The 287,509-nt window shown below is 42.2% G+C and overlaps 8 protein-coding genes and 2 pseudogenes across 33 annotated transcripts in view; 5 read left to right on the plus strand and 5 right to left on the minus strand.

The window, feature by feature from the left end:
* Positions 1–29,866: 29,866 nt before the first annotated feature.
* On the minus strand, positions 29,867–31,298 carry LOC131744739 (recombining binding protein suppressor of hairless-like; annotated as a pseudogene).
* Positions 31,299–39,540: 8,242 nt separating this feature from the next.
* Positions 39,541–51,566, minus strand: ZNF233 (zinc finger protein 233). Its single transcript, XM_067020169.1, is given in 6 exon segments — positions 39,541–39,651; positions 39,654–41,393; positions 42,744–42,839; positions 43,378–43,504; positions 46,536–46,597; positions 51,501–51,566. Coding segments are annotated over 5 exon segments (2,007 nt in total). The 5' UTR covers positions 46,551–46,597; positions 51,501–51,566; the 3' UTR covers positions 39,541–39,622.
* A 2,957-nt stretch (positions 51,567–54,523) lies between these two features.
* Positions 54,524–99,028, minus strand: LOC131744719 (zinc finger protein 227). 17 transcript variants are annotated; one of them, XM_067020157.1, is made up of 9 exons: positions 98,422–98,781; positions 97,876–97,926; positions 95,741–95,786; positions 93,385–93,511; positions 66,206–66,279; positions 63,658–63,719; positions 61,927–62,053; positions 60,883–61,005; positions 54,524–57,019 (listed from the first exon to the last, which is right to left on the minus strand). In XM_067020157.1, the coding sequence occupies exons 6-9, from the start codon at positions 63,715–63,717 to the stop codon at positions 54,957–54,959; spliced, it is 2,373 nt and encodes a 790-aa protein (XP_066876258.1). In that variant the 5' UTR covers positions 63,718–63,719; positions 66,206–66,279; positions 93,385–93,511; positions 95,741–95,786; positions 97,876–97,926; positions 98,422–98,781; the 3' UTR covers positions 54,524–54,956. The 17 variants fall into 17 exon arrangements, with proteins under 17 accessions (XP_066876258.1, XP_066876257.1, XP_058900475.1 ...); XM_067020156.1 differs by having other exon boundaries at positions 98,012–98,781; XM_059044492.2 differs by lacking the exon at positions 63,658–63,719 and having other exon boundaries at positions 98,012–99,028.
* Positions 99,029–106,831: 7,803 nt separating this feature from the next.
* LOC131744726 (zinc finger protein 721-like) lies at positions 106,832–161,584 on the minus strand. Its single transcript, XM_067019656.1, has 12 exons — positions 161,250–161,584; positions 159,689–160,056; positions 148,905–149,368; positions 138,021–138,183; positions 137,863–137,935; positions 136,607–136,653; positions 133,913–134,039; positions 133,228–133,323; positions 129,335–131,154; positions 117,580–117,642; positions 113,615–113,741; positions 106,832–108,699 (listed from the first exon to the last, which is right to left on the minus strand). Exons 6-12 carry the CDS (start codon positions 136,619–136,621, stop codon positions 106,832–106,834), a joined length of 4,116 nt encoding a protein of 1,371 aa, XP_066875757.1. The 5' UTR covers positions 136,622–136,653; positions 137,863–137,935; positions 138,021–138,183; positions 148,905–149,368; positions 159,689–160,056; positions 161,250–161,584.
* A 62-nt stretch (positions 161,585–161,646) lies between these two features.
* Positions 161,647–186,648, plus strand: ZNF404 (zinc finger protein 404). Of its 3 annotated transcripts, XM_059044550.2 has the most exons (6): positions 161,672–161,725; positions 162,611–162,689; positions 165,892–165,986; positions 176,264–176,323; positions 177,270–177,396; positions 181,752–186,648. In XM_059044550.2, exons 4-6 carry the CDS (start codon positions 176,294–176,296, stop codon positions 183,272–183,274), a joined length of 1,680 nt encoding a protein of 559 aa, XP_058900533.1. In that variant the 5' UTR covers positions 161,672–161,725; positions 162,611–162,689; positions 165,892–165,986; positions 176,264–176,293; the 3' UTR covers positions 183,275–186,648. The 3 variants fall into 3 exon arrangements, with proteins under 3 accessions (XP_058900532.1, XP_058900533.1, XP_058900531.1); XM_059044549.2 differs by lacking the exon at positions 165,892–165,986 and having other exon boundaries at positions 161,647–161,725; XM_059044548.2 differs by lacking the exon at positions 165,892–165,986 and having other exon boundaries at positions 161,697–161,905.
* An 18,002-nt stretch (positions 186,649–204,650) lies between these two features.
* ZNF283 (zinc finger protein 283) lies at positions 204,651–284,107 on the minus strand. 5 transcript variants are annotated; one of them, XM_067020170.1, is made up of 6 exons: positions 221,376–221,532; positions 220,047–220,187; positions 218,695–218,759; positions 218,298–218,385; positions 215,759–215,885; positions 204,651–207,073 (listed from the first exon to the last, which is right to left on the minus strand). In XM_067020170.1, exons 3-6 carry the CDS (start codon positions 218,724–218,726, stop codon positions 205,371–205,373), a joined length of 1,950 nt encoding a protein of 649 aa, XP_066876271.1. In that variant the 5' UTR covers positions 218,727–218,759; positions 220,047–220,187; positions 221,376–221,532; the 3' UTR covers positions 204,651–205,370. The 5 variants fall into 5 exon arrangements, with proteins under 5 accessions (XP_066876271.1, XP_066876272.1, XP_058900516.1 ...); XM_067020171.1 differs by lacking the exons at positions 220,047–220,187; positions 221,376–221,532 and adding an exon at positions 284,103–284,107; XM_059044533.2 differs by lacking the exon at positions 220,047–220,187.
* LOC131744753 (proteasome maturation protein pseudogene) lies at positions 224,027–224,332 on the plus strand (annotated as a pseudogene).
* On the plus strand, positions 233,708–244,820 carry LYPD5 (LY6/PLAUR domain containing 5). The gene is given in 7 exon segments (XM_059045642.2): positions 233,708–233,716; positions 240,954–241,050; positions 242,769–242,897; positions 243,420–243,454; positions 243,456–243,597; positions 243,831–243,977; positions 244,225–244,820. Coding segments are annotated over 7 exon segments (816 nt in total). The 3' UTR covers positions 244,482–244,820.
* Positions 257,194–270,482, plus strand: KCNN4 (potassium calcium-activated channel subfamily N member 4). The gene is made up of 9 exons (XM_059044563.2): positions 257,194–257,508; positions 260,400–260,495; positions 261,746–262,158; positions 264,647–264,782; positions 267,304–267,414; positions 267,538–267,656; positions 267,966–268,035; positions 269,482–269,649; positions 269,961–270,482. Exons 1-8 carry the CDS (start codon positions 257,350–257,352, stop codon positions 269,644–269,646), a joined length of 1,269 nt encoding a protein of 422 aa, XP_058900546.1. The 5' UTR covers positions 257,194–257,349; the 3' UTR covers positions 269,647–269,649; positions 269,961–270,482.
* A 1,954-nt stretch (positions 284,108–286,061) lies between the features above and the next one.
* SMG9 (SMG9 nonsense mediated mRNA decay factor) overlaps positions 286,062–287,509 on the plus strand; it is an 18,766-nt gene continuing 17,318 nt past the window's right edge. Inside the window, exon 1 of one of the 4 annotated variants that reach the window (XM_067020174.1) lies at positions 286,062–286,344. The gene's annotated coding sequence lies outside the window, so the exon portion shown is untranslated. The remainder of the gene's footprint in view (positions 286,345–287,509) is intronic. The other 3 variants (XM_059044555.2, XM_067020175.1, XM_067020173.1) reach the window with 3 other exon arrangements.

A 287,509-nucleotide genomic window follows, 5' to 3' on the forward strand; every position in this document is an offset into this window, starting at 1 on the left:
GAAGACAGATATTAACAATATCAACCACCTCGATCTAATTGATATTTACAGAACCCTTCACCCAAGAACAGCAGAATACTGTTGACTGTTAACTGAGAGTTTAAGAGAATAATTTGGTGACAGAAAAGGAACCTATATTAATCTGGGCATGAATTAACTTTGTCACTTCATATAAGAAGACCCAAATCATATTCCTTGATAAATATGTAATAACTTGCAGTTTAATAACATTTCTTTCTTTTAAATCATTTTGACAGTTTATCTTGACTGAAGTGTGTGAATAACAACTGAATGATTTTTGGGACTTCACTGGTGGTCCAATAGTTAGGATTCTGTGCCTCCCACTGCAGGGGACACAGATTCGATTCCTGGTCAGGGAACTAAGATCCTGCATGCTGTGTGGCAACCCCCCCCAAAAGCTGATTTTTTTACATAATAATTCTCAAAAGTTTCACAAGCGGTGGGGTGGATAAAAAGGAACTGGAACAGGAAAAAAAAGGGATCCAACTTCAGACAATTATACTGTAAAAGGCTAATAATTTTCTCTCTTCAAGAAGAGGGAAGAACGTTTAGATGTAGAAAAAGATTTGGACATAGAATTATGTCCTTTGAGTGGGTCTATGTACATAGAATTATGTCCTTTGAGTGGGTCTATGTTTGGATATAATTAATCTTATGTACCAATAGAAAGAAAGAAAACAAGACCAAGGCTAAAGGTATTATTGGTTAAAAACAAAAAAAAAGCAGCACTCAGATCAGCCAAGAGAGGGGGAAGGTAGGTCATTTTTGTTTGGATAATCGTGTATTGCCCCTGTTGAGACATGATTGCAGAATGGTCTTGTTTTTGCCTTGATGTATCATGGTAACAAAGTGGCCTTGTCTGACGTTGATTTTCTGTGAAACTGTTTATGTCAAAAAGACTCAGCCCGTCCAGCCCCTTCTCCTCAGGCCAGATGCTCAATATCCTAAGAATGTCTCCAACAACTAGACACAAAGTGTGCCCACCCCCTGGGAAGTCCACCCAGGCAAATAGTGTTAGGGCAAGAATTTTGTTTTTTAAGTACATACATAATATCTTAAATTTTGCCTCTTGGTCTCAGGAAGAAAATACTATCTTTTTTTAAAAGTAAATTTACTTATTTATTTATTTTTGGCTGCATTGGGTCTTCATTGCTGCGCATGGGCTTTCTCTAGTTGCAGCGAGCGGGGGCTACTCTTCATTGTGGTGCGCGGGCTTCTCATTACGGTGGCTTCTCTTGTTTGCAGAGCACGGGCTCTAGGTGCACAGGCTTCAGTAGTTGTGGCATGCGGGCTCAGTAGCTGTGGCTCATGGGCTCTAGACCGCAGGCTCATAGTTGTGGTGCATGGGCTTAGTTGCTCTGCAGCATGTGGGATCTTCCCGGACCAGGGCTCAAACCTGTGTCCCTTGCATTGGCAGGCAGATTCTTAACCACTGCGCCACCAGGGAAGTCCTTATCATAGCATTTCAATTGACACAGAAAAGGCATTTGACAAAATAAAACATCTAGTAATGATAAAATATCTCAGCAAACTAGGGAAAGAAGAGAACTTCCTCAACTTGATAAAAGGCCCTCCAGGTCACGTGGGTCCTTGGGGGCATAGGAAGGAGGCCAAGGGGAGGACAGGAGAGGCAGGTGGGAGGAGGCGTCCAGGAGGAGCAGGAGAGGAGCAGAGGGCGATCGCCCAGCCCACTTGGGCATGGGGAGCCTGCTGAGCTCCCAGGCTGGTTCTCTGCCCTCCAAAGTGCCCACCCTCCCCCCACCGGCTGCACTGGTCCTGGGGGCATAGAAGGGAGGCCAGGGAGATCAGGAGAGGCAGGTGGGAAGGGCTCTCCCAGACCCCAAACTGGAGGAGCAGGAGAGGAGAGGAGGGCGTTTGCCCTGCCCACTCGGGCCCAGGAAGCCTGCTGGGCTCTCAGGTGAGGTCGCCTGCCCTCTGAGACCAGGGGTGGGGGGCACGCCTGGGCCCCTTCTGTTCCTTGAGCCTAAGCCCCACCCCCCACAGCCCCCAGGGCCTTTCCCAACCCTGTGGGTCCTAAGCATTGGCCCTGCCCACCATCAAAACTTGCCCTTGCTTAGGTCCCACCCTCCACAGCCAAGACCTACCCCCCTCTGTTTTTTCTTTTTTTTCTTTTCCCTCCTCCTCTTCTTTACTACTGTGGTACTGATGTACCTTCTTGTTGTTAATTCATGTATATTTTTATTTTTACATTCTTTCTAACATATCTGTTAGTTTCCTGGTCTAATATTATTATTATTTTTTATTTATTTATTTTTTTTTACCACCCCACTCAGTTTGCAGGATCTTGGTTTGCGAGCCCAGGGTCAGGCGGAAGCTCCTGTGGTGGGATCTCTGAGTCCGAACCACTGGACTAACAGAGAACTTCAGACCCCAGTAATATTCATTGGAGTGAGGTCTCACAGAGGTCTTCATCTCAGCACCAAGACCCAGCTCCTCTACCCAATAGCCTACAAACTCCAGTGTTGGAAGCCTCAGGCCAAACAACCAGTAAAACAGGAACACAATCCCACTCAAAAAAAAAAAAAAAAAAAAAAAAGAGAGAGAGAGAGAGACGGCAAAAAAAATATGTCGCAGATGAAGGAGCAAGGTAAAAACCTACAAGACCAAATACATGAAGAGAAAATAGGCAGTCTACCTGAAAAAGAATTCAGAGTAATGATAGTAAAGATGATCCAGAATCTCAGAAATAGAATGGAAGCACAGATTGAGAAAATACAAGAAATGTTTAACAAAGATCTAGAAGAACTAAAGACCAGAGATGAACAACACAATAAGTGAAATGAAAAAATACACTAGAAGGAATCAATAACAGAATAACTGAGGCAGAAGAACGAATAAGTGAGCTGGAAGATAAAATGGTGGAAATAACTGCCGAAGAGCAGAATAAAGAAAAAAGAATTGAAGACAACCTCAGAGACCTCTGGGACAACACTAAACACACCAACATTCAAATTATAGGGGTCTCAGAAGAAGAGAAGAAAAAGAAAGGGTCTGAGAAAATATTTGAAGAGATTATAGGGGAAACTTCCCTAACATGGGAGAAGAAATAGTCACCCAAGTCCAGGAAGCACAGAGAGTCTCATACAGGATAAACCCTAGGAAAAACACACCAAGACACATATTAATCAAACTAACAAAAATTAAATGCAAAGAAAAAATATTCAAAACAGCAAGGGAAAAACAAAAAAATAAACTTATGGGGATTCCTTTGTATGTTATCAGCTGATTTTGCAGCAGAAACTCTGCAGGCCAGAAGGGAGTGGCAGGATATACTTGTGATGAAAGAGAAACACCTACAACCAAGATTACTCTACCCAGCAAGGATCTCATTCAGATTCAATGGAGAAGTCAAAAGCTTTACAGACAAGCAAAAGCTAAGAGAATTCAGCACCACCAAACCAGCTTTACAACAAATGCTAAAGAAACCTCTCCAAGTGGGAAATACAAGAGAAGAAAAAGACCCACAAAAACAAACCCAAAACAATTAAGAAAATGGTAATAGGAACATACATATTGATAATAACCTTGAATGTAAATGGATTAAATGCCCCAACCAAAAGACACAGGCTGGCTGAATGGATACAAAAACAAGACCCAGGGCTTCTCTGGTGGCGCAGTGGTTGAGAGTCCGCCTGCCAATGCAGGGGACATGGGTTCATGCCCCGGTCCGGGAAGATCCCACATGCTGCAGAGCGGCTAGGCCTGTGAGCCATGGCCACTGAGCCTGGGCGTCCAGAGCCTGTGCTCCACAATGGGAGAGGCCACAACAGTGAGAGGCCCGTGTACCACAAAAAAAAAAACCAAAAACACAAGACCCATATATATGCTGTCTATAAGAGACCCACTTCAGACCTAGGGACACAAACAGACTGAAAGTGAAGGGATGGAAAAAAATATTCCATGCAAACGGAAATCAAAAGAAAGCTGGAGTAGCAATACTTATATCACATTAAATGACTTTAAAATAAAGACTGTTACAAGAGATAAGGAGAGACACTACATAATGATCAAAGGATCAATCCAAGAAGATATAAATATTAGAAATGTTTATGCACCTAACATAGGAGCACCTGAATACATAAGGCAAATGTTAACAACCATGAAAGGAGAAATCGACAGTAACAAAATAATAGTAGGAGACTTTAACACCCACACTTACACCAATGGACAGATCATCCAAACAGAAAATAAATAAGGAAACACAAGCTTTAAATGACACAATAGACCAGATAGATCTAATTGATATTTATAGAACATTCCACCCAAAAGTGGCAGAATACACTTTTTTCTCAAGTGCACACAGAATATTCTCCAGGATAGATTACACCTTGGGTCACAAATCAAGTCTCATATAATTTAAGAAAATTGAAATTGTATCAAGCATCTTTTCTGACCACAGTGCTATGAGATTGGAAATCAGTTACAGAAAATAAACTGTAGAAAACACAATACATGGATATATAGTAGCGCACAATACAGTGCGCTACTAAATAACAAGAGTTCACTGAAGAAATCCAAGAAGAAATTTTACAAATACATAGACAAATGACAACGAAAACACGATGACCCAAAACCCATGGGACGCATCAAAAGCAGTTCTAAAAGGGAAGTTTATAGCAATTCAATCTCACCTCAAGAAACAAGAAAAGTCTCAAATAAACACTCTAACCCTAACTTAAAACAACTAGAGAAAGAAGGACAAAGGAAACTCAAAGTCAGTAGAAGGAAAGAAATCATGAAGATCAGAGCAGAAATAAATGAAATAGAAAAGAAGAAAACAATAGCAAAGATCAATAAAACTAAAAGCTGTTTTTTTGAGAAGATAAACAAAATTGATAAACCCTTAGCCAGACTCATCAAGAAAAAAAGGGAGAGGATGCAAATCAATAAAATTAGAAATGAAAAAGGAGAAATCACAACTGACACTGCAGAAATACAAGGGATTTTAAGAGACTACTACAAACAACTATATGCCAATAAAATGGACAACCACGAAGAAATGGACAAATTTTTGGAAAGGTACAATTTTCCAAGGCTGAACCAGAAAGAATTAGGAAATATTAACAAACCTATCACAAGTAATGAAATTGAAACTGTAATTAAAAATCTTCCAACAAACAAAAGTCCAGGACCAGATGGCTTCACAGGCGAATTCTATCAAACATTTAGAGAAGAGCTAACACCCATTCTTCTCAAACCCTTCCAAGAAATTGCAGAGGGAGGAACACTCCCAAATTCATTCTACAAAGCCACCATCACCCTGATACCAAAACCAGAAAAAGATATCACAAAAAAAGAAAACTACAGACCAATATCACTGATGAACATAGATGCAAGAATCCTGAACAAAATACTAGCAAACAGAATCCAACAGCACATTAAAAGGATCATACACCATGATCAAGTGGGATTTATCCCAGGGATGCAAGGATTCTTCAGTATACACAAATCAATCAATGTGATACACCACATTAACAAATTAAGGAATAAAAACCATATGATCATCTCAATAGATGCAGAAAAAACTTGACAAAATTCAACACCCATTTATGATAAAAAGTCCCCAGATAATGGGCATAGAGGGAACCTCCACATAATAAAGGCTATACATGACAAACCCACAGCAAGCATCATGCTCAATGGTGAAAAACTGAAAGCATGTCCACTAAGATCAGGAAAAGACAAGGATGTCCACTCTCACCACTCTTATTCAACATAGTTTTGGAAGTCCTAACCACAGCAATCAGAGAAGAAAAAGAAATAAAAGGAATGCAAATTGGAAAAGAAGAAGTAAAACTGTCACTGTTTGCCGATGCCATACTATACATAGAAAATTCGAAAGATGCCCACAGAAAACTATTAGAACTAATCAATGAATGTGATAAGGTTACAGGATACAAAAATAATGCACAGAAATCTCTGGCATTCCTATACACCAACAACGAAAAATCAGAAAGAGAAATTAAGGAAACACTCCCATTTACCATTGCAACAAAAAGAATAAAATACCTAGGAATAAACCTGCCTAAGGAGGCAAAAGACTTGTACTGATGAAAGAAATCAAAGGTGCCATAAACAGATGGAGAAATATACCATGTTCTTGGACTGGAAGAATCAATATTGTGAAAATGACTATACTACCCAAAGCAATCTACAGATTCAGTGCAATCCCTATCAAACTACCAACGGCATTCTTCACAGAATTAGAACAAAAATATCTTGCAATTTGTATGGAAACACAAAAGACCCCAAACAGCCAAAGCAATCTTGAGAAAGAAAAACAAAGTTGGAGGAATCAGGCTCCCTGACTTCAAACTATGCCAAAAAGCTACAGTAATCAAGACAGTATGGTACTGGCACAAAAACAGAAATATAGATCAATGGTATAGGATAGAATGCCCAGAGATAAACCCACACACATATGGGCACCTAATTTATGACAAAGGAGGCAAGAACATACGATGGAGAAAAGACAGCCTCTTCAATAAGTGGTGCTGGGAAAACTGGACAGCTACATGTAAAAGAATGAAATTAGAACACTACCTAACACCATACACAGAAATAAACTCCAAATGGATTAAAGCCTTAAATGTAAGACCAGACACTATCAAACTCTTAGAGGAAAACATAGGAAAAACACTCTTTGACATAAACCATAGCAAGACCTTTTTTGACCCACCTCCTAGAGTAACAGAAATAAAAACAAAAATAAACAAATGGGACTTAATTAAACTTAAAAGCTTTTACACACTAAAGGAAATCATAAACAAGACAATCCTCAGAATGGGAGAAAATATTTGCAAATGAAACAACAGACAAAGGATTAATCTCCAAAATATACAAATATCTCATGGAGCTCAAATATCAAAAAAACAAACAATCCAGTTAAAAAATGGGCAGAAGACCTAAATAGACATATCACCAAGGAAGACATACAGATGGCCAAGAGGTACATGCAAAGATGCTCAACATCACTAAATATTAGAGAAATGCAAATCAAAACTACAATGAGGTATCACCTCACACTGGTCAGAATGGCCATTATCAAAAAAGCTAGAAACAATAAATGCTGGAGAGGGTGTGGTGAAAAGCGAACCCTCCTACACTGTTGGTGGGAATGTAAATTGATACAACCACTATGGAAAACAGTATGGAGGGTTCCTTAAAAAACTAAAAACAGAACTACCATACGACCCAACAATCCCACTACTGGGCATATACCCCCAAAAAACCATAATTCAAGAAGAGACATGCACCACACTTTTCATTGCAGCATGATTTACAATAGCCAGGACATGGAACCAACTTAAATGTCCATCGACAGATGAATGGATAAGGAAGATATGGCACATATATACAATGGAATATTACTCAGCCATAAAAAGAAACAAAACTGTTATTTGCAGTGAGGTGGATGGACCTACTGAGTCTGTCATACAGAGTGAAGTAAGTCAGAAAGAGAAAAACAAATACCGTATGCTAAGGCATATATATGGAATCTAAAAAAAAATGGTACTGATGAACCTAGTTGTGGGGCAGGAATAAAGAGGTAGATATAGAGAATGGACTTGATGACATGGGGTGGGAGGACAAAGCTGGAGTGAAGTGAGAGTAGCATCAACGTATATACACTACCGAATGTAAAACAGTTGGCTGGTGGGAAGCAGCAGCATAGCACAGGGAGATTGGCTTGGTGCTTTGTGATGACCTAGAGGGGTGGAATAGGGAGGCTCAAGAGGGAGGGGATATGGGATATATGTATGCATATGGCTGATTCGCTTTGTTGTGCAACAGAAATTAACATGGTATTGTGAAGCAATTATACTCCAATAATGATCCATTAAAAAAATATATGGAAATATTAGGACCCAAACAGTCCCAAACCTGACCCTGATCTCACAGAAACATCTAAAAACTTACTACCTGGTAATTGAGTGTATGTTAAGACTCTCCCAAAGGACTGGAAGCCATTAAGTGAGATCTGGACGGGGCTACACCAAGTCCTGCTAACCACCCCCATGGCGGCAGAAGTCCAAGGCTTCACTTCTTGGATTCACATATCCAGACTGAAAGCAGCTCCTACCCCTGAAGAACGAAACCCCCAGGAGGTAGAAAAATTGCCGGACTCAACGTATAGCTGCGAAACTCTGGAAGGTCTTCGCTTCCTTTTCAAAAAACAACAAAGTGATGTCTCCTCCTCACTTCCTGGATCTTGAGAAACTGATTTACAACTTTTTCACTTTCCTTGTTATTTTCTGGGCCATTTCATTTCTGGTTGCACTTATCACCCTCCCTTGCAACACGGTTCCCTAGTATTCCAGGGACTGCCTAGCTAGGATGGCACAGATCTAACGCCAATAACCTCACTTCCTTCTAATACTAATGTACACTTTAAGATAGTACTAAATCTACTCTTTCCATTGACCCCTATACACCAGCTTTCAACTTCCCCTTTTGGACTTGATTTTTACTGGGCGTTGCTGAAAGACGTAAATTCCCAAGAGCCTCAGTTACACTTACAGCCCCCAAATTATCAGAGACGATACATATAACAATTATCATGGGACAGAATCCTCCAAGGGGACTTCCAAGATTATACACCATAACAGGTCCATTGCCTTTTAAACCTAAGCCCTCTGGGTACATGAACTCACCATTCCCACAGTTGGCAGAAGTAACAGGCCTATTGTACCCCGCTAGGAGAAACACACCAAGACACATATCAATCAAACTAACAAAAATTAAATTCAAAGAAAAAAATATTCAAAGCAGCAAGGGAAATATCAACAAATAACACACAAGGGAATCCCCACACGGTTATCAGCTGATTTTTCAGCAGAAACTCTGCAGGCCAGAAGGGAGTGGCAGGATATATTTAAAGTGATGAAAGGGAAAAACCTACAACCAAGATTTCTCTACCCAGCAAGGATCTCATTCAGATTTGACAAAAAAATCAAAAGCTTTACAGACAAGCAAAAGCTAAGAGAATTCAGCACCACAAAACCAGCTTTACAAAAAATGCTAAAGGAACTTCTCTAGGTGGGAAACACAAGAGAAGAAAAAGACCCACAAAACAAACCCAAATCAATTAAGAAAATGGTAACAGGAACATACATTATCAATAATCATCTTGAATGTACATGGATTAAATGCTTCACCCAAAAGACACAGTATGGCTGAATGGATACAAAAACAAGACCTGTATATATGCTGTCTACAAGAAACCCACTTCAGACCTAGGGACACATACAGACTGTAAGTGAAGGGATGGAAAAAGATATTCCATGCAAATGGAAGTCACAAGAAAACTGGAGTAGCAATACTTGTATCAGATAAAATAGACTTTAAAATAAAGACTGTTACAAGAGATAAGGAAGGACACTACATAATGATCAAGGGATCAATCCAAGAAGAAAACATAAAAATTATAAATATTTATGCACCCAACATAGGAGCACCTCAATACATAAGGCAAATGCTAACAGCCATAAAAGGGGAAATTGACAGTAACACAGTAATAGTGGGGGACTTTAACACCCCACTTACACCAATGGACAGATCATCCAGACAGAAAATAAATAAGGAAACACAAGCTTTAAATGATACAATAGATCAGATAGACTTAATTGATATTTATAGAACACTCCACCTGAAAGTAGAAGAATACATTTTATTTTCAAGTGCACATGGAACATCCTCCAGGATAGATCACATCTTGGGTCACAAATCAAGCCTTGGAAAATTTAAGAAAATTGAAATCATATCCAACATCTTTTCCAACCACAACACTATGAGATTAGAAATCAATCACAGGCAAAAAACTGTAAAAAACACAAACACATGGAGGCTAAACAGTGCTCTGCTAAATAACCAAGAGATCACTGAGGAAATCAGAGAAGAAATTTTTTAAAAATACCTAGGAACAAATGACAATGAAAACATGATGATCCAAAACCCATGGGACACAGCAAAAGCAGTTCTAAGAGGGAAGTTTACCACAATTCAATCTCACTCTAAGAAACAAGAAAAATCTCAATCTAACCTTCACCTAAAACAACTAGAAAAAGAACAAAGAAAACCCAAAGTTAGTAGAAGGAAAGAAATCATAAAGATCAGAGCAGAAATAAATGAAATAGAAAAGAAGAAAACAATAGCAAAGATCAATAAATCTAAAGGTTGGTTCTTTGAAAAGATAAACAAAATTGACAAACCTTTAGCCAGACTCATAAGAAAAAGAAAAGGAGAAGACTCAAATCAATAAAATTAGAAATGACAAAGGAGAAATTACAACTGACACCGCAGAAATACAAAGGATCATAAGAGACTAATACAAGCAACTCTTTGCCAATACAATGGACAACCTGGAAGAAATGGACAAATTCTTGGAAAGGTACAACTTTCCAAGACTGAACCAGGAAGAATTAGAAAATATAAACAGACCAATGAAATTGAAACTGTAATTAAAAATCTTCCAACAAACAAAAGTCCAGGACCAGATGGCTTCACAGGTGAATTCTATCAAACATTTAGAGAAGAGTTAACACCTATCTTAAACTTTTGCAAAAAAGTGCAGAGGGAGGAACACTCCCAAACTCATTCTATGAGGCCACCAACACCCTGATACAAAAAACAGACAAATATATCACAAAAAAGAAAATTACAGACCAATATCACTGATGAACATAGATACAAAAATCTTCAACAAAATACTAGCAAACTGAATCCAACAACACATTAAAAAGATCATACAGGGACTTCCCTGGTGGCACCATGGTTAAGAATGTGTCTACCAAGGCAGGGGACACGGGTTCAATCCCTGGTCCAGGAAGATCCCACATGCTGTGGAGCAACTAAGCCCGTGTGCCACAACTACTGAGCCCATGCTCTAGGGCTCGTGAGCCACAACTACTGAGCCCAGGTGCTCCAACTACTGAAGCCCATGCACCTAGAGCCCGTGCTCTGAAACAAGAGAAGCCACTGCAGTGAAAAGCCCATGCACCGCAAGGAAGAATAGTGTTGGCTCGCTGCAACTAGGGAAGCCTTTATAGCACAGCAATAAAGACCAACACAGCCAAAACTAAAATTAATTAATTAAAAAGAAATTTAGTAACCATTTCTCTCTTTAAAGTAATTCACCATGTTAATGAGACTAAAAAAAAATGACCATATGGCCATTTCAATAGCTATACGAAAAGTATTTGACAAAACTGAACAACCATTCATGATTAACACTCAATAAACTGCGAATAGAAAGGCAAACGTCCTCAAACTGATAAACGATATCTATAAGAACGCTACAGCTAGCATCATATTTAATATTGAAAGAATGAATGCTTTTATGATGTCCAGTCTTACTACTTCTATTCAATATTGGACTGAAGGTCCAAGTTAGTGCAAAAACTAATAGGTGTACAAATGGGAAAGAAGGAAAACTACTTACAGATGACGTGATCATGTTTTAAAATACAGTGCGTTAATAGGAAAGTTCAAGTACAGCAAGGCCAACAGATCAGGAGAAAATTGCCATTGAAAAAATATAGACAATTAACATCTTGGTGTGTTTCTTGGGTCAAGGTGGTAGGTATGGCAGTTGTGCTCTTGGAGGATATGAACTGATAGTTTGGTAAAGTATATATAAATATTCATGATGTTTGTGTGTAACTGAGGAGAAGGTTTGTGTGCAACCTATTTCTGTTGCAAATAGGTTTTAAACCATATGGCCTGATCTGAGTGTATGTCGTTAACACATTATTGACCGGGGGATTTTTGAAGAAATTAACGCCTGTGGCCGTAATATATCTCTGGTCAAAAATGTGTTAATAGGGTGTCAGGTCATTTGCCAGTTGAAATATCCAGCATTAGCCTGTAGGCAGGTCCTCTAATCTGACCAGTTACTGTGGTCCCTTGACCTCAAGGGCAAAGGATTTGTTGGTGTAGGCAAGCTGGCAAGGTCTTTGGATCATAGGGCCTGTATCACCAAAACTTGATGGCACGCAGGCCTCAGCATTTGTCATGTGTGGTTGAAACAATGGCTTCCTTGGAGGGTTTGAGTCTCTTGACTGCAAACCAATGAAAGCACCCAAACCCACAGTAACCAGACCAACAGTCAACCGTAGGGTGCGCAGCTGCACTTGAGAGGCTTTGTCGTGTGATGTTGAGTTTCCTCAGCACATGTAACTATCAAGGAAGGTTTGTCTGGCTTCATCATCGTCTGATACGGTGTTGTTACGGGTGGAATTGAGCTCACCCCCTTCCCAACAAATTCACATGTTGAAGTCCTAACATCCAGCACCTCAGAATGTGACCCTCTTTGGAGAGAAGGTCCTTAAAGAGGTGATTATGTTAAAATGAGGTCTTTGGTGGGGGAGGGGGTCTGAATACAATATGACTGGTATCCTTACCAGGGGAGGAAATTTAGACACACACGGAGACACCAGGTATGCATCACACAAAGAAAAGGCCATGTGAGGACAGAGCAAGAAGGGGCCATCTGCAAGACAGAGGGAGATGTCCCTGAAGAAGACAGACCTGCCGATACCTTGATCTTGGACTTGTAGCACCCGGAACTGGGATAAGATAAATCTGTTGTTTAAGCCACCCGGTTCATGGTATTTTGTTAATGACAGCCACAGTAAATTAATACAGTGTCGAATAAATTATGTCCAAACGTGATTTTTTTTTTTTTTTAATGTACTAAGTGGAGTTTTCTATCTCCCTTTTTCGGTAGCCCACTCTGTCTGTGGGGATGGCCCTGGAATACTAATTTAATTTCCTGAAGAGGATCAGAGGGAGAACACAAATTATCAACCCCTTATAACCAGAACATTTAGCAAAGTTTCGGGTGGTGGAATTTTAGGCTCAAATGGGTCCCAGGAGAGTATGCACCCTCAATCTGGTTTCCAGCCCTTATTGGGTAGGGGGGGGGGCAAGGTAAAACATTTATAAAGATGGGGGTGATATTATTAAAAGGCCTCATATATAATGAGTCTTTTATACATGGAGGTCAGACATAAGCCACTTTTTTTTTTTTTTTTTGCCACACCACACAGCGTGTAGGATCTTAGTTCCCAGACCACAGATTGAACCCATGCCCCCTGCAGTGGAAGCATGGAGTCTTAACCACTGGACCGCCAGGGAAGTCCCCATAACCCACTTTAAACATGGGAAAGGGTGCTGAGAAAGGTTTTTAATGTTGGTGTGAATCAGCCAAGGAGCTCTGAATTAAGATCAAAAGTAAGGTCTGGGACAAGACAGAGACCCATTTATGAATCCATTTGCTGAGCTGGAATTTGAAAAGGAGTTGTTTGAGGTGAACTTTCTGTCTTTTTTTTTTTCGGTATGTGGGCCTCTCACTGTTGTGGCCCCTCCCATTGCGGAGCACAGGCTCCGGACGCACAGGCTCAGCGGCCACGGCTCACAGGCCCAGCCGCTCCGCGGCCTGTGGGATCTTCCCGGACCGGGGCCCGAACCCGCGTCCCCTGCATCGGCAGGCGGACTCTCAACCCCTGCGCCACCAGGGAAGCCCATCTGTCTTTTAATTAAGTGGGCTATCTGTGACCCAGCAGGGACGTGAGTTCCATTGAATGCCTTTTCCAAGAGCTAGCAATGTGTATTTTGGAAAGTAAAATATGTGTCTTGGTTACTATCAGTAAGTTCTATAATTCTGAAGATAAGGAATGCGCTGGCAAGGCCTTGTATCGTGGCTTTAGCGTATGTAGAGACACGTGTGATTCGATTTATGTCCTGGGCATCTGTAAGGCAAGAGATTCTCAGAGTCCTTTACCCTAGAGCAAACAATTTTTAGGCAGTGGTCCAGCAGTTTGATAAATGTAAAGATGGTTCCATTTGTTGGCCAGGGCATCCAGCACTGAGAAGACTGCCTGAAGTTTGGCCAAGTGTGTTGATGCTTGGGTCCCATCCTTCGTCAGGAACTTCCTGGCTAAGGGATGGAAAGCAGCAGCGTTCCCCTGAGCTCCATCACATGGGTGGTGGCAGCGCCCTCACGTAGTCCACCCTCTCTCACTGCTGTTCACTCAGTTTATCCCAAGGCAGCCAAGGGATCTGGCAGGCGATGGAGGACAGGGGGGGGGGTCACCCCCTCCTGTAGGTGGAATATGACAGAAGACTATGATTTGTATTCTATGTAATACACCAACAGAACTTGAAGGAGACCAGACCTACGTAAATGGAGAGATGTCATTCTTCTTGGATAAGACAGATTGTTAAAATGTCAATTCTCCCTAGATTGATCTATAGCTGTGACACAGTCACCTGCAAAATCTCCTCAGGCTTTCCTGTAGCTATTGACAAGTGGATTCGAGAATTTACATGGAAAAATTGGGACTTCCCTGGTGGTCCAGTGGTTAAGACTCTGCCCTTCTACTGCAGGGGGCACTGGTTCCATCCCTGTTCAGGGAACTAAGATCTCACATGCCGCGGGGTGCGCCCCCCCCCAAAAAAAAAAGGCCATTGATGGTTGATTCATAAACACACAAGCCCAAGCTACGTAGAGGGTAATGTTGGGTGGCCCATTTATAGAAAAGACCACATCATTTACTAAATAAATAAATAGGGCTTCCATGGTGGCACAGTGGATAAGAATCCACCTGCCAATGCAGGGGACACAGGTTCAAGCCCTGGTCCAGGAAGATCCCACATGCTACAGAGCAACTGAGCCCATGCGCCACAACTACTGAGCCTGCGAGCCACAATGACCGAGCCCACGTGCCACAACTACTGAAGTCCACGCGCCTAGAGCCCATGCTCCACAACAAGAGAAGCCACCGCAATGAGAAGCCCGCGCACCGCAACAAAGAGTAGCCCCCGCTTGCCGCAACTAGAGAAAAGCCCCCGTGCAGCAACGAAGACCCAACGCAGCCAAAACTAAATAAAAATAAAATTTTTTAAATAAATAAAAGTTTATATGGAAAAATCATAGGATTTAGAACATCTAACAATTTTTAAAAAGAAAATTAGAAGACACACTGCTTAATTTCAGGACTTACTCTAAAGCTATGGCAATCAAGACAGGTTGATATTAGGATGGAAATAGACATATAGCTCAATGAAACAGAGTAGAAAATCCATAACTGGTATCACATATATACTTTCAGTTAATTTTTGACAAAAGTACCAAGGTAATTCAATGGAGAAACTTGTTTTTCAACAAATGTTACTGGAATAATTGAACAACCTTATGTTAAAATATATGAGCCTTGATCCTTTGTACCATATTTACAAATTTACTCAGAATGTATCATAGACCTACATGTAAAACGGGAGCTATAAAGCTTATAACATAGAAGAAAACCTTTATGAACATGGGTTAGGCAGATTTCTTGTATTGGACCCAGAAAGGATGAAATCAAAAGACACTCAATAAGCTTGATAAATTCTATTTCATTAAAATACTATTTCAAAGTTTAAAAGTTAAGATGCATAATGAGAGAAAGTATTTATAAGACATAAATCTGATGAAGGACTTGTACCCAGAATATACAAGGAACTCTTGCAATTCAATGAAGACAAATAATGCAATTTTTTTTAATGGAAAAAACATTTGAACATTTTCAAAAGACACAGGAATGGCCAATAAGAATATGAATGTGCTTGACAGCATCAGTCAATAAGGAAATGCAAATTAAAACCACAGTAGTATACTAGTACACAGCTATTAGAATGGATCAAATTGGAACGGAGGAAGGGAGGGAAGGAGGGAGGGAGAGAGGGAGGGGAGGGAGGGAGGACAGTTTATTATCAAGTTGACTAAAAAGTACCCTAAAACCCAGCAATCTCACTCCTAGGTAGTTACCCAAAAGAAATGAAAACACACATCCCAAAATCTGTATGCAATGTTTATAGCAGCTTCATTCATAAGTGCCAACTGAAACTCCATCAGCTGGTAAATAAGCAAATTGAGATCAATCCATACCATACTATGGAATAGAATTTTAAGAGGAATGACTATTAATGAAATATTGATGAATCTCATTGATGTTAAATGTAGTAAGTCATACTTGAAAGTATAATTCAATTATGACATTTCAATTGTATGATTCAGTTCACGTGACATTATAAAGATATGAATCATCTGGAAACCTCAAATGTTTGTATTGTAAGTGGTACAACTTTGGGAAGAAAAGGTCTGGCCGTTTTTAAAAAACTTTAATATACTATCTCTGCCGTGGCCCAGTGATTAGCCTCCTGGGTGTTGACTTAGGACAAATGAAAACATAAATCCATGAAAATACTTATACAGAAACATTCAGCAAACATGGTAGAGTTAAGGACCTCTGAAAGTTCACTCTACGTAAAAGTAATGAAAACATTAGCAGATACAGAATTGACTTTTTTCCCAGAACTCTGGAAATTAACCAAAGGCTTGCAGCAACCCAGGTGTATTTAGTCAATAAAAAACAGCCGAATCTCAGTAAGAAGAGCAAGGTCTGTGGTTTTAACTTAGCTTAGGCCCATCTCCCATTCCCCAGCTCAGCAGTAGCCTTGGAAGCTGAGAGGCTGCATTTCCATCACTGGAGGAAGCAGAGTAGACCTAGGGCTCTTTCAAAGCCTCCTTCCCAAAGAATTATTATTGGGTCAATTGGTTGATTCCCTGGAAGGCCCACCGCATTGCAATGTTTTCACATCATGGTGGTCCGAGACAGTTCAGCTGGGGCAGATAATGGACCAATCACAAAGCTTAAAAGGAAAAGCTGAGGAGTGAGATATACCCTTAGGTGCTCCTGTCAACCAAAAAATAATGTAGGAATCTGCAAGTAAGTAAAGAGTTCATTTGGCACCTTTAAGAACTGCAATGCGGGAGACACAGATTCAGGCAACCATGAAAGAGTGCTCCAAGGAAGAGAAAGAGTCATGGGCTTATAAAGACAAAAAGCTACAAAGGTTGTTAAAAGTTGCTGGGTGACTTGCAGCAATATGGATGCAAGTAGAGATAATCATACTAAGTGAAGTAAGTCAGAAAGAGAAAGACAAATATCCTATGATATCACTTCTAGGTGGAATCTAAAATATGACACAAATGAACTAATCTACAAAGCAGAAACAGACTCACAGACATAGAGAACAGACTAGTGGTTGCCAAGGGAGACATGGGTTAAGGGAAGGAAAGATTGGGAGTTTGGGATTAGCAGATGCAAACGATTATATATGGGATGGATAAACAAGGTCCTACTGTATAGCACAGAGAACTATTTTCAATATCCTATGATAAACCACAATGGAAAAGAATGAGAATGTATATATATATGTATAGCTGATTCACTTTGTTGTACAGCAGAAACTAACGCAACTTTGTAAATCAACTATACTTCAGTTCAAAAAAAATGGAGAAAAAAAACGTTGCTGGGTGAGAACTGCAGTGGATTCTAAAGTGAGCCCGAGGCTTCCCTGGTGGCGCAGTGGTTGAGAGTCCGCCTGCCGATGCAGGGGACGCGGGTTCGAGCCCCGGTCCGGGAAGATCCCACGTGCCGCGGAGCGGCTGGGCCCGTGAGCCGTGGCCGCTGAGCCTGCGCGTCCGGAGCCTGTGCTCCGCAACGGGAGAAGCCACAGCAGTGAGAGGCCCGCACACCGCAAAATAAATAAATAAATAAAGTGAGCACGAAAATATTTGTTCTTAAGAATCATGAGGGTTTTTTTTTTTAGTGTAAGCGTTGGTAAGTCGACAGGCATGAATTTCTGGCAGAAGTTCTAGATAGCTGCATCAGATCAAAAGGTCAGATTCCAACCAGGCTAAGACGTGCTTATAACTTATGTCACTTCCTCAATGGCCTCCTTGCTCTATTTTAGCGAGTGCTCTTAGCAATACCAACTCCATTTTTTTTTTTTTTTCTGGCTGCGTTGGGTCTTCGTTGCTGTACTCAGGCTTTCTCTAGTTGGGGCGAGAGGGAGCTACTCTTTGTTGCGGTGCATGGGCTTCTCATTGCAGTGGCTTCTCTTGTTGTGGAGCATGGGCTCTAGGCTCAGAGGCTTCAGTCGTTGTGGCACGTGGGCTCGGTAGTTGTGGCGCATGGGCTTAGTTGCTCTGTGGCATGTGGGATCTTTCTGGACCAGGGCTCAAACCCGTGTCCCCTGAATTGGCAGGCAGATTCTTAACCACTGCACCACCAGGGAAGTCCCAAAGTCGCTGTTTTCTGATATTAGTAATGAACACTCCAGCTCTCAGTTACTGTTTGCATGATGTCTTTTCCCATCCTTTCACCTTCAGCCTGTGAAAGGAAAATTAAAATAGAGTTGGGGGACTTCCCTGGTGGTGCAGTGGTTAAGAATTCGCCTGCCGGGCTTCCCTGGTGGCGCAGTGGTTGAGAATCCGCCTGCCGATGCAGGGGACACGGGTTCGTGCCCCAGTCCGGGAAGATCCCACATGCGGCGGAGCGGCTGGGCCCGTGAGCCATGGCCGCTGAGCCTGCGCGTCCGGAGCCTGTGCTCTGCAACGGGAGAGGCCACAACAGTGAGAGGCCCGCCTAGCACAAAAAAAGAACAAGCTTTTGGGCTTCCCTGGTGGTGCAGTGGTTGAGAGTCCGCCTGCCGATTCAAGGGACACAGGTTCGTGCCCCGGTCCGGGAAGATCCCACATGCGGCGAAGCGGCTAGGCCCGTGAGCCATGGCCGCTGAGCCTGCACGTCCGGAGCCTGTGCTCCGCAACGGGAGAGGCCACAACAGTGAGAGGCCCGCGTACCGAAAAAAAAAAAAAAAAAAAGAATTCGCCTGCCAATGCAGCAGACACGGGTTTGAGCCCTGGTGCAGGAAGATCCCACATGCCACAGAACAACTAAACCCGCGCACCACAACTACTGAGCCTGCGCTCTAGAGCCCATGAGCCACAACTATTGAGCCCGTGTGCCACAACTACTGAAGCCCACGCACCTAGAGCCTGTGCTCTGCAATAAGAGAAGCCACCACAATGAGAAGCCTGCACACCTCAACGAAGAGTAGCCCCTGCTCACCACAACTAGAGAAAGCCCACGCACAGCAGACCCAATGCAGCCAAATTAATTAATTAAAATTTTAAAAAAACACCGGCTTTGACAAAAACTGTTACAAGGTACAGAGCATGACATTTTATAATGATAAAAGGGTCAATCCAACAGATTTTTCAACTTTACTGTTTGCAAACTGTAGTGAAATGAAAAAGGGAGACCCAAGAGACATAGAAAATAACGAAATCAGAGACATCACATCTAACTACAACAGCAAAAAAACAGAATAGGCAAATCTATTTTATGATGAATAATACATCACAACAGTGGCTAGTCTGGTTATGAAGGAGAGGAGCATGAGGGAAGAGCCTGGAAAAGGGCATTACAAACTCCCTGGGATAATTCTGTATCCTGCTAGGGGCTCCAATTAATTGCACACATATTCAGATTTTGGAACTCACTGAATAGTTCACTTAATATATGTGCATTTGGGGGGCTTCCCTGGTGGCGCAGTGGTTGAGAATCTGCCTGCTAATGCAGGAGACACGGGTTCGAGCTCTAGTCTGGGAGGATCCAATGTGCAGCAGAGCATCTAGGCCCGTGAGCCACAACTACTGAGCCTGCACGTCTGGAGCCTGTGCTCAGCAACGAAAGGCTGCGATAGTGAGAGGCCCCCGCTTGCCGCAGCTAGAGAAAGCCCTCGCACAGAAACGAAGACCCAACACAGCAAAAATAAGTTAATTAATTAATAAACTCCTACCCCCAATATCTTTAAAAAAGATGTGCATTTTGATGTAAGTTTTACCTCAAAAGAAAAAATATCCATCCACAAATATTGAACTCTTGTTAATGATACGGATACTGAAATACTTGGGAAGAAATATCTTCAACTTACTTTGACATGCATCAGCATAAGATGTTTGAAGGTTAGAAGACTCACTTTCTGATCAAAAGTTCAAAACAACAGCAGTCAAGATAATGTGGTACTGGCATAAGGATAGATCAATGGGATGGAATTCAGAGTCCAGAGATAAAACCTTATGTCTGTGGTCAACTGGTTTTCAAACAAGGGTGCCACAATCATTCAATGGGGAAAGAAAAATCTTTTCAACGAAGAGTGCTGGACAACTGGATAGCCACGTGTAAAGGAATGAAACTAGACACTTACTTCCGATTTTATACAAAATTAGCTCAAAATTGACCTAAGACCTACATGTGAGAGTTAAAGCTAGAAATATTTCCAAAGAAAACAGGTGAATATGCATGACCTCGGATTTGGGAATGGATTCTTAGAACATGAGCAACAACGAAAAAGGATACCTTGGATTTCATCAAAATTAAACATTTTTTGTGCAAAAGACATTATGAAGAAAATGGAAAGACAACATACAGGATGGGAGAAAATATTTGCAAATCATGTATCTGATAAGGGACTAGTATCTAGAATATATGAGGTACTCTTACAACTCAATAATACAAAGTCAAATAACTGAATTTTTAAATGAGCAAATTAGTTGTTAGGAAAAGGCAGATCAAAACCACAAATACCACTTCACACCCACTAGGATAGCTAGAATGAAAAAAAAAAAAATCAAGTAGTAACCAGTGTTGGCAAAGATGTGGAGAAATTGGAAACATGGCTGGCAGGACTGGAAAATGGTGCAGCCACTTTGGAAAAGAGTCTGGCAGCTTCTCAAACACTTAAACATAGTTACTACAATGTCAGGGACTATTTATGTCTATTCACTGTTCTATTCTCAGCCCCTAGCAGCATTCTGGAAAATAGAGTAGGCAAATAACAAACATCTGTGGATGAAATAGCTAAAGGAATGAATCTCTCCATATTTCCATATTCTCATTTTCTAAAACTTTGGTTATCTTTGATCACCTTTTCATATGACAATGGTTTTATTATTTTCTATATAGAGAAAGAAAAAGTACTTTTTCTTTTCTGTAATCTAGTTATGCAATCTTTTTTTCCTATTGCTAGTTTATGAAAAGTTTATTTCAGCTTCACAACTTGTTTTAGTAATGTCATATAAACTTTTAGGATCATTGTCAAATTCAGGAAGTCCCCAACCAACTTTATTTCATGTATGAGGTGCAAGATTGATTACAAGGCATCTGAAGATCTCTTGTTCTTAAAAACTCTGCATTGTCAACATTCATTAACAGTTTGCAGAGGGAGAGCTCCTGGAAACCATTCCTACACTGAGACAACAGGCAATAACTTAACTATATATAAAAGTGATTGCAAACCACATAAATACATTTTGCTAAATCCAAAAATAAATAAAATAAACATAGTTAATAGATGACACAGCAACTCTACTTCTACCCAAGAGACATGTCCAAGACAAACGAAAACACATGCATGCAAAAACTTGTATACAGAGGTTTACAGTAGCATTATACATAGCAGCCAGAAGGTGGAAACAATCCAAACCAATGAATTAAGCAAAATGTTCTACATCCATAAATGGAATATTATTCAGTCATAAAAAGGGACGGAGTAGTGATACATGCCACACGTGGATAAACCTTGAAAGCATTACACCGAATCATAGAGGTCAGTCATAAAAAAGACTACATACTATATGATGCCATTTTACAAGTGGTGGAGGGGGTGTAGTAGCTAAAAGGTATAGTGTTAATTTGAGGTGATGAAAATGTCCTAAGATTAACTGTGGTGATAGTTGCACATATCGGCGCTTATATTAAAAACTTGAATTTTACACTTTAAGTGGATTAGACAGCATGTGAATTGTATCTCAATCAAGCAGTTATAAAAAGTAAGTAAAGAAAGCACTACTCAAAATCATTTTCTATTATTGCAAATATAGGTATGAATGCCTATTTTAAGAAGAGCATTGAAAACAACTGGTTTGGGAGAGGGATAAATTGGGAGTATGCGATTAACAGATGCACTCTACCATACATAAAATAGCTAAACAACAAGGATTTACCGTATAGCACAGGGAACTATATTCAATACCTTGCAATAAACTATAACGAAAAAGAATTGAAAAAAGAATATAGATATATACATATGTATAACTGAGTCATTTTGCTGTACACCTGAAATACAATATTGTATATCAACTATACTTCAATAACAAATAAATAAATAAAAATTCAAGTCAGAAAACAACTGGTTTGTAAGGCAAGTAGTAAATGTAGAAATTCTTAAATTCACTTCTACACTATTATTTGGGAACCAAAAATGAGAACAAACAAAACGAACAAATGAAATAGCATCATAAAAGGCAAATGCCTGGTACGTCACAAATACTAAATATTTGGTATCGTCTTTCACCCTCCAAGAAATCAGAATGTGGTCACTCACTGCAAAACAAGATACGAAAACGCAACTCACCTGGAACTGGGTTGTTTTCTCCTTTCTCTGGGGAAGGGCAGAGTCACGGGAAGACAGAGCTGAAGAAAGGAAATGAAGTCATGAAAAAAAGGCAGGAATCCCCTGGCCTGCTTGGCATCTTTGTGCAAATTACAGGAAGGCTCCCCTTCCACGGAGCAGACACAGCCCCTGGTAATCAGAGTGTGGGCTGGGGCCCTGCTGCCTCTAGTTTACCTAGGACGAGCGCCATCACTGCCAACAGCTGGTCCTCAGAGCGCCCAGGCCAGCCGTTCCACCCCAGGAAATGTGGGGCAGGGGAGGCAATAGAATATATTTGGGGGCTGGGGCCAAAGTGCCCGCGTTCAGGGGACTTCCCTGGCTGTCCAGTGGTTAAAACTTCACCTTCCTATGCAATGGGTGTGGGTTCGATCCCTGGTCAGGGAGCTAATATCCCACATGCCTCGTGGCCAAAAAACCAAAACATGAAACAGAAGCAATATTGTAACAAATTCAATAAAGACTTTAAAAATGGTCCACATCTTCAAAAAAACACACAAGAAACAAAAACAAAACAAAACACCAAAAAAATCCCCAAAATGCCCGAGTTCAAATAGTGGCCGTGCTACTCACTGGTCAAGTTACTGGTTAATTCGTCATCTGCAAGTGGAGGGGTTCCAAAAGAGCCTACCTCTCAGGATAGCTGTGAGGATTAACGTGTGGGCAGGTGCAAAGCCGTTCTAACTCTACTCGGGGGACCCCCTTTCCTGGTAGCTTCATCGAAGCAGATGCTATTCTGCATGGTAAAGCCGTCTTTGCCAATGTGCTTGTCAGACACTCTAACATCAGACTGTAATCTTTGAAAAGTCTGAAATTCTGGCTGGCAGCTTTACTTATTTGTTGCTTAGTAATTTCTTTAATGTTCATATCTGTTTTATAAAAAGGAATCATTGTGGGAATTCCCTGGTGGTCCAGTGGTTAGGACTGAGCTTTCCCTGCCGAGGGCCTGGGTTCCACCCCTGCTCGGTGCAAAGAAAAAAAAAAAAAAAAAGAATCATTGCTGGTGAATTTTCTTCCTGAAGCCAGAAGAGGCTCAATGACACATCCCTCTCCTATGTTCATGGACTAATGGACCTCTGACATATCTTAATTTGTCGCGTTAGAACAAAAACATTGTGAGTCTCTGTTGCATTTCACGGTACTCGAGTAGTGATGACAAAACCCAACCCACACAGTTGTTGTGGAGATTTTTTGTTGTTGTTGTTGTGCTAGGCGGGCCTCTCACTGCTGTGGCCTCTCCCGTTGCGGAGCACAGGCTCCGGACGCGCAGGCTCAGCGGCCGTGGCTCACGGGCCCAGCCGCTCCGCGGCACGTGGGATCTTCCCGGACCGGGGCACGAACCCGTGTCCCCTGCATCGGCAGGCGGACTCTCAACCACTGAGCCACCAGGGAAGCCCTGTTGTGGAGATTTTGTGAGCTTATCTATGTGAGGCTCAGTGCCTGGCACGTTAGATAAATTCTCAATAACTAATGAGGATGAGGATGACTTTTGCTCCCATTTAATAGATAGGAAGGCTGAGGTTCAATGAGAATAAGGCACCCGGGTCACAGAGTTGACAATAGGCAGGGGCTGGGCCTGAATCCAGCTCTGACTCAGAAGCCTGTGCTCTTCACCCTGTCTCCGTGCTGCTCTAAAGACAAATACAAGAAGGGGGGAATTCTCGTGGAGTCCGAAAAGGACGGTAGAGGAGTGGATTCATTTCCTATGGCTGCCGTGGAAAATTAGCACGAACTTAGCTTCAAACAACACGAATGTATTCTCTTACAGTTCTGGAGGTCAGAGATCCAAAGCGAGTACGGCCGAAATCAAGGTGTGGTCAGCGCTGATCCTTTCTGGGGGCTCCAGGGAAGGATCCGTTCCTTGCCTCTTCCAGCTTCCAGAGGCGGCTTAGCGACCCCTCCCACCACCCTCAAAGCCTGCCGCATGGAATGTTCTCTGACAGGCTGCCTTCCTCTTATAAGCCTCTTGTGATTACATTGGGTCCACCTGGATCATCCAAGATCCTCTCCCCATCTCAAGACATTGATTACACCTGCAAAGTCCCCCTTGCCATATAAGGGAACATATGCATAGGTTCTGGGGAACAGGGCGTGGGTGTCTTTGTTGGGGGGGCACCGCTCAGCCATCCCCAGGGAGTGAAGGACAGACCCACGGAAGAGCGAGAAAGCTCCTGCTGACATAGGATCTGCTTGCGGGATAGTATAACGCAGGGAGGAGTGCGGTTTCTGGAGCCACATCGTTGAGGGTTTCACACGGACTCGTTACCTCTCTGTGCCTCATCTGTGTAAAAGGAAGACCGCAACCTCCTCGCAGGGTCATCGGGAGGCAAGACGCTGTGGATACACATGAAACACAGCACCGGGCCACGCACACTGTAAGCATTTGAGACACTTTCCCTATTCTCGTGAGCGTCTCCCCTTCCTGGGAGAAGCCTTCCTCCCAGTAACGGCGGAGTTGCACGGAGATCTGACAATTCTGGGGGGTTTAGAGGGAAAACCTCCCTGGACCAAATAAGGGTTTGGTTCACCTGGCTCGGTTTCGTCCGTGACATCCAGCAGGGTCCCTTTTCTAGACCCGACTTTCCAGACTTGGCCTTTCCTGAGGCCTCAAGTCCTCCCACCCCTTTAGGTGGGCCATTGTTTCCACCTGGAAGACACTCTTTCCCTTCATTTTCCTGGAAAACTTTCATGTGCCCTTAAAAACCTACTCAGCTGTTGCCTTCAGGAAGCCCTCCATCACCCTCCAGGGATATTTTATTTTATTTATTTATTTTTAAATTTATTATCATTATTACTTTTTTGGCCGTGCCCCGAGGCATGCGGGATCCCAGTTCCCCGGCCAGGGATCCGACCCCCGCCGCCTGCAGTGGAAGCGTGGATTCTGAACCACTGGGCCGCCGGGCAACTCCCATCCAGGGATATTTGATTAATTAACCTCCTGCGTTGCCTGAGAGGCGATCCATCCTTACTCAGCTTCGTATCGCCAGTCCTTCAGATAAAAGGGTGGAATCCGCAATGAATGGAGGAGTGAATGAACCCACGAGTGGACAGGGGAGCTGCGGCCTGCGTGGGAGTTGAGGTTCCCCGGTCAGAGGATTTGGAGAACCGCCGTTTTATTTTCTGGCTTTCTTACCGTGTCTACTGTTCTCAAGCATCTTGAGGACATCCGTGGGATGTCTTTGAAGACGATAAGCATTTCTCGCTGAAGCCCTGATTTGGCCACTGGCTCCTCCCTCACAGTGTTCCTGCCAGCCTTGCTTACCCCGCCTTAGAAAAGCCCTTTTCTGTTTAAATTTGAGACATTGCAGATTTCTGAAATCGGAGGGTTCTCCCTACAAGTCCTTTTTTTAAAAAACATCTTTATTGGAGTATAATTGCTTTACGTTTTTGTGTTAGTTTCTGCTTTATAACAAAGTGAATCAGCTATACGTATACATATGTTCACGTACCTCTTCCCTTTTGCGTCTCCCTCCCTCCCACCCCTCTAGGTGGTCACAAAGCACCGAGCTGCTCTCCCTGTGCTATGCGGCCGCTTCCCACTAGCTACCTATTTTACGTTTGGTAGTCCTTTTGAATGAAGTCTGTCCTTATTGAGGTTCAGATGTGTTTTGATTTGACAGGCAGGGCTCAACAGTGATGAATGCTGTCAGAGTGTGGATAAGCACCTTAGTTTCAGACGGTCTCATCTGGCAATAAGCCTTTCCTGTGGCTGTTGCCATGTGACCCAGTGGGTCCAGCAGCTCCCATGATATTTATTTTCACTTTTTTTTTAAAAAAATAAGATATATTTGACTTACAACACTGTGTAGATTTAAGGTGTACAACAGATTGATTTGATACACTTATATTGCAAAACGATTGCCCTGTGGTGTTAGTTAATACCTCTATCACGTCACATAATTATTTCTTCTAGTGGTGGGAACAATTCATGTTTATAATACAGTTTTGTTGTCTATAATAACTATATCACGTATTAGGTCTCCAGGACCTATTTATCTACTAGTTATATGTACCCTTAAACAATATCTCTCCTATATCCTCCACCCCCAGCCACTGGTAACCACCATTTTACTCTGTTTTTATAATTTTGAGGTCTTTTTATTTTTAATTTTTTTTAAGGTGGGGAGTCAGGGTCTTATTTAAACGTATCTGAACTTTTTAATGACCTGTCTAATCAATTCTTTTTTCCATTTTCCTTTTTAAAATTTAATTTAAAAATTTTTTATTGTGGTATAGTTGATTTACAATATTATATTAGTTTCAAGTGTACAACATAGTGATTCAAAATTTTTATAGATTATGCTCCATCTATAGTTATTATAAAATATTGGCTATATTCCCTATGCTGTACAATATATCCTTGTGGTATGTTTATTGTATACATAATCGTTTGAACTTCTTAATGCCCTACCCCTACTCGGCCTCTCCCCCTTCCCTCTCTCCCCACTGGTAACCACTAGTTTGTTCTCTGTATCTGTGAGCCTGTTTCTTTTTTGTTATATTCACTACTTTGTTTTATTTGTTAGATTCCACATATACATGACAACACACAGTGTTGGTCTTTCTCTGTCTGACTTATCTCGCTTAGCATAATGCCCCCCAAGTCCATCCATTTTGTCCCAAATGGAAGAATTTCCTTTTTTCTCATGACTGAATTATATTGCATTGTATACATAACACCACGTCATCTTTATCCATTCATTCACCGACAGACACTTAGGTTGTTTCCATATCTTGGCTATTGTGAATAATGCTGCAATGAACATGGAAGTACACGTGTCCCTTCAGCAACCCGTTTTCATTTCCTTTGGATCTATGCCCAGAAGTGGCAGCATCCATGCTGTTTTGTCACAGTTTAGGGTCCCCCTAGAGGGGTGTCCTAAGTCTGCCACTGTTGCATAGTCTGAGCCAGTTTTTTGAGTGAAGAAATTCCATCCCATTTCAATTAAGCACAGCATGTGCTGGGGCTGAAACACTTAGGTAGACAGTCTCAGGTTTCAGCTCAGAGGCAGGTCCAGGCAGATAGCATCTGTGACTTCAGGATTCCCAAAAAAGCCAGCTGCTTTTCTTTGGCAGCAGCAAAGCCGAGACTCAGTAGGGTCAGACAGCTGTGTTCTAAGTTCAAGTAAGGCTTTCCCGAACCCCTTCCTCTTCATCATTTTTAGAGTGCAAACTGACCCTCTCGAAAACATGCACACCAGGCTGGAGAAGCTCAGCCTCTCAGGGGCAGACATCTGATTTCCCAAGAGCCGGGTAGCAACTGAAAACGGCTTTTGAAATCTCCGAAAGTGTATCTCCATCTGGAGACTGCCTCCCTTTTCATGTTGTCTCCTTTTTTCCCCAGAGGTTCCTATAGGCAAGACACATCTCTGTTCTTCAAACTCAGAGATTAAGTTTCAACCAGCCCACTGGCAGCAGAAATCCAGGGCGCTGTGGCCCCTGACACTTTTTCTTTGCAGCTTTCCCTTACTGAGATGATCCCGCATCTAGGTGTAATAGCCACAAAATACAAACCCATGCTTTTAAAAGTTGCCCTCTTTCCCCCTCAAAGCCCTGAGCAATAAATTCAGCGCTTACAAGGTTAACATTACAGCTGGGGGTTGAAGGGAGAGGCGCTGTGGCAACTGTGAAGCTATCGAGGAAGCTCAGGGCTTCCCTGGTGGCGCAGTGGTTGAGAGTCCGCCTGCCGATGCAGGGGACGCGGGTTCGTGCCCCGGTCCGGGAAGATCCCACGTGCCGCGGAGCGGCTGGACCCGTGAGCCATGGCCGCTGAGCCTGCGCGTCCGGAGCCTGTGCTCCGCAACGGGAGAGGCCACAGCAGTGAGAGGCCTGCGTACCGCAAAAAAAAAAAAAAAAAAAAAAAAAAAAAAAAAAAAAAGGAAGCTCAGCATTTGCCTCCCAAGCCCTCTTTGTTTCTCTGGTTTATCTCAAGTTTTGTTCCTTGGGGTGGAGTCTGGAGAAAACCAGTCTGACACAGTTAATCCCCTAGCAACAACTGTGACAACACGTGTCAAGTGTGTCTACCAGAAAAGCCCATCAGACACACATTGCCCAAGGTTCCCACTGCAGGCTGGTCACGTAGCCACACGGCTGAGCATGAACTCAAATTCCCGGCGCCTAGAAGGAAAGCAGGTGTTCAGCATAAGCCACATAATTTGTACAAACAGTCAAGGCACAGTGCATCTCCATTAGCAGGAAATGGTGAGGGAACCCTACCGAAATCCAAGTTCCCAGACGTCCTTCGTGACCTCGAAACGGGCCTTTCTACAGACAGTGGTCTTAGACCTGCTGGTAACTCTTTTCGGCATAGGAGCTCTTTTCTGGGGAGGGAGTAAACAGAATGCACCTGTGGTTTGGGATTAACGTTGGAGGTACTGGTGTCAATTTATGCTTTTCAACATGTACAGTTGACCCTTGAACAACTGGGGGGTTAGGAGCGCTGACCCTCCACTCAGTCAAAAATCTGAGTGTAACTTAGAGCTGGCTCTCCATATCCAAGGGCCCGCCATATTGGAAGTTCCCCATCTGTGGGTTCAACCAACTGTGCATCGTGTATTACTCTATTATTTACTATTTTTTTTCATTAATGACTAAATGGCCACATTTAATTCCAGGTAAATGTTAGAACCTCTTGGATTACAACTATAAATACATTTTTTTTTTAAAAGGAACACACAGAAATAACTATCAACAGTGTCTGAGAATAGAGACTAAGTCAATGTACGTTGCATGTATTGCAGGCAAGGCAGAGGCATTTGTTTTAAAGCTTTTGCACAGACTTCAAATAATCTTAAAAGAAATATGCAGGCCTTTACAAGATTTGACTTGCTGAAATCAAAACACCTTCCACTCGTGCAAAGTCATAAGACTCCAGCTTTTGAAGAAAATAATAAAATAAAAAGAACAGTTCCAGCCTTTGACCAAAAACGCCTGGAGGAATATAGTGATTCGATTAAACAAGCACGGTCAGGCTTCGCACCTGAAGGTACTTAAGAGCGAACGCTCAAAGGGGGTGGGGCGGAGAACAACCTATTTGGTAACAAAGGTGTATTATACATACTGTGATATAAAAAAGGTCTGGTGAAAATGTACCTTTTACTAAAGCTTATACAAGTTCCTTGGTCCATAAAAACTATGTTAGATTTTCAGCTCCTAGTTTGATTACCTTTACTCCAGCCACATCTCTATTTCTTGCCCATTTAAACAAAACCAAACACAAACCAACCAAACACAAATAACAGCTGAAAAAAATCAATTTCCACAAGTTTGTAGATTTTGATGTTTGTTTGTTTGTTTGTTTTACTGTGTCTTCTGCACTTCAAATCAGCACTTGCAGGTAATGGGCTTTTTGAATAGTATCACTGGGTATGAAAAGTTTTCCCAAGACACCACAAAAGATTGTTCATTTTTTTCTTTCTTTTTTTTTGGTCAACATTTTGCCACACTCAAGTCAGTGTACGTCCTAGCAAAAAGACGGTAGTTAGGACACAACTGTCGCTGTAGATGATGTGACATTGGTCGAATTTGTGCTGACATTTGTGTCATTCCCCTCGCTGTTTGTGTTTGACTCGTTAGGGGGCACTTGGCTGGAGTTAGCTCGGAAGATTGCTCCCGCCGCACTGCAATGTGGCTGTGGCGCCACTTCTGGGGTGTAGGGCCCCGGTTCTGGGATGTTGGTGGAATAAATGATTTCATCATTACGGACCAAAGTCACTAGAACCCGGACTGACTGCCGGACCCCTCTCCAACCTTCTCAGAATGCAGAAATGTCTGGGACAACACAGAGCATTCTCTTTCCACGTCTGTACATAGTTTCAGCTTCTCCATCCCCAAACCACACTCGTAAATTTGGAGTGAAATTCTGTCCTGTAAGTTCAAGCATTGCTACGTCCCCAGCGCCATTCAACGGAAGACTGTCTACAACAGGCATGGGTATGACTGGGGCAAGGACAGGGCCCATCACCTCGTAAAATGTATACTCTGCCTTATCCGTACTATTGATTGTCCAGGAAGCGCCATCATTTATCATCTCTTTATTTGGTTCTTTTGGGCATGGAGTGGCCTGAAACTGAATTACTCTTTCTTGAGAAGGGCACAAGTACATTCTTTCTGTATCCTTAAGGTAAAATGCACATTTATGGAGCTGTGACACAGGATCATCTGCATCCAGTAATGCGGGCTGCTTATCAACTTTCCTAATTATCAATCTTGGGAGTGCCATGCCAGTAACTGATGGATGTATCCATCACGGTCTGTGAATTCTTCTCCTTCTGATTCATCAGCATCTAAGAGATGAAAGTAAAATGCTCCCCAAGGCTGAAAACTGGCATGGAAATGACCTCCTTCTACATGCAAGTATCTGGTACTGTCTGGGATTGAAGTCGATTAAACAGAGCCACCTTTGTTCCCGAGGCGATGCATAAGTCAGCATTTTTCAATGACTGCTTCTTTTTGGAAGGTTTGGAGATGACTTTTATCCACTTGCTGAGGAACACACCGAAGTCATCACTATTGCCACAGAACATCTTTACAGGCAGCATGAAGTGCTTCCTCTTGTCTGAATCAGATATATACAATGTTTTGGCCGTGCAATAGTTCTTTCCTTCCAAGTTCAGCTGCTGCATTTCTTGGTCACTATTTCCTATTCCAATAAATGCACATGGTTGAGACTCTTGTTCAGAACAACCATCACGTTCCATTTGTTCTTTTTTTTTCTTCCATCCACTGCCCATAAGATACACGTAAGGAGGGCAAAAAAACCTTTTTTCATTTCCATATGACTTCTATTCAGCTTTTGCATGAAGAATAAGTACTGTTTGATCCCCTCGCTCTTTTAAATAATTTCACATAGCTTCCCTAGTAAGTCGTTTAGATGGAGGCCGCTCATCAAATTTTCTTTTAATCCACGCCATGGTACTTCAAGAACATGTTAAGGTAAGCCACAGGCTGTAACACTTCGATACCCCTCAAAAGACCTCAGCCAGTGTATCTGTATCATTCTCCTTTCCTTCTGAGATAATAATGGTTCCATTTGAAGGATAGTTTCATAATTTCAATGATTCATTAACATAACAAAATACACCTTTATCACTCAGGAAATTCCATGGGTTTTAGGAGCTGTGAGCCAGGAACCTGTCACAACAGGCACCATCTTCCACAAACTCTTGCCAAAACTCCAACCCTCCTGTACTATTTACTATAGAAAAAAAATCCACGTGTAAGTGGACCCATGCAGTCCAAACCCAAGTTCAAGGGTCAACTGTATGAAGAAATATAGAAAAAAAAAATGTGTATTGGGACTTCCCTGGTGGCCCAGTGGTTAAGACTCCTTGCTTCCACTGCGGGGGGCACAGGTTCGACCCCTGGTTGGGGAACTAAGATCCTGCATGCTGTGCAGCATGGCCAAAAACTAAAAAAAATACGTGTATAAACACAATCACACACTCATCCCCTGCCAGTTCTGGGTATGAGAGAGTCCGGGAGCAGTGACTCTGCAGTAATGAGTACACCTTGTACCCATATTTTGGCCCTCTAATCACCATTCTCCACTACACGGAAGAAGTCCTCCTTGTTAAAAGGAGGGGCTAAGTTGGAGAAGGTCATTTCGAGGATGTGACCACTGGTTGACCCATGAGCTGGACTTGGGCAATTGGAGGCTCTTGCCCCCTCCCCTGTCTTTGGGATATGCAGTCCGCTTGCCCCCTCCCCACTAGAAGCTGCCTCCAGGACACAGCCTTGAGACAGTAAGATGTTGTTAAGACCATCTGGATTGAATACATGACTGAACCCAGTTAAGGCCTCTATATAAACTTTTAAGATTCTGGCAGGTTGGTGCAGAGATCTATTTGTCTTGCAGTCACCAAAGACAAGCCTTGTATGTGAGTTCCCTTATTAAACCTGCCACCTCCCAACCTGAAGTGATCTGCCTCTTTCTTTGGTCTCTCCCTACCCTCTGTGTCTGGAGCTCCTGTTTCAGATTTCACCTAGGAGACTCCCAAGGGTGCAAATCAACAGGCTAGGCTGGGAAAGTAGGAGGTGAGCCTCACATGTCTTGTGCCAGAAAGTAAGGGGGTGATTAAAGAATGATGGGGACAAATCAGAAGGGCACAGAAGGCAGCCTAAAGGGTTCCCATGGCCAAATCTGGGTTAATTTAAGGATCAAAATAAGTGACAGTAACTGATCATAACACATTGAATAGATTAGAAATCCAGGAGTCTAGATTATATTAATAAATCAGTTAATGAGAGTTTAATGAAAAGCAGATATTTTCATGAACTCAAAGGACCACTCCACACACTACTTCCTGATTATAATGGAAAAAACTAGTCACTTTACAGTGAAAGGTCTAGCAGACATCATATGGGTCCAGTAATCAAAATTAATATCACCGCAAAATGGGATAAATAAAATTGTACGCCAAAAGAGCACATCATCACTTCTGCGATATTCTGGCCAAAGATGCATAAGCTGAATCTAATCACGAGGAAATATCAGACAAGTCCAAATTAAGGGATGTTCTACACAAGAACAAAAATAGCATGTAATCTTCTAAAGTGTCAAGCTCATGGAAGTCTGAGAAACTATTCCATACGGAAGGAGCCTAAGGTGCTGTAATGACTAAACGCACTGTGTGATCCTAGATTGGATAATTTTGCTATAAAGGACATTGTTGGGGCAATTGATGAAATGTGAATGGAATATGTGGATTAAATGGTAGTAATGTACAAATATTAATCTCCTGATTTTGCTTGTTATAAAATGATTGTGTAGAAAAACATCCATATTTGTAATAATATACACTGAAGTAGCCAGGGGTGATGGGGCATCATGATAATCTCAGAGTTCAGGGAACGAAAATCCTTTGTTACTGTACTTGTAACTTTTATGTAAGTTTGAAAATAATTGTTTCAAAAATTTAAGGGGGGGATTGTAGAGTTACCTTCCTTTGTAATTATGAAATTAGCTGCTACTAAGACTTTTGTACTGGTTAGGATAGACTTATCTTGATACTTCAGATAATCGCTGAAATCTCAGCGGCTTAGTGCAAAAAAGATTTCTCACTCAAGTGATGTCCAACAGAGGTCAGGCAGTCCTTCATCTTGTAGCTACATAATATGGAACAGGTGGCACCCATAATTCATGGCTAGAGATCACTGTGGAAGAGGAAGGAGAGAATCACCTGGAATATTTTTATGGGCAATGCCAGGAAGTGGTGCACATAATTTTTGTCCTCACTCCATTGGCCAGAATTCAATCATATGGCTCCAATCCATATTGGAGGATGTGAACGTAGTCTTCTCGTGTGCCCTTAAAGAGAAAACAGTGTGTTGACCATATAGCAGTGTTTCTGTGATACTCTTAAAACATCACTTTGATAAACTTTCTCTTATGTGGTGGAGACTAATGAATTTAAGGGCCTGCGCATTGATTAAAGTTCACACCACATTTTATTTATTTTATGAATACACTCTCTGATAACTTGTATGACCTGACATTAGAAAAAGAACATTAGATTATTTTTCTAATACGGTCTTTTTAATAAATCTGAAGACTCACCCCAATTACAATTTTCTTCCTGTGTAGAAGGTATGGTAGCAGTTTGAGCATTGACGATAGCCGTGGCTACAACCATCACATTTATGGATTTTGTTCTGCATAGATGTTTAATGACTGGGGAGACCAGAGGTATCTCTGGAATCCTTGCCATGCATGATACCAATAGAGTCCATCAACAGTGTAGGAAAACTGATGTCTTCCAAGAGTGGAGCGCTAACTGTAGCCCTTCCTGTAGCACGACCTACATGGATTGGACACAAATAAGTGTGCATGCTGTTTACTGAGAACTGAGGTGCAAATGAGGCCCCTACAACACTGTGCTATATTGTCTGTTAGTCACATGGCACCATCACTTCCTTTTACGACTGAATCTGTTAAGGGCTCCTGTATTAAACGAGAAGACAGGAACAGCATAGCTCAGAATGCTCTTCCCCAGATGTTTCTTGGTTGTAGTTGGCCATTGAATAGGCACTCATATGAGACTTAGGAAGCATAGGAAGAAAAGGCATTATTCTCCGGAGGCAATTGCAGGAGGAATCGTGGACAGGCATGGGCTTCCAAGCATCCAAGTGAGCTTCTTAAGAATCATCCAGGGAATTCCCTGGTGGTTCAGTGGTTAGGAGTCTGTGCTTTCACTGTTGAGGGCCCGGGTTCAATCCCTGGTTGGGGAGCTAAGATCCCACAAGCCTCGCAGTGCGGCCAAAAAAAAAAAAAAGAATCATCCATATTGATGCTGCTGTGAGTGCAACTGCTGTGTGTGCTGAGCCACAGCTGTCACGCCAGCCAGGTGCAAAGGCAGCTTAGCTACTGAGGCTATTCTAGACAACAGCTTAATTCCTTTTTCAGGCTCATTTGCTTTTGCTTTTTTGTTGAAAGATTCCAATCATAAATAAAGCTTTTAATACTTAAAAAAAGTATCACCCATATTGGTACTATAGACTGAGATAGCTTATGGGGCTTTCCACATCTTCAGCAGCTTCAGAGAAATCCCTTGAGTATCACTCATGTTGCTGCTGTAGACTGAGATTCTTGAGATTGGCTGCAGCTTCTAAGAAAGCTCTTGAGAACCCAGTTTGGTGCTGCAGGCTGGTGTTGGCTTCCCTGATCAACGTTCCCTTAGCTCTTCCAAACGTGTGCATGCCTCTTACTGCCTGTATTAAAAGCCTTCATGCCTGCAGAAACTAACACAACGTTGTAAGTTCACTATACTCCAATAAGAATTATTACTCCAAGGGAATTCCCTGGTGGTCCAGTGGTTAGGGTTCTACGCCTCCACTGCAGGGGGCACGAGTTTGATCCCTGGTTGGGGAACTAAGATCTAGCATGCCATGTGGCAGGGCAAAAAAAAAATTATTACTCTCCGCCCCCCCCCAAAAAAAGCATTCATGCCTAGAATATACAGGGTGGTATCCGGTTCTCTATTGAACCCTAACAGGTCAAGTACTGACCATATGTATAGAATTTCTGTCCTCTTGTGCAGACTCTGATGAGTAAGGTCTGAACTATTATTCAAAATAATAAACTCTTCACATGTATATGGTTTTCTTTTCCTCATGCACCTCTGATGAATAAGATGAGTTTCACACGAAGTCCTTAATATCTTTTTCCTATGTATGGAAGCTTCTCTCCCATGTGGGGTCTGAGATGGACACAAAGATCTGAACTCCAAATAAGCCCTTACTCCACTCATCCCACTCATGGCTGTTTTCATTCTTATCACATTCATTATATTTACGGGATTCATCCCCTGGGAGAACACTCAGATGTGTGTGAAAACTCAGCTATATGCAAAATCCTTTCCACACACATAGCACTTGTAGGGCTTCTCCTCCTTATGGACTCCAGTGAATATGAAGGTATTTGCTCTCTCTGAAGCTCTTTCCACTGCTATTCACAGTAAGTCCTCCCTCCTGAGTGAAAACTAAGTGGACTTGAGGAATATCACTTGAACTGAACTTGAAGAAACACTTTCCAGTCTCACTGCATTTTAGGATTTCTCTCCAATGTTCACCCTCTAGTGGACACAATGGGAGTTCTGGTCAAATCCCTCTCCACATTCCTCACTTGTTTAGAATTTCTTTCCTGTATCACTGAAACACAAATAAGTGACCTAAAGCCAAATCTCTTACCATGCACACTATACCTGTAAAACTATTATTCCCATGTGAACTCAAAGATGACTCCCTTCTAAAGCCCTTACCACATTTATACTGTTTTCTCCCTGAGAGAACAAATTGATGTCTGGGAATATATGAGCTGATCAGAATCATACCAACTATGTTCTCTGATCATAATAGAATCAAACTAGAAATTAAACTAAGAAACAAAACAGAAAACCCTCCAAACATTTGGAAATGGAATGAAAATAAAAATACAACATATTAAAATCTACAGGTGCTGAAAGGGAAATTCATGCCACTAAATGTTTACCTTAGTAAAGAGGAAGGGTCTCAAAACAATAGTCAAAATCCCACTCAGATAACTAGGAAAAGACCAAATAAATCAAAAGTAAGCACAAGAAAGGAAATAATAAAGAGCAGAAATAAGTACAATTAAAAACAGAAAAATAAACAGAAAATAAAAACAGAAAAATAAAAAAATAAAAATAAACAGAAAGCCGATTCTTTGAAAAGATCCATAAAATTGATAAGCTTCTAGCAAGACAAAGACATTACCAATACCAAGGATAAAATGGGGCATATAATTACAGATGTTGCAGCCAATAAAAACTTAATAAAGGACTTCTATGAACAACTCTATCCAGGTAAATTCAACAACTTAAGAGAAACAGACCAACTCTTTGAAAACCAAACTACCCAAATTCACCCAATATGAAATAATCTCAATAGTCCTATAACTACTGAAGAAATGTAATCCATAGTTTAAAAACTTACAAAAAAAGAAATCTCTAAGCCCAGATAGTTTCACTGGAGAATTCTACTAAACATTTGAAGATGCATCAGCAACAATTATACACAATCTCTTCCAGAAAATAGAAACCAATATTATCCTGATACCAAAATTAGTGACAGTATAAAAGAAAGGAAGAAAGAACGAAAGGAAGGAAGAAAGAAAAGTTTATTTAGTCTGTAGCTAAGTGAAAACTTGAAGCAGTCATAGAAATGTGACTGTTAATTATGTTAGGTGTGATAATAGCTCTCTGATTTTGTAAAAAATAGTCTATATTTAAGACATGCCTATAGATGTAAGAGATGCCATCAGGGATTTGCTTTAAATTATTTCAGCATGTAAGATAAAAAGGATAAAGGGATAAATTAAGCAAATGTGGCAAAATCTTGACCATTGTTAAATTTGGGTGATGAATATATGGGGTCCATTGTATTTTCTCTTTTGACTATTTTGGACATTTTTCATAATTAAGAATTAAAATCTTGAATTTTTAAAGCCTGAATTTTACCAATACTGCTACTTGTGTGAACTAGAGCAATGGTTTAACCCTTCCTCACATTACAATGGGAATAATATCACTTACCTCACTGAGGCTTCAACATAGTAGGAATGGTGATCTTGAAGTATCCCTCAACGGATGTTAAGCTCTCTTTGTAAGAGTCGTATCCCTTCTGAGAATGGACAAGATGTTTAACCAAGAAAGGAAATACTACTTCCTGGAATTTACTGAAATATACTCCTTCTGGAAAAGGAGGAGGCAAATATGACAAAAGAGCCCATAATACTAGGTCAGTGGGGCTGAATGGAGAGCTGAATTCCCACTCCCCACATCACTTGCACACCCACAGAGGTGAGGCAGTCCTAGGCAGAGCTCTAATGCCCCCCACTAGGCTCAACAGGGACAGCTGAACTTTCAGCAGCAAGGAGGTAGAGGCAGTTGGCCCTCTGCCACCCCCCCCACCAGCACCCCTGCTCCCCCACACACAGTGTCAAAAGGGCCCAGAGGGAAGGTAAACTTCCATTCCCATCTGGACCTGTGTACTACACCTAAACAGGTGACTTCTTGCCAAAAAAGATCAAATGGGATCCAAAGTCTTGCAACATTGTATCCCAAATATCCAGGATACAATAAAAAAAATCACCCATCATAACAAGAACCAGAACAATCAGAACTTGAATGAGAAAAGAACAATCAACAGACATCAATACCAAGACAATTTAGATGTTGGGATTATCTGAAAAGGATTTTGAAGTAAATACATAATCCTCCTTTTTGTCTCAGCTAGTTTGAGTTGTGTTTTCTATTTCTTATAACTGAGAACATCCTAACGGTTATAAACATCCATGAGCTCCGGTAGCCCACCCCAGTGTCTGGTGTTGGCCCTGGATTTCTTATGGTAACATGAAACTTGAGATACCATAGAACTTAAGCAACCAGTGTCCTGGAAGGTAAGGTCCAGAAGAAAAAAAAAATGTGGGAACAACTAAATCCTACAGTATAGCACAGGGAACTCTACTCAATATTCTGTAATAACCTATAAAGGAAAAGAATCTGAAAAAGATTATATATATATATATATATATATATATATATATAAAATATATATACAAATCACTTTGTTGTGCAGTTGAAACTAACACAACATTACAAATTAGCTATACTCCAAAAAAAAACACAAAGCAAAACAGCTGTGGGAAACTGTCCACTGCCTCCAGTAAATATACACCTGAGTAAACCATTCAATCAAGCAAACTTGAAAAATACAGAAGCATCTGAGAAGCATGGGGTGCTGTCCAAAATGCTCTGTGCCTTAACAGCTTAGTTCAACATCCAAAATGCATATTATAATATGTTCCCCCTTCTTTGTAGACCCCTTGCCAGGAAGCTTTATGGAATGGAAACCAAGTTTCTCTTTTTCCATTCAGTCTGTTCCTGTCACCAAAGACCCAACAAAAGGAAAACAGTGAAACTTACACTTATACAAAACTGATGGTACACTGTCCAAAGAAAGTCTTAAATGATGCAATAAAAAATCGAGCCCTTTACTGCTTGAAAAGTGAAGCTGAGCAGGACAGGAGCCAATGGCAAAAATCTAACACTCAAATTGTAGACTGTATGATTTAACATATTTTTATTAAATTATTATTTCCTTGAATTAATTTTTAAGGCTTCTTCCAAGAATCCCTTTTTTTCCTAGTACAATTTATTGTGACTACTTGGGATTGAGCTCACTAACATTTTCAAATGTTTGTCCTATTCCTCTCCTTCAAGTGAGACAAAGTCCAGGGCACCTGCTCTGTTCGGCACTGGTTCCAGGTCACGGTCACACAAGCAGTAAACAGACTTCCTGCCACCATTGAGCTTACATTCTACTGGACATGGATTTTGTCATGGCCATCATTATACTTTTCCTAAAGTCCTGATGGTTCTCATTTTTAAAGCTTCTCCCCTGTGTAGATTCTATTGAATGTAAAGGTTCTGAATGAAACCTACTGCACCATCCTTACAAGGTTTCTCTGCTGTGCATTCTCTTGAGAATTGTGACATTTTCGGCTCTGCTGGATCCATTGGCCATACTCATATAACAAATAGGTCTCCTCCAATGGAATTTGGATGACTGTGAAAAAAATAACAGCTCCCTCCTGAATGCTTAAAATACAACACTTTATAAATAGCCCCTGTTGTGGGCATTTTCTGATGAAAATGAGAAGTCTAAATTCTGAAGAACACTTTTATCACACTCTCTGCGTGTACTGGGTTGATCACCACTATGGACTCTCTGATGAACCTGAAGACATGAACTCTTGCTAAAGCCCTTACCACAGTCAAAACATTTGTAGGGTTTCTCTCCTGTATGGACCCTCCGATGGGCTTGAAGATGGGAGGTCTGACTGAAGCTCTTCCCACACGTGTCACATTTATAGGGTTTCTCTCCCGTGTGGATCCTCTGATGAACGTGAAGGTACGAGTTCCAGATGAAGCCTTTCCCACATTCTTCACACTTGTAGGGTTTCTCCCCTGTATGGACTCTCTGATGGGCTTGAAGATGGGAGCTCCAACTGAAACCCTTCCCACACACATCACACGTGTAGGGTTTCTCTCCGGTGTGGACCCGCTGGTGGTCTTGAAGATGTGAGCTCTGACTGAAGCCTTTCCCACATGTGTCACATCTGTAGGGCTTCTCTCCTGTGTGGACTCTCTGATGGGCCTGAAGATGGGAAATCTGACTGAAGTCCTTCCCACATGTGTCACATCTGTAGGGTTTCTCTCCCGTGTGGACTCTCTGATGGGCCTGAAGATGGGAATTCCGGCTGAAGTTCTTATCACACACATCACATTTGTAGGGTTTCTCGCCAGTGTGGATTCTCTGATGGGCTTGAAGGTTGGAGGCCTTACTGAAGTCTTTCCCACATACCTCGCATTTATATGGTTTCTCTCCAGTGTGAACTCTCTGAAGAGGACCAGAGCTCTGACTGAATATCCTGTCACATGCCTTCCATTTGGATGTTTTGTCTTGAGGGTAGGCTGTCTGATGGGCTTGAATTTGTGATGTTTCATTGAAGCCTTTACCACACAGCTCAAATTTCCAGGATTTCTCGCCAGTGTTGTCTACACAGTGACTGTTGAGGTCTAAGCTATGACTGGAGCCCTTCCCACACCTGCCACCCCGACACAGATTCTCCCTCGGGTGAATGGGCTCATGAGTGGGAAGAGAGGAGTTCTGATTGAAGCTCTCAGCAGCACACACCCCACATCTGCAGGGTTTCTCCCCTGGGATGGCTCTCTGACAGGTCTGCAGATGTGAGCTCTGACCCAAGTCTACCCCACACTCATCATTCCCACTGTGTTTCCCTCCTCTGTGAACACTGTAATGAATATGAAACACTGAGTTATCCGTGGTGCCCTTCCCACACTCACTACACACGTGGGGCTTCTCTCCTACACGCAACTGCTGATGAAGTTCCACATCATAGCCAAGGCTGACACCTTTTCCAGTCTCATCATAGGTCTGCTCTCCTGAGTGGATGATGCTATGCTGGGATGTGTTCTTCACAAAGTCTTTTCCATGATTATTGTGGCCACAAGCCTTCTTGCTTTTGTGTACTTCCTGATTGCCATGGTGATGAGAGATCCTTCTTATGACACAGTGATCACAGTGACACAGTTTATCTTTTATGTCAATTTGCTGACACGTACTCTGATAATTCTGTGACTCTCTCAGATACATTTTCCTCCAGAAATCCCAGGAGGTCTGAGTTGGAGACTCTTGATTTTTGATACTTGTGGAACTCTCCCCTTGAAGCTTTCCTACATAGTTCTCATCTTCAGGAACCTGAGTAGATTCTCCTGACCATGCCTCACAGGAGGAATCATCTTGTTTTGGCAACTTCTTGCCTTGCAGATTTATTATTGACTCCTGAGTTCTGGTTAATTTACTTGTAAACTGTTCCCATATCTGCCAGCACATAAGGCCTTCATGTAAAAGCTGTCTTAATCCTGCTTCTTGAAGAGTCTCTATCTCATTTTGGTTCCCATGTCCTGGAAGGATAAAGAGAATTCAGAGATGAAAGTGAGGACAAGTTCAGGGACAAAAAAAATATTTCACAGGTCGACCATGCTGGGAGACCCTATTCAACCAATGGAGAGTCCAGCTGGACTCTGTCTTTGTTTTTTCATGCTTACAGAAACAAAGAGCTGATAAGTAGCCTCCTATTCACTACATGTTAATGAGACTCATTTAGAACTAATATACTGAGAATTATGTATGAGGTCAAAATTAGAAATACAGTGCTACAGAGCAGGGGACGTGCTCAGCAAAAGTGAAAAGAAAAGATTTGCAAAGGGAAACATCTCCTCTGTCCTGATAATGAACCCATGAGATGATAACTTTATTTCCTTAATTTAGCCATTATATGCACATGTTAATACATAAGCTAGATTTGAGAGAATTCTTCTTTATTTCAATGATGTCCTAATATATAATATTCAACTACTGAACATTATAACTGGGAATAAAAACTACAAAACTTATTCCCTTAACTGACACACCCTATGGAAGTAAAAATATCCTATGATAATTATTGCCACTTAATTTCGCTGAATTTTCTGATAAGCCTGAATGGCTAATATTATCTTCCAGGTTTTGTAGATATGAATCTGCAAATACCAAAAGAGGCTGTGGTAGCCAGCATCCAAGACAGTCCCCAGGAGGTATCCACACCCTATTGAAGTCCCTTCCACAACCCTTCAGGATTGGCCTGCGAAGCCAACAGGATATGGCAGAGGTGATGGTATGTCACTTCCAAGGTTATGTCATAAAAGACACTGTGATTTCTGCCTTCTACTCCCTTGGGTGTAATTAGCTTGGGGAAACCAGCTGCCATGTTTTGAGGACATTCAGGCAGCCCTAGGGAGAGGCCTGTTTGGCAAAGAACTGAGGTCTCCTGACAACAGCCAGGGAAGAACTGAGGCCTCCTGTCAACAACCCTGTGAATGAGCCCATCTTGGAAGCACATCCCTTGAGGCCCATCAAGCCTTCAGAGGATTGCAGCTCATGCAGACTCCTTGAGATCTTATGAGATCATGAGCCAGAACTACCCTGCTAAGCTGCCCCCAGATTCCTGACTCACAGAAACTATAATGCCTGTAGTTCTAAGCTGCAAAGTTTAAGAGCAATTTGTTATACAGCAATTGATGGCTAATACAAGTACCATAGAAATTAAAATTAGATTAGACCTTCATCAGAAGATTAACAGTGTTCTGAAATAATCCTTTCATCATACTGATATATTTTCTACTCATGAGCTGTCTGCAGGAGGAGTGGACAGTGAGATCCACTTAACATCATTCTCTGTGAGCTGCAAGGACTCAGACCTGCATGGTTCTCACCTGAACACCCAGCTCCTTGGGTTTCTGGCTCCATCACCCAAAGCTTCTCTTTTCTCCCCAGCTGTAGTACCATATCTAATTTGAAAGGTTGATATCCTGTGAAAAAGAAATGGCACATGTGTAAGGTGAGTACACAAAAGTCAAAATTTTTAATTCCAATTCTACAATCTTCATGCACTGTAAGTAGTATTTTTCCAAATTCTGGTCATGACCTGTTGTAATAAATACCTCTTATGCTGTGAACTGGTAGACAAATACACAGATGTACATCACCGAATCGAGGGATCGAATGACTCGATCCTAACCACTATCTACTTTTATCACATCTCCTTTCCTGTCTTTAACTCACATTTTCTGTTGCACTATATGCAGTTCCTGACAAGAAGCTATGCTATTCCATCCTATTTCATTAAATGCATTAATGACACAATTTGCTAATTGACTTTAAAACCCCACCAAGATGTCGCAACTACAATTTGAGAAAATAGACAAGGTAGAGATGAGATGTCCCACTGGGATGAGAAAATTCAGGGCCCCAGATTCAGGGAAGCATTTCAAGAGCCCCAAGTCTTAAACGTTTGAAACCAAGGCACTCCTGAGGGTTGTCACTGAGTCACAGGGTGCCCGTCCTCACCCACTGAGACCAGGTTCCGGAAGTTCTCCAGCATCACGTCTTGGTACAGCTTCTTCTGGGTGGAGTCCAGCAGCCCCAACTCCTCCTTGGTGAAGGTCACAGCCACATCCTTGAAGGACACTGGTTCCTATGACATCAAGCACACACACAGCCTCAATCTTATAATCAGTGGCCACTGGGAGAGGGACAGCACTTAGTGGGTGGAGACGGTGGGTGGGAAGTTGTTCTAGATCCTGGGGACCTTGAGTCTACCTTATGTAGTTTCCTCCTCTTCTCCATCTTGCATGTCAATGCCACATGCTAAATACTGAAATATACTTATGATCATTGACTTTTTTTTTTTTTTGGCCATGCCTTGCAGCATGTAGGATGTGGGATCTTAGTTCCCTGACAAGGGATGGAACCTGTGCCCCCTGCAGTGGAAGTGCGGAGTCCTAACCACTGGACCGCTGGGGAATTCCCTTATGATAGTTGCTTTAAAATCCTGATCAGATGGATGAAACTTGAAGACATTATGCTAAGTGAAGCCAGCCAGTCACAAAAGGATTATGTGTATGATTCCACTTATATGAGATACCCAGAGTAGTCAAATATATAGAGACAGGAAGTAAAGTGATGTTTGCAAGACACTGGGGGGTGTGGGGGATAGGGAATTACTGTTTAAAGGGTATGAAATTTCACTTTGAGAAGATGAAAAAAGTTCTGGAGATGTGTGGTGGTGATGGTGATTCAACAGTGTGAATGTACTTAATACCACTTAAAAATAGTTTGAATGGTAAATTTTATATTATGTATATATATATTTTGAAATTATTTAATTTTGGCTGCACTGGTCTTAGTTGTGGCACACGGGATCTTTAGTTGCGGCATGCAGGCTCTTAGTTGCGGCATGCAGGCAGGATCTGCTTCCCCAACCAGGGACTGAACCCAGGCCCCCTGCATTGGGAGCGTGGAGTCTTACTCACTGGACCACTAGGGAAGTCCCTGTTATGTATATTTTACCACAATAAAAAATGTCCATCAAGAGGTGAATGACTAACCGAATTGTGGTATATCCATGCAATGAAATACTATGCAGCAATAAAAAGGAACAAACTATTGACCTGTATTCAAAAATATTCTGATGAACAAATGAAGCCAGACACAAGAAGAGCATATACTGTATAATTCCATTAACGTGAAACTCAAGAAACGATGAATCCGATCTGGAGTGACATAAAATAAATCAGTTATTGCCTACAGCCAGGGATGTGGGATTAGGAATAACTGGGGCACCAGGTAACCTTTTTGGTGATGGAAATGGTCTACATCTAGATTGTGGCAGTAGTCACATGGGTATGTATATTTGTCAAAATTGATCAAATACATTTATTATATGTATATTACATGTAAATTTCACCCCAAAATGATTTTAAAAGACACAAGAAAACAAATCACAGAATGGAAAAAAATTACAGTACATATATCTAACAAAGGACTTGAGCTCACAAAACATAAAGAATTCCTCAATAATAAAAAGTAGAAGCCACATTTTTAAGTGGGCAAATGACTTTAACAAACTTTTCATAAAGGATATGCCAATTGCAAAAACCCATGAAAAAGTATTCAACGTCACGTATCACGAGGGAAATACAAATTACAGTCACGGTGAGATGTCATTTCATTAGAATGGCTAAAATAAAAAAGATCTACAACACCAAATGGCGGCAAAGAGGTAGAACAAACTGGAACTTTCATGCACCGCTGATGAGTTGTTAAATGGTACAAGTACTGTGGAAAACAGTTTATATTCACCTACCACTTCTAGATGTTTACCCAAGAGATATGAAAACATATGTCCTCAAGACCTGCGCAGAATGCTCATGGAAGCTTTATGCATTAACAATTAAAAGCTGCAAACAACTCAAAGGTCCTTCAAAAGGATAAGCAAACTGATATATTCATAAAATAGAATATAATAAAAAGGAATGAATTATTGACACCTGCAACAGCACAGATGAATCTCAAAAACTTTATGCGGGGGTGAAAGAAGCCAGACACAAGAGTACACACACTATGATTTCACTGATTATATTTAATTTGAAAACAAGTAAATCTAGTGATATGATGACAGATCAGAACAGTAGATGCTTCCCGGGGGTAAGAAGCTATCTTGAAAGAGACATGAGAGAACTTTTGGGGGTAATGTAGGTAATGTAAATGTTCTATTTCTTGTTTTGTGTAGTGGGCTAATGCAATTATACAGCTTGCAAAATGGGGTATACAACTGTCATTGACCTGTAATTTTTGTAAGTAAATTATATTCCATTTTTTAAAGCCCTATGCAAAAGTGTTATGAATCAAAGCAAATCTTATTCAGAGGTACAGCAGTCTGTATGCTTAACCGTAGCTTCTGAAATGTTAGACAAAAAATAGAAACCCTTCTCAGACAATACAAAGAAGAATGCTGAGTCATAAAAACTCAAGTGTTAAGTGAAAAAATAATTTTTTTTTTTTTTTTTGCGGTACGAGGGCCTCTCACTGTTGTGGCCTCTCCCGTTGCGGGGCACAGGCTCCGGGCACAGGCTCAGTGGCCATGGCTCACGGGCCCAGCCGCTCCGCGGCATGTGGGACCTTCCCATACCGGGTCACGAACCCGTGTCCCCTGCATCGGCAGGCGGATTCTCAACCACTGTGCCACCAGGGGAGCCCGTAAGTGAAAAAATAAAATTGAAAATTATACATATACTGTGATTATAATTACATTAAGTATAACTGATATACAAGCAGTGTAGCAGTTTGGGTTTTCAAAATTTCTTGATATCTATGGATTTCTGTACTCTTATTTGTGAAATGAAAATGATAAAATAAAACAAACCAAAACCAAAAATAAAAACTAGAACCAATAAAAGAGCAAGTACCTGGGAATTCCCTGGTGGTCCAGTGTTTAGCACTCAGCATTTTTACTGCAGTGGGCTCGGGTTTGATCCTTGGTCAGGGAACTAAGATCTCGCAAGCCACGCATGGCACGGCCAAAAAAAAAAAAAAAACCAAAAAGGCAAGTACCTGGCATATAACGAACACGTTTTCTTCCTTTATCCTTCCCATGGGAGAGAAAAAAGGATATGTCTAATCTTTGAGGAAAGAGATGTAATTTTAAGAGATAAAACTCAACTCACCTGGAACTTGGTCATTTTCTCCAGCCCCTTCTGGGGAAGGGCAGAGTCCTGGGAAGACACCACTGGCAAAGGAGAAGGAAGTCATGAGACGTAGGTCCAAGCCCAAGTGGTGGCTCTGTGTGAATCACCAGCCCCCCAGACAGGGGTTCCTGTGCAGTGAACAATCTGCTCAAGTCTAAGCAGCAAGGCTCACACAAGAGTCCCTTGTGGTGGCTCCCAGGGTTCAGGGTCATCATTCTCGCCCTGGGTATCAGGGGAAATGAAAGGCAGTGGAATGTACCGGTGTGAGAGTGCACTCTGGGGCCAACAGGTCTGGGGTCAATCCTCGTACTGCTACTGTGACATAATATACTGGTTTCCGCCCCCAGCTCCTGACACGGGGCTCCTGAAATCCTCGTAATTTCCTGGATGCTAGGAGTGTCTTTTGTTCTAATGAGGTGACTCTTGGGGGCCTCCTGGATGGGGACTGGTTAGCAGAAAGACCAAAGCTTGATTAGATGGCTTGGAATGTTCAGCCGCACCCCCTACTGTCCAGGGAGGGGAGAGGGGCTGGAAATGGAGTTATGAGTTCATCATGCCCAAGTGAGGAAGCCTCCATAAAATCCCAATAGTATGGGGTTCGCCTTATGTCATATCCTTTAACAAACTAGCAAATGTTAAGCGTTTCTCTGAGTTCTGTGAGCCGCACCAGCAAATAACTGACTCCAAAGTGGAAGAGTCTTGCAAATCTCTGATTTGCAGCCAAGTCAGACAGAAGTTGTGGGTAACCTGGGGGCCTTCTACTTGCAAACGGCATCTGAGGTGGGGGAGGGCGATCTCATGGGACTGAGCCCTTAACCTGTGGGATCTGAAGCTAACTCCAGGAAAAGAGTGTCCGAATTGAGCTAAGTTGTAGGACACCCAGCTGGTAAAGTAGAATTAATTGCTCGGCATGGGGAAAAACCCACCCACATCTGGTGTCAGAAATGTTGTGAAGGTGCTAGGAGTGTGAGAATAGAGAGGAACACAGGAGGAAGACTGAATTGTTCTTAAAGAGCTACTAACGCTGCTTAATTAACCTCCCTCTGCCTCAAATCTGTCACCTACAAAATGAGAACAGTGCTTCCTTACAGGATTGCTCAAATGTGCAAGTCAAATGTGTGAATAGATGGAAACTTATAACTGATCCCAGTTCAGAAAAGCAGGTAAATATTATACATCATAAAACTGCTCTTGCAAATGTCCTTTCCCATCATTTCCAATAAAGGGGTCTTTTTAAAAAAAAATTTATTTTATTTATTTATTTTTGGCTGCGTTGGGTCTTCATTGTGGTGCGTGGGCTTCTCATTGCAGTGGCTTCTCTTGTTGGGGAGCACGGGCTCTAGGCACGTGGGCTTCAGTAGTTGTGGCATGTGGGCTCAGTAGTTGTGGCTTGCGGGCTCTAGAGCACAGGCTCAGTAGTTGTGGCGCATGGGCTTAGTTGCTCCACGGCATGTGGGATCTTCCCGGACCAGGGCTTGAACCTGTGTCCCCTGCATTGGCAGGAGGATTCTTAACCACTGTGCCACCAGGGAAGCCCCAAGGGGTCTTTTTTAACATCCACATTTCAGAGACTGTACAATGCGTTGTCTTAAGGAATTCACCTTTATCTCTGACAAGTCCATAGTTCTGACTGGCTATGTATTACTTAATAATTTCTGGTCCTGTAATGATGATTCATTGATACCAGTATCTGGTTTTGTAAAAGGTATAAATACTTGCGAATTTTCTTCATGCAGCCAGAGTCTCAATGGCACATCCCCCTCTGCCATGCTGACTGTAGTCAAGAAAAACTATTTTAAAATGAGTGCTAGTTTTTTTTTCATTTTAAACAGAAGTCCCACAGAATGTCTCAATGAACAATATTGTAGTGGCCATAACAGATCCTAACTTATAAGGGTGCTTTGGGGATTAGGTGAGCAAGTCCAATAGGCCCGAACAGGCAAGTCCATCCAGACAGAAAGTAAATTAGTGGCTGCCAGGGGCCGGGAGGGCAGCAAGTGAGAAGTGACAGCTCAGGGGCGTGGGGTTTCTTTTGGGGATGAGGGAAATGTTCTGGAATGAGCCGGTAGTGATGGCTGTACAACCTTGTGAATATACTAAAACCCAGTGAGTTGTGCACTTTAAGGGTGACTAAAGCATACTTTAGTATACTAAAGGGTGACTCTTATGATATGTGAATTACATCTCAAGTTAAAAAACAGGGGGGAAAAAAAGCCTTGGCTCAGTGCCTGGCACATAGTACAAGCTCTCAGTAAGTGACGGTATGATGATTATTTCTCCCATTTGGATGAGGAAGCCGAGGATTGATGAGACCACAGAGCTGGTGAGACCTGACTAACCTGAAATCCAACTCTGACTCCGGAGCCCGTGCTCTTAATCCAGTCACTGTGTCTCTAATCACACACACACACAGAAGAGATGTGAGGGGTGTCCTTGGGGAGGAGAGAAAGGGGAGTCGGAGGTACGCACTCTGCTGAAAGTGACCTGCTGAGCGATACGGAGCCAGGGCATCAGGAGTCTACCAACTCTTCTGACAGCTCTTTGCGTCTATTTCCACATCCATACAACGGGGATACGGAGAATATCGAGCTCATAGGGGTGACAAGAGGTTTCAGTGAATACATGCAAATAAGCGTTAAACGTATGATAGCGCCTCATGTTCGTGGGTCCTGCTGCTTTAGGCAGAAGCACTCCCGTAGGGATGAGAGCAATGTATCCGCTCCCCAAAATCTGGAAGACAGATCATTCATAACCCCCAACTCCCTTGCGCTGGCCCTACATTTGCTGCGCTCTCCTGCTCTGCTCTGCTCTGCTCAGCAACACGGTTTTGCAAGCAGACCTGACATTTCACCGTATTTGGTAGGAGAAGGCAAGTGGGGTCTGGGGTGCCTGGCTCGGCTCTGCTCGCCTCTCACGCTTCAGACCACAGTCCCCAGATGTCTTCTATCGCCTGTGGGCAGTTAAGGGGATGGTGAGCAGTGAAGCATCTGTTTTGCTTCTGAGATGATTAACACACTTTTTAAATTCCAGCGCCTAGAATATAATGAGCGCTCAAAACACGGAGAATCAAAGGATGACCGAAGACACACTGTCGGGCAAGGATCAGACTGGTCCATCTCAGAGGTTCCGCTGAGCTGTAAAATTCTTTTTTTTTTTTTTTTGCTGTACGCGGGCCTCTCACTGCTGTGGCCTCTCCCGTTGCGGAGCACAGGCTCCGGACGCGCAGGCTCAGCAGCCATGGCTCACGGGCCCAGCCGCTCCGCGGCCTGTGGGATCTTCCCAGACCGGGGCACGAAACCGTGTCCCCTGCATCGGCAGGTGGACTCTCAACCACTGCACCACCAGGGAAGTCCCTCACCGAAGGGTTTTTAAATACAGTGTGAGGGAGGGGGTCACAGGTGTGTGATCAGCTCATGCACAATTCTCTGACTGGCTGATGGTGAGGTAACAGGGTGCTGTTTCGGGAATCTCAATCATCAAGCTGGTTCCAACACATCTGGGATCTACCTGCTGGTGGTCAGCATGCAGTTAACTTCCTCCACCTGGTGGGGGCTTTAGTATCCGCAAAACAACTCAAGGATGTGGCTCAGGATATTATCTCTAGCCCCTGAGGAGGAACTAAAGGTCCTCCTTTACTCTTTTACGGCTAAACTATTATTTTTGTCTTGCTTGACTGTTTTCCTTTGTTTCTGCATTTTCTCGCTTATCTGACTAAATTTGCTCTTTGGAACTCAGGGAAGGGCTAGGAGACTAAAGCATTTTTTATAAACAAGAGGTGAGGGACACACGGTGGGTAGGGGAGGTCTGTCCCCAGGAAGGCCCCAGAGTGTCCCGCTCAGTTTCAAGAGTATGACTTAAAGGTCAAGAACGCAGGCTGCCTGGGTTCAAATTCCCAGTTCTGTCTCTTCTCTGTTGTTTGAGAAAATTACTTAAATTCTTCACCTATCAATGTTCTCATCTGTAAAATACAGATAATAACCACATCTTTGTTATGAAGATTAAGCTAATTAATGCATATAAAGGCTGTAGAAGAGTACCTGGCATTCACTATGTTAACAAATTATTATTACTCACTCATCAACACGTCTCATCCAACCTCCCATTTATTCTATAAACATTAGACATTTGCCCAGGAGTAAAAATCTGCTAATGAATGAAGGAAATCTGTTGCCCAACTGAGAGTAGAAATGACACAGAACGATAAATTCTCTCACTTTGGGACAATGTTGCCAGGAGTCATGGGTCATTCCCTCCTCTCTGCAACCTCTTTGAGAAATCAGGGTCGGGAAAGGAAAGATATCATAATCGTGTCTCAGGTCCAGGATAAATCACAGCGGACATCCCCAGGCACCAGCTGGGAGTGAGACCCACTCCTTCTTTCAAAAAAGGTCGTGGGGTCATTAGGAATCCACGAAAAACCCCTCTTCCCGCAGAGGTCAGAGAAGAGCCAGTGGCTCTGCAGCTGGAGCTCAGAACCCACCGCGGGCTCACAGAGGCTTTCAAGGACTGAGCGCTTCTCGAAAGAAATAGACTGAGAACGACCGACCGCCTTTTCGCAGGTGCCAGTGACCGGTTCTAAGCGTTTTCACATCACGTAAATCTCACCACATGCCTACTAGGGAGGCACTACTATTAACTCCACTTTGCAGACGAGAAATGGAAAAGTGAAATAACTCTACGAAGAGTACATCCCTAAGAGACCGCAGAGCGTGCAGAAAGTAGGGGAGGCGAGGGAAACTGAGCGTCCGGAGACTCTCAAACCCGGAGACCGCGACCCCTGCCCGCCTACAACTCGGGTACGCGCGAACCGCCCCAAACACCGAGGTGGCGAAAACCGTCGCCCCTGCCCTCCACGGCTTCCAGTCCCCAAGGGCGAGGGTGGCACCTGCGGATTCCACGCCCAGGCAGGCTCGGAGGAGACTCGGGTTCTAGACACTAACTCACCTCCCAGCAGGTACTGAAGACCGCGGCCTCTCACTCCTGTAGCGAAAGGGCCCGGACTACACGCCGCTCCTGGACCACACTTCCCAGAATCCCTCAGCGGAACAAGGGCTACACCTCCTCCCTTCGAGAGCGGAAGTGGCTCTGACTACCCGGCGCTGCTGGACTACACTCCCCAGAATCCTTGGCAAAGTAATGCCACGTTATTTTTCGTTTGCTTTGTTTTGTTTTGAAATATAAGCCGGTTCAGTTCAGTCAGTTTGGAGGCGCTATTAGCGCTTGATCTTTCTCTTTTCCTTCCTTCCTTACCTCTGGAGGGTTTTTTTCTGTTGTTGTTTTAATTACATTACTAATCAATGCGACTGAAAAGTAAATGTGGCTGTATAGCAAAGAAAGGCGAAGAGAGGATCTCAAACACGGTTTATTGCCTTCTTTACTCTCCTTGTGCCTGGATGCATGTAGACCCCTGACAATGTTTACCTGGCATGAGCTATTCATTCCAAGATGCTAAAGACTCACGAGAAGTTAAAGTAACCTTTGATCAAGCCACAAAATAAATAACGACTTTCCCACTTTTGTTGGTTTTAATTGCTCATTTTGAAATCTGGAGTTTTCCGGCAAACGAAAGAAGATGCATTAGCAAGAAGTGAAGAAAATACTGTACTTTGAAAAAGAAAAGTCTAGAATACAGGCATACCTCGGAGATATTTGGTGTTAGATTCCAGACCATTGCAATAAAACAAATATTGAAATAAACTGAGTTGTATGAACTTTTTAGTTTCCCACTGCATATGTTATGTTTAGGGCTTCCCTGGTGGCGCAGTGGTTGAGAGTCCGCCTGCTGATGCAGGGGACACGGGTTCGTGCCCCGGTCTGGTAAGATTCCACATGCCGCAGAGTGGCTAGGCCCGTGAGCCATGGCCGCTGAGCCTGCGCGTCCGGAACCTGTGCTCCGCTACGGGAGAGGCCACAGCAGTGAGAGACCGGTGTACCGCAAAAAAATAAAAAGAGTTATGTTTACACTATAATGTAATCTAAGTGTGCAATTACATTATGTTAAACAATAATGTACACAACTTAATATAAAAATGCTGTTGGAAAAATGGCACCAGTAGACTTGCTTGACACAGGTTTGCCACAAACCTTCAATCTGTAAAATTACCATAATAAATAAAATCACCATAAATACAACAGGAAAATAAATACAATAGAATGTTTTATTTTTCTTCAGGATGGTCTAAATCAATGAGCCACGATTATTCAAAAAGTAGGTGCGTTAAGTGGGGTATCCTGCTCAGATAACGGTAACAAATTCAACTTTTTTCAGCTTTATGAGGTATAATTGACAAGTAAAATTGTAATATATTTAAAGTATATGTGATGAATTGATATACATATACATTGTGAAAGGACTCCCACAAGTGAATTAATTAACACATTCATCACTTCACATAGCTAACTCTTTTGGGGGGAGAGGAGTGAGAATGTTTAATATCTACTCTCTTAGCAAATTTCAACTATACAATACTGCATCATCAACTGTAGTCACCATAGATTAGCTCCTCAGACCTTGTTCATCTTAAAGCTGAAAGTCTGTACCCTTTTTATAACCAACCTCTCCCCATTCCACAGGCAACCACCACCATCACACTAAATGTTTCTAAGTTTGACCTTTTTTCCCCTTAGATTCCACATATAACTGACACTATGCATTATTTTTCTTTCATTTCATTTAGCATATGCCCTACAGTTTTATTCATGTTGTCACAAATATTTCTCCATATGTATTTCCTGTGTACCAGTGGTTAGAATTGGAGGTTCAATTTGATTCAGGTTTATTTTTTTTTTGGAAAGCATACTTCATGGGTGGTTCTGTTTGTATCTCCTATTACCCTAACTGGAAGCTGCCAAGACATCTAAAAAGAGAGCAAGATGAGAAAATGTTTTCTACCAAATATCAAGACTCGTTGCAAAGCTATGGTAACTGACGCAGTGTGGCATTGGTAAAACTACTGAAAAGTAGACCAATCAAAGGGAATTGAGAGTCAAGACATCCATCTAGTCATATACAGATTACTGATTTTCTTCAAAAGTGGCACTGCAAGGTAGTGGGGAATAAGGGAAATGTTCAGTAACTGGTATAGGAACAACTGGATATTCATATGGTGAATAATCAAATTATGTGAAAGGCAAATATAGACCTTTCTTTGAAGATTTGTTGATAAGTTGATTTTAATTCTGTCACCTACCAAAAAAATAAAGGAGAGAGGGAGGGAGGAGGGGGAGAGGGAGAGAAAGAGAGAGAGACAACTGCTAAAATTTGAATAAGGTCTGGAGGTTAGATGTTATGTATCAATATTCAATTTTCCTGAATGCTATATTTGTGCTGTAGATATGTAAGTAAATATCCTTGTTCTTACAGTATTACTTAAGTATTCAGATGCAAAGGCTAAGAGGTCTGGAACATACTCATGGTCAAAAAAAAAGCATATGTCAACGTGTGTGCATATATACACATTCATATACATTAAGAGAATAATGACTCAAACATGTTAACTGGTGAATCTGAGTACAGGGTAATGAGAGATTTTATATAATTTTTACAATATTTGGAAAGTTTTAAATTATTTCAAAACAAGAAGTTTAAAGAAATGTAAAAATTTATGTCAAGCAAAATCCCATCATTTAGAGATAAGTAAAAATAAATACCTTTTTTTTTTTTTCTTTTTTAATGAGATCACACAAAAGTCCCATGCTTTGTTTTTCCAGGTTAATGTATTCTGGACATCTTCCAACATCCATAGCAACAATTTGCACTGGATAAGTACTGGATAAAATACTTTGGCAACCCAACTGATTATTTGTTTGCTATTATAAATAATAATGCAATGAACATTCCTTTATATACATCTGTGGCAGATACGTATTTACTTCTGAAGATCAAAGGTTCATCTCTGGGGATCTATTCCTTAATTTTAATCCAATATATCATATGAAATAAAGCAATCATTTTACAAATTCTTGGCTACAGGAAATTTTTAGTAATTTTATTCATTTCATTTTTCATAGTTTTACAGCTTTAGTAAAAATAATGGTCACTGTAAACAAGAATAAAATGGAAGTGGATGGAAAAATAACCCCAAAGCCCTCCTTGATGTCCCCCCTCAAAAAAAAACTAGTTAGTATATGGCAAATATCCTTCTCACACACTGTCTTTAGGCATATATTCACTTTGAGAGATCATTTGTATCAAATGGATCTTACCAAGAGGGTTACAACCTATTTCTCCCGTTGCTATGTATGGTTCTATGTCACCATTTTAACGGATTTGCTGGGAAGATTCCACCTGAAAGAATCCCTTTCCACTCTCAATTCTTCATAGAGTTTATCAGCAGCATGGACTCTCCAAAACCTTGAAGATGTGCCTCCTGACTGAAGTCATTAACAGACTTCTCACTTTTAAAGACTCTTGCCAGTGTGGACTTTCTGATGGTATGTAAGCCGTGAACGGTGACTGAAGTCCTTACCACATATGGCGCACTTGTATGGTTTTTCTCCTGTGTGGACCCTCTGGTGGGCTTGAAGCCGAGAACTCTGACTGAAGCCCTTTCCACACTCCTCACATTTAAACAGTTTCTCCCGAGTGTGAACACTCAGATGGACTCTAAGATTGGAGGGGAGGCTGAAGGCCTTCCCACACTCCTCACACTTGTGCGGTTTCTCTCCTGTGTGGACCCTCTGATGATGGCGAAGATTCAGGCTCCGCCCAAAGGCTTTCCCACACTCCTCACATTTGTAAGGCTTTTCACCAGTGTGGCCCCTCTGGTGGTATATAAACTGTGAACTGTAACGAAAACCCTTTCCACACACGTCGCATCTGTAGGGCTTCTCCCCAGTGTGGACCCTCTGATGGGACTGAAGACCAGAGGACTGGCTGAAGCCCTTCCCACAGACACCACACTTGTAGGGTTTCTCGCCCGTGTGGACTCTCTGATGGACCCGGAAATCTATGGCCTGACTGAAGCTCTTATCACACGCCTCACATTTGTAGGGTTTCTCTCCTGAGTGGACTCTCTGATGAGCGTGAAGGTTTGATCTCCAACTGAAGCCCTTCCCACACTCCTCACATTTATACGGTTTTTCTCCAGTGTGAATGACTTGGTGCAGTTTAAGATTTGAACTGTAACTGAAGTCCTTACCGCACATGTCGCATCTGTAGGGCTTTTCCCCTGTGTGGACTCTCTGGTGGGTCTGCAGCTTTGACGACTGACTGAAGCCCTTCCCACACGTCTCGCATTTGAATCGTTTCTCCCCGGTATGGACGTTCTGGTGGACTTGCAGATTGGAAGCCTGACTGAAGCCCTTCCCGCACTCCTTGCATTTGTAGGGTTTCTCTCCCGTGTGGACACGGAAGTGGATGTGAAGATCTGTGTTACGGGTGAAGCCCTTCCCGCACGCCTCACATCTGTACGGTTTCTCTCCAGTGTGGACCCTCCGGTGGCATATCAAAGGGGAATTGTGACTGAACCCCTTGCCACAGACATCGCATTTGTAGGGTTTCTCCCCAGTGTGGACCCTCTGATGTATGTGATAATGCGCGGCCTGCGTGAAGCCCTTCCCACACTCCTCACACTTATAGGGTTTCTCACCCCTGTGGACCCTCTGGTGAACACGAAGGTTAACGCTCCAGCCGAAGCCCTTCCCGCACTCATCGCACTTGTACGGTTTCTCTTCGGTGTGGACTCTCTGATGGCACTGAAAATTTGAACTTTGGCTAAAGCACTTACCGCACTCCTCACATTTGTAAGGCTTCTCCCCCGTGTGTGTCCTGTAGTGGATGATAAGGCCTGTGCTGCTACTGAATCCCTTGCCACAACTGTCGCACCTATAGGACTTCTCTCCCACGTGAATAGATTGACGGGGATGAAAGGAGTTCCTATTGAAACCGTCGCCGGATTCACGACATTTATCGACTTTCCCTCGCAGGTGAATTCTTTGATGACTTTGCAGATGGGAGCATTTCTCTCCCAGGCGAACCCTCGGATGAATTGGGAGCACTTTGCTATCACTGAAGCTTTTCCCACACTCTCTACAGGGACATGGTGTCTCTCCTTCGCAGGGTTTCTGTTCTGTGTCAGTTTTAACAGGATCACTCAGGGGTGATCTCTTCATGAAGGCTTCACATATACGTGGGTTGTTCTTCCCGTTCGTTTGCTTACCTCTACTCTGATTCCCTGACTCACTCACATACGTATTCCCACAGGAATCGTGGGTTCTCGAAGTCAAAAATTCTTGATTTTCAAGGTAACTGGAATTATCGCCTTTGTGGTTCATCATATGGTTCTCATTTTCAGAAACCTGAAGAGAATCACCTTGTAGGAAATGGGAACTCCTCCTCTGAAGACAGCATGTTGAGTCACTTGTGACCTGTTTCCAGATTTGCCAGCAAGACGGCTCTTCGTGTGAAAGGTATTTTAATGCGACTTTTCCAAGAGTCTCCACCTCATCGGAATTCTTGCTGCCTAAAAGAAAAAGCGACACTCAGAGGTGAGGACAAGTAAATGCTTTGTTCAGAAACATCAGGATTTCACACTCAGGGATAAGGCCTTAAAAAACCAGGGAAAGGGTCATGTCTATACCACACCACTTACCCTTTTGTTATGCTTTTTCGTGTAAGTGGAAGTGAAGAACAGGGTCAAGAGACTCTTCTGTAAATGTGACCCATTTAGAACCACTGGTCTAATAGTTTAATAGAAGAGCTGTAGGTTTGAAATCGGATGGCTGCAGGGCAACAAAGAGAACCCACCTTCCAACCTACAGCAACGTCAACTAAAAGCCTAATCACCTGTTCCTTAGCAGGCTTATGACAAGTTGGCTTCTACTAAATTAGGTTAGGAAAGCACAGACTGTAGGCATTAAACAGTATTTTAGGTCCTGGTAGAAATGATCTTCTACGAGTAAATTTGGTAAGCGGTTGGGATAGTAACATTCATTGTTCTAAGCCTGGGAGTGATTCTGGTCTCTGTAAAAAGAAGGGGGAAAGGGAAAACTAACCTTGGAGAGCTGAGAAAGAACTTGGGAGGAGAAGAAAGAGAGCAGATTCTCAAAGGCAACCTTGAATGGAGGAGAGGGAGTTCTGTTCAGCTTGGAAAGCTTTTGCCCAGGAAGCTGTGAACCTTGCTTTTTCTCTCATTCCCTTCGGGTCTCTCTGCTCAAATGTCACTCAACTGGGTGAGGCCTTCCTATCACCCAGTATGAAATAATTCCTCCCACCCCAACACACCTTCCACTCTTCCCATCTGCCTTACTCTGCTTTCTTTTCCCCCATGGCGTTTATTATTTGATTTACTACATACTTCCTAATTTTTCCTGCCCGTTTAGATGGACTAGGATGTAACAGTCATGAGGAAAACAAGCACTTTGATTTCTTCATTGCTTCATCCCCACTGTAACAGAATTTCTCACATTGCTAGCATATACTGGTGAACTGTGAAATCCATTCCATACATTGTGACATTTCAAAGAAAAAGAAGTGGGAATTCCCCGGTGGTCCAGTGATTAGAACTCAGCACTTTCACTGCCAGGGCCAGGTTCGATCCCTAGTTGGGGAACTAAGATCCCACAATCTGTGTGGTACGGCCAACGAGGGGGAAAAAAACCCCTCAATATTCTGTAATAACCTATATGGGAAAAGAATCTGAAAAAGAATGGATATGTGTATAATGTATAACTGAACCACTTTGCTGTACACATGAAACTAACACAACATTGTAAATCAACTATACCCAATATAAAATAAAAATTAAATTTAAAACAATAAATAAAAATAAAAGAAATTATGTGGAAAAAAAATAAAAACATGAAAAGCATATCACAAGCAGTAAGGGTAACACTATATAAAATGCTTGTTTCAGCTGTAGACATACACATAAATATGCACATATGTTATATTTATACTTGGTCGGGATGTAAAATATTTCTTATTGAGGGTCATAGTTAAAAACGTATGGAAGCCACTGGCTTAAATGTTTAAAGTGGGTACCAAGTCCTGAATGATTAATTTGCTTAAATAGAAAGTTACATTCAAATGATATAAACTGAACCAAGTCCCAACAGGTATGTGCACATTTCAGGGTACGGTAGGCTAACTGAACATCCTAAAGATGTCCACGCCCTAATCCCTGGAACCTGCAAACATGTTAATGTACACAGCAAAAGGGACTTCAGATTTGATTAAATTAAGGATCTTGAGATGAGCCCAAAGAAGTCACAAGGGTCCGTATAAAAAGGAGATGGGGGACTTCCCTGGTGGCGCAGTGGTTAAGAATCCACCTGCCAATGCAGGGGACATGGATTCGAGCCCTGGCCCGGGAAGATCGCACATGCCACAGAGCAACTAAGCCTGTGTGCCACAACTACTGAGCCTGTGCTCTAGAGCCTGTGAGCCACAACTACTGAGTCCATGTGCCACAACTACTGAAGCCCGCGTGTCTAAAGCCTGTGCTCCGCAACAGGAGAAGCTACGATGATGATAAGCCTGCGCACCGCAACAAAGAGTAGCCCCTGCTCACAACTAGAGGAAGCTCATGCACAGCAATGAAGACCCAATGCGGCCAAAAATAAATAAATACATTAAAAAAAAAAAAAAAGAATCCCTACAAAAACAAGTCCTTTGTTTTACACTCCAGTGACCTATAAAGAACATTTTAGGTAGTATTTGTACACGGAGCATGGTTGCAAAATCCTGAAACATGCGGCTGCTGGAGAGGTCAAAAAAACCTTTGAGAAAGGGTGGCAGAAAATGCTACCAGATTTGTTAAAAAAGAGACTTGGTCTATGACACAAAACTGAAGTGTAACAATGCGTAGGATCATGATTCCTGAGGTTCAGTTTGCATATAAAAATGAACCCCAGTGAAACTAACACAACATTGTAAATCATCTACACTTCAATTAAAAAAAAGAAAAAGAGAATGAGACCCTTTCCACTAATACTCCTGAATGCATCAAACATGAAGCAACATGTAGACATGAGAAAGGAGATGGACAAAAGCAGATGGTTATATCCATTAACCATTCTCAGAATTCAGGGCCTAATCTATCATGTTTGCAGATAAGCTTCTCTCCTTCATTTTTCAGGCAGAGGGAGAGTATATACATTTACATTCCCTAGGAATATCTAATGTTTTTAAATGGGTAGAACTGAGGAATATGCACATTAAAGAGAAGGGAAGGAAGGGGAGAGAAAGGAAGAGGAGGTCAAAAAGTGAAGTAAACAGTGAGGATCTGAGTGAAGGCAGGAGAACCGAGGGCCTTGAAAGGCTGGGGAGAAAAGTGAAACAATGGCTGGGGATCCAGAGGATGAGGTGGTCTTCACAGATGAAGAAGGCTGGGGTCATAGGTCAGGAGGAGCTGTGAGGAGAGCTTCCTCACTTTTACTCAAAAGAATAATAATTTTTAAAGTAATATCTTCATTCAACAATTATGTACTGAGCATCTACTATGCAGAAGGCTCATCAGAGGCTTCGGGTAGAGACAGGAAATACAATTGCCCAAATTCCTACTTTTAAGGGGAAACGGATAATGAACAAGTAAATAAAGACAAGTTACGAGGTCAGGAGGTTATCAGTGTTTAGACACAAAATAAGGCAGGGTGGGCTTCCATGGTGGTGCAGTGGTTGAGAGTCCGCCTGCCAATGCAGGGGACACGGGTTCGTGTTCCGTTCCGGGAGGATCCCACATGCCGCGGAGCGGCTGGGCCCATGAGCCGTGGCCGCCGAGCCTGTGTGTCCAGAGCCTGTGCTCCGCAACGGGAGAGGCCACGACAGTGAGAGGTCCGCATACCACACACACACAAAAATAATAATAATAAGGCAGGGTGAGGGCATGGAGAATGGAGAGAGGATGGAACTGTAAATGGGGCAGACACACAAGGTCTGTCTGATGAGATGAAATTTGAGTAAAGACCTGAGTAAGGGAGTGGCTGGGGGCCTCTACACTGAGGCAGAGAGCTAGTCGAAGGCTGGGAAACAAGAGAACACTCCAAAGGGGCCAGGATGGCATGAATGATCTAAGAAAAGGTAAAAGGATGGGTGATCAAAGAGGAACTCAGTGAGGAGGCCAGATCAGGTAGGGCCCTGCAGTCCACTGTAAGGACTCAGAGTGAAAGGGGAGGCCTTGGGAGGGTTTTGGACGGAGGAATGGTATGATCTTACTTGCTTTCTAAAGAACCAGTCTGGCTACCATGTGGAGAAGAGGTTACAGGAGTGCAAGGGCAGAAGCACGGAGACCAGTTTGGAGGAAGCTGTCACAGTCCAGCCAAGAGATGACAGCACGTGGACACGAGCGGTTGTCACGGACGTGGAGAGAAGCAGATTAGCTGGTACCTGAAGTAATAGCTTTGTGGTTCTGACTGGAATGCCCGTTTCTTTGGGTTTCTCTCTCCATCATCCAAAGCTTTTCTTCTGTCTCCAACTGGGATACCATATCTGGCTTGAAGGGAAGATGTCCTATGAAAAGGCAGATATATATATTTAAGATGAACACACAGCTAAAATAGATCTTTGTCCAAGTTCTATAACCCTCAAGTGATCACAAACTGTAATAAGAAGTAAGTTCAGGGAACTATACTCAATATTCTGTAACAACCTATACGAGAAAAGAATCTGAAAAAGCATATATATATATAATTGAATCATCTTGCTGTACACCTGAAACTAACACAACATTGTAAATCAACTCTATTCCAATCAAAAAAAGAAAAACAAATTAAGGTCACAACCTAGTTCATGTCTATATATAGATAAAATTAGATTTAGCCAGTCTGTTTTTATCATATTTCTCACACTCTCATACCACTTACTGCAAACAGTCACAGTTTTTGCTACAATGTGAGGGGGTCTTGATAAGGAACTCTGACAGTTTCTATTCTAATTCCATTTTATTCTATTTCACTGAAAAAAAAAATAATGCCAGTACAATGAACTAAGTTGACTCCATGATCCACCAAAGTATCTGAAAGACAAAGTACAGAAGCTAAGCTGCCCGTTTATAGTTCATCTAAAACAGGGTTTCTCAGATGAGGCACTACTGATATTCTGGACTGGCTAATTCTGTGTGGTGGGGGGAGGTGGTCCTGTGCATCGTAGGACATTTAACAGCACCGCCAGCCACTAGATGCCAGCAGCACCTCTCCCTCAGCTGTGACAATCAAAACCGTCTCCTGACATTGCCAAATGTCCCCAAGGAGGCAAAATCACCCCGGATGGAATTTTGCCTGAGCAGAGAGGGACCAGAAAAACCTATGGATTGGAAAAACTTGTGTCTTCAAGGTCAGGGAATCACTTCACAAGGTCCAAAGCTTTGAACAACTGAGAATCAGACACTCTCAAGAGAGTTGAGGTTCAGGGTCAGAGAGTGCCCGTCCTCACCCACTGAGACCAGGTTCCGGAAGTTCTCCACCATCACATCCTGGTACAGCTTCCTCTGGGCGGAATCCAGCAGCCCCAGCTCCTCCTCGGTGAAGGTCACGGCCACGTCCTTGAAGGTCACTGCCTCCTACGACATCAAACACATGTCACCTCAATCTCACAACCTCCATTGGAAGAAGGGCAGCATCGAGAAGGATAAAGAAGATTAACCCAGAAAATGGTTACTGACTTGGAGGGACTCCAGGCAGTTTTCAGTCCCAACACTTGCCCCTCTGAGTGACAGTGATGTCACCTTCCCGCTGTCCCACTCTATCTCTGCTTTTAATATTCGCAAAGTTCACAGGCCTTCCGCAACCCTCCAGGACAGGTACACAGCTCCTCACCTGTGCTTTCAAGGCACAAGCCATATCCACCTGCTGCCACACGCACAGCTGGTGAAGGCATAGGGTGAGTTCAAATTTCAAGGTTTTTTTTTTTTTTTTTTTTTTTTTTTTTTTGCGGTATGCGGGCCTCTCACTGCTGTGGCCTCTCCCGTTGCGGAGCACAGGCTCCAGACGCGCAGGCCTAGCGGCCATGGCTCACAGGCTTAGTTGCTCCGCGGCATGTGGGATCTTCCCGGACCCGGGCACGAACCCGTGACCCCTGCATCGGCAGGCGGATTCTCAACCACTGCGCCACCAGGGAAGCCCCAAATTTCAAGGTTTTAATGACAGGACCCTGGGCAAATTCCTTTACCTCTCACTATCTTAATTTCCTCTTCTCTATAATGGTGTCTAAATCACAAGGTGTTTGAAAGGATTAGACGAGTGAACATATGTAAAGCACTTACAATGGCGCCTGGCACATAAGAAGTGTTCAATAAATTTGAGCAAGCAGTATCATTAAAATCTCTTTCATTCCATGTTGTGACTGCATAGTATAGTATTCCTTAGAACTGATGATGTAGCTTTAATCAATCCAAATAAAGCACAATTAGTTACAGATTTTTACTTATCATCATCTGCTGTAAAGATACTTTCACAGAGATCTCAACCAAGAAGTAGAAACTGCACTTTAAAATTTTTGAAAGCTTAATGGCAGATTTCCCTCTCAAAAGGTTTTCCCAATTCACCTTTTATATGAGGGAGTACAAATGTTCCTGAACCTCTAGACTGGCCAAATAAGACATAATTCCTTTTTTTTTTTTCTTAAGAAAATCTTCAACAATCTAAGTGAAATAAATAAATAGAAAGCTTTTATTAACGTTTGTACACATTTAGTTATTAAATTATTTTCTTCATAAATTTACTTTCCATTATTGTGACGCTCCTATTCTTTCTTTTACTCATATTCCGTTTGGGTCTTACTTTATTTTACTAATTTTAATTAAGAATTAGAGATATTAAACCTTTACCTAATGTTTCTAAGTACATCCCATCAATTCAAATATTGCAAATATATAGCTGTGAATGCCTGAGGGAAAAGGAATATGAGAAAGTGAAAAGAGGTAGTTTGTAAACAGGGTAGTAGTGTAAATTATCTTTCTCTATTCCAAATTTCCACAATTTTTCAAAGATTGCTTTGTGAAATACTAAAGATGATAAAATAAACCAAACAAAATGCACAGTCTGGCACACAACATGCACTCAAGGTGTGTCGTGTTCATTAACCTTTCCAAGGAAGAGAAAAAAGGTGTGTCCAATCTTTGAGAAATAAAATCCTTTAGGAGACAGAAAGCCGTGCCTTACTTACCTGAAACTCGGTCATTTTCTCCCACTCCTTCCGGGGAAGGTCAGAGTCCTGAGAAGGCATAACTGGGGAAGGACAAAGAAGCCACGAGATGCAGGCCAGGGCTGTCAGAAGCCCACGTGGATCTTTGCAGAAATTACATGTGAGCACTCATACTCGCAGGCAGAGGTGCTCACATACAGCTCGGGGAGCAGAGCTTGGAGTAGACTGCAGCTACTAGCAGGACTGTCAGCCAGTGGCCACTGGACAGTGAACAACCAGCACAGCCAAACACAGTAGCCCTACCATAAAGACTTCTGATCCTACCATTAAAAAAATGAAAAGACAATCTATGGACTGGAATAAGATATTTGCAAATTATGTTACTGAAGGGATTAATTTCCAAAATATACCAACAGCTCATACAGCTTAATACCAAAAGAGCAAACAACCCAATCAAAAAATGGGCAGAAGACCTAAATAGGCATCTCCAAAGAAGACATACAGATGGCCAAAAGGCACACGAAGAGATGCTCAACATCACTAATGATTAGAGAAATGCAAATCAAAACTACAATGAGGTATCACCTCACATCAGTCAGAATGGCCATCATTAAAGTCTACGATTAACAAATGCTGGAGAGAGTATGGAGAAAAGGGAACCCTCCTGCACTGTTGGTGCCAGTGTAAACTGGTACAGCCACTATGGACAACAGCATGGAAGTTCCTTAAAAAACTAAAAATAGAGCTACCATAGGATCCAGCAATCTTCCTCCTGGGCATATATCCAGAGAAAACTCTAATTCAAAAAGACACATGCACAATGCTCATAAGTAATTTTTGTAATAAGAAAAAATGGCCCAATAAAAATTACATAAAACATGGGACTTCACTGGTGGCACAGTGGATAAGACTCCGTGCTCCCAATGCAGGGGGCCCAGGTTCGATCCCTGGTCAGGGAGCTAGATCCCACACGCATGCCATGACTAAGAGTTTGCATGCCACAACTAAGAAGCCCATGTGCTGCAACTAAGGAGCCTGTGTGCTGCAACTAAGGAGCCTGTGTGCTGCAACTAAGGAGCTGGCAAGCCACAACTAAGGAGCCTGCCTGCTGCAACTAACACCCCATGCAAGCAAATAAATAAATAAATATTTTTAAAAAAATGTCCATCAACATAGGAATGGATAAAGAAGATGTGGTACATGTATACAATGGAATATTACTCTCCCATAAAAAAGAATGAAATAGTGCCATTTGCAGAGATGTGGATAAATCTAGAGACTGTCATACAGAGTGAAGTAAGTCAGAAAGAGAAAAACAAATATTGTATAGTATCGCTTCTATGTGGAATCTAGAAAAATGGTAGATGAACTTATTTGCAAAGCAGAAATAGAGACACATGTTGAGAACAAACTTATGGATACCAAGGGGGGAAGAGGGGGGTGGGATGAATTGGGAGATTCGGGTTGACACATATACACTATTACGTATAAAAGAGATAACTAATGAGAACCTACTGTACAGCACCAGGAAACTCTACTCAATGACCTGTGGTGACCTAAATGGGAAGGAAATCTAAAAAAGAGGGGACATATGTATACGTATGGCTGATTCACTTTGCTGTACAGCAGAAACTAACAACATTGTAAAGCAACTATACTCCAATAAAATTTTTTTTTAAATGATACATGCACCCCAATGTTCATAGCACTATTTACAACAGTTAAGACATGGAAGCAACCTAAATGTCCATCGACAGATGAATGAATAAAGAAGTTGTGGTATGGAATGGAATATTACTCAGCTATTAAAAAGAATGAAATAATGCCATTTTCAGCAACATGGATTGACTTAGAGATTATCATACTAAGTGAAGTAAGCCAGACAAAGACAAATACCATATAATATCACTTATATGTGGAATCGAAAACAATGATACAAATGAACTTATTTACAAAACAGAAATAGACTCACAGACACAGAAAACAAACATGGTTATCAAAGGGGATAGTGGGTGGGGAAAAGGGAGGGGGGAGGAAGGGGGAATAAATTTGGAGTTTGGGATTAACATATAGACACTACTATATATAAAACAGATAAACAACAAGGACCTACTGTATAGCACAGGGAACTATACCCAGTACTTTATAATAACCTATGATGGAAAAGAAACTGAAAAAGTATATATATGTGTATATATATATATATATATATATATATATATAACTGAATCACTTTACTGTACACTTAAAACTAACACAACATTGTAAATTACCTATACTTCAACAAAAAAAAAGAATAATGAAAATAAAACCTAAAGAAAAAAAAAGATTTCTGATCCTGGGGGTGGTAGGAAATGAAAGGCAACGTAACAACAATGTGGGTTTAAAAAAAAGAAAAGAAAAAAAAAAAGAGTTCTGGAGTCAAAGTCCTAGGTTTAAATCCTGCAAAAGATACTACACATCCATGTAATGTAGGGGTATTAGAAAAAACCTCTCTGTGCCTCTCCTCAGTCATCTACACAATGAGGATAGGATATGAACCTGGCCACTCCTCGTAAACCATACCCACCTCAGAGAGTTGTTCCAAGGATTCAAGGAGTAGATGGAAAGTTCTAAAAATACAGGAGTCTCTTTTTCTTGCAGCTGCAAAAAAGCAGATGATCCTTTGCATCATAAACTGTATTTGCAAATGTCTTTTCTAACAGTACCAACAAAAGAGACCTGAAAGGCATCTGGATTTTGTATATGATTGCTCTCATATGAAAGTCACCTGTATTTTCTGAAAGCCCTGATTCTGACTTAAAATTTCTCCTTACTTAATAATTTGTAACCCAGTTAATAATATTTTATTCACACTTGTATTAGTTTTCTAAAAAAGAATCATTTCGGGTCAATTTATTTCACTGAAGCCAGAAAAGGCTTATTGGTAAAAGCCTTTCATCCTATGTACATGGAGATAAAGAAAAACACATAGAAAAGAGACAAAATAAAAATCAAGAGACATGGAAGATAGATTGAGAGGTTCCCACATTTGTCTAATAGGAGTGTAAGAAGGGAATGGAAGCAACTACAAGAGAGGTTTTATTTCAAGAGATAACTGCTGAGTTCACATATAGAAAATCTGAACAGTATAAATAAAAATACATATACTCCTAAACAAATGACAGTGAAACTCAGGAAGCAAAGGATAAATAAATAACTAAAAACAACAACAAAAATCCTTAAAGCTCCCAGAAAGAAAATTTACCTAATAAAAATGACAATTAGGTTGACAGAAACTGGGAAGCAGAATGGAGATCTAAAATATATGAATATTTCCAAAATGAAGAAAAAAAATCGTGAATCTTGATTTCTATGCTCGACTAAATGGTTATTTATGAGAGAAAGAAAGACGTTTTAGCTGATTAAAAAAAGAAGAGGGCTTCCCAGGTGGCGCAGTGGCTGGGAGTCCGCCTGCCGATGCAGGGGACACGGGTTCGTGCCCCGGTCCGGGAAGATCCCACATGCCGCGGAGCGACTGGGCCCGTGAGCCGTGGCCGCTGAGCCTGCGCGTCCGGAGCCTGTGCTCCGCAACGGGAGAGGCCACAACAGTGAGAGGCCCGCGTGCCGCAAAATAAATAAATAAATAAATAAAATAAAAAAGGAAGAAAATTCACAACTAAATGAACCCTGAAAGAATTGATGGTTAAGAAACATGTAAATATGTTGGTAATATATTTGTTAAAAGAAAAAAAAAACTAGAACGATATGACAAATTTTGAGGGTGGTTTTCATAAAAAGTAAACCTATAACCTAGCCTGCAGTGGAAAAAAAAAAAAAAAGGTAGTAGGAGGGAGCCATCATCAAATTTCAAGTTTATTTTTATTTAGTCTCTATATTTTTCAGAATGAGAATACATGATGATTAAATTTAGTATTTGTTGAGATAGATATCGGTTTTAAAAACATATCTGTTTTTAAACAGGGCCCGGCAGAGAGCACAGTGAGAAGAGGATCCCGGCCTTCTAGCCCGGGGCCCTCCAGGCCCTCCGGCCTCCAGTCGGCAGGTGAACTGCGGGGCCCCGGGACAGGCTCAGGCTGTGTCTTGCTGAGCCCCAGAGCCCTCACCGCAGCCGCCCACTAGCAGGGCCTGAGCCTGGAAGCAGCAACGAACTGCTCCCCCACCCCCACCTCCGCGACCTGATGGTGGCGGCCCCCCGGAGCCCAGATCCCGCCCGCCGCCGGGTCTCTTGACCCCACGCTGCAGGGGTTAGGAGGCCCGCAGGCCACCGAGGATGTGGTGCCTTTGGGCATTGGGTGTGGCAGGGCGAGAAGAATGGCAGCCACTAGAACACCGTGGAGGGAGGGCCGTTGGAGCCTCGAGGGCCCGGGAAGGGGGGTCTACGTGGAGGCCAGCTCAGCCACCCTTAGGCCTTGGAGCCCGCGTGGGTCCCGGACCTGAGGTGACCTCTCTGTCCCAGTTGGACGAGACCTCACCTCTTCCGACAACGACGGACAAAGGCCTTAACGGGCCCGGAAAGTGAGCGGACCCCCGGTCGACGACGGGTGGAACGTTAGCGGGTCATCGGGTGGTTGGTCGGCGTTCTAACCAAGACCTCGACGTCGGAAGATAGAAATGGTAGAATAACCTACCACATGCGGCCAATAGGAAGTGCCAGCCACCCTTTGGGAATATTTACTGGCCGTTTATAAAAGGCCTGTGTATATAATATGAAAAAGGTGCTCTCAACTTTCCCCCCAAGCTTTCGAAAGAAAACTCGCTACATATAGGTGTTACAGATGTGAAGAGGTTGCCGACGTATGATAGAGTTAAAGTCACATGTCTTGTAAATGCCCATTTGTTTCTTTTAAAAAACCGCAGAAATGTCTTCTGTAAATGACTTTTCGAAATGGAGTTGTTTGACCACCTCTAGAGGCGACAGCAGGAGCCACAGAGGTCCACGTTTGTTCAGTGGGTTAGAGGACGTGGAGTGGAAGGCGTTGAGGAGGAAGAAAAGAAGGTTCTGTGCCAGACTGGTCACAGTTAGAAGACATTTGCATATTAGAACCATTGTTTTGTGTGTGCATTTTACTCCTTACTACTGTATATGCAGTTGACAATAAGTACTTTTTTGAAATATCTAGTCTTTCTAGATGTTCTAAACTGCCTGATATATGTTCAAAGTAGAGGTAGTAAAAAGACATTTTGTAAATGTTTTGGTTAAAATTCGTATGGAATGTTGTTTGGGGGGGAGGGGTGGCTAAACCACCTTTTTGAACAGTATGCAGTATGTACTGTGTTTATTTGTGCACTGGTTCGAGGTCGGGGGAGGAGAAGGAAGTGCAAAGAGCTCTGTGCCAGTGTGCTTATGGTGAGGCAAGATTAATCGTTGTCTTTTTTATGTTCCTGCATTTTGTTTCACTTTGCCGTGTATATAGTGTATATAATGGACAAATGAGTCCTAATTTACAACACCTAGTTTTTCTAGATGTTAAAGAGGTTGCCAGTGTATGACAAAAATAGAGTTAGTAAATAATACATTTTGTGTTAAAATTTCTAGGAAAAGATTGTCTTCTGAAAATTTGAGCATTATAGTCCTCTGGGTTGGTGGAGCGGGGAGAGAAGGGGGTTGGTCTTAGAATGGCTAGAATGCTGGTATTTTGAAGACACTTTCAGATTGTAACTGTTACATGTGTGCAGTTCATTCAGTACTGCTCTGTATATAGTGGACAAATTAAGTCCTTATTTGAAACATCTAGTCCATCTAGATGTTTAGAAGTGCCAAACGTATGTTAAATGTAGAGGTAGTAAAATATCACTTTGTAAATATCTTTTTGCTAAAATTCACAGGAAGTACTGTCTTTGGGAATGTTAAATGTTAAACCACCTCTCTGAGCAGTATACTATTGTCTATACTTGTTCAGTGGTTTGGAGGAGAGGGAAAGAATTGCAGAAGGTAATATGCTAGTGTGTTCATACCTGGACATTTTCAGACAAAACCATTTTTTGTATGTTCATTTTGTTTTGCTGTGTATATACTGTATATAATGGACAAACTGAGTCCTAGTTTTGCAACATCTAGTCTCTAGATGTTAAAGGGGTTGCCAGTGTATGACAAAGTAGTAAAATTAGCACATTTGTACACTTTATTGAAATTCATAGGAAAGCTTGTCTTCTGTAAATGACTTTTGGATATGAATTTGTTCAACCACCTCTAAGCATTACACATGCATGTACTTGTCCACTGGATTGGCAGTGGAGAGAAGGAAGTGAGGGAGGAAATGGTTCAGGCCAAAATAGTCATATTTAGAAGATACCTCAGATTATAACCATTGTTACATGTGTGCAATTTTATTTAACAGTGCTGTGTACATAGTGGACAAGTAAGTTCTTATATGAAATATCTATTCTTTCTAGATGTTTAAAAAAAAAGTTAAAATACAAGACCACACAATTTTCAAATGAGTTGAGGGTAAATAAAAGGAATAAACTGAACTGAAGATAATAAAAGAGAATAAAAGGAAGAAATGTAAAGCATGGTAATTTAAAAATAAATATTTTTAAAATATTTTACATAAATCAATGAAGGTAGAACACACCCTCACACCATACACAAAAATAAACTCAAAATGGATTAAAAACTTAAAATATAAGACAAGATACCATAAAACTCTTTTAAAAGAGAACATAGGCAAAACATTCTCTGACATAAATCATATCAATGTTTTCCTAGGTCAGTCTCCCAAGGCAATAGAAATAAAAGAAAAAATAAACAAATGGGACCTAACCAAGTTTATAAGCTTTTGCACAGCAAGGGAAACCATAAACAAAATGAAAAGAAACTATGGACTGGGAGAAAATATTTGCAAATGATGGGACTTTATAACGGCCTAATTTCCAAAATATACAAACAGCTCGTACAACTCAAACAACCCAATCGAAAAAGAGGCGGAAGACCCATATAGACGTTTCTCCAAAGGAGACATACAGATGGCCAATAGGCATGTGAAAAGATGCTCATCATCGCTAATTATTAGAGAAATGCAAATCAAAACTACAATGAGGTACCACCTCACATTGGTCAGAATGGCCATCATTAAAAAGTCTACAAATAATAAATGCTGGAGAGGGTGCGGGGAAGAGGGAACCCTCTTACATTGTTGGGGGGGAATGTAATTTAGTGCAGCCACTATGGAAAACAGTATGGAGGTTCCTCGAAAAACTAAAAGTAGAGTTGCCATATGATCCAGCAATTCCACTTCTGGGCGTATACGCAGACAAAACTATAATTCGAAAAGATACATGCACCACAGTGTTAGTAGCAGCTCTATTTACAATAGCCAAGCTTATGGAAACAACCTAAATGTCCACTGACGAATGGATAAAGAAGATGTGCTATATATACAATGGAATATTACTCAGCCATTAAAAAGAATGAAATAATGCCATTTACAACAACATGGATGGGCCTAGAGATTATCATACTAAGCGAAGTCAGAAAGACAAATACCATACGATATCACTTATATGTGCAATCTAAAACACGACACACATGAACTTATCTACGAAAAAGAAACAGACTCACAGACAGAACAACTTGTGGTTGCCAAGGGGAAGGGGGCTGAGGGAGGGAAGTATTGGGAGTTTGGGATTAACAGAGGCAAACTATTATATACAGAATGGCTAAACAACAAGGACCTCCTGTATAGCACCGGAAACTATATTCAATATCCTGTGATAAACATAATGGAAACGAATATGAAAAAGAATATAACTGAGTCACTTTGCTGTACAGCAGAAATTAACACAACATTGTACATCAACTATACTTCAATAAAATTTTTAAAAATATTTTAAAACATTTTAAAGTAAATAAAACATTTTATATTTTAAAAATATTTATTTATTTATTTTAAAAACACATGTACGTGTGGTAGAAAAACACATGTACATATTAACAAGCAATTAAACATTCTCAGGTGTAGTCAACAGACAACTGATCTTTTTCCTAGTGGTAATTTACTAAGTGAAGGAAACCTGATTAACTGAAAACAGATGAAGTACCAAGAAAGACCTTTCAGTGATGTGTACCTGGGGCTATGCTGTGAGGGGCCAAGAGGTCCCTCCTTCCTCCCGTTTCCGAATTCAGGACTGGCGAAGAAAAGGATGTGGTGGAAGAGCACGACTGTATCCGTCTGCCGGATACACTGCCGCGGGACGTCCCCAGGCACTAGCGCGGGGTGACTCGGTGCTTCCTAAAAAACGAGATCAGTAGAAGCTCGGGAAAAGCTCGGGAAGGGCTGTCTCCCGACGGATGACAGAACGGCCGTGCCATCGCTCCTCGCTCTCTCCCTTCACTGACTGGGGCATCCAGTCAAAAGGGCGCTCGTGAGAAAATTATTAACTGCATCAATAGCAAGAGACAACCCGTTATGTGCCACCAGCGTTCGAAGCTATTGACACGTATGGTCTCACTCGATTCTAATCACAACCCTACCCAGTAGTGACAGTCTCTCCCGCTATCTTACAGAGAAGGAAAGTAGGACGCACGGATAATCAACAACTCGCCACATATTGTACCGATAGAAGTAGCAGCTCTGCTTGGTAAGCGGGGGAGGAGGGCAGACGGATGCCGCACTTCCGCCCTCCACCTCTCAGCCTCCGCCGGCGGCCGCGACTTCTCCATCCTAAGACAGCCGGCTAGGTAGCGACTAGTCCCACGCTCAGGCCGAAAAGGCTCGCAGGGGTCTTGGGGGGTGCAGGGCCGACTCACCTCCCGGATCGAAAAAATGGTGGCTGCCTCGCTTTCCCGGAGCGGAAGTGCCTCTGACTACACAGCGCTCGGAACTACACTTCCCAGAAGCCCCGGAGACACGCCGCAGCCCCGCATTTCCGTATAGAGTCTAGGGGAACACACTTCCCAGAGCCCCAGGAGGAGGAAGGGCAGTGTCCTCCCAGTTGGAGCTTTAAAACAAAACAAAACAACCCCAAACTCTTGGGAGTTCTCGGCCAACGACTTCCAGGATCCCCTTCGTGTGAAGCAGTTCTCTGACGCCGGTAGAGCTTAGCTTTATCTCACTGACAAACAAAACATGATAAATATTTGAAGAGTCAGAATCTTAAAAGACTGTAAGAAACAGATCAGTGTAATAGAACTGTACGCCCTCTACCAGAGGTAAAAAAGGGGGGGGAGAGGGGAAATGATAGGCTTAAAATGAAGTTTTAGACGATTTTTAGATGAGTGAAAGACCCAAAAAATGCAACAGGGGCAGATTGTATTGATTTCCACTATTGTTAACAGAACAGTCAAATAATTCAGAACTTGGCTGCTGAGGACACACATGGAGTGAAAAGATAAGCTTCAGCATGGACTGTGTGATCAATTTCTCAATGCAATCAGGGCCACTGTAATCAATCCTCAGGGAGTTTCTGAATTTGAAAGACAAACACGTTGTTAATTCGGTGTTTATACAATAGTCACTACAAAGGCTGTTGTTTGTTCAAATATATTGATGGAAGAAATTTGCACATACTGAGGTATGGGAAGTCATTCTGGCTTTTACATAGTTTAACTTTAAACTTTACGCTAACTAAAACAGCCTGTTTTGTGGCCCAGTAAACATACATCTGCTTTAACCATTGAAGAAAAGGGTGCAGGACTTCCCTGGTGGTCCAGTGGTTAAGAATCCGCCTGCCAATGAAGGGGACATAGGTTCGAGTCCTGGTCCGGGAAGATCCCACATGGCGCGGAGCAACTAAGCCCGTGTGCCACAATTACTGAGCCCGCACGCCACAACTACTGAAGCCTGAGTGCCTAGAGCCCGTGCTCTGCAGCAGGAGAAGCCACAGCAGTGAGAAGCCCGCGCACCGCAACACACAGTAGCCCCCACTCGCTGCAACTAGAGAAAGCCCGCGCACAGCAACAAAGACCCAATGCAGCCAAAAATAAATAAATAAATAGTTTTTTAAAAAGTGTGCAGTGTCCAGAAGTAAAGAATGCCCGTTCTGAAGGAGAAAAATGCCTCCCTTCCTGGGATGTCAATGCTAGCGTTCCTTCAATGATAAGGCTCCCTGGAGCTGAGGCCATGCCGACTCGTAATGTGAGTGCTAATGTCTTTTTTGAAACCTTGAAGGAATATACTCCTGTCATGTTTGATGTTCTTTGTTCTGACAAGATATAAAACTGCTGAAAACTATGCTTCTTTGGAACAGTTCCTCAGAGCTATCTGAGAGGCTGTCTCCCAAGCTATAGTCCAGTTTGGCTCAAATAAAACTCTCTTCTATTCTTATTATAGGTTGATTATTGATTATTTCCATTAACAGTATGACAGAATTGATGTTTCAAAGAAATGAGACTGGAGAGAAGAGAGGTATGTATACCTAAAACTATCCATATATCCATGACAATATATTTTTGCATTTCTCATTTCTGAACATATATTCCTTTTTCTGTTATCCTTAGCAGCTATCTCTTATGGAGCACTTAGTGTGTGCCAGGGACTACTCCCAACTCTTTAGACTCCGGGATCTCACTTCATCTTCACAACTTTTTTTAGGTAAATACTATTATTTCCTCTATTTTACAGTTTACAACGGAGCCGGAGGCAGAGAGAGTTAAATAATTTGCCCATGTTACTAAATTAGTAAGTACTAGAGCCAGGTTTCAAAATTTGGCATTTGACAACCAGAGCCTGAGAGGTAACCATTACACTAACCACATCTTGTATAATCAACATGAACAGAATGTTTAACTTCAATTTTTTCTCCTTCCTGATGCCAGAAAGCTGTAGCCTAACATGGAAATTCAATCCCTTTCACATGCATGTCTATCCAGTGCCCTTAAGGGAAGGTCCAAATACTTTGGCCAGCCTCACAAACAGGAATCTTCCATATGCTTGTTTCCCTCTTCAAATCTGCTTTCCACGCTACATGTCCAGCCATGATGAATCGCTTGTACTCCTACAAAAAGCTTTTTTGTATCTGTTGTTCCTTCTTGTCATATACTGCTGCTCTATTCACTTCTAGGTCATAGCTTAAATATTCCCTGCTCCAGTAAGACTTCTTGTGAGTTCTTGTCTTGCAAACTACTACAAACCGTGTGTGATAACCGCGATCACAGACTTGGACTCAGGCTGCCTAGGTTAAAATACTCGTTCTGCCACTTACTCTGTGAACTCTGTCTCTTCTTCTTCATTTGTAAAATGGAAATAATAATAGGATTGATATGAGGAAGATACATGTAATAAATACATGTAAAAGCACTGGAAACTCTGCCTGACTCACGACCACCTACAACAAGTTAGCAAATATTCTCAGATGATAAACACAGGACATGTAAATTAGAGATAGTCGGTTTCTACATAAGTTTTCTTTAGATCATTAAAATATTATCAATAATTAAGGTATATCAACTTTCGAATGCTGTGAAAAAAAATTAGTAGATTCTGCAACCCACTGAAAGTGAGATAAAGGATCACTAAAGTTTATATTGTTCTCCTTTACTGTTTCCTAAGTCCATTTCAGGAATTTTGAATAAAATCTAACTGAGCTGCAGGCCTCTGTTTCAGGATATTGGGCAGCTACACCAGCCACAAATACTGAAGAATTTCTCCCTGCCAGTCTTTGGTGCCAAGTACACTTTAAAGAATATGACATTCTCCCTGCAACAAAGTAGCACACAGCCAAAGGGAGAAACAGATCAGAAACCAAGATTTAGAAGACTGGACTGTTTCAAGTCGAACTTCAAAATAAAGGAACCAAATTCATAATTATTCCTCTCCAACTTTCAATGTTTCTATGTCCCTAAACTTTCTTACCTACGTAACTACCATCCTTCTGGCTGCCAAGAATGAAAACCATGAAGTTAACAGTTGCTTTCCTTTGCTCTTCATATATAATCAATTTATGTTAATGGATTTTAAATTCTAATGACTCCATGACTGGGGTTTGTTTTTAGTTTAAATTATTCCATCTTCTCTTCCTCCCAGTCTCCCCAGAAGTATTTTGTGTGAGAAGGGGAATGGACACAATTAGATAGGCAAAACTTTGACAAGGGTTGCAGATGACTGATGGGGTGGTGGGCAGGTTTCATTACACTATTTTCTGTTTTGTGTATGTTTGGGCCTTTCCTTAATAAAAATTTAGGACGAAATACCATGCGTAGTAAAGCTCCAATGCAAAATGCATTAAAAATGTTAACAGTGTTATCTCTAAACCTTGAGATTATGTGTAATTTCATTTCTTTCCTTTTTACAGTTCTGTTATTTCCTAATCTCTCTATAATGGGCATACATTCCTTTTATAATGAGGATATAAATTACAAAGCCCCAAACCACTTCCAAACCTGATAGAAAAAAAAGGCTTCTTTAAACCATTCACATGACTATTTCTGATGATTAAAAAAAAAAAAAAGTACAGCATAGAAATTAAAAACCCAGATTTGAGGCTTCAACTCGTCGGGTTCAAATGGTAGTTCTGCCTCTTACTAGCTATGAAGTCTTGGGCAAATAAGATAAACTCGCAAGAGTAAATTTTTTTTAAAAAAAGAATTTTTCCTTGTCCAAAGGGTCTGTTTTTCCTGTCCTTTTTCTTAGAGCAACTCCATTAAAAACCCAGTGCTTTTGGATCCTTTCTGTAACCTTTCCACGTGCATGAAAATCTTGTTAAGAGGCTAAGGAAGCCTTTTACCAAGTTTACAACCCAGAAGCGTTTTCAAAGTCCTGGGGGTTCTCCCTTTAGAATGTAAACATCTTAGAAAATAACCCAGCGTCCCAGTCACTGTGGGAGTGTAATGAAGGTGCCTTTCAGTGAGTTGTAAATCTGCTAGCAGGGGAGATCAGATATATTTTATTATTCCTTCAGAGAAAGTCAATTAACAAAACATTCCCAAGTAAATTTAAGATGAATTTATCAAAGAATTTGCAGTAAATGGGGGCAGTCACTTCCTCTTATAGGAAAACAAGATACCGTTAATCTTGAGAATGTATGTACCAAGTCGTCAAAAATAGACTAGCATGAAATTGCTTGACTGTATAAATAGTGTTAAATTTCTTTCTCTGTAATCTTTCCACAAATTATCTACAACACTATACTCTGAAAATGCTTATTCAGTAATCAGATTGCTTTCTTTTCGACACTGTGTAGAGAGCACTTTGTGTGTTAGGCGGGTGCTTTATTTCCCCCAAACAATACCTCCGCTTCCTTATCTGTTAAAAAAAAAAGAAAAAAGAAAAAAAGCCTAATAGCTTTACCTACCTCATAAGGCTGTTGCGGTCATTTAATGAAGTTAATTTGTATAAAATGATAAGGGACTTATCAATGATTAATGACACTACTTTAGTGATGAGGATAATGAGGCCAAGACAGATTAAGTAACTCGCATAACGTTATACCGCTAGGAAGTGGCAGAGCTGGCTGGTAGGAGAGGGAAGCCGGTTGGAGCGCCGGGAGACCTTCAAACCAGGCGACAAGCGACTGGGGCTGCCCCCAACACAGGGCTGCACGAACCTCTCCAAACGGGAGGCTCAGCGGAGGGGAACACAAACTTCCCCCAACCCCATACTCTGCAGCCGGCAGCAGCTTCTCTTACTCTCCCCAAGGACGAGGGCCAGGGCCTCGCTGGCTCCCCGCCCAGGCTTGGAGAGCCCAGGCTTGGAGAGCCCCCGGGGATCGAAGACCCATTTACCTGAGGGGAAGGTGGGCAGCAGCCCATCCCCACCACAGCGAAAGCGCCGCCTTCCCACTAGAGGGAGCCCGTTGACCACTTCCCAGAATTCCCTAGCCCTGCCGTCCAGAAGCGGAAGTGCTCTGGGCTGCACGTACCTCAGACTACACTTCCCAGAATGCCCGAGAGAAACGACCACGGTCCCGCCCCCTGAAGAGGAAGTACTTCCGAGTACGCTGAGCTTCTAGGCACTGAATTCTTGTAGGGGGTTCCTGAAACACTCAGGCTAGAGGAATTTTAAGAGCTATTTTTGTTGTTGCTGTTGTTATAAAATTGCTTTAATTCAGTTCTCTCCGCATTACAAGCCGGCAGTGGCCAGCCATGCTCCTTACAATACTGAGCCTGTAATTGCTGTTATCAAAATATACATCTGTGTCACCATAAAAAAAAACCGTAATTGCTGCCCCTCACGTCTTACAAGAAGAAATGCCAGCGCGGAGTTTGGCAAAGTTGTCCAATTTGGCGCTGCTACTGTCTTTCTTGGTGGCTCCTACCCATTCTGTAGTTGAAAGCTAAGCATCACTTTAGCCATGGTCAAGGGGCTTGAGAGGAGGTCAGGGTAGGGAGAAGAGGAGTCCGTAGTAAAACCTTAAAGAGCTGCCTATAGGAATAAGGATAAAAGGGTAATGGATCGCCTTTGGGGGAGACTGAAACCAAACTCCAAATTACCTCAGTTACTTGAAAATGGATTAGAGTGAAGTTTTTTTGTATCTTCAAGCATCTAAAGGAAACAAATGAAAATTCTCTCTAGGGAAGAGAGCATCATCATAGGCTTCAAATTATTTCTATAATTTAAAAACATATTAATATTGGACAAAGTAGTACTTGGAGAAAAAAGCATTATAAGATATACAAAGAAACAATAAGTTTCAAATTATCATGAATAACAGCTTCACATAATGTAAAAGCAAACTTGAAAAAGCAAAATTGCCAGAACCACAAGGAGAAAAGCAAAATTCTCAGTTAGAACGGGAGTTTTCAATACATATTTAGGAAGAAATGTGGAACTTTAAAAGCATATACTAAAACAGAAGAGAAGCTGAATCTGAAAATTAAAACATCCCCCTCGGGAATTTAATAAACAAATGACAAAAAATACAGTAAGTATATGGAAGGAAATGAGATTCATGAAATAGAAAACAAAATAGGTGGATTTTTTTTAAAAAGGGCCAAAAGAACATTCTGTGACTAAAACAATAAAATTGACAAAGTCCAGTAACAGTGATCAAGAAAAAAAGACAGAAATGGCATTATTACCAATTTCAGAAGTTAAAAAGGGAGCATCACTAAAGATTTTAACAGAACATTTTGAGGAATACTATAATGATAAATTTGAAAATATATGTGAAATGGTTATAAATTCCTAGAATGATCACATTTAAAACTAAAGTAAAATTACACAAAAATTACACATAATACCTAGTGATAAAATGCTGAAATTTTTACCTCCAAGAATGAAAATCAGGAGCATTCCCTGGCAGTCCAGTGGTTAGGACTCTGTGCTTCCACTGCAGCAGGCCCGGGTTTGCTCCCTGGTTGGGGAACTAAGATCCTGCAAGCCACAGCCTACTGATGGTAATGCTCTTAGCCACAAATGCCTGAGGCACTCACCTGGGCTCCGAACTACTCACACAGAGCCCCACAGACATTTCCCCCACTGGGGCCAGTGTTGTGGCTGGGCCAGCCTTTATGGTTCTTATTATTATCACAAGACACACTTCAGCAAAAAACCATTAGGGAAACCATTAGGCTTCCCTGGTGGCGCAGTGGTTAAGAATCCACCTGCCAATGCAGGGGACACGGGTTTGAACCCTGGTCCAGGAAGATCCCACGTGCCACGGAGCAACTAAGCCCGTGCGCCACAACTACTGAGCCTGCAAGCCACAACTACTGAAGCCCATGCGCCTAGAGCCTGTGCTCCACAACAAGAGAAGCCACCGCGATGAGAAGCCTGCGCACTGCAACAAAGAGTAGCCCCCACTCGCCACAGCTAGAGAAAGCAACGAAGACCCAATGCAGCCAAAAATAAAATAAATAAATTTTTTTTAAAAAATTAGAGAACTTTGAAAAACAAGATCTATTACTCACAGATACTGTCTACTTTCTACCTTGCTGTGTGGCCTCTGGGCCTGCAGAAGTCACTGATCTTATACCATGTTCCCGTTAAAAGTTCCATTTCGGTAGCTGGATATGCCTGGATTCTCAGAATTCCTACTTGGTAGAGAGCTCGGCCCTGGGGCCCTGCCTTTATTAGGTTTCAGGGGTGGGGTGTGTGGGGTTTCACATAGGTTCACTCATTATTGGCTAACCTGAAGCATAAGAGTGAGAATTAGGGTGTGGGAGAGTGGAGGCAGGCTCACTCAAGTGGTCAAGTATCTAGATTGCCAGGGGCTCCTGAAACGGGAACTCCATGGGTGTGGATGGCCTAGTGGTTATCCACTAGTGGTTATCCTTATCTGGTTGCTTTGCTAGGAGCTGGGTCATAGAGCCGGCAATATGTTTATACAAAATGCATGTCTTTTCATAAATCGTAGCAATATTCTCTTAGGTCAGTCTCCCAGGGCAATAGAAATAAAAGAAAAAAATAAACAAATGGGACCTAATCAACCTTATAAGCTTTTACACAGAAGAGGAAACCATAAACAAAATGAAAAGACAACTTACAGACTGGGAGAAAATATCCGCAAATAATGCAACCGAAAAGGGCTTAATTTCAAAAATATACAAACAGCTCATACAACTCAATAACAAAAACAAAAGAAAAAAAAAACCAAAACAACCCAATCAAAGCATGGGCAGAAGACCTAAATAGACACTTCTCCAAAGAAGACATACAGATGGCCAATAGGCACATGAAAAGATGCTCAACATCACTAATTATTAGAGAAATGCAAATCAAAACTACAATGAGGTATCACCTCACACCGGTCAGAATGGCCATCATCAAAAAGTCTACAAATAATAAATGTTGGAGAGGGTGTGGAGGAAAGGGCAACTCTCCTACACTGTTGGTGGGAATGTACATTGGTGCAGCCACTGTGTAAAACAGTATGGAGGTCCCTTAAAAAACCTAAAAATAGAGTTACCATACAATCCAGCAATCCCACTCCTGGGCATATATCAGAGAAAACTCTAATTCAAAAAGATACATGCACCCCATTGTTCACAGCACTATTTACAGTAGCCAAGACAAGGAAGCAATCTAAATGTCCATCGACAGATGAATGGATAAAAAAGATGTGATTTATATATATACACACACACACATACACATATACACAATGGAATACTACTCAGCCATAAAAAAGAACGAAATAATGCCATTTGCAGCAACATGGATGGACCTACAGATTATCATATTAAGTGAAGTAAAAAACAGAAAGACAAATATCACAAGCTATCACTTATATGTGGTCTCTAAAAAAATGATACAAAGGAACCTATTTACAAAACAGAAACAGACTCACAGACACAGAAAACAAACTTACAGTTACCAAAGGGGAATGGGGGGGAGGGATAAATTAAGAGTTTGGGATTAACAAACTACCATATATAAAAGAAATAAACAAGGTCCTACTTTATAGCACAGGGAACTATATTTACCTTGTAGTAAACTATAGAGGAAAAGAATATGAAAAAGGATATATATATGTATAACTGAATAACCTTGCTGTACACCAGAAACTAACACAACATTGTATATCAACTATACTTCAATTAGAAAACAGAAAAGGGGGCTTCCCTGGTGGCACAGTGGTTGGGAGTCCGCCTGCCGATGCGGGGGACACGGGTTCGTGCCCCGGTCTGGGGGGATCCCACATGCCGCGAAGCGGCTGGGCCTGTGAGCCATGGCCGCTGGGCCTGCGCGTCCGGAGCCTGTGCTCAGCAACGGGAGAGGCCGCAGCAGTGAGAGGCCCGCGTACCGCAAACAAACAAACAAACAAAAACCAGAAAAGAAAAAACTAGATGGCTTTTTAAATGGATGTCTTGGCAATCAAAAGCTTAATGTCAGGCATTTACTCTACAGGGTTCAATACCAGTCAGGGGTTACTTAGGAAAGCCACGTCACTATGATTTTAGAGATAAGGGAATTTTTAAATAGGAATTAGACCTTACACAAATGTGGAAGGAGAAATCAGAGCTTGTCAGATTCTGAGAATCCAGGCATATCTAAGCAGAAGCACGGTACGAGATCAGTGAATTCTGTGAACACAAGCCCAACTGCCACAATACGTTTTTTGTAAAATGACTTCCCGGGTCACAAGCAATGATGGATGGAATACGATGACAGAGAATAAAGCATTCTGTAAGGTCCACAGATGGTACTTTTATCAGAAGCGTTGGAAGAGGAAAGGCAGTTCCATATCTACAGCAACTGGTTTTTCCAGTGAAAAGAAAGTACTGTCCCTTCCACGATGGAAGTGGTCTCATGTAATCAAATTCCCAGCTGGGGGTTGGGGAGTCTCCTTTGGAGAAGAGCACCCAAATCTTCCTCCTCGTTCAACTGATCACACAGAACTCCTCATGAGGTCACAGGCATGGGCTGTGAGATGGAAGTCGCTGTAGAAGGAACTGGAGCTCTGGGAATTTGAGCCACTTGCTTGTGCAACTCACTTGTGACTCAGCACAGTCTCACACGTGTCACTTCCACTAGCTGATGAAGTGCTGCTGGTATGCCCAAATTTATGACTTCATTGCATAACTTTCTGGCTCATGGCCATGTATTTAGTTTTAACTAGGGACCAATAAAGCCAGAAGCTGCTTTCACAGAAGGAGTAATGTCACACGCAGAGGATGACATAACTCTGCTCCCAAATCCTAAATAGTTGTGTTGTGATCTCCATGCAGCATCCCTATCTGTCACAGACACGGCCTACATTACCAGGTACATACAACACAGACATTATCAAGGATCATAAAATTATTTTGGTAAAGAGCCATGTAGTAAATGGTTTAGGCTTTGCAGACCACTCAATCTCGGTCACAGCTACTCAACTCTGCCATTTTAGCATGAAAGCACCCGTAGGCAATATATAAAAGTGGTCATGGTGCTTTCAATAAAATCTTATTTACAGAAACAAGTGGCAGCCAGATTTGACCCATGGACTGTAGTTTGCCAATCCTTGAACTACACTGTGAAACAAAGATTGGACAGTGATGTAGCCCGGAGCTGGGACAATAAAAATGTATTGATAGCCCTACCAGATGACACTGAACTTCAATGGATGATATTTGCTAATAGGTATAGAGAAAAAAAAGCACGTCAGTTCAGTAGCTGCGTATGAGGTGCCAGCAGATGTGTTCTCTAGCAATAAAGCCACATCTGGAGCTGCAAATGGCATTAACTCCTAATTAAGTTTACAATAATCCCATGTCATTCTTCAAGATTCACCTGTCTTCTGCACAGGTCAAATGAGTGAACTGAATGGGAATGATGGAAATCATGACCCCTGCAGCTTTCAGGATACTGCTAGTGGCACTAATCTCTTCAATCCTTCCAGTAATCTAATACTGCTTTTGGTTTTCTGTTTTGGTACGTACAAGACAGTTACCGTGTTCACTTGTCCTTATCAAAACTGCCCTTGTACCACAGGCTAGAGAACCAAGGTGAGGATTCTGCCAGCTGGTTATTCCAAGTGCAACTCTGCATTCTGGAACTTGGTAAATAACCAGAGGATGAGTGCAGGGGTCCATTTAGACCAGCTCATGCGGATGGACCCAAGCAAAAACATCCCTTAATTATTTGTCATTTTTAAGTCCCTGTACTAACCAGTAAACCACAATGCCATTTTGGGGTCCAGGAATTAATGTCAGCTCTAGTGTCTAGTGCTTCCTTCATCTTCTGGGGATTTCCACTTACCTAATGCACAACCTCCATAAAATGTGGCCGGGAGTCATGCTGAAGAAGTCTAGGGATGATTTATGGTATTGGTAGGATACCAGGGTATATCCTCCCTCAAGGGGACCCGGCCTGCCCTTCATTCAAGATGCTCTAGAAATGGGAACTGACTCATGTTATGGAATTGGCTGAGGGACCACAACTCTCATGTTGATTCAGGTCAGACATGTTCATCAGACCTAGAGCGTTTCTCCTGATTCAAGTCAAGTAGGGTATTAGTAGACTTCCCATTTATTGCAGCCCTAGAGATAGCACATGAGCAAATGTAAAAACTCTTGTGTATCAAACCATTCTAATGATCCCTTTCATTTTGCTGTCATTGTGAAAAACATGCTCACTTTATCTCTGCCAATGAAGTGTTTCCACTTGACCAATGATGCCCCACGATCCCATTAGCCTCACTGAATTTAGGGAGCCCATTATGATGACGTAATTCCCCTCTCTCATTCCTGGCCTGCAGAGAAGAGTAGCTACAGAGCATTCCAAGACTGCTAACGCTCCCCTCACCAATACGTTTCTTAAACCTCTGGCAAAGGAAGTGTCCTATGAGCCCTCCCAGGGCACATAGTGGTTTTGGGTGAGCAGATCTTGTGTGATAAATCCACTCCAGCGGTCTGGCATTCCTATGCCTTTGTAAACCTTCTACAGTGGTGGTTCTCAGCTGGGAACAATTTTGGTCCCCCCTCCCAGGAAACATGTGGCAGTGTCTTGAGACTTTTTTCTTTAAGGAGCTGTGTTATGAATGAGCCCCACGTGGCTGGTACACGTGGAGATATCAAGGCACTTTTACTGTTACAACTAGGGTGGCAGGAAAGAGTATGTGCCATTCACTGGCCCATCTTACATTGCACAGGACAGCTCCCAACAACAAACAGCTATCCAGTTCAAAATGTCAGTCATGCCAAGGTCAAGAAATTTTGCTACAACACACTTAGAAAATTTTGACATTTGGACTTTAGAATATGCTAACTTTGGGTACAGGTTTCAGTCATTTGAGCAAACTGTTGAAGGCATTCCCAGGTACCCAAGCTAACATGCTGAGTCTGGAATGGGTGTTGAATGTACTCCTATCAACAAATCCAGCCTAATCAAATATTACATTACTTCCACCTGCTTCAATACCTACAAAACCCACAATCACACATTATTTCAGGTTTCTATTGATATAAATTATAAAATTCCTTATTTTAGCAAATATAGTATCTCCTCATGGTCATACTTTATACCTAGTGGGTACCCACCCCTTCCCTGCTCCCGTCCCCATGTCAAGGACTCCAGTCTGATTACTAGGTCTAGAAAAACGAGAGGTAGTGGAGGCAAGTCTTGAGGATCTACAGTATCCTGCAAGGAAACTATCTCAGAGCAGAGGCAGACTTCCTTCTAATAGCACAGGAGGCTCAACTAAGAGGTCACAGGTCAGAGGTCACAGGCCTCAGCTTTGTTGGAATCTGCCCATATATTTCCACCTCAAATTTCCAGGATTCTACTCCTTCCCACTGATGCCCTATGACATAAGAGAATCTACAAGGCTGTGAATCAATGTGTTGTCATTCAGCCACTGACTGAATTTGACTTTGGAGCCCCTTAAAAAAAAAAAAAAAGGAAGGAAAGAAACAAAGAAATGCTGATTATAACAAGTCCCCCAAAGTGTTGCTATGTAGCCAAGCTCAAAGCTAAGACAGAAAATCCTCAGAGGTAAAAACAGATTTCGAGCTCATGGTATCAAGTGGGAGTTGAAAGTGAAGGCCCTACAAAGGCCAGTGGAACTGGATACAAGCTAAAGATTTAGTCTTTAGCATAGACGGGAGTCAAGGTTAGAGTAAGCTATGCATTGGGAGTGAGTAGTGAACTACTCAACACTAAGAATGGAAGAGCAGCTCTTTCACTGAATGTGAAGAAAGAAACAGGTAGTCCCTAGTTGCTGCAGGTAGTAGTCCCTAGTAGCAACAGGTAGTCCCTAGCTGCCTTTGAACCAAACTAAAGAACAAGGTCAACCAGAACGGCAGATATGAGAATCAAAAAGGAAACCTCTCTGGAATCCTCACTGAACCAAGTCTAAGTTCTGTTCTACCTGTGGTCTTTCACTTACGGAAACAAACCTTTTGGGCTTACCACAGGGATCAACACTTTTTATCTGAAGGGCCAGAAAGTAAATATTTTAGGTTTTGTGAGCCACAGTGCTCGTCACAACACGGTCAGCACAATGGGAAACATTCAAAGATGGTAAATAAATGGATGGGGCAATAAAGATCTTTTATGTTCCAATAAAGCTTTAAAGGCAATGAGCCAGACTGGGCTCACAGGAGGTAGTTTTCCAGCCTTTGACTTCACTCACTAAACTACAAATTACCTTGACAGTTGGTGGGCTATCCTGATATCTACCAAACCAAACCAAACAAAACATGAAAGGCCTAGGATTTCTGACATCTAATGCAATGCAATTTGAGGTAGCATGGACTTTACATACATGTGAAAGTGTGGTCTAGGAAACCAATCTTGGAAACCTGCCTTTCACATTAAATACATCTTTTGCTGAGTAAAGCCCTTTAACCAAGTAAGTGTTAAACATCAGTGAAATGACTAAGAAGTAGGAAATGGTATGCAAACCTCCTCCTTAACAACTTGTTCCCATCATTCTAGGTTTCTTCCCTATGCATGTTTTTCCTTAGGGAATCATTGATAAATTTTACCTCTAAAACTTACCTATTTCCACTCTCTATCTTCAGGATTTGCCCAATCACTGTTACTTTGTAAACAATTAAAAAAATTTTTGGGGGGGAAATTCCTTTTTTCCCACAGCTAACGGTTCTCTGTGTCACAGTGTCTGGAATGACCCAGCTACTTCCCCAGTCAGACCAAACACTTGAAAGGACAAGCCGATACCCTGGGCTATCCATCCATTCACCCAGTAATGAAGTCTGATGAGGAGAACTAGGATGTGTAAATTTCTACTGTTGGAATTAAAACAGAATATTCTGGGCTGTAGTTACACTAATATTCTGCATCTTTGAATAACCATATACATTTTTTCTTTTTATAACTGATTTCCAGAGTTCTATTCCTTAATTTTGGCCATATATATATATATACCTCATGATGATAGGATTTCTTACCGTGAGGGATTAATATGTTCTTAGTAATTTTTAATATTATATTTTACATTATTTTACTACCTATTTTACTATAAAAATAACAGTATTTTACTGGAAAATTGATGCTCAATGAAAAGTTTAAAATATGGAAGTTAAATGTGGAAAAAAATCCCTGAAAATCTTGCCACTGTTTACATAAGGGTGAATATCCCTTTACAGATGATAGGATGCATTAACACACACACATACGTATTTGATTAAGGTATGTGATGTACCTAAAATACATTAAACTGTTACATGCTTCTGTCGTAAGTTTAAGCCATCATTTTAACAAATCTGTTATTACATAAGTACCTCAAAATATAAATTCCTATTGAATATTTCACTTTTACAAAATTTAGTAACATTTACGTGCTACTCACCTTTTCTATTTGAATTTCCTAATTATAAGATCCAATTCTATTATTTCTATATCAAAGGGATGCACATTCTATATTTTGATATGTACTCACCAACTTCACTTTGAAAATCAATTTTTCAATCCACTGCTAGGAAAAAGTGTGCAAGTAAGTCATTGAATAAATGTTTGATGAAATTACCAAATTTCAATAATTTTTTTCTTTTTATCTCAGGCCAGAGAGGAGTAGGGAGATAGAGAACTTGACAAAAGTAATCTACTTCAAACAGCCTCTTTTCTCTACTTAAGATGTCTTGATGAAAGTAATGCTAAAACCCTTGGAAGACAATCACATCAAAACCTAGACGGAAATGTGGTGAATAAGAAACCAACAATCAGTTCATTTACTAAGAAATGTTTGTCCTCTGTCACTGTCATTAGTAACTCTTTCTGACACTTAAACCTCTCCCTTGACATCCCTGAAAAAAGGGTCAACAGTATGTTTTCTGTATTGCAAGATGAACAATCCATTTCCAGTAAGTCTATACTGTCACAAAAGATAACTGAATTTGTACTGTATAAAATTAACAGAATATCAGACAAAGTCCAAGATAAGATGCAACTTGAAGCGAGGCTAGGGGGAGACAAATGGAGCTAATCATAACAGGACAATGCCACATTAATATTACAAACTGCAGTAATGAGTGGTTTTCTAACACTTCAACTCTTTGTCTCCCTGAATTACTTTTAAGGCCACATTTAGGTTAACTGCTCTGAATACAAATTTTTATGAAATTTTGGAGGGGACTGCAACATAATTTTCAATAAGTTTTTCCTCATTCATTAATTGAACAAATATCGAGCACCTACAAAGTAGCAAGCAATGTTCAAACTGTAGATTCAGAACAAACATCTCTGCATTCATGGAGTTTACGTTGTAATGGGCATAAATTTTGGCATGTCCATCATACTTTTGTACAAGGCCTGCTAAAACTCATACTAAGGCTTCTCCCCTGAGTAATATTTAATAGAGGTCAAAGGTCAAACTGAAGCCCTTACTATACCATTTATCAGGGTTCTCTGCTGTGTGGCCTGACTACTGGGACATGTTGAGCTATGGCTGAAACACCAACTTTAATGAAACAAATGATTTTTTTTCTTTTGAACTTGATGATTGTAAGAATTCACATGACACCTGAGTTATTGGTTTTTTTAAAAAAATCATTTTATGGAACTTTTGTCGTGTGCGGGCTCTCTGATGGTCTTACCACTCCTATCACTTTTATAGGATTTATCAGCAGCATGGATTCTGTGATGAATTGTTAGATTGGAGCGCCAACTGAAGCTCTTACCACAGGTCTCACACTTGTAAGGCTTCTCCCCTGTGTGCACTCTCTGATGAGACTGTAGCTGTGAAGACCGACTGAAGACCTTACTGCATCTGTCACATCTGTACGGCTTCTCTCCAGTGTGGACACTCTGATGAAGCTGAAGACTTGAGGCCTGACTGAAGTGCTTCCCACACTCCCCACACTTATATGGTTTCTCTCCTGTGTGGACCCTCTGATGCATGTCGAGGTTCAGGCTCCACTTGAAGCCCTTCCCACACTCCTCACATTTGTATGGCTTTTCTCCAGTGTGGACTTTTTGATGGGCTTGAAGGTGTGAACTCCGACCGAAGCTCTTCCCACACTCTTCACATTTGAATGGTTTTTCTCCGCTGTGGACTCTCTGATGGGCCAGAAGATTTGAAGCCTGTCTGAAGACTTTCCCACACTCCTCACAATTATATGGTTTCTCTCCGGTGTGGATTCTGCAATGAATTTTAAGATCTGCTCTACGACTAAATCCCTTCCCACACTCTTCACATTTGTATGGTTTCTCACCAGTATGGATCAGCTGGTGGATCTGAAGTCGTGAACTCTGATTGAAGCCCTGCCCACACTCCTCACACTTGTAAGGTTTCTCTACGCTGTGGGCCTTCTGATGGATTTGAAGATATGAACTCTGACTGAAGCCCTTCCCACATACCTCACATTTATAGGGCTTTTCCCCTGTGTGGACAACCAGATGAACTTGATAATGGGAGTTCCTCCTGAAGCTCTTCCCACACTCATCACATTTGTATGGTTTCTCTCCTGTATGGACTCTTTGATGTGCCTGAAGGTTTGAACTCAGAGTAAAGCCTTTACCACACACATTACATATGTATGATTTCTCTCCAGTGTGGACTCCCTGATGGGCCTGAAGACTTGAAGGCCGACTAAAGCCTTTCCCACATTCCTCACATTTGTAGGGTTTTTCTCCTGTGTGGACCCTCTGATGAATGTATAGATTTGAGCTACAAATGAAGCCCTTGCCACACTCCTCACATTTGTATGGTTTCTCTCCCGTATGGACTCTCTGATGTGACTGAAGGTGTGAATTCCGACTGAAGCTCTTATCACACGTGTCACATTTGAATGGTTTCTCCCCAGTGTGGACTCTCTGATGGTCCTGAAGGTGAGAGGCCTGACTGAAGGCCCTCCCACACTCCTCACAATTATAAGGTTTCTCTCCCGTGTGGACTTTACAATGAACAGTAAGTGCTGACCTACGACTGAAGCCTTTCCCACATTCCCCACATTTGAACGGTTTCTCTACAGTGTGGACTTTCTGAGGAGTCTGCAGCTGTGAGCTCTGACTGAACTCCTTGCCACACTCATCACACTCACTGCGTTTTCCTCCCATGTGAACTCTCTGATGAATATGAAGAACCGAGCTGTAACGGAAGCCTTTTCCACACTCACTGCACATATGAGACTTCTCTTTTGAGTGTAATTGCTGGTGAAGATCAAAGGTGGAGAGATCGGTGAAGGTTTCTTTACATTCATTACACTGGTAAGGTTTTTGTCCTGTGTAAATCATAGTATTCTGATCCAGTGTTGAAACCCTCGTGCTGTCTTTTCTATAATCACTGTAGCCGTAAGATTTTTGAACCTTGTGTACTCCATGAGCATCAAGGTGATGTGAAATCCAACTGATGGTGTCAGCATCCTCTTTACACTGACACAGTTTATTTTTCATGGAAATTTGCTGGTGTCTATTCTGATAATTCTGTGACTCAGTCAATGAAGTTTTCATCCAAGAATCCCGGGCTCTCAAAGTTGCAAACCTTGGATTTCCAGTACTACTGGGATCACCTGCTTTATCATTTAATATATGGTTCTCATCTTCAGAAATTTGAATAGAGAGTCCTGCCCCAACCTGGCAGGGGGAATCACCTTGTTTGTGGAACTGACAACTATTTATCATGGAGTCTTGGCATCTGGTTAAGTCATTTGCAATTTGTTGCCAGATTTGCCGGCAGGAAAGCTCTTCATGTGATCCTCTGTCTTGAACGGCCCTCAACTCACTTTGATTGTTTTCTTCTATAAGGACAGAGAATTCAGAGATGTGGACACGTGAAAGCTTTGTTCAAAGATTCAAGATTTTACACTTAAGACACAGTATGAGACTTTAATGAACCTCAGGATGGTTCAGCTTATCTTTCGCACCACAAATGAAGTTCTCTGGTTTATATACTGACAGAAACCAAGAGATGGTCCATTAAACTCCCAAATACTTAGCATTAATGAAACCCATTTAAAACCAAATGATTACCATGTGACATACTATTTAAATCATCTTTCAAAAATTATATGTCATTCCTACCACAATACAGTATCAATAAAGACAAGCATTTTGCTGTGCTCACAGCTTTAACAGTGCCTGGCAGCTAGTCAGGGCTCAAGAAATGCATGCACAGGTGAACCCAGTTTGATTTCCAGGATTCTCTACAATTCTAAATCCCAGGTTAAGTTTGAACCAAGTCAGAGAAGCGAAAGAGCTTTTACAAGTCAGGTATCAGATACTGGAAAAGGACTGGAAAGTACAGTTTTGCTGAAAAGCTGAAATGCTGCACCAGAGGCAGCAGTACACCAAGGGGGTTAGTGCTGAGGAGAATATGAAAGGTGCTAAGAATCAGGACTTCCTCAGTGGCGCAGTGGTTAATAATCTGCCTACCAGTGCAGGGGACACAGGTTCGAGCTCTAGTCCAGAAAGATCCCACATGTTGCAGAGCAACTAAGCCCGTGAGCCACAACTACTGAGCCTGTGCTCTACAGTCCGCGTGCCGCAACTACTGAAGCCCACATGCCTAGAGCCCGTGCTCCGAAACAAGAGAAGCCACTGCAATGAGAAGCCTGCGCACCGCAACGAAGAGCTGCTGCCACTTGCCACAACTAGAGAAAGCCCGTGTGCCACAACGAAGTCCCAATGCAACCAAAAATAAATTAATTACTTTAAAAAAAAGGTTCTAAGAATCAGTGGGGGTAAAAAAAAGCATGAAGACCTATGCACTGGATCCTTCTGAGGCATTTGTGCTGCCTAATACGTTCCCCTGCACCCCTGCCAAGTAGGAGTCAAAATTTAGAGGCTAGGGAAGAATGCTGTCTCTTAAAAACAGCATGGAAAATTTTTGGACAGAGATATATTGGTCTTCAACAAGAATGAGTTCCAAAGTGAAGCATGACATTTATGAGTCAGCTGGAATAAATTCCATAGCTTGTGATAAGTATTGAGAAGAAACAGACTAGAAACTGTTAAAGAATGATCAAAGCACTCAAGATGACATTATCTAAAATGACTTCTACAGGATACATACAAATGCACACACACACAAAATGTTTGTAGAGCTAACAAAGATCGATTTCTTATTAGTGAGGCTGGCTTTGGAGGAAACAAATGGGACGCAGTGGGGCAAATCTTTTAAGGGAAAGGCTAACTCACCAGCTGGCTGTCTTCTGAGACCAGTTCTCCCCTGGTATAAGGGATAAGGAAATAGAATTTTCTTTCCTTCTATGGGAGAACTACCTAAGAAGTAGACATAAGAATCCTCATTCAAAACAGTATTTCCTCCCCAGATGAATATGCTCTGCTACTAAGAGCTCAAGGAAAGTCACAGGGAAAGCATTTTACTCAGTTTGGTTATAATTACTGGTTCTATACATGTGTTTTATGCAAGTTGATGAGGGCCAACTTGTACAGAAAGGCGAACACACACAACATGGGCACCTGAGAAGTTAGAATTAGGCTAGGAATTCATTTGAAGACAAAAAAACATTTGGCAATATCCCTTATTCACTTGGATTTGTTCACCGTCTACTAGCTATTTTCATGGAAGGCTAATTTCTCTATCCATTAACTCATTTGTTTATTCAAGAAATATTTAAGAGTCCCTGTCACGTACCAAGATTATGCTAAGCACTGAGGCTAGTGAGCAATAAATATAACAGACCAAATTCCTCCTCCACTCCTGGATTACCCTCCAGTGGAAGAAAGAGAGGTGAGAAACAGGTGAACAAATATGTACATGAGTGAAATGCTTAGAGACAAAACAAGGCAGGGCAGAGAGAGTAAGAAAGAGAGGACTGTATTTTCCATAGGGTGGTCAGAGGACAGTGAGTGACTGAAAGAAGTAAAGAGGCCTAAAAGATTACAGGTGAAAGAGTATTCCAAGCAGAGAGAAGGACAAGGAAAAGGCTCTGTGGCAGAAGCATCCTTTGCAGGTCTGGAAAAGATAGGGTAAGACGGAGGAGAGGAGATGTATTCAGGGAGGTGGTGGGGAATGAACCGCAGCCCACAGAAGACTCTAGAAGCCACTTTAAGTGGTTTTTATTCTAAGTAAAAGAAGCCACAAGAGAATTTTGAAACAAGAACATAACTTGACTTAAAGTTATTTTTCTCTGCTACTTAAAGAACAAACTGTGGGAGGAGAAGGGTGGGAACAGCTGACCAGTACAAAGACTATACAATAATCCTGGAAAGAGATTTCCAACTGGGACCAGGTGATGGACAGCACAGGGCTGGTGAGAAGCAAAACAGAGAGCTAACCACAAGAACTCACGATTCCTTGGTTCTTACCTAAATTTCTATCTGGGTTGCTGAATTCATCAACCAAAGCCTCTCTTCTCTTTCTATATGTTTTGTATCTCATTTGAAGAATGAGAACATGCAAAGTCACAAGTTAACATGAACAGGCTAGAGCTAAAGTTTACTAGAAATTTGAGTTCCAACTGCATATTCAAGATATTGAAAGCTGTGTTTTTCAAACTTTGTATCACGACCCATTGAAGAAACAGCATTTATTTCACAACCTAGATACACACGTAGAAGTATACATTACTAAAACGAAGCTTGAATGACCTATTTCTAACCAATGTCTATTTTCATGAAATCTGTTCCCACTGGCTCTCACACCACTCATGCCATCACCCAGACTTTTTGCTGCAATGTGTTGTACTCTTCCTAAGAAACTCTGATATTTTCTATACTATTTTATTTCATTAAAAAATCACACGTAGGGCTCAATAAATTGGCTTTATAATCCACTAATGGCAGGGAGGGAAATCTGAAAAAGAATACACAAGGTACAACAAGATACTGTCGATTTACAGTTCTTTTACAAAACAAATGAAAAGAACCTGAAACACACTGTTTAGAAAGACCAAAGACATCCTCTCGTGTCCCACAGGAATTGCAAAAGTCTGGTTCCCAAACTCAGGGAACCATCTCAAGAGGCCCAAAGCCTTGAAACACCAAGGTCACAAAGACACTCGCAGAGAAAGGCTGTCCTCACCCACTGAGACCAGGTTCCGGAAATTTTCTACCATCACATCCTGGTACAGCTTCCTCTGGGCCGAGTCCAGCAACCCCAGCTCCTCCTCTGTGAAGGCCACGGCCACGTCCTTGAAGGTCACCGCCTCCTACGACAAACAACACCACCTCAATCTTATACCCAGTGGCCAGTGGAAGAGGGGCAGCCCCGAGGAGAAGAGGAGGATGGGAAGTTGCTCTGGTTCCTGTGCAGTGTGCAGACTTCCCAGCACCCCCTCTTTCCATCCTGCCAATGCCACATACCGACTTTCCTCAGCCTCACCGGATGTGCAGCTATGAAAGAGAAAGCTTTGTGTATTTACCTGCGGCTCTCAGACAACTCGTAAGTAAACTCCCTAGAATTCTAACCGCTGGATCCTGAACTAAAAAGCTTTCACTTTTTAATTACTATTGCCAAGTGCCCCAGAAACAGTTACCAATTTAGTCCCGGCAGTATTTGATGGCACCTGCTTTCTCATTGAGGTGGGAACCAGCCGAGGAGGAGTGTTATATGTGGAAATTAACCAAAAGGCCATGCCAGGTCTCTGAATGAAAACTCTCTCTTTCCCCGTTTCTGTCTTTCGGTCAAATGCAATACTCTGACTCCAGACCCTTGGTTTTCTGAGTGAGTCTGAGTTGGTTCCTCCTTTTTTCACAACCCCTATCCTTTATATTTAAAACAAAGATGAAACCAAGCACCTCTTCATACAATTGTTCTGAGGTGTCTATGCAGTGACAAGTGCTTTAAGTACCACTGGACTTTTTAAACTAAGGTCATGTATTACTCTGATTAGAAAAAAATATAAGATGGAAAAAGAAACAAACCAGTAAATAAAATACACAAAGGGTCTGACTCAAGCATGGGGAAGACTGAATCTAACTCTGGTCATGAGAAAACTTCTAACAATACATTATTTTTTCTGCGTGAAGCAGCAGTTTGATCCTGCTGGGCTGTGTCATATTTGGATATTCTACCAAAAAACATCCAAGGCACCACATATAAAACATACCTCTTCAATCATGAATACCTAAACCTAGTATGGTAAGGGCAAAAAGGGGCAATATTCTTCAGAACAGATATTTTGAGAAAAAGGTTAAATCAGGAACACTGTCACTGCAGTGTTCCTAAAACAGTAAAAGGGCTTCCCTGGTGGCACAGTGGTTGAGAGTCCACCTGCCGATGCAGGGGACACGGGTTCATGTCCCAGTCCGGGAAGATGCCACATGCTATGGAGCAGCTAGGCCCGTGAGCCACAGCCACTGAGCCTGCGCATCCAGAGCCTGCCTGTGCTCCGCAACAGGAGAGGCCACAACAGTGAGAGGCCCACATACCGCAAAAAAAAAAAAAAAAAAAACAGTAAAAGTCTTTAAACTAAATGTCTGTGAATAAAGAATAGTTTAAAAAATAGGTGCATAAGTTTGTGGGAACATGATAAAGCAATTAAAAGTGAATGTTAGCTAGTATTAAATGAAAAAAAATTTTAAACTGTATCTATGTTATAAATACAAATACACAGCTATGAATACATATGATAAAGAGACTACAAAAATATAAAAGCAGCTAATTTGTAAGCAGGTAAGCAGTAAAGTGGAAGATGTTCTTCATTTCCCTTAATTTTTCTTTTACTTGTGAAATAAAAAAATGATGAAATAAAACAAATATTAAAACCAAAACCAATTAGGGCTTCCCTGGTGGCGCAGTTGTTGAGAGTCCACCTGCCGATGCAGGGGACACGGGTTCGTGCCCCGGTCCAGGAAGACCCCACATGCTGCGGAGCGGCTGGGCCCGTGAGCCATGGCCGCTGAGCCTGCGCGTCCGGAGCCTGTGCTCCGCAACGGAAGAGGCCACAGCAGTGAGAGGCCCGCGTACCGCAAAAAACAAAACAAAACAAACAAACAAAAAAAACAAAACCGAAACGAATTAAATGTAAGAGGAATTTTTTTTCTTTCAGTTAATCTTTATTTTATTTTTTAACATCTTTATTGGCGTATAATTGCTTTACAATGGTGTGTTAGTTTCAACAGGAATATTTTAAAAAGCACACATGGCACACTCAGGTCCTCATATGCTTAGACTCTCCTTGAAGAGAAAAACCCATATGGAACTATACTCAATATTCTGTAATAACCTATAAAGGAAAAGAATCTGAAAATATATGTATATATATATATGTATAACTGAATCACTTTGCTGTACACCTGAAATTAACACAACATTGTAAATAAACTATACTCCAATCCAAAAAAAAAAAAGAAAAAGAAAAAAAAGAGGAAAACCTGTGTCCAATGTGAGTACAAAAATGGCATTTTTAACAGCAAGAAAGGCAAGCTCTACTCACCTGGAATGTGCTCATTTTCTCTCTCCTTCTGGGGAAGTGCAGAGTCCTAGGAAGACAGACAGAGAAAGAAGAAAAAAGTCAATGGAAACTGGTTAAAAAAAAAAAAAAGTTACTAACCCACGTGGTGCTCATTGTGAATTACCAAGGCTCCCAGTCCTCCGGTGACTGCAGCTGATTATGCTTGATTAGCAGAGCCCCACACAGATACCAGATGCCCCCGTAACCCCTCTCAGTGGCTGTGTGAGGAATGACCTGCCCATCCACACACAGTGGCCCCCTCACAGTGTGCCTGCAGCTTCCACAGTGGTCATTCTTATTCTGGGTATGGTGTAAACAGAGACCATGTAAATAAGAGTAGGTTTTGGAGTCAACATGCATGGGCTGTGATCAGGCTATGCCATTCACTAGCAGTGTCATCCTGGGCAAATTATTAACATGTCTTTGCCTCAGTTCTGTCATCTGCAAGCGGGGGAGAACAATGGCATCCACCTTGTGAGATCGTTGTAAGGTAAAAAGCTCTGAGAACACCATCGTCAGGGTTTCTTATTTCTTAGCAACTGCGGTAAAGCAGATGATATTTTAGTTAGAAATTATCCTTAGAGATGTGATTTCTACCAACAGAACACTGTCAGACATGTGGAGGTCATAGGTTGTTGCCCTGTTATGTGAGAGTCTTTAGACTTCTGAAAATCTCTGCTTGTCTTCCTAAGGATTTTGTTACTGCAACAATAATATTTAAATTGACATGGACAACTTTTTACAAAAGATATAAAAATACGTTCAGTTTCGTTTTAAACAGGAAATACTGTTTTGACAATTATGCACAGAGGTAAAGAGAACTAATAAAAGCCAGGATTCTGCAACAACAATAAAAAAAAGTTTGACAGTCCATACCTAATTCAAATTTAAAAAGACAAGAATCTGAATTGTAATTATATCATTATAAATATAGGAAAGTTTAAGAAATAAACGGGAGACTTCCCTGGTGGTGCAGTGGATAAGACTCTTAACTCGCAACGCAGGGGGCCCGGGTTCGATCTAGTACAAAAGATGGCAAAGATTCCACTCCCCAAAGCCTGGGAGAGATATATCTTCACAACTTCTAATGACCTCCATTTTGATTCTATACTTGCTAGCTGTCTTCTGCTCAATTCAGGATTTTGAAAGGGGCCCTGACAGTTGACAATAATTAGTGGGGGAATAAAATCATTGGACTAAGTAGGGCTTTGGTGAATCCAGCTCAGTTTTATCTGTGACATCCAGCAGGGTCAATTTCCTCGGCCTGTTTCCAGAAAAGACTCTCTCTTGAGCTTCTCGAATTTTCACGTGTACGTGAATTACTGCGGGATCTTGTTGGAATGCAGCCTCCTGGGACCCCTATGCAGAAATTATAAATCAGAAGGTCTTGAATGGGGCTCAAGGCTGGGCATTTCTATCTGAGTGATGCCAATGCTGCGGTTTGTGGACCACAATTTGAGTAGCACTGCAGTGTAACATCACTCCCACACAAAACAGCCTCCACTACACAGAAACATACACAAAGAGTAACCAGACAAAAAGGCACTAAAACATTTACAACTGTTATCTTTACATCCTAAAGTTACAATTAAAAATTTTCTTTCTGTATATATCTGCATTTTTCCATAATGATTATGCTACTTCTATGATATACATGTTATTTGAAATAAAATAAATGACCCAGTTGAGAAAACTACCTTAAAAACTCATCCAGTAGCCTAAACCTTGCTCTCAAGGTCCCCACGATTAAGTCACAATCAACTTTCATGATGATTCTAGCCAGTACCCTATGCTCAAGGAGACTATACCAAAGGGATTAGCAAACTCAGGTGCTGGACTCAAAGTGCCTGGGTCCCAACCCCAGCCCTCCCTCCTACCATCTGGGTGAGGATAGGCCAACAAGGTTGTGTTCCCTGCCCCCATCTCCTCATCGTTAAAGTAGAGAAAACTGCAGTACCAACGCACAGAGCCACTACCTGATGGAAAGGTGTTCATTTGCATAAAGCTTTTAGAATGGAAATTAGTGACCAAGGCTCAGTTATAATCGTTACCCATGTCCCACACGTTCTACAATTTATATGAATATCTTAAGTAGAAGAATGCCAAGTCCTACTCACGTGGGGCTCTGTTGCCTCTTCCTCCGTGCAGTGCTCTTGGAGAAGTCAGGGCTGGGGAAGGAAAGGAGACTGTGAAATACCAGGGCTGTGTTTCCATCCCCAATAATTCATACCGCACCCCCTCCGGCCCCCGTACCAGCTAGAAGTCCTCTCCTTCCAAAACAAGCCAGGAGTCCAGGACAATTCAGCTTCCTAGGCTCACAGAATCCCGCTGCGAAATGGGTGCCTCCCGAATTAGAGTAGTATTAATAACAATGTACCAGGCAGTTGTAGACCTTTTATTTGTACTATCTCGTTTTTTCTCACAACACTATATTAAGAAAGCATTCCTCTTCCCCCCTTTTCACAGAACAGCAATGGAGGCAGAGGAGTTAAGCAACTCACCCAGTGTGACGCCGTATGAAGTGGTAGGGCTAGGTGGGGGGCGGGGTCAGGTTACGGGTGAAGAAAACCGGGGAGACCCTCAAACCCCAGGAGGCACGACCTGAGCCCACCCCATCCCGGGTACGTTACCAAATGCAAAGAAGCTCCGCCCGGGGGACGTACATCACCACTCTAGGCCCTCAAACCTCCGCTTTTAGCCACTCCTCCTCTTTCTCCCCAAATGAAAGTTCTGTAAATGTTGGCCCCAGGCGCATGTCGGGGAAGCTTGAATGGGTCGAGAGGAGCGGACCTGAAACACCATAATCAGGAAAAAGATGGCTGCTACGTTGTCCTCCTGGGGCGGAAGTGCCTGCGACTAACCCGGAGCTCCTGGACCACATTTCCCAGAATTCCGCGGGGAAACGTTTACAGCGAGGCGTTACTGTAGCTGCAGTATATGGGACTACACGAGTTTACGAGCTCTGGACTACATGTCCCAGAATGCAAGGGTGGGTGCCGGTGTGTGTACCGGCACGAGCTCTGGACTACATGTCCCACAAGGGGTGTGGGTGTGTGTGTGTGGGGGGGGGGGGCGGTGCGCGCCTACGTGTACCGGCTACAGTACCCTTTCTGCACTACACTTCCCCCGAAGGTTCGAGCGGAAAACGGACAGAGCCTCGCCCCACCCCCCCTAATGCGGAAGTGCTTCCCTGGTTTTCACTTTCCGGAATCCCTGAGGTCTCAGGCAGTCTTGTCGTTCTACCGTGTCGGCCTCAGAAGAGTGTAGATTCTGTTCATTGAAAGGCGTACAAGCTCAGTAGAATTTTGGACGTCTTCAAGAGGCTAAGCGACATAAAGGCATTACCAGCCACAGAGGCTTCCTGGTAAACCCCAAAGAGTTTCACCATTGGAATAAGGGGAGAAGGAAATTGGGCTTTCTGTCAGGGACTGAAGCCAAACGCCAAAACACCTAATTCCCTGAAATTGTGTAAAGGTGAACGTGTTTTGTTAGCATCTTAGAACCCGTTTAGAAGCAAGTGAAAATCCTTTCTAGAGACAGACGTCAACATCCTAGGTCTCAAGTTATTTCTGTAATTATAAAATCTATGACATTGATATCTGACCAAGTGAACTTTAAGGGGGAAAAAAAGCATTACTTGACATACGGAGGGGCACTTCACAGTCATAAAAGTTTAAAGTTAAATGAAACTAGTAACTTCGGCTCATACTTTATAAAGCAAAAATTGACAGACCCATGAAGAGAAACATTCAAATTCATAATTGGATCTGGAGATTTTAACACATATATAGAGGGAAATGTTGAGCCTTAAAAAGCATATATTAAAGTAGAAAGGAAGTTGAAAATTGATTCGGAAAACATCCATCTCAGGAAGTTAATAAATGAATAATAAAACTGAAGAAGGCAGATGGAAAAAAGATCAGATTAATGAAATACAAAACAAAATAGATCTCACACACACCCACAACCCCCCCCCAAAAAAAAACCCCCAAAAGGATCATCCATGGTATAAACAAAGATTTTTCCAAAAATTTGTTCCAAATTCTTTCAGGAAAATATCCTCCAAGAACTATTCCTGACTTAAGCCAACATAGCACACAGGATTTCTTTCCACTACAAGTAAATTGAAATCTTGGATATAGAATAAAATACAGTAAAATGATTAAAAGTATTATTTATTCACCGCCTGTTCCCTATGGCACACTCCACTCCCTTCTCTACACCGTAAGCTACCATTCTAATTTGTTTGATGTGTTTTCTTTTGGGTGTGTTATTGTGCAAAATGTGCACTTGTGTACATTTTCAATTTATATATTGTCATAAAATTCATTCTGGTGTTTATTTCCTTCATTCAGGAGTATGTTTTTAAGATTCACCCATCAATCTAATTTGTTTCCTAGAATTCCATTTTCTGCACCCACATTTTACCTATACTCTTCCAACTGCCATGCCAATAACAATAAAATAAACATCTTCTTACATTTGTTTATAGACGTATCTGAGAATTTCTTTGGAATACATACTCAAGTGAAATTATTTCATAGCAAATGTGTATACTTTAATAATATAGCCAGATTTGCCTCCTGAATGGCTACACCAGTCCAGATTACCAAGAGTTGCAGGCCAGGTTTTTGTGCAACCACTTACCTTCATTTGGACGACTCATCACCCTGTTTTGCTAGTGTATTAAATGTATAGTAGTATCTTGTTTTAGTTAAATTTCTCTGATTTCTAATAAGTTTGATCTTTTTTTCAAATGCTTGGTATCTATAAATGTCTACTTAAACCTTTTGCCCCATTTTCTAATGTGAACGCTATCTTTTTCTTCCTAATTTCTATTACATATTCTGATTAAGACCTTTTCAGTTTTACCAATTACAAGTATCCTTTCCTAGTTGGGCACGTGTTTCTAAAATTTTTCTATTGTGTTCTTCATGGAATAGAAATCTTTAATTATAAAAGATAATAAAACAATAATTTCTTAATATCTGTGCTTCTGAAACTCCTCAGGTGAAAAAATACATTTCTACCTTTTAAAAATTAACTTTCTAGGGCTTCCCTGGTGGGGCAGTGGTTGAGAGTCCGCCTGCCGATGCAGGGGACACGGGTTCGTGCCCCGGTCCGGGAGGATCCCACGTGCCGCGGAGCGGCTGGGCCCGTGAGCCGTGGCCGCTGAGCCTGCGCGTCCGGAGCCTGTGCTCCGCGACGGGAGAGGCCACAACAGTGAGAGGCCCGCGTACCGCAAAAAAAAAAAAAAAAAAAAAAAAAAAAAAAATTAACTTTCTAGATTTATCTTTCACATGTAGGTCCTTTAAATATTTTGAAGTCTATTTATGTACATTTTATTACATGGGATCCACTTTTATTTTTCTCCAAGAAAATTTTTTTTTCTTTTTTTGCGGTACGCAGGCCTCTCACTGTTGTGGCCTCTCCCGTTGCGGAAACGCAGGCTCAGCGGCCATGGCTCACAGGCCCAGCCGCTCCGCAGCACGCAGCACCCTCCCGGACCGGGGCACGAACCCGTCCGTGTCCCCTACATCGGCAGGTGGACTCTCAACCACTGCGCCACCAGGGAAGCCCCTGAGAAATTCTTAAAAATAATGATATTCATGGCTTGAAGATTCAATATTACAAAGATATCAGTAATCCCCAAAATTATCTATAGGCTCAGTCAAACCCCAATAAAAATATCAGCATTTTTTTCCCTTGGAAATCGATGAGATGTTTATAAATATTATGTGGAAAAGCAAAGAGCTAAAAGAAGAGCTGGGACAATCTGAAAGAAGAATGAAAAGAGAGATATTAGTCACATTAAATCTTACTATAAATCTACAATATAAGATAGTCTGGTGTTTGCTCAAGGATAGACAAGATAATAGACATCAAAATCCATGTTGAAACAGACATTATAACCACGTGTAAAAAGAAAACACTGCAAGGAGTTCCCTGGTGGTCTAGTGGTTAGGATTCGGCGCTTTCACTGTGGTGACCCTGGTTCAATCCTTGGTCAGGGAACTGAGATCCTGCAAGCCACGCGGCATGGCCAAAAGAAAAAAGAAAGAAAACACTGCGGCAGAGAGGGAAAAGAAGTCTTGTTAATACAGTTGATCTTTGAACTAGGGTTCAAGGGGGTTAGGGGTGCCAACCCTCTGCTAAGTTGAAAATCCAAGTATCACTTATAGTCAGTCCTCTGTACAAACATGGTTTCTCCATAATCGGCAATTCTGCATCTGAGGATTCAACCAACCTTGGATCGTGTAGTAGTGCAGTATTTACTATTGAAAAAAATCCTCGTATAAGTGCACTTGTGTAGTTTAAACCCATGATGTCCAAGGGTCAACTATTGGTTCTCAGTCAGCTGGATATCCATATGGGAAAAATATTAATCATTACTGCATAGGATACAAAATATAAATTCCAGAAGATCTGCAGACTTAAATTTGAAAAGTAAACAATGATGCTTTAGGAAAGAAACATAAGAGAACAGCCTTTTTGCCTTGGAGTAGGAAGAATTTCTTAAACAAGACCAAAAAATCACAAACTGAAAGAAAAAACTGAAAAATTGGACTATTTTAAAGTTAAGAAACACTGTAAATCCAAACGCACCACTAATGGGCCAAAAGTGAGAGATATTTTAAAAACATCTATGGAATAAAAGACTCAGATGCATCCCTAATGCCCATGCATTCTTCAAGGGTCAACTGTATCTACCAAAGTTGAACATATACCCTATAACACTTTGGTTCCACCCACAGAAACATCCCTCAAACAAGTGCACAAGGCACGTTCTAGATTGCTCACATCACCACTGTGATAGCCAAGAATGGGAAAGTACCCAATACCCAACAATAATGGGATTAATAAATAGATTTTGATATGTTTACACACTGCAATAATATCCACCAATGAAAATGAATCAAAGTTATCCACTCCCAACAATATGGATAAATGCCATGGATATACTGTTGAGCAAATGATGCCAACGCAAAATAGTACGTATTACATGACTCCATTTATATAAAGTACAAAACAGGCTAAGTGAATCTACACCATTACAAATTAGTGGCTACCATACGGAAAGGAAGGTTACTAGAAAGAGCCAAAAAGGGATGTTTCTAGGGTTTGAGGTTTGTCCTGGTCCTCCAAGAACTAGATGGCACAGTGCTGAGAAAGACTTAAACAAATATTTTATGAGGGAAAACATCTGAGAGAAAATGGCAGGGAGCTCTGGAAGGCTGGCAGAACTATCAGCTCATGCTGCAAGTCTGACCCTGAGTCAAGATTTGGAAAATCGACTGCCTTGTAATCTAAGTAAACTCCTTCAAGGCTGTCAGGGAGTCCTTGAAAAAAGGTCACTGGACAGAGGAATCCTGGTCTCCAATCCTGGCCTGCCTTAGCATCCCTGCTGTGTTGGCTAGGAACAATCAGGGGCAAGATCAGCCTCCATGCAAACGTGCTGACAGATTTAGGAGCAGCAGCTGGGACCTTTGGTCAGTTATGTTCCCTGTGGTCATAACTGTGAAATAGGAGACTCTCAACTTGGATGCTTCCTTGTGATAAGATGTGGTTGTTTATTTCTGCCAGTGATAATACTGAAGCAACGTTGCGTCCTTCTCAGTACATCATATCCCAGAGATCTAAAATGTTGGTTTGTTCTGTTATTGATAATGTTCATCTCTTGGCCAAGGTAGTGTTCACCAAATTTATACCTACTGTATTTCCTTTTGTGATTAATACCATTTTGTGGAGAGATATTTTGGGGTTTGTAGCATCCTGTTCCTCATAAACTTTCAACCAGTGGTTTTATAATTCATTGATCATTCTTGCCAGAACCTGTAATTACTATGATGGTTGTAAATAATGATTTTTACATTACATCATTCCTTCTATATATTTATGGCTTGGCATTCTATTATGAGAGCCCTTCCTTCCCTCCCTTCCTCTTTTTTAATTCATATCCTGTATGATATTTATTTTATGGTCAAATTGCTCAGATTTACCCAGTGTGAGTCTCTTCATGCTCTATCTTTTTAAATGTCCCACCACTCTTTCCTACTTTCTGGCACAGCAAATTTTCTGCAGGATCATTCTACACTTTCCTTGCTCCAGCCCTGAAATAGAAACGTGGATATACATGTTTATATACACCACATACACATGTGTTTGTATATCCTCACACTTCCATAACTACTTCTGTAAATACCTAGCACGTGCACTCACTCCCGCTCTCTCTATAGATGGATGGACGGATGGATGGATGCATAGACATATCTATATAAATAACTTATGGTCAGACTTCCATATCCGTGGTTCCTCTGTATCTGCAATTCTGCAACCATGGGTTCAGCCAACAACAGATCATGTAGTACTGTAGTAATTACTATTAAAAAAACCCCTGCATATAAGTGGACCTGCCCAGTTCAAACCTGTATTGTTCAAGGGTCAACTGTAACTTGCTAAATAAAGCCTTTTAACCAACTATATTAAAAATACCACCATTGGTCTGAGTATGGAATGCCATCCAAACCTGCTTTGTCCTCACTGGTTCCACATCCAGAGGGTCCTCTGCTATTATGCTGAGTTCTCTCCTCATGTGCATCTTTTCAACAAGAGAAATTTTTTTTTTTTAACCTCCACAATGTACGTATATCCACTTTTGTTTCTAGCTCCAGGATTTTCCCTCTCCCTATTACGGATCTGTAGTTAAAGCACAGCATAAATAATAAAGCTTCAATTGTTGAAATTCATCAATTTTTCTGTGTACTACGCAAAATAACCTGAGAATTGTTTTGTTTTGGAAATTGGCTTCCAGAGTTCATACCGTAATTTTGATCTTATATGGCTTATGACAATATAGAACAATCATATTATGAGGTCTTAACTGCAAGGGATAATTATTTAGTACTTTTTCAAATTCTATAATAATAATTTCCTGCTTTGGCAATATTCACTATTCAATGAAAAAAATATAACATGAAGTTATAAAATAGAAAAATACCACAAAATGCTCCTTGCCTAGGAAAACCACTCTGGAAGAGTATCCCTCTACACGATCTTATGCATGTATACATACATGTGTGCACACGCACACATACACAAACACTAACAAAGATTTATGGTTGATTATACTATGAAGGCTACAATCTGTGACCTCCCAAAGCCCATATTGTGTACCTCCTGCCATTATATCTGTCATAATTTTTTTTAAATAAATTTATTTTATTTATTTATTTTTGGCTGCATTGGGTCTTCGTAGCTGCATGCGGGCTTTCTCTAGTTGCAGTGAGTGTGGGCTACTCTTCGTTGTAGTGCACGGGCTTCTCACTGCAGTGGCTTCTCTTGTTGCAGAGCACAGGCTCTAAGCACGTAGGCTTCAGTAGTTGTGACACACGGGCTTAGTTGCTCCGCGGCATGTGGGATCTTCCTGGACCAGGGCTCGAACCCGTGTCCCCTGCATTGGCAGGCAAATTCTTAGCCACTGCACCACCAGGGAAGTCCCTGTCATCATTTTAATGGCTTCAGATTACTACAGGAATATATCAAAACTCAAATTCTTACAGCTGTACACTAATTTCCATTTTAAAATTCAGTGACATCATTGATGTGGTGCATATCTTTTTGGTATTTTAATTTCATAATCAATAACTTCCAATTATATGATTTCTAACTCAAAGAGATGTACAATCTAATATATTCTGATATATACTCCTTTCTTGAAACCATGCTTTACTGCTACCAATGGGGAAAAGCACATAAATGTCAGTCTTGCCTCAATAATACATTTGATAATTTTATCAAATTCCTACAAGTTTTCTGGGTATTTGCCTCATGGATGTGGGGGAAGAATATGGCATAGCCCCTACCTGAGAAGTTTTGATAGAAGAAATGCTATAATAATTAGAAGGCAAACATTTCAAAGTCTGGATGAAAATGCAGAGAATTAGAAATCAGTAAGTTCAAGGTCAACTAAAAATTTTTTTTCTAGGGACAAACAATTTTTGTGACACTTTCAAAGTGTTAGAGTAAACCCTGCCTTAACATTGACAGACAAAAAAATCAATTGTATACTATGCAGTTACTATTGTTGCAAAGTCAATCATGTTTTTTCAGTCTGTACCATCAGAAAAAAAAAATCACAAGATAGTTCAATTTCTACTGAACACAGTCTTTGGAAAACTAGATGGGGCCTCAAATAACCACCCAACTTGAGAACAGAGGCTGTGGGAGGCAAGGAGCCAGTTGCAATAGGCTAATAGCATATTAATATTGAAGACTGGGGGGCTTCCCTGGTGGCGCAGTGGTTAAGAATCTGCCTGCCAATGCAGGGGACACAGGTTTGAGCCCTGGTCCAGGAAGATCCCACATGCCGCAGAGCAACTCAGCCGCGTGCCACAACTACTGAAGCCTGCATGCCTAGAGCCCATGCTCCACAACGAGAAGCCACTGCAATGAGAAGCCCATGCACTGCAATGAAGAGTAGCCCCCACTCACTGCAACTAGAGAAAGGCTGCATGCAGCAATGAAGACCCAACTCAGCCAAAAATAAATTTTAAAAAAATATATTGCAGATTGGTTTTCTGCAGTGGTTTTCAGTATTTCAACAAATGTTCATGTCCTGAATTAATTTTATTTTGCAGGTTTCCTCCTCTGGATACAACTTTCATATATTATACATTTCCCCCTTTTGGTTTATTTAAAGCACAAGTACTGAGCACACCTAAAAGCGCTAGTCAATGATAAGGTTGTGTAGATTCAGCAGCCAAGTCCCTGCCCTCATGGAGCGCACATTCTCATGGACATCAATTTTGACTAGCTCATCCTTACACTTTTGTTAAAGGCCAGACCAAACTCTTTTCCTTTCTAAGTGCTATCTCCTAAGTGACATCTGATAAATGTCAAAGTTCTGAATGCAGCCCTTACTGCACCACTCAGAAGGGGTCTCTGCTGTGTGGTCTGGTGAACACTAGGATCTGTTTAGCTACTGCTTCAACACCAACTAACCTAAAATACTTTCTCTCCTATGAGACCTGATGCTTGCAAGAATTCATGTTGCACATGAGTTTTTTGAAAACATCATTTTGTAGAACTTCTCTCCTCTGACAGTTCCTTGATGTTCTTACCACTCTCGCTGCTTTCATAAAATGTATCCCCAGTATGCATCTTGTGATGACTTACAAGATTGGAGCGCCAACTGAAGCTTTTACCACACGTCTCACACTGGTAAGGTTTCTCCCCTGTGTGAACTCGCCTGTGATACTGAAGCTGTGAAGACCGACTAAAGACTTTACCACACACATCACATCTGTACGGCTTCTCTCCAGTGTGGACACTCTGATGAAGCTGAAGACTTGAGGCCTGACTGAAGTGCTTCCCACACTCCCCACACTTATATGGTTTCTCTCCTGTGTGGACCCTCTGATGCATGTCGAGGTTCAGGCTCCACTTGAAGCCCTTCCCACACTCCTCACATTTGTATGGCTTTTCTCCAGTGTGGACTTTTTGATGGGCTTGAAGGTGTGAACTCCGACTGAAGCTCTTCCCACACTCTTCACATTTGAATGGTTTTTCTCCACTGTGGACTCTCTGATGGGTCAGAAGATGAGACGCCTGACTAAAAACCTTCCCACACTCTTCACAATTATATGGTTTCTCTCCGGTGTGGATTCTGCAGTGAATTTTAAGATCTGCTCTACGACTGAATCCCTTCCCACACTCTTCACATTTGTATGGTTTCTCACCGGTATGGATCAGCTGGTGGATCTGAAGTCGTGAACTCTGATTGAAGCCCTGCCCACACTCCTCACATTTGTAAGGTTTCTCTACGCTGTGGGCCTTCTGATGGATTTTAAGATATGAACTCTGACGGAAGCCTTTCCCACATACCTCACATTTATAGGGTTTCTCTCCTGTGTGGATGACCAGATGAACTTGATAATGGATTTTCATCCTGAAGTTCTTCCCACACTCACTGCATCTGTATGGTTTCTCTCCTGTGTGGACTCCCTGATGGGCTTGAAAACTTGAACTGTAAATGAAGCCCTTACCACACACGTTACAGACATACGGTTTCTCTCCCGTGTGGATTCTCCGATGGGCCTGAAATTGTGAAGGCTGAATGAAGCACTTACCGCACTCCTCACATTTATAAGGTTTCTCTCCTGTGTGGACCCTCTGATGGATATGAAGATTTGAGCTACAAGTGAAACACTTCCCACACTCCTCACATTTGTATGGCTTCTCTCCAGTGTGGACCATACAGTGACTGTTAAGGGCTGATCTACGGCGGAAGTTCTTACCGCATATATCACATTTGAACGGTTTCTCCCCAGTGTGGATTCTCTGATGTTCCTGAAGATGTGAAGCATGAATGAAGGCCCTTCCACATTGGTCACAAGTATAAGGTTTCTCTCCCATATGTAATTTACAATGAACAGTAAGTGTTGACCTACGACTGAAGCCTTTCCCACACTGCTCACATCTGAATGGCTTCTCTATGGTGTGGACTTTCTGATGAGCTTGCAGCTGTGAGCTCTGACTGAACTCCTTGCCACACTCATCACACTTATAGCGTTTCTCTCCCGAGTGAACTCTCTGATGAATGCGAAGTGCTGAGCTGTAACAGAAGCTTTTTCCACACTCACCACATGTATGAGACTTCTCTCCTGGGTATATTTGTTGATGAAGATCAAAGTTGGAGACATCATTGAAAGATCTTGTACATTCATTACACTGATAAGGTTTCTGGCCTGTGTGAGTTTCAGAGAATCCTGCCCCAACCTGGCCAGATGAGTCACCTTGTTGGTGGAATTCAGAACTTTTTATCATGGAGTCTTGACACCTGGTGAAGTCACTTGCAATGTGTTGCCAGATCTGCCAGGAGGAAAGCTCTTCATGTAGTCCTGCTTCTGAAGCAGTCTCCATCTCACTTTGGATCTTTCCTTCTGCAAAGACATAAAGTTCAGAGATGTGGACAACTGAAGGCTCTGCTCAGTGCTGTCAAGATTTCACATTTAGGAGAGAGTGTGAGACTTGAATGAATCCAGAGAATGTTCAGTTCGCCTCTTCCATTGTGTGTCATGGGCTCTGGTTTGCGTGCCAAAGGAAACCAAGAGGTGGTCCAGCTGGCTCCTATCCACTAAGCATAACAAAACCCACTGGTGCAAATTTCCTATGTGAGGCGCAAGTTAGACAACAAAAACTTAACTTAAAAAATTGATAATTAGATTCAAATTGTTTACCTATGGCCATTTCTATTGAATTTCAAAGGCAGCCTAGAATCTTGGATAGTAAACTATATAGTTAATAAATGATGTAGACAAAAATTTATATAGATAATAAAATCTGAATCAACTAGAACTTTAAGGAAAAGCAGTAACTTTTCCGTAAACAAAATTTGGAAGCAACCAAGATGTCCTTCAGTAGGTGAACGGATAAATAAATTGTGGTACCTCCACAATGTGGAATATTATTCAGTGCTAAAATGAAATGTGCTATCAAGCCAGAAAAAGATGTGGAGGAAATGTAAATGCATATTATTAAATAAGAAGAAAGAAAGAAGCCAATCTGAAAAGCCTAAATACTGTATGGTTCCAACTATTTGATGTTCTGGAAAAAGCAAAAGTATGGAGACAGTAAAAAGGTCAGTGGTTGCCAAGGGTTAGGGGGAAGGAGGGATGAATAAGCAAGGCAGAGAAGATTTTTAGGGCAGTGGAAATACTCTGCATGATACTAATAATGCTGGCTACATGGCGTTATACATTTGTCCAAATCCATAAAATGTACAACACCAAGAATGAACCCTAATGTAAAGTATAGACTCTGGATGATAATGATGTGTCAATAATGTAGGCTCATCAGCTGTATCTGGTAGGACATGTCAATGATGTTAAAGGCTGTGAGTGTGGGGAGGGCAAGGCATATATGAGATATCTTTGTACCTTCCTCTCAATTTTGCTATGAGCCTAAAACTGCTCTAAGAACAAAACAAAACAAAACAGGCTTTTTTTTTTTTTTTTTTTGCTGTGGGATCTCAGTTCTCCAACCAGGGATCAAACCCAGGCCCTCAGCAGTGAAAGCACAGAGTCCTAACTCCTGGAGCACAAGGGAATCCCATACAAAAAAAAAAAAAGAAGACGAAGAAGGAGAAGGAGGAGGGGGGAGAAGAGGAAAAGGAGGAAAGAGGAAGAGGAAGAAGAAAGAAAATACTTGTGAAGAAATTTTGACAAGTTTCAAAGGTGAAATTCACTCCCCTCCCTTTAAGCTGCCTCCTCTTTGATCCAGTAGACATATGATAAACAGCCTCTCTATAACTCTGCCTTGGGTCATTTTATTGGAAAGTTACTTTAGTGTTGAGGTGATTGGAATGGTTAGAATGACTTGCAGGTTTGGCAGCAAATATCTAATCACACACAGACTAAAACACAGTGAAAGCAAGAGGATGGAACTTCAGCTCCTACTGGCAGGTTTTCTCCATTAGGACAAAAGGGAAACCAAGTTGAACAGATAACATACACTGTCCTAAACCTGATATTAATTCAGACCTCTAGGAAAAAAAGTAAAAAAGTAGAAGGTAATCTTTTACTCAGAGACAGAGACTGAGAAAGGGAAAAGGTGAGGTCACGGTATAAACTCTGAAAGCCAATCTTAAAATGGGAGTTCAATTCTGCCAGGAAGTCTTCTCAGACAGACACCTGGGTGACCCCTCATGTCTTTTAGGCCTCTGCTCAATGTCAACCCACCACCAAGGCCTCTTTACCACCTAATGTAAAATAACCAATCCTGCCCTCACTCAGTCTACCTCTGGCAAGGTCCATCCTCCTTGAATCTGTTTATGTTCTACACAGCATTTTCCCCCCCATGAGTCACTAAATCATTTGTCGTTTAATATGTCTCTTTCCCACTGCAATGCAGCATCAAAGCGGGAAGCATTTCACACTTTGTACATGGAACACATTTTTACACTTTCTTACTTTATAATCACTGTCCAGAATCATGCCTGGAGTACAGTGAGTACCCTACAAATGCATGTTGAATGAATAAATGAATCTCGGTTTGACTTTTTTATGAGAGCTTAAGCCAAGTCCTACAAGGAAAACATCTTTTCCAAGTAAGTTATTTGAAATATCAAAGGGACAGAGAACTCAAGTTTTGCTGGAAAGCTGAAAAGCTGTCCCAGAGACCAGGGTACACCAAGCATGCTGCTAATAAAGAAAATCAAAGGTGGCAAGAATCGCTTGGGGTGAAAAGAAAGCAAGAGGGCGCATCACTAGTTCCTTCTGAATCTTTTGGACTGTCTCTTTGAAAACAGAATGTGGAGGACTTCGCTGGTGGAGCAGTGGTTAAGAATCCGCCTGCTGTTGCAGAGGACATGGGTTCGAGCCCTGGTCCAGAAGATCCCACATGCCGCGGAGCAACTAAGCCCGTGCGCCACAACTACTGAGGTCCGGAAGATCCCACATGCCGCGGAGCAACTAAGCCCGTGCGCCACAACTACTGAGCCTGCGCTCTAGAGCCCGTGAGCCACAACTACTGGGCCTGTGCTCTACAGGCCGCGAGCCACAAATACTGAGCCCGCGTGCCACAACTACTGAAGCTCATGAGCGTAGAGCCTGTGCTCCGCAATAAGAGAAGCCATGGCAATGAGAAGCCCACACACAGCAACGAAGAGTAGCCCCCGCTCGCCGCAACTAGAGAAAGCCTGCGCACAGCAACAAAGACCCAACTCAGACAAAAATACATAAATAAAATAAATAAATTTATAAAAAATTAGCACAACATTGTAAATCAACTATATTTCAATTAAAAAACAGAAAGTAATTGAAAAACTAAAATAAATAAATAAAATTTAAAAACGAATAAGAAAAAAAATGAAAGTAATCGGACAGACATTCATCAAAAGACAAAAATGCTCTGCAACCTCCTTCCTTCACTCTGGTTCGCACATGACTAACAGTTATCTCCATGACCCGCGGAGACACGGGGGTCTCCCGTCCCATCCATCAACATGCTAAGTCAACAAATATTTACAGATGCCTGCCACACACCAGGCTGCTCTGGGCACTGAGGACAGAGCACTAAACAGGACAGACAAAACTCCTCACTCCTGGGGATCACACTTCAGTGCAGAGAGAGAAGTGATAAGCAAGCAAACCAAAGTCTGTGAGACCCAATAAAAGGCAGAACGAGGAGAGTACAGGGAGGATGGGCTTTTAGACAGGGTGGTCGCGAGAGGCCTTTCGCGTGCTGTGAGAACGGAGCGGAGACATGAAGGCAGTGAGGGCACAGGAGGATCTGAGGTAGAAGGAAGAGAGAGAGCAAGTTGAGGGCTCAGAGGCAGAAGTCCCGGCCGTGGGCAGAGTAACTGTCCCCCAAGGAACTCACGTCCTGATTTTTGGAACCTAGGATATGTTAGGGTATGTGGCAAAGGGGAATTAAGGTTGCAGATGGGATTGAGGCTGCTGATCGGCTGACTTTAAAAGGGAAGATGATCTCCTACTATGCGGTGGGCGTGGGGTCTCAATGCAGTCAAAAGGGCCCTTCAAAGAGGAAGTGGGATGCAGAAGAAGAGCGGGGGAGGGGCGTGCAAATACACAGCAAGGGGCAGAGAGAAGCGATGTCGCTGGCTGTGAAGATGGAGGAAGGCGGCCACAGGCTAAGAGATCTGGGTGACCACTAGCAGCTGGAAAGGCAGGTTCTCCCCTAGAGCCCCCAAGGAGAAATGCAATGGTGCCGACACCTTGATTTCAGCCCCGAGAGAACCACGTTACAGCTCTGACCTCTGGAAGCGTAAGATGATCAACATGTGTTGTGTTAAGCTACGAAGTTTGTGGTGATGTATGAGGGCAGCCACGGGCGATACAGCGTGCCCGGCAGGTCTGAGAACACTGCGGAGGCCAGCAGGGGTGGGAGGGATGGAGCGAGAGACGAGAGCAGAGGAGAGGAATTAGAGAAGCAGCAGGGGCCCATGAGCAGACCCTGGGGGACTCCAGAAGCCACCTGAAGAGGTTTTAACTTTAAGAAAAATAGCCATAAAAGGTTTGGAATAGAGGAATGGCAACCTTTCCTCAGCATCACTTTTGGCTGTGATGGGGAGAAGAGACTATAGGAGGGGAAGGATAGGAGCAGGGCAACCAGTACAAAGGCATGTGAAAGAAGGGGTCTGGCAGTTTGGACCAGATGACAGCAAAGGATTGGAGAAAAGTAAAAACACATAGAAGAGCATCTCCAAGGTCTCTTATCTGCCTGGTTCTTAGCTGATGTCCCTTCTCTTTGGGTTGCTGTCTTCACCACCCAAAGCCTTTTTTCCTTTTCTAAGTGGGATATATCATGTTTATATATATAGGTGACATATATATAGGTGACACCCTGTGAACATGCAGAGTCACATACTTAAAAGGAACACACTAAAGGTACAATTTACTGGAAATTTAGATACCTGAATTAAATGTTGATCAATGAATCGAAACCAGTGTATTTAAAAAAAAAAAACAAAAAACATAAAACAAAAAACATGACCTATTTGAAGAAATAGCAGTATTTCAAGACCCAGACACATATGCGTAATAAGTATTACAGAAACCGATTTCTTGCCAATGTCTATCTTCATTCAATCTCCTTCCATCGGTTCTTATGTCACTCATGCAATTGGCAAGAGTTTTTGCTGCAATGTATTCCATTCTTCCCAACAAATCCTGGTATTTTTCTACCTTATTTTATTTCGTTAAAAAATTGTTGGTACAAAAGTGAAGTCCCCAAATGCAGGTGACCGTTTCAAGACCCCCCAAAGCTTTCAACACCTGAGGACACAAAGCCAAACCAGGGAGCTGACATTAGGTTAGAGAGGGTGCCTGTCCTCACCTACTGAGACTAGGTTCCGGAAGTTCTCCAGCATCACTTCCTGGTACAGCTTCCTCTGGGTGGAGTCCAGCAGCCCCAGCTCTTCCTCCGTGAAGGTCACAGCCACATCCTTGAAGGTCACCACCTCCTACGACACCAAACACATGTAGCCTCAATCCTACAATCAATGGCCACTTAAAAAGGGACACCTGAGGCTTGCCTGGTAGCACAGTGGTTAAGACTCCGTGCTCCCAATGCAAGGGGCCCGGGTTCGATCCCTGGTCCAGGAACTAGATCCCACATGCATGCCATAACTAAGAGTTCGCATGCCACAACTAAGGAGCCCGCCTGCCACAACTAAGACCCAACACAACCAAATAAATAAATAAATATTTAAAAAACAAAAAAGAAAGAAAGAAAAGGGACAGTGCTGAGAAGATGGAGAGGATGGGAGGGAAGTGAGCCCAGATTCTGAGGGACTTCAGTCAAATCTGTAGACTTCCCAGACCTTCTCCTTTCATCCTGCCAATGTCACACACTGATTTTCCTCAGCCTCACCAAAAGTGTGGCAGTGACAACCATCCTTGTATTTATTTTGCGCCCTCACCGGGTCTACTTACAAGTAAGCCTCCCAAAACCCTAAATATATATCCTGGACTACATGCATTTTACTTTTTGTTGAATATTGCCAATTGTCCCCAGAAGAATTTCACAATTTAGTCCAAACATATTTGACAGCAATGGCCTTCTTCCTCTCACACACCCGAACCCTGCTGTGATAGAAAAGCTACCACTTTTCTTGTCTGCCAAGCTAACAAGCTTTTAGTAACCTGTGTGGGACATCGATGTAGTTCGCCCTATGTAACCTCAAGGTTCATTTTTTTTTTTTTTTTTGAGAAAAAGCTTTATGGCGAGGTCAACCAACAAGGAGATGGAGGCAAGGCTCTCAAGTCTGTTTCCTCGATCCAGGGTCTGGGGCAAAATTTAAGGGGTCAGGGGGGGCTTCCCTGGTGGCGCAGTGGTTGAGAATCCGCCTGCCGATGCAAGGGACACGGGTTCGTGCCCCAGTCCGGGAAGATCCCACATGCCGCGGAGCGGCTGGGCCCGTGAGCCATGGCCGCTGAGCCTGCTCGTCCGGAGCCTGTGCTCCGCAACGGGAGAGAACACAACAGTGAGAGGCCCGCCTAGCACCAAAAAAAAAAAAAAAAAAAAAAAAAAAGGGGTCAGGGGAATTTCAAACTTGGAAGCTGACTGGCTAGACTTGAATGAGAGTGCATATAAGCTACTCATGATGCTAGAAGCCAGATTTTCCTATTGAAGGACTTCTTGCTTGGTAAAGGGCTCTGGTAGCAACACTTTTACTCTCTGAGTTCCACAGACTGAAGAGTCTTCATTCGAGGATCTTCCTAGAGATATGGGTTCCCATCTTGCACACACTACATCTCTTAATTGCAGCATTTAATGTCACGCTCTGGATCCAGCATGCCTTGGCATGATTCCCAAAGGTCTGGGTGGCCCTTACCCTTACTAGCTGCGTGACTTTGGACAAGCTTGCCTATGTGCCTGAGTTTCCTCTCTGTATAATGGTCCTTATGTGACAGAGTTCTTTCAAGGATTAAACAAGGGAATATCTATGGCATTTGGAAGAGTATGTGGCAGAGTAAGTGCCTGATAAACATTTGCTATTACTCTTATTATTCCTTCATATTAGCATTATCAACACCTATTTCATCCCATTTCATGGCTGTGTATTATTCCAAAGAACTGATGATCTACATTTACCTGTTCTAAATAAAGCATATTTAATTTTACATATTTTTCTCTTTATAATCCATCCTGCAAAGAACATCATTTTAGTAGATCTTATTTCTCTCATTATTTAAAAATAATTGCAGGACTTCCCTGGTGGTGCAGTGGTTAAGAATCTACCTGCCAATGCAGGGGACACAGGTTCGATCCCTGGTCCGGGAAGATCCCACATGCTGCGAAGCAACTAAGCCCACGCGCCACAACTACTGAGCCTGCGCTCTAGAGCCCGTGAGCCACAACTACTGAGCCCGTGTGTCACAACTACTGAAGCCCGTGCGCCTAGAGCCTGTGCTCCACAGCAAGAGAAGCCACTGCAATGAGAAGCCTGCACACTGCAAGGAAGAGTAACCCCCACTCACCACAACTAGAGAAAGCTCACATGCAGCAATGAAGACCCAACGTGGCCAAAAATAAATAAATAAATAAATAAATGCAAATGAAAATGAAAATGTCAAAATAAGCATATTTTAAATTATATATTAAAAATATAAATTATAAAATTATAATTGCATATTTTCTTCCCAATTTTTTCCCTACTTCCATAATCTTTGAAGAGAGTACAAGTACCCTGAAATCTCCATATATTGGCCAAGAGGTTATAAATTTTCCCACGGTTTTTGTAATCTGATTTGGAAGAACAATTTGCTTTGGTATTACCACTTATCTGATTATAAATTAATACTAATACCTTTCCAGATGTTTATTAACCATCTGTATCTGTCCTCTTTAACACACTTGTTCATGTCCTCATTCATATTCTGCTAGATTTTTTCCTTTGTCCTATGTATAAGATTCTTTATTCCGGATTTTGTCCTTTTTTGGAATCCCTTTGGTAAATACTTTTGCCCCAGGTTGCTCTTTTTTCTAGTAATACCATGTAAGGTATCTTTTGCCACAGAGGAATTTAAAGATTTTATACGACTGTGCTAACTGCTGTCTTTGTGTGCCTGGAGCGCTGAGCATCTCAGAGTACCTGTGGCGGTACTCAGGTAGAGAGATGCAGAAAGAGAAGAGATGCAACCCAGGAAAGGGGTGGGGGAGAAGCAGCGCCACCTACTGACTGTGGAAATCATCACTCAAAAGGCCCTCCAGACAACAACACTACAAGACACAGGTCTCAAATGAACTCTGTTTATCTTTCACTTAAGCAGACTGCTTAGCATTCCCTACCCTTGGTTTCCTGTGTCAACGAGCAGGTGTCTCGTATTTCAAGTGTTTAAGAAGAAAATGAGACAAAATCTCCTCATGCAGCTGCTCTAAAGAGTAAATGCAGAAACAGAACACAAATTACTGGCAAATCTAGTATCACTGGATATTTCAAGCTAAGGTTGCATACTACTTTGGTCAAACTGGTTAACACATAAAAGAACAAAAAAGGACCAATAAATAAAATATACACAAGCCATGACTCAGGCCTGAGGAAGATAGAATCCAGCTCTTCCTGTGTGAAAACCTCCAAATATGTTTGTGCAAAGCAAGTTAGGGCTGCGCCATGCTTGTATTTGGATATTCTACCTAGAAAACGGCCAACATGACACATATCAAATGTACTCTTTCTATACTGAGCTCACAGTACAGTAAGGAGAAAAAACTGACAGAATGTTTTCAGAACTGATTTGGGGGGGGGGGAGGTTTAATGTAGGAAAGCTGTCACTGCAGGGTTGCTTAGAACAGTCAAATTCCTAAACCATCTAAATGGCTACAAGTGGGAAGCAGTTATAAATAAAAGGGTACAAAAAAATAAATAAATGAAAACGTACATCAATTCAATGACAAATATGTTTATCCATTAAAAAAATGAACGTTATCTAATATTAAAGGAAAGAAGTTACAATTTAAAATTAAATGTACACCATAAATACAAAAGAGTTATGAATGCACATGAGAAAAAGAGTAAGAGAAAATAAAAACAGCTTGTTTGTCAGGAGGGAAGTAGTGAAATGAAAGAGTTGTTCATTTCTAGTCATTTTTCTACTCTATGAAATAAATAATAATAACACAAAATAAACAATAAAAACAAATGCAATGAAAACTCAAAGGGACAACTTAAGAGCTGGGAGGAGAACAGGCAGGCCCTCCCATGTCTCTTGTTCTGCTTGAGTCATCCCAAGACAAACACGCAACAGTCTGAGTAATGATATGGAACTTTAAAAGTGAGAAAGGCGGGCCCTACTCACCTTGAACATGGTCATTTTTCCTCCTGTGTCTGGGGATGGGCACAGTCTTGAGTTACACAGATCCTAGGAGGTCAGAACTGCACCTAGCAGAGTGTCTGGGAAGGCAGAAAAAAGACATGAAAGAGTGACCTGGGTCACCAGTCACCCATGCAGATGCTTCTTGTGAATGAGCATGTGAATGTTCACAGGAGCATTATTCATAATAACCTAAATCTGGGAACAACCAAAATGTTGGCCTATGCATGAAAGAACAAATTGTGGCATATCCATACAATGGAATATTATGCACCAATGAAAAGGAATGAAGTCCTGATTATGCTACAATGTGGATGAATCCTTGTAAATGTGTGGGAAAGCAAAAGAATACTGACACAAAAGTCTACATATTGTATGATTCCATTTATATGAAATGTCCAGAATAGGCAAATCTATGAAGACAGAAAGTAGGTTAGTGGTAGCCTGGGTATCTGGGGAGAGAATGGGAGCTAACTAAGGAATCCAACTGTGGAAATGAAAATGTTCCAAATTATTATGGCAATGGTTGCATCACTCAGCAAAGTTACTAAAAATCATTGATTTGTAAATCTCAAGTGGGTGAATTCTATGATATGTACAATATACCTCAAGCTGGTAAAAATAAATGTTTATTAATCTACATGTCATTTAGAATACTAATTTATGGATCCTGAGCCCATACTAATATTTATATTTAAATGAATAAATAAATAAGTGGGAGAGAAGAAGCTTCTCTTTATAGTAGAATGCCCACTAATAAATGTATCTCCCCATAAGAGAGCTTTATTAATTCCGAAAAACAAGAGTAATTTTACAATGGAGAAATCTGACAGACATTATCTTAGCCTAGTAAACAAAGTTGAATTTACCAATACAGGGACAAATTGATATCCTTTGGCTCCTGCTATGTTGCAGTGACGAGGACACTTCACCACTTCTGTGGAATCCCTGCCAACAATGCGTAATCTGAAGCTAAACATGGACTATATCAGATGAACCTCAAATGGTCCTCTAAAATAACTTGCCTCTATACTTCCTAAAAGCATCAAGGACAAAAAAGACAAAGGCTGTGGAATCATTCCATATCAAAGAAGAACATCATGAAAAGTATGAGAAAAATTTTGTAAGATGTTTATAAACAAATATACACCTTAAGGCAAGGCATAAAATTGGACTTTTAAAAAAGTCCATGAGCTTTACTATTGCTTTTTAAATTGAGGTATAATTGGCTTATAATATTAACTTCAGGTGTACAACATAATCATTCTAGTTTTGTATATGTTGTGAAATTATTACCACAATAAATCTAGTCAACATACATCAACATACATAATTACAAATTTATGTTTTGTGTATGATGAGAAATTTTAGGATCTTCTCTTCTAGAAACTTTCAAATGAGCAATACAGTATTATTAACTAGAGTCATAATGATGTACATTATATTTCTGTGATTTATTTACTCTATAATTGCAAGTTTGAACCTTTTAACCACTTTCATCCATTTCACCCACCCCCGCCACACCCTGTCTCTGGCAACCACCAATCTGTTCTCTGTATCTGTGAGCTGGGTATAAAATTGGACTTTGAACTGGGAAAACCAGTTATGAAGACTTCCAATGAAAAACAGAACAAAATACAGGATGTGGATTATATAACAGTATGTTACCTAATATGCTATCGGGCATTATCTACTGTTACCTGTTAACTATGATTAGAAATAACTTAATAGATATCTAATATATAAACACTATTCTCTAGTATAATACCTAGTATAGGGGCTTCCCTGGTGGCGCAGTGGTTTAAGAATCCACCTGCCAATGCAGGGGACACGGGTTTGAGCCCTGGTCCGGGAAGATCTCACATGCCATGGAGCAACTTAGCCCGTGTGCCACAACTACTGAGCCTGCACTCCAGAGCCTGCGAGCTACAACTACTGAACCCGCGTGCCTAGAGCCCATGCTCTGCAACAAGAGAAGCCACTGCAGTGAGAAGCCCGCGCACCGCAATGAAGAGTAGCCCCCGCTTAACGCAACTAAAGAAAGCCCACCTACAGCAACAAAGACCCAACACAGCCAAAAATAAATAAATAAAATTTAAAAATATATCTAGTATAATAGTCTAATATTACCAAGTATGAGATGCTAAAATCCTATAGATAGCCTTTCCTAAATCCCTCTTACCAAGACACCTCCTGATTACTCATGGTACATGGGCTTCCTTCATGCAGAAAGCTAAGATGAGCTGTCACTGAATACAGGTACATTCCTGACGGAGGAACAGAGTAGATAGGCAAAATGTAAACAACTGATGAATTTACGTAAAAAGTATAGGAGAGTTCCTTATACTATTTTTGCAACTTTGCTATAGGTTTAAAATTATATAAAAATAAAACTTTCTTGGGCTTCCCTGGTGGCGCAGTGGTTGAGAGTCCGCCTGCCGATGCAGGGGACACGGGTTCGTGCCCCAGTCCAGGAAGACCCCACATGCCGCGGAGCGGCTGGGCCCGTGAGCCATGGCCTCTGAGCCTGCGCGTCCGGAGCCTGTGCTCCACAACGGGAGAGGCCCCAGCAGTGAGAGGCCCGCGTACCGCAAAAAAAAAAAAAAAAAAAAAACTTTCTTAAAAATCAGGAAACAGTCACAGGAATAACAATAATAATGAAAATAGTAAGACTGATCATTAAATTACATGGAAGTTCATTAGTTTATTCTTCCTTGTCAGTGTTTGGAAATCTCCACAGTTAAAACACATAAGGGAAAAATCACTGAGAAAGGTAGGATAAAATAAAACCTGTTAAATGTTTATAAACAAATACACAAAAAGAATCACTAAACAGAAATGCATTAGAAGCTTAACTGTTGCTATCTTTACACCTGGATTAATAAGTAATTAAAAAATTTTTTTCTCTCAAATTTCTTTACTTTCTGAATGTTCCACAATGATACAGTTCTATGAGAATAAAAAATATTATTTGTAACAAGTGAAACAAAAGAGTTGACGATATTTTTTAAAACTCATAGAAAAGTCCAAGCCCATTTTATTTGATTTTGAGGTCCTTCATAATCAAGTCCTGACTTGATTCCACCTAGTTCCTAAAGCTTAAGGAGAATTACATCCAAAAGATTATGAACTCAAGCTCTGGACTCAGACTGCCTGAATTCCAACCCCAGCTCATCCTCTTACTTGGTGGGTGACTATGGGCAAATAACTTTCAGCTCCCTGGGTCTCAATCTCATTTTTCAGAACAGGAAAAAAGCAATATTTCTTCACGGAGCCATGGTGTGACATAAAGTATTTATTTATGTAAAGCCCTCATCACTTAAGTTAACAGTTAAGGATTAATTACTATCAATAGTCATGACCAATTACACATCCTACACATTCTCTGACTGATGTGAAGATCATTGTAAAACAAAACTGTCAAGTCCCACTCACGTGGAGCTTTGCTATCAGTAGCTCAGGAGTCACTCCCTCTACCTCCGTGTGGTCCTTTTTGAGAAATCACGCTGGAGAAAGAAAGAATGCTATGAAGTGCCACGATTGAGTCCCCGTCCCCGATAAAAGTTAAAGCTTCCCCTCCCTCCGAGCAATCTAGAAGCAATCCCGAGCAATCTGGAACCTTCCCCTCCAAAAAAGTCGAAGGGGTCCGGGATTATCCAGCGTCACGCAGAGACAGAGAGAAGGGCAAGGGTCATTGAAGCTGGATTTCTGACCCTAAACCGAGGACCTGACCGCTCCTCGAGAAATTAACGCCAAGGAGAGATCACCATTCACTACGTTCCAGGAACTAAGACTTCTATCTGTACCACCTTTTTCAATTCCCAAAACAATTCTACTAGGAAGGTCCTAATATTTTAAAGAAAAGCAAAAGGAGGCACAGGGAGATTAACGCCCCACGCGAGGAAGTGGAAGCGCGCGTGGAAGGTGTAGGGAGGCGGACTGGGCGAGGTGAGAGCCGCGGAAACTCCCAATCCAGGGGATACGCGAGCGGAGCCAGTCCCCTCTTGGGGTTTCAAGAACGCCCAAACGCACAGAGGCTCCGCCGAGGAGCACGCACACGGCCGCCCTGGCCCCTCCGCACCTGCGTTCTCCGCCGAGGATTCTTTTCCCCTAAATCGATTGCCAGGTGGTTGCGCGTCCCAAGCAGAGACCCAGGAAGTTCGCAAGAGCCAACGAGACGCGGAACAGACGCACGGGCCCACAGAAAACACACCTACAACCCACCCACTCCGGGAACGGAAGTGCCTACGAATTCACCGGGCTTCTGGACTACACTTCCCAGAATTCGTCAGATCCGCCTTCCTGAACGGAAGTGCAAGCGACTACCCAGAGTGCCTGGACTACATCTCCCAGAATGCCGAGGAAAACAGTCCAGAGTCTCACTTTCCAGGAAGACTACGGGAAGCTCCTTGACTACGGTTCCCAAAATGCCAGAGAGAAAAGAATCCCGCCGAGTCCCGACTTCCGGAGTGGTAAGGCGGATTCCTACATTACGTTACCTCGAGTCCTCCAGCGAAAATGTTCCATAGACACGACTTTCTGAAGTCGAAATGCCTCCAATTATGGCAGGAATATTGTTGGAAAGGGAACAAGTGAGGACATGCAATCTTCAAGAAATTAACAGGGTGGGGGACTTCCTTGGCCGTCCAGTGGCTAGGACTGGACGTTCCCACCCCAGGGCCTTGACAAGGGTTTGATCCCTGTTTGGGAACTAAGATCCCGCATGCCGCAGGGCGCAGCCAAAATTTTTTTTTTTTTAATAAAAAAGAAAGAAGTTAAGGGGAGATGACTGTTTAGGGAACACTAGGTGACTGAAAGTAGTTTAATTTGAATATAATCTGACAATATGAGGCCAAAACTGAAAGGTCAAAGAATAGGTGAGGTAGAATGATTTGGGAGGGACCAGGAGGAGCGAAGAAGGTCCCAGACCCTGTGGTACCACTGGTTTGGCAGGAAAAACAACTTCAGAGGGCCAAAGTGGAAGCTTGTCCTCATGGAAAAGTGCTCTTCCCTCATTTAAACTTTTCAATGAAGTTATGATCCCTACTTCGGAGGTGAAAACACCAAATTTCAGAGACGTTAAGAAACTGTCTGCGGGCTTCCCTGGTGGCGCAGTGGTTGAGAGTCCGCCTGCCGATGCAGGGGACACAGGTTCGTGCCCCGGTCCGGGAAGATCCCACATGCTGCGGAGCAGCTGGGCCCGTGAGCCGTGGCCGCTGAGCCTGCGCGTCCGGAGCCTGTGCTCTGCAACGGGAGAGGCCACAACAGTGAGAGGCCCGCATACCGTAAATAAATAAATTAATTAATTAAAAAAAAAAAAAAAGAAACTGTCTGCTATCTCAAAGCAAGCATAATGAAGGCTGAAGAGCTTGGCATTGGAGTCATTCTGACTCCCAAAGCCAAAATGCCAGAGCACCAAGGAGGATTCTATTGATGAAGGAGGATGTTTTATATTGAGTTTTTTCCTTTATATTTTCTGGTTAAAATATCTTTATTATAGTTAGAAATTTAAAAACACGTATGTTGGGACTTCCCTGGTGGCGCAGTGGTTAAGAATCCGCCTGCCAATGCAGGGGACACAGGTCTGAGCCCTGGTCCCGGAAGACCCCACACGCTACGGAGCAACTAAGCCCGTGCACCACAACTACTGAAGCCGCTGCACCTAGAGCCCGGACTCCACAACAAGAAAGCCACCGCAATGAGGAGCCTATGCAACAAAATGAAGAGGACCCCCCGCTCGATGCAACTAGGGAAAGCCCGCGCACAGCAACAAAGACCCAACATAGCCAAAAATAAATAAAATAAAATTTAAAAAAATAAAAATAAACACGTTATTGGAAGCCAATTAAAAATAGTATAAATCAAAATGGGGGAGAGGGGGATGCACCTAGACTCCTTCCCCTTGAAGATAACCAGTTTTTTTCCTCTCCAAAAACATGTCAATACATATGCCTATCAACATACATCTTCGTTTTTTTAAATGAAATCTTCTGTATCTATTTTTCTAAACTCAGTATAAGCTAGTCATTTTCTAATGTCAGGCACTGAAAATCTAACTCCTTCCAAACGATGGCTGTATAATGGTGCGTTGAATGTAACGAGAACTAAAAACAAAATACTCCTGACATCTGGAAGCTGGCATGGCACTCACAGGCCAATAGTATTCTCCTTTGGGACAGAAATCACAGACTACCATCCTCAAATGAGGTTTCTCTGAGATCACGGTAAAGTGAGACAAAAGAAGTCCCCTTCATAATTTTTAGACAGACAAAAACAAGGTCACTGTACCACCCACACAATGCCAAACATCCTCCTCTTGGCTAAAATAGTGATGGTATTTCTTTACCACTTAAGCTTTATCTTTGTTCTAGTCTGCTCTCCTCAAATAGAATAGTTATTGAGATACTAAATCTTAAAATTGCTCCTGCTTTCTGGCAGCATCCAATCTGGAGTGAACCCTGCATCCCTAGGCCCTCTCCCAAAACACTTAAATGAAGCCCAAATCCTGCAATAGATTTTTTTCTGACATCCTCTTACCCTTGTGGCACCTCATGGTTCCCCATGGTGGGTGTAATCTCTCACCACAACGAATAAACCCAATTTATCAAGCCAATGCTGTGTTCCTGGATGAATTAAATAAGCATTTTGGCACAATCCCTGATGAGTACTAGATTTGCCATTATATAGGAAGCTGCAATGAACACAGTTTTATGTTGTTCTAGGAAAGATACTCAGGTAGAGGAGAGATGCAGGAAGATGCCACAGGAAGGGAGTTATTTATCCTTATCTTTGAGATGGATAGTCTTTACCTCAATGGTTAAAGCAGATGTGCTGTGTGTGTTTGACACACCATGAGTCAGGCTGCTTTGGCTCACACAAAGTTCAGGCCGAACCATGTATAAGGTAAAATGAGTGCCCCATACCTCGATATGTGAACATTTTCTCCATCAAGACTTTTATTCATACCATCCCATTTAATTCTCAAACCACTATATTAGGAAGGTAGTGTTAAAAAAGAAAGAACAGGCCCGGTACTTCCCTGGTGGTCCAGTGGTTAAGACTCCGTGCTTCCACTGCAAGGGGTAAGGGTTTGATGTCTGGTGGGGGGAACTAAGATCCCGCATGCCCAGAGGCGGCAAAAAAAAAAAAAAAAAAAGGCCGGCCCCAAATGGAGTCATTTGCTACACCCCTCCCCTTGACAACAAACCAAGACTTAACTGCAGTTTCCACCTTACATAGAAATATAATGTTAATCAACCAGGCTGGTATTTTATGGCCAACACTAACGAGGTAATCTATTACAAAGCCCATTTCCATCCCCCAAAGAGGAAATCTTCACGATAAAACCCTTGCCATTCCCTTCCCCACAAAAAGAGATCCTGACCTAAAAATAATTCTTTCTTTTCTTTTACTAATAATTCCTTTGCCCTACTCTTCTGCCAAAAAAAAAAAACCTTTCCATTTTGTACAACCCTTCTATTTACTAGATGGGATGCTGCCCAATTCACCAACTGTTGCATAAAACCAATGAGATCTTCAAATTTACACAGCTGAATTTTGTTCGATTTTGCCTTTTTTGTTTTGTTTTTGGCCCCGCCATGCGGCTTGTGGGATCTTACCCTCGCCCAGCAGGGACTGAACCCCGGCGCTCGACAGTGAAAGCGCGGAGTCCTAACCACTGGACCTTCGGAGTATTCCCTGAATTTTGTTTTTTAAGAGTAGTAATGCCATCCCAATTTTACAAGAAACCATCAGAGACAGAAATTTAAGTAATTCATCCAATGCTCTACTGCGAGAAATGACAGAGCAGGGTATTAGGTGCACGGCCTAGGGGATGGGTCCTCAAGGAGAGAGCCCTGGAGACCCTCCAACCAGGCCAGGAACGATCCCATCCACCGCACCAAACGCAGAGGACTCCGCCCAAAGGAACCACCGCCCACGCCCCAGCCCTCAAACCATTGCTCTCTGAAGCAGTTCTTTCCCCCAAAATTGATGGCTGGGTTGGACAGGTTCCCAGGGAAATTCCCACGGGTCGCAAAACGCGGAAGCAACTCACCAGCGCGAGGGAAGAGAGGGAGACTACCTGACCGCCCAGAGCGAGAGGGCCTGAAACCCCGCCCCGAGGCTGCGCTTGGGGATACACTTCCCACAATTCCCCTGTCCCAGCGGCGCCTGTGCGGAAGCGTCCGAGTCTGTACGGAACTTGTAGACTACACTTCCCAGAAAGCCAGAGGAGAACACAGCCCGAGTTCCCACCCTCTTCCGCCGGAAGTACTTGAGCCACTTCGGAGCTGTTGGACTACAGTTCCCACAAATCCCTTGGGGACAAAGTTCCTATTGCCGAGTTCCTGGGCAGTAAGGTGGTTTCCTACTGGGGCTAGTGTTACCTTCACCTGAATCCGTGAGCGAAAACTATTGTATGTTGTTTAAATTGCTGTTCGTTTTGTCTCTGTTAGAACATCAAACCTAGATAATATATCATTGGAAAGTTTAGTTCTAACTTCATTGGTGAACTTCAGATCCTCTGAAGAATGCACAAGATGAAGGCTCAAGAAGCTGCGCATTTGGAGATCTACATAGCAGAACTGTTGATAAAATATTTTAATTTAAAACTGTATTACAAGGAGTTCCCTGGTGGGCTAGTGGTTCGAATTCTGGCCTTTCACTCCTGTGGCTGGGGTTCAGTCCCTGGTTGAGGAACAGAGATCTCGCAAGCGATGCGGCACAGCAAAAACAAAACAAAACAGAAAAACTGTATTACAACCTTCATGGGCCCAAGAGAGGTAGAGTAATTTGATTGATTCTTTATTGTGTCTCCTACATGAGTCTGAGTCACCCAAAATCAGTGAGCTCCATTCTGGCAGCACACTATCAGGCCATGGCCTGCTACATTTGGTTGCAACAATTAATTTACAATAGTATTTTTTAAATCTATTGACAAAAATGTCACGGAAAAGATCATTTCAATTTGAATGGGGGCCACCCCAACAGCAGGCCCATGTAAAAAAAACATCCAACAAGCGATGCCACATCTGCTGGTGACCCCTTTACGGTGAAAGTCCTAGCAACAGTCTTGTGCCCCTTGGAGTCTTTGGACCACACATGATAGCCAACAACTCCCTATGTGTTTCAGATACAAACTACCCTCAGCGGCTTAGGATTTCTCTTAAAAGACAAATCTTAGTGCTGATTGGGCCCTAGTTGAGAAAAAAGCCATCATAGGCCCTGAGCCCATGACCCTTAAGTGCAACTGCCTATTTTACCATAGGTTATGGAAACAACACCCCACAGGCTTGGAACAGGCAGTGAAGCCTCCTTATTATATGGAAATGGTATCTACAGGATACAGCTTGAAACCTCAGGCATATCCGAACTACAGGCGAATGTGGCTTTTCCCACCCTCTGTCCTTTGCCCAAGTCCACAAACCCAGGAGAGATTGCCCCCTCCTGGCCCCATTGGCCATCTGTGGGGCCTCTTGGGATAAACCAAGTCCCAGTGGAAAGGGAGTCCATTTATTTCAGACAGCAGCACCACATCATTCGTGATGGAGCCCAATGGAGAGTTACCACTTTCCATCCCACGACTGGGACATCCCAAATAAAGGATGACAAAATCCACAGAGCTAATTGTAGTCACTTTGACATTGGAGGACACCATCAAAGAATTATGTCATTTTTTTCATATTTTTACAGACTCCTAGACTGTTTGATTCAGTTGATGGGTTCAAAATAGATCTCACAATTCAGGCTTATCCCCTATGACAGGGCCTTCCACATTGGCAATATATTACCTCTCAGACCTCATGTATTACAATGAAAATTTCCCATCTCAGCTCCTACCATGACTCCCAGAGGTGGCTCATTTAAATGTCATATCTGTCCAATTTGCTCCCATTTCTCAAATAAACTCAAGTATTACCCTCATCTTGGGTCCCAGACGCTTATATTTGGGGCCAAAATTCATGGCATCTCCATGTCACTGGCCCTAACCCAAACCCTACCCTCCCAACGTGATTATTGGTGGCACAGCCCATGAAGGTCTATACCAAAGGGTGAATGACCCTTCTCTCACCATCAAATTGATTCTATTGGGCCATTGTGCCAACGTGCTGACACAGATCATTTTGTCCTCACAATGACTGATACGTATACAGGTCTACTCTTGGCTTACCCTTTCCAGGGTGATAACCTCACCACTATAGCCCTCATTAGAACTTGGTTTCCTCTGGGTCCTCAGATATCATGGACTCTGATCAGGATACACACCTAAGTGCTCATTCAGTTCAGGCACATACCTTACAAGAAAGCAACACTTGCAACTTTCATTTGTCCTATCATCTACAGATAAACAATGATCTACTGAAGGATGCCCTATTAAAATTACAAAATGGATAATGGCTTCCAAATGGCTCTTTTGCACACCGCCTTATTTACCCTGAACTTTCAACCTGTAGGTCCCAAGACACTGTTAAAATGCAATTAAGGGACCCATCCCCTCCTCTCCACTGCAAATGAGAAGCCTGCCCACCGCAATGAAGACCCAATACAGCGAAAAATAAATAAATAAAATAAAGTTACAAAAAAAAAAGAGTAGAAAGGCGGGGCTGGTGGAACTGTTAAATGTCTTGATTGTGGTGATGTAATATGATAGTAAGCATTTGCCAAAACACAGAATGATCCACCAGTCAATTTTACTGTATATAAATTATTCCTTAACAATAAAAGAACATGAGCATATAGGATCTTCATAGATGCCTTTTATCTCACTGAAGAATTTTTATCATGGATACTGAGTTCTGTCAATTGCCTTCTGTGAACCTAGGATGATCATATGTTTGATGAAAAGAATCCAGACATAAAGAGTACATACCGAACACACAGGAAGCTCAAGAACAGACAGGCCTAATTAATACATGGTATAGAAATCATAATACTTGTTGCCCCTGGAGGTGGGAATGTCAAGAATAGTACACAAGGAAACTTTCTGGTTTAATAGAAATATGGTATATATTGATCTTGGTAATGATTACACAAGTAGATACATTTGTCAAAATTCAAGAAGCTGTAAACTTATTTATGCATGTGGCTGCAATGCGAATCACATCTCCATAAAGAACTGTTAACATAGAAAAGTGTTGGCCACAACCTGGTGAACTGACTTCTGGACCCACTAATGGGTTACAACCTTGAGCTTGATAAGCACTAGTTCACAGGACCTGCAGGGTTGGGGAAATAAGCCCAAGTGTCTTATTTAATCCTCCAAGCCTTGGAGAATTCCTCCTTCTACAATTTTATAGAAATTTTTAGAGAGGAACTGAAAGAAAATTTCAAAAGTGACTGTTCTCCCTTTTACTCATTTAACATTACTGGACACCTGCAGTGTGTTAGGCACTGAAAAGGGCAGAGTGGACTTGGCTGTCAACAAAGTCCCAGCCCTCTGAGAGCTTCTATTCTGGTGGAAGAGATTTGGGCATTTCTGTCTTAGTACTTTTGGTTACCTTCAGCTCAGACTCATCCTTCTTAAGCCTCTCTTCTCTGTCATATCTGCTAAATGTCAAGGTTCTGAATGAAGTTCTTATGTCTCCACTGTTATGAGGCTTCTCTGCCATGTGGTCGCCCAGCCACACAGACATGTCGAGCTCTGACAGAAATACTGTTTTATCAAACAGATGTTTTGTCTTCTATGGCAGGACTATTTCAGCACCCATTTGAGGTATTAAACCATGTAATTTTATAGAGCTTCTTTGCTGTACGTATTCTCTGATGAAGGACAGTCCTTGTCACCCTCATCACCAGCATGGACTCGCTGATGAATTATAAGACTTGAGCTCCAACTGAAGCCTTTCCCACACTCCTCACATTTGTATGGTTTTTCCCCAGTGTGGACTCTCTGATGGGCTTGAAGGTAAGAGCTCCAACTGAAGACCTTACCACATTCCTCACACTTGTATGGTTTCTCTCCAGTGTGGACTCTCTGGTGGGCTTGAAGGTATGATCTCTGTCTGAAGCGCTTACTGCACACATCGCATCGGTATGGTTTCTCTCCTGTGTGGACTCCACGGTGAGCCAGAAAATTTGAGGCCCGACAGAAGCCCTTCCCACACTCCTCACACTGGTAGGGTTTCTCTCCAGTGTGACACCTCTGATGGGCCTGAAGCTGTGAGCCCACACTGAAGCCTTTCCCACACTCTGCACACTGGTATGGTTTCTCTCCAGTATGGACTCTTTGATGCACTTGAAGGCTTGAGAACTGACTGAAGGCCTTTCCGCATTTCTCACATTTATAGGGTTTCTCTCCCGTGTGGATTCGACAATGAACGTTAAGATCTGAACTCCGGCTGAAGCCCTTCCCACATGTACCACATTTGTATGGTTTTTCTCCAGTGTGGCCTCTTTGATGGGCCAGAAGATTTGAGGCCTGACTGAAACCTTTCCCACACTCCTCGCACTTATAGGGTTTTTCTCCTGTATGGACTCTAAAATGAATGTTAAAATCTGAGCTACGACTAAAGCCCTTTCCACATGCATCACACTGATATGGTTTCTCACCACTATGGCCTCTCTGATGGTCCAGAAGATTTGAGGCCCGACAGAAGCCCTTGCCACACTCCTCACATTTGTATGGTTTCTCTCCCGTGTGGCTTATCTGATGGGCTTGGAGGTGGGAACCCACACTGAAGCCTTTCCCACACTCCTCACACTTAAAGGGTTTCTCGCCTGTGTGGATTCTACAGTGGATGTTCAGGTGTGAGCTGTAACTAAAGCCCTTGCCACATGCCTCACATTTGTAGGGTTTCTCCCCAGTGTGGATTCGCTGATGAGCCTGTAGGCGCGAACGCCAACTGAAGCCTTTCCCACACTCTTCACATTTATAAGGTTTCTTTCCCATGTGGGCTCTCTGATGGATGTGAAGATAGGAGCGCTGACTGAAGCCCAGTCCACACTCCTCACATTTATAGGGTTTCTCCAACGTGTGGGCTATGGGAGGAGCTTGACAATGTGAGCTTTTCCCGACGTTCCTCCCACACTCCTCAAATCTGTGTGGATCCTCTCCAGTGGGGACCCTCTGATGATGACGAAGATATGACCTCTGACTGAAACCCTTACACGACATTTCATATTTGTTCAATCTTGTTCTACTGTGGACTCTCTGATGGGCTTGAAGACTTGAAAGCCGACGGAAGGTGTTTTCACATTTTTCACACTTGTAGGGCTTCTCTCCTACATGGGCTGTCTGGTTCATTTGAAGGTGAGAGTCCTGTATGAAACCTTTCTCACACTCCACCCCTTTGTAGGGTTTTTCTCCAGTGTGGTCTCTGCGGTGAACTTGAAGATGTGAAGTCTGATTGAAGTCTTTACCAAACTCCTCATCTTTATTGAGTGTGCCACCTTGTTTTTCCATCTGAGAGCCAGTTCCTTGACTATTTCCCATGGAATCTTGACACCCAGTTAATTCCTTTGTAAGCTGTTGCCAGATTTGTGAGCAGAAAAGCTCTTCATGTGGCAGATACCTTGATCCAACTTCTTGAAGAGTCTCCATGCCATTTAGATTCTTGCCTCCTAAATGGATAAAGAGAATTTAGAGATGGGGCATGTGAATGCTTTGCTCAGAGATGTCAAGGTTATAAACTTAGGCCCACACCCTAAGGCTTTACTGAACCTTGAAAAGCTTCCGTTTTTCTTTAACATCATGTATCATGTTCTCTGATTTACATGCCTCCAGACACCAAGAGGTGGCCCACCAGGCTGTCATTCACTACACATTAGTGGAATCCATCTAGAATCATAGTAAGTTTCATAGGTGAGATATAAATTAGAAATCTGATGGCTACAGAGCAAGAAAAATACCTCCTAGGGAATGTTTACAAAGACAAAGCTGTACCTTACTCAAAGCCTTATCTTCTTTGCTGTAGCAGGTGGCTAATGAACAGCTTCCACATAATTCTGCCTACTGCATGCACATCTGACCAAAATGATCAAAATATCTAGTAAGACCCTTAGACAGATTATCAGAGGATGTCCCCAGGCAATGTTGAAAAACCTCTGCTTTATTTCAATGGAAGTTTACTCCAAAGGAAGGAGACTTTGAGGCAATGAATAAGTTGGAAAGATACATGTCTGGGAGAAATACCTTATCACCTAAGGCCCTAAAGTTCAGAGTATAAGCAGAGAGTGGTTCTTTGCCTCCTGCTGGGAAATATCCTTACAAATGGGCTGTAAACTTTACTTTCCCTGGCCACATAGCCAGGTCTTCCCAACACTGAAAGGGTTAGCTGGAAAAAAAATCAAAGTCAAGTTTTGGAATTAGTATGTTACTGTAATAACATACATTATTCTAAAACCTCATAACAGTAAAGTTCCTACAGCCACCAGGGGTTAAAAAAAAAAAAAAAAGAGTGAAAAATTAGGTTATCTTTTACAACAGAGCAAGAACTCGCGAGGAAATAAATCGGGCATAATACAGAGTCTCGAAATCAACATTGGACCGGAAGAGTTAAGTTCTCCTTGGAACTCTATTCCACTGATTAGCCATATAGCTTGCTACTAACTTCTTTTCAGGTGTCTTTTCAAATAACACCTTATCAGTGAGGCCTCTTTTACCATACAATATCATATAGTAAATTCTCCCTATCCATTCTACACACCTGGCAATCTCCATTTGCCTTACCCTGTTTTGTTTTTACACAGCACATATTCCTATCCGACATATGACATACGTCCTTGATCTTTTTCATTTTATGTCGTCTCCCACTTGAATGCGATACCCATGAGGACAAGCATTTTGTATTATTCACTGGTTTATCACCACTCCCAGAACCCTGTCAAATACAGTCAGTGTTCAATAAGGACATGTTGAATGGATAAATAAATTCCAGTTTGACATCTCTGTGAAAGTTAGAGCCATGTTACAAAAGTAAAAGAGCTTTTTCAAGTAAGTTACCCATAACAGGAAAGAAAGTGGAAACAGCCATATTGTTGGGAAGCTGAAAGACTTCACTAGATGCAGGGCTAACCTACGTGGATGTTGTGTTGCTGATGAGAAAATCATGATGATCACAAAATCAGGGAATTCCCTGGTGGTCCAGTGGTTAGGACACCACAATCTCACTGCCAAGGGCCCAGGCTCGATCCCTGATCGGGGAACTAAGATCTCACAAGCCACACAGTGTGGCAAAAAAACCACAAAAAACCTAGGGTATAAAAATGGCCATGGGGCCTATGGATTGCCTGCTTCTGAAAGTTTTATACTTTCTGTATGTGTAAAATTTTTCCTTTTTCAAGTATGAGTCAATATTTAAACCACTCCCCCCACCCCATGGCCAAGGGAAAAAGTTGGTTTTGAAACCAGACTATAAAACTGATGGGCATATGGGATATCATAAGCCACTTTCAATGATGGGATTTTATTCTGAATGAGTAAGAAGCTACAAGAGGTTCTGAGCAGAGAAATGACAAGATCTGAATTTAAAAGAGTCAGTCTGAGTGGAGAATTAACTGTGAATGAGCAAAGCAGAAGAGAGAGCATTACAAAGACTGAGGCAGTAATCCACAGTCTAGGTGCTGACTTGGACCAGAGTCACAGCTGTGGAGGCAACAAGAAGCAGGACAGACTCAGGGTCACACGGCTCTCACCTGAGGAGTGACGGCTCAGGGTTGCTATCTTTATCATCCAAAGCTTTTCTTCTCTCTTTAACTGGGATATTACATCTGGTGTGAACGATTGATGCCCTGCAAAACAGGCAAGGAAAAACATTTAAAATCAATATGTTAGAGGCCCAAATTAAGAAAAATTGTGGTTCCCACTGCACTGTCTTCAGGACATCAAAATCAGTGTTTTCCAAACTTTTAATTATGACCCATGGGAGGAAATACATTTTACGCAAAAACCCAGGATAGGTAGACATAAGCATAAACTATGGGAAAACATTATTTTCATTGCACCCTTTTCACCATTTCTCACACTATTCTTGGCAACGGGCCACAGTTTTTACTGCAACGTGCAGTTATTGCCAAGGGCTCTGATATCTTCTACCCGATTTTATTTCGATTCCTTAAAGAGTGTCATGACCTACTGATTAGAGACGACCACAATTTGAAAAGCCAGAAAACATACAGCAGTCATGCGGTCAATTAACAGTTCGTTTACAAACACACTTTGGCCTGGGGAGAAAGACTAGAAAGCGCCATCTCTGTGTCTCATGCTGATTAGAAAACTGGAAACCAGTTCAAGAGCTCCAAAGCCCTGCCCATTCAAGGACATGTAAATAAATACCACAGGGGCTGATGCGATGTTTAGTCCCAGAGTGCCCTTCCTCACCCACTGAGACCAGGTTCTGGAAGTTCTCCAGCATCACTTCCTGGTACAGCTTCTTCTGGGCAGAGTCCAGCAGCCTCAGCTCCTCCTCCGTGAAGACCACGGCCACATCCTTGAAGGTCACCGCCTCCTAAGACATCAAACACACTCCACCTGAACCTTGCAATGCAGGTCCCTTGGAGAAAGGGCAGCACTGAGGAAAGTGGGGACGATGTGTACCAAGTGGTTCCAGATTCTGAGAGACCAGAGTCAATTTTACCATAACATAAACATTCCCCATAACGCATTTATGTTTTAGATTTTCTTCTTTTCACAAAAAACGAGGAGAAGAAGAACTTTTTACATAGATTTTTGCTTCCCATCCAATTATTTTCTTAGGATAAGTTCCAAAGAGTGAAAACTGCAATGTCAAACAATAGGCAGCTTCAAAATAATTATGTACAACAGCAGATTTTCTTTTCAACTTTTCCCCTATTTTATCCTCCTCCCAGAGTATATAAGTATCCCTGATTCTCTAAACCATACACATTGAATATAACCATACTTTTAAATCCTAGGCAATTTTATCAGTAAAAAACAACTTATTTGGATTATCTATACTTATTTGATAATTAATAAGCTCATATTTTCACATATTTACTAGCCATCTTCATTTTTTTCTTCAGAACCTTGCCTGTTAATGTTCTTTGTTCATACTCCAATTGGGGTTTTATCTTAGGATTCTGTAAAATTCCTATTAGAGATTTTAAACTTTTTTTTTTTTAGGGTGTGTATTATAAATATTTTCACCCACATTCTGCTATTGTTCTTGTACAGCTTTGGGTACAGCATGCTTTCTCATCCTTGGCACTCCTGACATTTGAGGACAGATGACTCTTTGTTGGGGGTGGGGCAGGAGGCTGCTGAGTTCACTGTAGGATGTTTAGCAGCATCCCTGGCTTCTACACACTAGATATCAGTAGCACTCCCAAGCTGTGACACTAAAAATGTTTCCAGATGTTACCTGAGGGTAAGATCACCCATAATTAAGAATCACTCGTATACAGCATTGTTTTAATCTTTCGTACAAAGACTGTGTTCAGTGCCAGAGCCCTGCACATCCAGTGCCCTACATGAGCAACAGAGGTCATGGAGAAGAAGGGACCACCAAGAGTGATCTGTGGTAGGGACAGTATCATCTATGGAGTCTTCCACCCACCAGGACAACTAGGCACCCCACAGAATAGGCCAAGTCCCAGGTGGAGAATTCTTTTCCCTTATCTCACTCTCTTTATCCAAGTAAAACTCCTAGGAGTCTTTTTTGGATCCGTTGGATCTTTGGTTTCCTATGTGAACTTGAGCAATTTTCTGAAATTCTACAATCCTGTTTGTCATTAAAATGCAGAGGAGACCAAGTTCGGCCTCATAAGGTTGGTCTGAGACTAAATGCAGTTAAGAAATGAAAAGTCTCTGTGCAGGTCCTTTTGGACTTTTAAAATTAAGTACATTAGTACTTTGAAAAAATTCATTAATATGTGAATAAAAATATATCAATAAATAAAACATGCACATGATATGATTCAGACATGGGTAAGAAACAATCTAGCTTTCCTACATGACTCTGTGTGAAGCGTTAGTTAGATCCTGGTGCACTCTGCCATTTTGGAATATTCTACATACAAAATACCTGAGGTACTGCATAGCAAATGTACTTTGTCAATTTAGAGTACCTAGAACATTAAGACCAAAGAATGGCAAATTCTTCCAAATTCCCTTTTGAGGAAATTGGTTGTATTAGGAAAACTGTTATTACAGTGTTTTGTTTTGTTTTTAAATTTTGTTTTTATTTATTTATTTTTGGCTGTGTTGGGTCTTCGTTGCTGCGTGCGGGCTTTCTCTAGTTGCGGCGAGCAGGGGCTACTCTTTGTTGCGGTGCATGGGCTTCTCGTTGCGATGGCTTCTTATTGTGGAGCACAGGCTCTAAGCACGCGGGCTTCAGTAGTTGTGGCATGCAGGCTCAGCAGCTGTGGCTCACGGGCTCTAGAGTGCAGGCTCAGTAGTTGCAGCACATGGGCTTAGTTGCTCCACGGCATGTGGGATCTTCCCAGACCAGGGATCAAACCCGTGTCCCCTGCACTGGCAGGTGGATTCTTAACCACTGTGCCACCAGGGAAGCCCCTACAGTGTTCTTTAAAACGGTAAAAATTCTAAACTACCTAAATATCCATGAATGGGGAAAAGTTATGAGACACACACACCCCACCACACACACACAATGTACACAAATTCAAGGGAATATGATGTTGCCATTAAAGATGTGGGGTATATAATATCAATTAGAAAATTTGATAAGTTTGAGAATTACAGGAATTACAACTGAGGAATTACAGGAATTACAAATATACAGTTATGAACGCATATGAGGAAAAGAACATGGGAAAATGAAGACAGTTGTTTTGTAAGGGAAACAGTAATAACGTGAGAGAATTTTTTCATTGTTATTGACTTTTTCTGTTCTACTCTTATTTGTGAAATTACAAAAGGTGATAAAACAACACAAATAAATCAAACAAAAATAAAAAGTAGGGATCATTCGGCCCTCTTCTTGGGAGGAGTTTCCCAAATGCCTAATCTTTCCCAAGAAAGAGAAACAGGATGTGTCTTATCACTGAGAAATGAGGTGACAAGTTAACACCTAGAAGGGCAAGCCCAACTGACCTTGAACTTGGTCATTTTGTCCTCCTCCTTCTGGGGAAGTGCTGAGTCTTGGGCAGGCACAATGGGGGAAGGAGAAAAAAGCCGTCACAGTCTGGCCAAGGGTGTCACTGACCCATATGGCTGCTTACTGTGAAGCAGCAACAGTGCCACTTCCTCAGGGTGGCCTAATGAGCAAAGCCTGGGCTGGATTCGAGATGCTACTCACCCCTTCAGCCAAGAGCCCCTGGGCAGTGAACGAGCCACCCAACCACACACAGTGGCCCTCATACAAGTTCGTGTAGCTCTCAGGGTATGATTCTGATTCTGGGGAGGGTGGAATTTGAGAGTAAAGTATCCAGGTTAAGAGAGTAATTTCTGGGGCCAAATGTCTAGGTTCATGAAACTGTGACATATTAGCTATGAAATCTTAAGACAAATTATTAGTATCTCTGTGCTTCAATTCTTCCATCTGTAAAAATAGAGGGATTAACAACAGCTATCTCATAGGATTGTTGTAAGAATTAAATAAGTAGGCAGAAAGTTCAAAGAACACTTTCAGGGCACCTTATTTCTCAGTAGCAGCAGAAAGCAGGTAATACTCAGTAACATAAAACCTGTCCTCACCAATAACTTCAATGGAGACTTAAAAGGCTGTTGCTTTGTTGTATGAAAATCACCTTTAACCGCTGCAATATCTGTTATTCTCTCTGGTTTGTCATATTTCATTTGATGCCTTTGCAGTAATATTTAAGATTACACTGATGTTTTTTTTCCTGTGTAAAATATACATCACAAAATATTTTCCATTTTAACCATTTTTTAGGTGTAGAGTTTGTTAGGTGCATTCATATTGTTGTGAATCATCACCACTAAACATCTCCACGACTTTTTCACCAGCCCAAACTGAAACTCTGTACCTATTAAACACTAACTCTCCATGCCCCTTCCTCTCGGTCCCGGGTAACCACTATTCTCCTTTCTCTATGAATCTGATATTGTGGATGATGGCTTTTTCAAAGATTTAAGACCTTGACAATTTGACTTTATTAACAGTAGGGCCTTAAAAACACTCTTATCATGGAGATGAAGAAAAATTAATAGAATCCCGTGATATAACAGTAAGTTACTCAACATGCCACTTAAATGAACAAGCTAATCATAGTTATGATGGAAACAACAAAAAGGCAATGTTTAACGTTACATAAGCACTAAGTATGTGTTAGGGACCTTGAGAAGCACCTGGCACGCACTGTTCCACTAAGGTACCTCCCACACACCTGTGAAGAAGCTAGGAGTGTACTAGCCGTGTGACTCCAGTCTGATCACCTCCACCTCTGTGCCTCTCCTCAACTATAACAAGGAGAGAAAAGAAAAAGAATGTCAGTCCTAGGGTTACTGTGGTGGATGAATGAGCGAAATGCCCTTGGCGTTGTACCTGGCATTTTACCAAGTTCTCAATAAATAATGATGATGACGACTGTTGTTCCCGCGTAACAGATGAGGAAGCCGAGGCTTGGTGAGGTCAAGGGGCAGGGGCGGAACCTGAATCCAGCTCTCACACAGAAGCCAGTCTTCTAGATCTTGTCTCTCTGCTGCTTCTAAAGAAAAAAATAAACAGATGGGAGTCTGAGGTCTCATGCAAAGAGAAACGAGAGCTTGAGAGCTAGGGATAAAAGACTGACATAGAGACAGGGAGAGGACTCTGAAGCCAGAGGATCTGCTTGAAGGAGATGAGTACAGGGTTGGGAAGGGTGTAGGCTCTGGAATCAGACCCCCCAGTATTTGAATCCTGGCACCTCCAACTTGCTACTACTTAGTCCCAAGGTCTGATCTATAAATTAGGGATGGTTATAATAATAACAATAATTATTATAATACTATATATTATATAGATATATAGTATAATATATCTATATAATAATATAATTATATATAATGTAGTAATATAATTATAATAATACCAACCTCATAGGAAGGTTAGTCAGTCTAAGTGACTCTACATAAAACATGTGGAACAGTATCTGGCAGCTTAAACATTCACTAGGGCTGCTTTACATGAAATAGTCAAGGAAGCTCTTCCTTGGGGTGGCTTGATGAGCAGACGTGGGCAGGATTCCAGATGCCACTTACGCCTTCAACCGAGAGCCCCGGTGCAGTGACGACCCAGCCAACCACACACAGTGGCCCTAATACAAGTTCTCGTAGTTGTCAGAGTATGATTCTGATTCTGGGAAGTGTGCAAATCGAGAGTAAAATATCCAGATTAAGAGATTAGTATTAGTTAATTATTCGTTCATTAATTACTTGTTAGATTATTATTATTACCTAGTCCTACTCCAGATACAAGAACCCTGTATGGAAAAGGGCAGTGTACAACTTTCCAATCTTAGAAGAGAAATCCTTTCAGGATTTGTAATTCACCTTGTTCTGACTCTATATTTGTCCAGTGTCTTCTGCTCAGTAAGAAGTGTTTTACAGGGAGATCTTTCCACTACCTCTGAGGAAAGGGTATAATCAGTAAATCACTGCCTGTTTGGGGATTAATACTAACTCAGCTTTACATCCCAAGCACCTAAAGCAGTGCCTGTAACACAGTGATCACTTAGCGGTCAGTGTCAATGTCAGTGTCCTGACACATGAGCCCCCCCCCATACAGGTTCATTCCAGCAGAGGCACATAAAAAGACTAGACTAGTTGGTCAAAGGTCTCTTTGAGAGGCAAAATTCTGAGGCTGGTCCCACTTGGGAGGATTGGGAGAGCGGGGGTTTTATTTCCAAGTTTTTCTTCTAGGTCTTCCACAATATTTGCAAGATCAAGGTCATCTTTGGAAGGAAAAGGGCCTCTGGATTTTTAATACTATCTTAGGAAGGTGCTTCCCACCCTTCAAAGTCAATGTCGAAAGAGACTCCTGTTACAAAATCCACAGAGTGTATCCATCAAAACACTGAGAATGACAACTATTTAAGTGCCTGCAGGATTAGCACTAGACAGGATAACTTGTTAACTCTTCATTAAAAACTGAGTGTATTAATTCAATGAACATTTATGGAAATCAGACTAAAAGATACGACTACTCAAGTTCACAGTCTAGTGATTAGGAAACCAGCAATCACCCTGCACATTGCTAAGTACCAGGGTAGTGAACTGGGTACTTTAGAAGCACAAGTTATGGGCCTTGGGGTCCACACTTGTTTGGAGCAGGTTCTATGTCAATGTGGCTTGATCTGAGCCCTGGAGGATGACTGAGTTCTATTAGCCAGAGAGAAGCAGAATCTCCGAAAAACCTCAAGAGAACAAATGTTACGACTATAAGTGAACACAAACAAGGGGCAGAAAAGCTGGGCAGGAAGGCAGGATTCAAACCATAATGACGGGAGTCCCAGTTTTTGGCAAGTCAGCGGGAAAGCAGCAAAGGAAGGGAGAGTCAGAAGATTCCTTTGGTGTTGGAAACAGATCACTCTCCCAGCAAATGGGAGATCTGAGGGGGAAGGGGCTGGGGCCAGAGAGACTGTTACCAGGGCCACACCAAGAATCACGTCCTTCTTTATTTGAATGTCACCTCCTCAGACAGCTCCTCCCTACAGAGAATTTCAATCTCCTAATGACATCCCAACACTTCTGACCCCCCATCCCTGCTTAATTCTTTTCTCTTTAGCACGTATCACTCTTTAACATCCTACTAGGTATTTTGCTCATTTATATTCATCACATCTGTCCCACAGGGAATTTTGTTTCTTGCTGCGTCCCCAACACCTAGGACGCTGCCGCAGGCGCTTGCCAGGAACTCAACAAAGATTCACAGAATGACTGCTGGAACAATGAACTGAAAGACGCACCATGTAGATCAGGGCCTCGTGATTTATCTCCCAAATCATTCAATCAAAATATAATTACTGAGAGCCTGCTCTGTGCCAGCCAAGGAGCCTAGATGTGAAAGATACAGCAGTGAACAAAGCAGGCAAAGACCTTGATCTCAGGGAGCTGATAGTATAATGGGGTACAAGGGCAGTGACACACTGACATAGGAGAGATGCTTTTAAGAAGAATAAGGCAGGGTAAAGGTATAGGAAGAGATGGAAGGAGGGGCTGGTACAGAATAAGTTTTTGTCATGGAAGGATTCTCTCACTTTTGAGCAGAGACCTGAACTAAGGCAGACAGAACCATGCAGGTATCTGATATCTGAAGGATGAGTAATTCAGCCAGAGGGAAACAGAAAACATTTTTGTTAAAAAGTCCTGAGTCAGTTCTCACTACCAGTGTGTCTCAAATTTTAATGTTCCATGAATCAACCGGGCGGGGACCCTGCCAAGATAGAGGGTCCTCTGTCTCACCTCCAGAAATTCTAAATCAGGAGATCAAGGATGGGGACGAAGAAACTACATTTCTACTAAGATGCCAGGTGATGATACTGTTGGTCCCTGGATCACAATTTGAGTAGCATCGGTCAAAAACAGCCCTCTTGGGACTTCCCTGGAGGCGCAGTGGTTAAGAATCCACCTGCCAATGCAGGGTACACGGGTTCGAGCCCTAGTCCGGTAAGATCCCACATGCCGAGGAGCAACTAAGCCCACGAGCCACAACGACTGAGCCTGCGTGCCACAACGACTGAGCCTGCGTGCCTAGAGCCCGTGCTGCACACCACGAGAAGCCATTGCAATGAGAAGCCCACGCACCGCAATGAAGAGTAGTCCCCACTCGCCGCAACTAGAGAAAGCCCGCGTGCAGCAATGAAGACCCAACACAACCAAAAATAAATAAATAAATAAATACATTTCTTTTAAAAAAAACCTCAGACCTTATCCAAAACTAATTAAATCAGAATCTGTGGAGGTGGGTTGCTTATATGCATTTTTGCCCCCCTCCCACCATCCCAGGCTATGATTTCATTGTCCAGTCAGGACACTGCACCAGGCAATGAACCCCAGGCAAAATGACACCGAGGCCCATGTCCTTGGCCAATATGCAGTGGTTCTCAAACTCTGGTGTGCATCTCTGTTGTGAGGCCTAAATTCCAAGTGCTACCAAGACATCTCCGAGCCTCACAGGGCCCAGAAAGCCTAGCCGTGAGCTCCTCTGCTGTCTCCAGATATGGCCCTTTCCCCTGGGAAGAGGTGCCCCATCCAGCTAGCTCCCCTATGGATTAACCAGGTTTTTAGGTTCTGTATTAGCTGTTTGACATCTGTGATTACTAACCTCTTCCTAAGTCTGTTGAATCACAAGGCCAGACTGTCAACCATGGTTATTTACACATTCCCTGCAAGCCAGCTTTCGAGGGCACAAGAGGGTCATAATATAATCCGCCCAATCACTGCCCTCTGACCTGCCCGTTCGCACTTAGTGCCCAACAGGGGATGTCTCCACCTAGTTCCTTCCCCCCACTATAGTCGCCGAGGCACGGTCCTCTCTCCCTGCTCCCTGGCCCCTGCGCGTGCCGGGATTCGGGTGGCACTTGGGGGCGTGCTGTGCCTCTTGCTCCTGGGGGACTTGTGAGGACTAAACACCTCCTTTCTCAATCACCTCTCCACGTTGCCATTCGGTCACTTTTGTAAATGAAGACCTGACACAATTCACTCCATCAGCTGGACCAGCCTCACCCACTGAGTCCTCAGCCTAACAGGTTTCATCTCTGTGCCAGCTGCGAAATTGTTCAAAGAAGCCTATCACGTCCTCCTGCCAGAAGTAAGGTCACCCTACCCTCTGTTCACTACTGAGCCTGCCTCCCAGAGCCCCCCTGCTTCATTCTAGTCCCCAGTGCAGCCCTGGCTGGCCCGGCGTAGCAGGCAGCGTCCTCCTGCTGCAGGCTGTGAGTATGTGACAAATAAACTGCTGCCAATCTCAGCGGGCCGGTGGGGCCGCCTCATACTGTTTAGGACAAGGATTTCTCCTTCCTAAACCAGGCGCACAGGCAGTGACTGGAACAGCGTCAGAACCATCCAGAGAGCTGATAAAGAACACAGAAGCCTAGACTCATTGAAACAGTAAAAGGACGGGGTCCGTATAGTTTTTACCAGGTTGCCCAGGTGATGCTAATATGACCAAAGTCTGGGAACCCCTGCACTATTCTATTCTGCCTCTCAAGGAGTTATCCAAGCTGCCCAAGAATAGCTGGGAAGCCCACGGTAGGGCCAGGCCTGGCACTCAGGCTTCCCGATGACCAACTCCCTGCTCCTCTCCACTGTAAGATGACCTTGGAGGCCTAAGATGCAAGAGTAACTTGTAAATGCCCCCTGGACGCAAATCCTCAGAGGGAAAAGGGAGGCTTCCATTTAAACCAGTGCTGTCCAACAGAAATATAAGGCAAGCTACATGGGAAATTTAAATGTTTCTAGCAGCTACATTAAAAAATGTAGGGCTTCCCTGGTGGCGCAGTGGTTGAGAGTCCGCCTGCCGATGCAGGGGACACGGGTTCGTGCCCCGGTCCGGGAAGATCCCACGTGCCGCGGAGCGGCTGGGCCCGTGAGCCATGGCTGCTGAGCCTGCGCGTCCGGAGCCTGTGCTCCGCAACGGGAGAGGCCACAACAGTGAGATGCCCATGTACCGCAAAAAAATAAAAAATAAAAAAATGCTATTTCCTTTAAAAAAAAAAAAGAAAAAAAAAAGAAAAAATGTAAAAAGAAGTGAGCTTAATTTTATAATATAAAATATAATATTTTATATTTAAATTTATAAATTAATTTGTATAATTTATTAAAATTATATAAATTTATATAATTTATAATTAAATTTAAATTTATAATTTAAATTTAAATATAAATTATAATTTCATATTTATAATATAAAATATAAACAATATATTTTATTTAACCCAACATATCCAAAATATTACTACTTCAACCTGTAATCAATATAAAAATTATTGAGATCTTTTACATTCTTTTTTAGTGCTTGAAATCCCTTGTGTGCCTGACACTTACAGTACATCTCAGACACATATCAAGAGCTCAATAGTTTCATGTGGTCAATGGCTACGATACTGGCTGGTGCAGACTTAGACCTTGTTAAAGCCAGAGAGACCATATAATCATCCCCCAGAGACTCACTGGGTTCAAAAGCCAGCCAATTATGTTAGCTGTAAGTTTCAACAATGGTTATTACTGAAACTATTCATTTTTGTTGAACTGTATGGTAGAACTGAAGTATTAAAAGAATAAGGTAGGGGAGAAAAGAATACCCAAAAATATGCTTTGCCCTTTTAATAACTCACTGCATTTTTCATACTGTATACTCCCCTGTAATAAATAAAGGACAACTCTAGTCTGTAATACATAGAGGAGGTACTATGTGCCAGGCACTATTTCAAGCACTTTCCATACCATATCCCCTTTAATCTTCACAAAAACTTTAGGAGGAACCTCCATACTGTTCTCCATAGTGTTCCCTTTTCTCCACACCCTCTCCAGCATTTATTGTTTCTAGGTTTTTTGATGATGGCCATTCTGACCGGTGTGAGATGATATCTCATTGTAGTTTTGATTTGCATTTCCCTAATGATTAATGATGTTGAGCATTCTTTCATTGTTTGTTGGCAATCTGTATACCTTCTTTGGAGAAATGTCTATTTAGGTCTTCTGCCCATTTTTTGTTACAATGGTGTGCTAGTTTCTGCTTTACGACAAAGTGAATCAGTTATACATATACATATGTTCCCATATCTCTTCCCTCTTGCGTCTCCCTCCCTCCCACCCTCCCTATCCCACCCCTCTAGGTGGTCACGAACCACCTAGCTGATCTCCCTGTGCCATGTGGCTGCTTCCCACTAGCTATCCACCCTACGTTTGGTAGCGTATATATGTCCATGCCACTCTCTCACTTCGTCCCAGCTTACCCTTCCCCCTCCCCATATCCTCAAGTCCATGCTCTAGTAGGTCTGTGTTTTATTCCCGTCCTACCACTAATGTCTTCATGACATTTTTTTTTCTTAGATTCCATATATATGTGTTAGCATACGGTATTTGTTTTTCTCCTTCTGACTTACTTCACTCTGTATGACAGACTCCAGGTCCATCCACCTCACTACAAATAACACAAGTAAAGCAATTATACTCCAGTAAAGATGTTAAAAAAAAACAAACTTTAGGCGGTAGGCATTAATTTTGTGGTAGGCATTAAGAGTGTGACGTAAGAAAACTGAGGCACAGACAAGATAAGTAAGCTGCCCAAGGTCATCCAGTCATAAAGTGCCATGTTTCAAACCCAGCGGCTCAGGTTTGATCCTGGATCTGCCCCTTGCTACTGTGCAACCAGGTCATGTATTCAATTGTCTGCAACTGTTTCTTCCCTTCATTTATTTATTTGGCCGTGCCGCACAGCTTGTGGGATCTTAGTTCCCCGACCAGGGATCAAACCCACGCCCTCAGCAGTGAAAGTGTGGAGTCCTAACCACTAGACTGCCAGGGAATTCCCTGCTTCTTACTTTTAAAGATGAGAGTAATGATAGCATTGTGATGAAAGAAAAACGAGTCAGTGCACATACAGCATTGGAAATTCACTGAGTCTCAAAAGGTGCCCAACAAATGTCAGCTATTCTCATCATCTCTATCATGTTCCCTACATATTAAACAAAAAATTGAACATTAACATCGATTGGAAAAAAAACTTATGGTTACCAAAGGGGAAGGGGGAGAACAATTAGGAGTTTGGGATAAATATATTCATGCTACTATGTATAAAATATACCACCAACAAGGACCCACTGTACAGCTCAGGGAACTATACTCAGTTTCTAGTAATAACCTATAATGGAAAAGAATATGAAAAAGAATATATACATATATGTATAACTGAATAACCTTGCTGTATACCAGAAACTAACACAACACTGTATATCAACTATACTTCAATTAAAAAAAGAAAAAAAATGGATTATTTTTAAATGTATATATACACACAAGTATAACTGAATCACTGTGCTGTACACCTGAAACTAACATGACACTGTAAATCGACTATACTTCAATTTTTTAAAAGAATTCATTTGTTTCCAAGGAAATTTGTTTTAGAGCATGACGATACTAAGCATGATCATACATTAACTTCTGAACGCTCCAAAAAAGTTGGTGGATTCTACATCTCCCCAAAAGTAAGTGAGGTATCAGACAAGGCATATGGTTATAGACTGTCATTCTATTTTTGTTCTCTAATCACAGGCTGTAGCCCTTTGGGGCAGCTGCATGAATCACACTTACTGAACAACTCCTCTCTGCCGACCCCATGCTGGGCACTCCGAGAAGAATATTACCAGATCCATGAATCAGAGGACCCTGTAGCCTAACAGGAGAGAGAGATGAAACTGAGAGTTACATGCCCTGTGGCAAGTGCAACTCCAAAGGAGCAAAGGAAATTCATCATTTTCCTTCCATAACTGCAACTCTTTCTAACTTTCTCATATAAATAACATTTTCCTAGTTGCCATGTGTGAAAATCTTAGAGTTGCTGTTAAAACCTGTTATGGGCTGAACTGTGACCTGCCCCCAGCCCCAAACTCATATGTTAAACTCCTAATCTCCAGGACTTCAGAATGTGATTGTATTTGGAGATGGGCATTTAAAGAGGTGACTAAGTTAAAATGAGATCATTAGGGTGGGCCCTAAATCAATCTGACTGGTGTCCTTCTAAGAGGAAATTTGGACACAAACAGGGACAGCAGGGGCATGCACACACACAAAGGAAAGACCAGGAGGACACAGCAAGAAGGCGGCCATCTACAAGCCAAGGAGAGAGGCCTCAGAAGAAATGAAACCTGCTAATACCTTGATCTTGGACTCCCAGCTCCAGAACTGTAAGAAAATTAATTTCTGTTGTTTAAGCCACTCAGGCTGTAATAGTTTGTTCCAGCAGCCTTAGCAAACTAATACAATCTCCCCTCCCTTGGTCTTCGTATATAAACAACTTATAATAATTAACTTTTAAGTCCTACTAACTCAACATCTGGGTTTGCTTTAAAATACTCAATGGGAAAAATGTGTGCATGGGGAGAGGGAGATGCAACAAGATAAGTAAGGACTGAAGCAGGGTGACTGTTACACAGGAATTCATTATATTGATATTATACTTTGGGTTGTCTGGAAATTTCCAGAATTAAGAGTTAAGGACATGGGGCTTCCCTGGTGGCACAGTGTTTCAGAATCTGCCTGCCAATGCAGGGGACACGGGTTTGAGCCCTGGTCCGCGAAGATCGCACATGTCATGAAGAAACTAAGCCCGTGAGCCACAACTACTGGGTCTGTGCTCTAGAGCCCACGAGCCACAGCTACTGAGCCCGTGTGCCACAACTACTGAAGCCCATGCACCTAGAGCCCATGCTCCACAACAAGAGAAGCCACCGCAATGGGAAGCCCACAAACCGCAACTAGAGAAAGCCTGCGCACAGCAACGAAGTCCCAACATAGCCAAAAGTAAATAAATAAAATAAATTTACAAAAAAAAAGTTAAGGGTATGAATAATCTGATAACAATTTTGTATAACATAAATACACACTGAAAAACTGACAAACAGAAATGCACTGAAATATTAATAATCACCAATATCCTATATGTCTATGTCCTATATATTTCATATATATCCTATATGTTACAACATATACATCTATATTGGTAATTCTTAATGTTTTTCATTGCATCATATCTCTACATTTTCTGAATTCTCTACAATGAATGTGCATTTCTTCTATAATCGGAATATAAACTATAAATATTATTTAAAATAAGATTAAATGAGAATGCTTTCATTTTTTTAAAATGTATTTACTTTTATTATTTTATTTTCACCTGCGTTGGATCTTCGTTGCTGCGCGTGGGCTTTCTCTAGTTGCAGCGAGCAGGGGCTACTCTTCATTGCGGTGTGCAGGTTTCTCATTGCGGTGGCTTCTCCCGTTGCACAGCACAGGCTCTAGGCACGCGGGCTCAGCAGTTGTTGCTCGCGAGCTCTAGAGCACAGGCTCAGTAGTTGTGGCGCATGGGCTTAGTTGCTCCACAGCATGTGGGATCCTCCTGGACGAGGGCTCAAACCGGTGTCCTCTGCATTGGTAGGCAGATTCGTAACCACTGCGCCACCAGGGAAGTCCTCAAATTTTTATAAACACACCCAAACTCACTAACCCTATTTCAAATCCTCTACAATAAAATTCCAACCTACCTCCGCAACTTGATGCAAAATGCCTCCTCTGCAGCCAGTTTCCTATGGTTGAATATTTCGATAGACTGTTTTTCTATTTTGTTTCCTAATTCCAATTTGGGATTTTAAACTAGGGGACCAAGGATATCCAAAGATGTAAGGAACGCAAGCCCTAGACTCAAATCCCACTGCTCTTAAGTAACTTATGCTCTATCTCCATTTCCTCATCTGTAAAATAGAGGTAATAAAAGTATTCACTTCACAGGGCCTTGTGAAGGTTAAATGCACTAATTTTTATAAAGCCATTAGGATGAGACTTAGGACTCAATGTTTACCAATTTTGATTACCACTCATGCCCTGTACACGATCTACATATTTTCACAATTATTTAACAGTAACTGAACGCTTTTGTAGCAGAAATATTTACTAATGAATAAAATACCTTCTACCACTGGAACAGAAAAGAAAGATGTTAAGTCCTGCCACGGTGGGGCTCTGCTACCAGAAGCCCTGGGCTCACTCCTCTCTTTTCTACAGCCCCCCTTTTCAGATCCAGAGCAGGAGAAGGAAAGGAGGCTGGGAGACACAACGACTTTGTGGTCCGGGGAAAACTACAGCGGGTATCTGTGGGTGACCCACTTTTTCTTTAAAAACGGGTCAGAAGTCGTCCAGACACACCCTCCTTTCCGGCAGGGATCAGAAAGAAGAGCCAGTGGCACTTCGAGGAGCTTCCAACGAAAGCGATGTTTTTCTGATTATCATATCATTAACATTAACAGCTGACACCTTGCCACTCGCCTGATCTGTCCCAAACATTTATCTTGTATAAGGCAGGTACTCGTAATATCCCTTTTTACAGAAAAGGAAACCAAGGCACATAAAGATTAAATTCTCATCCAACCTTATGTCGTTAGGAAGTAACAAAGCGTGTGGAAGGAAGATGCTAGGGGGAGGCGGGTTGGACGGCAAGGAGCCCGGGAGACAAACTGCCGATTTCTGTCCGCCTACAATCCGAGGACTTGCGAACCGCTGCAAAAGCAGAGTATCGGACGAGAGGAAGGCAAGCGGCCGCCCCCGCCCCTCCACCCCGCCCTCTGCCGCAGGTCGAGACTTTTCTGCCCTGTGACCGAGGCCCGAGGCCGGCTGATCCCAGGACCAGATCAGAAAAGTTAAAAGGAATCGCAGGCTCCCAAAGATCACTCACCTCCCTGAGAGAACCGAAGGCCGCAACCGCAATCTCCTGAAGCGGAAATACCTCCGACTACGCGGAGCTCCTGGACTACATTTCCCAGTATCCCCGAGAGGAACAAGAGCCGCTGCCCCGCCCCCCGGGGCGAAAGTGCCGACTCCGACATCGACGGCCTGAATCCAATTTCCCAGAATCCACGAAAGGAGCGGCTTCGTATTCTCGCCCTCCGGTATCCGAAATGCCTCCAAACACGCACAGCACTGGATTGTACTCTCCTATTTCCCCAGCGGCGCAATTAACACATCCGCGCTTTCCTGGAGCGGAAGTGTCCCAATCACAGGAAGCGTCGAGACTACACGTCCCAGAATCCTCTCAAGGGCTGAGCTTCCCGCCTGTTTGCAATTTTATTTTTGAATCAGCAGGTGGAGTCTTGGGGCGCTTGTAGAACTTGGCTTGCGTTTTCTTTTTCTCATTGTTCCCTGACAGAAATTGGAAATATAAATGGAAAAGTAAATGGAAAATAATTATAAAGGCTTGCTATGCGTTAGGTAAAAATAGAGATCGTAAAAGGGACGGGCTGAGCTATAATGAACAATCTTCTTTACTACCTGGACCTGGAGTCACCTTTGACCAAGAACCCATAAAAAGGAGGTGCAAACAATGGGACGTGAAAGAGAAGCAGCGAAATTCTCCGCTTTTCCTTTGCTTTGGTTTCTTGCATGGTTAGGGAATTGGAGAAAATATTACAGTATTTAATACCACCCTACATAATATTTTGAAAAAGTTACTCTTTGAGTTCCAATTGAGAAATCACACCATGTGATTCTTATTCCTTTTTAACGGAAATATAATTGATATATAACACTGTGTAAGTTTAAGATATACAACATGTTGATTTGATACATTTATTTATTGCAATATGATTACCATCTTAGTGTTAGCTAACATGTCTATCACCTCACCTAATTTTCATGTCTTTTTTGTGGTCAGAACAATTAGGGTCTAGTCCCTTAGCAACTTTGAAGTTTATAATACAGTAGTATTGACTATAATCACTATGCTGTCCATTAGCTATCCAGGACTTATTTATCTCCTAGTTCCAAATTTGTACCCTTAAACAACGTATCCCATTTCCCCAACCCCCAACGTGTAATATCCATCATTATACTCTCTGTATTTATGAGTTTGCCTTAAGATTACACATATAAGTGATATCATACAGTATCCCTCTTTGTCTGAATTAATCTCACTTAGCATAATCCCCTCAAAGTCCACCTTTGTTGTTGCAAATATCAGCGTTTCCTTCTTTCTCATGGCTGAATAAATTCCATTGTATATATGCCACAACTTCCTTATCCAGTCATCTGTTGACAAACACTCAGGTTGTTTCCATACTGTGAATAATGCTGAAATAAACATGGGAGTGCATATACCTCTTCAAATTCCTATTTTCATTTACTTTGAATATATACCCAGAAGTAGAACAGCCGTATCATATGGTAATTCTATTTTTAATTTTTTGGAAACTCTATACTGTTTTCCATAATGGATACACCAATTTACATTCCCACCAACGGTGTACAAGGGTTCCCTTAGCTCCACATCTTCACCACCACTTGTTATCTCTTGCCTTCTTGATGATAGTCATTCTAACAGGTGTGAGGTGATATCCTGAGATTTTGATTTGTATTTCCATGCTGATTAGTGATGTTGAGCATCTTTTATGTACCTGTTAGCCATTTGTATTTCTTCTCTGGAAAAATGTCTATTTAATTCTTATGCCCTTTTTTAAAAAAATGGACTGTTTGGGTTTTTTGGTTATTGAGTTGCATGAGTTCTTTACATATTTTGGATGTTAACCCCTTATCTGATATACGCTTTGAAAATATTTTCTCCCATTCCGTAAGTTGCCCTTTCATTTTAAATATTATTTCTTTTCCTGTACAAAAGCTTTTCAGTTTGATGTAGTCCCACTTGTTGATTTTTGCTTTTGTTGCTTGTGCTTTTTGTGTCATATCCAAAAAATAATTGCCTGGTCCAATGTCAAAGAATTTTTTTCCCTGTGTTTTCTTTTAGAAGTTTTATGGCATCAGGTCTTACATTTAAGTCTTTAATCCATTTCAAGATAACTTTTGTGAGTGGTTTAAGATAGAGGTCAAATTTCATTTTTCTGCATGTGGTTATCCTACTGAGTGTTTTTGACTCACTTGTCAAGTATTAGTTGACTATATATGCAGGGGCTTATTTCTGGGCTCTTGGTTCTGTTCTATTGGTCTATGTGTCTAACTTTATGTCAGGACCACACTGTTTTAATTACTATATCTTTGTAGTATAGCTTGAAATTAGGAAGTGTGATGCTTCTGGCTTTGCTCTTCTTTCTTCTGATAGCTTTGGCTATTAGGGGTCTTTTGTGGTTCCACACAAAGTTTTAGAATTTTTTTTCTATTTCTGTGAAATATATCATTGGAATTTTGATAGGGATTGCATTGAATCTATAGATGGCTTTGGGTAGTAGGAACATTCTAACGATATTAATTCTTCTGGTCCAAGTACACAGGATATTTTTCTGTTTATTTGTGTCTTCAATTTCTTCCATCAAAGTCTTACCATTTTCAGTATACAAGTCTTTCATCTCCTTATTTAAATTTATTCCTAAGTATTTTATTGTTTTGATGATATTGTGAATAGAATTATTTTATTTCTTTTTTAGACACTGTTGTTACTGTATAAAAAGCAACTGATTTTTGCACGTTAATTTTGTATTTTTCAACTTTACAGAATTTGTTGATCAGTTCTAACAGTTTTGGGGTGTAGTCTTTAGGATTTTCTATATATATAAAAGCATATCATCTGCAAACAAAGGCAATTTTATTTCTTCCTCTCTGATTTGGATGCCTTTTAATTTCTTTATATTTTCTGATTGTTCTGCTGAGACTTCCAGTACTATGTTGAGTAGGAGTGGTGAGAGAGGGCACCCTTGTTTTGTTCCTGTTCTTAGAGGAAAAGCTTTCAACCTTTCACCATTGAGTATGATGTTAGCTCTGGGAATGATGTATATGGCTTCTATTATGTTGAGATATGTTCCATCTATACCAATTTGTTGAGCATTTTTATCATGAAAGGATGTTGTATTGTCAAATGCTTTTTCTGCATCTCTTTAGATGGTCCTATGATTTTTATCTCTCATACTGTTAATGTGATGTAATGTGGTACACACTGCATATTTTTTAAAAATATTTTATTTATTTTGGCTGTGCTGGGTCTTAGTTGTGGCACACGGGATCTTTGTTGTGGTATGCAGACTTCTTACTTGCAGCATGCATGCGGGATCTAGTTCCCTGACCAGAGATTGAACTCGGGCCCCCTGCATTGGGAGCGCAGAGTCCTACCCACTGGACCACCAGGGAAGTCCCCACATTGTGTATGTTCAACCATCCTTGTATCCCAGAGATAAATCCCACTTGGTCATAGTGTATGATCCTTTTAATATGCCATTGAATTCAGTTTGCTGATATTTTGTTGAGAATTTTTGCATCTATGTTCATCAAGGATATTGGTCTGTAGTTTTCTTGTAGTGTCCTTATCTGGCTTTGGTATCAGGGTATTTCTAGACTTGTGAAATGAGTTTGGGAGTGATCCTTTTTTTTTAATTTTTGGAAGATTTTGAGAAATACTGGTGTTCATTCTTCATTAAATGTTTGGTGGAATTCACTAGTGAAACCATCTGGTCCTGGGCTTTTCTGTGTTGGGAAGTTTTTGATTACTGATTCAACCTCCTTACTTGTTAGCAGTCTAATTAGATTTTCTATTCCTTTCTGACTTGGTCTTTGTAGGTTGTATGTTTCTAGAAATCTATCCTTTTCTTCTGGGTTATCCAATTTGTTTGCATGTAATTATTCATATTAGTCATTTATGATTCTATGTATTTCTGTGGTATCAGTTGTAAGGTCTCTTTCATTTCTGATTTTATTTGAGTACTTCTTTTTTCTTCATCTAGCAAAAGTTTATCAATTTTATTTATCTTTTAAAAACAGCTCTTAGCTTCATTGATCTTTTCTATTGTTTTTCCTAGTCTCTATTTCATTTATTTCTGTTCTATCTTTGTTTTTTCCTTCCTTTTGCTAACTTTGGGCTTAGTTTGTTCTTCTTTTTCTAGTTTATCCTGGTGTAAAGGTCAGTTATTTATTTGAGATCTTTTTATTTTCTTAATATAGGTGTTTATTACTAATAACTTCCCTCATAGAATTGCATTTGCAGCATCCCTTTAGGTTTTGGTATATTGTGTTTCCATTTTCATTCATTTCAAGATATTTTTTTATTTCTTTTTTAATTTCTTCTTTGATCCAGCAGTTGTTCAAAAGTGTGCAGTTTAAGTTCCACATATTTGTAAATTTTCCATCTTTCCTCCTGTTACTGATGTCTAGTTTAATACCATTGTGGTTGGAAGAGATACTTGATATAATTTCACTCATATGATTCAAGTTCAACATTTCCTTGTTGAACTATTCATTCAAATAGAAAATCAACAAGGAAATGTTGAACTTGAATCATACATTAGACCAAATGAACCCAACATACATATATAGAACATTCCACCCAACAGTAACAGAATACACATTATTCTCAAGAGCACACAGAACAGTCTTCAAGATAGATCATATAATAGGCCACAAAATAAATCTTAGAAAATCTAAGAAGAGTGACATCATTCATTAACAAATTACAGTAGCTATAGTTTTTTTTTAATTGGGTCTTTATTTTTCCCCTCAGTCTATATGTCTGAGGAGGAGACCACACACACAGGGGTCTTTCTTTCAATATATATATTTTTTTTTTAAACTTTTATTTTTAAAAATTTTTATTTATTTATTTATTGGCTGCACAGGGTCTTTGTTGCTGTGGGCAGGCTTTCTCTAGTTGCGGTGAGTGGGGGCTACTCTTCATTGCAGTGCACGGGCTTCTCTTCTCATTGCGGTGGCTTCTCTTGTTGCGGAGCACAGGGTCTAGGCACACGGGCTCCAGTAGTTGTGACTCGCAGGCTCTAGAATGCAGGCTCAGTATTTGTGGCGCACAGGCTTAGTTGCTCCACGGCATGTGGGATCTTTCCAGACCAGGGCTCGAACCTGTGTGCCCTGCATTGGCAGGCGGATTCTTAACCACTGGGCCACCAGTGGTGGTCCCTAGAGTTATTTTTAATACTCCTGCCCTTTAACCTTTATACTATAGTTAAGTGGTTAACACACTACCATACTACAGTACTAGAGATTCTGAATTTGTACATTTATCTTTGCCAGTGTGTTGTATACTTTCATATTTTCATGTTACTAATTAGCATTGTTTCATTTCAGCTTGAAGAACTCCTCTCAGCATTTTGTGAAGCAGGTCTAGTGGTAATGAATTACCTCCATTTTTGTTTGGGAAAGTTTCTGAAAGATAACATTGTCAGAGTATCCTTGGTTTGCAGCTTTTTTCTCTCAGCCTTTCACAGAGGTAAAGTGCCTCTTTATCACATCATATCAAGGATGTACAATCAACAGGATGTATCACTGTTGATGTTGACCTTGACCATCTAGATGAAGTAGGGTTTGTCAGGTTTCTCTATCATAAAATTTCTCTTTTTCCCCCTTTCCATATTGTGCTTTTTGGGAAAAAGTTACTATGCATAGCCCACACTGAGGAAATGGGGAGTATGGTCCACCTCCTTGAGGGCAGAGTAGCTACATAAATTATTTAGGAATATTTCATAATTTTAATGCTAGCATAAGCAGTGTTTTTTACTTTCAATTTCTGATTGTGTGTTTATTTCTCCTTTCAATTTTTGCATCATGTATCTTGGAGCTCTGTTGCTAGGTGCATACACATTTAGGACTGATATGTCTTCTTAGTGAATAGGTCCTCTATAATTGTGTAATATCCCACTTTATCCCTAGTGATTTTCCTTGTTCTAAAGTCTAAGATTGTCTGATATTAATGTAACCACATCAGTTTTATTTTTCCTTTTTAATTGTGATAAAATTTACGTAACATAAAGTTTACTATTTTACCCATTTTAAAGTGTACCATTCAGTAGTGTTAAGTATATTCACACTGTTGTGTAATCACAACTATCCATCTCCAACGTTTTCATCATCCCATATTGAAACTGTACCCGTTATACAATAACTTTCCATTTTCCCTCCCCTAACCTCTGGTAACTGCTGTTCTACTTCTGTATCAATGTATTTGACTATTCTGAGTATGTCGTGTACTTCTACATTCATATTATTAACCAGAATTCAATATTTACTTATAATAATTTTCTTTTGAGGTAAAACTTACAAACAATGAAATGCACAAATCTAAAGTAAACATTTACTAAGTTCTGACTAATGTATTCATTGGTATAAGCCAAATCTCTATCAGGATATAGAACATTACTACCAGCCCACAAAGTTCTCTCATGCCCTTCTAATCAATCCTCACTCCAACTCCACAGGAAGCAACTATGGCTCTCATTTTCCACCACAGATTACTTTTGCCTGTTTTAGAACATCACAGAAATTGAATCAAAGTGCATATACTCTTTTGATTAATGTATCTTTCACCCAATATATTTTAGATTCATCCATGTTGTTGTATATATATTCTAAGTTCATTCCTTTTTACTGATGAATAGCAGCCCATTTAATGAATGAACCAGTTTGTTTATCCATTCTCCTAAGGATGGACAGCTGTGCTGTTTCCAGGTTTGGGCTATTAGAAATAAAGCAGTGATTGAGTGATCTTGTACAGATCTTTGGGAGAACATATGTTTACTTTTCACTTAAACAAATGTTTGACTTGAATTGCTTGGTAAGGGTATGTCTGCATGGTAAATGTTAACAGGGTTAGTTTCATAACATGCCAGACCCTTTTCCAAAATAATTGCAACATTTGACACTCCACCAAAAACATGTGAGATTTATAAGTGCTCCAGACGACATTTGGTGTCAGTCTTTATAACTTTGGCCATTCTGGTGGGTGTGTAAGGGTATCTCATTGCAATTTTAATTTGGATTTTTCTGGTGGTTAATGAACTCCTTTTATGTGTCTATTATCCATTTGCATATTATTTGGTGAACTCTCTATTGTAATAACTCCATTTTAAAAATATATTTATTTTATTTATTTATTTTTGGCGGCATCAGGTCTTTATTGCTGCGTGCAGGCTTTCTCTAGTTGCAGCAAGCAGGGGCTACTCTTCATCATGGTGTGCGGGCTTCTCATTGCAGTGGCTTCTTATTGTGGAGCACAGGCTCTAGGCGTGGGGGCTTCAGTAGTTGTGGCGCACCGGCTCAGTAGTTGTGACTCGTGGGCTCTAGAGCACAGGCTCAGCAGTTGTAGCACACAGGCTTAGTTGTTCCTCGGCATGTGGGATCTTCCCAGACCAGGGCTCGAACCTGTGTCCCCTGCACTGGCAGGCAGAGTCTTAACCACTGCACCACCAGGGAAGTCCCTATCTTTCTTGATACTGGTAATTTGTGTCTTCTTCTATTTTTCCTTTTTAGTCTGATAAGTTTGTCAATTGTATTGATCTTATCAAAGAACCAGGTTTTGGTTTCATTGATTCTGTTTTTCTTTTTCTATTTAATAAATTTCATTTTAAAACAGGTTGATTGTAATATTATTAACATACCATACAATTCACCCATTTAAAGTGTACAATATTTTTTAATATATTTACAGAACTGTGAATCCATCGCCACAATCTAACTTTAGAACATTTTCATCCCCCTCAAAGTCCCAAACTCATTAGCTATCTTCCCACCCCACCCCCCAACCACAATTCCTGGCCCAAGCAACCAGTAATCTATGTAGTATCTCTATAGATTTACACATCCTAGAGGTTTCATATAAATGGAATCACATAATATGTGATTTTTCTGTGATTGGCTTCTTTCACTTAGCATAATGTTTTCAAGGTTTGTCCATGTTATAGCATGTATCAATACTTCATTTCTCTTTCAGTACTGAATAATATTCTATTGTGTGGATATACCACATCAGTTAATGCATATTTGGGTTGTTTCCACTTTGGCTATTATGAATATTGCTGAACATTTGTATCCAGAAGCCTGAATATCATACCTAATGGCAGGCAGTATAGGTACTTTATAATAGAGTATTCCCAATTTCTCCTTCTCATCCCTTTTAACAATGTTATCATTCATTTCACTTATTGGTATGCCATAATTACATTATTGTTATTATTACTTTGAATAAATATAATTTTTATATATAAATTAGATCAATAAGAAAAAATAAAAGATTTTATTTTGTCTCCATTTATTCTTTTATTAGTGATCTTCTTTTCTTCATGTAGATCTGAATTTCTGACCTATATCATTCTATTTCTCTATGAACAACTTCTTTTAACATTTCTTGAAGGCAGATTTACTGGCAACAAAGTCCCTTAGTTTTTGCTTGTCTGAGGAAGTCTTTACTTCTCTTTAACTTTTGAAGGATAATTTCACTGGATATAGGATTCTAGGTTGGTAGTTTTTTTCCTTCAACAACTTATTTTATTTATTTATTTATTTTGGCCACACCATGTGGCATGTGGGATCTTAGTTCCCTCACCAGAGATTGAACCCAGGCCCCCTGCATTGGGAGAGCGGAGTCTTAACCACTGGACCACCAGGGAAGTCCCTCCTTCAATACTGTAAATACTTCATTTTCTTCTTACTTGTTTTCTGAAGTCTGATTTAGGTCAGTTGCTATCCCCACCCTCTAGCTTCTTTTCCAAGATTTTCTCCTTGTCTTTGGTTTTCTGAAGCTTGAACATGGTATGCTTAGGTGTCGTTTTTGGTATTTATCCTAAGCTTTCTGGATCTGTGGTTTTGTGCCTATCATTTACTGTGGAAAATTCCTAGCCACTATTAATTCAATATTTTTTTCCTTTCTCTGTCTCTTATCCCCATGTTCTCATTTACATGTTACACATTTTATATTTATCCTCAAGGTTTTTTTAATATTCTGTTCCACTTATCTTTTTGTCATTCTTTTTCTCTACATTCCAGTTTAGAAAGTTACTACTGACTTATCTTGAAGCTCACCGATTCTTTCCTTGGCCATGTCCAGTCTACTGGTGATCCCATCAAAAGCATTCTTCATTTCTGTCACAGTGTTTTTCATTTCAGGTTTTATTATTATTTTTCTAAGTTGTGGTAAAATACACATTACACAAAATATACCATTTTTATTTTCTATTTATTTTTAAAAATAAATTTATTTATTTATTTTCGGCTGCATTGGGTCTTCATTGCTGCACACAGGCTTTTCTCTAGTTGCAGTGAGCGGGGGCTACTCTTCATTGCGGTGCACGGGCTTCTCACTGCGGTGGCTTCTCTTGTTGCGGAGCATGGGCTCTAGGCACACAGGCTTTGTCAGTGGCTCACGGGCTCTAGAGCGCAGGCTCAGTAGTTGTGGCGCATGGGCTTAGTTGCTCTGTGGCATGAGGGATCTTCCCAGACCAGGGCTTGAACCCGTGTCCCCTGCATTGGCAGACGGATTCTCAACCACTGTGCCACCAGGAAAGCCCTCATTTTACCATTTTTAAGTGTACAGTTCAATACTGTTAGGTACATTCACACTGCTATGCAACCATCACCTCCATCCATCTCCAGAACCCTTTTTATGTTACAAAACGGAGAATACGTCCATTAAATAATAACTTCTCATTCCTCCTTCCCACAGACCTGTAAGCCACCACTCTACTTTGTGTCTCTATATATGTGATTACTCTAGGTACCTCATATAAGCGGAATCATACAGTATTCATCTTTTTGTGATGGGCTTGTTTCACTTAGTATAATGTACTCTAGATTCATCCATGTTATAGCATGTGTCAGAATTTCCTCTTTTTAAGGCTAAATAATATAATCCATCATATGTATATGTCCCATTTTGTTTTCCTGTTCATCCATCAATGAACACTTGGGTTGCTTCCAGTTTTTGGCTACTGTGAATAATGTGGCTATGAACATGGGTGTCTAGCATTTCCTCTGGAATCTTTCCTAGGGTCTCCATTTCTTTGCTTATATTACTCAACTGTTCTTGCAGAGTTCTCTTGTGGACGAATTCTAAAAAATGTATATAACCTCTGTCCTGGAATTCCATTAGGAATTTATTTAAAAGTACATATACCCTTATTTTTAGGAGATGCATACTGAAATATTTACTATTTTATTAAAAGTGGAAGGAAATATAATTTTTAAAAATCAATGAGGGGCTTCCCTGGTGGCACAGTGGTTAAGAATCAGCCTGCCAATGCAGGAGACACGGGTTTGAGCCCTGATCCGGGAAGATCCCACATGCCACGGAGCAACTAAGCCCATGCGCCACAACTACTGAGCCTGCACTCTAGAGCCTGCGAGCCACAACTACTGAGCCTGCATGCCACGACTACTGAAGCCCATGCAACCAGACCCTGTGCTCCACAACAAGAGAAGCCACCACAATGAGAAGCCTGCACACTGCAATGAAGAGTAGCCCCCACTCGCCGCAACCAGAGAAAAGCCTGCGCACAGCAACAAAGACCCAACACAGCCAAAAATAAAATAAATTTATTTTTTAAATAAATAAATTTATTTTTAAAATAAATAAATAAATAATCAATGTGAAGAATGGGAACACCAAAGATATAACTATTATCACTGACAATGCCCACTCTCCCATTCATAGTTGCCATATTTTAACAGCAATAAGGTTTTACATAGGAAATAGTACTATAATTTTGCATTTCATTAGAATATATATTTATAAAACAATGTGTTAATTACCTGTAATTTGAAGTTTGGCAAGTAGCTCTCTGGTGGACAAATTGAATGGTTTTAAGTGTGTCTTCTCTGAGTCACAGTTTTCTCTTCAGAAAATGAAGTAACAATGTTGCTTGATGTATAATTCAGGTCATGACTCCCTGGTCCTTCTTCTCTGACTCTCCAAGTGTAAATAATTAGGTTTTTAGTCCAGGGCTTTCCAAAATTATCCACTAAAAATTCCTTCACAGCACAGAAGAATGAAAGCTTACCTCTGGGAGTCTAACATGAACACAAAAGTGGCAGCCCTTTGTATATACAGCATATGACTGTGAATTCTTTCTTATTTGAAAAGATATGTTGATTTGGATTCTTCTTAAAAAAAAATCTGTCTGACAACATAAAATATCCAAATGATTTACCAAATAAATAGCAAATCCTTTTACCCAAATCTTAAAGTGATTGTTGCAAAAAGGTGCAACATTTCTCTTTCATTGTTGAGAAGAGTAAGGCAGCCTAGCCACTCACAAACATATAGTCATAATATCACAGGGTTCTATATTCATATAATCAAAATCCCACATATCCATCTTGGAGTCATGTAGTTTCTCACTCAGTAAGCCTGTTCACAGTGATCCACATTCACAATATCCACAGAATGCACACATAAGAAAAGCAAAAAAGTCAAATTTTAAGTCATACTCACAGACAAAAACATACAATCTCATAACTAAAGTCATAATCTCACAGGCCTCAAATAGTGCATCATATTATATAATTCCACACACAGTCACAAAAGCACTCAAACTTTTTAATGTTTATTCAAGAAGAGTCTGGAAAATAAAGTTTTATTAGGAGACTAAAATACGTTCAAACTTCCTTTCAAGCTGCCCAGAGAGCTAGTAAAGGAAATGTTTCACTCTCCACTGGGGCCATGGAGGGCTCACATGAGGGAAGGCCAGAGTTCACCGCAGTTTCACCTAAGGTCAGCGGGTACAGTGCTGTTTTCACAAGTCCCACTGGGGAGTTGGGAGAGGAATAAGGCTGGATTGAAATCTGATTTGATTTGGCTAAGGTGCAGGGCTGCATTATGACCTCTGTGGGCCCCTTCTTCAAAAAAGCAGAAAATAAAAATAATAGTATTTTACGATTGTTTAGGTATAGTAATAATAATAAATTGAGTTTTTTTGAATTAAACACTTTCTTTGACCAAAAATTAATGCTTATTTCTGATTTTAAAAGACATTTTTGTAGGCCCCTAAAAGTATTGTGGGCCCTAGGCATTTTGCCTTCTGTGTCTAATGGATGAGTCGGCCCTGCTAGTATGTGTCTTCGGTAAAAGTCAGCCAGACTCGGCCTTTTATGGAAAGAAAGGCAAGTTACTGGGCAGGAGGAATTTCCGGGTGGGGATGGAGGAGTGGGGAGGAAGTGTGCTTAACAAGTTTTATAATATCTCAAAATCTGAAACACAAACCATTTTCACATCCACACTCTACGAAACAAACCAAACAGAAACAATCCCATACATGGTTACAGACACACAATGGGTCCCACAACATCATACAGCATGAAAACGCGAACACACCTGCACATGCCCAGGCGTTCTTTCTTTAAAACAAATGCATACTTAATGCCAGCTGTGCTCCTTGCGCTACTCCAGGTGATGATGCTAACTGGGCGGAGGGTGAAAGACTAAAGTCTTGTCCTCACAGCTCAGACCTAGGTAACCACCGTACCCAAGAGCCCACCACCTACTCCTCCTCCTCCTGCTGCACGCAGGTTTGAGGCTCTGAAGTCCCCAAGCGCCTGCTCTGCCTACTACAGTCTGGACTCATATTCCACTCGCCTGTTCCACGTACGCAGGTCTACCTAAAGCCACAGTCCTCCCGAGGTCTGGTCAACCTCCGCCGCGCGCCGATACACGCCTGCGCCTGCGCACTCGGAACACCGCGCACTCCCGGCAGTTCCGGATGGACTGCATTTCCCAGAAGCCACCGAGTTCGCATCAGCCTCGGCCCCTGGGTCCTCTTCCGGTGGTGGAGCAGCTGTGGTCCCTACGTGGTGAGTAGATCGTATCCAAAGATAAAAATCGGCGGAAGCTTCCATAGTCTCTCACTGCAGCTGGACTGGAACCCGCGGTGGGGGTGACAGGCGCTCAAGGCAAGGACGCTCCGGGCGCGGACGCGACTTGTCGGGCCTCGAGTCTCAGGCTGGTGTCTGCGTGAGCAGCCTAGAAGATTTGTATGCCTATTGATATTTGTGTGTGTGTGTGTGTGTGTGTGTGTGTGTGTGTGTGTGTGTGTGTGTAGGTGTAGACGTGTCTCCGTGACAATGTGTGCGTTTGTGTGTCATTATTTAACTGGGCGATTGTGCGTATTTAACTGCGTGGCTTATGGATGAGCGAGAGTTGTGTGGCCATGTGGGTTGTCACTGGAACACTTGGCTCTAGACTTCGCTGATTCCTCAGCCCTCTCCCCTCACAGCCACTTGGGGTCTGGCGCAGATAAAGGAGGGAAGCCAGATTCTGAGCTTTAGAATGGAAGAATGGAGGATCCCAGCAAGAAGACACAGACTCGATCATGAGATGAGATTTTCTGAAGCTGGATGCGGCCCCAAGACAGGCTTCTGGGAAGACCTGATAAGGTCCCAGGAGTAGGATTCCATCCTGGGAGGGTCCCCTTAGAAAGTTCCGAGGGGCCAGCTATGTTTCACAACCACAGCATTTCCAAAACTCTGGCCTCAGGAACCTGCTGTGAATTAGATAGATTCCACCCTAGACATCAGTGACGGGGCCTTTCTCATACTGGGAAAGGTCAACGCCGTCCCAGTCTCCTTCCTACTCCCATTTGGTTGTTTGTGGTGGACTGGGAAAAGGGGTATGGTCATGGACGGAGGGTATTTTGTAAGTGAATATGCTCTCCAAGAAATTGCCTTCTCTTTTCCCAGTGCTGCCTGTCTTGGAAAAAAAAAAAGGATCCTGAGAGAGGAAAGAATTTTTGTTACACAACTAAAAGTTTAAGTTCAGGTGAGTTGGTGTTTCCTCATTATTCATAAAACACACTTTAATGTTAAAATCATGTAATCCTTCTTTTCCTTCAGCTGAAATGTCCTGCCTGGTACTGACATATCTGTAAATCATAGGGCCATGCAGAGGAATCACCCCGTCAGGGTCCCCAAGCCCTTCTCTCCTGTGGCCTACTGTTAGCTATTATATTTCTGTTTTTGACTAAAAATTAAATTAGTCTGTAATAAACACCATTATGCATAGATCTTTATGTCCTATTATAGTCATAACCTAAGGATAAATTTCTCGTTTTGAAATTTGAGTCAAATACCAGATATTTATGCTTGTACTCATTGGAACACAATGACAAGAAGATATAGTTGCTATCCTCAAATGACTTGTTATCCAGTAAAGAAATGAAATCAGTGGACCTAGAGACTATCATACAGAGTGAAGTAAGTCAGAAAGAGAAAAACAAGTATCATATATTAATGCATATATGTGGAATCAAGAAAAATGGTACAGATGAACTGGTTTGCAAGGCAGAAATAGAGACACAGATGTAGAGAACAAATGTATGGACATCAAGGGGGGAAAGGGGAGTGGGATGAATTGGGAGATTGGGATTGACATACATACACTAATATGTATGAAACAGATAACTAATAAGAACCTGCTGTATAAAAAATAAATAAAATTTTTTTTAAAAAGAAATGAAATCAGGATAGGAATAAGTAAGATAGAGGATCTGAAATGGCACTAGAGAAATTCAGGTGACCTGCCTCGAGTTGGTAGTAAGGGACATCATTTTGTTTATAGCAGCACTGCCAGAATAAGATCAAATTATGAGAACTCTGAAGAAAAATGGATTTTACACCTTAGCGTTTTTATTCTAGTGATGTTAAATGCATAGTGACAGTAAATGCGACAAGATGTCTCAACAGCTGTTTGCAGGACATCTTAGCTAGGAGGACAGGTTCAGAAGCAAAATAAATTTACCAATCAGGAATATATAATAGGAAGGAGCATTGAGACTACCATTAATGTATACAAAACATCATAGCCTCCAGTTTACACACACATACATTTCTATAGACAAACAAATTAGGGTTGGTTCAAGTACTGGGAACTGATGGAAATGAAGTAAAACCTTTCAGTAAAAACACAGGAACTGTTTTTAGAACAGCGTTGGTCCTCAAATGTAAGCTGCATCAGAATCACCTGCAGGGCTTGTTCAAATTCAGTTTGCTAGGCCCCAGCCTCAGAATTTCTAATTCAGTGAGTCTGGGATGGAGCTGAGAATATGCATTTCTGATAAGTTCCCAGAGATAAAATTTTGAGAACCTTTGTTATAGAGTGTACTAGGCTTTATCTTCAGGTTCAGGGATATTAAAGGGGGGGAGGAAGAGGTGAGATTTTTTTCCACCTGTTTGGAGCAGAGGTTGCTCCTTTAAAGAATAAAAAACATATCTCTGTGTGTGTATGTGTGTGTGTATGTGTGTGAAATTAAGGAATGGCTATTGTTTAAAATTTTCTGAAATATACATTTAGGAAAAGGAAGAAAACCAGGGCTATGACATACAAGCAATGTTAATAAATAGGTACATACATTTATATATTTTTAAATATTTATTGATGTCTCACTTTTTCTCTATATATTGATAAGTACATATATTTTTATAAATATAATCATATTTTGTATTTGTATGATTTTGTGCATTCGTAACCTAATTTTTTAACAGTGTTGAGATGCAATTCACATACAACACCATTTAGCTACTTGGTGTACAATTTTATACATTTAATATATTCACAAGCTTGTGAAACCATCACCACAGTCAACTTTAGAACATTTTCATCAACCTAAAGAGAAACCCTATTCCTATCAGCAGTCACTCCCCATTTCCTGCAACCTCCCCAGCCATGGTCAACCACTTACCTACCTTCTGTCTCTATTAATTTGCCCCTCTGGACATTCTGTAGAACTAGAATCACACAATATGTGGTCTTCTGTGACCAGCTTCTTTGAATTACCATAGTGTTTTCCCTGTGGTTCACATAGATTCATCCAGGTTGTAGCATGTGTTGGAACTTTCTTCTTTTTTAAGGCTGAATAATATTCCATTGTATGGATATACCATGTTTTATTTATCCATTCATCAGTTGATGGGCATTTGAGTTGTTTCTACTTCTTAGCTATTATGAATAATGCTGACAGGAGCATTTGTGTACAGGTTTTTGTGTAGACATATATTTTTGTTTCTCTTAGGTATACACTTAGGAGTGGAATTGCTGGGTCATATGGTAACTCTTTTGAGAAACTGTCAGATTGTTTTCCAAAATGTCTGTACATTTTACATTCCCAACAGCCACTTGTGAGGGTTCCAATTTCTCCACATTTTCACCAACGCCTGTTATTATCTGTCCTTTTTATTATAGCCATCCTAGTGGGTATGAAGTGGGTCTTGTGGTTTTGATTTGCATTTCCCTGTTGGCTTATGATATTGAGGGTCTTTTCACGTACTTACTGGCGATTTGTATGTCTTCTCTGGAGAAACGTCAGTTCAGATTCTTTGCCCACTTTTTAATTGAACTTTTGGTCTTTGTAACCTAATTTTTTTACTGACATGATATTTTGAATATTTTCATTCCCTTAACAGTTTCTCAAACTTAGCATTTAATGACTGTTTAATATTTCATTACATGGACACATCAGCTGTTGCTGAGTTTAGAATGCTGAACATGCCTGCTCTCCATACTGTACCACTTCTATATCTTGATCAACTTCACGTCTTCCAATTTCTCAGGCCATATGGGAACTTAGGTCTTTGTAATTTCAGGGGTAGTGACGTTTGGGAATGTGGCAACAGCCTCTACTGATAACTGTACTGTCTCAGAAGAACTTGTATAAGGATGTGATACTGAAAAATCATAGAAGCAGAGTCTTTATGATCAAATCTTTAAATTCAAAATGTGATTTCTGGGGCTTTTTTCTTCCCTTAATGTGACCCTCTAGGGAGGTTGAAGTGTTTGAATTTCCGAGGGATTTGAGATTTAAATGACTGTTCTACTCTATTTTCCTTGAGGCATCATCATCCTGGTTCCTTGAATGGCTTTCCTTTGGCCTTTCTTATGCTGGACTTCCCTGCCCCTTCACCACAGGACTGTATCTGGATTTGTTGAGAGCTGCAGCATGCCTAAGTTCCATTTCTTTTATGTGCAGGTTTTTCTGTTTCCAAGCCAGGTGTAATTCCTGAATTGGAACAAGGAGTCCAGGCCTAGTAGGTGGAGAGTGTAGTGACAAGAGGATTGGTCCAGGTGAGTCAGGGGAATCCAGAAAAGGGAAAACTATGGAGTATCAAAGTTCATCACTGATGACACAGAACCTTGATATTCCAGTATGAGACAATCAACTCAAAGACTTTAAGCCCTTGGAGAAAAAAAAGGCCTCTTCATCATACCCCATATATCACCATATTCATCTTTTATTTCACCCTCCAATCTCAAAGAGAGTGGTTAGCTCTATTATAATTTTTATTATAGAAGTAATATATTCTCATACAATAATTCAGAAAGTACAGAGAAGCTCAAAATGAAGACACTGCTCTAAACATTTTACTCCAAATTTTTTTATCCATCCCTCAATGCACATGCATATATTCATACATGTTATTTTACTTGTCATAACAGGGTAACGTTTTGAAATATAATGGTTTTACCCATTATCATCAAATAAAGGTCTCTTTCATTTTTTCATGGAAATATATATAATAAAGTATACATATCTTAGCTGTGCATATAGTTTAATGAATCTTTACATTTGAAAACACCACCCAAATCAAGAAATAGAGCATTTCTATCCCCTCTTGGAAGATGTGCTTGTGTCCTGTCCCAGTTAGAACGAACCCTCCCCCACAAGAAATAAACATTATACTGACTTCTATCACTCAAGATGAGATTTGTCTGTTCTTGAACTTCATATAAATGGAATCTCTTGTCTCTGCTGCTTTTTGTCCAAAACTGAACTTTTGAGACTCATATGTGTTGTTTTGTGAATCAGTAGGTTACCCCCAACCCAAGTGTTGTGTAGTATTCCATTGTTTGACCTTACCACAATTTGTTTATTCATTCTTATGATGATGAGTTGTTTCCAGTATTTGGCTATTATGAATAAACCTTCTATGAAAACTCTTGTACAAGTCTTTTTGTGGACACATGTTCTTGTTTTTCCTGGGAATATACATGGGGGTGGAAGTGGTTAACTTAATTTACACTCCGACTGCAATCTGCAATGTATGCAAGGTCTAGTTACTTCTCAAACTGGCCAACACTTGATATCGTCAATCATTTTAAATTTAACCATTCTGATGCATGTGTAGGAGTATCTCATTGTGATTTTAATTTGTATTTTTCTGATAAATAATGTGAGCATCTTTTCATATGATACTGCCCATTTTGACATATTCTGATGAACTGTCTATTCAAATCTTTTGTCCATTTTTTAGCCTGGCTTTTGTTCCTTTTCCTATTGATTTGTAGGAATTTTAGATATATTTTGAATACAAGTCCTTTGTGTGTGTATATAAACCTCTGTGTGTGTGTGTGTGTGTGTGTGTAGAAAGAGGCAGAGACAGACAGACAGATAAAGGGAATATCTCCTATTAGCCTGTAACTTCTTATTCACTTTCTTAATGATATCTTATAATGAAGAGATAGTCTTAATTTTAACTGAGCTCATTTAACAATCTTTTTCTTCTATGGCTATTGCATTTTTGTTCTGTTTAAAACATCTTTTCCTGGGGAAGAAGGGACAGATCTTCCTTATGGTAGAATTCCAGTTGTTAAATGTAGAAGGAAAGAGGGACATAGAAAATGGCCATTAGGCAAACACAACAGTAATAGTTGTTTCAGGCGAGATCCACTGGTAGATGCTAAAACTAGAGGGTGAAAGTTTGAAGAGAAAAAGGGTTTGCATAGTGTCAAAGGATTCCCCATCACCCACGATATTTATTAACAACAGAGGGAAAGGTAGTACCTTTCTAGTGGGGAACCCATCAGAAAGCAGTTTCACCAAGTGATCAAGGTTAACATCATCAGTGATAAAGTATTGACATCATGAGCCCTTTCATATCATGCAATGAGAAGGACAGAGCATCACTGTGGTACTGCCAAAAATGCAGAGCCTCATTCCAATTGTGAAACATCAGACAAACCAAGTGGAGGGATGTTTGATAACTTAAATGATTGGTACTCCTCCGAAGTGAAGAGGTCAAGAATTAGGTGTGATAGACAGACTTTAGGTTGACCGCCATGATTCCTGCCTGCTGGTGTCTAGGCCATTATATAATCCCCCTCCATTGGAGTGCAAGCAGGACCTGTGACTTGTTTCTAACCTATAGAAAATTGGTGAGGGGATGTCAGTCCTTTCATTGATTAGGTTACTTTATATGGCAAAAGTAATGGGATGTTGCTACTATGGTTACATTATTTCACATAAGACTCCATCATAGGGACTTTCCTGGTGGTCCAGTGGTTAAGACTTTGCACTTATACTGCAGGGGACGTGGGTTTGATCCCTGGTCAGGGAACTAAGATCCCACGTGCTGCGAGGCGTGGCCAAAAAATACCAAAACCAAAACAAAAAAAGACTCCATCCTAGCAGACTGGAGCTAGAGACTCTACTTGTGGGCTTGATGAAGTAAGGCAGTGTTGGACAAGCCCTTGCAAGAAACTGCAGGCAGCCTCTAGGACCTGAGGTCATTCTCCAGCTGACAGCCAGCAAAAAGTTGAGGCCCTCCGTCATCCAGCCGCAAGGGTATGAATTCTGCCAACAATCTGAATGAAATTGAAAGTGGATTCTTCCCCACTTGAGCCTCTGAATGAGAACACAGCCCAGCTGATACCTTGTTTGCAGCTCCTAAGACCAGCATGAGGAGACCATCCATCGAAACTGTGTCCAGACTCCAAGTTCACAGAAACTGTGAGATAATAAATGTGTGTTGTTTTAAGCTAAATTTGTGGTAATTTGTTATGGCAGCAATTGAAAACTATTACCATAAGAAAGACTGTGGAGATTGGAAGGGACTGAGGAGAAATAACAGCTCAATGCAGTGTGGGATCATGTATAGGATCCTGGAAAAGAGAAATGACATTAGTGGGAAAAACTGGTGATATCTGAATAAGGTATGCCATTTGTAGTACTGTACCAATGTTAATGTCCTGGTTTTGATCATTGTCCTATGTAAGATGTTCACATTAGTTTGAGTGGTATATAGGAAACTGTACTACTCTTGCAACTTTTCTCTAAGTCTAAAATAAGTGGAAATAAAAATTAAACCAAAAAAGGAGAGAAAATTTTGCCTACCCCAAGATCATGAAGATATTTTCCTGTTTCTTCTTACAGAAAATTTATTGCTTTAGCTTTCACATTTAGGCCTATGATCCATCTTGAATTTACATCTGTATATGTGGTGGGATCAGGGTCAAAACCATTTTTTCCACACAGATTGCCAATTGCTCAGGCACCATTTGTTGAAAAGACTATCCTTTCTGCTCTAAGTCAGACTTTTATTGTTAAAAAAATGTGACTTTATATGTACGGGGCTCTTTCTGGACTGTCTGTTCTGTTGGTCTGTTTGTCAATCCTGTGTCAGTCTCGCTGTTTTAATTACAGTAGCTTTATATTATGTCTTGACATCTGGTAATGTACATTCGACAACTTTGTTCTTCAAAATTGCCCTCACTGTTCTGGATTCTTAGCATTTCCATATAATTTTAGAATGATTTTCTTAATGTTCTAAAAAAAGCTGCTGATATTATTTAGAGATGCATTGAATCAGTAGATCAATTTAGAGAGAATTGGTCATCTTAAAATAGATTATTCCAATTCATGAACATGAAATATGTTTCCATTTATTTAATTCTTCCTTAACTTCTTTCCTTAATGTTTTGTTGTGTTCAGTCTAAAAGTCTTGCACCTCTTTTGTTAGATTCATTCCAAAGTGTTTTATATTTTTCATGTTTTTTATGAACTGTTGGGATTTTAAAAATCTAATTTCTCAATAGCTTTGCTTTAATATAATTGTTTGTTTCATACTGTGACCTTATAAAACAAACTTTCTAATTCACATATTCTAATAGTCTGTAGGATTGAAAAATTTTTTCTATGTACAAAATCATGTTATCTGCAAATAAGTATGGATTTACCTCTTTCCTTCCAATCTTCATACCTTTCATTTCACTTTTTTCTCTTATGGTATTGGATAGGTCTTCAAATACAAAGTTAAATGGAAGTGGTAAAAGTGGAGACCCTTGCCTTATTCCTGAACTCAAGACAGTAGTCCATATTTTACCTCTCAGTTTTATTCTGTAGATCCCCTTTATAAAATTAAAGAAGTTCTATTCCTAGTTTGCTGAGAATTTTGTACATGAACTGATGTTGAATATTATCAAATGGTTTTTCTGCATGTAATGAAATGATTGAATGGTTTTTCTCCTTTATTATTTAAAGTTTGAAGATTACATTGATTGCTTTTTAAAAATAAAGTAACTTTGCATTTTGAGAATAAATCTCTTGGTCATATATATCACTGGGCTCTCCTTGCTAATATTTTATTTAATATACTTGCATCTGTGTTCATGAGAGAGATATATTGTAGTTTTCCTTTCTTGTAATGTCATTGTCAGGTTTTGATATCACAATTATGAGTGCCTCATGACATGGTCCATTTTTATTTGTTTTCTAGAAGATATTGAGTTTGATTGGCATTTTTTTGTGTGTGTGTGGTATGCGGGCCTCACTGTTGTGGCCTCTCCCATTGCGGAGCACAGGCTCCGGACGCGCAGGCTCAGCGGCCATGGCTCACGGGCCCAGCCGCTCCGCGGCATGTGGGATCTTCCCAGACCGGGGCACAAACCCTTGTCCCCTGCATCGGCAGGCGGATTCTCAACCACTGAGCCACCAGGGAAGCCCTGATTGGCATTTTTAATTCCTTAAATGTTTGGAGAATTTGCCACTGAAGCCTCTGGGCCTGACATTTTATGCGAAGGTCCTTAATAATATAGATTTAATTTCTTTAATAAATATAACAATATTCAGATTTTCCATTTCTTATATCAGTTTCATTGAATTGTGTTTTCAAGAAATTTTAAAATTTCATCTACATTTTCAAGTTTATTGTCATAGAGTTGTTCATAAAATTCTGTTATCAATTTAATAATGTCTATAATATATGTAGTGATATCTCCTCTTTTTTTTTTTTTTTGCGGTACGCGGGCCTCTCACTGTTGCAGCCTCTCCTGCTGCCGGAGCACAGGCTCCGGACGCGCAGGCTTAGCGGCCATGGCTTACGGGCCTAGCCGCTCCGTGGCATGCGGAATTTTCCCAGACCGGGGCACGAACCCGTGTCCCCTGCATCGGCAGGTGGACTCTCAACCACTGTGCCACCAGCGAAGCCCCAGCAGGTGGACTCTTAACCACTGCGCCACTAGGGAAGCCCGATATCTCCTTTTATAGTCCTGATATTGGCAATTTATTTCTTGAACAGTATAGCTAGAGGTTTATTAATCTTATCTCTTCAATGAAATAGCTCTTGGCTTTATTGATTTTTCTCTGTTATAGATCTGGGGTTTTTTTTATGCCATTCGTTTTAGTATGTTTTACCTTCTGTAGGCTTAATTTGCTTTTCCTTTTCTAGCTTCCAAAGGTAGATCATTGATTTTTAACCATACTACTTTATAAAACGTAAATTTATGTTTGGGTGAAGGGGATCAAAGAGTAATAAGAAAGGAAAATAATAAGTGGGCAATCATTATAAATGCTCATGCTATCTACTGGGAGAAAATAAATTATGGGTTTATTTGGCACTGTAGTAATTTGACAAAGGATTTTCATAATAATTTCACTACTAATTGATTTACTATGTCAATATGTCTTTAGTACACCTAGTAATTACCAGTGGTAATTAGATAATGAATGGCACTTATCTGCAGCATTTGTAAAAACGAAACAAAAACAAAAAATATATATTTAAAGCTAAAAATGTCATTGTAAGCATTGGTTTGACTGCTTCTCACAAGCTTTGTTATGCCATACTTTTATTATCATTTAGCTCCAAATATTTTCTAGTTTCCATTATGATTTATTCTTTGACCTGTACTTATTTAAAGTGAATTTTTATATTTGGAAACATTTGAGAAATACCTGTGTTTTTTTTTTTTTTTTTTTTTTTTTTTTATTTTTTGCGGTACGCAGCCCTCTCACTGTTGTGGCCTCTCCCGTTGCGGAGCACAGGCTCCGGACGCGCAGGCTCAGCGGCCATGGCTCACGGGCCCAGCCGCCCCGCGGCATGTGGGATCTTCCCGGACCGGGGCATGAACCCGTGTCCCCTGCATCGGCAGGCGGACTCTCAACCACTGCGCCACCAGGGAAGGCCGAAATACCTGTTTTTGAGTTCCAAAATATACATTCTTTGATATCAATCCTTTGAAGTTTATAGATACTTGTTTTATGGCCCAGAATATTCTGAAAAATATGCAAAGAATGTGTAGTCTGTAGTTTGTGAGTATAATGTTCAGTTGGGTCATTTTGGTTATCCCTGTTCAACCTTCTATGGCCTTGTTGATTTTTTTTTCTCTTCCTGTTATCAGTTACCAATGGAGGGTATAAAAAAATCTCTAAATTTAATTATAAACTTGTCTTTTAATTCTGTTGACTTTTGCTTTTGAAGCTATCTCATTAGTATAAGGAATGTAGGATAACTGTTATATTCTTGTTGAATTGTAGGAAATATATCTTTATTACTTATAATACTTCTTGCATTCAAGTCTATTTATCTGTTGTTAATATACCAGTGTGCTTCTAATTACTGTCTAATATACTTTTCCACTCTTACTTTTAACATATCTGTGTCTTTAAAGTATGTTTCTTATAAGCAGTGTAATTGATCCTGTTTTCAATTTAATCTGAAAATCTTAGTTTTTAATTGCAATGTTTAGTCCATTCACATTTTATTACAATTACTGATATAGTTTGGTTTAAATCTGCCATCTTGCTATATGTTTTCTGTTTATCCCATTTATTCTTCATTTCTTTATTCCTCCTTTCCTGCCTTCTTTTGAATTAATCAGGTATTTTTCATTATTCCATTTAATCTCCTCTATTAGCTTTTTTAGTTGTGCATCTTTGTATAATTCTTTTAGTAGTTACCTGAGCTATTATAGGATGCATCTTTTTTTGAACATCTTTATTGGAATGTAATCGCTTTACAATGTTGTGTTAGTTTCTGCTGTGTAACAAAGTGAATCAGCTATTATGTATACATATTTCCCCATATAGGGTGCATCTTTAATACAGTCTTCTTTAAAATAGGGTTTTTAGGGGACTTCCCTGGAGGTCCAATGGTTAAGACTCTGCACTCGAAATGCAGGGGGCACAGATTCGATCCCTGATTGGGGAGCTAAGATCCTGCATGCCGCATGGCACAGCCGAGAAAAAATTAAAAATGTAGGGTTTTTAACCACATACCAAATAACATAAGAACATTTCGATAGTTTAAATCCATTTATGCTGTCTTGTCGTTCCTTCTTCCAGTAATACAATCTTCACAAAGCATTCTAGTTTTGGTTCCTTTAAACAGTCCATTTGTTTAGTCATATTAGTCATATATTTACTTGTCCACAGCTGTTCATTGCTTTTTGGCACATTCATGCTTCCATCTAGGATTATTTTCCTTTAGCCTGACTACTGTCCTTTAGTATTTCTTGTATTGTGGGTCTGTTGATCAGAAATTCTCTCAGCTTCTGTTCAAAAAAATCTTATTTTACCCTCATTTCTGAAAGATATATTCTCCAGGCATAAGATTCAGAGTTGTCAGGGTTTTTAATTTCAGCACTTTGAAGATACAATTCCATTTTTCAGGCTGCTAAAGTTTCTGTTGAGATAAGAACTATTTTTGTTGTTGTTGTTTATTTATAACTGATGTCTTTTTAAACTACATACTTTCAAGATACGTTTTCCAATTTTGTTTTTCAACAATTTGGCCATGATGTGCCTGGGTAAGAATTTCCTTATTTTATCTGGTTAGGTTTGCTGAGCTTTTTGATTTATGTATCAAGGTATTTCATGAGATTTGGAATGATTGTGTCCATTATTTATTCAAATCAATTTTCCGTTCTATTTTCTTTTAGGTGTTCAATTCCACATTTTGTCTGTTTCTTGTATTTCTCTTATGTTCAGCTCTGTTCTTCTTTCTCTCTGCGTAAGATTATTGTTAATTTGACTTTATGTTAATACCATTTTCTGCTGTTAAATCCATCCAATACATTAAATATTTTTGATGTTATATTTTTATAACTATAAAATGTTCATGTGGGTCTCTTTTTTATGATTCTACTAAATCTCTATTGATATACTCCATTTTGCATTCCATTTTGTCCATCGTTTCCTCTATTTTCTTTAGCATGTTAATCATAATATCTTCAAGTCCTTGTCTACTAGCTCCATTGTCTGGATCATCTTTGGGTTTATTTCTGTTGAGATTTTTCTCTTGAATATCAGTAACTTTCCTGTTTCTTTGCATTTTTCGTAAGTTTTATCATATACTGGCATTGCTGATAATATAGAGACTCTGGATTACGTTATCTTCTTTTAATAAGTCTATGTCAGGGTTTCTCAACCTTAGCACTGTTGATATTTTTGACTAGATAATTCTTAGCTGTGGTGGGGGGCTTTCCTATGCCTTGTAGGATGGTCAGCACCATCCCTGATCTCCACCCACTAGTTACAGTAGCAACCCTCCACACATTTTGACAAACAAATATGTCTCCAGACATTGCCAAATGTGCCCTGGGGGGCAGGATCACCCCCTATTGAGAACCAGTGATCTGCACAATCATTTTCAGTATCTATTTCATTTTCCATTATATGAATGAATACACTTTATTGAATTAACTACCCATCTAAGTACATTTAGATTTTTCTCCAGCGTTTTTTTTTTCATTTTAACTAGTGTCTATCATCATATTCCTTTATATATCTCTAGGCACATTTTACAGTTATTTCCTTTAGGTGAAGCCTCAGAAATGGCCTTTCATCATTAAATTCTTCTTATGCATAATTTTTCGTACATGTCTCAATTGCACTAGGTTTTCACAGGTCTATAGGACAGCATGAGAATGTTCTTTTCCCTACAGCCTTACTAATATGTGGTGTATCATCAACTTTTAAAATCTGACAGTTGAATACCTGTAAAATTGTACTATCTTTGTTGCTTTAACACATCTCTTTAGTAAATCTTTTGACAGGTGCTGTCTTAATTATTTATGTTCAGGTTTCATATAATGAAAATATCTGGGTGTCAGAGACAACAGTTCAAAAAAAAGTTGACTTTATAATTATAGAAATGTGATTGAAAACATCACTTCTACTTATAGTTTGTGATATGGGAAAATACCTTTACTTCTTTGAGCTTTTATTTCCTCATCTGTTGAATTGAGTTAATAAGTACATTTCAGGATTAAATGTTAATGTGTATAGCGCAGCTATCACATAAAAGGTTACAAATATCTGTGTATTACTGTATGGCTTTAGTGAGCATGAATTCACACCTCCCTTGTGGGTCCTGGGTGGCAGTAATTCATGCCAGCAAGCAAAGTGGATCCTGATAGGGAAATCCAGGTTGGTCAGCCCAGAGGACCTTGGAGTCAAGTTCAGGCTTCACATGGGCAGACAGTTTTACGGTGGTCAAGTTTTCCAGGTTGGTCCCTACTCTTTTCTGCCTTTTTAAAAAATTTATTTTATTTATTTATATATTTTTTTTTGGCTGCATTGGGTCTTCATTGCTGCGTGCAGGCTTTCTCTAGTTGCAGTGAGCGGGGGCTACTCTTCATTGCGGTGCGCAGGCTTCTCATTGCGGTGGCTTCTCTTGTTGCAGAGCACGGGCTCTAGGCACATGGGCTTCAGTAGTTGTGGCACGTGGGCTCGGTAGTTGTGGCTCGAGGGCTCTAGAGCGCAGGCTCAGTAGTTGTGGCTCACAGGCTTAGTTACTCCACGGCATGTGGGATCTTCCCAAACCAGGGCTCAAATCTGTGTCCCCTACACTGGCAGGTGGATTCTTAACCACTGTGCCACCAGGGAAGTCCCTGGTTTCTGCCTTTTGTCTGGCAGAGTCCAGGTCCACCTTGAGGCCATGAAGGTTGTTGAAGTTTGTGTTGTTTGGCCTGGTCTCAACCCTGGAAGGTAGGGCTGAATTGGAGAGGATCTACTTAGTGTGACTGGACAACCCAAGCTGGGTACATTTGGCATGATCAGAATGACAAATAGGCCAGAGGGGCGAGTCTGGATCTGGCTTTGGTTCAAGAGAGCCTCTGCTCTGTATCCACGCTTGTGAGGCTTGTTTCCCAGACACAGGAAAGGGTTTGAGTTTGTCTGGACTCTGTCTCATATCCCCTGACATGTATTTACGTGTTTGGAAGGACAGAGAGTGGGCAAGGATGGCGAGAAACAGGAATAAAGAAGATAAAAGAAAGGCTCTCTTACCTTAATTTGGGGAGTTCTGAGCTACATTGGGTCTCAAGGCTTCTTTTTCCTCCCTCAGCCCTGGCTTCTCTGGACTCAGCTTCCGAGGATGATTGGCAGTTCTAAAACCATGGGCCGGGTAAGTGGATGTCTCTCCTTCCTGAAATATTACAATTTTTAATTCAGATAATATTTTCATTCTTTATCCCCAAACCTCCTTCCTAGGAAAGCTGTATCTCAGCCTGTTTCACAGTTGTTGCCTTTACAGAGAAGGATGGTGTCCTCCCTATTTGCTCCCTTTTTTCAAACTGATTTTTCAGTTTTTCATCAAATGATTTATTCCTCTTCTATATGTTCAGTCTTCTCTCGAGAGCAGTGTTGGAGCAGTAAAGGGGTGAAGTACCTTGAAGGAAGTATTTTAGCTTCCCTTGTTAGGTCTGTAGTTTCCTTGTATAGAAATGATGGTCCTGTTTGACCAGAAGAGGGAGAACTTTCTCCATAGTTTTCCAGGTAGATAAGGGAGAATTTGGTTTCGAATGGTCTCAGTCCCAGTGTGAGATGAGAGCTCAGCTTTGAAAAGCTTTTAGGTTTGGGTTGAAATGGGATTGGTGCCTGGCTAGAGAGAGGATGGGTTCTGGCTAAGGAATCACTGAGAAGTGAATAGGGTTCTGAGGCCCATTTTGTAGGGGAAGAGAGATTGCTTGGCTTGAGTCACTCAGTGTTGTTCTGGATCATCCTACATTAGTGTGTTCTAACTCAAGAACCAGAAGTTCAGTAGGGATTGTAGAAAGGGAAAATGAGAAACACATCTGGTGGATAATACTGAACTGTGGGGAAGAGGTTAAAGAAAATTTTGAAAATTAAAATTAAAGAAATTTTTTGTGCTCCAACAGGATTCTTCGAGACTGGGTAGGGAATATACTGCAGATATGCTAATTTATTTATTATTTATTCTCATCTACCCATGTCATGATCTTTAACTTCAGCCTACTTGTTTTTATATATCACCCCATACTTCAACTCAATATTCCATTTTGAAATTTTTTTTCTACTTTTACAAATAATACATGAATTTGTCATTTCAGGTGCCACTGACATTCAGTGATGTTGCCATAGACTTCTCTCAGGAGGAGTGGGAATGCCTAAACTCAGATCAGAGGAATTTGTATAGAGATGTGATGTTGGAGAATTATACTAACTTGATATCACTGGGTAAGGACATCTGCCTGAAGTAATGTAGTATCTGCTATCTGGAATATCGACTTTTTCTACTGTATATTTTATGCTCTGTGCCAAGAAACTAGGGAAATTTCTGCTCCATATTCTCAAAGGACTATTTTGGGCTTTGTTAGATTGAAATAAGCACCTAAATCTTTTTTAAAAATTTATTTATTTATTTATGGCTGCATTGGGTCTTCGTTGCTGCACGCGGGCTTTCTCTAGTTGTGGCGAGTGGGGACTACTCTTTGTTGCAGTATTGTTGCAGTATGCAGGCTTCTCATTGCAGTGGCTTCCCTTGTGGAGCATGGGCTCTAGGTGTACGGGCTTCAGTAGTTGTGGCATGCGGGCTCAGTAGTTGTGGCACATGGGCTTAGTTGCTCTGCAGCATGACAGCACCTGTCCTTCATTTACCTTCCTACCTCCTTCTGATCCATCCTGCAGTTGCTTTTTCTAAATGACCAAAGGATTGAATTCTGGGAATTTTCTGCATAACTGCTGGCAAAGAAAACAAATGTCAAATTATGTGTATTGTCATAATGTCAATAAATATTCTATTTTAATTGCCAATCCACCTACATGGAGAACAGGTAACATAGTCCTGGTTTTCTCTTTATTACAGATGAGTCTTTGTAATTTTTACAGTGGTAAAATGAGTCAAGATCATTATCTTTTTGAGTATTTTCTGTTATAGCAGTGAAAGTGTTGGCTTTCAGTGATTTGATAGAGTCTACTCAGAAGTGTCTTTGTTCAGTTTTTGGACAATACTTGACCGTTCTCTCCTCTCCTCTGGAATTCCAGTTATACCTACATTAGATCTTTTGAGAACTTACCTCTCTAGAAACTCACTTTGTCTTTTATAACTTCCAGTTACCTGTTGCAATTCTTTTATTTACTGTCTTTTTATTACTATTTTTTATGTCTTAATTAATTTATTTATTCTTATTTATTTATTTTATTTTTGCCTGTGTCGGGTCTTAGTTTTGGCATGTGGGATCTTTCACTGCAGCACGCAGGCTCTTCGTTGAGGCGAGCAGACTTCACTCTAGTTGTGGTGTGTGGGCTCCAGAGTGAGCAGGCTCAGTAGTTGCAGCATGCGGGCTTAGTTGCCCCTCTGCATGTGGGATCTTAGATCCCCGACCAGGGATCAAACCCACGTCCCCTGCATTGGAAGGCAGATTCTTAACCACTGGACCACCAGCGAAGTCCCTGTTTTTTTAAAAATTTAATTTAATTTATTTTCTTTTTCTTTTGTTGACTGCGTCGGGTCTTAGTTGCATGCAGGCTCTTTGTTGTGGCGTGTGGGCTTCTCTCTAGTTGTGGTGTGCAAGTTTTCTCTTCTCTAGTTGTGTCGCATGGGCTCCAGGGCACATGGGCTCTGTAGTTTGCGGCACATGGGCTCTCTCGTTGAGGCACGTGAGCTCAGTAGTTGTGGTGTGCAGGATTAGTTGCCCCGTGGCATGTGGGATCTTAGTTCCCCAACCAGGTATCGAACCCGCATCCTCTGCATTGGAAGGCGGATTCTTTACCATTGGACCACCAGGGAAGTCCCTCATCTGTTTTTTAAACACTTCCAGCAATAGTTATTTTGGAATTCTTGTATGCCTTCATTGTTCGGTATCATCTGTGGGTCTACTTCTGTTGTTTCTGTTTTTATCTCTTGTTATTTGTCATATGGTAATGCCTCTCCAAGTTACTAGTAATAGTGATCGTGTGCTGGACATTGTGTACAAAAGAACTGAAGAGGTTCTAGATAGTGGTATCTTCCACCAGAAAGAACTTAACATTTTCCTCTCTGGGTCTGCAGAATAGCAGATATTAAGCTGGGTCAGTGCTGGTTTTCAGTTTGGTAATACTCAACTACCTCTTTTTTATCACTGTGCTCAGAATCAGTGAGTTTCTCTAGGGGAAAAGCGGTGGTAGATCTTCAGGGCCAATTCACCACTCCTTTAATGGCTCTTATCTGTTTGGATTTTAAATTTAGTCTCCCAATGGATCTTTTATTTCCAGAAGAAATGCTGACAATTAATAAGCTAACCATTGGGCTTCCCTGGTGGTGCAGTGGTTGAGAGTCTGCCTGCCGATGCAGGGGATACAGGTTTGTGCCCTGGTCTGGGAGGATCCCGCGTGCCGCGGAGCGGCTGGGCCCGTGAGCCGTGGCCGCTGAGCCTGCGCGTCTGGAGCCTGTGCTCCGCAACGGGAGAGGCCGCGGCAGTGAGAGGCCCGTGTACTGCAAAAAAAAAATAAAAATAAGCTAACCATCCATTTGGTAAGTTAGGAAGAGCACAATAGACTTGAAGAAAGTGGAAGAAAGGAAATAATAAAGGAAAGAACAGAAATTAATGAAATAAAAACTGAACATATAAAAGAGCAAGTCAAAACTATAAATTTGGTTATTTCAAAGAATTAATAAAATTGGTGCAACTCTCTCAACATGAATCTATGTAAGGAAAAAAGGGGGCCTCATTACAAATCCTGAAACCTTGAAAATATGATGCTAATTTTGATAAACATTATGCCAAAAACTGAAAAATCAAATGAAATAAATTATTAGAAAATTTTAATCTACAAAACTAATACTCAAGAAAAAAATAGAAAATATGAAAACTCTCACAAGCACTTAAGAAACTGCATCAGTCATCAAGAGCCTTCCCACAAATTGGAATATTCAGGCCTGCATGGTTTGTCATTAAAGTGCAAAAGTTTGAACATGTAAGAATTTGGGGGAAATTTTTCCCATGGCCTTTTATATGTGAATTCTGACAAAGGATAAGCTACAGAAAAGTAAGAGATGACTAGAAAATAGCTACTTGAAAATACAGAGTATATTTATAATAGCTGTCTAAATATCCTTGTCTACTAATTCTATTATGTGTCACTCCTTGCTCTGTTTCTTTTTATTGATTTTTCTCCTAGGAAGGGTTATATTTTCCTACTATTTTGCATGCCTGATAATTTTTGTATTAGGTGCCAGACATTGCAACGTTTACTGTGTTGGAATGCTGGATTGGGGGACTTTGTTCTGGGATTCAGTAAATGGAACCTGTTGATCCTTTCACGGTTTGCTTTTAAGCTCTGTTAAGCTGGGTCCAGAACAGCTTTTAGTCTAGGGCTAATTTGGCCCTGCTACTGAGGCAATAAGGTGTGAGAGATTAGAGTCAGAGAGAGATAGTTGTTAACTGTTGCATAATTTTCAGAAACTAGATCATTATTTTACTCAGTTGCCTTCTCCACTGACCTTGATTTTTATCCTTACTTACCTTGATTTTCATCCAAGTTACCTTTTTTAATTCACTATTTTATTCTACAGTTCATTATTTAATAGTTACCTGTGGTAGAACTTGTTTTTCAGTGGTAGTTGAAAGAAATTTTGAATCCATACTTGAGTTTTCGAGTAAGAAAATAAGTAGTAAAACAAATGAGACAATAAATATGTACGAGAGAAAAAGCATCATGAAGACAAAGAATTAGGTGTTGGAATATAGAATAAAGGATATGAATTTACTTACAGTTAGCAGAGCCAGCCTTTCTGAGGAAGTGATTTGTAACCTGCAATACCTGGAGATAGTCATTTAGAGAAGCCACCTAAGAGGATTCCTGCAAGGTAAAGCATCCGTGTGAAGCCACAGGCAATGGGAAAAGTTGCAGTATGTTCTAGTAGCTGAAAAGGTGCAGTGTGGTCAGATATAGGGAAAAAGATGTCAACGTCTTGAAATGAATTTGTAGAAGACAGAGTCTTCTTATTTATGGTTATGTGCTTGGGTTTCATTCTAAGATAAAGACAGACCATTGAAAAAATTACACAGAGAGCCATCTGGTAGAGAATATTAAAAATGTAGATGACCAGGACCTATTCACAGATTCTGATTCACTCAGTCTCAGTGGATATCTAAAGGGTAGTATATACATGAGCTGATCATGCCTCTTTGAACCATTATTATAAAACTTCTCACTATCCCCCTCCAGGTTGGCACACACAGTTTTGAGGACATTAGCCTGCTGTTGTCCCCTTTGCCTGGCAAAGCAAATAAAGCTATTCTTTTCTGCTTCACCTCCCTCAAAAAAAAAAAGGGTTGTATATTTAAGAAATTCCTGTGGTAATACTGATCCACAACTAAATATGAGAGCTACTGATTTTTCTCTTTGCCTATTCACAAACTTTACATTCTCATGTTAGCTTTAATAATTTTCTGAGCCCTTCTTGCCTTTAAAAAATTTCATCACATTATTTTAGAATTTTATGACCCTTTTACTTCTAATGGATATACCTGTCAATTTATTATTATTCTTATTATATTTCCCCTTGTACAAGAAAAATAGCATTTGTTTATTCTCTCATTTTCTTTCAGACAGTGATTTCACAAGTGAGAGCAACAAATTATCTTCAGAAGAAAGCAGTTATGAAGTAAATTCATACCATCGGGAGACAATGAATAGAAGTAAAACCTTCAACTTTATGGCGTTTATTTTCAGAAATGACTCACAGAACAGAACTAAATTTGAAAGACAACAGGCACCTAAAATGGGATATTGTAATCAAATGATATTCAGAAAACATATATCCCTTCCTCTATATCAAAGACTTCACACTAAAGAGAAGTCATATGAATGTAAGGAATGTAGAAAGGGCTTTAGGAAATATTCACACCTTATTGAACATGTGAGAGACCATAGTGGTGTAAGACCCTATGAATGTAAGGAATGTGGAAAGGTCTTTATAGTTCTCCAGCATTTTATTAGACATAAAAAAAGTCACACTGATTTGAAACCCTTTGAATGTAATGGATGTGAGAAGGCCTTTAGGTTTTATTCACAGCTTATTCAACATCAGATAATTCATACTGGTGTGAAACCCTATGAATGTAAGCAATGTGGGAAGGCCTTTAGACGTCATTCTCACCTTACTGAACATCAGAAAATTCATATTGGTTTGAAACCCTACAAATGTAAGGAATGTGGGGAAACTTTTAGGTTGTACCGACATATGTGTCTCCATCAGAAAATTCATCATGGTGTGAAACCCTATATTTGTAAGGAATGTGGAAGGGCCTTTGGTCATCGTTCAAGTCTCTATCAGCATAAGAAAATTCATTCTGGTGAGAAACCGTATAAATGTAAACAATGTGGAAAGGCCTTTGTTCGCAGTTATCTACTTATTGAACATCAGAGAAGTCATACTGGTGAGAAGCCTCATGAATGTAAGGTATGTGGAAAAGCCTTTAGTAGGGGCTCAAGCCTTCTTAAACATAAGAGAATTCATAGTAGCGAGAAACTGTATGATTGTAAGGAATGTGGGAAGGCCTTCTGTAGAGGCTCTCAACTTACACAACATCAGAGAATTCATACTGGCGAGAAGCCCCATGAATGCAAAGAATGTGGGAAGACTTTTAAGCTCCATTCTTACCTTATTCAACATCAGATCATTCACAGTGATTTGAAACCATATGAATGTAAACAATGTGGGAAAGCCTTCAGTCGTGTCGGAGACCTTAAAACACATCAGTCAATTCATGCCGGGGAGAAACCTTATGAATGTAAGGAATGTGGAAAAACCTTTAGACTTAATTCTCAACTAATTTATCATCAGACAATCCATACTGGTTTGAAACCATATATATGTAAAGAATGTAAGAAGGCCTTCCGTTCTATCTCAGGTCTTTCTCAACATAAGAGAATTCATACTGGTGAAAAACCTTATGAATGTAAAGAATGTGGTAAGGCCTTTAATCGTAGCGATCGACTTGCTCAGCATCAGAGAATTCATACTGGTGTGAAGCCACATAAATGTAAGGAATGTGGGAAAGCCTTTACTCGTTGCTATCAACTTACTCAACATCAAAGATTTCACATTGGCGAGAAAGTCTTAATGTAATGAGAGTCAGAAAACCTTTAGCCATGACACATCCTTTAACATTATCACTCTTCTACCACCTAACGATATGGTAAAGATTAAATTATTTAACATAAAATATGATTGTTTGGAAGGGCATCTGGCACAGAGTATTTGCTTACTAGATATTGTATCATTCTTTAATGATAATTACTGGTATTACTATAAATAAATTCATGTGGAAGGAAGACCCTCTGAGCGTATTTTAAAAATCTATCGGGCTTCCCTGGTGGTGCAGTGGTTGAGAGTCCGCCTGCTGATGCAGGGGACGCGGGTTCGTGTCCCGGTCCGGGAAGATCCCACATGCTGCAGAGCGGCTGGGCCCGTGAGCCATGGCCGCTGAGCCTGTGCGTCCGGAGCCTGCGTGCCGCAATGGGAGAGGCCACAACAGTGAGAGGCCCGTGTACCACAAAAAAAATAAAAATCTATCATCATCCATATTTCATTTCAGATAATTAATTCTGGACAAAATCCCATAGAATATTTTAAACAAGAAACTTTTTTATTCAAAGCTCATCCCCCTGAAGATTAATAATGGTAAGAAACCCTATGCTTTTGCTGAATATTGAGAGTATAGCTGTTGAAAAATTGGAAAGTGGTTTGAAGAAATTTTTTATAATAATTTCTATAATACAGATAACATACAATCCACATTTCCTACAATTCATGGAAATTAGAGATTAACAATGGGTAGCCAAAAGACAGATGTTGACTTGGAGAAGGTTTCCTCAAGTATTTGAAAAATGTCATATTTACATAAAAAGTACGACAATGGTACAATGGTTTATTTACCCTCCACCTATATTTAGTATCTCTCTCTCTCTCATGAAAAAATATATATACAGATTCACATATATCATACATTTTATATGTATATATGGTATATATAATTTTGCTATGCTTTCTGAGTGAATGTTGTAGGTATCACTTCACCTCTAAAAAAATCAACATACAACTCAAAAATACAACTGCTAGATTTAAAGATTATCTTGTACATGACCACTAAGCCATTGTCACCTAAAAAACAACAGTAGACCTATAATGTTCTGTAATATTCATCCCATTTACAGACTTCTCCAATTTTTTAAAGAATGTCTTTTGAAAGTGCTGGCTTTTTTTTTAAAGCCTAAAACCAAACTAAGGTCACATATTTTATATGATTATGGCTATTGAGTCTCTTTTGGTCAAACAATTATCCTCTACCTGTTTTGTGACAAACTTTTTGAAGACTCAGGAGAAATAACCCATATAATGTTGCACATTCTGTATTTGTACTAATTTTTCTCTGAATGGGCTTAAGTTGTTTCTCTATCCCTCACATTTATTCTGAACTGGATGTTATGTCTAGAGGCTTGATTAGGTTTCAGATTAAACATTTTTGACATGATAACTTCATAGATAATATTGTGTACTCAATATTGTAAAATAACAGGTGGCACATAGTGAAGCTATGTTTGATCTCTTGATTCATGTACTGACCACCAGCTCTTTCCATTGTATCAGTACTGGTTTGGGGGTTTTTTTTGTTTGTTTTTTGCAATTAAGAAGTAGCCCACAGAAAGTCACATCACCATTCCACTTTGAAATTTAAACAGCCTTGTGTATTTTTAAAGAAATTAAGACCAAAAAACCACCATCATCTTTCATATTTACCCATATATTTACCTTTTCACATGATCTTCATTCCTTCCCAATGATCTAAATTTCTATCTGGTATCATTTCCCTTCAGCTTGAAGAACTTAATTTAGCACTTCTTGGAGTATATGTCTGCTGGTGGTGACTTTTCATTGTTTCTTTTACTGAAATGCTTTGTTCCTGAAGGATTTTTTTCTTGCTATAGAATCCTTTGTTTTGTTTTATGTATTTTTTAGAAAGATATTATATCACTGACTGCTGGCCTCTATCGGTTATGAGAAGTCATTTGAATTATTTTTCCTCTGTGTGTAATGTGTCACTTCCCTCTTTGTGCTTTCAAGATTTTATTACCTTTAGTTTTCAGCTGTTTGAGCATGATGTGCCTTGGTATAGTTTTCTTTGTGTTAATCCTTTTTGGGGTTCTCTGATCCTCTGAAATCTGTACACTCATGCCTTTCACTAAATTTCAGAAAACTTTGGCCATTATATCTTCAGATATTTTTTCTGCCCTTACTTCTCCTTCTGGGGTTCCAAGTAGTCATATGTTAAATCTTCTGATATTGTCCTACAGGTCACTGGCTCTGTTATTTATCTTCAACCTTTTTTTTTCAGTTTTTCAGATTGGATAATTTCTATTGCTCACTGATTCTTTTTTCTGTCCTCTCAATTCTGCTGTTAGGCTTATCTATCAAATGTTTATTTTGAGATATTGCATTTTTCAATTCTAGAATTTTTCTTTAGTACTTTTTTATAGTTTGTTTCTTTACTAAGATTTCCTACTTCTTCATTGCAAGCATATTTTTACAGTGCTTTTGATTACAGTGAATTTTTTCTATGTTGATTCACCTAGAAAATATGTAAAATTATTTTTATTAACTTATTAAAAGTTTCAGTTGCAACAAATGTTCCTACCCTTTTAGCTAGGTCACAAGAAAAGCTTTTCCTTTCCTTGGAGTTTCAGGTTTTGTTTGTTCATATGCAACGTGATATGGTAAGAAAACAAAAATCATATTGTCATATGGGGGGGTCTTGATTATGAAATATTTGGCAAGTATATTTTTAAGTCTCAAAGTTCAAAGTATGGTAAATCTTTGTAAAACTCTGTCATCATTCAACCAATGAGCATTGGCAAAAAACAAGATAAATAAATTCATTGTTTTCTCTTTCAACCGTTCCATAAAGTAATAATGATTCATAATATTTATGTGTATATTCTAAACAATGATACTTTTCATACTGTGGAGCAAAGCAGTTAGGAAGACATTAGTCTCTTGCCTTAAAATTCCAAGGAATCCACATTTTTAGTGTAACATTGTCAGAGCACTATCTATTGTGATAGAAATTATTTTTTTCATACCTAGTGGAAACTGGTTTTTGACATATATAAAAAATTCAAAAATATCTGTGCTATGAATCTGATTTTGTAGGCTGAAAATTGACAAAATTTCCTTTTGATTTGGAAGCCTTTTGTGATACAATGTACCCAGAGTATTAAATGGGCAGTATCTCATATTGTACAACTCATCTGAAACTAAAGAAGAATATGTGTAGCTTTACAAATTTTAAGTTGATTTTTGATATTGTTAGAAAGACCTTGTATTCTAAGGGCAGTTGTTGGGTGGCTTAATTGAAGATTCTTTTCACTTTTTATAAAATATAATTTTTAGTCTTTGCTCATAAAATCATAATAAAATTTCCACAATTAAACTAATCATTTATCTTGCTATCTCTCCATCTAAAATTTGATTCCATTTTTTGGGCAAGACCCAAAGCCATTTTATAGCTAGACAGAGTTATAAGCTCAGATTATGTTTAAAATTTATTTAAAGTTTTTGTTGCACATTTAATTCAGATTTTAGGCAACTAATTTCATCTATTCCTATTTGCTTTTCAAGAGGAAATTTCTCATCAAATTTACTAGTATTTGCTGAAAATGTCTCACAATATTTTCCACTTCATTAACTTAAATGTTCTTTTTTTCCATAATCAAACAGCTTTTTTGATTTGCTCTGTCACAGCAAATTGCAGTTGTCATTCATCATGACATTCACAGTATATCTTCTTCCAGTCTCTTATTTTTAACTATTCTGGCCATAGTACTTATCTCCACTTGATTCTGCATCAATAGTATGCTTTCATTTTAAATTTTTTAAATGTACATACTTATTTTTTAAACCTAGAATGCTAATTTAATGATAATTAAAGTAACTTATTTACCAATTATTTCCTTCATATCAGTGTAACTCATGTTGTCTTCATAAGATATTCAAATAAACACATCAATTTCTTGACACCAACTATATCAGTGATGTGTTTATGTGTGATGTCAGACACAACATATACATATAACATGCACAGTATAATACAAATATCTATGCAGTGCAATGACTAAAGTGAAATGCAATCTTACCAAAACAAAGTTGTCAGTGATGGGAAAATATTTGACACTGCTTCAGTTTTTAAATTTAGGTTTAAATTAATTAAAATTAGATAAAATTTAAAAGTCAGTTCTTCAGTCACACTAACCTTGTGTCTTACAAAGTTCAATCTGGTGGTAATACAGAATATATTAGACATAGTGTGGAAATGAGAGAAAAAAACTGAGTGCAAGGTATCTGCAGTATTATTAGTTATTGCAATAATCCAGATTGGACATAAGGAAGATCCACTACAGCTGTGATGGTAGAAAAATGTCAAATATTTTTCATATGTTAAGTAGAATCAGCAGGACATAGTGATCAATAGGATGGGAGAGACCAAAAATTCCAGAAAGATCTTAAACACTGTAAGGTGTACCTGTAAGCCCACATTTCAATTATCTAATTTCAGCCTGCTAGATCCTTTGTACCAGTACTGGTGTCCGGGAAGTTGGGTTCCATCATTGGTATTTTAATTAGGGTCAAGTCTGCTAATTATTCCCAATATTCATCTCCCTTTCTTACAATAATAAAAGAACCATCTCTTTTTTATTTGCTCATGTGGAGCCACTTAGGATCATGATTGTCTTTCTCCACTTTATTGGTCCATGGATTTTCAGTTATGGCCAATTGGAGATAACTGGAATTGTGTGGCAGTTTGGGGAACCTTCCTTAAAAGTGCTTGGTTCATCCCCTTTGCTTTCTTCCTCCATGCCTCCATTCTGCTGCCTGGATTTGAATAAGATGCACTGGAGGGTTTTGGAGCAGAGCCATAAAAGCCAGGGTTAAACTTCCAACCTGCAGAATTTTATGTGACATAGATAATTTTTCCTGGTTGAACCACTATCCTTCTGGGTCTATCTGTCTTACTCACAGCCAAACATAATCTATGCTTATGCACCCAGGTTGCTATACACTAAAATAGTCATCAAATCCCCCTATCTCATCTCAATCAAAACCAGAGCAAAGATTTCCCGTGAGTGTTCCCTAAGTACTTATCCCCACCTCATCAAAAATTCAGAGTACCTGCAAGAGGGAGATACTTACATTTTCCTTCTAGGACATGTTTTTCTGGTAGGATGAGAAAAATGCTAAAAGACATTTTGAAAGGTAGCATGAACTTTAGAAAAAAAGGTATTAGGGGATGCTATTTGAGATTATCCCTGTGGGAAGAAGAGCAGCCCAATTAATTTATAGAACATTGTAAGATAGGAGCCTTAGTAAGATAAATGCTCCTAAGCTTGAGAAACATAAACAATGAGCATTAGCAGAAGTCGAACTATCAAACCACACTATCCTTGGCTTTTAAAACTGAAGTAACTGATTGTTTCCCCATGCCTGTCTTTGGGAAACTGAAATAGAGCAGTGCTTTAAGGCAGGTAGAGAAAGGGGAGTTACATCCACGAGTGAACAGTCTTGTTTTGTATCTCCTAACTGACCATTTTATAATAATTCCATTCTGAAATTTGGACTTATTAAGTTTGGACTCCTACCTCCAACCTTGGAAACGCTAGGTTCTTTCAAGAATGAAGATAGAACTCTAGCCTATTAGATGCCATATTCTGATTCATTCAGTTCGCGGGGGGGGGGGGGGGGGCTTACAGCTTTTCTTACAAAAAGTAGAATTGAAACTAGACTGACAGAGAAGTCTGAGGATTGAGGTCTAGCCTAAGATGTCCATCCTTGACCTGTTTTGAGCTGAATTCCTGACATAAAAACCAGATACAAGACTTATATCCCTGGCACTGTAAGGATGAAGGCTTCTGCTCTAAGGCCTGGGATAAATACTCCTGTGAACTTCCAGACCCAAATTAACCCCTGTAGACATGTGATTGGGCCTTCTCCCACCCAGCCCAGAAATAAATATTTCAATTCCTTCCTCCACCAGCCTACCATATACTAAATTTGCATAAGTTCCAATCACACCCTCTGACACTGTGATTTCACTTCCCATCAGCATGTGGGGAACAAGGACCTTCTTTTATCCTACAGATAGCCCTTCTCTGGGGCCACAAAGACAAATCTGAAATGCATCTACCTTCAAAGATCTGCCTGTTGGTTTAGAAATGTAGACCAATAAAAAGATACTCATAACATATTGCAACTAAGAGCTAATGAAAGGGGGCTGAGGCAGGTAGGCACCAAAACAGAGTCTAGCAGGACTTCATGAAATAATATGGAGACTGCTATTTGGGGCAAACTAGGTAACCTGAAAAATCTTACCAAATACCTAGAAATGCTCACTCAGTAAAACAGAGAAATTATTATTTCAAATGCTGATAGTCTATCAGATGCTTAGATAGCTGAGTATCTAAGAATATAAAGAAATCTGCACTGGGGAAAACTGAAAAAGGAAACTGAAAAGTCAGCTCCGATGAGATATTACAAAATGAATGGACCTGGAGAGGAAAGTGATGCCAGAAGCACAAGGAGAGACAAATTCATACACATAGTGGACGATTTAACATATCTCTCAGTAAGTGATAGCCCCCGCAGACAAAAATTGCAAGCTAAACATATTGATCTAATGAGCATATTGTAAAAGCCATGCACTTAACATGCACTGAATACAAGCTGAAACTCACGTGGGTTATTTTTTTTAATGGACAAAGTTTTGAAACATCCTGATTTCAAAACTTATACTGCAAAGGTATCGTAATCAAAACCGTGTTACTGACATAAAGACAGACATACAGGCCAATAGAATAGAAATGAGAGCCCGTAAATAAACTCACACATTTATTGACAATTGATTTTGACAAGGGGCTAAGACCATTCAATGGGGAAAGAAGAGTCTCTTCACAAATAGTGCTGGGAAAACTGGATATCTATATGCAAAAGAATGAAGTTGGACCCTTACCTCAGATCATATTCAAAAATTAACTCAAAATGGATCAAAAACCTAAAAGTAAGAGTTAATACTGTAACACTCCTAGAAGAAAACACAAGGGGAAAGCTTCATGACATTGGATTTGGCAATGATTTCTTGGACATGACACCAAAAGCACAGGAAACAAAAGACAAAAATAGATCAACTGGACTTCAAAATTAAATACCTTTGTGCATCAAAGGTAACTATAAGTATAGTAAAAAGGCAACCCTTGAGGGCTTCCCTGGTGGCGCAGTGGTTGAGAATATGCCTGCCGATGCAGGGGACATGGGTTTGAGCCCTGGTCTGGGAAGATCCCACATGCCGCAGAGCAACTAGGCCCGTGAGCCACAACTACTGAGCCTGCGCGTCTGGAGCCTGTGCTCCGCAACAAGAGAGGCCATGATAGTGAGAGGCCCGTGCACTGCGATGAAGAGTGGCCCCGCTTGCCGCAACTGGAGAAAGCCCTCACACAGAAACAAAGACCCAACACAGCCAAAAATAAATAAATAATAATTTTTTTTTGGAAAAGGCAACCCTCAAAAAGGGAGAAAAATTTCAAATTATTTATCGGGCAAGAGATTAACATCCAAAATATAAAAACAATTTCTACACTTCAACAACAACAAAACAACCCAATTTTAAAATGATCAAATGAATAGACATTTCTTCCACGAAGATACACAAGTGGCCAATAAGAACATGAAAAGATGATCAACATCATTAATCACTGGGGAAATGCAAATCAAAATCACAATTAGATACCACTTCACACCCATTATGATGACTAAAATTTAAAAATAAATGAGAAAATAACAAGCATTGGTGAGGACGTGGAGAAATTAGAACGCTTGTGCATTGCTGATAGGAATGTAAAATGGTGCAGCTGCTGTGGAAAACAATATGGTGATTCCTCAAAACTTTAAACATAGAATTACCAGGTAATCCAACAATTACACTTTTAGGTATATACCCAAAACAACTGAAAGCAGGGACTTGAACAGATATTTGTACTTCAATGTTCATAGCAACGTTATATCACAATAGCCAAAGGTGGAAAAAACCCAAATGTATACAATAGATGAGTGCATAAACAAACTGGTTTATACATATTATGAAATATTATTTAGCCCTAAAAAAGAAGTAACATTTTGATACATGCTACAACATGGAAACCTTGAAAGCATTATGCTAAGTGAAATAAACCAGACACAAAATGTCAAATATTGAATGATTCCACTTACATGAGGTACCTAGACCAGTCAAATTCAGAGACAGAAAGTAGAATAGTGGTTACCAGAGGTTTGGGGGGAACACAGGCTGGAGTGATGGGGAGTTATAGTTTAATAGGTACAGAGTTTCTGTTTGGGATGATGCAAAAGTTCTGGGGGGAGGGTAGTGGTAGTGTGAATGTGCTTAGTGCTACTGAGTTGTACACTTAAAAATGGTTAAAATGGTAAACGTTATGATACATAGACTACCAATATATTTATAAAATATAAATGAAAGGTTTCAGAATCCTGAGTGTGGGTGCATAACATCCAAGTAGATAACATAAAGTAAATAATAAACTTATCTACGAAAACAGTAAAGCTCCTGTTTTAATATCCCCTTGAGCAAAGTTAAAGCAAATTAAGTGGAAAATTTTTGTTCCAAATATGAGAAACAAACTATTGGACTGAATAAATTTTTTATATAACAATATACAGATGAATACACCAATGTGAAGAATGAGCCAAGGATAGAAATGGAGATTTAATAAAAGAGGAATTTAAAATGTACATGAAAACATATATAACTTACGACAAACAAATAGAAACGTTATAAGATATGCCACATTGGCCTTAAAACTAGCAAGTTTTTATAAAAATAATGTTCACTGTACTTTAATTTTGATGTACTATTAGTTCCTAATTAATTTTGGTGGTAAATAATTCATATACAACTTTTCTAGAGAGTACTTTATATCCTTATTTAAAATAAGCATGTTTTGGGTTTTTTTAATTTATTTTTTATACAGCAGATTCTTATTAGTTATCTATTTTATACATATAAGTGTATATATGTCAATCCCAATCTCCCAATTCATCACACCACCACCACCACCCCTGCCACTTTCCCCCTCGGTGTCCGTACATTTCTTCCATACATCTGTGTCTCTATTTCTGCCCTGCAAACCGGTTCATCTGTACCATTTTTCTAGGCTCCACATATATGCATTAATATACGATATTTGTTTTTCTCTTTTTGACTTACTTCACTCTGTATGACAGTCTCTAGATCCATCCACGTCTCTACAAATGACCCAATTTTGTTCCTTTTTATGGCTGAGTAATATTCCATTGTATATATGTACCACACCATCTTTATCCATTTGTCTGTCGACAAGCATTTACGTTGCTTCCATGTCCTGGCTATTGTAAATAGTGCTGCAATGAACATTGGGGTGCATGTGTCTTTTCGAATTGTGGTTTTCTCTGGGTATATTCCCAGTAGTGGGATTGCTGGGTCATATGGTAATTCTATTTTTAGTTTTTTAAGGAACCTCCGTATTGTTCTCCATAGTGGCTGTAACAATTTACATTCCCACCAACAGCGCAAGAGGGTTCCCTTTTCTCCACACCCTCTCCAGTATTTGCTGTTTGTAGATTTTCTGATGATGCCCATCCTAACTGGTGTGAGGTGATACCTCATTGTAGTTTTGATTTGCATTTCGTTAATAATTAGTGACGTTGAGCAGCTTTTCATGTGCTTCTTGGCCATCTGTATGTCTTCTTTGGAGAAATGTCTATTTAGGTCTTCTGCCCATTTTTTCATTGGGTTATTTTTTAAATATGAGCTGCATGAGCTGTTTATATATTTTGGAGATTAATCCTTTGTCCGTTGATTCGTTTGAAGATATTTTCTCCCATTCTGAGGGTTGTTTTTTCTTCTTGATTTTAGTTCCCTTTGTTCTGCAAAAGCTTTTAAGTTTCATTAGATCCCATTTGTTTATTTTTGTTTTTATTTCCATTACTCTAGGAGGTGGATCAAAAAAGATTTTTGCTGTGATTTATATAAAAGAGTGTTCTTCCTATGTTTTCCTCTCAGAGTTTTATAGTGTCCAATCTTACATTTAGGTCTCTAATCCATTTTTAGTTTATTTTTGTGTATGGTGTTAGGGAGTGTTCTAATTTCATTCTTTTACATGTAGCTGTCCAGTTTTCCCAGCACCACTTATTGAAGAGACTGTCTTTTCTCCATTTTATATCCTTGCTTTTGTCATAGATTAGTTGACCATAGGTGCGTGGGTTTATCTCTGGGGTTTCTATCCTGTTCCATTGATCTATATTTCTGTTTTTGTGCCAGTACCACATTATCTTGAAACTGTAGCTTTGTAGTATAGTCGGAAGTCAGGGAGTCTAATTCCTCCAGCTCCATTCTTTTCCCTCAAGACTGCTTTGGCTATTTGGGGTCTTTTGTGTCTCCACAGAAATTTTAAGAGTTTTTGTTCTAGTTCTGTAAAAAAATACCACTGGTAATTTGATAGGGATTGCAATGAATCTGTAGATTGCTTTGGGTAGTGTAGTCATTTTCACAATATTGATTCTTCCAATCCAAGAACATGGTATATCTCTCCATCTGTTTGTGTCATCTTTGATTTCTTTCATCAGTGTCTTATAGTATTCTGAGTACAGGTCTTTTACCTCCTTATGTAGGTTTATTCCTAGGTATTGTATTCTTTTTGTTAAAAATAAGCATGTTTTTAAATCCAGCAATCCATCTATAGGAATATATTTCATGGTAATCGTTAAACTTAAGAGAGAAAAAAGTACATTTCTATGGGATTATTTATATTAACAAAGTTTGGAAATGATCAACAATAACAATTATGTATAGGTAGATAAAGTATTGTGTTTCAAAGAATGGAAAACATGGTAGGCATTAATAATTATGTACAGGTATAATGACTGATAGTCACAAGATTTTAACTGATTTTTTGTTGAATGGTTCTTTAAATTCTATAGTGCTTTACAATTTTCAAAAGTTTCACAGACATAATTTCATGCAATCCCATAATAACCCTTTTTTCCCCTACCCTAATTGCCCCTCCCCCTTCCCTCTCCTCACTGATAACCACTAGTTTGTTCTCCTTATCTGTGAGTCTGCTTCATTTTTGTTTTGCTCACTAGTTTGTTGTATTTTTTAGATTCCCCATATAAGTGACATCATACAGTATTTGCTTTCTCTGTATGACTAATTCACTTAGTATAATGCCCTCCAAGTCCATCCATGTTGCTGCAAATGGCAAAATTTCATTCTTTTCTATGGCTTCGTATTCCATTATGTGTGTGTGTGTGTGTGTGTGTGTGTGTGTGTGTGTGTGTGTGTACCACATCTTCTTCTTTAACCATTCATCTGTTGATGGACACTTAGGTAGCTTCCATACCTTGGCAATTGTAAATAACGCTGCTATGAACTTTGAGGTGCATGTATCTTTCCGAATTAGTGTTTTTGTTGTTTTTTGTTTTGGATATATACCCAGGAATGAAATTGCTGGGTCATATGGTAGTCCTATTTTTAGTTTTTTGAGAAATTTCCATACTGTTTTCCACAGTGGCTGCACCAATTTATATTTCCACCAACAGTGTATGAGGGTTCCCTTTTCTCCACATCCTCACCATCATGAGGTTTTTTTTGATGATAGCCATTCTGACCAGTGTGAGGTAATATATCATTGTGGTTTTCATTTGCATTTTCCTAATGATTAGTGATGATGAGCATCTTCTCATGTGCCAGTTTGCCATCTGCATTTTCTGTTTGGAAAAATGTCTATTCAGTTCTTCTGCCTATTTTTTAATCGTTTTTTTAAACGATGAGTTATATGAGCTGTTACGTATATGTTACATATTAACCCTTTATTGGTCATATCATTTGCAAATGACCCATTCAGTAGGTTGTCTTTTCGTTTTGTCAGTGGTTTCCTTTGCTGTGCAAAAGCTTTTAAGTTTAATTAGGTCCCATTTGTTTATTTTTGCTTTCATTTCCTTTGCTTTAGGAGACAGATCCAAAAAAAATTACGCAGTAATTTATGTCAAAGAGTGTTCTACCTCTGTTTTCCTCTAGTTTTATAGTATCCAGTCTTGCATTTCGGTCTTTAATCCATTTTGAGTTAGTTTTTGTAGCTGTTGTTAATGTTCTGATTTCATTCTTTTACATGTAGCTGTCCAATTTTCCCAGCACCAATATTGAAGAGACTGTCTTTTCTCCTGATTTTCACAAGATTTTGAGAAAATAAACAGATTACATACAAAAATGCAATGTCTCTGCAATTTTGTAAAAATTATAGATATGCCCTAAAATACCAATGTCTAATATAAACACAGTATTTGTAAAGGTACATTTGATATTAGACACTAATTCTGACTGGTTTATAAAACTTTTGAAATTCAGGCATCTTTGCTCTTAAGTAGATAATAATTTCTTCTTCAATATTTATGTAATACAGAGTAATTAAGCCCTGAAGTCACTGAAACACAACCTTCTCAGATCAAATCCATGTCATCCCACTTAGAAGTTGGGGAATCTTGGACAAGTTGTTTAACTTGCATAAGCTTTATTTTTCTTTATTGGTATAATGGCAATATTACTATCACACATATAGGGTTTTGTTTCTAGATTTAAATTAGATAATTATACGAATCTTTTAGTTCTGTGACTGACACATGAAAAGCATAATTTTTTCAGTCGCCCTCCTTGGGATAGGCATGTTTTCGTTGGAGTAAAACAGGCAGGGATTGTTCGGTGGGACACCAACAGAATGTTCTGCTCTAGCTCCTATTATATGAAAGCTGTGATGGGTAATTTTATGGGTCAACTTGACTGGGCCATGGGTGCCCAGATATTTGGTTAAACTCTATCTCATGTGTCTCTGAGGGTGTTTTGGATGAGATTAACATTTGAAATCAGTGGACTGAGTAAAGCAGATTGTCCTCCCTGATGTGGGTCTCGCCCAATCCGTTGAAGGCCTGAATAGAATAAAAAGACTGAGCAAAGAGAATTCTTCCTGTCTTTGAGCTATAACATCAGTCTTCTGCTGCTTTCACACTCACACTCCAGCTGGAACATACACCATCGGCTCTCCTGGTCTTCAGGCCTTCAAACTTAGACTGGGACTACGCTATCCTGGGTCTCCAGTTGTCAGCTGCAGAACTTGGGACTTCTCGGCCTCCATAACTTATAACATTGGGTTGGCCAAAATGTTCATTCAGCTGTAAGGAAAAAGTGAATGAACTTTTTGGACAACCCAATAACTATCTATCTATATATATATCTATATGAATAGATATGGTCTATATATAGGTAGATACATATATGTATGTATATATTATCTATATCTATATCACCTATTGGTTCTGTTTCTCTGCAGAACCCAGACTAATAGAAGAGCAAAAGAAAGAAATCTCAGTTATGCTGGGGCTCAGACATCCACTGTATGTGACCTACAGAAGTTGTCTGAGGCAACTCTTAAGGGAGGGAACCCAGGCAAATGACATTTAAATCAGAACTAAGCTTTAAGGGAAGGGGAGATGAAGTGCACACCCAGGAATGATGCTTCTGCACCTCTGACCCTCTTCCAGTTCCTCTCAAAGTCTCCAAGCACCTTCCCTTCTTGGTGTTGGTTCGAAAACTCAGAGGAGTCCCCAGGTTAAATTCAAAACTGGCTCCCGGACATGGAGGGCAAGGAGAGACCAACAGAAGAAGCAGACCACTCTGGATTGGTAGGTGGCAGTGTTAATAAGCAAGGGAACTTACATAGGAGGCTTGTCTTGAGCAGCTGCAAGTGAGTAAATCTGTACACCCACCTGCCAGAATCTTAAAAGTTTATATAGAGGCTGTATCTGGGTTCAGTCACATATACTGTCCAGATGGTCTCAACAACACATTAGCACCTCAAGGATGCATGCTTGGAATGACTCGTAGTGTGAGAACATTGGGCAGAATGTACATTCCAAGGAAGGGAGTAGGCAGGAGTCTCCAATTGCCTGGATCCAGTTTGCAGGTCAACCAGCGGTCACTTCCTCCTGATGACCTCTTCCAACAGCCTCCATCTTTTGAAAGGCTGTTGGTGGGATTCTGTACAGCCTTTTGTTAGAGCACCTCCCAGTCCAGCATTGTGGTCCAGATAATAGTCATTCAAAGGAGTTCCCTGTTTCGAGACAACCCCACGAAGTAACAATACCCATTTGTCTGCCCATACGTTTTATTTCTTTGTCAAACTGTGCTTACATGGTGGGCGTCACATCTTCAGGAAGTCTGTATGAAGAAGAAATCTCCTTAACTTTGGATATTAAAAAGAACTTAGAGTTCTGTCACATTTTCTCCTTTTTTTTCCTGTAATTTTCTCCACAATTATTCATAAACTGACATACTGTTGACTTTAATCATTCTGCCACATCATCATAAGACTCACTTTAAACCATATTAATATAGAATAATTTGCTGAATTTTTCACTATTTTTAAAAGAAATAAATGTAAATTTATAAACTCGTGTAGCAGCTATAAGCATGGTTATAGGAAAGGTTTATATTTTTCTATTGACTGATGTCATGGAGGTAACTTATCATCTTTGAAATTATTAACTACTGCTCAGTTACCCCGTAATGGGTTGTGCTGATGCACAGGGATGCCAGCTATGTTGTTAAGAGTGTGGTAGCTTATAGCGTTTTCCCACAATTCTTCCTTTACTAGGTGCCCTTGTCATGGCTCATCCCTGCTGTTAATATTGGACTCGTCCATTTGACTTGTCTAATCAACAGAATGTGGGCTGATCAGGATGGGTGTATACACTTTAAAGATGCTTTGGCTCAGCCTTTTGTGCTTCTGCCGTGCACCATGAAAAGAACAAGCCCAAGAACCTGCTGGCCAAAATGAGACATCAGAAACAGGAGGGGAGAATAACCTTTTTAACCACATGAGTTATTTCAAAAATCACCCCTTCTAAGAAAGCAACTGGAAGTTTTCCACCAGGTGAAAGAGTAGAAAACTAGAAATTCAATATAGGAGAGACGTGAAAAGAATCTCTATAGTGATGGTGGTGGAGGAGACTACAGTATCTCTTGTGCACCAGGCACAGAGAGCAACCAGCCCAGAGTGGATCATATTTTAAAATTGTGACCAAAGATGATGCAGACCCTTTCCTCCACAGGAAACACTCAGGTATACCGAAAGTAAATTGAATTAAAAATCTGACTGGTGAAATCCGTAATAATGGTATTTGACTGAAACTGAATTATGAGGTATTAAAGAAATATTTTCAAATCTTGAATGTCTACTCTGAGGCAATATAGTCTTCTATTTATATAGAATATGTCCCCAAGAATACAGAAACTGGAAAATGAGGTTGCCTCTAAAGAGCATCATTGTGTAGCTTGGGGAAAGGGGAAAGAATAAGACTTCTGTTTCTTTTGAATTTAACACTGTGTATGTGTTATAAAAATGAACTGGGTAAATATATCCCCCAAATTCCAGTTACACCTTTGTTTTATTTCCACATTATAAAAAAAATTTGGCCTTCTTTAGTCTTGAGGCTAATAGAATTCCAGGAGTTAAATTTAAGAGTAGCCTCCTCTGACTCTGGAGAAAAAATACCTTACAAAGATGGACCAATAATATTTCCCCTGTCCCCAACAGCTACAAAAAAATCAGATAATAAAAAGCTCCTAGTAAATGTTCTCACTAATAAAAGAGACTTTAATACTTCAGATTTTTTGCTGTCTTTTTGAAATAAACATTAACCTCTCAAGAGTCTGTAATTATGTTTGGTGGTCTTAATCATACATATATTTAATTTAATTTGTCATGTTTTATGAAATGTACACATATATGTAAAATTTTTGTTAAAGGATCTGGCTTATTCTGGTTTTTCTTTCATTATATATACATGCATGAAAAGTTAATGAAATGTATGGGTCTGCTAGATTTCTTATTTAAATAAAACATTCAAGAGTCTGTGACCAATTTAAAGTAACATTAGTGATTATGTCAGAAACTACCCATGACACATTTTAGCAATTAAGAGCAGACGTACACTGTTGGCTAATGGGAAATGTTTCCTTGCTCCTAAGAGAGAGAACAGAAAATGATCTCTCCTATTTTTACCTCTGGATGTTGTCATGGCTGTGTAGAATGTCCAAAAACCTGTCAGCCATCATAGTAGCAGCCAACACTGGGGAATACAGAGTGGAAAACAAAAGAGAATCTGAGTCTCCGAATATTTCATTTTGCTAATGAATCAAAAATCTCTGGAGCTGGTTCTCCCTTTTAAAGCCTGTTATATGACTCAACATACTTCCTCATTGCTTCAGCTAGGTTGGTATTTTAATTTCTGATGAGTATATCCTAACTGTAACAAACAACTAAAGGACATGGTTCATACTGGGAGCTGGAGATGCAAAGACAAAGCTGTTTCCATCACAGCCATCAACCAGCTCACTGTCTGGTGGGGGATGAACACACACACAGAATGGCCTAGGTGTTAAGTGCTGTCCTACAAATTGTACAGATACTTTGTGAAACTAGATAAACCTAATGCATCCAATGATGTATGAGCAAGGAGCGAAGAGATATTGCAAAAATATTCAAATAGCCAAGAACAATCAGAAAATTGGAAATGTGAACCACAGTCATCATAATCAGATGCCACTATATACCTACGAGAGTAGCAGAAAATATACATATATCTTAAACTGACGATGCCAAGTATTGTCAAGGATACGAACACACACTGCTGGTTGGAGTGCCAGTTGGTATATCTGTTTGGAAATCTATTTAGGAGAACTAAACTTACTAAAGCTGAACACAGGCATACTCATAACCAAACCCAAGCAATTTCACTTCCAGTATATAGAGAAAGAAATGTGTACAGGTATGCTCTGAAAGACATGGACAAGTTTGGTCATAACAGTCCTATAAGGAGCTCTGACTTCCCAACACAGCATACCCAAGAACATATAATGAAGGATTTTCAATGAGAGGCAGTGTTGGAATGCCGCTTTTATGTGGATCTCGGCTATGAAGGTTCCTTAGAGGAACTGTGCTGGGCACTCAGAGAAATTGTTGTGTCCTAAGTAGAAATTTGAAAATAAGCAAATCAACAGATGAAACTAGAAGAGCAATTAAGGGTTTCCAATTCAAAACAAAACAACCGAATACAGTCCTGCAATTTTAAAGAACAGGTAACCACAATACAAAACATACAAAAATACATTTTAAAAGACAATTATCAGTCTCACTCATGAGATGTAAAAATTCTAAATAAAATAGTAGCAAATGAAATCAAGCAGTGCATATAAAAGAGACACGCGTGCGTGCATACACACACACACATCAGTGGCTAACCTGGGTATACCCAGGGATGGGAAGAAGTCAAAGGGTCTGTCAGTATAGATTATCACATTAACAAATTAAATACTACACCACTGCAGAAAGGGATAATGAAATGGCATTTGATAAAACTCAGGAGCCATGCCTACTTAGATACAAAAAGATTTTTACTCACAAATAAGAGAAAACGTTAGAAGGCAACTGTTTGAGAGCATGATGCTGTCATCCTGTCAGCTAACAGACTTGGTGACTGAAATTTCCAACTTTACAGACTCTCTTTTAGTTATGGCAGCATTTCCCAATGCAGTTTCACATCCCTAAGAGGTTAATAAGTCATGAGAATTGGTATTTCCATAGTACAGTTTGAGATATACCAATTTAAACAAAGTTGAACCATTTTCTTCACTACTCTTTTGTCTTTTGATAAGCTGATAAGGTGCTTTTGGTCATTCCCTAAGGGGGATTTAGAAGATGCTGCTTCGTAAGCTTCTTTAACCAGAGAATTCCCCTTGTTTTTCAAGTATTTAAAAGTACTGGTGATCTTTGAGACAATTTCAGAAATGCTTGGTGGGACGAGGCACGATCTCCACATCTCCCTAGTTAACATGCAAATATGGCATCCAGGAGGAGTAAAATACTGACTGGTAATGCTTTACTCTATTAAAACACTCAAAAGTATTCTGCTTTGTGTTACACTGGATGATTAAAATTGCAATTATGTGGAATAATGCTGTCAACCACTAGCCGGTAAACGACTGTACAGTGATATCACGGATGACCTACCTGCACAAAATGGACATAGAGGTAGGGTGCAGATTAAAACAATGACCAAGATGAACCACAGACATTTGTCAATGCAGTTTTGATGTAACTGATATTTGGAAATAAGTAATTTTTAAAGGGTTGAATTCTGTGAGTAAATAAACACACTTCTATTTCATCATAACTAATATGCTTTGATGCTAGAACTAAATCATGACAGCCACCCAGATGAAAGTGAATGTGAGAAGCCACCAACTTTGAGACGCATTCTGATTTCCAAATATTAAAATTCATCTTAGAATTAAGTCGCTGTGTGTGATTTCCTACTCTAAAAGTCATACAGGTCTAAGATAAACTATCAGAATGAATTACACTTGTGCTGATTCAATTTTCTGTCAGTTAGCTTATATTTCCATTTAAACCAGAAAATTTTGGGTCTGTATATCCCATATATTGTCTATTGCACAATCTTACATCTTACATTTGGATTCTGCTTGCTGATATTTTAATTAGAATTTTTACATTTACCTAAATTCAGTTAATCTAGCTTTTGCTTTTTAGAGGGTAAATCCATTTAGTTTTGTTACTAGATTTATGTTATCCAGGTAAGATGGGTTAGTAAAATTTCTGGCTAATTTCATCTTGAAATTTTTACCTAAGGAGATGACAATTTCCAAATGTTGTTTCTAAGAGGGAGATCCTGGACCAATTTTTTCAGTCTTTTCCTTTATTGGTCCAAATAGGTTTAAATACATTGTACTGCCTTAAATTAAAAAAAAAAAACTCCATATCTATAATTATATCTCCTTTCTTATTCATGATTCTACAATGTTGCCAATTTTCTTGATTTTTCCTTGTTCAGATTTATCAAAGTCTAGTTGAGGTTAGTACACTTTTTTTTTTTTTTTTTTTTTTTTGCGGTACGCGGGCCTCTCACTATTGTGGCCTCTCCCGTTGCGGAGCACAGGCTCCGGACATGCAGGCTCAGCAGCCATGGCTCACAGGCCTAGCTGCTCCGCGGCATGTGGGATCTTCCCGAACCAGGGCACGAACCCGTGTCCCCTGCATCGGCAGGTGGACTCTCAACCACTGCGCCACCAGGGAAGCCTGAGGTTAGTGGATTTTTCACCGAGGAATAATGATCGAAGACTACTGCTTTAATTCCTAATCATTAACCTCAAATTTTAGCTATATTGATTCCTTCTGTATTTTGGTTTAGGATTTGTTATTTTTCTAGCTTCTTAGTTCAGTGTGACAGGAACCATGAAGATACTGGGGTAAACAAGGTATAGTTCTGGCCCTCCATCTGGGCCAGATGCATCTTGGTTCCTCCAATATATATTAACAATGGTATTACTTTTCCACTGAGTAGAGCTTCAGGGACATCCTACAAGCTCCAATATGCAATCATTTCATTATCATTGTTTTCTGCAAAATCTCTAATTGTTTCAGTTTTCTCTTTGATTCAGAACTTATACATACATATGATTATACATTCCCCAAAGTAGCTGACCAAGGTTCACTAATCCTACTAGTTGTATAATGGATCTTTATAATGGAGAACTCTAGCAGTCACCATCTTTTTAAAAAAATTATTATTTATTTTATTTTATTTTTGGCTGCGTTGGGTCTTTGTTGCTGCATGCGGGCTTTCTTTAGTTGCAGTGAACAAGGGCTACTCTTCGTTGCAGTGTGCAGGCTTCTCATTACGGTGGCTTCTCTTGTTGTGAAGCACGGGCTCTAGGCACATGGACTTCAGTAGTTGCAGAACATGGGCTCAGTAGTTGTGTCTTGCAGGCTCTAGAGCGCAGGCTCAGTAGTTGTGGCGCATGGGCTTAGTTGCTCTGTGGCATGTGGGATCTTCCTGGACCAGGGATTGAACCCATATCCCCTGCATTGGCAGGCAGATTCTTAACCACTGCACCACTAAGGAAGTCCAGCAATCACCATCTTAATGATCAAACGTAGCATTGGTGATAGTGGGGAAAATGGATATTAATTGCTTATGATATCTTTCAATAAAAAGTACATGTCACCTCCTATGAATTGTTCTGGTGGAAAATGTTTAATCCTCTAACTCTAACTTGATTTTATGAGAGATATGAAGGATAGAGGTACAAATTAAATTTCACTATGAGAGAACAAACAAAATCTAGAATGTATGGCATTCTATAAAATAGCTTTCCTGAAATCTTCAAAAAGTCTGTTCAAGACTAAAATCTAGAGACATGACAACCAAATGCCATGCATGAATATATATTCAGAAAGCAAAAATGGCCAAATGTTTAGAATTCTTGATTCCATGTAGAGAGTAGATGGATGTTCATTATACTGTCCTTTAAATTTTTCTGAATGTCTAAAAAATGATCATAATAAAGTTTTGTTAAAGAATTCCAAAATGGACAGTTTTCTTTTCTCTTTAATTTCTAATTTACCTCAAAAAGTGAGTGGAGAATTTTAATTACTACTTGTCTGTTGGGATTCATTACAGCAAATTGCTTCACATTTCTCTCTGATTCTTCTTCAGGTATAATCCCAACATCTTAACACTTAACTAAATCCAAAATGTTTCTTTTTAGTCTTAATTTTTGATGCAGCTTAAGGGATAAATTATGAATAAAAATCCTCTCAAATTCTTTACATTTTACTAGATCTTTTATCCAGAATGAACTATCTGAAATTCAAATGGATGAGTGGTTATGGGTACTTTTCTAAATTCATTATACAAAATGGGCATTCCTCTCCTAAGACTTCGCCAGTAGTAATATTTATGATGATGATAATAAGAATACTATGTATTGAGCACAGGCTACATACTGGATACTCTTCCAAGGATTTGACCCATACTATATCCATCCAATCTCTACAACAGCACTATTACAGAGCTACCATCACCAGCATTTTAAACATGATGCCCAGAGGGGATAAGCAGTTTGCCCAACATCCCACAAGTAATAAGGAGGTAGAATGGTGATAAAAATAAGTATGGTTTCTGCCATGGATAAGGTGTTTCCTACATTTGTGATATTAACAGGGTTATTCTCTAGGAAGAGTTTGCTGAAGTTTAACAAAGATTGAATAGTGTTGGAAAGCTTCTATACATTCACTAAATCAACATATCTGGTATAAATCTTCTATGCTCTTATGGGCAGAAGGAAATTGTGATTCCCACATTAGCCAAATCTTCCTATGGAATGAATATTCTGCTACTTTAATCAGGGAGGTAACAAGGGAGGGATTTCTTGTTCTAATTAAGTCACATTGTGACTTGTCTCATGTTTTAAAAAGTGTGAATGCTGTCTCTCAAATTATCTAGGAAAGAACAAACTTTTTGTTTTTAATTTCCAATCATTCATCGACTGATACTTTTGTAAAATATAATGATGTTATGGCAATATCAAATTGCTATAAAAGTTTCCAGACACTCTCACTTTCTGCATTTATCTCATGATTGACAGGTAACAATTCTATGGACTGGCAAAAAGTCTCTGGCCAATAGTTTGAGTAGCACTTGTCTAAAAGCCTTCCTACAATTCTAATTCAAAGGATTTCTCATTTGGATGAATTCCCTGATGTATTATAAGATGTTTACCATGTCTACAAGTCTTCCCACATTCCTTAAATTCACAGGATTTCACAGCAGTATGAATTCTCTGATATGCAGGGCAAGAACCAAATTACATTTCGATCCTTCCCTTAAAGAGTAATGAGCATAATTTTTCCAATGTTTATGAGACTTTGTACCATGAATTAAATATAGATCTTTACACATGCCCTACATTTAAATGGCTTCACATCAGTAAAGATGTTCAATAAGATCATACAGAAATCTAAAGGCCTTTTCATATTCCTCATTTTCAAAATATTTCTCACTAGTATGAATTTTCTGGTATCAAGTGAATTGTCCATACACAGGTAAGGCTTTTGCACATTCCCTACATTCATAAGGTTTCTCAAGAGTAAGACTTCTCCTCATGTTAAGTAAGTTGTTTGTACACACACAAAAATGTTCTTTCACATCTCTTCAATCATAAAGTTTCATCAGCATCAACTGTCTTATTTGAGTAAGCTGTCCATATAAAGGCTTCCCCACATTCTTTATATTTGTAGGGTTTATCATTATTATTAGTTCTTTCATGTTGAACATGGCTTGAGCCACAAGTCAATGTTTTTCCAAATTCCTTACACTGATAAGGTTTCTTGCCAGTATGAAATCTCTGATGAACACGAAGTTGATAGCTACTATCAAAGGCCCTCCCACAGTCTTTACATTCATAGGATTTCTCACCCGTATGAACCCTCTCATGTTTAACAAGGCTTGAACCCCAACTAAAGGCCTTTCCACATTCCTTACATTTAAAAGGTTTCTCACCAGTATGGATTTTCTGATGTTGAGTAAGGTGATAGCCACGACTAAAGGCCTTTCCACATTCTTTACATTCATAGGGTTTCTCACCAGTATGGATTCTCTCATGTTGAACCAGACTTGAGCCACAATTAAAAGTCTTTCCACATTCCTTACATTCATAGGGTTTCTTGCCAGTATGAAATATCTGATGTCGAGTAAGTTGATAGCCACTACCAAAGGCTTTTCCACATTCTTTACATTCATAGGATTTCTCACCAGTATGGATTCTCTCATGTTTAACAAGGCTAGAACCCCAACTAAAGGCCTTCCCACATTCTTTACATTCAAAGGGTTTCTCACCAGTATGGATTTTCTGATGTTGAGTAAGGTGATAGCCTCGACTAAAGGCCTTTCCACATTCTTTACATTCATAGGGTTTCTCACCAGTATGGATTCTCTCATGTTGAACCAGACTTGAGCCACAATTAAAAGTCTTCCCACATTCCTTACATTCATAGGGTTTCTTGCCAGTATGAAATAACTGATGTCGAGTAAGTTGATAGCCCCAACAAAAAGCCTTTCCACATAATTTACATACATAAGGTTTCTTACCAGTGTGGATTTTATAATGCTGAGTAAGCTGATAGCCACGACTGAAGGCCTTCCCACATTCTTTACATTTATAAGGTTTCTCACCTGTATGAATTATCTCATGTTTAGCAAGGCTTGAGCCCCAAAAAAAGGCCTTTCCACATTCTTTACATTCATAAGATTTCACACCAATATGAATTTTCTGATGTTGAGTAAGGTGATAGGCACGACTGAAGGCCTTCCCACATTGTTTACATTCATAAGGCTTCTCCCCAGTATGACTTCTCTCATGTTTAACAAGGCTTGATCCCCAACTAAAGGTCTTCCCACATTCCTTACATTCATAAGGTTTCTCACCAGTATGAAATCTCTGATGCACAGTGAGTTGATAGGCACTTAAAAAGTCTTTCCCACATTCTTTACATTCAAAATGTTTTTCAGCCATATGAATTCTCTCATGTTGAACAAGTTTTGAGCCATGACTACAAGCCTTCCCACATTCCTTACAAACACAGGGTTTCTCTTGATTATGAATTTTTTGATGTGCAGTAAGAGATTTATGTTTTCTGTAAGTGGGCACCTTTTCATAGGTGATTACCATTTGACTGAAGTATCCCTCTTGATGTCCCTGGAGGCCCTCAAATCTTCTCTTACACTTCCAATTATTTTTGAAGAGGAATGCCTCAAAGCCAAGGGTTTTACTTCTTTCCTTTATCTCCTGTGGGGGAAAATTTATTTCAAAAATGTCCTTTTTTGCAAATGTATTTTTGGTCTCATATGTTGACTCCAAATCTGAAAGAAAACAAGAAAACCACACATTTTATTGCCTTTACCAGAAAAAAAAGCCCTTTATAGTAGAAATAAAGACAAAATGAAAAGAATACCCACAAGTGAACTCACTCAGGAGACTTACTGAATTCCTAAGCACAAGCCTCTCCCCTGTCCAACAACAAACTTAGCTTTGATTTTTCAGTTCTTGTGATATTAATGTTCTGATATGACAGTTTTCTGGAGGATTCCACAAAGATCACTTTAACAAGTCCCTCATCTTCCTGTGTAAATGATCTCTTAAACCAAAATGTGCCCTTCCACTAGTCAAGTCACTGGATAAAGGATATTAGGATCTGAGTTCAGGGCTGCTAGGGTGACTGGAATTTGTGGTTCAAGATTTATCAGAGAAAGAAGTCATGCAAAGAAGTTCCGGGAATCTATACAGGGATCCTCCCTTGGATCGGTAACCGAATGTCGTTATGCATCCACAAGGTGCCTCTCCACAATGTGACTGGGGTACTCTCAGAGATTCCAGAGGTTGTACACTGGAGTGCTAACCCAACCTGAATGGAAAGACCTCGGTGAACACCCCCAAGCATTTATTTGAAGCCTCTCAAAGGCCATATACTGAAAGTAAGAACCACACCCTGGAGCAGTAGTTCTCAAATTTTTTGGTCTCAGTATCTCTTATACTCTTAAATATTGGTAAATCCATTGCTTGCACATGCATAAGTATATTTGAAATACAAAATATACAAATCTAGTATTTTTGCCTATTGGTGATTGTATAATATTTTGTTTGAGCTATTAAATGGTGGATGGGTACTGTGGATGTGATTGTGGGAAGTAATTTTAATCATGAATTAAACTGCACTATTGCTATTTTATTTAACAATGTCTTATTGCTTTGTATACATTTACATTTGGGTGTAAAGACTGTGTGTATATCCAAAAGGAAGCCATAGTATTTAAATTGACTAACCTAATATTACAACTACTTTGAGATGACCAAATGTCAACTAAAAGGAGTACAGTTTTGTACAACTTAGCATCAACAAATAGTTCAATAAATTTGAATTGGGCTTGTTTTATAATTACTTGGACTTGAATGTTTCTGTGTAATGCTTAACAGTGTTAGTAAATGAATACAGGTTTAACTTCTTTTTAGATGTTTAAAAAAAAAAGCACTGAGGACCCAAAAGAGGTTTTGTTTATGTGGGTTATATCTTTTGATATTCACCATATTAGAAATTAAAATAGAAATTTAAAGATTAATTCATTTTAAAGTGACAATAAATCATTAAATGTTAACAAATAACATTAAATAAATTTTCCCAAACTAAAAAATTAATGAATTATTGTTTTAATCTTCTGCAAATCTCTTTAATATCTGGTTTAACAGAAGACAACTGGATTTTCACATCTGCTTTTGCATTCAATCTGTAGCAATGCTATTTTGGTTGAAGGATATGAAGAAAATTCAGCCTCCCACAGATGTGTAATTGTAAAATGGCAGAATAGTCTATGAACCTGTTCAGGTAATTGTGGGTGTTATTCTTTGCTACTACAGTAAAAATTGACATGTGGTGGTTTCTTAAAGATTAGTTCCAATGTGGAATATGCAACCATACTGGTGAACTTTTCATACTATGTTACATTAAAATCCATTGCACTTCGGATGATTTTTTATCCATGCATAATTTTGTACAATGTACTGGTTATCTGAAAAACAGTGGTTCACTGAGTTATGCAGATCTTTGAAATGTTGACATATTTCATTACACAATATCAAAAAATCACGTTAATAATATCACCTCACCAGAAATTTTTTTATTTATTGGGAAGCTGTGAAGCTCAAAATAATAGATATAAGCTTCACACAATTCTAATTCTTACTTAAAAGTTTGAATTTTATCATTGGCAACAAATACTTTTAGTTGTTCTTAAAGTGGCAGGCTCATTTACAAGAAAATGTTTTCCAAATACCCAAGCCCAAAGAACCATAGTTTGTCTCATTCTTCCAAGGGAAAAAAAAACAAAAAACAAAAACAAAACTGTGTTCCATGAAATAAGCAACTAGTTTAACTCACAATTCAAACATCAGCACAGGTGGTTTCCCTCAAGGCAACCACTGCACCTTAGTATACAGCAAGAGCTTAATGGAGACTTCCCATTTCATCACACAGAATATTCTAAAAATGCATCCTCAAGGATCAAGATTTAATAAAATGAAGCCCCAGAGCAGGGTACTAAAGGTCAACCAGCATGAGGAGGGTTTCAGTATAAAAGGGTTGTCCTATGTCAGGAGTCAGAATGCAAGCAGGGTAAGGACAAGTATCTGTGTGTGAGTGACCTGGCATGGGTTGTCACAGCCCAAGTGGGATGAGATGGGCAATCACATGATCAAGGTGGTGGTGGTGGTGGTGGTGATAATAGAAGACTGGTTACACACAGAGAGTTTGATCAAATAAGTACAGTTGTCCATCGAGATCCTTGGCGGATTGGTTCCAGAACCCATCTCAGAACCCATACCCGAGGATGCTAAGTCCCATAATCGGCCCTCCTTTTCCACAGATGCAGAACACATGGAAATGAAGGGTCAAATGTATATTTATTGAAAAATAATCTGCATATAAGTGGACCTGCATAGTTCAAACCCATGTTGTTCAAGAGTTGACAATAAATACATTAAGGATAATGGAAACCAGGTTTTTCACTGTCAGAAAAGGGAGTTAGAAATATGGAAAGTGAATAAGCTGAAATGAAACCTGTAGTGTTGAAATGGAATTGGAGATATCTTTATGAATGCATGGTTTCAATCTATAGATGTAAATGTGTGTGCACGTATACATATGTATGCATATAAACATATTTCCTAATCTGTCCACTGAGAGGGCCTAAGGACAGCCATCCCCCAGCAGCAATGAGCAAATCTAGTACCCAGATTCTGGCTTCTAAATAGCATTCTCAACTAAAAGGAACCAGGGCATCTTGAAGAAATGGCTGACTTTAGGGCTGGAGCAGGGAAAGTGCAAGATGAGCCTGGAACATGGTGTTGGGAAGAAAATAAGGAGGTGCTCTAAGTGTGATGGAGATATGCCAAAGGACACAGAAACCACTGTTGAGAAAATTCCCACTGGTCAAATCCAGGACTAGCTTCAAAATAAATAACAGGAAGAACAGATTACAACCCAATGACTAGAAATCCAACATATGAATAAGTTGAAAGTTTGAAGAGGAATACAATACTTAATAGTCTCAAAGTTCCTCCTCACAAAAGGCTCATTAAAGGAAAAAAGACTAACTCTACAGGGAGGAGGCCAGTGGACACTACCATAATCACCTGCTCAAAGTAAGCATCATCAGTCATGACAAATCATTTGCTCCACCTGACAGAATGCAAGGAGAACACACCATCAGTTATGTGATACTCCTGCCAAAGATGCATAATCCAAATCTAATCATGAGGAAAGAGCAGACAAACCCAAACTGAAGAACACTGTACAAAATAACAGGGCTGGAATCTTCAGAAGTAACAAGAAATGGGTATTTTGATAGGGAATGCATTGAATCTGTAGATTGCTTTGGGTAATACGGTCATGTTAACGATATTAATTCTTGTAATCCAAGAGCATGGGGTATCTTTCCATTTCTTTGAATCATTTTTAATTTCCTTTATCAATGTTTTACAGTTTTCAGTGTATAGGTCTTTCACCTCCTTGGTTAAGTTTATTCCTAGGTGCTTTTTTTTGGACATGATTTTAAATGGAATTTTTTTTTTTTTTTTTTTACTTTCTGGTATTTCACTGTTAGTATAAAGAAATGCAACAGATTTCTGTACACTAATCTTGCATCCTACTACCTTGCTGAATTTATTTTTTAGTTCTGATAGTTTTTGTGTGAAGTCTTTATGGTTCTTTATATGGAGTATCATGTCATTTGCAAATATTGACAATTTTACCTCTTCCCTTCCAATTTGGATACCTTTTATTTCTTTTTCCTGTCTGAATTCTGTGGCTAGGACTTCCAATACTTTGTTGAATAGAAGTGGTGGGAGAGGGCATTTTTGTCTTGTTCCTGAAGTTAGTGAGAAGGCTTTCAGCTTTTCACCACTGAATACTATTGATATGCTGGCTGTGGGTCTGTTGTAAATGGCTTTTATTATGTTCAGATATGTTCCCTCTATACCCACTTTAGTGAGAGTTTTTATCACGAATGCATGTTGAATTTTGTCAAATGCTTTTTCTGTGTCTATTGAGATGATCATGTGGTTTTTCTCTTTTCTTCTGTTAATGTGGTGTATGTATCACTGTGGTTGATTTGCATATGTTGAACCAGCCTTGTGACCCTGGAACGGATCCAACTGACCATGGAGTATGATCCTTTTTATGTATTGTTGGATTCAGTTTGCTAACATTTTGTTGAGAATTTTTGCATCTATATTCATCAATGATATTGGCCTGTAATCTTTTTTTGTAGTGTCTGTCTGGTTTTGGTATCAGCATGATGATGACTTTATAGAATGAATTTGGAAGCACTCCCTCTTCAGTCTTTTGGAGTAGTTTGAGAAGGATAGGTAGAAGTTCTTTGTATGTTTGGTATAATCCCCCAGAGAAGCCATCCAGTCCTGGACTTTTTGTTTGCATGGAGTTTTTTTTTAATTACAGATCCTATTTCATTTCTAGTGATCAGTCTCTTCAAATTATCTGTTTCTTCTTGATTCAGTTTTGGCAGGCTGTATGTTTCTAGAAACTTGTCCATTTCTTCTAGGTTGTCCAATTTGTTGGCATATAACTGTTCATAGCATTGTCTTATGATTTTTTGTATTTTCATGGTATTGGTTGTTATTTCTCTTCTTTCATTTCTTATTTCATTTATTTGGGTTGTATCTCTTTTCTTCTTGGTGAGCCTGGCTAGAGGTTTGTCGATTTTGTTTATCTTTTCAAAAAACAAGCTCCTGGTTTTATTGACCTTTTCTATTGTTGTTTTGATCTCTTTTTTATTTACTTCCTCTCTGATCTTTATTGTGTCCTTCCTTCTGCTGACTTTGGGTTTTGTTTGTTCTTCTTTTTCTAATTCTTTTAGGTGGTGGGTTAGGTTGTTTATTTGAAATTTTTCTTGTATCTTGAGGAAGGCCTATATCACTGTGAACTTCTTAGAACTCCTTTGGTGCATCCCATACATTTGTAAGTTGTGTTTTCATTGTTGTTTGTCTCATTTTTCACAGAACTAGAACAAATAATCCTAAAATTTATACAGAACCACAAAAGACCCAGAATTGAAAAAGTAATTCTGAGAGGAAAAAAAGCTGGAGGCATAACTCTTCCAGACTTCAGACAATATTACAAAGCTACGATAATTAAAAACAGCACAGTATTAGTACAAAAACAGACATATTGATCAATGCAACAGAATAGAAAGCCCAGAAATAAACCCATATATCTATGGTCAATTAATCTACAACAAAGGAGACAAGACATACAATGAAAAAAACACAGTCTCTTCAACAAGCGCTGTTGGGAAAGCTGAACAGCTACATGTAAATCAATGAAATCAGAACACTCCCTCACATCATATACAAAATGGTTTAAAGATGTAAATATTAAGACATAACACCATAAAACTCCTAGAAGAGAAACAGGCAAAACATTCTTGGACATAAATCGTAGAAATATTTTCTTAGACCAGTCTCCCAAGGCAAGAGAAATAAAAGCAAAAATAACAAATGTGAACTAATCAAACTTAAAAGCTTTTGCATAACAAAAGAAATCATCAACAAAATGAAAAGACAACATACAGAGTGGGAGAAAATATTTGCAAATGATGCGACCAACAGGGGTTAATTTCCAAAATATACAAACAGCTCATACAAATCAGTATCAAAAAAACAAACAACCCAATCAAAAAATAGGCAGAAGACCTAAATAGACATTTTTCCAAAGAAGACATGCAGATGGCCAACAGGCACATGAACGGATGCTCAACATCAGTAAGTACTAGAGAAATGCAAATTAAAACTGCAATGAGGTATCACCTCACACTGGTCAGAATGGCCACCATCAAAAAGTCTACAAATAATAAATGCTGGAGAGGGTGTGGAGAAAAGGGAACCCTCATACAGTGTTGGTAGGAATATACATTGGTGAACTTACTATGGAAAACAGTATGGAGGTCTTAAAAAAAGAAAAATAGAGCTACCATATGATCCAGCAATCCCATTCCTGGGCATATATTCCAAAAAGATGAAAACTCCAATTCGGAAAGATACATGCACCCCAATGTTTATAGTGGCACTAGTTACAATAGCCAAGGCATGGAAACAACCCAAGTGCCCATCAATAGACAATTTGTTTTAAAAGATGTGGTATATATACACAATGGAATATTACTCAGCCATAAAAAAGAAAGAAATATTGTCATTTGCAGCAACATGGATGGACCTAGAGAATATCATACTAAGTGAAGTAAGTCAGAGGAAGGCAAATATTATATGATATCACTTATATGTGGAATCTAAAAAATAGTACAAATGCATCTATATACAAAACAGAAGCAGACTCACAGACATAGAAAACAAACTTATGGTTAGGTTACCAAAGGTAACCTTACCTCTGTGACCTGTGAGGTTGTTCCTGCACTGATGGCTCCCTCCTGCCTTTGCCTTCCTGGGATCTGACTTCTTGTACCCCACCCACCCCTCAACTACCCAGGGCTCTTCTCCTTGCTCCAACAATGTCGTCATATCTGGCTTAGAAATGGAGTGTCTGCTTGCAAGAAAAGAAATGCCAAATGGTGTAAGCGTTTTGTTATGTTTTTTTTTAATTATAAGGGCAAAACATTTGGTTAAATTTGCAATAAAGTAAAGGTAAAAAAAATATTGATGAAGACTTCAGAGAAGAGAAGGATGGTGGGAATGAAGAACATGAGATCATATAAGTAGGAAAATGATCTTGTTTTAGACTCATTCAGTTTCTATCTCTTTAGAGCAAACAGAACACAGTGGTTAAGAACACAGATTCTGGAGCCAGACTTCCTAGGTTCAGTTGTTGCCACTGCATTCCCACCAGCTGTGTGACCTTGAGAGGGCACTTAAATTGTATGTGCCTCAGTAATCTCATCTATAAAAAGGGTTAAAAATAGTACCTACCTCATGGGGATGTTGTAAAAGTTAAATAAGTTCACGTATTTGCTCTGCTTAGAACAGGGCCTGGTTTATAGTAAGCACAATGTTAACTATTACCATTATTATTGTTACTGTTGTTATTTTGCTTAAGTGGAAACAAGTTTTGTGAGACATTTCTAGGATTTAACTTAGTGTAGGATTTAACTTTGTAAAGTGCAAAGTTCACAGATTGTAACTTTCAACTTCAAATATGTTGAAGAAAAGGAACGTATTCACTTAGTATGAATTTCTGTTCATTCAATCCACTGCTACATAAAGTGGAGAGGCTCTTTTGAAAGCCAGAGTATGTCAGGATCCTGTTTCTAGCTGTACTGCCCATACATGGGTCAGAATATAACAAAGGGCAGCTATTCTTTAGTATGCATAAAAATCACCTGGGGATCTTGTGTAAATATAGATTCTGTTCTGCAGCTCTGGGGTAGGACTCGACAAGCTGCATTTCTAACAAGCCCCGGGGACTTCCCTGCTGGTGCAGTGGTTAAGAATCCACATGCCAAATAAAGACGCAGACTTAGAGAACAGACTTGAGGACACGGGGCCAGGGTGGGAGTAGGGGGCTGGGATGAAGTGAGAGAGTAGCACTGACATACACACTACCAAATGTAAAATGGATGGCTAGTGGGAAGCTGCTGCACAGCACAGGGAGATCAGCTCCATGCTTTGTGACGACCTAGAGGGATGGGACAGGGAGGACAGGAGGGAAGCTCAAGAGGGAGGGGATATGTATACTTATAGCTGATTCACTTTGTTGTACAACAGAAACTAATGCAACATTGTAAGGCAATCATACTCCAATAAAGATATGAAAAAAAAAAATCCGCCTGCCAGGGCAGGGGCACAAGTTCAATCTCTGGTCCAGGAAGATCCCACATGCTGCAGAGCAACTAAGCCCGTGCGCCACAATTACCGAGTCTGTGCTCTAGAGCCCCCAAGCCATAACTACTGAGTCCACATGCCACAACTAATGAAGCCCGCGTGCCTAGAGCCCCTGCTCCACAATAAGAGAAGCCACCGCAATGAGAAGCCCCTGCACCTCAATGAAGAGTACCCCTCCCTGGCCGCAGCTAGAGAAAGCCCACGTGTAGCAATGAAGACCCAAAGCAGCCAAAAAATAAGTAAATAGAAAATAAATAAATTTATTACAAAAAAAAAAAAAGACCACACTTTGAATAGCAAGGACACAGATCATCTATAGAAATGTTGAAGCTAAACACAGTATGAAATCTGGTTTCTTTGACAGTGGTTATGAAATAAACACCCCATAATGCAAATCCAGCTCCTTGGTCATTAAAGAAGAGAGGCCATTACAGGAAGGGCCAGAGGAAGGTTGAAGCTCACTGAGGGATGGGACGATCGAGGTGCTCAATGAACCCATTTCTAAGCCAACAAATACCAAAACATTCCTTTGAGAACACGGAGGAGAAATTCACCTGGTTTCTTCAAAGATAGCCCTGTAATTCCTCGTGCAGAAAGCTGATGTTCCAGAGAGGAGATTCTAAACTATTTCAGGCAGATGAACTTACCCAGTGAGACCAAGTTGCTATAGTTCTCCAACATCACATCCACGTACAAGTCCCTCTGAGCAGGGTCCAGGAATTCCCACTCCTCCTGAGAGAAGTTGATGGCCACATCCCTGAATGTCACCAAGCCCTAAAACCAAAAACCCACACATTACTTGTGAAATTAAAGAAATTTAGAAACTACTTCCAAGAGAAAAAAAAAAGAGTATGAAGCATAAACTATAAGAAGAGGAAAATATAACAATCAAGTCGGCTGGAAGCCTGTGAGACGTATGGGTAGGGAAAAGTAAAGAAATTGGTATGACTAAAGCAGTGTCTACATGTTCTAGAAAAAAACCTATTACAGCAGAAAGAACTTCCTGGATACTGTGAGGTAACTCAGCTATCCAGACCTGTCTGATAATGCATAAAATAATGTTTCTCTTCTATTAAATAAAAATAGTGTTGGGGGAAGGGGATGGGGGAGTTTATGGGTGTGTATACATACATACAACCTGCTAAGTGCCTGCTTCATAAATTCTTATTTATTTATTTATTTATTTATGGCTGCGTTGGGTCTTCGTTGCTGTGTGGGCTTTCTCTAGTTGTGGCAAGCGGGGGCTACTCTCCGTTGTGGTGCACGGGCTTCGCATTGCGGTGACTTCTCCTGTTGCGGAGCACGGGCTCTAGGCACACGGGCTTCAGCAGTTGTGGCTCGTGGGCTCTAGAGTGCAGGCTCAGTAGTTGTGGCGCACGGGCTTAGTTGCTCCGTGGCATGTAGGATCTTCCCCGACCAGGGCTCGAACCCATGTCCCCTGCATTGGCAGGCGGATTCTTAACCAGTGCGTCACCTGGGAAGTCTCGTAATTTCTTCTTCTTTTTTTTTTTTGTGGTACGTGGGCCTCTCACTGTTGTGGCCTCTCCCGTTGCGGAGCACAGGCTCCGGACGCGCAGGCTCAGCGGCCATGGCTCACGGGCCCAGCGGCTCCGCGGCATGTGGGATCTTCCCGGACCGGGGCATGAACCCGTGTCCCCTGCATCAGCAGGCGGATTCTCAACCACTGAGCCACCAGGGAAGCCCATAAATTCTTTATAAATGTGAACTGCTACACCATCTTTTCCCTTTAAGAAATACCAGAAAAACTTGAAAACTTTTTTTCCAAATGTCCTAAAAAATCTCTTATTTTAGAAAAATTATTTAAATTAAGGATTATCATTAAGCCTCAAGTGAACCATGCTGTGAGATTATATCATCGGCATTCTTCTTTATGATGATGAATCGAATACGTAAAATGTTTTTATTAGCTGCAATTCAGTTCATCATATGGATATATGAGATTAATAACTATTATACATTTAGGTTGAACAAAACTTCCAAGATTTTCTTAATTCTAGGAGGCTATTATCAGCCAGTACTTAAGAATCTGGATCATCTTTTTACATGGTAACATCAACCACCTGTTGCTTAACACATTCCTTGTTCCCGAGCTGGAGGATATTGATAGAGGATAGCACACACAACACAGATGTCACATCCTGGTCAATAACTAAACAGACTTTGACACTGGTGTTTACTGATAAGGGAGCCCCTGGAAAGAACCACTCACTCCCCACTCTAATCCTAAAAGCTTGCAAAGCATGTGATCTCATATAAACTGAGGCTAAGACGAAGAAATCCCAAATTCCATCTTGTCTTTCTGGAAAACTCAGGTCTCTGAAGAAGTTCCACGTTTTCCTGTGTGGTCCAAAGGGACCCTCACCACTAACTCATCACACCGCAGACCTGCCTTGGGAATGAGAAATCTGATAAGGGAAATGGGGCAGCCCTGGCCGAACAAAGATGGAAGCGATAACAAAAGGCAGGACCCAAGACAGCCCGCCATGGATACATCCCAGTTAAACACCAAAGCTCTTCCAGGTAATACACAGACTACTGAAACTGTTCTCGTGGGTGGCCATCCAGCTGGCTAAGGGCAGAGTATCCTGACCGACTTCTTTGCTAGCTGTATCTTAGCCTGAAAAAGAAAAACAACTGGGGGAACTTCAGCCATTTTTTTCCTAGATAGGACATGAACTAACCACCATCTTAGCTTGAAAAAGGGAAAGTGCTGCTTTCGAAATGTCTGCAGTCTTTCATTCTCTCCTCTTTCCTTCTTCTATGAATCCTCTTTGTGCCTTTGAAAGATGAACTCAATCTACTGTTGGTTTTCCTTGTATACAAATAAAAGCAAGCTGATTGTTCTCTATACTTCTTTACATTATTCTTTGACAGACACTCAAATATTTCCCTTAAAGGACTCCATTTCTTCACTGCTCTTGATGGAAGACTGAACCGCAGGAGATGTTGAGTAATGTGCTCAATGAATATGATGGCACTGATTGGAAAAGGCACAGAGGGAGAATGCTGGGCTATTTGGCATCATACTTTCCTGGAACAGAAGGAACCGAGAAGCGGGTTCAGGGATGGGGATCTGTTAAGTAGAAAGCTTTAGGGTTAATTCAGGAAAAGATTCACATGACCTAAAAATCACAACACTTCAAGGAGAGAGAAATACCAACTTACATCAGTCATGGTTCTAGAACTGCAGGAACTAATTAATGCTCCATAGGGTTCCTCTACTGGTGAAGCACAGAGTCCAGAAAAGCCAGAGCTGCAGAAGGAAAAAGAAGCTTTAGATCAGGTGTGCTTCAGTGATCCTGTCCTGCCTTAAGCAACTGAATAAAAATACATCGAAGTATTAGAGATGATTAACTCTACAGGATATAATTTTAACTTCCTTCTCTATACATTCCCTGGATTGCTGAATTTTTCGCAATAAACCTGCATTAACTTCATAATCAGAAAAATAAAGATATTTCCAAATGTAAAAAACTGAGTGACAGGGAATTCAGTCATTAGGAAAACTGAACATATAGGCCCAACACTGAAAATCGGTGGGTCTCAAACAAATGACACCTACCAGCTCTTCAACATCTTGTAGCTGTAGCTCATCACTACAGTGAGACACTCACTGTCAAGATTCTCCTGTGAATGAACACAAATTATGTAAGTCCCCTTCAAAGTCGCAGCAAGGAAATATATGCATATAAACAGAACAATATTTGGTACAGAGTAGATACTTAACAAGTGTGGCTACACCTCTCTAATTCTTCACTGAATGGTCAATTTAAAACATTTGGATACAATCCATGAAAAATGTCTTTCAAAACTCTCTCTTATTGGATGGGATCCATATATAACTCAAAATATTATTAAGTACTTTTGTTCATAACTATAACTATTGCTGGATATTTTATCATGTACATTTTCCCTTCTTTTGATTCTTTATAAACATAATGTTTATTAGGTGCATATTATTCCATCAAATGGTATACTGCATTTACTTAACTGTTTCCATGTCATTGGATGCTAAATTTGTAAAAGCTCCTTCCAAGCTACTATAATTTTATTCCAGACAAATGGAGCTAGATAATTTTGGGGTCACGCATACTCGGTAATTTCATGAAATGAGAGACACTCTGCCCACTTAGAAAATTAATTTACAAATATTTACAAAAATTCTGTCTCTATTTCACGGGATCTGTGATCACCTGGATGCTTATAAATGGAATAAGAAGACATCAGGTTAAGATTTTCCTGTTCTAGACCATTTGAGCCCCTGGTAACTTTTTCAAACTTGCAAGCACCCACCATAATCATTTTATTTCTCTTCATATTTTGATCTATAAAAAGTTGATGTGGAATGATCCAGAATCACCACATAACAGCAAATCTTAATATTTACTAAGCCTATATCATGGGGCAGGCACTAGCTCACAGGAAACATCCTGACCAGATCCACCTATGAATGCATACAGGGAGGAAAAAATTAACACATCCCCTCCAGAGGCTGACAGGAACCAGGAAATGTTTGACTTCACTCCCTCCCCTTTCAGTATAAAAGAAGCCTGAATTCTAATTCAGGCCAGATGCTTCTTTGGGACATGAGCCCACCGTCTCGGTCTGCTGGCTTTCTTCATAAAGTCACTATTCTTTGCCCCAACAACTCGTCTCTCGATTTATCGGCCTGTCCTGGGGCAAGTACTTTGAGCTTGGACTTGGCAACACCATGCTCAAAGCTCAATCACATTCCCACCCCTGAAAGCCTCACAACATTGTAATTTACTACCTGAAATAACCAATCCCCTCCTACCTTGCCTTGCTTTGAAAACCATGACTGTGGAGCAGATAAAAAATAATTTGTTTTCGATACTACCTAGATGCTAATCTCCTCAAGTAATCATAGTCTAAAATAAAGCCCTAACATCCCACCTCCAGGCCACCTCCTGGAGGAGGTGTGCTTCTATACCATCAGAATGCTTAGGGACTTCCCTGGCGGTCCAGTGTTAAGACTCCGCCCTTCCACCGCACGGGGGAGGGGCGGGTTCCATCCACGGTCGGCAAACTAGGATCCTGCGTGCCACGCGGTAGGGCCAAAAAAAAAAAAAAAAAAAAAAAAAAAAACATTGCTTAGAAAGGGAAAATGTACTGGAGGGTTTGAACAATTTGCCATATGAACGGATGGCTACTGACTGAGGAAAAGGACAATAGGGGGCCTCTGGGAAGAGGGAGGCACCAGCATGATGGGTCATTCACCAGACGTTAGACCCAAGATAGACACTACTAGTCAAGTGTCTTGACAAATAGTCAAGATATTTCTGGTCAAGGAAAGCAAATAGCGTCATGATCTAAAAACAAAAGTAACTATGAATAAAAAAGAAACACAAATTCACCTGAACTTTGATTTCTAAATATGCAACAATTCTGTCCTTCTCAGGGTCCTTCTTAGAAACCCAGCAACAACTAGGGTTGGGGGGGGGCGTTAGGGGCAGCAGGAGGGGGTGGGGAGAAATACTGGGAGACACCAGTATTTCTTGGAACACAGACAAACCTAACTAAAAACAAAACAAAACAAAACACCCTCCAGGGCCACATCTGCCTTCATCCACACATACACAAACGGAATTCAAAGGGAAACTGGAGTTGAGTTGACAGCAATTCTTGGGGACAGAGGTCTGTTTGTAGTGGAGCTGGAACAGGTAGCTGGTCCCCCAAGGAGGTGACTTTTCTAGGAATCCTACGTGTGGGACCTCCCCAATCATGTCTTTCCAGGAGCCTGTCACGAGGACACGTCCAGATGTCAAATTTTCATCCCAAGACTAGATCTGTATCTTCTTACTGGAAACATACATTCTAAGGCTTAGTCCTGGAATTCTTTTCTTGCGGTCACTTAACTCTGGCAGCCCCTAAGAAAGTCTAGAAGGAACCCAAAGCATCCCGCCCAAGCAAACCACACCTACAAACAAGGTCACGCACGTCATGACCCCGTCACACATTCCCAATCGCACACACCGTTAGGGAGACACACCACAGCCCTGTCACGTCGTCTGTCACACACCATCCTTCTCAGCCTCTCGTTCACACACAGGCTTGAGGCTCCGTACACGACTCGCCCTGTCCGCTGCTCGGGCCTTCTCACCTCGAGCGCCTCCCAGTGTCACCCCTACACGCACTGCTGGTTCCGACAAGGCTCTGGAGAAGTCCGCTGAGCCCTCCCACCCTCACCGGCGCTGATCATTTCCTCGGACGCGACCAACTCACCGCGCAGAGTCCAAAAATCTCGAAGACACCGAAAAGGGACCCAGAAACTGAGGTTAGTTTGAGCCCAGAGCCTCATGGGAAATAAGAGCCGGAACATCCTTTGAGGCTCGTAGCCCGGCGCTTCCAGGCGCTCTCCGCAGGCAATCTCACTCTGCCCCGAGAGGTCCTGTGCCCTGAGACTTCTGGGAAATGTAGTCCGCGGCAGTCGAATCCCCAGAAGCTGGGAACCTGGACCTTCAGAATGCTCCCTGCATGCAATTCGACTCCGCCTATCAGAGGCGCCTTTTACAAAACCCACCCGCATCTCTGGTCTTAGCTGGAAGGAGTAGTTCGAGTCTTGGTCGAGCCTAGTGGCTCAGTAGTCTTTAGCATGTCTGTGGGCGAATTAAGAGGTTCTCAGCGAAGGCTGAGGAACGCATTCTGGAGTCCAGAGCGTGGGGTCGGGGGGAGGCGCGTGACCAGGGACTTAGTCCTCCTCAGTGAGCGGGGGCATCCTGGGTAAAGTACGTGAGAATGACCCTGAGCGGGGTCACGAGCTTACCTGGGCATGAGAGACTGGAGCAGGGTCTGGCAGTTGAAAAGATGAACGTGTCTTGCTTTGGGTGCGCTTGTGGGTACGATTCGGTGTCTGGAACCCTGTGTAGACTTGTTTATTTTCATGGGATAGTTTCTGCAAATGTGAATCTTTGTTTCCTTAGGTGTAAGGCGGTTTGTATCAGAGGTTATATGCTACTGTTGGAAAGCAACAATAAGTGGTCGTGAATGGATATTGTGACCATGGAGACTTGTGAGAAGGTCTCTGTAGGACTGAGAGACTTGAGGAGGTCTGTGTCTTTGTGTATTTCTGTTAATGTCAGTAACCGAAAATGACAATATTTGTAAGATGTTTTTTCTGATAGGCTTTTCTTTTGTGTGCATACCTTGGTAATTGTGAAAGTGGAACCCTGTCCAGCTGGGATTGAAAAACAGTACAGTATTATCTAGCTTGGCATGTTAGTTTGATTATCTGACTACCAACCACTGTATGTGCCTGGAAATTGTGACTGTGTGTTTTGTTAGTGAGTGACAATAAACCAGTTTCGTTACGTATAAAATAGAATAGTGTTATTACATCTTCTTGGAGAATCAAATTTAATATGCAGAAAAAGACTTGCAATTTATCTGCCCAAAGATTTGGACGTTTTATGATGAATCAAAGATGTTTTCTGGGAAAGACTGCAAATCAGCATAACTTTGAAAAAGAAAGAAGAAATCAAAGTAACAGCCAGTCTTGGAGTGGCTGAGATAGGCTTCCAAGCTTCATGATGTTAAGAGAACTTGAGCAAATAACTTTGAAAACCCTGGATGAAAAAGAAATAACTTCCCACGGGTAGAGGCAGATAGATTAGAGCAGATCCCAGAATTAGGTAATCAGATGTCCTAGCTTATAGGTCAGACAAGGCAAGGAACCTGTTTGAGACTACATAATTATAGTCAGTCCGAAAACTACTTGTTTTATTTTTAAGAGTGATCATTGCGTTTTAAAATATTCTAAATACACAAAACCAGGTTTCCATTTCCTAGGCAGGGCCTGTTGCAGTTGGCAGGGGTTTTTTTGTTTGTTTTGTTTTTGTGTGTGGTACGCGGGCCTCTCACTGTTGTGGCCTCTCCCGTTGAGGAGCACAGGCTCCGGACGTGCCAGCTCAGCGGCCATGGCTCACGGGCCCAGCCGCTGCGCAGCATGTGGGATCCTCCCAGACCGGGGCACAAACCCGCGTCCCCTGCATCGGCAGGCGGATTCTCAACCACTGCGCCACCAGGGAAGCCCGCAGTTGGCAGTTTTGAACCAAAATATCTGTAGTTTCTTCTGACAGACCTTTTTTCTGATCTGAAATGGTAGGTAAAAATAGATGAACAGTTAATGGATATAGTATTAGGGAAGAAGATAAAATTCCTTTCCTATTACAAGTTCAGAATAAAGTCCCAAGTGATCCTGAAAGAAAAGCATTTTTTAATATCTTTATTGGAGTATAAGTGGTTTACAATGTTGTTAGTTTCTGTTGTACAACAAAGTTAATCAGCTATAAGGATACATATATCCCCATATCCCCTCCCTCTTGAGGCTCCCTCCCATCCTCCCTACCCCACCCCTCTAGGTGGTCACAAAGCACCGAGCTGATCTCCCTGTGCTATGCAGCAGCTTCCCACTAGCCATCCATTTTACATTTGATAGTGTATATATGTCAGTGTTACTCTCTCACTTCATCCCAGCTTCCCCTTCCCCCCACTGTGTCCTCAAGTCCATTCTCTACGTATGTGTCTTTATCCCTACCCTGCTACTAGGTTCATCAGTACCGCTTTTTTAGATTCCATATATGTGCATTAGCATACGGTATTTGTTTTTCTCTTTCTGACTTACTTCACTCTGTATGACAGACTCTAGGTCCATCCACCTCACTACAAATAACTCAATCTCATTTCTTTTTATGGCTGAGTAATATTCCATTGTATATATGTGCTAAAAAAGGATTTTCTTTTCTAACCTTTTTTCCAAAAGTCTCTCTTTTGCTTCACCCTAATTGGCTTCACCACAGCTAAAAATCCTTAAAACAATTTCTCTGTCGTCAAAATCAATCGCATTGGGTAACAGGCTGAGAGGCTGTTTGCAGAGCTAGTTGAAGATGAATGTCAGAGGACTTGGATCTCAGCTAAAGGACAGTATTCCAGTTACTGAACTTTCAGCAAGTGGACCTTTTGAAAGTCATGATCTTCTTCAAAAAGGTTTTTCTTGTGTGAAAAATGAACTTTTGCCCAGTCATCCTCTTGAATTATCAGGAAAAAAATTCCAGCTCGACCAAGATAAAATGAGGGGTAATGATGAAACTACTGGATTTGAAGGTATTCTTAATGACCCATCACAAAGTGAACTAATGGGAGAACCACATTTGATGGTTGAATATAAACTCGGTTTACTGTAATACAGTGTGCTGTTCATGGAAAGAGATGGGTTGCATCTTGTTTAGAGTTGTCTTTTTACTATAACTTGATGTGCACAACATTAGAAGTACTGACACATGAGAAAAAAAATCAACAGCATTGCTTTCACTAATATCATTGCAGTAACAAATCTGGAAAGAAACATGCCCATCAGAAGTAGAATGTTTAATTAGGTATGGAGTACCTATACAGTGGGCTAGGGCACAGGAGTGAAAATGACTGAATTTAACAAATATGATAAAGAGTTATAGATATATACATACAGTATAATTCCATTCATAAAACTTTAAAAAGAGGCAAAAGAAATGATATTTTTGTGTAACTGGTACATAATAAAAAACAAGGGTACTTCCCTGGTGGCTCAGTGGTTAAGAATCCGCCTGCCAATGCAGGGGACACAGGTTCGAGCCCTGGTCCAGGAAGATCCTACATGCTGTGGAGCAACTAAGCCTGTGCACCACAACTACTGAGCCTGCGCTCTAGAGCCCACAAGCCACAACTACTGAAGCCTGTGTGCCTAGAGCCCATGCTCTGCAACAAGAGAAGTCACCACAATGAGAAGGCTTTGCACTGCAACGAAGAGTAGCCCCTACTCACTGCAACTAGAGAAAGCCCATGTGCAGCAACGAAGTCCCAATGCAGCCAAAACTAAATAAATAAATTAATTTTTTTAAAAAGGATATGATAAAATTCAGGAATGTGGTAGCTACAGGAAGGCAGGAAGATGAAGAGATAAGTTGGCAAAAGTATTCAAAATTATTTTGTGAATTCTGTTTCTTAAGCTGGATTGTATTTACACAACTGTATACTTTTAAAATACATTTATTAGTTATAAAGAATTTATCTGTGGGCTTCCCTGGTGGCGCAGTGGTTGGGAGTCCGCCTGCCGATGCAGGGGACGCGGGTTCGTGCCCCGGTCTGGGAGGATCCCACGTGCCGCGGAGCGGCTGGGCCCGTGAGCCATGGCCGCTGAGCCTGTGCGTCCCGAGCCTGCGCTCCGCAAGGGGAGAGGCCACAGCAGTGAGAGGCCCGTGTACCACAAAAAAAAAAAAAAAAAGAATTTATCTGTGATGAAATTTTAAAGTTTTTAATATAGAAATTGAAGGCAACTGTGTGTATTTGTGTATGTATGACTGTATGAACATGGAGAAAGTTATGGGATATGTATGCCAGATTTTAAACAATACTCTACACAAGGAGAGTGTGGGAGCTTGTGAAGGTATGTGCAGAGGAGAAACTTACAAGTAAGTGATGTGAAAAAAAATGCCTGTTAAAAGTGTAAAATACTTACATACATCTCTGTTATATACATGTATATGTGTTAGAAGATACTAAGAAATACTAAGAATCATTATAACAAGGTAGTAAACTTTCAGGTGTTTTCACTTGGTATTTTTATGCCTTGCTTGAACTTTTGACAAAGTCTATGTTGTATAATATAAGTATGGCCACCCTTGTTTTCATTTACAATTTGCATGGTATGTCTTTTTCCACACTTTCACTTTCAGTCTCTGTGTGTCTTTAAATCTGAAGTGAGTCTCTTGTAGACAAAATATAGTTGGATCTTGTTTTTTTCCATTCATTCAGCCATTCTGTCTTTTGATGGAGAAGTTTAATCCATTTACATCTAAAGTAATAATTAACAGGGAAGGACTTACTATTGTCATTTGTTAATTGTTTTCTGTTTGTCTTATAGCTTTTTTTCACTCTTTTCCCTTCTTGCTGTCTTCCTTTCTGTTTCACTGATTTTTTTTTCTGTGTGTGTGTGTGGTGATGTGCTTTGATTCCCTTCTCATTTTCTTTTGTATACCTTCTATAGGCATTTCCTTTGTGGTTAACATGGGACTTAAACAAAACATCTTAAAACAAGCTATATTAACTGATAACTTCAATCATATACAAATGCTCAACGCTTTTATTTCTCCCCTCACACATATTTTATGTTATTGATGTCACAAATTATGTCTTCATATTGTATATCTACTAACATTTTTGTAGTTATAATTATTTTTACTTCTGTATTTTAATCTCTATTCCAGAATTAAACGTGATTTATGCACCACCATTATATCACAGAATTCTGTATTTGTCTATACATTTACCTTTTCCAGTGAGCTTTTTACTTTCATATTCTTTCATGTTGCTGTTTAGCATCATTTCCACTTGAAGAACTTCCTTTAGCATTTCTTGTAAGGCAGGTCTAATGGTGATGAACTCCCTCAGCGTATTATCCCACTCCCTCTGGCCTGCAAGACGTCTGCTGAGAAATCTGCTGAGCGTCTTATGGGGGTCCCCTTGTACATGACGAATTGCTTTTCTCTTGTTGCTTTCAAAATTCTCTTTGTCTTTGACTTTTGACAATTTGATTACAATGTTTCTCACTGTGGATTATTTTGGATTCATCTTATTTGGACTCTATACGGCTTCATTTTTTAATATAAATTCATTTATTTATTTTTGGCTGTGTTGGGTCTTCATTGCAGCGTGCAGACTTCTCATTGCAGTGGTTTCTCTTGTTGTGGAGCACGGGCTCTAGGCATGTGGGCTTCAGTAGTTGTGGCGCAGTGGCTTAGTTGCTCTGCAGCATGTGGGATCCTCCCTGACCAGGGCTCAAACCTGTGTCCCCTGCATTGGCAGGCAGATTCTTAACCACTGCACCACCAGGGAAGTCCCTATATGGCTTCTTGAATCTGGATGTCATACATTTCCCCAGATTTGGGAAGTTTGGGGCCATTATTTCCTTTCTTTCTTTCTTTCTTTTTTAAAATCAAGGTAACACTGGTTTATAACATTATATGTTTCATGTGTACAACATTATATTTCTAGTTCTGTATACACTAAGGCATGCCTACCACCAAAAATTTAGCTTCCATCCATGACTCTACAGTTGACCCCCTGTTGGGAAGCCAAGATATCAAGTAATATCCTCTGAACTGAGAAGGAACTTTGAGACTGAAATATGAAGCAGGCCACTCCATAAAGTGCAATTTTGAAGTTTATTATGGGTAACTTACATACAGGCAGGAAAGATCTGCTGGATGGATGATCCAGAAGCATTCGCAGCTGCACTCCATGTCATCAAAAAGGGTACAGGGGGGCTTCCCTGGTGGCGCAGTGGTTGAGAATCCGCCTGCCGATGCAGGGGACGCGGGTTCGTGCCCCGGTCCGGGAGGATCCTGCATGCCGCGGAGCGGCTGGGCCCGTGAGCCATGGCCGCTGAGCCTGCGCATCCGGAGCCCGTGCTCCGCAACGGGAGAGGCCGCAGTGGTGAGAGGCCCGCGTACCAAAAAAAAAAAAAAAAAGGGTACAGGGGAGTTTAAAGGAGCTGAAGCTAAAAATAGAATCTGACTACCAAGTAAGAAGCATACCCACACTGACAAGAACTGGGGACTTTTCCTCTCTCTGGGGGTCTCATGACCATTGACCATCTGCACCAGCAAAGGCATTCTTCCAGTTTTCATATCAGATGAAGTCAAGGGTAAAAATTGATAGGGAACTTATCTGGCTTGGGTGCATTCCTTGTGAGTAGGCTAAAGTTCAGTCACTCAGAAAAGAGAGAGGGTAGGACTGCGGGCCTGAGATGGTGTTGACAAAATGGAGTCAGTGTGGTGAAGCCACACACTCCCTTTAACCATTTCACCTTCCCGCACCCACCTCCTATTCCTTCCCCTCTGGCAACCACCACTCTATTCTCTATATCTACACATTTGGTCTGATTGGTTTGTTCATTTATTTTGTTTTTTGTTTCTTTTTCTATATCCCACATATGAGTGAAACCATATATTATTTGTTTTTCTCTGATTTATTTCATTTAGCATAATACCCTCAAGGTCCATCCATGTTGTTGCAAATGGCAGGATTTCATCTTTTATGGCTGAATAATATTCCTGTGTGTTTGTGTGTGTGTGTATCTCCCACATGTTCTTTATCCATTCATCTGTTGATGGGCACTTAGGTTGTTTCCATATCCTGGCTATTAATAATAATACTAAGATGAACATAGGGGTGCATATATCATCTTCAATTAGTGTTTTTATGTTCTTTGGATAAATACCCAGAAGTGGAATAGCTGGATCATATGGTAGCTCTATTCTTAATTTTTTGAGGAATCTCCATCATTCTTTCCAAAGTGGCTGCACCAATTTACATTCCCACCAACAGGGTAGGAGGGTTCCCTTTTCTCCAACACTTGTTATTTCTTGTCTTTTTGATAATAGCCTTTCTAACAGGTGTGAGATGATGTCTCATTGTGGTTTTCATTTGCATTTCCCTAATAATTAGTGATGTTGAACATCTTTTCATGTGCCTGTTAGCCATCTTTATGCCTTCTTTGGAAAAATGTCTATTCAGCTCCTCTGCCCATTTTTAAATTGGATTGTTTAGGGGTTTTTTGTTGTTGTTGAGTTGTATTAGCTTTAATTATTGGCCATGTGATTGAATTTGATCTGTAGCCTCCCCACCTCCACCAATGTAGAACCAATATAGCATGGTTCAAATCCCCAACCCTGTAATCACACAGTTGGTCTTTCCAGCATGACCAGCTCCTATTCTGAAGCTATTGAGGGGTTCCCTGTGATCACCTTATTAGCATAAACTCCAGTGTGATCTAAGGGGCTTATGAATAACAAAGACATTCTTATTACTCAGGAAATTCCAAGGATTTGGAGTCTCCCTCCCAGGAACCAGACACAAAGGCCAGTCTACTTCTTTATCATTCAACACTGCTGCAAAGAAGACACAAATAGGTTGAAATTAAGAGGACAGAAAAAGATATACCATACAAAAGGTAACCAAAATAGAGCTGAAGAGGTTAACAAATTAATAGATCTATTGAAGGATCAAAATAAATCGTTAAGTGAAAGGCCCAAAAATAAAGGAAAACTAATATCTGGGAAGTACATTATTTAATATAGTAGGAGAAAGATGGTTTATTCAGTAAAGAGTTAGGTAAATGGACTAACAGTATGTGTGTGGGAGTAATTATATACCAATTTTATTTTATATATATATACACATATGTGTGCACACACACATTTACGATGCATGGAATAATTAAATGACTCAGTGAAAATCAGGTAAATATATACTTAAATTCTGATATAGGTATGGATTTTCTAAGCATAACACCAAAGATAAAAACACTAAAATACTGAGAGGTTTGACTTGATAATTATTTGTAAATATCCCCCAAAAATGCCTGAATGGCAATAGTTATATTTTTAAAAATTCAATCGGGACAGAAAGTTTAATGTATATGATTGATAAACAGATGATAATTTTAACACAATGTGCCTGCTTCACTCAGTATGTTTTTTGGGATTTTTTTTGGTGGGGTTTTTTGTGTTTTTTAAAAAAAATAAATTTATTTATTTATTCTTGGCTGTGTTGAGTCTTCGTTGCTGTGTGTGGGCTTTCTCTAGTTGTGGTGAGTGGGGGCTACTCTTCGTTGTGGTGTGCGGGCTTCTCACTGAAGTGGTTTCTCTTGTTGCGGAGCAGGGCTCTAGGCGCATGGGCTTCAATAGTTGCAGCGCACAGGCTGTGCGCTGTGGCGCACGGGCTTAGTTGCTCCACGGCATGTGGGATCTTCCTGGACCAGGGATCGAACCCGTGTCCCCTGCATTGGCAGGTGGATTCTCAATCACTTTGCCACCAGGGAAGCCCCAAGATAATCTATTTTGTATAGAAATGGGATCATGCTCTACATATTGTTCTGCTATTTCCCCTTTTCACTTGAATACAATTCCTCTACATTTTATGTCAGCTATAGAGATTTAACTCCTTTTTATTTTATTTTTTAAACATCTTTATTTGAGTATAACTGTTTTACAATAGTGTTAGTTTCTCCTTTACAATAAAGTGAATCAGTTATACATATACATATGTTCCCATATCTCTTCCCTCTTGCATCACCCTCCCTATCCCACCCCTCTAGGTGGTCGCAAAGCACAGAGGTGAACTCCCTGTGCTATGTGGCAGCTTCCCACTAGCTATCTAATTTACATCTGATAGTGTGTATATGTCCCTGCCACTCTCTCACATCGTCACCGCTTACCCTTCTCCCTCCCCATATCCTCAAGTCCATGCTCTAGTAGGTCTGTGTTTTATTCCCGTCCTACCACTAATCTCTTCATGACATTTTTTTCTTAGATTCCATACATATGTGTTAGCATACGGTATTTGTTTTTCTCCTTCTGACTTACTTCACTCTGTATGACAGACTCCAGGTCTATCCACCTCATTACAAATAACTCAGTTTCATTTCTTTTTATGGCTGAGTAATATTCCATTGTATATATGTGCCACATCTTCTTTATCCATTCATCTGTTGATGGACATTTAGGTTGCTTCCATGTCCTGGCTATCGTAAATAGAGCTGCAATAAACATTTTGGTACATGACTCTTTTTGAATTATGGTTTTCTCAGGGTATATGCCTAGTAGTGGGATTGTGGGGTCATATGGTAGTTCTATTTGTAGTTTTTTAAGGAACCTCCATACTGTTCTCCATAGTGGCTGTATCAATTTACATTCCCACCAGCACTGCAAGAGTGTTCCCTTTTCTCCACACCCTCTCCAGCATTTATTGTTTCTAGAGTTTTTGATGATGGCCAATCTGACCGGTGTGAGATGATATCTCATTGTAGTTTTGATTTGCATTTCTCTAATGATTAATGATGTTGAGCATTCTTTCATGTGTTTGTTGGCAATCTGTATATCTTCTTTGGAGAAATATCTATTTCGGTCTTCTGCCCATTTTTGGATTGGGTTGTTTGTTTTTTTGTTATTGAGCTGCCTGAGTTGCTTATGAATTTTGGATATTAATCCTTTGTCAGTTGCTTCATTTGCAAACATTTTCTCCCATTCTGAGGGTTGTCTTTTGGTCTTGTTTATGGTATCCTTTGCTGTGCAAAACGTTTTAAGTTTCATTAGGTCCCATTTGTTTATTTTTGTTTTTATTTCCATTTCTCTAGGAGATGGGTCAAAAAGGATCTGGCTGTGATTTATGTCATAGTAACTCCTTCTTTTTAATGTTGAATTATTTTCTAACTGTCCACTAGTCACACTGGCTAACAAGCATTTGAAATGTGACTAGTTTGACTAAGGAACTACATACTAAAATTTTATTTAATTGTAATGATTTTAAATAGCCACAAATAGCTACCATGTTGTTCAGCTTAGACTAACAATTCCTCAAAGGATAAACATTGAGGTTAATTTCAGTTCTTCAGTATTACAGACATGGCTTCAGTAAACATTAGTGTATCCACATCTTTTTCTTTCAAGTCAGCATTTTTGTAAGCTAGAATCTTATATGTAAAAATGCTGGTTGATTAAGGGTTTGCTTTCAGACATTGTGGTAGATACTACCCAGTTCAATTGTAAAAAGACTGTAGTTATTACCAACAGCTACCTATGAGCGTTCTCATTCCCCCACATTCTCAACAATACTGTATACTATTAACATTTGTTTTTGATATTTGTTAAGTGAAAACATGGTAAGTCATAAGTTTCCATTATCAATTAATTGACTCAGCTCACAATGATAAGCTTAACCAAAAGATGGTGCTGGAGGGACATTGCAGGAGGAGGAGGTAGGACTTTGGAAGCTTCCCCATCCCCAGATCAATAAAACAATAAATCACCCCCTCATTTGTAGTAACTGCCAATTCCCATGGTGTAAACAGTCCTGTCACCGCCAGTTTCTAGCTGCCAATGTGGTATCACTGAAGGTGGAGTTGGGAAGAGATGTGATACACCACGATATAATTATTTCCGCCTTACAGACACAATTGACATAATCTCAATAGCATAGATAATAGTTAGGAAGTGATGTTGGGTATTTATTACCTTAGTTTCCTAAATGCATTTATCATAAGTCTACATAACTTTTAAATACAATTAGCCCTCCATATCATGGGTTCAGCATCCATGGATTCAATCGTTAATCAAAAATATTTTTAAAAAAAAATCCCAAAAAGTTCCAAAAAGCAAAACTTGAATTTGCTGCATGACAGCAACTATTTACATAGTATTAGGTATTAGGTACGTAATACCTAATACAATAATCTACAGATGACTTAATATATAGAGGAGGATATGCATAGGTCACATGCAAATACTATGGCAATCTTTTTTTTTTTTGCGGTACGCGGGCCTCTCACTGTTGTGGCCTCTCCCGTTGCGGAGCACAGGCTCCGGATGCGCAGGCTCAGCGGCCATGGCTCACGGGCCCAGCCGCTCCGCGGCACGTGAGATCTTCCCGGACCGGGGCACGAACCCGTGTCCCCCGCATCGGCAGGCGGACTCTCAACCACTGCGCCACCAAGGAAGCCCTACTATGGCACTTTATAAAAGGGACTCCGGCATCCTCAGCACTATCCACAGTGAGTCCTGGAAGCAAACACCAGCAGATACTGGGGGACTACTGTATTGGTTATGTAAACACGTCTCAAATTTTCTGAGAATCTAACCGTAGGGACCGGCTCCGGAACACTGCTACATCCGTCGACAGCCATTCAGTCTGTCCCACGACTGTCACAGTAACACAGGGTCACACACAACACACCCCACCTGCTGTGTCCCCAGTGCGGCTCCAGGAACTGGCACACCTCTGGGACCATCAGCCTACACTGGGCCTTCCGGAGCGCAAACATATTGAGGAACAAACGTAGTCAAGCACGCGCTACTCCTGAATCCCACGCCCAAGACGTCACTCGCACACTGCTGGCGCGAGCTGGCGCCTGCGTACTGCGAGCACCGACTACAACTCCCAGAAACCTCCGGGGCGGAGACGCCCCCAGGCCCTTGGGTTTCCGATGTCTCCTGCTTTTCCGGCTCTGGACTACATTTCCCACAGTCCACTGGGCCCCAATGACCGTGGGTCTCCGAAGTCCGCCTAGAGCTTCCTCGTGGTTCTTGGGCTTCGCGTGTGAGCAGGTTCGGTGTAAAGAGAAATCGTTGCAGGGCGTGGAGGGGAGGGCTTTGAGAACTCCGACACCAGCGGGCGGTGGGGATGGACGGAGGGAAACGATCCAGGTAAACGCGAGCTGTGACGGAGGTGATGGTGTGACAGACAAGAGGGGAGGGGTCGTCAAAACAGGTGAGGGTGTCTGCAGGTTGCGTCTGATGGAGAGTCAAGTATGCGACAGCGCTGGAGTGTGCTTCAGTGACGGTGAGGAACAGACGTGGTGCAGGGGTTATGTGTGAACACTGTGCGCGTGGTAGAGCCAAGGATACGTCACGCTGCGTGAAAGGTGATATTGCATTTGCATGACTGTGCACATGATGGGGCTGAGATATCCTGTGACAGATGGAATGGTGTGTGTGTGTGTGTAAGTGTGCATCTGTGCACACGAAATGGCCAGTGTATGTCTCTGTGACTGCATGTAAAATACGTTGTATGCGTTTATCTGGTGACCATGACGGAGCTGGAGTGTATCTCCGCGGCCGTGTGACAGACTATACGTGTGTGTGCACCAGAGAGAAGAGAGATTGCAGTTTGTGTGTGACAGGATCAGGATGAATCTGTGACTGTGGTGGAAGTGTGTTTTTGTGTGTATCATGACAGGGCAAGGGTGTGAATGTGTTGTGTGGTTGTGACAGGTCTGGGGTGTATCAGTGATTGTGTGATACGTGTGTATGTATGACCATCTATGCGTGTGACACGTCAGCATATATTTCTGTCACTATGTGTGACAGGCATTGTGTATGTTTGTTGGGTGGGTTGTTTTTTGAGTGGGTTCTTTCATATGTTTGCTCTTTTTAAAAAAGCACACACTCTTAATCCAAAGAAATAAATTCATTTCAATTATTTGTTTGTTATGAGTTTTCATTATTATTATGAATTTCTGTTGATTTTTTTAATCAAATGTCTTTTCTGTATCTACAAATATGACCGTAAAATTTTTCCTCTTTATTTTGATAACACGGTAGAATACATGTTTTTGGTACACGGTAGAATACATAGATTTTTTTAAATGTTAAACCAACCTTACATTTTTGGAAGAAACCAACTAGGGCAGGACTTACTGTATAGCATGGGGAACTATATTCAGTATCTTGTAATAACCTATAATGGAAAAGAACCCGTAAAAGAATATATATATTTGAATCACTTTAATGTATACCTGAAACTAACACAACATTGTAAATCAACTCTACTTCAATTTTTTTAAAAAATAGCCTGCCGAGAGGGAAGAGGAGAGGCACATTAGGGAAAGATCCTTTGCTTACTACATGATTTATATTTATAAGTGAAGCAAAATGATATCTTCCACTTGCTTTTATTGGTTCAACAGTGATAGTTAAACAGAACAAAAGTAACCACAAATTATTCCACCTCCTTTTATCCACACAGTTAATGCCCTTCCACACTGATTCTGGGCAAGCCTTATGACTTGCTGGCCAGTGACATTAGCAAACATAACTTGAGCAGAGACATGAAAAGCAGTTCCTTATTGGAGGTTGCCCTTTCTCTCTGCCCTTTGGAAACATGTCATTTCCATGTGAAAAATGTCCAGTCTAGCCTGCTGGAAGATGAGAGGCTATATAGAGGAGAACTGAGGCCTGACTGATAGCCAGCCGACTACCAGTCTTGTGAGTGAGACCATCCTAGATCATCCAACCCATCAGCTGACCATAGAAACATAAGAGAGCCCAACAGAGATTGGTCAAGTCAGCCCATACCAGAAGAACAACCCAGGATACACAGAGAATCAGGAGATAAATAAAGGGCTTGTTGTTAACCCTTTTTGTTTGTTACGCAGCAGAAGCTAACTGATGCAGAAACATAGATAGAATAAGCAAATGTTAATATAGTTGACCCTTGAACGATGCAGGGGTTGGGATGCCAACCCCACACACAGTTGAAAATCCATGTATAACTTTTGACTCCCCCCAAACTTAACTACTAATAACCTACTGTTGACCAGATGCCTTACCAATATCAAACATTCAATTAACAGGTATTTTGTATGTTATATGTATTATACTGTATTCTTACAATAAGTACTCTGGAGAAAAGAAAATGTTATTAAGAAAATCATAAGGAAGAGAAAATACATTTACAGTATTGTACTATATTTATCGGTACCATAACTTTACTTGTCAGTTTACAAGATGAATGGTCAGTCTGTCAGTACCTACATCAATATTGTCTTATATGATACAAAGCACTGTAGATGTTATATGTATTACTAACACTAGACATCAAAAATAAAAAGATAATGTGAAAAAGCAATTCATATTTATTTACAGGTATAACATTATCATGCATTGATCACAAAGAAGCAGCAATATTATTGCTTTATGGTAGCCTAGAGTAATTGATACAATTGCTTTATGGTAGCCTAGCCTATATACTAATGAATGAATCATTATAAAATTTTTATGGCATACAGTATTATAGTCATATTCATAATACAGTATTGAGAATATTGTTACTTAAAAAAAACCCTATGATGATAGGCTGATACACAATTTCCCCAGTTATAAGAGAGAGAGGCATACTGTACAATACTGTAATTCTATGAAAGCAAAGTTATAAAACAGTGAGAAAACTAACACGTTATTGATTTTATAATATCACTCACCGTATGCCTATGTAAGGATAGACTACTATCTACATATATTTGTGCATCCATGACATACCTAACTTTAATTTTTTTTCAATATTTCTAGGCTACATGGTTCATCTGTGAGTTTTTTCAAACTGTTGCAAATCTCCAAAAATTTTTCCAATAAATTTTGAAAAAAATCCAAGTATAAGTGGACCTGCACAGTTCAAATCCATGTTGTTCAAGGGTGAACTGTACTTTTGATCTAGATGATAGGTATATGCATCATCTTTGAACTAATTGTCAACACTTTTGCACCTTAAATTTCTCACAATAAAATTTAGGAAAATATTCTTTATTTTCATGATATTATGATTCTCTACCATTTCATATCATCTTTTATTTCAAGGCTAATCAACTAAGCATTGCTTATATTAAGTTGATTCAAAATATTTACCTCTTGCCTCTAATTTAGAGATTTGTTCCTCAAAAAAGAGAATATTTAATAATTCGTTATGAACATATTTTAGAAACTACACAGGGACTTCCCTGGTGGCGCATTGGTTTAAAATCCACCTGCCAGTGCAGGGGACACAGTTTCTGTCCCTGGTCTGGGAGGATCCCACATGCCGCAAAGCAACTAAGCCTGTGTGCCACAACCACTGAGCCTGCTCTCTAGAGCCCACGAGCCACAACTACTGGGCCCATGTGCCACAACTACTGAAGCTCGCATGCCTAGAGCCTGCACTCCACAACAAGAGAAGCCACCGCAGTGAGAAGCCCGCGCACCACGACGGATAGTAGCCCCTGCTCACCGCAGCTAGAGAAAGACCACATGCAGCAATGAAGACCCAACGCAGCCAAAAATAAATAAAATTTAAATTAATTAATTAATTAAAAAGAGAACAATTATTGCTGGATGGACAGAGTCCCAGACTGCACTGATTCTTACATGTGAGCACTTTGGGGAGTTTTGTACAGTAGATGATATATACTAAGACAGGTGATGCACACATTTAGTAAACTGCTTAAACAAACCAAATCTGGGGGAAAAATTATTTAAGAGGCCAGGTATTTGTAAATGTGCATGGAAATGGAAAAGTGCATGGAAGCTTACAGAATACAGCAAAAGATCCTTGAAAAACTTCCAAGGCATTCTGTAATAGGGAAGAATAAATGTGATTCTATATTGGATGTGTTTCTTTTCCTTTAATCTTTGAATTCTCTTGCTTTTGCTTCAAAGTAATCACCAAAGGGATGTTGCCTGTAGCTTAAAGTATACATAATGGCCCATATCCTGGAACCCTGCCTTCCACGTCTGAGTGTTAAGCTAAAATACCCTTGTTTAAGCTCACAGGAAACATCCTGACCAGGCCCTGACCTGTGAATGGCTGCAGGAAAGAAGAACCAGGAACTATTTGCAACACCTTATCACCTTTTTTACTTTACCTCCTCACCTCCCCCTCTTTGTTATATAAAAGAAACTAGCATCCAAACCTGGGCAAGATGGTTCTTTAGGGCGCTAGTCCACCACCTACTCAGTCTGCTGGCTTTCTGAAAAAAGTAGCTATTCCTGGCCCCAACAACTTGTCTCTCCATTTATTGGTCTGTCCTGCGGCAAGCAGTACGAGCTTGGACTTGGTAACAATTGGACCGACCCATGTAGACGCTCAAACACCGGGCAGTTGAGGACATCCACGTGGATGCTCCTGTAGGTGGTTGGAGCTGGGCAGAGACTCTAGGTAACACCCTGGATCTGCCTCCTTTCTCTCTTCTTGGAGGAGCAAATCCTTGTGCTGCCCATCCTTTAAACTGGATAGTGAATAATGTGGCAAAAATTTCTATATCACTGAATTTTAAAATATCATTCAAGCACTCTACAGCTACTCTTCAGCTTCTAATAAATGTTGGAATATCTTGAAAATACATGTATCACAAATAAATTTGAAACTATTCAATATGCAGAGAGAAAGTTGATTTGGTGACATCATAGGACTAAGAATTCAACTCGAGGTAGTGGGCAAACACCCTTTTAGAAATTGTACGTTACGTTCCTGAAGATTGCATCTTAGAACATAAGCCAAAGTTACACTTTGAAAATCACCGAATTTAAATGGTGTTTTAAGGAAAATTAATATTTTGAGAAAATAATGAAGGCATCCAATTCAATGCCTTTAAGAGCACCAAAGGGGGTAAGAATAACATAGGATTAGTAGATATGTTAAAAATTGTTGAGTCTGGGTGGTGGGTATGCTATTCTCTGAATGCCTGTGTGTGTTTGAAAATTTCTACAGTAAAAAGTTTTTAAAATAGCTCTTTAATGGCTACCAAAGAGCATCTTCCATTTTCTCCAATCTCTCAAATAATTAATCACTTAATTACAAAGCTTAATTACTAAAAAGTGATTCCAAAAAAATAAAAAAGAATTTCTGGGTTCATAGGGAGCTTGGAGTTCATGCTCTGTGGATGCAAGAGCCCTGGCAAAATCTCTACACCTAGATCACTGGGTCTCCATTGGATTACCTGGATGAAATAAAATTTATATTTTATGGCAAGACAAGAAAAATTTAAACATAAAATTATTTTCTACCAGTTTGGGCCTCTGCCTTTCCCTTTAGTGTGTATTGTACATCTGCATTGACCAGACTTCCTTAGGAGATAATGTTCCTTCTTAATCCTGTAAGGGATCACAATAACCCACTACTTGCTTTGTACATACAGATCTGGATTGTGTAAACTGTCAATACATCATTTGTTGGATAACTCTTTGCCTCAAAAGCTTATATAACTGTGCTTTGACCTCTAATGGGCAGAAGAGTCCTCAGAGCTTTCTGAGAGACTGTCTCCCAGGTTATAATCCTCAGGTTGGCTCGAATAAAATTTTTCATTTCTTTCTTAGATTAGATCGACCATTGATTTTTTTTTTCGTCGACAGCCTCCTGCAGTGGGGAGCTTCCCACCTGATACCTCACAGCCTCCAAAGGTACCTGAAGGTTACCAGAGTTAAAATCACACAGGCACAGCCACACGCTCACACAGTCACTTACACTCACACACACACACACACACACACACACACGCTCACACACTAAATGAGCTGGTCAGCCAACTCTTCAAGACTCAGTCTCTGAAACTGTGAACCACTGTGAATACCTCCAATGCCCCCACGTTCCACAGGGACCTCAGAAAACCCAGCCTCCTTTCCTGGCCAGTCTCTACTCTCCAGGGGTCCTTAGCTCCACCCTCTCCCTGAAGGGCCAGCCCCTGACAGAGAGGCAGGAACAGGAGAAACAGGAAGAATAATTTGGATACAAAACAGGTTCAGGGAAGTGAGGCCTGTCGGGAGGAGCAGGGGTTTGGCAAAACGAGGGTGAGTCCAGAACCCTAGTGAGTGTCCACGGTTCCTGGGTGTTTGCTGTCAAAGAAAAATTGCACCGAACAAAGTTAAACAGGCACAGGAGACTTTATTCAAGACTATGGCAATAAGAGAGAGAGACTGAACTCAACTCCACTGAAACAAAAGGTGGGAGGGGTTTTCAGCTGGATGAGCTAGTGGGAAAATGCCAGAGACAGAGGGGAGGTTGGTGCCTGGGATGGTCCAGCACCCTGACTTACTCCTGAGCTTACAGATGTTTTTCTCTGTAATTAGACATCTGTGTTTGCTAACTGCCACTTATTCAAGTTCGGCTCCTACCCTCCCACAGAGCCTGAGGGTCAGGGGTGCTGTCTTCCTTGATGATGACATTTTGGAGGGGTGGCTCCCAGGTCCGCTGAGAAAGACATTCCTGGGCTGTAAAACTAGCAAGAGGCTGGGAGAAAATTTACCTACATTTCAAAGGGACAGAGAAAGAATCGGCAATGACAAGTTTTCTAAAGTAAATGCTTTAAGGAAAGGGAGATTGGGGGCCTGAAGTCAGGAAGAAGTCCGTGTCAAGTTTAGTCAAGCTCAGGAGACCATTAAGGCTGTCCTGGTCACTGCTATCGTGTCCCCTCTGCCCATTCATCTGTGGGTTTGTGACCCTAGGTCTCTGCACATGCCTGGTACCCACCCCGCATGGCACGGTGAGTAGGTGTGATCCCAGCAGGCAGTGCCTCCAAGCGCAAGAAGCGAGGCAGATTAGGAGATGCCAACTTGGCATCAGTTCCCACTGCCCTCGGGGACATCCATCTGGAAATTCCCATCTGCCTGGTGTCTGCGTGTCCACATGGGTTCGTCTGAATCCTCAGGGGACAGTGTATCCCTCCAGTTGTCTGCCTGTGTCTCTATCTCCTCTGATGTTTTAAAATGCATTCATTTAAAAGCCTAATAAAAAAATGTATTAAACACCTTCTGTGGGCATGTCCTGTTCATCAAGTCTGCGTTTGTCTGTGTGTCTACATTTGCGTCTGTCCACACCGGATGTGTCTGTCTTTTTGCATCCCATGTGTAACTGCCTCTCTGGGAGTCTCTATCTCCCTGTCAGTTTGTTTATAAGTTCCTCGATTCACTCATTCCTGCAACATCACAAACATCCCCTGAGGCCTCTGAGGAGTTCACAGCCTGATGCGGTGACAGACACTAGCCCAACCCCGGGTGACCAAGGCTGGGAAACGGAGGTGTTTGAGGCTGAAGGTGGGTGGATGATTGTAGGGGGGCGTGGCAGGTCAGAGAAGTCTTCAAGGAGGAGGTGATGTTTGTGTCTCTGGGTCTGGAGACGTGGGTCCATATAGGTGGTATGTGTTGGGATAGAGGAAGAGAAGAGAAATCAAGAGGCCGTGTGTGCCAACCTCAGACTAGAACACAGTGTTGGGGAACAGGGTAGAAAGAGAGCCTGCAAAACACAAATCCCCCCAAAGTTAAGGGTTACAGGCCCCTAGCTCCCTCCTCCCTCAGATCCAGGAGTCCAGGCCCCATCATGATTATCTAGGAGGAAACCAGCCCAAGCAAGGGAGGGCACGGGTGGAGGAATGCCTGCCGGGCTAGGAACAGCCAGGGTGCCTGGGGCTTTGCTGGGAGAACCAGCCAGGCAGAAATCAGAGCAGGAGCTGTCCTAAGTGTCTCCACTCAGGTCCACAACCTGGCAATAGGAGGCCCCAGAGCCATCCTGCTGTGCCTCTTTGGGGCTGTCCTCTGCCTCATAGGTATTCAGACTTTTGAGTCCAGTGGTAAGAGGGCAGTTCGGTGGGAGATAGCTGGACTCTCCTGGGTCTGAGGAAGCAGAGAGTGGGGGCTGGATTCCAGGGACTCAGGGAGGAGCGAACTAGGGGCCCTGATTCTTGGGTCTGAGGGAGGAGGGGCTGGGGGCCTGGACTCCTGGGTCTTGCTTGGTTGGGAGAGGCCTGGAGACTGTGTCCTCTCCAGTTCTCTTCCCCTCCTCTGTTCTTTCCACATCACTCATTTCCTCCAGTGTCTCTGTTCCACTACTCCAGCCTTTCTCCTCCTCTTTGCCCATATCCCCATTCAAAGGTACCCCGGGGGAGCCATGGGGGCTCTTTCCAGAACTGGCAGGAAATCTTGGCCTCATCCTCAGGCAACCCCTTCCCCTAGTTTGGGTAAGGACAGGGACAGTCATATCAGGACTGAAATGGCTACAAAGGCAGGGAATTTGAGAGGTGGGAAGGAGGTTATGCCTGCATATAACAACTTTGTGTGTGTGTGTGTGTGTGTGTGTGTGTGTGTGTGTGTGTGCGCGCGTGCGCTCATCCACGGAAGAGAGTTCGATTTATCTGTGTGTCCATGTGCCACGGTGTCCTGTGGGTCTCTGTGCTTCTGTGTGTTTATCTGTACCAGGTTTTGATGTCTGGGTGTTTGAACAAATGCTTTTATGGGTCTGTTTATCTCTGAGCCTCACTTTCTTTTTAAAAGAGATGTGTGTATAATTTTGCATCTCTGTTTCTCTTTGTGTTTGTGCATCTCTATGACTGGTGGGCCTGTATGTCTCTCTGTGTGTGTGTGTTTGGGTATTTTGATGCGTATCTGTCTCTCTGTGTATCTGTTGTGTGTCTCTATGTATCTTGCATCTGAATATGATTTTAAATTGTTTGTTTTTGTAGGCCTCTTTTTTGTGTATCCCTAACTTCACCTAATTTCAGGGTCTCATTTTATTTGTATGTCTGTGATTCTTGGGTCTGTATTTGTCTCTCTCTGGGTATGACTTCCTGTGTTCCTGGGTCTGTGTGTTGTGATTACTTCCATAGCCACACAGTTTTCTGTCTGTGAATGTGATTTTGCATGTGTGAGATCCTGTGCCTTGGTTTGGGGGGTTTCTATTGGAGGGTCTGGGTGGTACTCATTTTGCTTGTAAATGTAGAACTCAATGTGAAGGCATTCAGGATACTCTGTGTATATTTGTGAGATTTGCATGAGCCTGTGTCGATTTTGTTATTTTGTGTTTACTTCAGTGTTTAAGCGTTCTGTGCATGTGCGTGTCTGTATTGCTGGGGGCTGGCTGTGTGTGCATTTGTAGCATGAGATTGCACATCCCAGTGCCTGTACTGGAGTGTTTGTTTTCCATCAGTGACCTTTTAGTGCTACTGGATATCACGAGTATAGTTGGGAAAGGGATAGGCAGAACAGGAGTGAATCACTTCCTCCTTTATCAAAATCTTGGAGGGCTTCCTGGAAGAGGGTGGAGATTTGGAAGAGCCTGGGGAAAAAAAACCTGGACTGGCAGGTGCAGATGCCATTGCTGCGCCAAGAGGTAGACACAGTCATGACCAGCCACAGCAGCAGCCCCTGCTTCTTTCAAGGCAACAAGGCCTGTCTCCCCTCAGAGCAGAAGAGCCTGGCCCACGTGGCTGTCATCTGCAGGGTGGAGCCTGATTCCTTGCATAGGCTCATCCTTGGCCTGTTCCTCTCACCCCACCCCTGCTCCTCTCCCCAGGGTCCCAAGCCCTGCAATGCTACAGCTTTCAACACATCTACTTCGGGCCCTTTGGCCTCAGTGGCATGAAATTGCACAGTGTCTCCTGTCTCCTCGTATGCTCTGAGGTTGTCTTATCCCTGAACAATGGTGAGGGGTAGGAAACGGGGAAAAAAAGGGCGGGAGCGGGGGACAAGGACAAGGATGAAAGATTAGACGGGGTGGGGGGGTGGAGAAGGAGACAAGGGGTTGGGAAGGAACTGGGTAGAAGAGGGGAGGGAAGGTCAGGATAGAGATGCGGAAGTGGAGGGAGGAGGAGAAGGGAGAGAAAGAAGGAGGGGATGGGGGAGCAGGAGGTGGGAGGAGGAGACAGTGGGGGGCCAGGAAGAGGAGGTGGGAGAGGGGCAGAAAAGAGGAAGAGGGGAAGGAGAGTAAAGGAGGAGGAGGAAAGGGTTGGTGATGAGAGGAGAGGGGGAGGCGGTGTAGAGGGAAGCAGAGTTTGACAGGGAGCGAGGGGCGAAAGAGAAGGTTAGGGCTGGAGCGAGAAGCGAGAAGACAGAGGAGCAAGAGACTGGAGACTAGAGGGAGAGAGGTGGAGAGGAGAGGGCGTGGGAGAGAAGGAGGAGGGCTGGGGTGGAGGCAGCGCGCCAGACCCCATCCTGTCGCTCCCAGGGTGCCGCGCCTCAGTGACCATGGTACAGAAGGGCCTGCTGGACAGGCCCGGCTACGGGCCAGATGCAGTGGAACGACAAGGCGCTGCCGCCTGACTACTCGGTGGTGCGCGGCTGCGGGACCGACCTTTGCAACGCGAACTTCCAGACCCACGACTCCCTCCCCAGTCTGAGCCGAGGTATGCGAGGGGGCGGGGCTGGGCGTGGGGCGGGACTGTACGGGGCTGGGAGGGGCCCCAGCCCGCGCGCGCGCGCGCCCAGGGAGGGGTGTGGTCTCCGCTGGGCTCCTCCTCCCGGCGCGCTGGGATTCCAGCGCCCAAGTCGGGCCAGACGGGAGCCCTGGCGCAATGCACATCCCGCACGACCGTACCGAGGACCATTACCTGAGTGCGCGTCCACGCTCTCTTGCCAGCGCCCAACCCGCCGACGCTCAGCGGCGCCAAGTGCTACTCCTGCGTGGGGATCCACCCGGAGGACTGCACCCCGGAGAAGTCCCGGCGGGTCCAGTGTCACCAGGACCAAAGCATGTGCTTCCAGGGCAATAGAAGCATGTCCTTTGGTGAGAGGCTGGGAGGGTGAGAAGGCCTGGGCAAGGAGTGTGGAGGCATGGCGGGGCTGACAGGGAGAAACGGCCCTGGTCTAAAGAAGGAGGCATGGTCCTGGACTGAGGGAGGAGGCATGGCTCTGGTCTAAGGAGGGGACTGGAAGTAAGTCTGAGGACCCAGTCATGGCTGTGATCTTTGAGGTGGAGGTTCAGGTGCAGCTGCCTCCCTCGGTTCTGACCCTCCTCACTGCCCCGCCCCCAGGCAATTTCTCAGTCCCTGTGTACATCAGAACCTGCCACCGGCCCTCCTGCACCATCCAGGGCACCACCAGCCCGTGGACAAACATCGACCTCCAGGGCTCCTGCTGTGAGGGGCACCTCTGCAACAAGGACTCCATAAGCCTTCACCAGCGCCTCGGGCACCGTCCCTCCTGGGGCGCCCCCCCCATCATATTCCTGCTCCCCATGGTTCCCCTGCTGGTTAGCACTCTGGGAGGACCCCTCGGACTCTCCTCATAGCCCCTCCAGCCCCTTCCTGAGCAGGATGCTGGGGGCAGGGCACACGCGCCCCCTTCTCACTGCTTCAGTTCCTGGAATGTGGAAAATAAGAGCTGCACTCCTGTCTCTCTCTCTCCCTCCCGCTTCCCTACTGACGCCCAGCCCTTACCTGGTCAGCAGGCCTGGGAGAAACTGGGCAAGGTCCCCAGAATCCCAGGGTGGGGAGAAACAGCCACATCCCACCCCGCATGCAGAGCAAACCTGATCATAGATCCTGCTTGCTGAGCACCAACCAGGCCCAGGCTCCTCACAACCCCATTTCCTGGTTGTGGGTTTCCCGGTCCTAGGCTCTCCCTCCAGAGCCTGGAGCCAGGCTGCATGGGTTCGAATTCCAGCTTCAGCATTTTGCCTGTGGGTGACCTTGGGCAAGTTACTTAATCTCACTGAGACTATGTTTCCTCACTTGTCAGGCAGAGGTGAAAATAAAACCTACAATAATGATGAGGTCCTACTTCACGGTGGTTGTGGCCGGGATTTAATGAATTCCCTCTCTCTCTGCCATCTTGATCTGTGAGCATCTGTTTGAATATTTAGTCATTTAAAAATACTCATTCAGGGGCTTCCCTGGTGGCGCAGTGGTTGAGAGTCTGCCTGCCGATGCAGGGGACACGGGTTCGTGCCCCGGTCCGGGAAGATCCCACGTGCCGCGGAGCGGCTGGGCCCATGAGCTATGGCCGCTGAGCCTGCGCGTCCGGAGCCTGTGCTCCGCAACGGGAGAGGCCACAGCAGCGAGAGGCCCACGTACCGCATTAAAAAAAAAAAAAACTCATTCAACACCTACTTATTGCTGTCTGCTAACTGCAGTGCACGAGAAATATCTGGTTTGGGTAAGAGGGAAAAGGCAGTGAAAAAGTAGAATGGATGCTATTGATAAAATTTTAATTTATGAAGGAACCCTTCTACACTTTTGGTGGGAATGTAAAATGGTGCAGCCACTATGGAGAACAAAAACTAAAAACAGAACTACCATATGGCCCAGCAATCCCACTCCTGGGCATATACCGAGAAAAAACCATAATTCAAAAAGATACATGCACCCCAATGTTCACTGCAGCACTATTTTCAGTAGCCAAGACATGGAATAGACCTAACTGTCCATCAACAGATGAATGAATAAAGAAGATATGGTACATACATACAATGGAATACTACTCGGCCATAAAAAAGAATGAAATAATGCCATTTGCAGCAACATGGGGTGACCTAGAGATTATCATACTAAGTAAAATAAGCCAAACAGAGAAAGACAAATATCACATAATATGGCTTATATGTGGAATCTAATATGATACAAATGAACTTATATACAAAACAGAAATAGACCCACAGACGTAGAAAACAAACTTATGATTACCAAAGGGGAAAGGTGGGGGAAGGGATAAATTCTAATTTAACATATACACACTACTATATATAAAATAGATAACCAACAAGGTCCTACTGTATAGCACAGGGAAGTATATTCAATATCTTGTAATAAACTATAATGGAAAAGAATGTGAAAAAGAATATATAAATATTCTCTATATATCCTATATATATATAATGATGTGTGCGTATATATATATATATATATACACACACACATCATTTTGCCATGCACCTCATTTTGCCATGCACCTGAAGCTAACACAACATTGTAAATCAACCATACTTCAATTTAAAAAATTTAATTTATGAACATCAGGACCACCACCCACAATCCTTATATAAAATAATAAAGGGAAAGAACAGGCAGGATTAAAAGATATGGAGAGAAAAATATATGAAAAGATAAAAATAAAGGAAGGGAGAAAGGAAAGAAGGAAGCAAAGAAGCAAGGAAAGGAAGAAGGAAAAAAAGCAAAGAAGAAAATATGCATATCTAATACAGTTTGCATTTCTGTAACTGGTCACAAGGCCATAGTTGATATGTTTAATTTCCTTCTTCCATTACTCATTCCAAGTTTCCTTTGCCCTCACCTGGCTGGTGTTATTTATCAAGTTAGGCAACCCAAAGCCTCATTCCTGAAAGGTCTAAATCCTTAGCGGTCCTGCATTTTTTTGAGGGGGTTACTTATACTATGGGACATGAAATCTCTAAGAAGTGCTCCAGAGAATGCCTTGGGTTCCAGACACGGCCTTCCTTGGATCCACTCTGCAGGAGGAACCCAATTTCCCCTTAGTAATTGAGATCAGTCATCCCAACAAATAAAGTAATCTTCTTTGCCCATTGGTTCAGTGGAGTGAGGAGCCCCAAAAGGCCAGGTGACCGTCTCACCTTCCCACTCAGTGGAAGCATTGCTGTGTCCTCTAGTGGAAGCAGGAAGCATTCTTTCCTTGGGAACCAAAACCTCCAAACCAGCAGAGCTCAAAGTCATGGGGATGGGAGGCAAAAGTTCTGCAAGTGGGTATTACGTGTAATAGTGAGAGGGGCCCCTGCCACCCCCTTGATACCCACGTATTCAGGCTTGAGGGTTGGGGGAGAGAGCATTAAAAGCACGTGCTGCATCCTGTAAGACAGAACCCCGTCCTTTCAGGGTATTGATTCCCAGTTGGCAACAAGAACCGAGTCATTCCATTATTTTACCAGGTGAGCTTCTTCTAGGTGATGGGGTATGAGGTGAGACTGGTGAAATCTATGGGTGTGAGCTCACAGTCACACTTCATTCACTGTGTAATGAGTTCCCTGGTCAAAGGTGACACTGTGTGAAACACACGACGGAGGAGGAGACGTTTGGCCATCCCGGTGAGAGCCTTAATGTATGGGAGGAGTAAGGAGAGCCCTCATCCTCCAAGTTTCCAGTGATACACAGAGGAGTGCTTCAGACACGGATCTTGGAAATGAAGCTGAAAGGTGGTAGAGAATCAGCGTTACCAAACGTGGTTTTGTACACACCGGATCCATCATTCATGGAGATCCCCCTATGTTCCTGGCCATGCTCTGGGCACTGGGGCCACGGAGTAGAGTCCCAGGTCCGCGGGAGCTCCCAGTCTGATGGAAGAGGCAGATCTGTGCTCAGACAAGCCCGTGATGGAGGGATGTGCAGGGACAAGAGGAACCAGCGTTGGGGGAGGTATACACTGGGGCTGGTGCCGGAGGGAGAAGAACCTGGTGACAGGTCTCAAAGCATGCTGTATGGACAGAGACAGAGCAGTCCAGGCAGAGGGACACGGCCAGGCAAAGACAGAGACACAGAGGCAGAAGTAATCTCAGCAGAGATTCAAAAAACATTTGTAATGCATTCTTCTGGGCTGGGTGATCCTGGAGAGCCCCACCCTTGAAGAGTTCTTGGTCTGACGGGGACACAGACTAGGGCCCAGATGGACATAGCACCCAGAGAGGTCAGGGCAGTAAAGAAGGGAAGTGCCTGGGCTGGAAGGGCTGGCAGGTGGAGAAAAAAACCTCTGACTGGGGGTTAGGGCATCAGGAGTGATTTCATAGAGAATGGAGCCTGTGCTGGGTCGTGAATGATGAGGGAGGTCACCAGGTGGACAAAATGAGGAAGAGCATTCCAGACAGAAGGGCCAGCCCACACAAGCTCATGAAAGGAAACACTTGGTTTGTTTGCTTTTTATTATTATTATTATTGAAGGGTAGTTGATTTACAATGTTATGTTAATTACTGCTGAACAGCAAAGTGATTCAGTTATACATAATATACACTCTTTTAAAAATATGTTTTCTATTATGGTTTATCATAGGATATTGAATATAGTTCTCTGTGCTGAACAGTAGGACCTGTTTATCCATGCTCTATATGAAAGCTTACATCCGCTCACCCCAACCTCCCAATCTATCCCTCCCCCAACCCCCTCCCCCTTGGCAACCACCAGTCTGTTCTCCATGTCCTTGATTCTAGGAAACACTTGTTAAATGGCAGAGGGACAGCAGGACAGACGCAGGAACAAGTAAGAGACACAGAGGGGGCTGCAGGGAGGGACAGTCAGCAAACATTTATAAACTATTCTTCGGAGCCGGTGACGCCAGGGACCCAGGAATGACTCCGACCCAACCCTGTCCTCCTGGTCTGGAAAGGGTCAGTCACAAACCCGGAGGCTGATGGTTGGTAAATTATAAAGTATGGGGGTCTAGGGGAGCTCCAAAGAGGAAGACCAGGGAAGGCTTCTGATAGGAACGAATCTCTGAGAAGACACCTAAGTGACAAGTAGGAATTGGCAAAGGAGCAGGAGGCAGGGCGGAGTGCATAAAGGCTTGGTCTGTGTACAAAATGTGAGAGAATAAGATGAGGACGAAGGGATGGCAGCGCTCCTTAGGGGCTTAAAGTGTCAGATGAAGCTAAAGTTTCCTGAACTTATTCGGGAGCCAATGGGGATCCATGGAAGGGCTTCGAGCAGGGGACAGGTATGGTCGAAGCCAGGGTATGGGAAGCTCTCCCTGTGACCACGCAGGGGACAGACTGGGGGAGTGAGACTGAAGGCAGGGACACCAAGGAGAGGCTGGGGATGGGGTCTCTCATTCGTGGTCTCCAGGGTCAGGGGCCACTTTGTGTTGAGGGGCTTGGAGGGAGTAGGAAGGAATGAGAAAGCAGTGTGTCAGGGCTGAGGAGTAAAGTTCCTTATGCATGAGGATAGTGGCTTCCTCTGGAGATTGGGAAGAAGGCAGTGGTCATAAAGAAGCACACAGGAGGATTCTGGGAAGTGGCAGTATTCTCTCTGGGTGTGTGGTAATTTCATGGGGATACACAAATGTAATCATTCGTCCAATATAAATCTCTATATGGTACGCACTTTCTGCACGCATGGTATATTGCATACAAAAAAAGGTTTTTGGACTCCCATATTGTGGCTTTCTAATCTTTGGTAACAGAGGTCAGGATGCTGGCTATCTCTGGTGTATCAGTTGGGAGATGGTTCAGGAGAACCTCTTGTGGAGGTTCACAGAGCAATGGAGATGCTCTATGACTTGCCTGAGGTGATGGTCACACGTGTCTATACGCAGGTAGAACTGCATCAATTTGTACACTTAAGATTCGTGGGCGACTTTCCTGGTGGTGCAGCGGTTGAGAATCCGCCCGCCAATGCAGAGGACACGGGTTCGAGCCCTGGTCAGGGAACTGGATCCCACATGCCATGGAGCAACTAAGCCCGTGCACCACAACTACTGAGCCTGGGCTCTAGAGCCCGCGAGCCACAACTCCTGAGCCCACATGCTACCACTACTGAAGCCCGCGTGCCTAGAGCCCGTGCTCCACAACAAGAGAAGCCACCGCAATGAGCAGCCCGCGCACCGCTACGAAGGGTAGCCCCCGCTCGCCGCAACTAGAGAAAGCCCGCGCGCAGCAACGAACACCCAACGCATCCAAAAATAAATAAATTAACTAATTAACTTTTTAAAAAGATCTGTGACCTTCCCAGTGTGTAAGCCATACCTCCACAGAAAGAAACAGAATTAAAATACGACATACAGTTAAATGATATCATGTCTGGGATTTGCATGAAAATAATATAGGAAGTGAGGAAGCAGGTGGCGGCACAGAAGAAATGCAATTAACCATGAGTTAGTATTTGTTAGATGGGTACGTGAGGTTTATTATATTCTTCTCTTCACCTCTGCTTGTTTGAAGTTTTGCATAATAATAATATATAAACGTATGTGTATACATGGATAGATAGATAGGCGATAGATAAAACAAATACCTGTTGAACCCAGTGACCCAGGCACTTCCTCCCTTCAGAACTCAGATGCCTGCTCCTCTCAGTGATCCAGGTGGTCCAGTGCTTGGATCATGTTCACGTCGCCCCTCTCCTAAGATTCTGTTGCCCTCCCCAGGTTAATGCATGTGGGAGCCTAGGTCAGCACCAAGGACAGATCCACAGCATTGGGTCTCAGAACCACAGACAGCAACTCAACTAATAGGTGAGACAAAGGACAGGGAAATGAGGAAATGACATCCTTCCGATTTCCAGAACAGTGTGGAACAGGGCAGGAGGGTAGAGTCGAAGAAGAGCCAATCAGTACTACGGAATAAGAGCATTCATTACTTCAACAAATAGCCATCGAGCATCTCCTACGTGCCAGGCACAGTTCTAAACACGGGGGACGGCAAAATCCCTGTCCTGAACAAGTAGAAAAATAAGAAGACTGGATCATTTAGATAAATGCCATGTGCCATGATAAAGACGTAGCAATGAAATACGATACAGAGTTACTTATGGGGTGGGAGAGGAGCATTTCTGAAGAGATGGGCAAGGAAGAGACTATATTGAAAAGAGAACTGGATGAAGTAAGGAAATGATCCAAGAGGAGACTGGAGGTGAAAGCATTCAGGCAGAGGAAGAAGCAAACACCAAGATGCTGAGGCGGGAAAGAGCATGGCGTGTTTGCGTATCAGCAAGAAGGCCAATGTGGTGGAGCAAAGTCAGTGGATGGGAAAGTGGCAGGAGGGGTTTTGGTAAGATAGGAGTAGACACACAGAGAGAAAGAGATAGAGAAAGAGAGACAGGAAAATATGAAAGACAAGCAGACTGAAAGAGTCAAGAAAGACCCAGAGGCAGAAAGAGAGAAGCAAAACAACACTAGCTGTAAGTTATAAGGTGCAATTTCCATTATCTATTCTATTACCTATTCATATATATGTACTCATATATATTAATATATACATACTTTTTATTATGGAAAACTTCAAACATAAAAGTAAACAGAAAAGTGTAATACTTATTGTCATTATTATATAACCACTCCAAAATTTAGTGTCTTAAAACAAAAAGTGTATTATTTCTCATGATTCTGAGGGTTGACAGGGCACTTCTGCTGGTCGCATGCAGCTGCATTCAGATGGGGCTGGACTGGGGCTTTTGGACAGGGTGCTTTGATTCTCCTCTGCATGGCCCCTCCAGGTGACTAGCTTGGGCTCCCTCACAACATGGCAGTCTTAGAGTTCTAAGAGAACAAAAGCAAAAGCTTCTAGTTCTCTTAAGAACTGGACCTGGAACTGGCTCAGCATCATTTCTGCCACATTCTATTAGTCAAAACAAGTCACAAGCCAGCCAGATTAAAGGAGAAGAGACACAGAGTCTACCTGTTGGTGGGAGAAGCCACATACCAGCACAGAGGAGGAGGAATTACTGATGCCAGCTTGGGAAACAATGTGCCACGAGGGCTTAATGTATGCCAGGTCTCGTGCTGAGGGCCCCAGATATTCCACCTCACCTAATCCTCAAGCAACCCTGTGACACAGGGTATAATCATCCCCCCATTTTATAGGTTTCATAGGACACACAGCTAGGGATAGCAGAGCTAGATATGAACTCAGGTCTGTCTCTAAACCAGGCTGTATGTGTGTTATGTTATTATGTTCCACCCAAAAATAAAGTCAGTGACCATGGCCATGTCAAGCCTTAACCCAGGGCTTCCCTGGTGGCTCAGCGGTTAAGAATCCACCTGCCAATGCAGGAGATATGGGTTCGAGCCCTGGTCGAACCGTGGGAAGATCCATGTGGGAAGATCCCACATGCTGCGGAGCAACTAAGCCTGTGTGCCACAACTACTGAGCCTGTGCTCTAGAGCCCATGTGCCACAACTACTGAAGCCCGCACTCCTAGAGCCCGTGCTCCACAACAAGAGAAGCCACTGCGGTGAGAAGCCCGTGCACCGCAACGAAGAGTAGCCCCTGCTCGTGGCAGCTAGAGAAAGCCTGCACACGGCAACAAAGACTGAACGCAGCCAAAAATAAATAAATAATTTTTTTTAAAAAGAATTGATCCAATTGACCCAAAGTCTCTAGATACCCAGATTGCAAGACATATATCTATATATCTATATAGATAGATAAATAGCTTAACATAATACATAATTTTTAATTGGTTGGGAACACAGAGATACAAAGGATAAACTAAAAGTAGAGGGCTTCCCTGGTGGCACAGTGGTTGGGAGTCTGCCTGCCAGTGCAGGGGACGCGGGTTTGAGCCCTGGTCCAGGAAGATCCCACATGCCGCGGAGCAACTAAGCCCGTGCACCACAACTACTGAGCCTGCCCTCTAGAGCCCGTGAGCCACAACTACTGAGCCGGCGTGCCACAACTACCGAAGCCTGCATGCCTAGAGCCCGTGCTCCACAACAAGAGAAGCCACTGCAATGAGAAGCCCACACACCGCAACAAAGAATAGCCCCTGCTCGCTGCAACTAGAGAAAGCCCGTGCACAGCAACAAAGGCCCAATGTAGCCAAAAATAAATAAATAAATTTATTTTAAAAATAAAATCAAATAAAAATTTAAAAAATAAAAGCGGAGAGGCATGCACTTGGGGACAAAGACCAGGAGACAGAAAGTCAGAAGCAAGGCCAGTGAGATACAGAGAGAAGCAGACTCACAGAGACAAAGCAAAAGCAAGAGAGATTGACAGAACCACAGGGTCTCCCTCCTTTAGCCAGGAAGCTCCATGGGGGCAGGGGTTTTGTCTGTTTTGTTATTACTGTATCCCCAACGTGTAGAGCAGTACCTGACTCTCAGTAGGAGCGCAATAGATGGATACTAGGCTGGAAAAGCAGAGAGCCTGCAGTTCCCCCAAACACCACCAGGTGGCAGTATCCCAATGCCCCGAAGCCTCCAAATGCCTAAATCCAAAAGACAGCAGTTGGAGGATTTGCTGCCACAGGCCTCAGACTTTCTGGACATCTTCCCCTGGGCTGAGCCCCGCCTCTCCCTGCACAAGCCCTGGGTGATGAGTGACCTTTCCATATGAGACTACCTCTTCACCCGCTCCGCCACCCTGCCGAGTTAAACAACTCTTTCTTTGTCCTTGGCCCCTTCTGGCTGGGCTCCAAGGCATCTGGGTCCTTTCCAGGCCCGGAGATGGGGCTGGGATGAAGGTGGGGCAGCTGGGACGAGGCCAAGGAAAAGTCCTGAGGACTTTGGAATCAGTTCTTCTAGTCTTCCTGGACCAGGAGTATGGGTCCAGCCCCCTCCCCCCTCAGACCCAGGATCCAGGCCCTGGCCCCTCCCCGCTCAGACCCAGGATCCTGGTCCCCAGCCCTCCTCCCTTCCAAGTCCCTTGCAGCTGCCCTGCTCCCTCCTCTGGGCAGAGAGGTCCTCTGGTGGTCCACTTCCCTGTCTTTTACAGAGACCCCTCTCCCCCTCCACGCCCCCCTTCCAGGGTTGAGACCAAAGCTGAGTCACAGGAAGTGCTGGGGCCCTGAGTCACCAACCCCCTCTCTGGGCTGCAGGGAGCTGGCTCTGGAGCAGTGTGCTACCAACTGACCCCTATAGCCCAGAACTTCCATTTGGAGGCAGGTACCCTCCCACTGTGACCCATCGCCACCCACCCTGGCATCTCCCACACCCTGCCTACTCTCTGCTTTTCTCTTTTAGTCGTGGTGTCTTTGGAGGCAAAATTTCCCTCCGCTCCAACTTCCCTGTCTTGATTCTGACTCCTGCTTTCTCTTCACCACTAGGTCTCTCCTGTCTCCAGCTCTCTGAGTTTGTAAAAACTTCTCCCTGCAACCTCCTCCCTGCCCTCTCTCCTACTCCTTCTCAGTCTGTCTCCCTCCCTCTCCTCTGGCTCCAACATTTATGGCCTCTCTGGTTGTCTCTCTCCCCTCAGTGTTTCACAGTTGCCTGTGCTGGAGCACAGAGGCTGTGGAAGGCCTGGGGCTAGAGGTCTCTGTTCCGTGGCCACTGACCCTCTCAGCTCTCAGGCAGCCGCAGTCTCTGTGCCCCTGGCCTCTGGCCCCTGAGCAAGGCTGGGGTGGAACTGGGAGGGGCAAAGCTGTTCCCAGCTGTGCCCCTGAACAGGAGAGAGAAACTGAGGCAGAGAGGAGCTTAGAGAGGCCCAGAGACACAGAGCACTAGAGACGGAGAGAGGATGAGGCAGAAAAGACAGCACAGGCAGAGATGGAGACAGAGTCGGAGGGCAACAGACAGAGACACAGATAGCAACGAACACAGAGAGGGGCAGGGAGCAAGCGTGAAATAGAAAACCGGTGAGATCCATAGGATCTCACTTCGATGTGGAATCTTAAAAAAAGGATACAAATGAACTTATTTACAAAACAGAAACAGACTCAGAGACACAGAAAACAAACTTATGGTTATCAAAGGGGAAAGGGTGGAAGGGATAAATTGGGAATAGGGGATTAACGGATACACACTACGGTATATAAAATAAACAACAAGGACCTACTGTATAGCACAGGGGACTACATTTAATATCTTGTGATAACCATAATGGAAAAGAATCTGAAAGAGAATATAAATATTATATGTACATATATATATAACTGAATTACTTTGCTGTACATCCGATCATTGTAAATCAACTATACTTCAATTAAAAAAATTTAAAAGCGGTGGGATGCAGGGATAGACACAGAGACAGAGATGCTGAGAGACACAGGGACACAAAGAGAGGCAGAGCCAGACAGAGAAATGGAATCAGAGAAATGGACAGAGAGAGACAGAGCCAGAAGATACTTAGAACGGAGACAAAGGCATAAAGGAGAGGAAAAGAGAGACAGAGAGAGACAGACGGAGAAAGAGATAAAGAGGAACCGAAAGGCTTCCAGAGCGGGAGAGACCGAGACAGCAGTCTGACGCAAGGCCTGGGGGAGCCAAGAGGGAGGGGTGGGGGGGTGTTGCCGGTCAGGCTACAGCCTGGTGACCCCCCGGCTGCAGCATCTCCTCCAAGCAGACAGGCACGTGTCTCCATCACTCCCCCGCCGCGTCTCATCCCGAGTGGGAATCACATGTGCACGATGGGGCCGGGCCCCAGCACAGGTTGTGTTTTTGTTCACCGGGTGTGTCTGTGTGTGCGGTTTGGTGTCTCCGGGTGTGTCCGTGTGGGTTGTGTTGGTGTGACGCCAAGCAGGTCTGTGTGTGTCTCATTGCCCTGTGGCTGGAGGGACCATGTTCCTACGTGGCATACAACTCAGGAGGGGAGAGGGGTTATGTCTGTGTGTTTCCCCCAAGAGTGGTGTCCATAGGGCCACCCACCACACGGTGAGAGGGGTTTTGTGTCACCTCGCCAGTGAGTCCCCGTGTGTTGCTGGTGGAGGGTTTTGATCTGTTGTCTAGATGTACGGTGTACAGACCCGTGCGTGACTTCTGTGCTGCTGCATGTGGTCACATGCCACACGGTTGTCACTCTGGGGGTCACCATGCATCAGTCTGCATTGCATTTGCTGGTCTGGGCGTGAGCACATGTTGTGTCTCTTCTTTACGGGTGTTGTGTGTGTAAAGTTGCGTATCACTCAGTGATGTGACCCTGTGTCTCCTTCCAGGTGTGTGTCCATGTTGGGGCCTCTCTTTTCCCTGCCAAGAACACAGACTGGGGACCCACACGCACAGTGCTGTGTTTGCTATGGCTGTGTATTACATTGTACCAGAGGGCGTTCCCCGGTGCTGCGTGTGGTTCCGTTGCAGGCCTAAGCGATGGCTGTGTCAGTGGGTCACATCTACTGGTTCATGAGACACAGTGTTTGGTGCTGGGAAATAGTGTAGCACGTGTTTCGTGTCATTGTGTCTTTGTGTATTCCACTGTATATGTTGTGTTTGTGTGGCCACCTGTGTTGGGAGTGTATCACGTGCCAGGCTGTGTGTGGGTATGGTTTATGGTGTCGGCCCGAGGCGATGGTGCATGTTTTACTCTGCGCACGTTGCTTTTGGGCGTCAGGGCCCATGTAGCCTGTGGCCAGCCCCCCTCCCCCGGGGGCACCATTCTTCGTTGTGTCCTGTGTGGTGCACCAAAATAGATCAAAATGTCTTACATGGGGCACGTGCCTCTTGGGTTTCTGTGTGTGTCACTGTGCCTATAGGTCCGTTCCTACATGCACCCGTTCATATTGTTCTCTGACTGCATATATGAATGGCATCGTGCACGAGGGTATATTGTCTGTCATGGTGAATCCATGTGTGTTGTGAATCACTCTATGAGCATATGTGCTTGAGTCACCACGTGCCGTGACGTACGTCAGTGTGCATTTCTCTGCATGCTGGGTGATTGGAGACTGCCATGGGTGTGTCCCTAAATGCTGTGTGTCTGCACATGTCGTGTTTTGTTCCACAGGTGTGTGATGGCTGAGTGCTCTGTGCACACAGATACGTTGTGTGTGGCGTTTGGGGATTGCGAGGTCAATGCAGATTGTGTGTTTGTGGAACACCCATATGTGTTGTGTTTGTGTAGCTACAAATGGGCAGCATCCTGTGTGAGGTGTCTGGGTGTGGCTGTTTGTGTCAGCAGATGTCGTGCCAACTTTGACTGCAGTGTTTGTGCCTGCGTGGGGGCAGTATTTAGGTGGCCGTGTGTGCCACGGGGCGCCGCCTGCCTCACTAAGTGCCGTTGTGCACCGCATCATGTGTGTGGTGTCCGGGTGTGGCTGTGAGTTTCAGAGCTTGTCGAGAGTTGTGAGTCACTCGGTGTAGGTTGTGTTGTATGCCCATGGGTGTTATAGCTTCTGTCTCCGGCCATGCCGTGTTTGAGGGTGTTATCACCCTGTGTTGCATGGTGTCCGGGTGCGGCTGAGTGGAGGTGTGCACTGCACGCTGCAGACCCTTGGGTATGACAAAGCCCATTGTGTGTTGGTGTGTGTCTTAATCCATGTGGACACACGCCTCTTCCTTGTTCTGCCCCAAGACACACCCAGCCCCTCCTTAGTCTGAGAAGGGGGGTTGGGGAGCCTCCCCTCTGCCCAGGGGCCTCCCCAGCACCTCCCCACCCTGCCCAGCAGTCACCACCCCCCAGAGGGCACAGGCTCTGCTGCGCCTCAGAGCAAGAGCTCGGAGCGAGGGGGCAGAGCAGGCCGGGGACCTGCAAGCCATAGTGGCTGCTCTTTGTGTGCTGCGAGGTGGGGGACTCTGGGCCGGAAGCTGGCTGAGCCCCAAGACCCCGGGGGCCATGGGCGGGGAGGTGGTGCCGGGCCTGGGGGCCCTGCGGCGGAGAAAGAGTCTGCTGGAGCAGGAGAAGAGTCTGGCAGTCTGGGCTCTGGCACTGGCAGGAACCGGCATCGGACTCATGGTCCTGCACGCGGAGATGCTATGGTTCGGGGGGTGCCTGGTGAGTGGGGGCTGGAGGCTGAGACTCCCGAGTCTGGAGGGAGGAGGGGCTGGGGGCTGAGACTGCTGGGTCTGAGTGAGGAGGGGGCTGGGGGCCAGGACTCTCGGGTCCTGAGTGAGTAGAGGCTGGAGACCCCTGGGTCTGAGAGTGGAGGGGGCAGAGGGCTGGACTCCTGGGAACTAGGGAGGTAAATGCTGGGGGCCCTCTCTGCAAAAGGAAGGGAACAGGGGTCACAGAGTGTCAGTCTGAAGGTATTGCAATTAGACAGTTGGAGGTCCAGGACCCCTGGAGGCCAGGAAGTGGCTGGTCAGATACTTGAGTCTCCCAAGAGATTAGGAGAGAGGTAACCACAGGTTCAGTGAAGGGAGGGTGGGGAGAAAGGTTGACTTCTTCCAGTAGGCGGCAGCTCCTTGGTCCTTATCTAATCTCTAATGTTCGTGCAGTATCTCAGAGGCAAAGGGCAGAGACCAAAAGAACTGGCTGGGTGGGGGGGTGCGAAAAGAAAACAAGCACCGCCCCCCTCCCCCCTCCATCTCCATCATTAAGAAGCTCAGCTTCCCCAGAATCTATGGGCTATTTAGTCTGGGAAATAAGGGAGAGGTAGGTTTATGGTAGCCTGGACTCCTGGGTCCCAGGAGAGGAGAGGCTGGGGCCCGGGCTCCTTAGAGGTGACTTAGAGCGTTTTTAGGGGAAGAGGGGCTGACTTTGAGGATAGTGTGAGTGGGAAAGGAAAGAACAAGTGGGGCTAGGACGGGTCTGAGCAGGCTCCCAGCACATCCCAGCCCTGGTCCGGGCAGTGATGGGGGCAGACGAAGGACACGGGTCAGAACTGACGGCTTGATGACGGGACAGAATTGCTCAACAGGAAAGGAGGGGTTGGAGATCTGTCTAGGGTAAGGGATGTGGAATTGGGCTGGTTGGAGGGCACTGATTTGAGGATTGAGTTGGGGGGATTTCTTGGGGACAACACTCATGCTTGGATTTGGGGGTGGGAGAGGCAGGCAGCTTTGAAGTGACCAGGAGCCACATGGACTGTCAGGGCAAGCTGGCTTCCTCTGGCCGGGTGGCCAGGCGAGGGCAGCGGGCACTGAGGGCGTGGGGCCGCCAAAGCCCATGCCAACAGGAAGCATGGCAGGGCCGACCCGCCGCTCCCACACTTCAGCACCCCGCCCAGCAGGCGAGGTGAGGACAAGGGAGCCCTGGCAGATGGGAAGGGACAGAGGGTCCTTCCTACGCTCCCCCATCCCTCACCTCCACTTGCTTCCCTCTACCACCTGCCAGGCTGCTGCCTCCAGCACAGGGACTCTGGAATCTGCTGCAGCTCTCTGAGCCTCAGTTTTCCCAACTGGAAACCGGGGTTGAGGGTTGAAATACATGACCCGAAGGGTCCTCCTCGGCCCCCTTTCTATGACTGCCTTGACAACACTCGTGTCCCCTCCCCAACTCCATCGTAACCTAATAAACTCATTTTGCAGGGATCCAGACACCTGCTCTCCAGGGGGGAAGGGCTGGAGGAGAGGCAGGTGCCAGACCCCACTGACGCAGGAGAACGTGATGGAGACAGTGGGGCGGGAGAGGGAGAATGGTGAGAGGTACCGAGAGGCAGTGATACACAGAGAGACCAAGACAGAGAGAGACCAAGACAAAGATGCAGTAAGAGACGGAGTGGTACAGACAGAGAAGGGGGTCGGGGATTTGGGGCAAGAGGAGTTGAAAGGAGAGAGGACCACCAGAGAAGTGGATTGCAGAGTGGGGAGGAGGTTGGGTCTCGTGGGGTGTTCTTTGGGACAAACTAAAGAACAGAACAGGGAACTGGGGAGCCACAGAAGGATGAAGGGGTGGGAAGGGCTAGGGACAACAGCACCATTGTTCGGGTAAGGGGGGCAGGCCCCATGGGGCAGGAAGCTGGCCCTCTTCCCCTGCACAGAGGGGGGCCCTGGCCGGGTCAGGGGAGCTGGCAGTGTTTTAGGAGAAACAGGTGCTGAGCTCAGAGTGGGAGCCCAGGTGGCCCCTTCCCCCTGACACCACCTCCCAGGCAGGGATCCCCCCCCACACCCCCTCCTAGGGAATCCAGCAGTCTCAGTCCCCTCTAAATCCCGTCCTCAAGAATTCTAGATTCCTCCCAGGTATTGCCACACAAAGACAGGGAAAAAACTTGTGGTTTCTGGAGGCCACGTGCTTCTGGCCAGATCTGCCCTGGGCTTAGAGCCAGGAGAGAGGGCAGGAGGTGGGGAGGTGGGCAGAGGAGACACACGGGGCAGCAGGACTGGGGGGCCTTTCTCAGAGCTGGGGCTGGGGTCTTAGGAACCCAGCCCCCTGGATGAGGGCAGGGGAGGGTGTCATTCATTCCTTGGGGCCTGAGTGATAGTTTCTAGGCTCCTCCGGAACTGTGGAGGGCGGCGGTGGGGGTGGGGGGACCTGAAGTTGCTTTCTAGGGCAGAGACCAGCTGGGTGGGAAGGGAAGGGGAGGGACCACTCTTTAGAGGCTAAATGTCTATTTCTAGACACCCCCCCATACACACACACACACACACACACACACACCTGAGGAACTATTATTGATGGGGACTAGTATGGGGGAATTAGGAAGGAATGTGAGTTTCAAGGTCTTCCCTCAGGGGTGTGGTCCTAGGAGAAGAGCTGAGGAAGAGAGTGACCACTAGCACATGGGCCAGGACTGTCCCGTTGGGAAGGAAGAGGGCACTCTCCCTGGGACCAGGTGATGGTTTTGAGACTTCCCCAGACCTGAGGCATCAGGAGGAACTGGGCTGGGGGCTGGGGGTTAGGAGGCTAAGAAATTGGGAATGGAGAAGGGATGGCAGTTTGGGAAGCGTGCAGCGGGGACTGAGGGAGACCACGGATCTCACCCCTTTCTCTCTCCCTCCCAACAGTGGGCGATCCACCTGTTCCTGGTTAAATGCATGATCAGCATCTCCACGTTCTTTCTCCTTTCCCTTATTGTGGCCTTTCACGCCAAAGAGGTCCAGGTATGCCCCCAGCCCCCTCCTAGCTCCCAGCTCCCCTCAGCCCCGCACCCCCACGCCCTGTCGGCTCACACATCCCACCTCCTGGGCTGAGTAATGAGCTTCCTCCACCCTGAGATACATTCACACCCTCATCCACCCGGAGGGGACGAACCACTGGACAGGCAGCCCCCCAGAGCAGCCCTGACCTTCCTCCACCTGCTGCCCTCTGTCTCACCTTGCACACCTGTAGATGCTGAGAGTTCCCGCCCCCAGGCCTCTGTCCACTCTCTCCCCAGGTTGCCTCACACAAGACAGAGCCTCCCAGATCTCACTTCTCCATCCCTGAGTCCCTACCTGTTCCTGTCCCAACAACCCAAGATCCTAGCCATGTGCCCACAGGTCCTTCCCCACTGCTGAGCTCCCCACCTCTGTGCCAACGACCCCACAGACCCAGGAGCCCTTCCCATTCGTATCCCCCGCTCCCATCTCATGTCTCAACCCACACTGGACTCTCCACCCCTTCCCCTCTCATCCCATCCCCCACATCCCCAGATCCTGTTCCCTTCCCCCCACACCTCTGCAGTATAAAATGAGGGTTATTGGTCGAGTGTGGTGGCGCCCCTTGCAGTGCCTGGCACACAAGATGTGCTCAGTAAGAAGTACACATTATCGTTAAAGCAGTCATTCGAGTGGTTAAGTGGCCTGAGGGCCCTGGGCCTCAGTTTCTGCATCTATAAAATGGAGGGTAAGAGTATTTTCAATCTCACTGTCTTTTGAGCATTCACTGAGTCACAACACATAAAGAGGATAGTGCAATGCCTGGCACCTCCAAAGTGCCCTGTAAGTGTTGGCTATTATCATTGCTAATGGGGTGATGGCAATTACTACTGCGTCCCCAGAAACTGGAGTAGGACATAGCTCTATGGATGTGGAATGTAATTTCTTGGGTTGGCAGGGGGTTTGTTTTGTTTTGTCCACCCATTTCCTCAATATATAGAACAATGTCGGGCATACAATAAGCACTCAATAAATGTTCCTGGGCTGTAAATTCTGGAAGTGGGCTGAAACTAGGAGGGGGAGAAGGTGGAGAGATGTCTTCCTCGGGTCCTGCCCTGCTCCTTCCCACCCTCCTGGGCCCCATGCCCTGCGCTATCTGCCTCCCTCTCCGGCCCCGCGGGCGCGCCCCCCTTATCTCCCCGCGCAGGCTGGGGAGCAGGCGCCTGACCTTCGTGTGACCCCCCCTCCTTCTCCATCCGTTCGCCTCCCTGCAGCTGTTCATGACGGACAACGGGCTCCGGGACTGGCGCGTAGCGCTGACCGGGCGGCAGGCGGCGCAGATCGTGCTGGAGCTGGCTGTGTGCGGGCTGCACCCGGCGCCGGTGTGGGGCCCGCCGTGCGCGCAGACGGCGGCCACGCCGTCCTGGCCGAGTTTCCTGGGCCAGGCGGAGGCGCTGCTGTCGCTGGCCATGCTGCTGCGCCTGTACCTGGTGCCCCGCGCCCTGCTCCTGCGCAGCGGCGTCCTGCTCAACGCCTCCTACCGCAGCATCGGCGCGCTCAACCAGGTCCGCTTCCGCCACTGGTTCGTGGCCAAGCTGTACATGAACACGCACCCCGGCCGTCTGCTGCTCTGCCTCACGCTTGGCCTCTGGCTCACCACCGCCTGGGTGCTGTCGGTGGCCGAGAGGTGAGGGTGCGGGGGAAGGGGAGGGCGGGAAGTGACAGTACCTGGAGCCTCTGGAAGAGCCGCTTACAACCACCATGGCCCCGTACCGTGGTGCAGGTTGGGACTCCCTGGGACCAAAAAGTGGAGAAAGCCTTCTCCCTACACACACACACACACACACACACACACACACACACACACACACACACACACACACACACACACACACACACCAAAAAGTGGAGAAAGCCTTCTCCCTACACACACACACACACACACACACACACACACACACCAAAAAGTGGAGAAAGCCTTCTCCCTACACACACACACACACACACACACACACACACACCAAAAAGTGGAGAAAGCCTTCTCCCTACACACACACACACACACACACACACACACACACACACACACACACACCCGCCCCCCCCCCCCCATAGGAAGCCCTGCCCTGTTTCCAAATCTCTCCTGCCTCAGGTTTCCAGGCATCTGTTCAGTCTCCGCACGTAGGCACTGGGCCCTGGCCAAGGGTTGCACTTGCTTTGGAGGAAGGGGACATCTTTTCCAAATTAGCACAGATGCACTGTAGATGCTCCCGGTGACCCCTGGGCTGTGCCAGAAGGGAATTCCGTGCAGAGAATTGGTTCGGGAATTCGAGGCCCCCTGCTGGACTTTGACCTGATGCTGGAACTGTACCCCTCAGGGCCTCCACTTACCTTACAGATAAACAAATTGGGGGTAATCTTAGCCAGTGGTTCTCAAAGTGTGGTTCAGGGACCAGCAGCATCTCCTGGGAACTGGTTGCAAATCCAAATTCACAGGCCCCACCCGGATCTATGGAATCCAAGACTCTGGTGGGTTGGGCCCAGCAATCTTTTTTAACAGTTCACGCTGATGCTGGCTCAAATTTGAGAACCTTTTGAGCAGTTTAGTACATCTGGCAAAGGATTCTTGAGGGGAGATGGAGAATGGGAAGAACTGACCTTAGATCTCTCCTCTCTGAGCCTGTTTCCGCATCTATAAAATGGGTATCAAAATCCACCATCTTTAAAGTCTCCCTGGCAATTCTAATCTTTCATGATTTTAAACTCATTCATCTCACAGGATCTCAGTTTTCTGTTGGGAAATTGGTCAGGATCAGTAAATGATCCTTCAACCAATTTTCTCACCTGAAAAATGGGAGGATGGGGAGGGAGCCAAATTTCTAAATCTGCTTGAGGCAGAAGTCCTCATACTTGAATGTATTTGGGGATGAAAGGGGTTGGAGCTTAAGAGGGCAGATTCAATCCCCACCTCCAGACACTAATTTGGTGGGTTTGAGGTGTCTGGGGCCCTGGTGAATGATGTTTTCCCTGCTTTGGCCTAACTGTGGGTCAAAGTTAGACAGATCATGATTATCAATCCTTTCCATGGTTGGACCTAAATGTCCCCTCCTGTGAAGTGAGGGGAAAAGAGGCAGAGTCCGCCAAGCCTTTTTATTTATTTTTTTAAAGTGCATTTATTTACTTATTTTAAGGATTTATTTATTATTTATTTTATTTATTTTTGGCTGTGTCGGGTCTTGGTTTGCGGCACGCAGGATCTTTTGTTGCGGCACGTGGGCTTCTCTCTAGTTGTGGCGTGCAGGTTTTCTCTTCTCTAGTTGAGGCATGCAGGCTCCAGGGAGCGTGGGCTCTGTGGTTTGTGGCACGCAGGCTCTGGTTGAGGTGTGCAAGCTCAGTAGTTGTGGTGTGCAGGTTTAGTTGCCCTGCAGACTGTGGGATCTTAGCTTCCTGACCAGGGATCGAACCCGTGTCCCCTGCATTGTAAGGTGGGTTCTTTACCACTGGACCACCAGGGAAGTCCCCCGCCAAGCCTTTATAGAGTCCCACCTTTTTAGTCCTGATAGGGCCACCTCTAGGCCATAGAGCATCTTTGTGGAAATTAGAAAACGGTGCCCCTTCCTTTGAGTGGATGCAGCCCCTGCCGGGTCTGACAAGTGGACTTCAGGCTGGGTTTCTGCCCCTCTCTCAACCCCTCAACCACACGCTCTGAATGTAGTAGCCCTGGTAGCCTGGCTGAAACCAAAGGCTTTGGAATTGGTTGGATCCAGGTTCAAATCCCACAGCCTAGAGCGGTTGAGAATCTTGCCCAGGTCACACAGCAAAGAGGAGGCCAGGCAGGCTCTCCAAAGCCCAGAACTTACTGGCTTTTTCTGAGTGCTTCTTGGAAATGTGGGTCTATGTTAAGAAAGAGGGTATCAAACATCACAGGAGGGCTTCCCTGGTGGCGCAGTGGTTGAGAGTCCTCCTGCCGATGCAGGGGACATGGGTTCGTGCCCCGGTCTGGGAAGATCCCACATGCCACGGGGCGGCTGGGCCCGTGAGCCATGGCCGCTGGGCCTGCGCGTCTGGAGCCTGTGCTCCGCAACGGGAGAGGCCACAGCAGTGAGAGGCCCGCGTACCGCAAAAAAAAAAAAAAAATCACGGGAACCCCAGAATTAACCCACTCTTCCCCACAGACAGACCGTTAATGCCACCGGGCACCTTTCAGACACACTGTGGCTGATCCCCATCACATTCCTGACCATCGGCTACGGGGACGTGGTGCCAGGTACCACATGGGGCAAGATTGTCTGCCTCTGCACTGGGGTCATGGTGAGTACACCCACTCAGGGACCCTGCCTTTATCCCACACTGCTCATCCCCTGGGCCCCAGGAAACCACGGAGCCAACTAAGGCACTCAGGGACACCCCCAAGAAACTCGGGTGTCTGGACCCCCACAGCCCCATTCCCTGTCCAGGACACAAACACTAGCCTCATTTCCTTTGAAAATCCAGGAATCCATCCCCTGAGTCCTTGCTCCCTCCAGAACCTAGGACCCAGCCCTCATCCTCCTCTGGAACACAGGCCCCTGACCTCCCAGCCCCATTTCCTCCCAGATTCCAGGAGTCCAGTCCCAAGCCCCACCAAGACTCAGCTATCTTGCCCTCTCCCCGCTTTACTCTATCATCCAGGACTCAGGTACCTGGTTTCCCAGCTCTAGGCTCTTCCAGGACCCAGGAATCCAGTCTCCCAGCCTCCATTAAAGCTATTTATTGCATCTAGACATCAAGAGCATGCCTGTGGGCTCAGGCTGCCTGGGTTCAAATCCTGCTTCTGCCCACTTCCTAGCTGGGAGTCAGCCACACAATCTTTCTGGGCCTCAGTTTCCTCATCTATAAAATGGGGATGCTGATCCCAGTGTACTCCTCATGGGGTTCCTGAGAAGACGAAATGAATTAAACCATGTAAAGGGTCTCAAACACAGAAAATGCTCAGTAAATAGGTCAGGGGGTGGCGATGCAGAAGCTGTTATTGTAACTGGTTCCAGGCATCTGGCTGCCCCTACCCCAGCTCTTGTGCCCTCAAGGATGAGGCAGAGGCTCCCCAAGCCCCAGACTCCAGCCTCCTCCCCAGAGTCGGCCTCCTCCTAAATCTAGACATCTGTCCCCTTCCCCTCATAGACCCAGCACCCAATGCCTTGGCCTTCACCTCCCTGTGAGATCTGGCTCCCTTCACCCACAGGGATTCAAGCCCCCAGCCCCAGCCCTGATTTGTCCCAGGAAGGACATGGTGAATCCCCCAGTCCTGGGTCCACAGGTGATGCATGGGGTGAAATATGACAGCCCTCTCCCCTCCAGCAGTGAGTCTTTGTGACTAGGAAAGGGGGCAGAGACTCAGCCAAGGACACACTCCCAAAGGGTCAGGGACCCTCAGGGCTGCCTGGGACCTCCTCCCTCATTTGACAAAAGGAGAAACTGAGAGATAAGGCAATTTGCACTCAAGCTCACAGCCCACTCCTAGCTGAGAGGTTCCAAGGTACAATGGTGTTAACTTATGGAATTCTTGGAGTAATACTGTGAGGTTGTGCACATTTTACAGATAAGAAACTCAGACACTGAGAGATTAGATAACTTGCTCTGAAACTGAGCTTGACACCCAAGCAGTCCCAGAGCCAAGGTTTACAGCTAGTAATTATTCTGAGGGTCAAGAGTTGGAACATATGGGGTGGGGGAAGACTTCAGGAGATTCATTCTAACTCCAGGGAGAGTGAACAGGTGCTACAGAGCAGTTGGGATTTGCTGGGGACTTGGAAGGATCAGAGGCCTTGAGAAGGAAGGGAGAAGAGTGAGACCAAGGTGCTCAGGCAGGTGAGGGCTGAGTTGCCTGGGACGGAAGCTGGGCAGAGGAAGAAGGGCGGCCTGGACCTTGGAAGGCCTTGAGAGCTGGGCTAAGAAGTCTGGGGCAGTGGGAGCCTAGAAGGAGATTAGGGTGAGGGCGTCAGGGTCATAACTGGGTGTTCGATCTCCCTGCGGTCAGGGTGGAGTGAGGGAAAGGCTGGAGCCTGTCCAGAAGGGAAAGGATGTGGCCAGAGCTGGGCAGAGGCTGTAGGGGTGGGGAGGAGGGGGAGGGACACACTCGGTGACCTGATGGCCCACTGGACCATGGGGAGGAAAGGGTCCCGCAGGAGCCTGAGGTCTGCTCCTTGCCCAGAACCAGCCCTTCTCCCCAATTGCCAATCACACATTTAACAAAAGAGAACATGGGCTTCCCTGGTGGCGCAGTGGTTAAGAATCCGCCTGCCAATGCAGAGGACACGGGTTCGAACCCTGGTCGGGGAAGATCCCACATGCCGCAGAGCAACTAAGCCCATGCACCACAACTACTGAGCCTGTGCTCTAGAGCCCGCGAGCCACAACTACTGAGCCCACACACCACAACTACTGAAGCCTGCGCACCTAGAGCCCGTGCTCTGCAAGAGAAGCCACCGCAATGAGAAGCCCGTGCACCGCAACTAGAGAAAGCCCACGTGCAGTGACAAAGACCCAATGCAGCCAAAAATAAATAAAATAAAATAAATTAATTTTTTTTAAAAAAAACAGAGAACATTGGGATGCTGTAAATACCACACCCAGGAGTTGGACTCGGACGCATGATTTTAGGATCTCAGTTCCACCACTGGGAGCTGTGGGACCCTGATTCTCTCTGGGCCGGTTTGCTTGTCTGTCAACTAGCGGTGGTGGTGCCTGCCGTCTGTGGCCATTGGGACGGTTCAAGGAGAGAAAGAGTTGGTGGCACGTGACTGGTCCTCAGATCCCCACGGGCCTTGTGTCATAGTGCCTGCTGTGCCCACAGGGGGTCTGCTGCACAGCCCTGCTGGTGGCCGTGGTGGCCCGGAAGCTGGAGTTTAATAAGGCAGAGAAGCACGTGCACAACTTCATGATGGATATTCAGTATGCCAAAGAGGTGAGGGGGGCCTCCAGCACCCAGAGCACACCCCTTCCTCAGCCCCAGGATCCAGGCCCCCGGCCCCTCCTCCCAGAGCCCTACGAGGACTATCTCCCTTGACACTGTGAAACCCACCCCCAGATGAAGGAGTCGGCCGCCCGAGTGCTGCAAGAGTCCTGGATGTTCTACAAACATACACGCAGGAAGGACTCTAGAACAGCCCGCAGGCACCAGCGCAGGCTGCTGGCCGCCATCAGCAGGTGAGGACCTCTGTGCGTGCGCACGCCATGTCCAAGTCTCTCCTTCTCTGCAGGGTGCGCGCGCACGCGTGTGTGTGACCGAGCATGAACGCGTGCCCAGGTCAGGATGCCCATCTGTTGTCTCACTGAACGGATGCCCACCTGGGCCTCACGGTGACTGCATGATGGTTTCGTTTACATGTCTCAGAGAGTCTGTGGGCCTGGATGCCCGGGTCTCTATGTGGGAGGCGAGCTCATGGGTGCAGCCACCCCCTCTCATCCCACCTCTGAGCTAGGGCCACTCTGACACCCCCATTTTTTTACCCCCAGGTTCCGCCAGGTGCGGCTGAAACACAGAAAGCTCCGGGAAAAAGTGAACTCCATGGTGGACATCTCCAAGGTACTGGGATCTCATGAGAGGGGGTCTGGGAGAAGAGGGAGGTTGGGGGCAGCTGGTAAGGAGATCTGGCCCTGGAATAGGGAACGCTGGCACACACAGGTACTCAATAAAGGTTTGTGGCTGAATGAATGAATGAATGAATAAGTGAATGATGCAATAGCGTTTCTCATGTAAGGTGCAGTTTCCTTTGTGTAGTTTTTTTTTTTTTTTTTTTTTTTTTGCGGTACGCGGGCCTCTCACTGCTGTGGCCTCTCCCGTTGCGGAGCACAGGCTCTGGATGCGCAGGCTCAGCGGCCATGGCCCATGGGCCCAGCCGCTCCGCGGCATGTGGGATCCACCTGGACCGGGGCACGAACCTGTGTCCCCTGCATCAGCAGGTGGACTCTCAACCACTGCGCCACCAGGGAAGCCCGCAGTTTCCTTTGAAACTTAAATAACTTGTACAAAGAACTCCAGTGTTCGATGTGAAATTATCTCCATTGTCAAGTTACTTACATGTGGATGGATATAAAATTCCTTTCAACTATGACTCTTATACAACAATAAAACCAAAGCAAATTGACAAACCAAGTTCAAAGACAAAGGGTAAAGCAATAAAATGCGAATTAACAGCACTGACACACGGACAGGTGACAATGTTTAGGGAAAACTCAATCTGTGTTGCTATTGTGAAGAGGGGGCCCAGGAGCGCTGGGCAGCCTTGCCTGGCCAAGGGGTGACTCAGCTTGCCCTCCTTCTGCTGGGTCCCCTTGATTCTGAAGTGTTTGGGTAGGTAACATCACGCCCCCTGGCTTGGCTCACAGCACCTCTTGCTTATCCAGTAGCCTTTGCTTTTTTCTCATTAGTCCACGACAATTCAAACAGTGGCCCTTGGCCCCAATACCATGGTAAACACAGCCACAGATGCCGGCCCCTAAACTGCATGGTGGTGGCCTAAATCTGCCGGAATTGGCAGGTCGTGATTTCCAAGATTATCCACCCAGCCCAAAACATGGAAGTCAAGAGTTCTCATAGAAAGCTCACACACTCTCAAGGATGAAGCTGTGAACCCTAGTTTGAGAAGGCAGAGAAAGGGCTCTATGGATTGTGAAGTCAGGCAGTCATCAATTACACAAAGATTAAAGTGAGCACCTACTAGTTCTAGGGCCTCCCGGATCCAGGTGCTGCCTTGGGCGTGTCATTTAACTGCTCCAGGCCTGTTTCCTCAGCTCTTAAAAATGTAAACAGGATTCCCACTGCTCACACTTTTAGGAGGATTTTAAACTATAAAGAGCACCGGGCCAAGCTGCTGGGCGGTGGCAGGTGATTGATAAGGTAACTGATATCATTGAGGATAATCCTCCAAGGCCTGTAAGGACTTAGTAAATGCTGGCTCCGCTGCCTTACTCCACGGGGCAGGGAGAGTCTCCCCCAGCCCCCCGATCCCTCTGACCTCTCTCTGCCCAGATGCACATGATCCTCTGTGACCTGCAGCTGGGTCTGAGCACCTCACACCAGGCCCTGGAGAAGCAGATTGATGCGTTGGCAGGGAGGCTAGACACCCTGACCGAGATGCTTAGCGCTGCCCTGGGTCCACGGCAGCTTCCAGAACCAAGCCAGGAGGCCACATAGCTGGTAAGGGAGCTGGGACTTGGGCAGGAGGACATCCTGAAGGAAGGGTGCCTGTGGCCAGCACTCCATGTGGCTAAGGGGGTGGGGGATGGGTGGCCTGGAGGTGAGGCCACCCTTTCTCTTCCACTCTGGCTCCGTCTGGAGGGAGGGACTCCAAGTTCGGGGCTGGACCAGCAGCGAAGGAAACAGACGTTCCATCCCTCCTTCACAGACCCTCTCAGTAGCTGCTCCCTCTTTCTTTGCTTGGTCTCTGTCTCTGTCTCTTCCTCTGGTGTCTGGCCTGCCTGCCTATCCATCTCTGTTTGTCTCCCCAGGACCCAGCCAGGAAGAACCAGGCTACTTTCCCCAGGATTGAGGTCAAGGACATTCTCTCTGCTACTCCTAACCCAGCCCCATGCATAAAGCCAGTTAAGCGTAAGGACCGAGGGGGGCCACACCTTGGGGTGGGTTGACTCCGTGATGACTGCTGGCGGGGACACTGGCTGAAGGAGGGAGGCCGTGGCCCATCCCTACCGAGGCCTCAAACAGGAAAATGGTCACCCCTGCCCCACATACCCTGTGCCTGGGCACTGGGACTCCTGAGTCTCAGAGGAGGAGGAGGGGAGCGGGGGGCCCAGAGTCTAAGATCCTGGGCTGCATCAGTTACCCGCTGACCAGCACAGATGAAGGAACGGGGCCCGAGGCAGAAGGCAGAGCCCCCTGGTGGGATATTGAGGAGGACACCAATTCTCCAGAGCTGCAGAGAATTATCTGGGGGGGAGAAGGTGGGACCTGGGGGGAAGGGTGAAGCTCACCAGTCTCCGCTCTTACACGTTGTAATAAATGTTAAACAAGTCAGAAGTTGCTGTTTCTTTCAAAACATATCCACACTCCAAACAGGCAGGTCAGCCAGTGGAACGCCCTTACCCTGTCTGAACCTGTTTCCCCATCTATAAAACAGAGGCCTCCAAGAAGTATCCTCCCAGGTCTGTAGGCTGGGGAGTCCTCAACTCCCTCCTGGCCCCAGCCCAGATCTGCGGCAAAGAGCAAGGGCTTTAAATTCAGGCCCAGGAGCCCAGCCCCCCAACCCCTCTTCCCTCAGACCCAGGAGTCCAGGTCCCCAGCCCTCCTCCCTCAGATTTGGATCGGGGTCCAAATCCTGGCTCTGCTATCCACTGGCTGTGTGACTTTGGGCAAGTGGCTTCACCTCTGAACATTTCACTTCACCTGTAAGATGGGGCCACCTTCCCATGGGTCAGCTGTGAAGATTAAAACTGGGAGGGCACAGAGGGTCAGGCATTTAGTAAGAACAAATACATGAGAGAACTTAATCATTTTTATCAGTGCTACTGATTTTCAGACACAATGAATACGTGGCTGCCCTCTTTCTTTTTGCTACTGCCCTTTAACCCTCTCTACTCATATCCCACCAGAACCTAGATGAAAACTCACCTATCAGGAGACTAACAGGAATTCCAAACCATCCAAGTACTTGTTTCGTACCTACTAGGACTAAGACAGAAAAAGGAAAGGGGGCTGGCACTTACAGAGGTCCTCCTGTACGCCCAGCTCTGCACTCCTGTCTTGTAAGTCACCACCACCACTGGCCGCCCCACTCCACCCCATTGTACAGATACAGAAACTGAGGTTTCAAGAGGAGCAGGGCCTAGAGGGCCTGGATTCACACCCAGCTCATCCCACTGCAGAGCCCTCCCTCTCTGCCCTGCTTGAGGTGAGTCAAAGACAGAGGAGACTTGGGCCCTGAACCTAGGTTTCACTTACCACAGCCGCTTAGCTTCACTTGGAGAGGCTGATTCATCCTCGCTTCCCTTGATTTGAGGGGAAGCCCAGGCTGCGAGCCATCCTTCTCTGCTGAGCTATCTTTGGATTTCCCTGAAAGTCCACAGCCAGCCTCCCCTTCAGCCCCAGGAGCTAAACTAGGGCTTGCACCACCCACTACCGCAGACAGCCCTTCCTCTGGACTCCAGCCCATCTGGGGGGAAGAGGAAACAGGAACATTTCCAACACCCTACCCCTGCAGTAAGCCCTCCTCAGTGATGCCAGATACCCTGCCGAACTCATTCCTCCAGGACCACCCTTTCCTAGTTGTACTTGGCTTCAGCGGGCAAACTCCTTCCTACACCTTCTTTGGGCCCCCGCTTAGATATCCCCTCCTCCAGGAAGCCCTCTCTGAAGCTCCCATAGCCCCACGAACCTGTCTCTATTACAATAATAATATTTATTGGGCAAAGCCCCACGTTAAGTCCTTTATATAAATGATCTCACAAAATCTCTACAAAAGGAGACAAGGTGGTGTTACTGGTCCCGTTTTACAGATGAGGAAACTGAGGCACAGAGATTAAGAAACCTGCCCAAAGCCACAGCAAAGAGATGGGGGAGCTGGGATTTGACCCAGGTGGCCGGGCTCTGGAGCCCCAGCACTTAGCCAACCAGCCCATTCATTTGCTCAGAGATCCCTACATCCTATTTTCATTTTTGCTCTGTTGCATATTCAATGTCAAGGGCCTGGCATATACCAGGCCTCAGTGAATATCACTGAATGAACACACTTACTACCTGGGGTGGCTGGAAGCTTCTCACCCTCTATCACATGTTGGTTTCTTCTGGGACAAGAGACGAACTGGTTATAAGGGGCTTTTGACTAAGAAACTAAGAGCACACTAGAAAGCGCTCCTGTTCTGAGTTATCTCAGATCTGCCCCCACCGCCCTGCCCCCACTCTCCACTGTGGAGCTCAGGTCCTGACCTCCCCCTCCAGCAGTCTCTGCCCTCCCCCCCACACAATCAGCATGTCCTGAAGGCCCTGCACCAGGGGCAGGGCTGCAGGCATAAGTCAGAGGGCTCTGCCCCCAGGGGCTCGGTCTCATGGTGATTTTGGCAACTTCCCTGTCCTACTTCTGTTTTGCCTCCATGCCCATGAGAGGACTGGGTGGGGAAAAGTAGGTCCAGAGAGGGCTGGAGGGCTTACCAGGGTTAGAGAGCCAGTCAGGAGCTGAGGCCACCCAACCTCCCACCCCAACCATGCCCCAGACATTACCGGGCCCTTCCTCTGCTCAAAACCCTTCCATGGTTCCCACCTGCCCTTCTCTCAAAGTCTAGCTCCTAGTCCTAGCTCATTTTATCTCTTCTTGTGGGATCTTAGCTCCCTGACCAGGAATTGAACCTGCACCCCCTGCAATGGAAGTGCAGAGTCTTAACCGCTGGACCGCCAGGGAAGTCTCCACTCATTTTTTCTTTCATTGAGATTTATTTTACAAAAACAACACAAATTTTAAATGTGGCCTCAATACATTTTTTACAAAAGCATTTACCTGAGCAACTACCACTCAGCTCAAGCTTGAAGTTTCTGGGCCCCTAAAAACTCTCACGCCCCTCCCATCTTGATTCCTTTTGCCCAGTTTTGAACTCTGAAAGGAACCCTGCTGCACACCCTGGTGTGTACCTGCTTCTCGGTACCAGCCAGGTGCACATTCGTTTTTACTACAGAATGGTGTTACTACGCGCACAGGCCTCACCTCGGGGGGCTCTTCAGGCTCTGCGCCCCCTGCCCCTGCCTCCCCACCCCCTCCCTGTCATGGCTGCTAATGATTCTGCACCCAATTCCAGTGTGTGAGGGTTTTTTTCCCCCCATACCAAGCAATTATCAGACACCACAGTCAACTCAATCCTGACACTGTCTACCTGGAGACAGTGTCAGATTCCACAGGTTAAGGGTTCGGTCCTACAAGACAGCCCCCTACCCTCACCCCTTCAGATGCCAATTTCAAGTCCAGGTTGTCACCTGTGCGTCTGACCAACTGGCTACAGATCCAACAACCCCCTTCCTTGGGTTCGATGAGTAGCTCACAGAACTCAGAGACACACTTGATTTACTAGATTACTGGTTTCTTATAAAAGGATATAACTCAGGAACAGCCACATGGAAGAGATGCATAGGGCAAGGTATGGGGAAGGGGTAGGGAGCTTCCATGACCTCTCTGGGCACTACTCTCCCCAAATCTCCATGTGTTCACCAATCTGGAAGCTCTCCAAACCCTGTCTTTTGAGGTTTTCTGTGGAAGCTTCATTACACAGTCATGACTGATTAAATCACTGAACTTCCATGACTAATACAACCTCCAACCCCTCCCCCCTCCCTGGAGACCTGGAAGTTCTGACCCTCTCATCATCCAGTCCAGTCCCTTGGCACCCAGACCCTATCCTTAGGTTACCTAGGTGCTTTCCAAAGCCACCTCATTAACATAACAAAAGACACCCTTATTACTCCGTTCCAAAGGTTTTAGGAGCTCTGTTCCAGACTCAGGGGACAAAGACCAAATACATATTTATTATAAATCACAGTATCACCGCTGCTCCAGCCACAGGGCTCCTCTTCCCTCCCAAAGATTCTCGGTCGTAATTGCCCACCACTCTCCTGGCCCTTTTGCCCCATCCATGTAGAAAAAACATCGCCAGTATTTGTCCAGTTCTTTACGATGGTTGGTAAAGGAAGCTGTATCATCTACATCAACACCAGACTGCATTCCAAAGACCTGTTTTGAGCTTTTCTGCTGTGTGGGATTACTGCTAACATATAAAAACTAGGAGAGTGCTTTTTACAATTTGGAGGCAATGTCAAATGGTAACATTTTCCTTTCTTCTACCAGGATGAGCTGGCCCTTCTTTGAGTCCAAGCTCTGTCTCCTCTTGTAACCAGGCTGCACCCTGTCTCGCCTCCTTGAGGGCCTGGGTCCTAAGTCTCCTGCCTCATCCATTTTCCCTGCTATTGAAACAGGAGGGCAGGGGCAGGGCACAACCTTTAAAAGAATGACATAGCCACAGGACATGACAAAAACTGGTTAGAACCAACTAAGTCTAAGACAGCAGAAGATTCAACTTCCAGTGGGCCTTAAGCCTCATTATACACTCATTGGAATACATTAGTTAAATGACACACCCTCCAGCGCCATGACAGTTCTGAGGTCAAGCATAAAAGGTCAAAAAGTGGGCTGTGGCACAATTCCTGGAAATCCACACCCATTCCCCTGAAATAGATGAAATAATCCTTCCATTCATTAGCCTATAAAATTACCCATTCTATAAAAACTAACCACCCCATATTTCAGGGCCTCTCACCTTCTGAGATGGCCCACACTCCGTCTGTGGTGTGTATTTCTCTTTAAATAAATCCACTTCTTACATATCACTTTGTCTCTCACTGAATTCTTTCTGCAAGGAGACTTCAAGAACCTGAGCTTCATTAAGTCTTGAGACCAGGTGTGTGATCTCAATTAAAAGGCCATGGGGAAGATGGCGGAGTAGAAGGATGTGAGCTCACTCCCTGTTGTGAGAGCACCGGAATCACAACTAACTGCTGAACAACCATAGACAGGAAGACACTGGAACTCACCAAAAAAGATACCCCACATCCAAAGACAAAGGAGAAGCCGCAATGAGACGGTAGGAGGGGTGCAATCACAATAAAATCAAATCCCATAACCACTGGGTGGGTGACTCACAAACTGGAGAATATCACAGAAGTACACTCACTGGAGTGAAGGTTCTGAGCCCCACGTCAGGCTTCCCAACCTGGGGGTCCGGCAACGGGAGAAGGAATTCCTAGAGAATCAGACTTTGAAAGCTAGTGGGATTTGATTGCAGGACTTCGACAGGACTGGGAAAAACAGAGACTCCACTCTTGGAGGGCACACACAAAGTAGTGTGTGTGCATCAGGACCCAGGGAAAGGAGCACTGACCCCATAGGAGACTGAACCAGACCTACCTGCTGGTGTTGGAGGGTCTCCTGCAGAGGTGGGGGGTGGCTGTGGCTCACCATGGTGACAAGGACACTGGCAGCAGAAGTTCTCGGAAGTACTCCTTGGCGTGAGCCCTCCCAGAGCCTGCCATTATCCCCACCAAAGAGCTGGGTAGGCTCCAGTGCTGGGTTATCTCAGGCCAAACAACCAACAGGGAGGGGACCCAGCCCCATCCATCAGCAGACAAGCCAATTAAAGTTTTACTGAGCTAGGCCCACCAGAGCAACACTCAGCTATACCCACCACCAGTCGCTCCCATCGAGAAGCTTGCACAAGCCTCTTTAATAGCCTCATCTACCAGAGGGCAGACAGCAGAAGCAAGAAGAACTACAATTCTGCAGCCTGTGGAAGGAAAACCACCTTCACAGACAGACGGACAAGATAAAAGGCAGAGGACTTTGTACCAGATGAAGGAACAAGATAAAACCCCAGAAAAACAACTAAATGGAGACAGGCAACCTTCCAGAAAAAGAATTCAGAATAATGATAGTGAAGATGATCCAGGACCTGGGAAAAAGAATGGAAGCAAAGATCAAGAAGATGAAAAAAATGTTTAACAAAGACCTAGAAGAATTAAAGAACAAACATCTAGAAGAATTAAAGAACAAACAAACAGAGATGAACAATACAATAACTGAAGTGAAAAATACACTAGAAGGAATCAAAAGCAGAATAACTGAGGCAGAAGAACGGATAAGTGACCTAGACGACAGAATGGTGGAATTCACTGCCACAGAACAGAATAAAGAAAAAAGAATGAAAAGAAATGAAGACAGCCTAAGAGACCTCTGGGACAAAATTAAACATACCCACATTCGCATTATAGCGGTCCCAGAAGAAGAGAGAGAGGAAGGATCCGAGAAAATATTTGAAGAGATTATAGTCAAAAACTTCCCTAACATGGGAAAGGAAATAGCTACCCAAGTCCAGGAAGTGCAGAGAGTCCCATACTGGATAAACACAAGGAGAAATACGCTGAGACACATAGTAATCAAACTGACAAAAATTAAAGACCAAGAAAAATTATTGAAAGCAGCAAAGGAAAAACAACAAATAACATATAAAGGAACTCCCATAAGGTTAACATCTGATTTCCCAGCAGAAACTCTACTAGCCAGAAGGGAGTGGCACAATATATTTAAAGGGATGAAAGGGAAGAACTTACAACCAAGATTACTCTACCCGGCAAGGATCTCATTCAGATTCGAAGGAGAAATCAAAAGCTTTACAGACAAGCAAAAGCTAAGAGAATTCAGCACCACCAAACCAGCTCTACAACAAATGCTAAAGGAACTCCTCTAACTGGTAAACACAAGAGAAGAAAAGGATGTACAAAAACAAACCCATAACAATTAAGAAAACGGTAACAGGAACATACATATTGATAATTACCTTAAACGTGAATGGATTAAATGCTCCAACCAAAAGACACAGGCTCGCTGAATGTATACAAAAAGAAGACCCATATATATGCTGTCTACAAGAGACCCACTCTGAAGACCCACCTAGGGACACATACAGACTAAAAGTGAGGGGATGGAAAAAGATATTCCATACAAATGGAAATCAAAAGAAAGCTGGAGTAGCAATACTCATATCAGATAAAATAGACTTTAAAATAAAGAATGTTACCAGAGACAAGGAAGGACACTAAATAATGATCAAGGGGTCAATCCAAGAAGAAAATATGACAATTATAAATATATATGCACCCAATATAGGAGCACCTCAATACATAAGGCAACTGCTAACAGCTATAAAAGAGGAAATCAACAGTAACACAATAGTGGGGGACTTTAACACCTCACTTACACCAATGGACAGATCATCCAGACAGAAAATTAATAAGGAAACACAAGCTGTAAATGACACAATAGACCAGATAGATTTAATTGATATTTATAGGACATTCCAACCAAAAACAGCAGATTATACTTTCTTCTCAAGTGCATATGGAACATTCTCCAGGATAGATCACACCTTGGGTCTCAAATCAAGCCTCAGTAAATTTAAGAAAATTGAAATCATATCAAGCATCTTTTCCGACCACAACGCTATGAGATTAGAAATCAATTACAGGGAAAAAAACATTAAAAACATAAACACATGGAGGCTAAACAATACATTACTAAATAACCAAGAGATCACTGAAGAAATCAAAGAGGAAATCAAAAAATACCTAGAGACAAATTACAACGAAAACATGACGATCCAAAACCTATGGGATGCAGCAAAAGCATTTCTAAGAGGGAAGTTTAAAGCAATACAAGGCTACCTCAAAAAACAAGAAAAATCTCAAATAAACAATCTAACCTTACACCTAAAGGAACTAGAGAAAGAAGAAGCAAAACGCAAAGTTAGAAGGAAAGATATCATAAAGATCACAGCACAAATAAATGAAATAGAAACAAAGAAAACAATAGCAAAGATCAATAAAACTAAAAGCTGGTTCTTTGAGAAGATAAACAAAATTGATAAACCTTTAGCCAGATGCATCAAGAAAAAGAGGGAGAGGACTCAAATCAATAAAATTAGAAATGAAAAAGGAGAAGTTACAACAGACACTGCAGAAATACAAAGCATCATAAGAGACTACTACAAGCAACTCTATGCCAAAAAAATGGACAACCTGGAAGAAATGGACAAATTCATAGAAAGCTATAAACTTCCAAGACTGAACCAGGAAGAACTAAAAAATATGAATAGACCAATCACAAGTAATGAAATTGAAACTGTGATTTAAAATCTTCCAACAAACGAAGAGTCCAAGACCAGATGGCTTCACAGGTGAATTCTATCGAACATTTAGAGAACAGCTAACACCCACCCTTCTCAAACTCTTCAAAACAATTGCAGAGGAAGGAACACTCCCAAACTCATACTATGAGGCCACCATCACCCTGTTACCAAAACCAGACAAAGATACTACGAAAAAAGAAAACAGACCAATATCACTGATGAATATAGATGCAAAAATCCTCAACAAAATACTAGCAAACAGAATCCAACAACACATTAAAAGGATCATACACCATGATCAAGTGGGATTTATCCCAGGGATGCAAGGATTCTTAAATATACACAAATCAATCAGTGTGATACACCATATTAACAAACTGAAGAATAAAAACCATATGATCATCTCAATAGATGCAGAAAAAGCTTTACACAAAATTCAACACCCATTTATGATAAAAACTCTCCAGAAAGTGGGCACAGAGGGAACCTACCTCAACATAATAAAAGCCATATATGACAAACCCACAGCAAACATCATTCTCAATGGTGAAAAACTGAAAGCATTTCCTCTAAGATCAGGAACGAGACAAGGATGTCCACTCTCACCACTCTTATTCAACATAGTTTTGGAAGTCCTAGCCATGGCAATCAGAGAAGAAAAACAAATAAAAGGAATACAAATTGGAAAAGAAGAAGTAAAACTGTCACTGTTTGCAGATGACATGATACTATACATAGAGAATCCTAAAGATGCCACCAGAAAACTACTAGAGCTAATCAATGAATCTGGTAAAGTTGCAGGATACAAAATTAATGCACAGAAATCTTGTGCATTCCTATACACTAACAACGAAAGATCAGAAAGAGAAATTAAGGAAACAATCCCATTCACCATTGCAACAAAAAGAATAAAATACCTAGGAATACACCTACCTAAGGAGGTAAAGACCTGTACTCAGAAAACTATAAGACACTGATGGAAGAAATCAAAGATGATACAAACAGATGGAGAGATATACCATGTTTTTGGATTGGAAGAATCAATATTGTGAAAATGACTATACTACCCAACGCAATCTACAGATTCAGTGCAATCCCTATCAAATTACCAATGGCATTTTTTACAGAACTAGAACAAAAAAATCTTAAAATTTGTATGGAGACACAAAAGACCCCGAATAGCCAAAGCAGTCCTGAGGGAAAAAAACGGAGCTGGAGGAATCAGGCTCCTGGACTTCAGACTATACTACAAAGCTATAGTAATCAAGACAATATGGTACTGGCACAAAAACAGAAATATAGATCAATGGGACAGGATAGAAAGCCCAGAGATGGACCATAGCCCATGCACCTATGGTCAACTAATCTATGACAAAGGAGGCAAGGATACACAATGGAGGAAAGACAGTCTCTTCAGTAAGTGGTGCTGGGAAAACTGGACAACTAAATGTAAAAGAATGAAATTAGAATACTCCCTAACACCATACACAAAAATAAACTCAGAATGGATTAGAGACCTAAATGTAAGACTGGACACTATAAAACTCTTAGAGGAAAACATAGGAAGAACACTCTTTGACATAAATCACAGCAAGATCTTTTTTGATCCACCTCCTAGAGTAATGGAAATAAAAACAAAAGTAAACAAATGGGACCTAATGAAACTTAAAAGCTTTTGCAAAGCAAAGGAAACTACAATCAAGATGAAAAGACAACCCTCAGAATGGAGAAAATATTCGCAAACAAATCAACGGACAAAGGATTAATCTCCAAAATATATAAACAGCTCATGCAGCTCAATATTAAAAAAACAAAACAACCCAATCAAAAAATGGGCAGAAGACCTAAATAGACATTTCTTCAAAGAAGACATACAGATGGACAAGAAGCACATGAAAAGCTGCTCAACGTAACTAATTATTAGAGAAATGCAAATCAAAACTACAATGAGGTGTCACACCAGTTAGAATGGGCATCATCAGAAAATCTACAAACAAATGCTGGAGAGGGTGTGGAGAAAAGGGAACCCTCTTGCACTGTTGGTGGGAATGTAAATTGATACAGCTACTATGGAGAACAGTATGGAGGTTCCTTAAAAAACTAAAAATAGAATTACCATATGACCCAGCAATCCCACTACTGGGCATATACCCAGAGAAAACCATAATTCAAAAAGACACATGCACCCCAATGTTCATTGCAACACTATTTACAATAGCCAGGACACGGAAGCAACCTAAATGCCCACTGACAGACAAATGGATAAAGAAGATGTGGTACATATATACAATGGAATATTACTCAGCCATAAAAAGGAGCAAAATTGGGTCATTTGTAGAGATGTGCATGGACCTAGAGACTATCATACAGAGTGAAGTAAGTTAGAAAGAGAAAAACAAATATTGTACATTAACGCATATATGTGGAACCTAGAAAAATGGTACAGATGAACCGGTTTGCAGGGCAGAAACAGAGATACAGATGTAGAGAACAAACGTATGGACACCAACGGGTTTGGTGGTGGTGGGATGAACTGGGAGATTGGGATCGACATATGTACACTAATATGCATAAAATAGATAACTAATAAGAACCTGCTGTATAAAAAATAAAGAAAATAAAATTCAAAAAAATAAAAAATAAATAAAAGGCAGTGGGTTCAATTCCTAGTCTGGGTTTGCCAGGTTCAAGTCCTGGCACGTGGGTTCAAGTTCCAATTTGAGTTGCATGGTTTCCCTATCACTCCCAGCAGCATACAAACATGCTGTCATTCCTCTCATCTCAAAAACGGCCCACAGGAACTTTAAGCACTTTACATCCTCCACTATGTATTCACCAAACTGCAAAACATCAGGAATTCAAATTCAGAGTCTTTATTTTACATATTATAAAATAACCTGTATGTGGAAATCCTTTAAAAGTAAGTTCTTATAGAACAAACTTCTGATACATTCAACAACAGGAAAGACTCTCACAGACCAAAGAGCTAAAGAGGAAGACAACACAGAAGACCTGCTGTAAGATTTCATTTATATCAAGTTCAAGAGCAGACACAACTCACGTATAGTAACCAGAATTAGATCAGTGGCTGCTTCTGGAGTTGGGGAGCTGACAGGGTAAGGGTCCAAGAGAAATTTCTGGGGTGTTGGAAATGTCCTCTACCTTGACCTGGTTAGTGGTTACACAAGTATATATAATTTCTAAAAATTCATTGACCAATACTCTTAAGATCTGTGTCTTTTCTGCACTTTGCCACGTTTAAGTTACACCTCAACAACAAAAAAGGTAAAGAAAAGTTAAGTACCTGTAAACTTTTCCTTATAGATTCTACATTACGATATTGAGAAGTTTCCATGACATAGTGAGACTGAGACAGGAGGGAACGGGGCAGGACACAACCTTTAAAAGAATGACACAGGACTTCCCTGGTGGTCCAGTGGTTAAGACTCCATGCTCCCAATGCAGGGGTCCTGGGTTTGATCCCTGGTCAGGGAACTAGATCCAGCATGCATGCCGCAACTAAAGATCCACCGCAGCCAAATAAATAAATAAGTATTTAATAAAAAAACAGAATGACACAGCCCCTCGAAGATACAACTAAAACCGTTTAGAACCTACTAGGCCCAAGATGGCAGAAGATTTGACTTCCCTAGACCTTGAGCCTCATTATACGTTTGTTGCAATACATCAGCATATGCTAAATGACACACCCACAGGCACCATAACAGTTCTGAGGCTGACCATAAAAGGCCAAAGAGTGGGTGGTGGCCCAATTCCTGGAAATCCCCACTCCTTCCCCAAAATATCTGGAATAATCTTCTCACTTGTCAGCCTATGAAATTATCCAGCCCATAAAAACTAACCACCCCTGCACCCCAGTGCCATTCTTGCCTTCTGAGATGATCTGCATTCTGCCTATGGAATGTGCATCTCTCTAAATAAACTTACTTTCACTTTACTATGGCTCACTCTTGAATTTTCCTGAGTGAAACCAAGGACCCTCACTTGGTGGCCTGTCCCTGCGACTCACCTGGGACATGACCATCCTCTTGCAATCCATTCTCCTGCAACAAGACTGGGGGATAAGACAGCCATGTTTTCTTCATGGTGGACCCCACGTCCACCTCCAGCTACTGCTCTGTATCTCTGCTCCCTAGTCGATCACCATCTTTTTGGAACTCTTTGTTTCCTTGGCCCCAGTTTATCACCTCTCCTGATGTTCCTGCTCCATCTCTAGGATGCTGGTCCTTTCCCTGATTCCTAAATGTGGGAGGCCCAGGGCCCAGTCTCTGCTCAACCTACTCCCTCAGGCTGGATGGTTTCAGCAAATTCCAGGGCTTTGAATGTCATCTATGTATTAACAGCTCCAAAATTTAGCACACTTGTATAGTTATTGATAAAATGACAGGACATCTGAGGTTTGCTTAAAAGCTTAAAAGATAATACAGAAACTCCAGGAAAAAGTGTGCTTGTATGTGGGAGAAGAAAAGAGAAGAAATAAGATAAGTAAAATGTGACGACTCTCCATACTGGGTGGTGGGTATGTGGGAGTTCTTTATACCAGAAAACTTTTGTGCGTGTTTATAAAATTACACAACGAAAAGTCAGTAAAAATTCTGTATCTACAAACCCTGGCTTCACCCTAGTGCGATCACTTACTTGGACCACTTAAGATGTCCCATGTGCATCTCAAAGTTAAGCAGTTCAAAGCTTGTCAATTTCCTGTCAAGTCTACTCCTCCTCATCGTGGTAAAAAGCATCACTCTTCACCCAGTGGGTCACTCAGGCCCAAAGCTTCAGGATAACTTTTAAGTCATTCCTGATTCATGCTTTGTCTCACATAACCCTCTTCCTGAGTCATCATCATCTCTTGCCCAGGGAAGAGACAGCAGCTTCCTCATCTCCTGCTTCCACTGCTGCCCAGCTGCAGCCCATTCTCCTCATGGCGGCCAGCGCTGCTTTAACTTTTTTGTGCATAGGCAAGAGTCACATAGTTCAAAAACATGAAAGTCTTAAGACGTTTTCCTCCACATCTACCTATAACCTTCACCCCAGAGGGAACCACTGTTAACTACTTTTTGAGAATAACACTAGAGAAATCTTTCTAAAACATACCTCACAACATGCTGGTCCTTGCTCACAGCCCTCCAGAGGCTTCCTGTTACACTTGGAGGTAAATTCAAAAGCTCTTACCATGGCCCACAAGACCCCATGTAACCTGGACTCTCTACAGCTATATCCCTAAATAATGCTACCCCTTTTCCACTCTGCTCTGGTCACTCTGGTCATCTTGATAATCCTTGAACACCCAGGTCCATTCTCACTTCGGGGTCTTTCCACTTACTGTTTTTCAGCATCTTATTATGGTTCATTCCCTTACCATCTTTCAGGCTTCTGCTCAAATGTCACCTCAGAGCAGCCTTCCCTGACCACCTGTCACTCTCTGTGACCTCTGTCACTCTCAATTCCCTTATCCTGATTTTTCCAGGCATCTTTTACCTGACATCATCTGCCCCTACTAGAAGATCCGTTCCTGGAGGGCAGGTGCTCTGTCCTGGCAGATGACTAGAGTTCCGTAATTCGTTCAATAGATACAAACGAATGAATGAAGTGAACAGAGAAGTGACTTGAGAAATGAATAGATCATTTGGCAAAGGGCTCTTAAAATTCCCGGTGCATGTACCCTTTGACCCGGCAATTCTACTTCCAACAACATAGTCTATTGATAATACTATCATCTACATGCAGTCAGATGTACAGGATATTCATTGTGGCAAATGTTTGTAAGAGCAAAACGTTCAGAAACAACCTAAATGTTTATCAATAGGGTAATGGTTAAGTACGGTACATCCACACAACAGCACGCCATCCCACTTATATAAAAGGCAGCTCTCTGGGTGCTTGATTGCACCACTGACTCACCGCTAGGCAGGTTGCCCATTGCCAGGGAAAAAATGTGGGCTCACCCTAGAGTGAGACAGGGTTGGGTTTGAATCCAGGCCCTGATGCCTCCTGGCCCTGGGTACTTCAGTAAGGCCCTTCTTCTCTCTCAGACTCATTTTCTGCATCTGTTAAATGAGGAGGGGAGAAGGTTACAGTGATGTATATAAAGCAGAACCCGGTATATCGTGGGCCCATGGTCCAATGCCGAGCCCCTTCTTTTCCCTGAAGTCAAATCTCCACCTCTGAGGGTTGCCCAGAGGTGAAACTGGCACTTGTGAGGCTACTCTGGGGTTGAGAAATTCAGGTAAGAAAAACAGATTCGATCTAACAGATGAAGATGCTAAAAGGGATAATGTCAGACATAACACAAACATGGCCTGTCATGTCTATCTCTGCCAGACACCCACAATCTTCTGGAGAATCCATAAACAACAGGACTCTCAACTCAGTCTGTGTGATGGTTGTTTTCACCCAGCCTGCGACAGCCTGGAGAAATGGTTCCACCTGCCACCTGTGCTGAGAAAATGGCAGCAGGGATGAGGCCTGGACGGGAAGGGGGCAGTTCAGACTCAGTCACTATCACTGTCATCGTAAACCACAAAATAATGACAACACACAGTGCTACTATGCACCAGGCACTATTGTAGGCACTGTCACCCATTTAACTCTGCCAGTATCATCATTCAGTGCCCTCATCTCCATTGTAGAAACAGGACACAGATTCATTGAGGTTAAGGAACTTGGCCAGGCTCAAGCTCTCAACCCCAATGCTTTGTTGTAACAGTAGCGCCAGAAGGAAACTGAGAAGCGTTGTTGCTCTAGGAATGGAATATGGGAACTAGAGAGGAGACGGACTTTTCTTGTCTACCCCATGGACTGCTCGACTTTTGTCAGAATGTACATGTATTCCCTGTCCAAATAGAATTTTCTTGTTGTTTGGCCGCGCCACGCGGTATGTGGGATCTTAGTTCCCCGACTAGGTACCACCTGTCCCCAAGCAATGGAAGCCCGGAGTCTTAATCACTGGACCTCCAGGGAGGTACCCAAATATAATTTTAAATGAAAAATGGTAAATTCCCCACTCATCTACATATCTATGAATATATGTATATGTATATACACCCTTCTCTCTTCTCTTGAAGCATCTATCGCTCCCATTGGTAACCACCCGCTTCAGCTAAGTCCCTTCAGCTAAGTCCCGGAGCCCTCTGGGCTAACTGCGCATGCGGTCTCCTCGGGCCTCACTCTCCGTCTGGTATTCCTCTTAGGCGCGCACAGGGTTCCTACCGCAGGCGTTTGAATTGTCGACTCTTACCACTGTATCCCTCCTCCACCGCAGCCCCCGAAGGGTTTATACGTGCTCTTCTTCCCACCAGTCCACGTCTCACATCTCTTCAGGATCTGACCTGCCCGTGTCTGCTGCCTCCCCTCCCACCCCTGTGGAACTCCGTGAGTCCAAACCAGTCTGGACTTTTCTCCCAGGGTTCCCTCGCCTGGAGGGTCTTTACCTGCCCTTCAAGGTCCAATCGTACCCGCACCCTTTCCTAAGTGATTTGATTCCCTAGCCGTCTCCCTCCACAGACTGGAATCCCTTCCAGGGCCTACGCCAGGTCTGATTCATTCCTGTGTTCTCAGCACTCACTCAGCCCGGGACACTTAAATTCTTTCCTGCCGTCCCACCCCACCGCGTCCTGCCAACACCACAGCTGAAGCGATACTCGAACCCAAAGCCTCCGGTGTCGCCGCGCCCCGCCGCTGCCCCAGCTTCTCTGCAAGCCCACGTACGCCCCCTGTGATGCGCACGCGCACTGAAGCAGAGTCGCCGCGCTCTCCCAACTCCCCTCCGCAATCCGCCCGCTTGCTGAAGCCAACCACCTACATCAACGCATGCTCAGCCCGGCGCTCACGCTCGATTCTCGCGCGCCCAGCCTGCGGCGCATGCGCAGAGCCGGCAGCCCGCGAGACGTGATCTCGCTTCGGTCTCGCGAGACCTTCACGACTTCTTCCTCCCTCGAACCGGCCTTGCTTCGGTGCCGCTTCCGGGATGCCCCCACCGGTTCTGGGTTGACCGGTACCCGTTCTCTCCCGCCACGCTCCCGGGTCCCCAGACTCCATTTACAGGCCGGTGGCTTGCGGTGGAACCTCCTCGTCCCCACCCCACCCCCATCTCGGAGAGCGCGCACCCCCTTGCACCCCAAGAACCAATCAGCAGCCGCCTTAGGTAAGGGGCCCGCGTGCCTGCGCGAGGCTGGCGCCTCTGCGGGGGGCGGGGCACGGGGCGTGTTTCGGGGCCCGGCTCCTCCTTGACCGCTAACCGGTCGCTCGGACGCCTGGCCGTTTTGCGTAACTGAGTTCGGAGTTAAAGCAACCCGTTAAAAAGCACGTTGCCGGGAGTGGGGTGGGCAGGAGACAGATAATGTATATATAGGAAAATTTTCAGTTCTGGGAGACCATTTATAGTGAGGACCTGTAAACTGGTGGTAAAGTACTGCGAAATCCCTCCAATAACGTGCAGAGCCCTGGGGACACTCGTAGAGGGCCTACAAACTGATTTTTAAACAGTGGGGAGGTCCTCCAAATTCCTCTAAATACAGTGTAAATAGAAACTTAAATTCTGGGGTTCCCTATGGGAGGCCTGTAAACAGATGCCTAATTATGCTGAAGTCTCCTGAATAAAACACAGACAAGTTCCAGGGGAGACCCCATATAAGAGGCTGTACATATACATGTAATTGCTGGAGGGTCTTGGAGAAAAAGTATGAATAGGCTCAAGTTCTGGGGTGGGAGTGCTTCATTAGACCGTAAATACGGAGTTAGGAATTGGGAGTCTCCCCAAATAACTTGCAGATAGATTCTGGGTGATCCTCCAAAAGAAGCATGTTAAGAGATTCTTAAGTACTGAGGTAGCCCCCCAAAGAATTTGTAATAGGGGAATTTGTAATTTGTAGTTCTGGGAGGTCACTGTAAGAGTCTTGTAAATAAACACAAATAGACTGGCTTTATACTTTTTTAGGGGGGGGGAAATCCCCAGAGGAGCCTGGAAACAATATTGGGAGTCCCCAAAATGCTTGTAGGTGAACTCTTAAATTCTTGGGAGCTTGCCATAGGGGCTGTAGAGTAAACTCAGATACTGTGGAAGTTCCCAGAATAACATGCATGGGAAGAAGGTCCTCATGGGTTATGTAAACAGACACTTCAGTGCTGGAGCAGAATCCCTATTGAGGCAAGAAAACAGACAATTAAGTGCTGGGGAGGCCTCCAAGATAAAGTGTAAACAGAACCTTAATTGCAAGGCGGGGAAGAGTCTCAATTTCTGAGGAGGCTCTCCTTCCGGAGACTGTAAACACTCATTTAACTGCTGAATCAGTATGCATAAGCATCTGTAA

This window comes from Kogia breviceps, chromosome 18 (genome assembly GCF_026419965.1).
Source record: "Kogia breviceps isolate mKogBre1 chromosome 18, mKogBre1 haplotype 1, whole genome shotgun sequence".
NCBI lineage: Eukaryota > Metazoa > Chordata > Mammalia > Artiodactyla > Physeteridae > Kogia > Kogia breviceps.

Bases quoted from the DNA above. Each gene is read 5' to 3' on its own strand.
- LOC131744726 (XM_067019656.1), bottom strand. The intron at 131,155-133,227 runs GTGAGAGCCGTG...TTATCCATTTAG, and splicing joins CCTGAGCCGTCACTCCTCAG to GAGGCAAGAATCTAAATGGC. The intron at 108,700-113,614 runs GTGAGGACAGGC...ATGTCTTTGCAG, and splicing joins CCGGAACCTAGTCTCAGTAG to AAGGAAAGATCCAAAGTGAG.
- ZNF283 (XM_067020171.1), bottom strand. From the start codon at position 218,726: ATGAGCTACAGCTACAAGATGTTGAAGAGCTG. The intron at 218,386-218,694 runs GTAGGTGTCATT...TTCCTTCTGCAG, and splicing joins TACAAGATGTTGAAGAGCTG to CTCTGGCTTTTCTGGACTCT. The intron at 207,074-215,758 runs GTAAGTTCATCT...GTTTTCTTTCAG, and splicing joins TAGCAACTTGGTCTCACTGG to ATTTGGAGTCAACATATGAG.
- KCNN4 (XM_059044563.2), top strand. From the start codon at position 257,350: ATGGGCGGGGAGGTGGTGCCGGGCCTGGGGGCCCTGCGGCGGAGAAAG. The intron at 260,496-261,745 runs GTATGCCCCCAG...GCCTCCCTGCAG, and splicing joins TTCACGCCAAAGAGGTCCAG to CTGTTCATGACGGACAACGG. The intron at 264,783-267,303 runs GTGAGTACACCC...CTGTGCCCACAG, and splicing joins GCCTCTGCACTGGGGTCATG to GGGGTCTGCTGCACAGCCCT.
- ZNF404 (XM_059044549.2), top strand. From the start codon at position 176,294: ATGATTGGCAGTTCTAAAACCATGGGCCGG. The intron at 176,324-177,269 runs GTAAGTGGATGT...TTGTCATTTCAG, and splicing joins GTTCTAAAACCATGGGCCGG to GTGCCACTGACATTCAGTGA. The intron at 177,397-181,751 runs GTAAGGACATCT...ATTTTCTTTCAG, and splicing joins TACTAACTTGATATCACTGG to ACAGTGATTTCACAAGTGAG.
- LOC131744719 (XM_059044492.2), bottom strand. The intron at 66,280-93,384 runs GTGAGGACAGCC...GCTTTTTTGCAG, and splicing joins CCGGAACCTGGTCTCAGTGG to CTGCAAGAAAAAGAGACTCC. The intron at 57,020-60,882 runs GTACCAGCTAAT...TTTTTCTTTTAG, and splicing joins CCACAAAGCTATTACTTCAG to GCAGCAAGAATTCCGATGAG.